This window comes from Plecotus auritus, assembly GCF_963455305.1.
Source record: "Plecotus auritus genome assembly, chromosome: 5".
Taxonomy (NCBI): domain Eukaryota; kingdom Metazoa; phylum Chordata; class Mammalia; order Chiroptera; family Vespertilionidae; genus Plecotus; species Plecotus auritus.
Window position 1 is genome coordinate 185884496 of NC_137776.1, and position 259455 is coordinate 186143950.

Here is a 259455-nt window from a genome sequence, read left to right on the forward strand (position 1 = left end):
GGTGCGAGTGCGCGCGCTCCGTGGAGGGGTCGCGGGGACAGGGCCCGAGCTGGGTGCGACCTGCGGGGAGCTGAGCGTAGGGGACTTCCCGTGTCACCGTGCGCAGCCCTGGGTGGCTTTGAACATGATTGTATGGTGCGTGTGTGTGTGTGCGTGTGTGCGTGCGTGTGTGTGCGCGCGCGCGCGCGCACGCGGACACGAGTCCTCCTCCACAGTGATATTTCGGGACCGATTCTGGGGCTGGAGACCCAGCGGTGTGGAGGGGCCTAAGCCACGTCCTCCTGGAAGCGGCGGGGGGGGGGGGGCTCTCTTCTCCAGAAGCTCAAACATGAGGAAGAGTCCCCATCTGCCTGGCCCTGTGACTTGGACACCCCCCGCCCCCAAAGGTTGAAGAGACTAGAAGGGCGACAGGCTGCCCCGGTTGAGCTGGACCTCCCAGCAGAGTCGGGGGGTCTGGCCCCAACCCCGCTGTGGGGAGACCAAGGCCAGAGGTGGCGTCTGCAGCAGATGGGACTAAGGTTAGACGCCGGGAGGCACTGCCCCAGGAGGTACCTGCCGGGTAGACATGTGTCTTCTGCTTCCTCTCCTCCCCCTGAAGGCCCCTCCTAATTCCCTCCCAGCACCCCCCATCCTGCCTCTCTCCAGAGCCCCTTCCCTCCCTCTGGTCCCAGTGACCCTAATTCTTTGTCCCCTCCACTCCCAGACCGGCCCCCCTTCCCTAACCAAAAGGATCACCGAAGCTCCGCCCCCACCCGTGACATCACCGTTTCCAATAGCAACTGAGGATTCTGCATTCCCAACAGCAAAAGCCCCCAGAGGGGACAAAGCAGGTCCCTACTCCTCAGTGACGCTCTGAGCAGTGCAGAGGGGAGGTCCACGCCGGGTCCGCCGGCACCCCCTCCCCTCGCACCCCCTGTAGTTCTCTGCACCAGGATGAGCCCCCGGAGCCAGGCGCGGGCGGGCGGGAGGCCCTGGCACGGAGTCAGGGCCTGCAGCTTGGCGGGCTCCCTCTCCAGCCCTTTCTCCTCAGTGACGGGAAGCGGGGCCTGGGGGCGGATGGGCCCACCTCTTGCTGCAGCCCCACCCGCCTCTCTCTGCGATGGAGGCTCACAGTGGGGAGACCCCCCAGCCCTGAGGATGCTCACTGTTTCTGGGGCTCACCGGAGGGCACGCGGGGTGCGCTCAAGGGCTCAGAGCTGGCCCCGTCTCCAAAGGGTCTGTGGCCCTGGCAGGTCACAGCCTGGAGGCTGCCTGGGTGCAGGGGGTGGACGGCCAGTGGGTCAGCCAGCACCGGGGGGGAGGGGGGGGCGGGTTGGGGCCGAGCTGCGGTCCTGCCTCCTCCACCCGCCCACCCCCTCCTCCAGTGGGAGCTCCACTGACCCGGAGAAACAATTTCTAAAGAGCCAGGAACCTGTGAGCTGGGTGTTACGCCGCGGGGAGCCTGCATGTGGCCGGGTGGGAGTGTTTATCCAGGGAAGCCGCCGAACCCCGCACAGCAAGGCCCCTCTTTCCGTCAAAGTGGGTTGTCAGCACCCCTGCCTCCCCAGGCCCCGGGTGCTGCAGCTTTTGCCTGGAGCCCCTTGCAAGGTCCCCAACACCCAGGGGAGGGGAGGCCGTGCCTGCCCCCAGATCACAGGCTCCTGGCAAGGAGTGAGGCTCCCGTGTTGAGCTGGAGGTTTCCTCCACCCCCCCATCATGGGTTGGAGTGAAGCTAGAGAAAGCCTTTTAAAAATATATATTTTTTAAAATTGATTTCAGAGAGGAAGGGGGAGGGATAGAGGGGTAGGAACATCAATGATGACAACCACTGATCGGCTGCCTCCTGCACGCCCCAGACTGGGGATCGAGCCTGCAACCCGGGCCTGTGCCCCGACCAGGAATCGAACCTCGACCTCCTGGTTCCTAGGCCGATGCTCTAACCACTGAGCACTCTGGCCAGGGCTGGAGGAGGCCTTTGACTGGCTGCCCCGCTGTGACAGATGAACTGGCTGAGACAGGGACCCCTCTGCATGCTGGGGAGGCAGATTCTGTGGGGAGGCCCAAGGAGACCTGGGCTGCGGCCTCTGCCCCAGGGCTCCCCACGGGAAGGTGTTCTTGGGGTGCACGTACACCCCAGGGCTGGCTCATTCTGCCCAACAGCACGAGGAAGGACCTGCTCCTGCCCCTCCCTCACTCCAACCACCAGCTCCAGTAAGGGCTGTCAATCATCAACACAGCCCCTCCTTGGCCTCAGCCCATTGGCTGAGGGATCATCACAGGACCCAGGCAGACCACTCATGGTTCTTCCCCAGGATTTTAGCCAGATGGAACCTGGGACAGGACCCCATTTCTGCCTCCTCTCTGGGGGCGAGTCCCCGAGGACAGGGCTCACGAGCCGCTGGGAGACACGTTTCTGCCGAGAGGAAGCCAGTTGGCGAGGACGCCGACGGGTCGGGCCCAGCAGGTGTGCAGGAACGATGCTCAGACACCTTCCCCACGGCCCCGATGAGCCCTCCTCCCGAGCCCCCCTGCTGGGAGGGCCCACCCCAAACTGGGGGGGGGGGGCTGGCTGCCAGCAGGCCTGATCGGGGCCTCTGTTCCCTGATCTGGGGAGACCCGGGGGCCTCCCGACCCAGGGCAGCTGCAGACCCCAGCCGTGCTGCCGCGCTTGCCCTCGTGTTGACGTCCACGCGCACCCCCTGTCCGCGCCACTTCACGGCCTGCCCCACCACGGGGTCCCTTCGTCCCTGCCTTTCCAACTCCCCTCTCCCGGGAGACCCTCTTCCCAGCATCGCAGGGTCCCCACACATCCCACGTGGGCAAGACCCGTCACCTTTCGTTCACCCCACAGGCATTTACTGAGCACCTACTGTGTGCTAGGCGCAGCCCTGAGGGCTGGCTGGGGCTGCAGCAGCGGAGAAGTTAGATCCGACTCATCCGGCCAACCTTAGGCCACGGCGTGCAGCGTCACGTACTCAGGAATAAAGAAAGCGGAACAGGCCCGGCCGGCGTGGCTCCGTGGCGGAGTGTCCACCTGTGAACCAGGAGGTCAGGGTTCCATTGCCGGTCAGGGCACGTGCCAGGTCGTGGGCTCCATCCCTCGTGGGGGGCGTGCAGGAGGCAGCTGGTCCGCGATTCTCTCTCATCATTGAGGGTTCTCTCTCTCCCCCCGTCTCCCTTCCTCTCTGAGGTCAATAAAATATCCGCACAGCACCTAGACTTTACAGAGGGGTGCAGTGAGGGGGGACACTCCCTGCCTCGCTCGCACAGACCAGCTAGGTTCTGGGACCAGTTTTGTTGCCTCATCTCAAACCTAGGGCCTTGGCTTCAAGACCTCCGACAAAGAATAACCATCGCTTTATTTCCGACAATTGCCTGTGTTACAATCAGCCAGGGCGCCGGCCCGTTCTTAAAATGGCGCCGCCCGAGCCACCGTCACGTCCAGGGCTCCGCGGCCCGTCGTAGGACGGAAGGAAGTCACACCTGACCCAGCGGCACGCAGCCTCGGTGCACACACGTGAGTTTAATCCACAAAATCCCCGCGGCGGGAAACCTTGGTATCACAGTCACGTGCCCGTGGCCTCGCTTTGTCTGTCCTCGGCCAAGAGGCGGAATTTGGAAAAAACCGTCCGTCGGCCCCGGTGCTTCTGAGACCCCGTGGAGGTTCGGGGGGCAGGGGGCAGGGGGCCGGGAGCTGGAGTGCGGCCACTTAGAGCCCCAGTGCGTCCCCGGCGGTCACGGGGCGCCCACACGCCACGTCGGGCAGGGGCAGGTCCGGCGGGGCCTGAGCCTCCACACGCCTTGCGGATCGCTCTCCGCGGCCTGTGTGCGGACAGAAGCGGACTCGACGTCCGTTTCCCTCCTCGTCTTAACCTGCCCCAGTGCATTCTGCTCCGGCATCCGGCCCAGCCGGTCACCCGCTGCCAGGGAGCTGCCCCCGGTGCAGCCGCAATAGAACTGCCACGGCCCTTCTGAGCTCCTCCCTGTCCTCACCGAGGCTGTCCCCGTGGGAGAGATTCCCACTGGTGTTCTTTCCAGTGAAAGTGCCCCTTGCGCCCCCGCCTCAGACATGGAAGCAGCTGTCCAGGCTCCAGCGGAACGTGATCCTCTTCCTCCTGGCCTTCCTGCTGTGCTGTGGGCTCCTGTCCTACCTCAGCGTGGCCCACCAGTGGACAGGTACCTGCTCCGGGGGCGGCGGAGGGGCCGAGGCGGCGGCAGCCGCTGGAACAGCCCCAGGGGCCGCCAAGGGCAGGGAATGGGCAGCACCCCCAGGTGAAGGGGCGTCGCGTCCCCGGCCTCCCGGCTGGACACAGGCGTTGCTGCCAGACCTCGGGCTGCTCCCGCGTCTGCCGTGGGCAGGTGTCCGCCCGCTGCCCTGCGGTGGAGGCTTGCGGTCAGCGCACCGCCCTGTGTTCGGGAAGGACGAGAGGACGGCTGGGAGCTGGAGGGTGCAGGGACCCTCCGAGGCGCCTGAGCTGCGGGTTTGACAGGAAGCTGACAGGCAGCCGCGGTCCCGGCGTCCTTCCCCAAGTGGAAACATCCAGGCAACGCCATGGGGGCTGTGGGTGGGGATGCGGACAGCAGCCACGGCGCGGAGAAGGGGGGCTCTCTCCGGCTGTTCTTGAACGCACGTGGGGGCTGTGGGTGGGGATGCGGACAGCAGCCATGGCGCAGAGAAGGGGGGCTCTCCGGCTGTTCTTGAACGCACGTGGGGGCTGCCCGAGGCCGGAGGGGCCCGTGGTGAGGAGGCAGGAAGCGCGTCTGGGTGCCCAGGGAGCGCTCAGGTCCTCGGGGCCCGGGCGCTGGCGCTGAGGCGGTTCTCTGGTTCAGCCCCGAACAGCAGGCCAGCGGAGGAGCAGAGGGGGAGGCCCGCACACCCGCCCGTCTTGCCGGCTCCTCGGAAGGCAGATGCCGACCCGGGACCGGGCCCGCGGCCGCCGCCTCAGGTACTTGCCACGAGGGCGGTCAGGCTGGCACCGGCTCCGCGCCAGAGGCCTCGGAACAGGACGCGGGGCTCCAACCGATGGCGAGGACGCCTGTTCCCGCCATCTGATGGGTGTCTCACGCTCACGCTGGTCCGGGCGGTCGGGCGACCCCTGGGGAAGGAGGAGGCGGGTCTTCCTTGGACCTGGGCTGCGCGCCTGCTGCTCCCGGGGCCTGGGTTTGGGGGTGAACCGAGCAGACCTGTCCTCTCCCTGAGCCAGGGCAGCCTCTCTGAGGACAGGACCCGGAACAGCGCTGTGGGGGCTGAGGGGCCCTGCCTCTGGGGAGCGTCGAGAGCAGGTCGGGTCCAGGAGCTGCCCAAGGCAGGGGGCTCGGCTCATTGGGGGCTGAGACCCAGCAGGGCCCGGATGGGGAAGGGGCCAACCAAGGCCAGGCCAGGCCGGGCCCTGTGCGTCCTGGGCCTGTGACAGCAGAGACGTTCCGGGCCAGGGCTTCGCCCTCACCCAGGGGGCACCAGCGTGTGCAGTCTCCACCCAGGTCGGTCAGGGTCAGAAGATGGGGTGAAAGGCCCCCCAATCTGCAGGTCACTGTGAGGAGGAAGAGTCCAGCGTGTGCACAGCCCAGGGGTCGGGTCTGATGGGAGAGACCCGGTGGACAGGGAATGGCAGCCGGTGGGCAGGGAGCTCCCCTCACCAGTGACCTTCCGTTTGTGATGTTTGTCTAGAAGCCTCAAAGGCACGTGCGGCGGGGCCCCCCCAACCTGCAGATCAGAGCGCCCCACAGAGACGCGGGGGACAGGCGGCAGGATGATGGCAGGAGGAGGGACGAGGCGGCGGACGAGGCTCCTCAGGGAGAAGACCCGCCCGGGTCGGTCGGTCGGTCGGTCGGTCAGGTCGGTCAGTCGGTCGGTCGGTCAGGTCGGTCGGGTCGGTCGGTCGTCAGGTAGCAGGAGCCGCAGTGAGCGCCGGGCGGAGGCTGCCTGTGGCGTCGCTTCTGGAAAACAAGCAGAAAGGGACAGGTCTGGCGTCGCGGCCTGGCGTGGACACCGGGGTCTCCGGTGAACCCCCAGAGCACAAGCAGCAAAGGAGGAAACAGACGGGCCGGACGCCGTCGGGTAGGAGCTTCTGCGCAGCCGGCGCGGTGCCTGCAGAGGAGGAGGAGGAGGGAGCCGGAGCGGGAGGAGGACGCTCAGACCGCTCCTCCGACACAGGCCGACACCAGGGCGTGTCCTCAAACGCTCCCAGCTCCCCAACACGCAACCACAGAAGCAGCTTCACCGACGGGCACGTTGCCGTACGAACGACGTAACACACGGCCAGGGACCGTGATCACGCCTGCCGCGCACGGGTCCGAGCTGAGAGCACACGCCACCTGGGGACGCCTGGCCCCGACGCAGACACGGGCAGAGCACCTCAACAGCCGGGCCACTGAGGCTGGATGTCAACCCATGAACCAGGAGGTCACGGTGCGATTCCCGGTCCCGGCACGTGCCCGGGTTGCAGGCTCGGTCCCCAGTGGGGGGCGTGCAGGAGGCAGCTGATCCATGATCCTCTCTCTCTCTCTCTCTTTTTTTTTTTTTTACTTTTTTTCCTTTGTTCATCCTCACCCGAGGATATTTTCCATCGATTGTTATGGAAAGTGGGAGAGAGAGGGAAAGACAGACAGAAACATCGATGTGAGAGAAACACACTAACTGGTTGCCTCCTGCACGCGCCCCAACCAGGGCCCAGGCCGGGGAGGAGCCCGCAGCCGAGGTCCGTGCCCTTGACCGGCATCGAACCGGGACCCTTTGGTCCGCAGGCCGACTCTCTAACCACTTAGCAACACCGGCCAGGGCTCACCTTTGGTGTTTCTCCCTCTCCCTTCCTTTCTGAAATTAATTAAAAATTTTTTTAAAAAGGAGGGACATTCTGACACACGCTAGGACACGCGTGAACCTGGAAGACATGATGCTGTGAAACAAGACAGACACCCAGACCCCCGCCTGGGAGGTCAGCAGCACAGGTGGACCACGGACATGGCCAGGCCACAGACACGGCCGGACCACGGCCATGGGAAGGACACGGGCGGGGGCCACGGACACAGCTGGGACATGCCACAGGCAGACCACGGACACAGGGGGACCACGGACACGGGCGGGGACCACGGACACGGGCCGGACCATGGACACAGCCGGGACACAGCCACGGGCAGGACCACGGACACAGCCGGGACACAGCCACGGGCAGGACCACGGACATGCCGGGCCACAGACACGGCCCTGCGGAGCTGTCAGGCGGCGGCCAGGTGTCCGGGCTGATGACATCGCTTTGGAAAGGGATCAGGAGGAGCTGCGTGAGCTTCCCAGGGGCACCAGGTGGAGGGCAGCAGGTACCTGGGACCCCCTATCCTTACCTCCCGTCGCTGCCGCCTGGAGGTCTAAAAGGGCAGAGCGGGGGTGCTGGGTCCGGGCCTGGCTCCCAAATCTGCAAATTGTGGTGGGGATTAGGCCCCGGCTTTGTCCCCAGAGCTCCTGGCCCCAGGCTCTGAGGGGAGGCCCTGAGGGGAGGCTGCCGGACCCCAGACGCGCCCCCCCCCCCCCCATGCAGGGCTACCACGCAGAGCAGGGCCGTCCGAGAGGGAGCAGGACACTCCTTCCGGTGACCCCTGGGTGGAGAGCTGCCGGGGGCCTGCGGGGAGCCTGCGGGCCGGTGCCTGCGCTGAGGGGGGCAGGAGCTGGAGCAGGAGCAGCGAAGGGGCTGCCGTCCGGGGGAGACGCTGCGAGTCCTGGTCTCTGCCCCGCCCCGCCTCCGCCGAGGCCACGGGCCCCGAGCGGGCGGCTGCCTACTTCACACAGGACAGGCAGCCCTGGGTGCAGCCGCGGGAACACAGGAACATGGACACGGGGATACGGGGACACTGGTACTTGGAGACACAGAGACGTGAGGAGGGGGACACGGGGACGCGGGGCAGGGGGCACGGGGACGCAGGGACGCGGGGGCAGGGGCACAGGGCCGGGGGCGTGGTGACGGGGACACAGGGGTACCGGCACAGGGACACGGGGACACAGGGCTGGGGGCACGGGGACTGGCACACGGAGACGGGGACGTGACACGGGGGACACGGGGTACACGGGGCACACGAGGGCACGGAGACCGAGACACAGGAGCAGGGGCACGGGGTCACGGAGACACAGGGGTAAGAACACAGGGATGGGCACCCAGGGATGGGGGCCCGGGGGCACGGGGGGTAAGGGGAGCAGGAGGACACGGGGACGGAGACACAGGGACACAGGGACATGGGGACACAGGGGCAGGGGGAGCAGGAGGACATGGAGACGGGGGCCGGGCAGGGACTGGGGGCACCAGGCGGCCAGGGGGCCACACCCATGGCTGGTGTGATGTGGGCTCATTGTCATCATCTGTTGCCTCAGTGACGGCCTTGGGACTGGGACCCTGGCCCCCCAGTGGCCAGACCTCCCCAGCCAGCCCCCAGCACCCAGTCCTGTCCCCGCACTGGCTGGGCAGAACCGGGGTCACGCTGGCCAGGGGCAGCCTTGGAGGGAGTGTCGCTCCTCCCTCTGCAGCCTGTGGGGGGGGGCGGCAGGCGGCTCTGCGGGTCTGGCCCTCACCCAGGTCCTGGACTGGGCACTGAGCAGCGGGAGGGCCTCTCTGTCCTCAGGCAGAGGCCTGCCCCCCTCCCTCCCCCCCCCCCCCCCCCCCCCCCCCCCCGCTTTCAGCAGCGACATCCTGGCTGCCCCACCCCTGCCTGGGCCCAGCCCGGCCCGGGTTTCTCAGGGAAGGTGCCCGTGGCATGGGACACCCCACCCCCACGTTCCAGGGCTCCCTCCCTCCCTCCCCCTTGGCCGCCTCCTCCCCCCGCCCCCCAGGTCTGTCTGCAGCGGGACCTGGCCCAGGAGACCTCAGCGTGGCCGTGAGGCCGGTTCGGGGGCACTGGTCACCCCTCCCGCCTGGCGCCTGGCACGGACCTGGCACGAGCAGGACCGTCTGGTGACCGGCGGGGAGCGGGCAGCGGGCAGCGGGCAGCGGGGAGCGGGCCAGGCCCCTGCAGCAGCCGCGTGCAGGCCCATTCCCAGCGCCGAGCCCCCAGCCTGCACCTGCCCCGCAGCGCCCATCTCCAAGGCGACACGGTGGCTGCGGAAGCGTGAGGACCGCCAGCCCCGCCCACCGGCCACGTGAGGGTGCCCGGCGGGTCATGTGACCGCTCGTGCAGCGCGCCCAGCAGACATGGGCCCCCTTCCCCCGCGCGCCCTGCCCGGTGTCCTGGCGCTGCTGCTGGCGCTGGGGCTGCCCAGCCTGGAGGCGGCGGGTAAGTGGGGACTCCCTGCGGCCCCCCCGGCCCCCCCTCGGCCGCCGGTCCGCTCAGCGAGGTGCCCTCCAGCCCACAGCGCCCTGGACCCCGGCTTCCGCGAGGGCTACTTCGAGCAGCTTCTGGACCATTTCAACTTCGAGAGGTTCGGCAACAAGACCTTCCCGCAGCGGTTCCTGGTGTCCGGTGAGTTGCCCGGGGACCCCCGCCCTCCCCCCCGGCCCGGCCCGGCCCGGCACAGGCCTCACCCCTTCCTGCCTCCCCCGCAGAGAGGTTCTGGAAGAGGGGCGAGGGCCCCCTCTTCTTCTACACGGGCAACGAGGGCGACGTGTGGGCCTTCGCCAACAACTCGGGCTTCATCCTGGAGCTGGCGGCCCAGCGGGCGGCGCTGGTGGTCTTCGCGGAGCACGTGGGTCCGGGGCCGCCCTGGGCAGCGCGGGGCTGGTGGCCGCGGGCGGGCGGGGCGGGCCGGGCGGGCCTTGGCGAGGTCACTGCCCCGCGCCGCCCCGCCCGCAGCGGTACTACGGGAAGTCGCTCCCGTTCGGCGAGCGGTCCACGCAGCGCGGGCACACGGAGCTGCTGACGGTGGAGCAGGCGCTGGCCGACTTCGCCCGGCTGCTGCAGGCGCTGCGGCGGGACCTCGGGGCCCAGGACGTCCCCGCCATTGCCTTCGGCGGGAGGTGGGTCCTCACCGCTCCGTTCTCTCCGGGGACCCAAGGGCCTTAGACCTCTCAGGTCCTTCCCGGGCCCCGGGGTGGGGGAGCAGAGGGGAAGGGGCTGGGAGGCGCCCTGGGCGGCAGGGGCTGTGTGTGGGGGGCCACAGCCTGCATCTTGCGTCCGGACCAGCTACGGGGGGATGCTCGCCGCCTACATGAGGATGAAGTACCCCCACCTGGTGGCCGGGGCGCTGGCGGCCAGCGCGCCCGTGGTGTCTGTGGCGGGCCTTGGCGACGCCCACCAGTTCTTCCGGGACGTCTCCGCGGTGAGTGGGGGGTGAGGGGGGCTGGGGCCTGGAGGTGGGGATGGGGTTCCCTGCGTGGCCCCGGTTGCAGCCACCTGTCCTTCCTCCAGGACTTTGAGGGCCAGAGTCCTAAGTGTGCCCAGGGCGTGCGGGACGCCTTCCGGCAGATCAAGGACTTGTTCCTGCAGGGAGGTGAGGAGCGCGCCCCCCCTCCACTGGCCAGCAGCCCCCAAAGGCCTGCCTTCCCCCCCACACCTCCTCCCCTCTCTGTATTCCCCCTCCCGGCCAGCAGCACCCTCCCCCACAGCAGCCTCCAAAGGCCTGTCCCCCCCCCCTCCCCTGCAGCACACGACACGGTCAGCCGGGCGTTCGGCACCTGCCAGCCGCTCTCGGGCGAGAAGGACCTGGCCCAGCTCTTCGGGTTTGCCCGGAACGCCTTCACCATGCTGGCCATGATGGACTACCCGTACCCCACCGACTTCATGGGGCACCTGCCCGCCAACCCTGTCAAGGCAAGGACTTCCCCCCCCCCATCAGCCCCCCCAGGCGGGCAGGGCCCGGCCAGCTTCCCAGGGTGGGCGACGCCAGACACCCGAGGGCCGCCACCCCACATAGCTTGGGGCCAGGGCAGGGCGAGTGGGAGGGGTGCAGGCCGTGGGGGTCTCTGGCTGAGGCTCCCCGCTGCCCCCCAGGTGGCCTGCGAGCGGCTGCTGAGTGAGAGCCAGAGGATCGCAGGGCTCCGGGCACTGGCAGGTGCGTCCACCCTTGGCCCTGAGCCCTGGTGCCGAGAGGGGGCCCCCGATGTTGGTGTGGGGATCCTGGGGGACCTCGGGGCCCAGGACACTCCCACATCACCCCCTCCTGCCCCATGGCCCAGCCTGGGGTCACTGCCCCAGGGGCCGTGGGAGGTCTCGGCCGGGAGAGCAGGCACTGCGGCTGCAGACCCGGGGCCTCGCCCTCCTGGGCACAGGAGGTCCTGAGCGGGCAGGTGGGGGTGCCCAGGCACCGGCTCAGCCCCCTCTCCCCAGGGCTGGTGTACAACTCCTCGGGCACGGAGCCCTGCTACGACATCTACCTGCAGTACCAGGCCTGCGCGGACCCCACCGGCTGCGGCGTGGGCCCCGATGCCAAGGCCTGGGACTACCAGGTATGGGGGGGCTGGGGCTGCGGGGTGTGGGGGCGGGGCCTGCAGGGTGGGGGCTGTGGGGTGGCGGGGGGCCGGGGACTGCAGGGTGGGGGGTGCCGGGGACTGCAGGGGGGGGGCGGGGGCTGCGGGGTTGGGGGGCGGGGCCTGCGGGGTGGGGGCGGGGCCTGCGGAGGGCTGGGCGCTGAGTGAGGCTGCCCACAGGCCTGCACGGAGATGAGCCTGACCTTCTCTAGCAACAACGAGACGGACCTCTTCCCTGCGCTGCCCTTCACGGAGCAGCTCCGCCAGCAGTACTGCCTGAACACCTGGGGCGTGTGGCCCCGGCAGGACTGGCTGCACACCAGCTTCGGGGGGGCCGGTGAGGCTCGGGGGGGGGGCGGGTGGTGGCCGAGCCAAGGTCTGAGCCGCCTGCCCCACAGCTCACTGAACTCGGGACCCCACCTGGTACCCCCAACCTGCTCTGTCCCTTCCAGACCTCAGAGCCGCCAGCAACATCATCTTCTCCAACGGGGACCTGGACCCCTGGGCAGGGGGCGGGGTGAGTCCATGCAGGGTTCCCCATGGGGCTGGCTGGGCCTGGGCCATGTCCACACCCGGGCCTTCCCCTCCTGGTCTATGGGACCAGGCCTCTGGTCACCGCTCCTCTCCAGTGAGGCCAGTCGAGGCTGCGCAGCCACCTCTTGTTACTGCTCTAGCTGCACCCCATGGGGGCGTGTGCAGGCTGCACGGGAGGGTGGGGGCCGGCTGCCGGAGCCCCCTCCGCACACCTGACGGGCGTCTGACTGACAGATCCAGAGGAACCTGAGCGCCTCGGTCCTGGCCATCACCATCCGAGGGGGCGCACATCACCTGGACCTCAGGTGGGCCGCCCTGGGAGGGTGCTGCGCCTGGCCCAGCCCATGGCTGGACCTGGCAGGGTGCTGACCCCCGCCCCCACCCTGCTTCTCAGGGGATCCCACCCGGCAGACCCCCCGTCCGTCCGGGAGGCACGCCAGCTGGAGGCCACGCTCATTGGCCAGTGGGTCGAGGAGGCCAGGCGGACGCAGCACAGAGTCTCCAAGGCCGAGGGGCACTCCCCCCGCTAAGACCGGCAAGGAGTCCAGGGCAGGCTGTGCTCGAGGGAAGGGCTGAGCACATGTGGGGGCCTCGCCAAGCCCCATGGGGGAGGGAGTGGACACAGCGCACGCGTGCCCAGCCTTCCCCATCAGACACAATAAAAGTCCTGAACCCCAAGTTTGCTGTTTGTGGGTGATGGGGGCCTGCTTTCCTGGGGCCAGCTGAGCTGTGACACCAAAAACCAGAGGCCACCCCAGCGTCTGCACCTCCCTTCTCCGCCGTTTTCAATGTCCCCAAGTGATGCGCCCCAGGGAGCTGCCCCTCCCAGTCCATCTTTGGGGGCCCTGGGCGGAGGTGTCTCAGGCCTGCCCTCCTGCTGCACAGCCTGGCCTGCGGAAGCCCACGCTCAGCCCCGGGGCCTGCATGGGGGACCCATGGGGGGGGGGGGCGGGGAACGGCAGCCACAGCGCGGGGCCAGAGGCCACTTCAGGGCCAGGCCTGCAGCTTTCCGACCTAGGAGAGGCGTGCTGGGCCCTGGGCCTGTGGGGAGTCAAGGGCACGCGTCTGAAGGCCCAGGCCCCGGGAGCCCAGACCTGGGCAGAGGTGTGTCCGCGCTCGGAGAGGCCTGGCTTCAGAGGGAAGTGCATTTCCTAAAGTTGCTGAGGGCTAAGGGCTGCCCGCTTAACATGGCAGAGACGGCCCCGTCCCAGGTCCCTTGGTCCTGGGGGCAGAGGCCCAGGCAAGGTCCAGGTGGTCTCTGCGGACACTAACGGGTCAGTCCTAAGGCCGACGCTGTGGGAGGGAGAGGACACCCCCAGGCCCCGAGGGCCACCTGGAGACCACGCCCGGGAAAGCAGCACATGGGGGTGTGAGGTGCCAGCAGGTCCTGAGCTCAGCGGACGGGGGTTGACCAGCCCAATGCCCCTCCCACCTCATGCCAGGCGCAGGCCACGCACGCACACGCACGCAGCAGCGTCGGAGCAGATCCGCTTTATCCCGAGTGAAGGTCCGTCCCATCGGGAGGCCGGGCGCAGGGCACACCTGCCCGACGACCCCGCGGGATCCCTGAGTCCAACACGTAAACAGCACAGCCGCCAGGAGCCCCATCAGTGGGGTCACAGACACCCCGAGGCCGAGCTGCACTCTGGTCCCTTGCTCTAGCCCTGAACACGTGGGCCCGGGGCCCCCCGATCCGGGCCCCCGAAGCCCGTGCGCTGGCTGGCGGGGCGTCCAGGTTTCAGGAATGTGAGCCATGACGGGTCCTCAGGAGGAGAGGCCGTGCACGGGGCCCTGCACACAGCGCCGGTCTCCCCCCTGGTCCCTGACGATGTCCCGAGGGAACCACCGCTGGGCAGACACCTGCTGCCCGCGGCCAGCCCAGCTCCTCACAGCCCGGTACGGCCCGGCCCAGCTGCCTCCTGGCCTGTCGCCCAGCTGGGCCGACACCACACGGCCAAGGTCAAAGGACAGTGGGCCTGTCCAGGGCCAGGGCCCCGCTGCCAGGCTCCTCCAACACCAGAAGTGAGACCCCAGGGCAGCGCCCCACGGACCCGCCCTAGGCGGGGGCCCAGATGGGCAGGGGGTGGGCCTCGGTGTTGAACACGTAGGAGTCCAGGCTGAGCAGGTCCATGTCGTCGGAGAAGAGCAGGTACAGGTACTTGAGCGTCTCCCCCAGGAAGAAGCTCTCCATCTTGTCCCTGGGCTGCGGGTCGTGCGGGTCCTGGACGTTGCTGATGGAGGAGTAGCCGCCCGAGGGGACCTGGAGGAGCCGCGGCAGGGTCACTCCCTCAGGGGAGCTGCATGGCCCGGCGGGGCCTGGGATGGGGGCACCGAGGGCCACGGGACTGGCTGCCCCGGGCGGTGCCAGCTGCCTGGTGACGGACGGGAACGCTGCCTCCAGAACCTGCAGAGGCCTTGCTAAGGCCACTCCCAGCTCTGCCCAGCGCGGTGGACCTGGGCAGGGCGTGACCTCTGTGCTGTGGTCTGAGGACGGGGCACTGCGGTCCTGGTGCCCATCTGGGGGAACAGGGCTGCCTGGGCCCGTGGAGGGACCCTCCCCACATGGCGCCCGGGGCGGGGGGTGGGCGGGGAAAGGGGCCGGAGGGAAGGGGCGTGAGGCGCGGGCCGGCCGCTCACCCGCGTGTAGGTGTTGAAGCTCTGCAGGATCTCCCAGCCCCAGTCCTGGTAGGTGCGGTCCCCCGTGAGGCGGTACAGGTAGAAGAGGCTCTCCACCGTCTCGGGGCGCAGCAGGTTGTGCCTGTCCGCCGGCTGGGGGCACAGGCGGCGTGAGGCCCGCACAGGGCCCTGGGCTGCCCGCCCTGCCCTGGGCTGCCCGCCCTGCCCCGGCCCCACTCACCTTGACCTGCACATCCTTCTGGTCCTTCTGCGCGTGCAGGTTGAAGTGCGCGATCTCGGGGCTCAGCCCCGTCGCCATCTGCCTGTTCATCTGGTAGCAGGTGTCCATGAGTGCCCGGGCCAGGTCCATGTGGTCAGCGGGCAGCCCGTAGTGGGCGCCCAGGGCCAGCGTCCCTGGCAGGAAGCACACCAGGTGGTCCTGAAAGTGAAGGGCCTCCTCACCACCACGGAGCCAGCCTCCCCTTCCCAGGAGCCCTTGGGCCTCCACGCCAGGAGCTGGACACCGCGGCCGGGAGCAGCCTGGCCTGGCCTCTCCCTGGCCCCCAGCCACAGTGGATCCCGGTGCAGGGGGGCAGGTGCCTGTGGCCCTCGGGTCACCCCCCCACTGTGGGCACAGCCCAGGCCGGGCAGCCAGTCTGCCTGGGCCGCACTCCTGGGCCACAACCTCCTTGTGCTCTCCTGGCCCTAACTCGGGGCCCACACGCCGAAGCCCGGGGCGGCCAGGGCCGGCCTGCACAGCACGCACCATCTTGGCGCTGAAGCGGCCGTGGGCGAGCTCCCCGACGAAGGTGAGCTTGCTGGGCTCCGATCTGCGCAGCAGGTGCCTCCTGATCCCCTCGACGGCCTCCAGGTAGTCGTCCCGCAACCTGGGAGCAGGCCCGGCCTCAGACCGGAGGGCGCACAGCCCGGCCTCGGACCGGAGGGCGCACAGCCCGGCCTCGGACCGGAGGGCGCACAGCCCTGCCCAGGTGCAGGCCCCAGGGGCGCTCACACCCTAAGGGCTGCCTGGCCGCCTGGGGGTGGGGCCTGGGGCGGGTCAGCCGTGGGGCAGGGCAGTGCCTTCTGCTTCCCAAACACGTTGTCCCTTCCCACCAGCCCGAGCCCTGGAGGGCGGCTCCCCAATGGGGAAGCCCCGGCGGGAGGGGCAGCCACGCCAGGGCCCCACGAGGGGTGTCCGGGTTTCCCACGCCCTGAGGGTTGCTGCACTGTAGGGAGCGGCCCACTAGCTCCAAGGAACCCGCAGAGGGAGCCCAGGGGTCCTGGTGCCCTCCCTCCAGAGGGACTCGCGAGGCTGCATCCGCCCCTCCTCGGGGAGGGAGCTGGGCCCGCAGCCAACACAGACACCCGCTCAGCACCAGCTCAGGGCCAGGCCCTGCCCTGGCACGTGCTGTGCAGAGAGCAACTGGGTCCCCACAGGCGCCCCTGGAGCTGGGACGGCGCAGAGCGGCCTCACCGCGTGTCCTGCCGCTGGCCCTGGATCCACTGCTTCAGCAGGTACTCGTAGTAGCTGTCGGCCCTGGCGCCCAGGGTGAACACGCCTCCATGCGTGAAGAGGCCGCTGTGCGTGTTGATGAACATGGGCACCAGCCCGTCCTTCTTCCCCGACAGGGAGTGGACGTGCCGGGTCACCTCCTCCGCGGCCTCCTGGGCAGACGGGGGAGGGCGGGTGAGCGAGGGCGCCAGGCAGCCAGAGGGCTTGGTGCACTCCGCCCGACCATCCACTCCCCGGCAGCAAGGCCCGTGTCCTGGATGCTGCTCCTGGCCACCGCCCGGCCAGCCCACACCTTACAGTGCCCTGCTGGTCCGCAGACGTGGCCGCCTTGGGGCCAGCAGCCACCAGAGGCCCCGACGCAGGGCTGGCCTGTCCTCTGGGCAGGTGGGGCCCCTGCAGGGACGGGCCTGAGGCCACACCCAGTCCCCAGGACGCCGCCCAGCGTGGCACCTGCTCCGCCTCCTGAGGGGGAGGCAGGCACGTCCCTCCTGAGCCCAGGGCTGCTGCTGACCATCGACTGCCCGACTGCTGTCCCTAGTGAACGCCTGCTCCCCCTTCCAGACCCACCAGCCCGGCTCGTCTGAGCTCACACCTCACGGGGGCGGCACCAGCAGGAGCTCCACAGCCCGTGCACCTTCTCCGAGGTCAGGACCCGGCCCGGGGCGCTTTCTGGGTCTCTACCCAGCGCATCCCCCGTCCCGACTGCTAACTTCCTCTCGATTCCTCTAGTCTCCAGCGGCTGCACACGCTGGGCGGCACACGGCCCGAGGCCGTCTCAGCACACACGCCAGGCGGCACACGGCCCGAGGCCGTCTCAGCGCACACGCCAGGCGGCACACGGCCCGAGGCCGTCTCAGCGCACATGCCAGGCGGCACACGGCCCGAGGCCATCTCAGCACACACGCCTGGCGGCACGCAGCCCGAGGCCATCTCAGCGGCCATCTCAGCAGCAAACAGCTAACGCTGAGGCCGTCACTCCACCTCAACACAAAGACAGCACTCGCACCGAAATGTGAGCTCGGCCCGATCCACGGGCCCCGGAGGCCCCGGAGGCTGCCAGCGGGGACAACCGCAATCTCACTGGCACGTCAACAACGTGCGACCCAGCAGCCGTGATGGGGCCTCGCATGCTGCCTCCAAGGCAGCCGGGTCACGGTGCCAGCAGCGCTGTCAGCACCGGGAAGAGGCGCCACACCAGGCGGGGGTGGGGGGGGCGGGGTCTCACCAGCCAGCAGCGCTGTCAGCACCGGGAAGAGGCGCTACACCAGGCAGGGGGGGAGGGGGGGTGGGGGGGCGGGGTCTCACCAGCCAGCAGCGCCTCCCAGGCCTGAGCCCTGGCATCAGTGAGGAAACAGGACTCGAGTGAGGCGTGAAGAAGAGGCAGGGCCTGGCGGCCCGGGACCAGTGCCCCGCGGTCGGCACCTGCCGCGCCGAGCCGGCCTCCGCCAGACAGCAGGCCGTACCTGGAACTTCCTGACGCCCGTGAGGCGGGAGAGCTCGCGGAACTCCAGCTGGATGCTTGTCACCTCGGCCACCGTGCTGTCCGACGTCCACCAGGGCGGGTGGGCCACGCCAGTGCCGATGTTCACGTCCGAGTACGGGATCTTGGAGGGCGTCCGGAACGCAGGCATCAGCCGATTCCCAAAGTCTTCCTGATACACACACAGCGAGGTCACTGCTGGCGGTCAGAGAGGTGTGTCTCCCTCCCATAGCACAGACCCGCCACCCGCTCCCACCCCCCAGAGCCCGCCCCCCACGGCAGCCCAGGGGCTGGGCCCTGAGCCCGAGCGTGGCCCCGTGGCTGCAGGGGACAGGCGTGCGCTCGGCTCAGCTCCTGCCAAAACAGACAAGTGAGCTCGAGGGGAGGGAAGTGGAACAGCCCGCCCGGAGCCCCCGGAGAGAGGAAACGGGGAGCAGGCGAGACCCGGGCCGGCGGGCACGCACGGCTTTCTGCAGGAAGAGCGCGTCCCCCGTCAGGTGGTAGGCACTCAGCAGGCCCCCCAGGATGCGGATGGTGCTCTCAAACAGGTTCACGTCCACGTCCTTCTGGAACTGCAACTTCTCGGACACCCACCGCCTGGCTTCTCCGAATTCTACGTGAACGGGAGAGGGCACAGGACACGCTCACGGGTCCAGCACTGCCCTAGGGCCTCCCAGTCCAGGCAACACGTGTGCTTGTCCCGCTTTCTGCTGAGGGTGCAAAGGCAGGAACCCGAGTCTTTGGGTCTGAGCAGAACGGGCCAGCGTGCGGCCGGGAGCCACCTCAGCCGTGAGCACAAGTGGTCGGTGTCAGAGGCCACGGCTCGAGGACCCGGGGGCGGCTCAGCGGCGGCCTCCAACCTTTCCAGCAAACGTCGGTTAGAAATAACCGATGACGCCGAGTCCCAGTTGGCCCCCAGCTGCGGCACAAGGTGGGCATTGAGGACGGTTCCAGTGCGGGCGGCTACATCAGACCACGTGCCACCTCCCACTCGGGGCCTCCCCGCTGCAGCAGAAACCCCGGCAGGAATGCCGCTGGACGCCCACCAGGGTCCACTTGGCTCTCGGCAGGGACCTCTCTGCTGCCCCGAGTGCCCCCAGATGCCTGGACGTGAGTGACAGAGTCCCCACAACCAGCACGCCCATTCCTGTCCCCCAGGCAAGGAGAGGCATGTCGGTGAACACGGCAGGCGGGACCTCCGGGCACGCGCGCTCACTTGCCCGCCGTCACACGCGAGAGCTCGGCGTGAGCTGGGGAGACAGGTACCTTTCTTCAGACCCAGGATCCACATGGTGTCCAGGGAGTCGACCAGCGTGAGGCCGAGGCCGAACCACTCGCTGAAGGACTTGGACACGGGCTTCAGCTCGTCATGGCCCCAGGCAAACTTGCGGTATCCGGCCCACGCGTGGCGGAAGGCGTCTATGACGGCCTGCTGGCGCTCGTTAGGGGAGGCTGCAGGGGGAAGCGGGTCAGGGGGCAGGACCTGGTCAGGGAGGAGAGTCCCTCCGGGGCCCCCAAGCAGGGAGGCTGATGAGCTGGGGAGCACTGTCCAGGGCCACGGGCAGCAGTGGGAAGCATGAAGGTCGGGGAACAGCCCGAGTGAGACCCTCGGGGCTGGACAGGGCTGTGGAGGTGGAGAGGCGCTGGGGCCTCACAAGACAGCTCGGACTCACGTCCACCAGGCCTGTCCCGTCCACCTGCCGGGCCACAGGGAGCCCCGGCGAGCGAAGGCATTTCAGGCCACAGAACAGTCACACTGGCTGCGCTGGCAACGTGGGCACGGGAACGTCCATCATGACGGGTGCCGTGATGAGGACCAGACCCCCCGCCTCTCATGAACCCGTGGACCTGGCGCCTTCCAACAGGAGATGCATGAGGTCCCTGAGTGTCCTCTCTGTGGGGCAGACGCCCACAGCTCTGCCCTCACGATCAGTGTCCCTGACAGGCCTGGCCGCCAGCCCAGCTCTGGGCCCTGCGTCCCTTCCCAGAAGTGCCAGCACCCAGCAGGCCCCCAACCACCGGGGCCTGAACGCAGGGACCCTCCCAGCTGCCCACGTCTCTCAGGCCCTGGGAGCTGCCACGGGCGGGAAAGCAAGCCTCCCGCACGCATTCCCTTCGCCACAGCCTGGACATGGGATACCGGCCTCAAGAAGCCACTTGCTGCCTGGCCAGCGCGGCTCAGTGGTTGAGCATCGGTTCGATTCCCGGGCAGGGCACCTGCCCAGGTTGTGGACTCGATCCCCAGCAGGGGCTGTGCAGGAGGCAGCCGATCAATGATTCTCTCATCCGTTATGTTTCCATCTCTCTCGCCCTCTCTCTTCCTTTTGGGAATCGATAAAAACACGTTAAGGAAAAAGGAAAGCCACGTGTCGCCGCCTAAGTTCTGAGAAGTGTGCGCCCCCACGTGCAGGGGACGCGGCCTCCCGGGGATGACCGGCACTGCGCCCTCGCCATGGACGCATCTGTGTGTCCACGTGCCCTCGCCCTCAGGATGCCCAGGTGGGGCCCAAGAGGGCACAGGGGGCCTCACCTCGTTGGTTCTGAATCCTGGGGGCCTGCAGGGAGGGCCGGGCGGGGGCCCCCGCCTTCCGGGAAGGAGCCTCAGTGCCCGGCTCCGGCTCTATCACTGCTCCCCGCCAGCTGCAGGGAGAGGAGCGTCAGCAGCACAGGGCAGGACCCGGCGAGGTGGCCGCCCGCGGGGCCCAGTCCACCCCCCGACCCGGGCCCCTTGCAGGATGGGCACGAATGGTCTGCTTCAAAGGGAAGATGTACGTCTGCCAGACGCTGTCCCTTTCTGCTTGTTTTCCAGAAGAGACGCCACAGGCAGCCTCCGCCCGGCGCTCACTGCGGCTCCTGCTACCTGACGACCGTCCTCGGCGGGCCTTCTCCCTGGAGAGCCTCGTCCGCCGCCTCGTCCCTCCTCCTGCCATCATCCTGCCGCCTGTCCCCCGCGTCTCTGTGGGGCGCTCTGATCTGCAGGTTGGGGGGGCCCCGCCGCACGTGCCTTTGAGGCTTCTAGACAAACATCACAAACGGAAGGTCACTGGCGAGGGGAGCTCCCTGCCCACCGGCTGCCATTCCCTGTCCACCGGGTCTCTCCCATCAGACCCGACCCCGGGGCTGTGCACACGCTGGGTTCTTCCTCCTCACAGTGACCTGCAGATCGGGGGGCCTTTCACCCCATCTTCTGACCCTGACCGACCTGGGTGGAGACTGCACACGCTGGTGCCCCCTGGGTGAGGGCGAAGCCCTGGCCCGGAACGTCTCTGCTGTCACAGACCCAGGACTCACAGGGCCCGGCCTGGCCTGGCCTTGGTTGGCCCCTTCCCTATCTGGGCCCTGCTGGGTCTCAGCCCCCAATGAGCCGAGCCCCCTGCCTCGGGCAGCTCCCTGGACCCGACCTGCTCTCGACGCTCCCCAGAGGCAGGGCCCCTCAGCCCCCACAGCGCTGTTCCGGGTCCTGTCCTCAGAGAGGCTGCCCTGGCTCAGGGAGAGGACAGGTCTGCTCGGTTCACCACCAAACCCAGGCCCCGGGAGCAGCAGGCGCGCAGCCCAGGTCCAAGGGAAGACCCGCCTCCTCCTTCCCCAGGGGTCGCCCGACCGCCCCGGACAACCGTGAGGGTGAGACACCCATCAGATGGCGGGAACAGGCGTCCTCGCCATCGGTTGGAGCCCCGCGTCCTGTTCCGAGGCCTCTGGCGCTGAGCCGGTGCCAGCCTGACCGCCCTCGTGGCAAGTACCTGAGGCGGCGGCCGCGGGCCCGGTCCCGGGTCGGCATCTGCCTTCCGAGGAGCCGGCAAGACGGGCAGGTGTGCGGGCCTCCCCCTCTGCTCCTCCGCTGGCCTGCCGTTCGGGGCTGAACCAGAGAACCGCCTCAGCGCCAGCGCCCGGGCCCCGAGGACCTCAGAGCGCTCCCTGGACACCCAGACGCGCTTCCTGCCTCCTCACCAAGGGCCCCTCCGGCCTCGGGCAGCCCCCACGTGCGTTCAAGGACAGCCGGAGAGCCGCCCTTCTCCGCGCCGTGGCTGCTGTCCGCATCCCCACCCACAACCCCCATGGCGTTGCCTGGATGTTTCCACTTGGGGAAGGACGCAGGTCCCGCAGCTGCCTGTCAGCTTCCTGTCAAACCCGCAGCTCAGGCGCCTCGGAGGGTCCCTGCACCCTCCCAGCTCCCAGCCGTCCTCTCGTCCTTCCCGGACACAGGGCGGTGCGCTGACCGCGAGCCTCCACCGCAGGGCAGCGGGCGGACACCTGCCCACGGCAGACGGGGGAGCAGCCCGAGGTCTCGCAGCAACGCCCGTGTCCAGCCGGGAGGCCGGGGACGCGACGCCCCTTCACCCGGGGGTGCTGCCCATTCCCTGCCCTTCGCGGCTCCTGGGGCTGTTCCAGCGGCTGCCGCCGCCTCGGCCCCTCCGCCGCCCCCGGAGCAGGTACCTGTCCACTGGTGGGCCACGCTGAGGTAGGACAGGAGCCCACAGCACAGCAGGAAGGCCAGGAGGAAGAGGATCACGTTCCGCTGGAGCCTGGACAGCTGCTTCCATGTCTGAGGCGGGGGCGCAAGGGGCACTTTCACTGGAAAGAACACCAGTGGCAATCTCTCCCACGGGGACAGCCTCGGTGAGGACAGGGAGGAGCTCAGAAGGTCCGTGGCAGTTCTATTGCGGCTGCACGGGGGGCAGCTCCCTGGCGGCGGGTGACCGGCTGGGCCGGATGCCGGAGCAGAATGCACTGGGGCAGGTAAGACGAGGAGGGAAACGGACATCGAGTCCGCTTCTGTCCGCACACGGGCCGCGGAGAGCGACTCCGCAAGGCGTGTGGAGGGCTCAGGTCCCGCCGGACCTGCCCCTGCCCTGACGCGGCGTGTGGGCGCCCCGCGACCGCCGGGGACGCACTGGGGTTCAAAGTGGCCGCACTCCAGCTCCCGGCCCCGCAAGAGAGCTTATCCGGGGAACCTCGGGTTTCCACTGGGAACCCGCTGGGGGTGCGTCCGCCCCGTCCAGCGCCCTCCCCCGCCCAGGCCGCCGAGCTTGGAACGCGGACAGTGCAGCTGGGACCAGGGCCCCCACCCAGGGCCAGCGCCTGCGCCTGCGCCTCTGGCCCGAGGCGGCGTGCGGGGCGGAGACCAGGGGGCCGCGGGGCCGTCCTCACCCGCCAGCACGAGCGGCGCCGCCGGGTTTTGCTGCCGTCGTCGCTCTGGTCAAGGCTCAGCGTCACGGAGATGAAGTCCCGCCGTGGCGCGGGCGGCGCGGGCGGATACATGACAGCGGCGGAGGCGGCCCGGGGGACCCCGCCCGCGGGCGGCGTCAAGAGGCCGGGCTGTGCGGGGGGCCGGAGGCTCTGATCTCGGGACACCAGCGGGCAGCCATCGCAGCTCGGGCAACACCCCGCCCATCGCGCTCGCCGCCAATGCGCGTGCGCCGCGCCCTCGTAACCCCACTGCGCGTGCGCCCGACTTCGAGTTGACGTTTCCGGACACCTGCGTCTGTTTACTCCGGCGCCTTGCTGTGATGTCACACCTGCGACGCTGGCGCTGTTCCGCGCCTGCGCACTTCTCGCATGGTGTGGGCGTGGCCTCGGCTGGGAGGCGGGCCGAGCTGTCAGCGTCCGGCCGAGCGCGCGTTGTCCGGTTTCGCAGTGGTGGAGCCCGTGTGCACCCAAGTCCTGTGGTCGGTGAAGACCGGCCGGCCGCTCCGCCCCCTTGGAGCGGGGCCGGGGCGGTGCAGCCACCGGGATGGAGCCGTCACTGACATGGCGACCCGCCACGGGGTTTCCACCCCTCGGACAGGCTGGTCATTGGAGCGCCCTGCGGTTCCGCACCCGGCGGGGCGCGCCCTTCCACCCGTAGCAGAACCACCCGCCGCTTTCGGGACCTGCTCGGCTCAGGGCCCGCCGTTGCTCCAGGCAGCGCTGCCTGTGACCTGTCCGGGTGTCTGCAGGGCTCCCCGCCGTGTGCATGGCCAGCTCGGCCCCTGACTGGTTTGCGCTGTCCCAGGGAGCTCCTGCCGCCCTCCCAGTCCCTTCCCTTCTAGGGGCCACCTCTCAGGTCCCTGCAGGTCTCCTCCCGCACACAGCTGTGCGGGTAGTTCTGGCGACACCCTCAAGCATCCCTCCCCGCCCAGCCTGCTTCCCAACAGAAACGGTGGCTCCTGGAGGATGCAGGGGCAGGAGGGCGCAGTCCCCAGTCTCAGACCTGAAAACGCAGGAGCCCAGCCTGGAGAGCTCCTTCAAGGGGCAGGTTCTGGGCCCACTCTCCAGGGGCCTGGCCCACTAGGTTGTCGCAAGCCCCACCCGCACCCCCAGCCTGGTAGGGAGCTGGGCAGAGCAAACAGGAGGGATTCCTAGTCAGCCCAGGGCGGGTCCCACTGATGGACAGAGCTGTGAACACCCGGTGCTGTTCCCACCGCACATGCTGGCCAAACACCGCACTCTGCAGGCCAGGGGCGGGGCCCCCACAGCACGTGGTGTGTACTGGCACGCCCCCACCACCTCGTGTGCGAAAAAAATGGAGTCTGGAAATGTTTCCAACACAATTGTTTCATTAGCAGTTGTCTGGGGTTAGAGATAAAGTCACGAAGATCTTTATGGTGACATGACCATCCAGCTTCTAGAATACAGAGCGGACACAGAGAGGCACATTGGTGAGAAGTTCCTGAGCAGGAGTCCTGGAGCCACTGAAGCTACAAATATTGTGGGAAACTCGGTGAAGGGCACCTGGGACCTTTGAAACTTTATCTGAAAATAGAATTATCTGAAAATACGTGTGTTTTTAAGTGAGCTGTTTCAATCGTCTGCCCAGAAAATGTTACTCATCCAAGAGATTGTGCTGTGTTCCGGGTTCCAGTTCTGGTGGTGAGCAGCTCTGAGCAGGACCCCGGGCCCGGGCCTCTGCCTGGTGGACCCTGTGCCCCAGGCCCCCGCTTGCCTGTGGAGCCGCTGAGAAGAGGATCCTAAGGCACACGGTTCGGTTTTGAGGTTTGCAAGAAACTGGGAGACCTGGGTATGGCCCTGACTCCGCCATGGTGCCCAGGTGGAGGTGCATAGAGAAGCCACCGTCCACGCCAAGCCCCTGGAGAAATCAGCTGGACCTGACCCCGCCGTCCTGACAGCACCCTCACCCTGGGGAACCCCGGGGTTCCCTGCAGGCTTGTAAGGGGCTGTGGAGGGAGGGCAGGGGACTGGGCTTAGCTGCGGCTGCTCTTCACGTCAGCCGGGAGGTAGATGCCCCTGTGCCGAGTGCAGAGGGGAAGGAGACGCTGGGGACCAGAGCAGCAGAACCAGGACCAGCTGGCCCCCCGGCCTCAGCCAGGCTGTGGGGATGCGGGGAGGGTGCCGTGGTCCCAAGTATGGAGGCTTCGCCCAGGCCCCTCCATAGAGCAGGGGAGGAGTGTGAGCACCAAGATCAGAAGCCGCTGGCGGACTGGGTGAGGGATGGCGCCCCCATCTAGCTAAATTCCACATTAATGACCACCACAGGAGGCCGGGGTACTGGTCCCACAGGTTCTTGGGGCAGCACCTAGCCCTCAGCAGCTCAAACCAGCCACAGACGAGACTGAGGCCGAGGCCTTGGAGAGAATGGAGAGAATTCGGTCCCCGGTGCTGCCAGCCTTCATGGCGATGAGTCAGGCTTCTCCGCTGTCGGCCACGCCCGGCAGGCTGGGCTGTGCACCCCCAGCCGCACCCGTTACTGGTCCAGCTGCCAGGAAGGGGGCAGCCCCCCTAAAGAAGTCTCCCGTGAGGCGGGCAGCGGCCCTCCCCTTGTTGGGTCTGTTCATCTGTAGAAAAGCCGGGTGTGGCTGGTGCTCCAAAGAGAGGCCACTGCCCCGTCTCACTCCCAAGCAGGGTCTGCTGTCCTCAGTGATGCCACACCCCTCTCACCCCACTGTCCAAGATCCAGAGTCCCTCTGCCTCCCACCTGGACCCCACACCCAAGGCTGGAGCCCACAGGAGGCCTGTGGTCACTTGTCTATCGCAACCAGTGAGGGGACCGGTCCCACCCTCGCGGAGTAAGCCAGGGCTCTTCCGTGTCCGGGCCAGTGCCGCACCCACCCCCCTGCGGACCCCAGGGGCTGGCGGGACGGAGCGTCACGGCTGGGATGCCCTGACCCAGTTCTCGTCCAGGATGAGTGGGGACTGGAACTCCCGGCCTCGCAGGTGCACCTCCAGATCCTGGAGACAGGCCAAGTGTCCACCTTGTGGCCCCAGGAGGGGCCCCAAGGTCCCAATTCTTCCTGGAGCTGGGGAGGGGCTTCCAGGAACAGGGGTCAGGTGTCACCTCAAGACTGCAGGCCGGCAGGAGCCCTCCCCGCAGGCTCAGGCCAGAGCTAACCTCGCTGAGGTCGTGCGGGCTCTTCTCCCCGCTCCCCCAGGACCTTGGAGGGCTCCACGCCCCCACCCCCATCTCCCATCCAGGAAGGTCCCTGAAACCTAAGGACCCACCGACCCCCCTGGTGAAAGGAGGCAGAGCTGTGGTTTTCCGCCCCCTGACCCCCCTCTCCCTGGACCGTCCACCCTGCCCTGACCAGGCAGGCCTGACCCCACCGAAGGCCAGACGCCAGGCGCACTCACCTCTCCAGAGTAGGACACCAACGGCGAGATCTCGCAGATGGCCGGAGGCTCTCCGCCGCTGGGCAGGCTGAGGGAGCCACTGGTCAGCATCTGCTCGGGGCGCACCCCAGCACCCCCGGCCCCGCCCATGGGAGCTGGCCCTGTCCTTGTGGCCCAGCAGGCCGACCACCACGCGCCCAGCTCCCCACAGTCCTTTTCTCGGTCATCTCTACGCCGGGGACACCACGCCCTGAGCAAGCTGCCCCTGCCTGAGTGACAGGCCCCGACATGGGCTGGAACCCAATCCCCGCTTCCACGGCATCCCTCCCAGAGCCGGGGACCCCAGCTTTAGGGGGTGGCTGCGGGCGACCGAAGAAATAGAAATCGAACGTTCTTTTCTTCCCTGGCCCTAAAAAGGAACCCCCCTTGCCGCCCTGTGAATGTCCTGCCTGGGTCCTGGTTTCAAAGCTCACGAGTGAGCCAGGTGAGGCTGTGTCCTCCCCACCTGCCTGGGGCCACAAGCTGCGGCGGGGGGGAGGGGGGGAGGAGTCACTGTTTGGCCGAGCTGGGCCCACCCTCACCTGGCCAGATCCGGGAGCTGGGCCCCGTGAGCGTCCACGAAGTGGGCCCCCGCCTGCAGGGCCCAGCGGAGGTGCTGGGCGAGCAGGGCCCGCCGGGCCGTGGTGGGGTTGTCCCTGTCGGCCGAGTCAGCGTTCTTCAGAGGGGAGAACTCCTCCTCCCGCAGAACCTCGAAGGCCACGAAGTTCCTGATGGGGGAAGAGCTGGTGACCCCACGTCCTGGCCCACGGACCCCGCTCCGGAGCAGCAGGCCCCGGGAGGGCCCACGGTGCGGCCTGGATCCCCCAGAGCCCCAGCACCCTGACCTGGAAACGGCAGACGAGGGCTCAGGAGGGGCTGGGTGTTCCCCCAAAGTCCACGGCCCCCAATGATCCCTACGCCCTCCCTGAGGGGGCCGCTTCCTCTGGCCTTCTCCCCGAGACCTGCCTGTAGCCCCCCCCCCCGGCTCCCCACTATGAGGGGACACCCCCACCTCAGCCTCTACATTCCCGCCCCACTGGGCCTGGGAACCCCGACCTGAGCATGGGCCCTGACAAAAGGAAATGACTGGAGCCACTAACGCAGCGAACGGGAATGCGTCGAACACAAACTTCTCCATCTTTATCCCGTTCGGTGTGAGCGGCTTCACCAGGTTCCCCTCCTCGTCCACGTACGGGACCTTCTTCACAGCCACGTGCGGCTGCAGCAAGGGCTCGAACTCCCTGCAGGGACAGGAGGGCGAGGGAGGCCGATGCAGTTCAGACAGGATCCCTGAGGGTGCCCAGCAAGGGGGCCGGTGGCCGGTGGCTCCTGCAGGGCACCCGGTGGTGGGAGCCGAACAGGGTCTCTGGAGGGCACAGACACCTGCCCCTTCCCTGGCCTGAGAGCAGGCACCCTCCTCCCTGCCCATGTGAGGTGGTCACTGGGGCAGAGGTGGTGCGGGGGGGACATGCACCACAGGAGGAGGGACAGCCACCTGGCCAGAGCCTTACCCGCTGCTGGGCTCTCTGGCTTCTTTCTTTCTTTCTTTCTTTCTTCTTCTTCTTATTATTATTATTATCACCATCATCACTAGAGGCCTGGGGCACGGATTCATGCACCGGTGGGGTCCCTTAGCCTAGCCTGTGGGGATCGGGCCTAAACCGGCAGTCGGACATCCCTCTTGCAATCTGGGACTGCTGGTTCCTAACCGCTCACCTGCCTGTCTGCCTGCCTGATCGCCCCTAACCTCTCTGCCTGGTCACCCCTAACTGCCTCTGCCTGCCTGCCTGATCGCCCCTAACCTCTCTGCCTGCCTGCCTGGTCACCCCTAACTGCCTCTGCCTGCCTGCCTGATCGCCCCTAACCTCTCTGCCTGCCTGCCTGGTCGCCCCTAACTGCCCTCCCCTGCCGGTCTGATCTTGCCCCCAACTGCTCTCCCCTGCTGGCCTGATCTCGCCCCCAACTGCCTCTGCCTGACTGATCATCCCTAACTGCCCTCCCCTGCCAGCCTGATCTCGCCCCCAACTGCCCTCCCCCACCAGCTTGGTTGCCCCCAACTGCCCTCCCCTGCCAGCCTGATCTTGCCCCCAACAGCCCTCCCCAACGGCCTGATCTCGCCCCAATGGCCCTCCCCTGCATGCCAATTTGATTCCGATTGGTCGGTTTCTACGCCAGTCAGTGTCAAAAGCTCCGCCTCCTAGGCAGCCATTGGCTCCTCACAGTTCACCCAGATTTGGTTCTGATTGGTTGGTTTCTATGCCAGTCAGTGTCTCTGGGTCTATCTCCAGGCCTGATCAGAGAGGCAGGGCTGATCAGCAGCCCCTGTGGAGGCCTGGAGAGAAATGGAGGCGCGGCTGCTGGCCAGGCCCGGAGAGAAAGAGAGAGGCAACGGCTGATCAACAGCTGCCACGGAGGCTGCGGATCAGACCCTGCCTCTCTCTTTGGGCCTCTCTCCGGGCCTGATCCGGCAACCCAGCACTGACTGCAGGACTGACTTCCGGTTGGCCGAGCCTTCGTTCGTTTTGGACGTTACGGACCCTGGGTTTTCATACATTAGGATTATTATTTGTTTAAAGGCAGAAGAATATTTCTTTACATTTTTTTTCTTGATTTCAGGAAGGAAGGGAGGGAGAGGGAGAGATAGCAACATCAATGATGAGAGAGGATCATCGATCGGCTGCCTCCTTCATGCCTCCCACCGGGGATTGAGCCTGCAACCCAGGCATGTGCCCTGACCAAGAATCGAACCATGACCTCCTGGTTCATAGGTCGACCGACACTCTACCACGGAGCCAGCCGGGCCCTCTGGCTTCTTTAAACGGCAAGAATCTTTCTCCACCCCAACCCACCGGCCATGCTGACCACAGCCCACCCTGCTCAGGTCAGCCCATCACTGCTCACCTGGTGACCACCTGGAGAAAGCTCCGCGTGAAGAAGTGGTTGCAGATGTTGCCTGCGCTGTAGAGCAGGCCCCCGCCGGGCGCGCGGAGGCTGGCGGTCTCGGGGCTGATCTCGCTGTACTCCACCACCTGGGGGGCACCACCCACCAGGCACACCACGCCCACCGGCTCCTCGGGGTACGCCTTCTCCACCACCTGCAGCCAGGACAGGTGCGCTGGGAGCTGGGGCAGGCGGGCACTGCGGGTCCGGGCCGGGTCAGGCTGGGCGAGGCACGGCTGCGGAGGCTGGCCGGCTCACCTTGGCGGCACAGTCGGCGCCCTGCAGCACACAGAAGCCAATGAAGACGGGGTCCGCCAGCCGCACCAGGATGTTGTCCACACAGTAGACGTGCACGAACTCCACGCCCCGGCGCTCCATGTCCTCCACGATCTGGTGGTCGGCCAGCGCACAGTACAGGCCTCCATTGCCGTCTGCGGAGGGAGGGGGCACCCTGTGAGGGTCCAGCTGCCCCCCCCCCCCCCCCGCGCGCTGTCCAGGCTGGAGGCAGGAGGCCCTGGCCTCGGGCTGGACCTCGCGCCCGAGGCGCTCTCACTGCTCACGGAGGCCTGCGGTTCTGCCCGTGACTCTCGGAAATGAGGCCCAACAGGGAGGCCACTCTCCCAGAACCACACAGCCTCAGGCAGCACATTCCAGCGGTCCCAGCCTCCTGCCCCCGCAGTGCAGGCCAGGGTGGGGCGTACCTGGGGCCATGGCAACCTTGTCTTTCCGCTCCAGGATGGCCCTGCCGTCGAAGGTCACGGCAGGCAGCATGCGCTGCTCAAACATGACCACGTTGTCAGGGTCCAGGTGGAAGAAGCCACGTTCCTTGAAGAACTCGGCCGTGGGCCCCAGCGTGAACTCGCTCGTCATGATGTACCTGCGTGGAAGGGCAGGCTGAGCAGGCCGTTAGGAGGGCCCGGCTCTGTCGACGGGGGCTGGCATCGGGGCCCATCTGGGTGGATGCTGGGCGCTGTCCAGGGCTATGCAGGGGTTGTGGGGGGGCAGAGCCGGGTGACGTGGGGGGGATCCCTGGGGCCAAAGTCATGCAGGGAGGGCACACACACCAGGGCACCGTGCAGCGGGTCCCGTGGCGCCTGCCAGCCAGCTGCTCCACCCGCCGGATCCGCTCCGCCTGCAGCTGGTACAGGGTCTTCTGGCTGGGCAGTCCCACCTGGTACATGCCCTTGGGGTAGGTCACGCCCAGGCGAGTGCCCTGCCCGCCAGCCAGCAGCAGCACCGCCACCTTGTTCAGGGCGATCTGGCGCAAACCTGGAGGCAGGGGTGCCGTGAGGAGACGCCAAACCCGCCACACACACCCCCCTGCAGTCAGAGCTAGCCAGGCCTGGGGGGGGGCGGGGGAGGGCGGGCTGAGCAGGCGACTCCCCACGAACATCCACCTCACCTCCAGGCCAAGAGACCAGGAATGCGCCCGCGCCAAAGTGGGTGTGAAAGGAAGGTGTGTGAGTGTGCAAGGGGTCCCCTGCAGCCAGTACGCCTGTGGGCGGGGCACTGGCCAGCCAGGTGTGCGCATGCACAAAGCATTTGGGGGGCGCCCGCCGCAGCGGAGAGCTGGTGTGTGTGAGCGGGAAGTAGACGTCACGAAGAATTCGACAAACTAAACTCCAAGCACAACCTCCCCTTCCGGCCGGCCGGGGCGCCCCGCTGCCGGCCCCCCGCCCCGCCCCGCCCTGCCCGGGCCACCCGCGCGCCAACCTTCCTCCTCCCAGAGCCGCCGCGTCTCGGGGTCGCTGCGGACGGCGCTGCCCAAGCGCTCGGGGGGCAGGGGCCGCAGGCGCGCGGCCAGGTCGGGCGGGGGCCCCGGGGGGCGCGCACAGGCGGCGGCCGCGCGCAGGCAGTGCTCGCGTAGCGCCTCGGGCTCCAGCGGCGCCAGCTCGGCCAGCAGCGCGGCGCGCGGCCCGGGCTCCAGCTCCGCGCAGAACCGCAGGAGGTGCTCCTGGCCCGCGCGCTGCAGCCGGGCGCGCACCGCCTGCTCCGAGGCCATGTCGCCACTGCCGCCTCCGGCCTCGATGGCCCTCGTGACCCGCGCGGCCACACCGGCGTCACGGGACCCGGCGGGCGGTGCCGGCCCCCGCGCCCCGCCCCGGCCCTGCCCCCGAGATGCGGCCCCGCTGCGCCCCGACTCCGCCCTCCCGCCCAGAGGGACCTCTGGGGTAGCTGTGAGCGTAGGAACCGGACCCGGGCGCCAGGAACGCCGGAGGCCTGGGGGCCAGGGCGCCTCGAGTCGGGGAGCCCTTCCCCGAAGGTTCTGCGACCCCTCTGCCGACTGAATTCTGTTCAAATACACCCCTTTGCCCACTGCCCGGGAGGGGGGCGCTCGACCGGGGGGGGGGGGGAGCGCCGAGCCGGGAGGCTGGGTCTGTCCCTGCTCCTGCCCCGTTTGCACTTACTAAGGCGCCTCGCAGCCGGGACATCAGCCCCAGAAGAGGCCAGATTCGCGGCGGGACCGGCTGCGGAGGCCGGACCCAGGCCCGCAGCAAGGCCAGGCGTCTGGACCGCACCAAAGTCCAGCAAGGCCACCCTGCATCCTTGGGGGTTCCTCCTGCTCGCCCTGCGACCGGAACCGCCCGCAGCCGCCCCTTGCCCCGCCTTGCTGTCTAACCATCAGGCTTCACAGTAGCTTGCTGTTCGTGACCTTCCTGGGGACAAGTTTCAAAGCGCCTAAGGCCATTTGGGATAGAACTTACTTTTAGAAACTAGTTTTATTACTTAAAAGTAATGTATGTGGGAGGGGCAGAAATAGAATTGGGGCCAACTGCCTTCCTGCCTTCCTCCACCCCGCCACCCAGAAGTACAGTCCAGGAAAGATGGGCGTGTGGGCTGACGGCCCTGTCCGTCACTGATCAATGCCCCGCCCACAGCAGGGAGGGACCAGTTAGTGCTGTTGGCTGAATGATTGGGTGTTGGTCCCAAGCCCAGCACCCGGGCTGAGCCACAGCAAGTGCTCAGGGACGGCTTGCTGAATGAATGAGTGAATGAATGAGTGAATGAATGAATGGTCTGTGGCAGGTGAAGGGCAGTTTGGGGCAGATGTTGGAGGTGGAGGGTGTGTGTGGGAGCAGAGAGGCCTGCACCCGGGACAGAGCCCATGGGAACTCTTATCGCCCCTGCACAGGTGCCCTGGAAGCCAGGTGTCAGAACATGAACTTGGGGCCTGTCTTGGCCCCGGGCGACCCCCGAATCCTCCCTCCAGGTGGGAGTGGGCCTGTGATCAGAAGGGTTTGAAGCCATTGGGACTGTGTAGCCGGAGGCACCTGCCAGCCATCTGGGCAGACGGGTGCCCACGGGCGGGCGTGCCAGCGAGGCAGACAGTTTCCTGGGCCACCTGCCAAGGGCAGGTCTGTGGCCCAGGAGTCACCTTCCCTGCGCCCGAGGGCCTCATCCCAAGGGTTCAGGGGAGCAGGGCCCAGAGCAGGCTGGGAAGTGGGCTGGAGGAGGAAGTGATCAGAGTTCGGGCGCAAAGAACACGGGCCACACCTAAGTCCCACGCCCTGAGCCGGCACCCATTCCAGCTTCTTCTGGATGTTCCTCCAGGGCCTCGCCCGGGGCCACGGGGGAGCCCACAGACCAAGGGTCAGCGGGGCGCCTCCCACACAGCGTCAGACTCCTCTGCACGGTGAGCTCAGGCTGCGCTGGCCTGGGCTGCAGCAGCACCACCTGCTGGCCGCCAGCCGCTGCACCCTCCGCAGAGCCCGTCCCCAGCCCTCCGGTCCTCAGGCCTCACGCTGGCTTGGTGTCCCCCCTGGATAAGGCTCCTCTTGTGCCGGTCAGCCGGCACACTGCGGGCTGGGCTGATGCCAGGCCTTGGGGTGCCCCCCCCCCATGCCAGGCCTTGGGGTGCCCCCCCCCCCTGCTCCCAAAGAGCACATGGACTCACAGGGAGACCGCCACCTCAGCAAGGAGAAAGCAGGCTTTGAAGGTCAGGGCACCTGACTGACAGGGTGGGTCAGGGACCTGAGTGGAGTCTTGAAGTGTGCCTGCTGGGATCAGCCAGGAGCAGCCAGGGAAGGGCATTCCTGACGGGAAAGCCACATGGGAAACCACCCAGAGGTGAGGAGATGCCAGGTGCCCTAGGCATGGGGGCCGGGGGGGGGGGTGCTGGGAGCAGAGGAGGCGGGGAGGGAACTGGGGGGCAAACGGCTGGGATGCTCCCTGGGACTGTGGCCAGTCCTGCCATGAAGCGGGGGGCGGGGGGCGGGGAGCCAGGGGCAGGCCAGGCTCCAGGGCAGGACTCCAGGCTCCCAGCTTTCTAGGTCCCCTAAATTCCGTACCACAAAGGAGCTCTGACCTTTGAGGGGTACCCCCAGGGGAGACGTGGACCCAGGATACTCCCTGGCCAAGGCAATAGCTCTTATAACCTGAGACACAGGCACCAATACTTTGGGGCCCAAGGAACAGAGGCCCAGGGCGGTGGGCCACCCAAGACGGGCTTGAGAAAGGCCAAAGGACCAAGGTGAATCCTGAGCCAGGGTCTCTGCCTGGAGGGGGCGGGTGTCTGGTAACTCTTCACGGATTTACCCCTGAAGGCGGCAGTCTGCCTAGAAAGCAGCCGACGACACGTGAGAATGCTCGGTGGCCGGTGCTGGGGACAGGGGGATGTCTGGGGAGACTGAGGCAGGGGGCATGGGGACCAGGCAGGGCCTGGAGGACAGGTGAGGGTCAAGGAAGGCAGGGCTCCAGGCAGACAGCCTCTGGGGCAGCTCTCTGCCTTCAGGAGGGTCCTCCGTTTATTGTATTTATTTGTATTTCATCCTCACCCGAGGATTTTTCCATCCATTTCTAGAGACAGTGGAAGGGAGGGGGGAGACACAGAGAGAGAGAGAGAAAAAAAAAATTGATGTGAGATACATGCCCTTGACCGGAATCAAACCCCGGACCCTTTAGTCTGCAGGCTGACGCTCTATCCACTGAGCAACACCGGCCGGCCAGGGCGCGGGTCCTACCGTTTAGTCCTGAGATGAGCACCCAGAGCTGGACGGCAGGCTCAGCCCCGGCACCCACCCCCCACCCAGACTGACCAGACAGTGACTGGATCTGGCTGGAAAGGAAGAAGGGACCCCAGGGACGCAGGGCGGTCCGGTCCGGCCGAGGAGCCGTGAGAGCCGCTGGAAGGGGCGTCCGGCCAGAGGCGAGGCTGCAGCAGGGGACCGCGGGGGACTGGGGAGAGCTGGTCACAGATGGGGATCTGGGGACACAGGAAAAAGGGGCTTTGTCCTGCCACAGGCAGGAAAGGCCAGGCCGTCCCCCGGGACCAGGGGAGGGGCCCGCTGCAGTAGGGACAGAGAGGCCTCTGTGAGGGGAAGCGCCCAGCTGGCTGGAGCCCACAATCCCCTGGGGGCCCGCCTGGCGCAAGAGAAAGAGGCCCCAGAGTCGGCGGTGTCTGTGCCCGGGACCCTCGGCGAAGAGCGCCCAGGGGAGCAGGAGGGGGAAGGCGGGTCCCTGGAGGGGTGCGCTCCCCACCCTTATCCCTTCCAGGCCACCTGGGGACAGGATTTGTGTTGAGTGCCAGGTCCCGCCCCTCGGAGGGGTAGGCGAGCAGCCAATCCGAGAGAGGACAGAGCCGCGGCGAGGCCAGGAGGGAGGGGACCTGGGGGGACCCGCCCCTGCCACTCGGGCCTCCGCGCGCCCCCGGCCCCACCCGGTACGGCGGCAGGAGCGGCCGGGGCCCGGGTCCCTTCTCAGGAAAATCAAACCGGGCTGGCGGCTTGGCAGCCAATCGGGGAGGAGATGGGCCAGCCTCGGCCAATGGCCGCCGCGGATGCTAATGAGCACTGACGCCACGCGGAGGCCCATTCAAAAAGTAGCCGCTATTGTCGGGACGGGCTGCGTGCGCCCGCCCGGCCCCGCCGTCGGGCCGCGCGGGGACCCAGCCGGGGGCGGGCCCAGGACGGAGCCCGGCCGGCAGACCCATGGCCGGAGCCGCGATGGCCGAGCCGGGCCGCGCGCCGCCCGCCGCGCCCACCGAGCCCGGCACCGAGGGGCTGCCGCGCGCCTTCCTGCAGAGCCTGCGCACCCTCTTCGACATCCTGGACGACCGGCGGCGCGGCTACGTGCACCTGCGCGAGATCGAGTCCCGCTGGCGGGGCGCCGACACGCGCGAGCTGCCCCGCGGCGTGCTCGAGGGCCTGCGCCAGGTGGCCCCGGCCAGCGGCTACCTGACCTTCGAGCGCTTCGTGGCCGGTCTGCGCGCCTCGCTGGGGAGCGCCGACGACGGCCCGCGGGGCCCGGCGCGCGCCCCGGCCCGGGGAGGCGGACCCGCGCGTCCCGAGGGCCAGCCGCCGCCGCAGCCCCCGCAGCGCCTGGTGTTCGCGTCCGCCGAGGAGCCGCGGACCATCCTGGAGCGGAAGCCCCTGCCGCTGGGCGCGCGCCCCCCGGCGGTCGGCCCCGGCGGCGCGGCCCGGAGCCTGGAGAAGCTGTGCGTCCCGGCGGAGGCGGCGCCCGGCCTCGCGGAGCCCGAGCGGCCGCAGGGCACGGCGCTGGAGCGGAGCCCGAGCTCGGATGCGGGTGAGTGCAGGCGGCTCGCCTGGTGTCTCCTTACCCCGGCCCGCAGCTTAGACCGGAGCCTGGGAAGTGCAGCCCGGGCATCTCCCACCGGGGCGGGGGCGGGGCGGGGCGGGGCGGGGACCGGGGCGGGCAGCCCTTCCCGGGGTCCTGAGCCCGGCGGGGAAAGGGGCCTCTGCCTGTCTGTGCGCTCAGGGGCCAGGGGGCAGGCTGGCCCTCCCGCCACCACAGCGGGGCCACCAGGAACCCGCTCGGTACCAAACATGAGCCGGGCCCTGCGGACAGCTTCTTCTGTGAGGGTTCCCGCCTCACATACCTGCCCCGCACCCGGCCCTCGGTTTCCTGCCTGCCTTTCCCTCCAGGGCAGCCGAGAGAGGGGCCCCTAGACTGCACAGGGGCCCCTCTGCCTTCTTAGTCCTTCTCGGTCTGACCGCTAAGCTGGAGGGTTAGGCCCGCTGCCCCCAGGAGGCCAGGGCGGGCAGGGGCTGCGGGGGCAGAGGGCGGGCCTGGCTGCCAGGGCGGGTGGAACTCCGAGGCCTGGGGAGGAGCACAGACCGCAGCCTCTGGGGGTGGCCAGCAGGCGCCCCGCCAGCCTCGCTGGACTCACCCATCTCTGCCCACTGGTCTCCCAGCTGGACGTCTAGGGTGCTGTTAGGTGGGGACCGGGGAGCCGCCTGTGGACTGGATAGTGTTACTGGGCCCAGGTTTCCTGGGGTGTATGTCCCCCCCACCCCCAGCCCAGCCTCCCTCTGCCTGCACCTTCCCGCCACACAGCAGTGCAGGTTGGAACGTGAACGCTGGGCCTGCCTGGAGCATGAGCAGGGCTGGCTGGCGGCCCACACACCACCTGTGCCAGCCTCTGGCCGTGCCCCTGCCAGGCACACCTGCACCCACTACTTGCATTACGCGCCCTCTCCCACAGCCTCTAAAGATGAGCTGGTGAGGTGGGTGGTGCTAGGCCGCCCAGGGAGAGGGAGAGGGAGAGGGAGGGCCTCCCCACTATACCCCCACTACACCCCCCTCCCCTCCCCGGAGGCCCTGCACAGCTCCCTGTCCCCCACAGAAGCCGACTGGCCCCAGGACGCCCTCTCAAGGAACCTGGTAATGGCTCCATGGTGCAGGCTCAGTCTGCACAGAGCGAGGACTAAGCACACGGGGATCCCTACCTGGGAGTTAGGTCCCCGCCACCCACGGCCCACGTGTTCCCAGCATTAGCTCACCCTTAAAGGCCCAGCTACAAGGAGAGGAATGGAGAAGCCCAGAGCCCTCCCCGCCCCCAGTACCTGCAGCCTTTCAGCCCCACGGTGGGCACGTGAGGTGCAGAGACAAGCTGGGCAAGCCCTGGCACTTAGAGAGTTCAGGTCCTGCGCATGTGTGTACATATGTGTGTCATGTGCGGACATGCATTTACAGGCCCCAGGCCTGTGTGGGGAGCTGGTGGGAGTCAAGTGGGGACCAGACTCCAGCCAGGTACAGAGGTGATGGGGGAAGGGCGGGGGGGGCTGTCTGCTGCCTGAGACCCCAGGGCTGCACTGATATGGGGAGGAGGCTCAGAATTGCCGATGACCCCAGAGGCAAGCAGGCCTGGACCAAGCTTTGCATTGCTGGGGTGGTGGGAGCGAGGTCAGGAGGGGCCCAAAGCCAGGCTGTGGGTGGAGCTGCCTAGCCAGACCCTCACCTCTGCTGCAGGTGCAGTGACCTACAGGGCCTGGGAGCTGGGCGTGGGGGACCCCCGGCGGGCCCCCCGAGCCCGGGGCGAACGTCGGAGGCACACCATCACAAACGGAGTGGACTGTGAGCTGGTGAGCGGGACACTGGGACTCTCCATCTTGCCAGGGATTGGTCTCCTGGACCAGTGGACGGCAAACTCATTAGTCAGCAGAGCCGCAGTTTGCCGACCACTGTCCTGGACCATCGCTCTGCCTGGGTGGGCGGCCAGGCCTGGGTCCCAGGGGTGACCTGTGACAGGAACAGGCTCAGTTCTCAACCCCTCTCCCCACCAACGCCCCAGCTCGAACCGCCTGAGGACTGGAAGGGCCCAGGGTCAGGGCAGGAAGTCCTTCAGGGAGATGGGGCCTGGGTGCACCGTGGCCACTGGCTTGGCCCCTCTCCAGAGCTGCCCCTGCCCCAGCCTGGGCCCCAGGCTCCCCGCTCACCTCAGGAGGGGGCGGGAAGCTCCAGGCAGTGGCCCAGTTCCCTGGGGCGGCCCTTGTGGAAGGCTGGACCCCCGGGGGGAGGAACAAGGCTGTGCTCCTCCCGTGGGAGGGTTCAGGTGCAGGGCGTCCTGGGTGAGTGCATGCTGGCCCGCGCCACGTGTGTGCATTGACGGGCATGTGTGTGCCCCGCGTGGCAGCTGAAGCAGATGGCGGAGCTGGAGCAGGAGAAGGAGGTGCTGCTGCAGGGCCTGCAGATGATGGCCCGGGGCCGAGACTGGTACCAGCAGCAGCTGCAGCGCGTGCAGGAGCGCCAGCGCCGCCTGGGCCAGAGCCGTGCCAGCGCCGTGAGTGACACTGCCCGTCCCCAGGCAGGGTGACCCTTCCCCTCACACAGGGACACCACCCATTCTCCGCACCCCAGGCGGTGGGGGACTGCCCTCCCTCTTCAGGGCACAGCGGCTGTCCCTCCACCCGGGTGCTGGGATCCCCCACAGCAATGCTCCCCGACCAGCAGCACTTCACTTTCGGTTCTGAACAGGAACTTCCGGGGGCAGGAGGGCCACCTGGGGGGCTCCCTCAAGGCACGGCGGCTGGTCCGGGGCTGGCCCTGCTCTCTGACTTACCCCTCCGCTGCTTCCTTTTAGGAGTTTGGGGCTGAGGGGAGCCCCCGCCCGCTGGGGCGACTGTTGCCCAAGGTGCAGGAGGTGGCCCGTTGCCTGGGGGAGCTGCTGGCTGCGGCCTGTGCCGGCTCGGTGAGCGCCCCAGGCCCCCCCCCCACACCCTGTCCGGGAGGCTGAGCCAGGGGTGCCAGGCCTGTCTGACTGTGCCCTCCTGCAGGCTCTGCCCTCGGCCTCCTCGGGGCCCCCGTGTCCTGCCCTGGCCCCCACCTCACCCCCGGCGCCTGGCTGGCAGCAGCAGACCATCCTGATGCTGAAAGAGCAGAACCGGCTCCTCACGCAGGTGAGGTGCGTGGGGGGGGGAGGCGGGGGGTGGCTGGCTGCCTAGCGGGCCCTGACTGCCCCCCCACATCCACCAGGAGGTGACGGACAAGAGCGAGCGGATCACGCAGCTGGAGCAGGAGAAGTCCGCCCTCATCAAGCAGCTGTTCGAGGCGCGCGCCCTCAGCCAGCAGGACGCGGGGCCTCTGGACTCCACCTTCATCTAAGGCCACGGGCACGGACATGGCCTCTTGGCCGGACACTGGCCCTGGGCAGTGCCCCTCGATCCCAGCCTCGCAGGCTGAGGACCACCCGGCTGGCCTGGACACGGCTCTCCCGCCGCTTCCCAATCTGGGCCCCCCCAGCCCCAGGTGGGCTGCCCCCGGGATGCCCTTCTATCCTGGCCTGGGGATGGGGGCTGACCTGGGCCAGGGCTCCATTGTGGGGGCTCAGCCTGAAGCTGCTGCTACCCCTTTCTCGGGGTCAGTGGATCCCTCCTCCGGTTTACCAGGTGTCCAGCCTGCCTAGTGTTTACAGCTGGCCTGTCCCCTCCTGTGTCCCCGCCCCCCCGGCGTGTCCAGTAAAAAGTCCTGGTCATGCAGGGCTGCACTTCTGACAGCAGCCAGCAGAGGGCACCACCTGCATGCTGGTCATGGGTCCTGAAGCCCCCCCACTGAGGTCTCATGTGGGGGGCTGGAGTAGGGAACCTTGGGGTAGAGGGCTGGGACACCTGAGGGCCAAGCAGGTGACCTCTCTCAACCCAGGACACCCAGACTAGGGGCCCCTCAGCAGGAACAGATGGAGGGGGTGGGGATGGCTCTGATGGGGGGGCAGGGGCATGGGGTCTGCCTATACCTGGTTCCAGGAACCCCCGGGATGGATGAAGGTGCCTGGAGTGGGGCTGGAGGATGGCCTGCTTGCCCCTCCACACAGAGTCCGGGCCCCAAATCAACGTGGCTTAGCCGTCATCCCTCCTGGCCGAGACTCAACCCAGACGAGCCCACAGCAATCTGTGACCCGGCTCAGGGCCTTGGGGCCCCCCAGGCACCCTGGCCAGGGCGAGCTGTGGTCACCCGTGGCTCCGGTGTGGCCCTCACCGGGGGGAGGGGCGGGCCTTGGAATCCCAGACGTGCCGTGAGGGGCCTGGTGGGCCAAGCACCCCCGCCAGGTATGTACCCCACCTGTGGCCTCCTTCCCACCCCAGCTTGGCCCCAGGTCTGGGCTGGGAGACAGCATGTTGCTCAGAAGGGGGAGCTCAGGACTGAGAAGGAGGCTGGGACGGGTCCTCCAGGGAGGGGGGCGGGGAGCAGGTGCGGAGGGCAGCAGGACAGTCTCCGGCAGGCACCCAGGCAGACTTACAGGGCACCCATGCCCGCCAAGAGGGCCTGCCCACGGGACTCCCTAAGTCTTCCTCTTCCGTGGTTCTTGGATCTGCCCCTCCCTCTCATCCCATGACCAGTCCCCCAACCTAGCCCAGGCCCTGAGCCCACCCTCACTGGGGGTCCCTCTGCTCCCCAAATGCAGCCTGTGACACTTCCAGAACGGAAACCCACGGTCCCCTGCTCCGAATCCTCCCCTGACCCCAGCACTTGCAGACCCAGGCCCCAGTGGTGCAGCCTGGAGCCCCCACCCAGCCCTCTGGTTTCACAGCCCGCCCCCCATCTCTGGGCATTGCGCATGCTGTTCCGTCTGGAACGTCCCGCCCCGCCTCCCCTGGCTCGCTCCTCCCCGGCCCTCCAGGATGGATGGGTCAAAACGGCCAGGGATCTGGGGAGACAGAACCTAGGTCTGCCCCAGGGGGCTGTCATCGGGTGACCTCCCACGTGAAGCTGGCCCTTCAGGTAGCAGGGGTAACCTGGCTACGCAAAGGAGGGGGAAGGTGGGGGCCTCCCTTGGCCCCGGTGTTCCATGCAGGTGGCATCAGTTGCCCGTGTGGCCCTGCCGCCTGAGGGCAGGATCTCAGGGGTTCCAGGTTGGCAGGGCCCGGCCACTGGCCGAGGCAAACATCTGGAGAGGTCCCTCAGGCTTGCACGGTGGTGTTCAGGGCGGGGCAATCCAATCCGGGGCCCTGTGCTCGGTGAGGGGGGCCCTGGCTTTCTCACTAGATGCCAGAAGCAACCAGAATGTCTGTGACACTGGGGGGGGGGGGGAGGCAAACTGCCCCATGAGAACCTCTGCCCCCGAGGAGTGCAAGTTCCAAGGGAAATGAGCACCTTCAGGCTAAAAACAAGTTTTCCCCGAACACAAGGAAAGACTCCGCTGTGGGAGCCACAGCAACAACAGACGAGTTACCCAGATGTTGGGATTACCAGAATCTAAGATAACTTTTATACGTGTAAGGAAATAAAGGCCCGTGAACGTGTGAACAAGGAACCATCTATGGTTTCTTTTTTCAGAATAGGTTTTTCTTTATCTTTTAGAGAGGAATGGAGAGGGAGAGAGAAAAACATCGATGAGAGAGAGATTCATCACTCAGCTGCCTCCTGCACACCACGCCCCACAATGGGGTTCGAGTCTGCAACCCCAGCATGTGCCCCGACCAGGAATTGAACCTGGTGACACTCTTGCTTCCTGGGTCCGTGCTCAACCCCTGAGCCACGCCGGCCAGGCGCTATGCAGGTTTTTCAGAGGCAAATCTGCGACCTTGAATTCAAACCCCGACTGGGATTTTGCAAGAATGGAAAAATACAGTCTCATCCCATTCCAGCAACAAAGAAGGCGAGTCTATCCAACTTGGGCCAGTCCCAAGGCAAGATGAGTTAAATGTTTTAAAATGTGTTGTCATTCACAACATGAACAAATTAAAGGAGAAAAATACGACTGCAAGGAACGCAGAAAAAAAACATGCAACTGTACGCAATTCATGTTTGTAAGAGACTTTTGGGAATGAGGCAGTTACACCAGAGCCCTCAGCGAAACACGGTCAGTGGTGGAATGTTGAAGGCACGCTCTCCTGATCAGGAAGGAACTAGGGTTAGGGTTGGGGCAATGCTGTCCACACTTTTACTGATAAAGTCTTAGAATGATTAAGAGTTTAATAAGCCCTAACTGGTTTGGCTCAGTGGATAGAGCGTCGGCCTGCGGACTCAAGGGTCCCGGGTTCGATTCCGGTCAAGGGCATGTACCTTGGTTGTGGGCACATCCCCAATCGGGAGTGTGCAGGAGGCAGCTGATCGATGTTTCTCTCCCATCGATGTTTCTAACTCTCTATCCCTCTCCCTTCCTCTCTGTAAAAAATCAATATAATATATTTTTAAAAATTTAATAAGATTCTGATTACAAAATGAATTCAAAAAAGATCATTTAATTACTATAAACCAGCAAAAAAAAAAACACAAAAAACCGCAAAACTTAGAAAATGTAATTTAAAACTAAAATGGTATGTTCCAAGGACTAAATCTAAGGGGAAAAAATGTGCGAGACCTTTAGGAGAAAATTACTTAAAACTTTTTTGAAAGACCTACAAGAAAAACCTATGTCAATAGAAAAATAAACCATTGTTTTGGATAAAAGACTCCATGTTTAAAAGATGTTCACTTTTTGCCCTGGCCAGGTGGCCCAGTGAAGCACCACCCCGTACAGCAACAAGGTGTGGGTTCCATTCTCCATCAGGGCACGTGCCTAGGTTGCGAGTTCAATCCCCAGTCGGGAGGCAGCCAATCAATGTTTCTTTCACATCAATGTTTCCCAAAATCGGTATGAACATACCCTCAGTGAGGATTTAAAAATGCATGGATGACCCTACCCCGTTGGGCTCAGTGGGCTCAGTGGATAGAACGTCGGCCTGCGGACTAAAGGATCCCTGGTTTGATTCCGGTCAAGGGCACATGCCCGGGTTGTAGGCTCAGTCCCCAGTGTGGGGCGAGTAGGAGGCAGCCGATCAATGATTCTCATCATTGATGTTTCTATCTCTCCCTCTCCCTTCCGCTCTGAAATCAATAAGATTTTTTAAATGAATGAAGGCATGAATAATGTTCATTTCCCCCAATTGGTGTGTAGATTCAACGTCACCACAGTTGAACTCCCAACGGTTTTTCAAGGCATTTGGGCAGGTTGCTTCAAACGGTCACGGCAGAGCTGAGGGCTCCAGGAAGGGAGCGTGGAGACAGGACTTTTCCGGGGCGAGTGTCCTGGGCGGTGGAGAGAGACACCAGCTGTGACCTCAGGGCAGACAGGCCGCCACGTGACACCTGACACGGGGACAATGGCTGGGACAACCGGTTCTCTAGACGTGGCTGGGACAACCGGTTCTCTAGAAGGAAGGCAGAAACTGGAATGATTTCTGCACATTCTCCAAAGAGCCCCTCCAGGTGGACCCCAAGGCCTGCAATCAGCAATAACCGACCTTCCGACGTGTCTTCAGACCTCGTGGGCGACCGTTCCCAGGAGACCTGGAGGAGCAAGGAGAGAGCAGGGAACAGACATTTGGACTGACGAGGAGCCTCCATGAGTTCCCGGCCAGGGGACTCGTGTCCGGGGCACAGGTGACCCCGAACAATGTGGGGTTGGGGCGCTGCACCCTCAGAGCAGTAAAAAAATCCATGTCTAACTCTGACTCAACCAACATGGGACTACCAACACCCGGCTGCTGACCCCAGCCTCCCTGATAACACAGTCAATTAACATGTATTTTATATGTCTTATTATCTACACTAATAAAAGAGAAAGATGCAAATTGACTGTGCTTCCGCGACGCCCACCAGCCAATCAGGAGTGAGTATGCAAATTAACCCACCAAAGATGGTGGGTTGATTTGCATACGCAGGTGCAGAGCGAAGACTGAAGACTGAAGAGGCTTGGCTTCTCTGCTGCGGCCGGAGCAAAGGCCTGGGTCCCGGGTGCCGGAGGAAAACTGGTGCCAGCAGCCAGGGGAAGGAAGGCCGATTGCACGAATCTTCATGCAACGGGCCTCTAGTATACTATATTCTTACGAGAAAGTAATCTAAAGAAAAGACAATGTTATTAAGAAAATCATGAGGTCCCAGCTGGTGTGGTTCAGTGGTTGAGCGTTGACCTATGAACCAGAAGGTCATGGTTTGATTCCTGGGTCAGGGCACATGCCTGGTGGCAGGCTTGATCTCCAGTGGGGGCAGTGCAGGAGGCAGCAGATCCATGATTCTCTCTCATCACTGATGTTTCTGTCTCTCTCTCCCTCTCCCTCTTGGTGATCAATTAAAAAAATTTGTAAGGGAATAAAAGAAACGTCTGCTCCCCCAGGACAGGTTGGGGGGGGGCTCCCCAGTGCCCACAGCATGGGGTCCCCTGTGCCCACCTGAGCCTGCAGTGCCCAGGCTGACAGGCAAGCTCAGCAAGCGTCTGTTGAATGAACGTGTTTCAGCCACTGGACAATGTGGTTTCCGACAGGGAGACTGAGGCAGAGGTGGTCCAGACCCGTGAAGGTCCCTGCCCTTCGAGGTCTGGTTCCTGTGGAGGGGGGCTCTGGGACCCCTCTCCGAGGAAGGACCCTCCACACAGCTCCACAGCCCATTCCTTCCCGAATTCCTGCCGGGGCCAGGGCCAGGGCCGCACATCTGGACCCCACCCCACCGAGGTTCCCCAAGGCTGCCCCACCCAAAGGCTGCCCCGCCCGGTGGGCTCCTGCCAGCGCTGCCTCCCACTCGAACCCCCTTCCAAACCCCAGCTCCTCGCCAAGGAGGGGCCTTCCCACGCAGCGCCTGGGGGAGAACTCGCTCCCTGCCTCCTTCCCAGGCTCCTCTGGGCCCTGGGCCACCAGCTGGGTCCCTCCAGGGCAGGTCCCAGCTCCGTCCTCTCGTGCCTGCTGGGGCTCCACCCAAGGACAGCCCTGCTCGGCCTCGTGGGGCGAGGTGGGGGTTCTGGGGGCCAGCCAAGGGGGGGCAGCCAAGGGGGGGCCAGCCTGCAGCCCGCCCGCCTTTCATGCCCTTTTATGGGCCCCGGCTCCTCTGGGCCGACTTCGCCTCTTCCTTTCAGCCTCTCCCTCCGCTGGGCTTTCTGGGGGAAGAAAAGACCCGGGGAGGGGGGTCTGAGGCGGGGAGGGCGCTGGAGGGAAACCGGCCTGGAGCCCTTTGCTGGCCCCACCCAGAGACTCTCTGCTGGGGCTCAGCCAGGCGGGCTTGGAGCAGGCTGAGCCAAGCCCTGGGTTCCCTCCCTTCCCGTCAGGGTCCTAAGCGGGAAGAAAGGCTCCTTTGCTGGGCCCGTGACACCAGACCCTCAGCCCAAGCAGGGATCCCAGCCCGACTGTCCCCGCCTTTCCGACCACCAACTAGGGGGCTGCCCCCTCCGCCCCCATCAAACGCTGCCCTTCTGACCCCTCCCCCTGTCACCCGCACTCCCGGTGGGTGGTCTTGCCACAGGGCTTCCTGCCGCTGTTCTTTTGCTGGGTCCTTCTTGGGGCTGGAACTCCCAGTCCTCCAAGTGCACGAAGTGGGGTGGCCTCTGGCCAGGGGAAGGGCATGTGGGGGGGGGCGGTCAAAGCACAGAGGCCGGCATTCTGGGGGTGGAAAAACCGAGCTGGTTCTGGGGCTCCTCAGCACTGGCCACCCCGGAGGTTTCTAGGCTTCGGTCCTCCCCTTGGTCCTGGGATGCAGGTCAGACTTCACACTGCTCAGCTGTGAGCTCCCCGCACCCCGCGGGCAACCCAGCTGGGCCAGCTCAGCCGTCCCTGTCCTCCGTGCCTGCAGCCAGGGCGGGGTCAGCTCGGTGCCTGCAGCCAGGGCCCCGGTCAGCTCCGTGCCTGCAGCCAGGGCCGGGTCAGCTCGGTGCCTCCAGCCCGGCCGGGTCAGCTCCGAGGCTGCTGGCCCCTTCTTGCCGGAGGGGCGATAGTGACCCAGCCTGCCTGGGGGCCAGCCCAGCCCAGCCCACCCCCTATGCAAAGCCTCCTGCCCAAAGCCACACCATGACCACCCCCAGAGGAATGGGGGTTCTCTAGGTCCTGCCGCAGGGGAACCCCCGTGTCTACAAGCAGACCCGGGCAGGCCAGCCCCTGGGGTCAGCGGGCAGGTCAGGGGTGGAATCCGGGCCGCCGGGTGGGGCTGAGCCTTCAGGGGGAGGGTGAATGGGTGGGAAGGAGGGTAGGCAACAGCCTCAGGTGCCGGTGCCGGGGCTGCTGCGACCAGGGCGCCCGGAGGGCAGGTGACTCACCGCAGCGCCTCTCACCTGCGCCGGCAGGAGCCCGCCCGGGAGCGCGGTGGGCGGGGCGTCCGCCAGTGGGCGTGGCCAGTGAGGCCTGTGCGGGTCCTCGCCCCGCCCCCAGCGCCTACCCCGCGGTCCCGGGCCTGGGCCACCCGGCTCCCGCCGCCCTGCCGTCCGTGCCTGGTCCGCCCGCTCCGCCCATGGCCGGGAAGCTGCTGTCGCTGCTGCCGCCGGCGCTGCTGGCCGCCGCGGGCCTGGCCGGCCTCCTGCTGCTGTGCGTCCCCACCCGCGACGTCCGGGAGCCGCCCACCCTCAAGGTGCTGCTCGGGCACCGGGCGCGCGGGGCGCGGGGCGGAGAGCTGCGGGGTCCGCGCGGGGCCAGCTGCGCCCCGTGGCTGCCCAGACCCTCCCCGCGCTGCGCTCCGGGCCGGCGGGCGGAGTCCCCGCCCTATGCGCTCCGCTCCCGGCTGGGCATGGGTCCCGGGTGCCTGGCGGCGCTTCCGGGGAGACGCGGTGCCGGAGGCCCAAGTTTGGGAAGTATCCACTTGCCGAACCCTCCGGGAGCCATCAGGGGCGCTGGTGAAGGGCTGCTCTCTGCTGCCACATGCGCCTCAGGCCCCGGGCTCCAGGCCCCAGACAGACCCCGGCTGGACCCGGGCACCCACAGGGCACATCAGTTCAGGGCTCAGCCTAGACCTGGTGGGCAGGCCCCCCTCCCGGGAGGTCCTGACAGTGAGGCAGCTGCTTCTGAGGAGGGCCTGGAGCGGGGTGGGAGGTGGGGGAGTGAGGGGGTGTGGGGGTGGTCAGACCTGGTGGTCCTAGGCCCAGCCTCCAGGAGTCGGCCGATTCCCTTAATCCCTTTTTGGACTGTGGTGTGTGTGTGTTTGGGGGGGCAGGGGGTGCCCCAGGATGGCCATGGCAGGAGGGACACAGCAGCCAAAGGCCTCCGCCAGGCGGGTGGGTGGGCAGGTGGGGTGGTCGGCTGGGCTGGCAGAGTTCCTCGGTGGGGGGAGGACTGGAGTGGCCCCTTCACCCCCAGGCCCCCTCGGGCTCCAGGCCGTGTTCTCTGTCCCCTTGGGGCAGGTGCAGGGAAGTGGCACTTGCAAACTGGTTGCTTATTTCACTGACCTGCAGGAAGTGGGGAGGCCTGTTTTGAGACTGGGATTGGGGGGGGGGGGGGCGGGTAGAGCTGGCCTGATGCTTCTTCCTGCAGCGGCTTCACTCCCCGGGGGGGGCCGGAGCTCCGTCCCCAGGGCAACCTTCTGAAGGTGGTCGGTCCTGGGACTCTGAGCTGACCCAGCCCCTCGGCCTGTGGTCGCCAGGACAGCCCTGCCCTCCTGACCCGTTCTCCCCCCACCAATCTGTATGGCTGAGGCTGTCCTTGGCCTGGACACAGGGTGGGGTGCGGTGGGTGGGACGTGGGAGTGGGGCAAGGGATGGCCTTCAGGCCCCGCCCTCACCCCTTCAGGCCCCTCCCTCACCCCTCACCCCACACCCTACCCCCAGTACGGCATTGTCCTGGACGCCGGCTCCTCCCACACGTCCATGTTCATCTACAAGTGGCCGGCAGACAAGGAAAACGACACTGGCATCGTGGGCCAGCACAGCTCCTGCGACGTGCGCGGTGAGGGTCCCCCGAGCGCGAGGTGCACCCCAGTCCGGATGCCCACTCACGGTCGGGCCTCGGTCCTCTCTGGCCTCGGCCTCTGCGGGCCGAGCAGCCAGGTCCCTCCGCTTGGTGCTCCAGGCAGGAGCTGCAGAAGCCCCCACGGAGAGGCTGGGTCCCGGGCCTCGGGAGGGCCGTGGGCACTGCCATTCTAGAAAGGAGCCCCGGGGAGCCGGCGGAAGGGCTGGGCCTGGCCTGGCCCAAGAGGGGCCTCGACCTCCCAGACAGACAAGAGGGGCTCCGAGGAGCTGGCGGGCACTCACTCTCCGCAGGCCCCCGGGAGGCCAGGCCAAGTGGGCAGTGCCCAGTGCTTTGTCCTGCACCTGTGCACACACCCACTGCTCAGGTGGCAGCCTCAGAGACTCTGGGTGGCACGCGGGTGCCCCCTTTGTCTGTGAATGTCTTTGTCCTTAAGCTGCCACCTGGTTTGGGAGCCCCCGCCCCCCGCCCCGCCCTGTTGGCCCACCTCAAGGCTGACCGCCCGGCTGGAGCCCAGCTCACCGCCTCCCTCCAGGTGGGGGCATCTCCAGCTACGCAGACAACCCCTCGGGGGCCGGCCAGAGTCTCGTTGAATGCCTGGACCAGGCGCTGCGGGACGTGCCCAGGGAGAGGCACGCGGGCACACCCCTCTACCTGGGAGCCACGGCGGGCATGCGCCTGCTCAAGTGAGTATGTATGCCCGCCCCTGCCCTTCCCGGCCCTGGGTCCCCACAGCAGCCTGGGCACAGGGTGGGCCCCGATGCTCTCAGCGGCAGCCCTGGGCGGGTGGCGGGGGGGCCCTCTTGGCCGGCACCATGGACCCCAGGATCCCGGCCGCCTGGGACGGAGCCGCTCAGAGGCCTCCCTGTACCGCAGTCTGACCAACCCAGGGGCCTCGGCCAACGTGCTGGCGGCCGTGACGCAGACGCTGACCCAGTACCCCTTTGACTTCCGTGGCGCCCGGATCCTGTCAGGCCAGGACGAGGGGGTGTTTGGCTGGGTGACGGCCAACTACCTGCTGGAGAACTTCATCAAGGTGGGCCCGGGGCCAGCTCCCGAGCGGGTGCGGGGTGCGAGCGCCCAGCCCCCGCTGACCCCGCCTCCGCCCCCCTCCCCCCCACAGTACGGCTGGGCCGGCCGCTGGTTCCGGCCGAGGAAGGGGACGCTGGGGGCCATGGACCTGGGAGGCGCCTCCACGCAGCTCACCTTCGAGGCGGCCAGCCCCGCCGAGGACCCGGCCAGTGAAGTCCCGCTGCGGCTCTACGGCCAGCAGTACCGCGTCTACACCCACAGCTTCCTCTGTTACGGTCGCGACCAGGTCCTCCAGAGGCTGCTGGCCAGTGCGCTCCAGGTGCCCCCGCCCGCCCCCAGCCCTGTGCCCTGCCGGAGGGAGGGAGGGAGGGAGGGGCAGGAGGGGACAGGGCCACGGCACCGGGCAGGGCCAGACAGCCGCCACTCTACCTGGGAGCCAGGGCGGGGAGTCACCCAGCGTGGGCCCAGGCTCAGTGGCTGGGGGAGGCCTGGTGAGGGCCAGGCGAGGGAAGCAGGGCCAGGGCCAGACCTTGGAGGGCCTGGCCAGGGGGTTGCTTTTTGCCCAGTGGCAATGGGGAGCACAGGAGTGACGTCACCACGTGAGCTTGGGGGAGATTCATCAGGCTGGGGAGGCCCCTGAGGGTCCTGGGTGGGCAGTGCTTAACGTGGGGTGGTGAGACCCCCACCTTCATCATCTCCCAGACCCACGGCCTCCACCCCTGCTGGCCGCGGGGCTACTCCACTCACGTGCTGCTCCGGGACGTGTACGGGTCCCCGTGCACCGCCGCCCAGCGGCCCCGGACCTTCAACGGCAGCGACGGGGTCAGCCTGTCCGGGAGCGGCGACCCCGCCCTCTGCCGCGGCCTGGTCTCCGGGCTCTTCAACCTCACGTCCTGCCCCTTCTCCCGCTGCTCCTTCAACGGCGTCTTCCAGCCGCCCGTGGCCGGGGACTTCATCGTGAGTCCAGGGGACGGGGTGGGGGCCGGTGCCCGGCAGCGCCCGGGGCCGGAGCTCAGTGTGACCGCACCCCCGGCAGGCCTTCTCCGCTTTCTTCTACACCGTGGACTTCCTGCGGACGGCGATGGGGCTGCCCGTGGCCACCCTGCAGCAGCTGGAGGCCGCCGTGGTCACTGTCTGCAACCAGACGTGGAGTGAGGTGAGGCCAGGCGCTCCAAAAGTCGGGGGGAGCCCAGCTGGCGGGGCTCAGTGGTTGAGCGTCGACCTATGAACCAGGAGGTCACGTCCACAGGCCAACGCTCTATCCACTGAGCAAGCCAGCTGGGGCTGGGCCTTTGTCTTCCTAACCGCATTCCTGTGTGTGTGCGTGTGTATGCGTGTGTATGCGCGCGCATGTGTGCATGCGTATGTGTGTGCAATGTGTATATGCATGCATGTGTATGTGTGTATGCATGTGCGTGCGTGCATGTGCATGTGTGTGGTATGTGTGAGAATGTATGGTGGTATGTGTGTATACGTGTGCATGTGTGCATGTGTGCATGCAATATATGTGTATGTGTGGTATGTGTATGTGCACTGTGCATGCACATGTGTGCGTGTGTGTATGTGCGTATATGTATGTGCATGTGTGTGTGGTGTGTGTGTGTGTGTGTGTGTGTGGTGCAGCACCTGGCTGGCCACCCCACCACCCCACCACTCCACCACTCCACCACTCCACCACTCCACCTCTGGGCCGGGACCTCCTGGTAGCCGGGGTCTAACATTGCCCCACCTGTGTCCCAGCTGCAGGCCCGGGCACCAGGGGCAGGGGCCCGCCTGCCCAACTACTGCCCCGTGGCCATGTTCGTGCAGCAGCTGCTGAGCCGGGGCTACCGCTTCGACGAGCACGCCTTCAGCCGGGTGACCTTCCAGAAGAAGGTGGGCGCTGGCAGGAGGGCCTGGGCGGAGGGAGGGCCGGGGCAGAGGGGGGCCTCCGGGCTGCGTGGAGGCTGAGGCTGTGCCCCTCACCCGCAGGCCGGGGACACGGCGGTCGGCTGGGCGCTGGGCTACATGCTGAACCTCACCAACATGATCCCCGCCGACCCGCCGGGGCTGCGCAAGGCCACGGACTTCAGCTCCTGGGTGGCCCTCCTCCTGCTCTTCGCGGCCCTGCTCCTGGCCGCGCTGGTCCTGCTGCTGCGCAGGGCGCGGCCCGCCAAGTCGCCCAGCGCCATCTAGGGACCTGCTGGGGGCGGCTGTCCCGGCCCTGTGTCCCCTGTCCCTCACCTCACCCCACACTCAACACCGCTGCCGCTACCGCAGCACGGAAACCGAGGCGGGGACTCCAGCACCCACTCCCACGGGGCCGGGTGGGGGAAGGGCACCGGATCCAGCCCCTGCAGCCCCTGCAGCTCCACTCATGGCAGTCCTCCTCCTGCTCCTCCTGCTCCTCCTGCTCCTCCTGCTCCTCCTGCTCCTGAGGGGGGTCACCTGCAGCTGCGACCACAGGTGGGCCTCCTAGGAGTGGAGCCTCTATTCTGATCATTGGGGCCCTCAGACCCCCCAGCGGGTCTGTATTAGGGGAGGGTCTTTATTAGAGAAGGATATTAGGGGGAGGGTCTGTATTAGGGGAGGGTCTATATTAGGGGAGGGTCTATATTAGAGAAGGGTATTAGGGGGAGGGTCTGTATTAGGGGGAGGGTCTATATTAGGGGAGGGTATTAGGGGGAGGGTCTGTATTAGGAGCCCACAGGCTGGGAGCTGCCCTGAACCTAATTGTAACATTTTGTAATAAAGTTTGTCCTAAATCAGTGCCTGCCCTCCCTCCCCACAGCTGTGCTGGCCACGCAGCCCACTCCCGGTCCCCAGGGTGGCCCTTGGCTCTCCCCACTTCCTCTCCGCGTCCAGACCTGGGCGGTGCTGACCACGGCCCCCTGCTCCACGGTCCTGGCCGGGAGCGGCTGCTGGCTGGCCAGAGGCCCTGAGGCCCTGGAGTCGTCTCCGGCCAGCAGAGCCCCGGCAGCACCCCGACCTGCGTCAGTGACCGAGGCCAGACCGCAGGCTGGGCCCGCCGAGAGTGGGCCTGGGTGGGGGTCGGGGAGCGGAGATGCGAGGGCAGGTCGTGGGCAAGGCAGGCGCCCGGGTCCAGCAGCGCTCGAGAGACTGGAGGAGGGGCAAACCCGGCGGGGCGGGTGTGGGGATGGGAGATTAGGGTGGGAGGGTGCTGGGCTCCATCCCCGGGAGGGAGGGACCTGGGGAAGAGCGTGCTGTACAGCCCAGCGTGGCCAGCGAACAGGGAGACGGCGCGCCTCCTGCCGGGTGCTATTCCACACCCAGAGACAGCTGCACCCACCTGCGCTCCCGTAGGCCTGCCCTGAGCGTGGAGGCGTGGGCGGCCTCATGGGGAGGGGCTCTCTCTCAGGCCTCTGTGGCGCTGAGCTCGGACTGGCTGCCCTCAGGTTTCAAAAGGGCTCACACGTCCTGGCCGGCTTGGCTCAGCGGATGGGGCAACAGCCCGTGAGGGGTGGGAGGGGTGGGAAACATGGCTGTGTCTCCCTCCTACTCGGGCCTTCCTGGGAGGTGAGCTCAGACGTGCGCTCTGTCTGGTCAGGCCTGTGTTGGGGGATAGCATCGTTGTTTTGCTTCCACCACCCCGCACCCCACCACTCCTGCCAGTTTGTGAGCCGTTTTATTTATTTACTTATTTGTTGCTAATCCTCACCCGAGGATATGCGTCCATTGACTTTCAGAGAGAGTGGAGGGAGGTGGAGAGACACCAGAGAGAAACATCGATGTGAGAGAGACACACGGATGGGTTGCCTCCTGCACGGGTCCCGACCACGGGTGGGGGTCCAGTCAAACCCGCTGGCACAGGCTTAATGTTTGCGCCCAAACCCCGGGCCCAGCTCCTGATGTTGGCACCTACTGACCCAGGCTGTGCAGAATGGGGGCTGCTGGCACTCCCTGGAGGGGGTGCAACCCAGGACGTGCCTGGGACCAAAGTGAACCCGGGACCCTTCAGCTCACGGGCTGTTGCCCCATCCGCTGAGCCAAGCCGGCCAGGACATGTGAGCCCTTTTGAAACCTGAGGGCAGCCAGTCCGAGCTCAGCGCCACAGAGGCCTGAGAGAGAGCCCGGTGGCACCTGGCACCGCGGACAGCTCCCGGCGGGCCCGCGCCCGCAGCTCCAGGCCGCTCCGGCCCCCTGGCGGCTCCAGCAGAGAGCGGCTGCCCGCTCCGGGCCCAGCGGCCACCAAGCGGCCTCGCTCTGTGCGTGTATTTGCTTTTCACCCTGAGTGCCTGGGGCAGTTCTGGGCACAGCTGTGCGCGCCTGGGGTCCCTGTGTTCCTGGTCGCCCGCGCCGCCAGCCCCGCGCATGTCCCAGTCCCCTGTGGGTGGGGACGGAGTGCGCGTGGGCAGCCCCGCAGCGGGGGCGTGGGGGACGGGGAAGCGCATCGGGGAGCCCATCTTCAGCCTGATTTGTAGGGAACAGAGAAGGTCCCCGGCCGCAGAGGCCGCAGTGGCTGAGCACCCGCGGCCCAGAGAATGGGGGACCCCCCAAAAGTGGGGAAAGGGGGAGGGGCGCGGAGTGGAGGCGCGGCCCCGCCCCGTAGGTGGGGCGCGCAGGCGCACTCCCCGCGCGCTGCCTCCCGGCGCCGCGCCCACAGCCCCGATCCTTTGCCGCAGCGTTCACGCCGCCGCCGCCTCTTTCCTCCTCCGCCTCCTCCTGCTCCGCGGCCTCCGCCTCCTCTTCTTCCTCCGCGCCTCCGCCTCCGCCTCCGCCCCCGCGGCGCCGGGAGCCCGCGCCCAACCCGGGCGGCGCTGCCATGCTGCCCCTGCGGCGGCGCTGAAGGATGGCGACGCCCGTGCCCCCGCCCTCCCCGCGGCACCTGCGGCTGCTGCGGCTGCTGCTCTCCGGCCTCATCCTCGGCGCCGCCCTGCGCGGGGCCGCAGCCGGTCCCCCGGGTGAGCGAGGGCGCTCGGGGCGGGGCGTCCCGGGGCGGGGGTCGTGCGCGCGGCGCCGCGTCCTTCCCAGCGCCGCCGCCCTCGCCGGGGCCCGCAGGCCCCGCTGGTCCGCAGGCCAGGCCCGTCGTCCGCCGCGCGGGGTGGGCGAACAGGCCCCGGCCGCGGAAGGACTCTGCCGGATGGTGCTTGTCCCGGTTCCGTGCGCGCAGCTGGGAGGCGCGGCTGGGGGTGCGCGGTGCGGGCCTGGCCCTGGGTGCCTTGCTACCCGGCCTGCCCTGGGGCTGGGGTCACAAGCCTGGGCACGGGTCTGCTTGGCTGCCATGACCAGGTCTGAAAGTTCCCAAGGTCTCTGACAGCTCGACCGACCGACCTACCGACCGACCGAGGCTTAGGGTCCTGTTCTGGCTTCAGTGGGGGCAGGAGGGGCTTCCGGTTTCAAGCTTCCTCCCCCACCCTCTGCCCTGGAGGACCCCGCCATGCTGTCCTCTGTGCTGGGGTCTGGGGGCCCTCTCCCAGGACAGATGCCGGCAGAGAGCCATGAGCCCCGGGTCCTGGGAGCCTCTTCCTGCTTCTCAGGTTCCAGCCTGCAGGGCCCCGGGCCCCTGTGGGACGAACTGGGACAACTCTGTGCCCACACATGCCCGCACTTCTCCTGGCAGCCGCACCAGGAGGGGCTGTTCTTAGCCCACTTTACAGATGAGCAAACAGAGGCACAGAAAGATGAAGGGGCTGGGATGCTGCTCTGGGCAATGTGGCTCTGTATGTGTGTGGGTTGAAGAGGCCAGAGCAGGGCAGGCTTCCTCCTGGGCACAGCACCCCTGGATTGGGAGGCTGGCAGGACCGGGAGAGGTGCCCGAGGAGCCCTGGGGCGGGGGCCAGAGCCTGGCTCCAGGGCCTGTGGCGGGGCCTCCTAAGGAAATGTGCTGCAGCCGTGATGCTGAGCCCCCCCGGCGTGGGCAGGAGCCATGCCAGCCAGCTGCTCTTGACTGGGTGCTCGCCAGCTGTGGGGTGGGGTGCCAGCCACTTTCCAGATGCCATTGTCCCCCGGAGCCTCGTGCGCCCTGAGGCTGGAGTGGAGACTTTCCCAGGCCCGACAGGCAGCAGCCCCCTCCTCCTGGGCGGGGGGCTGGGAGTGTAGGGAGGCCCCCTGGACCCAGGCCTCGGAGCCAGGTCTGCCCCTACCCTTGGCCTGGTGCACTCTGCGTTCTCAGCGTCAGGGCAGGGAGTGGAATGCCTGGCTCCCCGGGCGCCCAGCTGGTGGGCGGGGTCCAGACAAACCTGCTGGCACAGGCTTAATGTTTAACGAGCCCAAACCCCAGGCCCAGCTCACGGATGTTGGCGCCCTACTGACCCAGGCTGTGCCGAATGGGGGCTGCTGGCACTTTCTGGAGCGGGTGCCTACAGCCAGGATGCTGTGAGTGTCTGGTTACCGCGGAAACCAAGTCAGGCCAGTGGAGGTCAGGAGAAGAACAGAGCTGGGCCTTCCCCGATCCCTCACATCCCCCTGGGCTTCCGTGGCCCTCCTGCAACGTGAGGGCCTCAGCTGAGAGGGTCCCGGTCCTCCAGAGGCACCCCCATCCTCACTTCCCCAAGCAGGGTCGACGGTCCTGCTGGGTATCCCACCCGCTCAGATGCCCAGTGGCTGGGGCCAGTGTCTCAAGCCTCAGGACCTACCTCCCTTAGCTTTGAGACAATTCACCTTTTGTTTTATTTATTTATTTTTAAATATATTTTCTTATTGATTTCCGAGAGGAAGGGAGAGGGAGAGGGAGATAGAAACATCCGTGATGAAAGAGAATCATGGATCAGCTGCCTCCTGCACACCCCTCCCCGCCCACTGGGGATCGTGCCCGCAACCCGGGCCTGTGCCCTGACCGGGAATGAACCCTGACCTCCTGGTTCCTAGGTTGAAGCTCAACCCCTGAGCCCCGCGGCCAGGCCCATTCTTCTGCATCAGAGGGGAAACTGAGGCAGAGAGGACCACTGCCCAACCCCCTCTCCCCCACACCCCAAACCAGTGTCAGGATGGGATCTATGGGATCTATTGGCTGTGCGTATAGGACACTGGTCTGGGCCCCATATCGGGAACTGGGCCAACGTGCCCTGTGCTCCCTGGCCCCTGGCGGGGGTGGTTTAGGGAGCAACCCCCGCAGGACTGTGCAGCCCTCCACACCCTGCCTCTGCTCTTGTATCCAAAGCAAGTGAGGCCTGCCGCCTCCATCCAGGTCTCCCACCCCCAGCAGCTCCTCTGCCAGGGGGTGTGTGGGGGGGGATGAGCTGGAGGTGGGACGGGGGGGCGTGACTGCCTTCAGTCGGGGCACCTATTCCGTCGCCTCCCGGCTCTGCTCGCTCGGGCTGTAGGCTGGCAGGGCAGGGTTTAGGAGGGCAGAGTTGCTATGCGGGGGAGAGGTGGGTCGCCAGCACCCTTGGCGGCTCCTGAGCCAGAGGGAGACCCGAGCCCCACCCTCTGGGGCTCCCCGTCTGGCCAGAGGCCTGCTGTGGGCGCCCCGAGGCCAGAGGCAGGATATGAAGGCTGAGCGGCCCTGCCCCGGGGGAGTTGGTCTGTCGGACAGAGAGGGTCAGCTTCCATCCGGAGGGGCTGGCTCCCGCTGGAGAGCCGGACCCTGGGGAGCGGGTGGGGCAGGCAAGTTCCGATAAGTCTCCGACTGTTTGTCTTCCTGGTTCCTGGCGATCCCTGGATCCCTGGCCCACCCAGAACAGTGGGCAGAGCCAGGCCGGAGGCCCTGGGGGTGGGGGAGGCGCCTGGGACAGGGCTGCCTCTGGGAAGGGCCCTGACCCTGCCCTGCCTCTGCTTCCTTCCCAGATGGGGCCGCCTGTCCTGGGAGCCTGGACTGTGCCCTGAAGAGGCGGGCACGGTGCCCCCCAGGGGCTCACGTCTGCGGGCCCTGCCTTCAGCCCTTCCGGGAGGACCACCTCGGGCTCTGCGTGCCCCGGGTGCACCGGCCTCTGGGTACGGAAGCAGGACACCCTCTTCCCTCCCCCGCCGACACATCGCCCCCCCATCCCCCGACCCCCGCCTCCTCTCCCCGGTTCCTGAGCTCTGTGGGACTCCCCCGGGACGTGCAGGCACCTCCCAGCAGCCCTCGGGTCCTCTCCATTGCCCACTCCTGTGCACCGGGGACGCCCCACTTGCCAGCCGGAGCCCAGAGGCCGGCCAGAGGCTGTGGGCCCAGGTGTGGTGGGCAGCACCGAGGGCTGCTGGGGGAGCGTGCTCCTGGCAGTGAGGGGGCGGGCTGGGACCCATGGGCGTCTGCTTGGAGCCTGTCTGGCCTGCGGAGCCCACCCCAGGGAGAAGGGGGCCCAGCCACCAGTGCCACCCGGACAGCTGCCCACCCTGCCGGTGGAGGTGCGGGGACAGGGTGGGGCCTCTCCCGGCTCCGTGGGGAGTCACGCCCTGCTTGCAGAGAAGGGAAGGCGGCGGGATGCAGTGATGTGTTGTCCTCACGCCCTGCCCCCCTTTTGTTGCTCATGGGTGGGGTCAGGGGCACCCCTGCCCTCCTGGCCTCTGCACACTCCCCCAGCCCCTCCGCCCCTTGCCCCACCCACACGTTTCCTGGGACAGCAGCTTCTCACACAGGGCTCCCCTTCAGTTGTCGCCATGGCAACCCAGGATGACAAGGGGCAGCTGGGTACCAGCCGGGTCCTCAGGCCACCAGGGCCTGGGAGGAGCCTCGAGGGAGAGGGAGGCTCTGGGCCTGGGGACCAGCTCCAGGATGGAGTCGCCTGCCGCTGGGGTTGCTGGGAGGGTCTGGGGCTCCCCGCCTGATGGATGGCCCCTTCTCCGCCCAGGGCCCCCCCCTCCCCAGCCCAGACTGGAGGATGACATTGACTTCCTGGCCCAGGAGTTGGCCCGGCAGGAGGCAGGGCGCTGGGAGCTCACGGCCCTGTCCCAGCCAGAGGCGCCCCTTCGGCTGCTGGAGCCTGGTGAGAGCCCCCCCCCCCTTCCCGTCTCCCACCTCCCCACCCAGCCCCGTCCTGTCGTCACGGCCTTCTCTCCGCAGCAGCCACCCTGGGGCTCTCAGCAAGAGGCCAGGGCCCCGGCCTGGGCCTCCCCTCCACCCGGGGAGCCCCCGCGCCCACACCCCGCACCTCCTTGGGCTCTCTGGTGTCCTCTGGGCCTGTGCACATGTCGCCCCTGGAGCCCCGGGCTGGGCACCTGGACGGCCTCGCCCTCGGTAGGTCTGGCTGGCGGGAGGCGGGGCTGCGGTGGGAAGGCGCCCTCACCACCCTCCCCCTGCTCCCTTCCCGCCATCCCCGCCCTCCCCCTGCGCCCTCACCGCCCTCCCCATGAGCCCTCACCGCCCTCTCCCTGCGCCCTCCCCTCCCTCCCCCCCGCGCCCTCCCCTCCCCCCCCCGCGCCCTCCCCTCCCCCCCCCTGCGCCCTTCCCGCCCTCCCCCCGCACCCTCCCCGCCCTCCCCCTGCGCCCTCTCCTCCCTCCCCCTGCGCCCTCTCGTCCCTCCCCCTGCACCCTCCCTGCCCACCCCCTGCACCCTCCCCTCCCTCCCCCTGCGCCCTCCCCGCCCTCCCCCTGCGCCCTCTCCTCCCTCCCCCTGTGCCCTCTCCCTCCCCCTGTGCCCTCTCGTCCCTCCCCCTGCGCCCTCCCCGCCCTCCCCCTGCGCCCTCCCCGCCCTCCCCCTGCGCCTTCCCCGCCCTCCCCCTGCGCCCTCTCCTCCCTCCCCCTGCGCCCTCTCCTCCCTCCCCCTGCGCCCTCTCCTCCCTCCCCCTGAGCCCTCTCCTCCCTCCCCCTGCGCCCTCTCCTCCCTCCCCCTGCACCCTCTCCTCCCTCCCCCTGCACCCTCTCCTCCCCCCCCGCGCCCTCTCCTCCCTCCCCCTGAGCCCTCTCCTCTCTCCCCCTGCGCCCTCTCCTCCCTCCCCCTGCGCCCTCTCCTCCCTCCCCCTGCGCCCTCTCCTCCCCCCCGCGCCCTCTCCTCCCTCCCCCTGCGCCCTCTCCTCTCTCCCCCTGCGCCCTCTCCTCCCTCCCCCTGCGCCCTCTCCTCTCTCCCCCTGCGCCCTCTCCTCCCTCCCCCTGCGCCCTCTCCTCCCTCCCCCTGAGCCCTCTCCTCCCTCCCCCTGCACCCTCTCCTCCCTCCCCCTGCGCCCTCTCCTCCCTCCCCCTGCGCCCTCTCCTCCCTCCCCCTGCGCCCTCTCCTCCCTCCCCCTGCGCCCTCTCCTCCCTCCCCCTGAGCCCTCTCCTCCCTCCCCCTGCGCCCTCTCCTCCCTCCCCCTGCGCCCTCTCCTCCCTCCCCCTGCGCCCTCTCCTCTCTCCCCCTGAGCCCTCTCCTCCCTCCCCCTGCGCCCTCTCCTCCCTCCCCCTGCGCCCTCTCCTCCCTCCCCCTGCGCCCTCTCCTCTCTCCCCCTGCGCCCTCTCCTCCCTCCCCCTGCGCCCTCTCCTCTCTCCCCCTGCGCCCTCTCCTCCCTCCCCCTGCGCCCTCCCCTCCCTCCCCCTGAGCCCTCTCCTCCCTCCCCCTGCGCCCTCCCCTCCCTCCCCCTGCGCCCTCACCGCCCTCCCCCTGCACCCTCACCGCCCTCCCCCTGCACCCTCTCCTCCCCGCAGTGCTCATCTTGGCGTGCTCTGTGGCCGGCGTGGCCGCTCTGGCCGTGGCTGCTTTCTGCTGGTGCAGGTGAGCCGGGCCGCGGGCAGGTGGATGGGCAGCTGGGCCGGCCGTGGCCCCAGGGTCTCAGTCTCTGCTCCCCGCCCCCAGGCTCCAGCGAGACATCCGCCTGACCCAGAAGACCGACTACGCGGCCCCCCAGGCGACCAGCTCCCCCCCGACGCCCAGGATCTCGGTGCGTGGCCCTGCCCCCCCAGCTCGCTGCCCCAGCCCCACCGCAGCGGCCTGACCCTCCCTCCTGCCCCCCCCCCCCCGCCCCCCACAGCCTGGGGACCAGCGGCTGGCGCACAGCGCTGAGGTGTACCACTACCAGCACCAGAGGCAGCAGATGCGGTGCCTGGACCGGTGAGATGCCCCCCCGGAGGCACCCCCACACCCCAGGCCCCGCTGACCCCACCCAGGCCCGGCTCACCTACCTCCCCCTGCGTCCTCTCCCTCCCCGCCCCGACCCCCACACGGCATGGCCCAGGAGGCTGAGCCCCCACCCCCCGCCTGGGCCCCTCGCCCCTGAGGGTGGGGAGGACCGGCCGTTCGTCCCACAGGCGTAAACAGCCACCCGAGGAGGTGGACTCGGCCTCCTCGGACGAGGAGAACGGAGACGGGGACTTCACGGTGTATGAGTGCCCCGGCCTGGCCCCGGTGAGCGCAGGGGGTGGGGCGGGCTCACCAGCTCCTGGCGGGCGCTGCTGCGCTGCCCACCCTCCCCCCTGGGCCGCTGAACACCCGCCTTCGCCCTTCGCAGACGGGGGAGATGGAAGTGCGCAACCCGCTGTTCGACCACTCCTCGCTGGCCGCCCCCCTGCCGCCACCGCCGCCGCAGTGACCGGAAGACAGTGCCCACCCTCTGAGGACCCCACGGCCCTCGGGGGGGAGCCCGGGACCCACATTTCCCAATAAAGAAACCGCGTTCTGACCCTGGGCCGTTCTTGTGGCTGGACTGGGGCGCCCGCCGGAAACCCCTTGTGGGGACAGCACACCTCTGTTCCCCCTGCCTCTGTCCCCTAGAGTGGGGACCCCCAGAGGAGGGCAGGGGAACCCTGAGGCCAGCACGGGTGGGGTGCAGGAGACAAGCCCATTAAAGCGCTTTCAGATCTGGGCTTCTGTGCTGGAGACCCGCCCTCGGCCTCTGGGGTCACGGGGGTGGGCCTGAGGGAGGCCTCAACCACCCCAGAGACGGGGGCACCGCTGCGCCCTGCTGGGGGCGGTCCTCGCCACCCCATCCTCCTCCTCCTCTAGGCCTCACCCCTCGGACACATCTGCCCCAAGCGGGTGGGGCAGGGCCAGGCGGATCTGGAGTTGCTGCTACTCCCCCTTACCATCCCTTCCCACGTATGACACAAAGGGCTGGGTGGCCCGTCCGGCCTGGCTCCGTGGGTGAGCGTTGACCTAGGAACCAGGAGGTCACGGTTAAATTCCGGTCAGGGCACAGGCCCGGGTTGCGAGCTCGATCCCCAGTGGGGGGCGTGCAGGAGGCAGCCGATCCATGATGCTCTCTCGTCATGGATGTTTCTCTCTCTCTCTCTCCCTTCCTCTCTGAAATCAATAAAAATATATATATTTTTTTTTAAAAAAAGGGCTGGGCAGCGGGCACCCACCGACACCTGGCGTGGGCACTCAGAGCCCCCGTTCCTGCCTGTGTCCACCTGGGTCGGAAGCAGGCGGACCAGGACCCAGGCCTGAGTGGCTTTGTCACAGGCACCGCACGGGTCCTGGAACCCCTGCAGCATACGTGGGGGTGCTGCCAGGCAGAGGGCACTGAGGGGCACAGGCAGGTACACCAGGGGGGCTGGGCGAGGGGAGAGTGGGGAGGGGATCCCCATACCAGGAGCAGGGTCTTGGCCCACCCCCCCCCAACACCCCTCTGAGGAGCAAGGAGGGGAGGGGAGGGTGACCTTCAGGGGAAGGCCCCGAGTGGGGTGTGTGTGGAGGGTACTGTCTGGTCAAAGCTGCCGAGGCTGGGCCTGGAAAAGGGGTTTGTGGGGACAGGGGACCAGACCCGTGTGGCCTGCCGGCGAAGCACTGGGTTCAGAAGTCCCTGGCTGGCTGGCTGGTGTGGCTCAGTGGTTGAGCCTCAACCTATGAACCAGGAGGTCAGAGTTTGATTCCAGGTCAGGGCACATGCCTGGGTTGCGGGCTCGATCCCCAGTGTGGGGCGTGCAGGAGGCAGCCGGTCAATGATTCTCTCTCATCACTGATGTTTCTATCTTTCTCCCTCTCCCTCTCTGAAATCAATCCTATAGAATAAAACCCTGATATGCAAATTGACTGGCAGAACGACCAGTTGCTATGATGCGCACTGACCACCAGGGGGCAGACACCGCAGTGCGACTCCTGGTGATCAGCCAGAAGCCTGACTCACTGCTGGCGAGCGCCTCCGCTAAGTCAGTTGGACATCCCCCGAGGGCTCCTGGACTGCGAGAGGGCGCAGGCCGGGCTGAGGGACCCCCCCACCCCGAGTACACAGATTCCATGCACCAGGCCTCTAGTAAAAATATACTTGAAAAAACACAGAAACTAAAGTAGCCATTAAAAAGAACCTGCGAGCCCTAACCGGTGTGGCTCAGTGGATAGAGCGTCCGCCTGTGGACTGAAAGGTCCCGGGTTCGATTCCGGTCAAGGGCATGTACCTTGGTTGCGGACACATCCCCAGTTGGGAGTGTACAGGAGGCAGCTGATCGATGTTTCTCTCTCATCGATGTTTCTAACTCTCTATCCCTCTCCCTTCCTCTCTGTAAAAAAATCAATAAAATATATAAAAAAAAATAATAATAAAATGTATTTAAAAAAAAAACTAAAAAAAAAAACCTGGGAGGTTCCTGGGGGTGGGGTCTGGAGAATGCTGGCCCTCTGGCCCTTACGTGATGGGGCACCCCTGAGGGGACGGGGGAGGGGGGGCCCAGAGAAGGCACAGGTGGGGCCGGGCTGGGGTTGGGGTGGGCCCTTGCTTGGAGCTAATGGCTTGTTCTAAAGCAGCAGGCTTCTCGGACCAGAGCCCACCCAGGCTGGGACGTCCCTCCCGCCCCAGACCCCTGGCCTGGGGCTTCGGGCTGGCCCTCGGCCGTGTGGGCCATGGGAGGAGGCAGTGCCAGGGGCGGGAGCCCGAGTGGGATGAGGGTGGGTGGTGCCCACTGTTAACTCACCTGTGCCATCGGGGTGGAAACGGGGTGGGGAGAGCAAAGGTCGCCTGGCACCTGGTGGGTCAGCCCAGGCCCACCTGTCTCGCCGGCTTGATCCTGCGGACCCAGGGCCAGGAGGTCCCTGGAGCTCTGGGTCCGTCCTCGGGGTCCTGACACTCACCTTTCCAACCTCCTGCTACGCTGGCCTGGGCAGAGCAGCCATCGGGTGCGTCCTGTCTTCTCCCTCCTCGGGGCCCCTCCCTGTCCGCAGAGTCCCTGCTGCCCAGCAGAGAGGGTGCCCCGTCCATGAGAGGAGCCGCAGGCCTGGGCCAGGGGAGCGAGCAGGGAGCCGTGGTCCTCCGGGCGGGGGGCCCAGGCTCCGAGCAGCTCAGCACCCGCTGCCCACCTGCTCCCGGGGCCCCGTTGGCCCCAGGCTCACTCAGAGCCAGCCCTGCTTTTGAAAATATGTATTTGTATTGATGTCAGAGAGGAAGGGAGAGGGAGAGAGAGAAACACCACTGATGGGAGAGAATCACTGATCGGCTGCCTCCTGTACGCCCCACACTGGGGATCGAGCCCGCCACCCGGGCCTGGGCCCTGACCCGGAACTGAACTGTGACCAACACTGAGCCACATGGGCCGGGCCCAGCCCCTGCTTTTGTCCAAACTCCTGCAACCCTCTTCCTCCCATAGGCCCCGGGGTGTGGGGGGCTGCCCTGCGGCCAGGGTTTAGGGCTCAGGGAGGTCCTGGCTCCACAGGGACCCCAATCCTGACCAACTCCGGATTCTGAGTCCCCCGGCGGCAAACCTGCCCCCCACCCCCCCTGCCGCCCCAGGAGTGGGTCTTGGGTCTCAGAAGAGAACAGAGGGGTGAGCCAGAGTCAGGCACATCTGGGAGGTCCCTGGAGGAGCCCCCAGCAGGTCCTGGGAGCCTGGGAGCCTGGGACCCTGGGAGCCTGGGGGTGGGGGGGTGGGCGGGGAGGCACAGGAGGGGAGGGGCTGGCGTCTGCAGGACACCCTGGGCCCAGGTGGTCCCGTGGCTCCTGGCACCACCCAGTGCTGCCCCCTTGGCCGCACCTCAGCCTCAGTGCACCCACCTTCCTGAAGGGCTGCCCTGAACTCCACCCCTTCCCCCCCCCCCAGAATAGCTTGCCCCCCGGCTCCCTCCTCTGCTTCACTCCCTCGGAGCCCTGCCGCTCTGGGGCACGGCCGCCAGGGGGCCCCAGCACGTGTCTGCACTCTGCCCTGTGCAGGCCAACCCCTGGGGCAGCTGGGCAGCTGGGCGCCGGCCCTCTCTCCCGAGGTGCCCCTGGGTCTGGGGCTGCACAGTGTGTCGTCTGCCAGGGGTGGTGACCGAGGGGGCAGCTGCCCGCCCTCTGTGTGGGCCCAGCCCCTGGTTTCCCTGCAACTGGTGCCCCCGGGGAGGTGGACCCTGCCACCGGCCGGCCGAGGGCTCAGCTGCAGAGTGATGGGGGGTGGGGGAGCTGTGAGCTGGAGTCGGGTGCCGCCTGCACCCCAGTGCGTCACGAGGTCGGGGAGGAGCTGGCAGGCGGGGCCCCCACTTTCCCTTTGACTCAGGCCTCTCACCTCTCTCCAACCAGAGCCTCCCGTTCTGACCTGTTTCTGGGCCAAACCTCGAAGCACGTTTCACAGCCGGCGGGTCCCCAGGGGCCTCACGGCAGCCACCGGGCGCAGGCCCTGATCGGGGGTGGCAGAGCCAGGGCCAAGGCTGCAGCCCCTCTCGCATCCACCCAGGAAGGGAGCAGGTGGTGGGTGTGGGCGAGGCCCGTGGCAAGGGTTCAACCAGCCTGGCCTGGCAAACAGGAAGGGCAGGGGGTCAGGGAACCAGAAACCAGCCTGCGGCGGGATCAGCTTCTTCCGTGCGCCCGCCACCCGCTGGCACTGCCCCGGGGAGAAGCAGCGGCTCAGCCAGGCCCGGAGCAGGGTGTGGCTCCTCTGGGTCCCCTGCCAGGAGACGGGTGCCCCGGTGGGGCCAATGGCCGGGTCCCACGTTGGTCATCTCCCTAAACACAGAGGCGACTGGAGGGCAGGGGCAGGTGACAGCCGCTCTCTCAGAGCCAGGCCTGGCTGCGTGGCCACACCTCCCGCCCACCAGCCAGATGGCTTCCACAGTCCCCACCCCCCCTTCTTCTCTGATCTTGCACAAGACCCTCCGCGGCTCAGAGGTTTTGCTGGGGGTGCGCAGTCTCCCAGGGGCCAAACTGCCTCCTTCTGGACCTTCTGGACGCGACGGGCCCCCTGGTCCCCCCGATGGCAGCGGGGAAGCTGGGGTGGGGGGAGGCCCGGCTCAGCACGGGCGCAGCCCCGGCCCACCGTTCCTGGTAGCTGTTCCAAGGACCCAGCTGGCCTGAGGCCTCCTGGACACCAAGCGTGGGGCCTGTTCAGGGCAAACACGCTGAAGGGCACCAGCTCGGCTGAGGGGGTGCAGGCGGGGTGCAGGGGCACCTGCCATACTTGCAGCTCCGAGGACCCCGGGGCCAAAGGGGAAGGAACTGGACCTGCAGGCGGGACCCAGGCTGTGGGTGGGGGAGGAGAGGGCTCTGATTCTCGCCTTCCTCTTCCTGGAGCCGTTGCCAGCCCCCTGCCCGCCCGCCGGCCGCCAGCGCCGGGACACAAGGACTCCTTCCCTTTCCAGCCTGGAAAGCCCCCTCCCTGCCCCCCCACCCTGAGCTGTGGGCCTGGAGGAGCGGCCTGGAACCCCAGCAGCCTTTCCCTTGCAGGACCCGGGGCCCCCCTCCCCCCACCGGGAGCTCCTATGGACACGTGTACTAGGGGAGAAGGCCCTGCAGCCCCCCCCCCCCCGCCACCGGGCCGGCCCAGCCTGGCCGCTGCCCACTGTGGAGTGTGCCAGGGCCTGGCCTGGGCAGACACTCTCAGGACCCCGGGATGGACCCCCCTCCCCGGGAACCCGCGTGCTGGCACAGGTGTCTGGAAGGGGAGGGTAGCGGGGCGAGGTGGCCCAATGAGAAGCAGCAGGAGAAGCCTCAGGCTTCTGGCAGGTCTGCACTGAGGGGCTGGGAGCCCACGGCCGCCGGGCGCAGGTGGTGAGTGAGCAGGGGAAGTGGGTGATGCCACCGCAGGAGAGGCGGGTGGCGCTGGCCTGGGGCTCGGTGTCCTCCAGCGGGCGCCCTGGGCCTGGGTGGTGGGCAGCCCTTCTGGGGGGGGTTACCTCCACCCAGGGTGGCCTCCCCTGCCCCGAGTCCAGTGGGGGCACGGGATTGGGCGCAGTTTGGCGCCCCCTGGAACCACTTACCCTGGCAGCCAGAGGCCTGGAGGAGAGGTGGGGTGAGGGTGGTGGTTCATGCCAAAGGTTACCCCCAGGGTGGGGCCAGGGGCGGGGTGGGCGGGGCTGGGAGACACCCCGGTTTCCTCCCTCCCGGGCAGATGAAAGGAACGCTCCCAGGTGGGGCCCAGCCAGCGTGCGGCCGTGATTGCAGGGCGCCTCCCCGGCGGCCGTGATTTCAGAACCGGGTTTGTGGGTGACCGATCCCGAAGGCCGTGGGCCAATAATGCCGGTGAGTGTCTGGTTCTCAGGGGGGCCCCGGCCGGGAGACGGGCTGTGGGTGAGCTCGGGGAGACAGCCTCTCTTCCTGTGTCCTGTGCAGGGCGTGGCTGTGCCCAGAAGCTGGGGGCTTTGGGGGGCCTGGTCTGGGGTCGCCCTGCTGTCGGCCCTCTGGCTGCTGTGGCTGTTCTGGGGGGCCCCTGGGGGAGCCCCCACGCCCCAGCGCACGCTCACCATCCTGGTCTGGCACTGGCCCTTTGCCCACCTGCCCCCGGAGTTGTCCAGCGACACCTGTACCCGCTACGGCGTGGCGCACTGCCGCCTGAGCACCAACCGCAGCCTGCTGGCCCGCGCCGACGCCGTGGTCTTCCACCACCGCGAGCTGCAGGCCCGGCAGGCCCGCCTGCCCCTGGCCGAGCGCCCGCGGGGCCAGCCCTGGGTGTGGGCGTCCATGGAGTCGCCCAGCCACACGCGTGGCCTCGACCGCTTCCGAGGCGTCTTCAACTGGGTGCTGAGCTACCGGCGGGACTCGGACATCTTCACGCCCTACGGCCGCCTGGAGCCCCGGGAGGGGCCCGCACCCCCGCTGCCGGCCAAGAGCAAGGTGGCCGCCTGGGTGGTCAGCAACTTCCAGGCTCAGCAGCGGCGCGTGCAGCTGTACCGGCAGCTGGCGCCTCACCTGCCGGTGGACGTGTACGGCCGAGCCAACCGGCGGCCGCTGTGCGCCGACTGCCTGCTGCCCACCGTGGCCCGCTACCGCTTCTACCTGGCCTTCGAGAACTCGCAGCACCCCGACTACATCACCGAGAAGTTCTGGCACAACGCCCTGACGGCTGGCGCCGTGCCCGTGGTGCTGGGGCCCCCGAGGGCCTCCTACGAGGCCTTCGCACCCCCGGACTCCTTCGTGCACGTGGACGACTTCGGCTCGGCCCGCGAGCTGGCCACCTTCCTCCTGAGCATGAACGAGAGCCAGTATCGCAGCTATTTCCGTTGGCGAGAACGGTTCCGTGTGCAGCGGTTCAGCGACTGGCGGCAGCGCTTCTGTGCCATCTGCACCCGCTACCCCCACCTGCCCCGTGACCAGGTCTACCAGGACCTTCAGAGCTGGTTCCAGGCCTGAGCCACAAGGCAACCCCTCCGGCTAACGTGCAGGCTGGAGTCAGAGGCCAGGGCGCAAGGACGAGGGAGGAGTGGGCCGGTCTGGGCAGGCTGCCTGGAGGAGGAGGCATCTGTGGTGGAAGCGAGAGAGGCGAGGGAATGAGTGGGGTGCAGGCTGTGTAGGTGGATCAGAAGAGAGGCCGCTAAGAACCCTGCCCCCCCACCTTGATCAAATCTTGAGTAGGTCAAGGCTGTCCCTTGACAGGGTGCCAGCCACATTGCCCACTCCGACCACAGTTCCAGAGCCCCGTGTGGGCAGCTTGGAGCTGGCCGGAGCGTGTCCTCGTCGGGCCAGGCTGTTCTGCGCTTCTGGCAGCCTCAGTCCACTCGGGGAGGGGCCAGCGACAATAAAGAAACAAAGACAAGGATGGCACGTGTCACATGTGGGAAGCACAGGACCCCACGTACCTGCCACCCCAGCCACACAGGCCTCCTTGTCCCCTCCAGGGATCCACCCGTGCCACCTCAAGGCCTTGGCGCTCCCTCAGCCTGAGCCGCCCTCCCCTGCAAGCTCTGCCCACTCCCCCTGTTCCTCCAACCCCCGCGGAGTGACTTCGAATCGGAGAGTCTTCCCTGACCCCCCAAAAAGACCCAGTGGGTGGACAGCAGGGGCGAAGTCAGCAACCTGGCTAGGGGTGGGGGTTGACGATGCCCCATTCTCAGGCCCGGTCTGCTTGGTGATGGGGGTTCCTGCTGCCAGGCGGCTGGTGGTAGCAAGTCCGCCCACCCCCCAGCTCCGCCCCAGGATGCTGCTGCAGCTGGGGAGCCCTGTAGCAGGCGGCTGAATGAGGAGAGGCTGGGGGTGCCGACAGGGGCCCCAACAGCTGGAGCACCTGTGATAGGAGCTCAGGACTTGTCGCTGCCCCAGCTGGGGGTGGGCATTGGTGGGACAGGAAACTGCCCGCCCCCTCGGCAGTGGATTGTGGGAAAGGCCTGCCAGTGACTTCCGGCCCTGACCTAACGCACCCCCCCCTCACCCCACCCCACCCGTGTGCTGACCGGGAGAAGGAAGTGTCCTCAGGACACAGGGTAGGGTGGGTGGGGGATTGTGCCCATCACCTGTCCCAGCTGCCCCAACTCCCACTTCAGAGAAGGAGCTGGGAGGGGCCAGGAGCTGCAGCTCCCCACCCCCAGGTCTGCCAGTCAGTGTCCGTGTGACCGCTATATGCACCCCAGATACTGGCCATCACATGACCCACCGATCCCATGCACAAGTGGAGAAACCGAGGCTGGGGAAGGGCATCGGAGCCACTCCTGGCTCCCATGGTGCAGGAGGGGCTGGCCTGCCCTCTTCTGCCCCCTGTTGGCCACCTGGGGAATTGCCCCATGCAACCTCCTCAGCCGGCCCAGGCTGCACAGCCCTCCAGCAGGCACCCACCCGGCCACCTCTGCGGACTCACTGGATCCCAGACGCCCTGGGCAGGAGCCCGGCTGCCCTCGGATGTGGGGAGAAAAACGAGCCACGCAGAGGGGCAGCCTCCGTCCCTCCCCTTCTTCCCATGCCCAGGGAGCAGCAGCCCGGGCAGTGCCCAGCCAGGCCCGTCCTGCCACTTGGTGGGTCGCCCAGCAGCTCGCTCTCCAGGAGCCGCTGGGCAAGCATGCAGGGGTGGGCGCGAGGGGGGCGGATCTGGATTCCTGAAGCCTCGAGGGCAGAGGCGACTTGCACAGGCGGGATCTCCATCCAGGGCGCGATCTCTGCTCCCCAAGCGAGGCACCTGCCGGGCTCCAGCCGCAGGGGCCGGGCCCTGTGTCTTAGACGTCAGGCTGACATCCCTGCCTCTGGGGCTGCGGGGGAGGCGGGCAGAGGCCGTGACCTGCTGGAGCTGAGCCTCCCCCAGCGGCCCCTCAGGGCACCCTCCGGGCCAGTCACCTCCTGGGGCGCCTCCACAGGAGGGGATGGAGGTTGCACGCGGCGGGCCTGGTGACCCGGGAGCAGAGCGCCCTGGAGGGGTGCGTCTCGGGGATCTGGGTTCAGATGTGGGCGTTCCTATCATCGCCTGGCGGGGTGGGCGGGACGGCGGACGCAGCGGCGCCTTTAAGCGGGGGCGGCGCGGACCCGGCGGGCGCGAGTGGCTGTCGTTGTTCCGCGGGGCGGAGCCAGCGCGGAGCCGGTCCGGACGCGAGACCCCGCCCCCGCGCGGGGGATGCCAAGCGGCGCGGTGCACGGAAGGGCCCCCGGGGCGCACGGAGGAGCTGGCCGGGCGCGGAGGCCGGAGCGCGGCCCCGCCGTCGCCATGGGCTTCCTGCACCAGCTGCAGCTGCTGCTCTGGAAGAACGTGACGCTGAAGCGCCGGAGCCCGGTGAGCGCCCGGCGTCGGGCCTGCGGGCCCCCTCCCCGCTCCCCGGGCTAGCGGCGCGCTCCTCTCTCCGCGCGCACGGGAGCGGGCCGCGCGCGCGCGGACCCCAGGCGGGCGCGGAGGATGGCGCGATGGGGCGCGGGCCGCAGCCCCCTCCCAGACGGGCCCCGCGCGCCCCTGCTCCGGCCTGGGGGTAGGGGGGACCCCGCCGTGCCCAGCCCGCCGCCCGCGCCCGCTGACATTCGCGGCGCTCGGCTGAGTCACCGGCGCCCTCCGCAGCGCTCTCCGGGGCCGGTTCAGAGGCGGGGGACAGGCGGCCCCGCCACTGGGGTCGCAGGAGACCCTGGCGCCCAGGACAGAGGGCTGGGCTGGGCCTCGATTCAGCTCCGAGGCTCCGTGGTCTCTGGGCCCGGCCCCGGAGCCCCGCAGGGACCTGCGGCTTCCCTCCCTGCACTGTCCTCTGCCCTTGGGCGGCCTCCCCTACCCGTGTCCACCCCCCTGGCCCTAGTGCTTCCTCACCCCTGGGAATGCCCTTGTGTCCCTGCACCCTTTTGTCCTTTGGGGAGTCCTCCCCGAGGCGGACCCACTCTCTTGCCCCCTGACCCAGCCTCCTCGGGGCCAGGGGTGCTGTTGGGGGTTGTGACCACCGGACTCCCCAGCTCTTGGAGGGCTCAGGGCGGCAGCTGTCAGGAGGGAGCCTGGGTGAGGAGCAGGGCCGGGATGGTGTGAATGGCGTCATGCTGGCCCTCACCGACCACGCACCAGGGAGGCCCCAGCAGGCAGCTTGGGTTTCTGAGTGGGCCCTGGGGACTTTCCAGACAGGAGTCTGGCGCAGGCCAGGGTCCCGAGAGGGGCCTGGGGGAGGCACGCTCTTGCCCACCGGGGCCCAGGAGGCTCCTGTCTCGCCTGGCCCTGGGCCCTGGGCTGACAGCTCCTGCACCATGGGAATCCGGGGCTGCGGGCCGGGCAGCGTGGCCGTCATCGCCACGGGCTGGGGCCTGGCAGGAGTCCCCTGAGCACCTGGCCCTGGCTGAGAGCCAGGGCTGGCCACACTCCCTGCCAGGCCTCCTGGGACTGGCTGCCGCTGGGTCAGGCCTGCAGCCCAGGTAGTCTTGGGGCAGCTGCCCTGCCTCAGGTTTTGGGTCATCGTGGACAGCGGGGTGGACTCAGGAGAAGAGGGGGACTGGGATGCATTAGTATCAGCCCCCCCCCCCCAGCCTTGGCGGGAAGGGCCCCCTCCCCCAGGGGCTGCTGGGAACAGGGGCTGGGCAGGCCAGGTGGAGTCTTTGGTCTGCAGTCGCTGGCACAGGTGAGAGAGGCCCCCCCTGGCTGGCTACACGGGGTTGGGGCTGGCTGGATGCGGGGCACGATCCCACAGGACCCCCACTTCCCTGGAGGGTCTCGCCCTTCAGAGTGGACCCTGGGCTTGGCTAGCAGAGTGAGCCCCTCGTGCTGTGTGCCTGGCCCCGGGGGGGGGGTGGCCTCTCCCCTCTTAGCGGTACGGGGGTCTCCCCTGGGGCCACAGGATGCTCTGGTGGAGGGACTGGGTTCCTGTCACCAAGCCGCTGGGGAGGAGGCAGCACCTCCATCCTCAGGTCTCACCTGTTCTGCCCTGGATCCCGCGGGAGGGGCTCTGGCCTGGGGTGGGCACCCAGGCCCCAGGGACCACATTGGTGGCACCGGCCTGGTCTCAGGAAGAGGAGTTTGACCGCCTTGCAAGCCCCCGGGTGGGATGCCCAGGTGAGGCTGGACCGGGGCTGCCTGCCTGGTAACCAGATGCCCCTCCAGCCACCCGCGCTCAGGCAGGCCTCTCCTCCCAGCAGCCCGTGTGCAGCGTTGCTATAGCGATGAGGAGGCAGCAGGCCTGTTGCTGCAGTTACCCTCGGGAGGTGCCCCATGGCAGGGCGGGTGTGGGTGGGGCTGGCAGGCTATGACCCCAGCCTCCGGAGTGGCCGCTGGCACACGGCCGCCGCCCTTGCTCCGTGCGCATGCCGGTGTGTGTGGCACGCGCCCGTCCCCGGCCCCGTGGGTGCCCACGATGTCTCCGTGGGCCAGCCCTGGGCTGGATCCTGGCTCGGGGCGGGATGGAGACTGGCACGGTCTGGGGGCGGGGGGTGTTCCAGACCACAGAGCTCTATTGTCAAAGGACAGTAAACACAGCAGTAGCCGTCGCCCGGGGAAGGGGCTCTGAGGCCTGTGTTTAGTTGGGGGTGAGGAAGAGCGGGTGGGGGTGGGGGTGAGACAGGAGCTCCTACCACTGACCAGGCGGAATGGAGCCCGGGTCCCTGGCAGGCTCAGCCTGGTGCCCAGCCTTGGGTGGCAGAGGCCCACGGTGGGCAGGGCGGTTGCTCCCACCTGAGCCGCCTGGGGTGAGGGGAAGGGGCCGGGCAGAGGAGATGTGGGTGCCTGGGGACTGGGGGGCTGACAGACCCTGACCAGGTCCTCCCAGAGGCTCAGGCCCCCCTCAAGCCTGGCCTCGCCTCTCTAGGCCCTGCAGGTGGGGAAGAAGATGACCTGGGCGCATGCGTGTGTCAGAGCGGCCCGCACGCTGGCTGATGGTCCCTGCTGGCCCTCCGCGTGGCCAGCAGAGCCTGGGCTGCCGGTGGGGGACCGTGTCTCACTTGGGCCAGACAGTATTCCCTCCCGTGCCCTTCGAAGAGGCCTCTAAGGGCCCGGCCCGTGTGGCTCAGTGGTTGAGCATCGACCTATGAACCAGGAGGTCTGGGTTCGATTCCTGGGCAGGGCACATGCCCGGGTTGCGGGCTTGATGATCCCCAATGTGGGGCGTGTAGGAGGCAGCCGGGGATTCCCTCTCTGCAATCAATTAAAATACGTTTAAAAGAAAGAAAGAAAGAAAAGGCCTCTAAGGAAGGGAGCCCGTGGAGGCTGGGCTGGGCTGGCCCTTCGGGGAGGGCGTCTGCCAGCCCCGGGCCGTGGCCTCACGCCCTTGCCCCTTGCAGTGGGTCCTGGCCTTCGAGATCTTCATCCCCCTGGTCCTCTTCTTCATTCTGCTGGGGCTGCGGCAGAAGAAGCCGACCATCTCTGTGAAAGAAGGTGAGGCCCCGGGGGGTGGGCCCGGGCACCGCTGGTGGGTGGGCAGGCAGCCCTCACCGCACCACACACGCATGTCCTGTGTGCACGTGACCACATGTGTGTGTCCTGGATCCCACAGGCGCGCCCTCCCCCCCCCCCGTCCCCCAATCTGTGAGCCTCACCCCTGAGTGGTCCCCGGCCACACCTCGTGGCTGGGCTGGGGGTGTGGCCGGCCACGGCGACCACGAGATGTCCTCACTGTTCTCCTCTGTTCTGTTTTGCCCCTCCCCCCGCATGGTCTCTGTCCTCCTCCGCCGCCCGCATGCAGTCAGTAAGTGAGCGGCCGCCTCCTCCCTGCTGGCCCAGGCGCAGCCGCAGGATGGTTTTGGGGGGCCTCCTGGTGCGGCTTGAGCACCCCCCACCCCCGCTTGCATTAACAGCCTTTCCCAGACCTGCTGGGTTCGGCGGAGCCCCCTGTCCACTGGCAGGGACCGCTGGCCCGGGGGAGGGGGAGGGGTGCCGGGCGCACAGGGCTGGGCCTCGGGGCCAGGCTCCCCGGGGTTCCTCTCTCTGTGGGGTTGCCTGGCGCTGTCTTGCGGGGCTGGGGCACCAGACATTCTCCCCTCAGACCCTAGTGGGCTCCTGCATTCCTTCTGCTAACCAGCTGGCCACAGAGGTCAGAGGTCGCTGCCCAGCCGGGGGCTCACATGCTCCCCTGGGCTTTGTGGGTCCTGCTGCGCCTGTGTTTTGGGGGGAGGGCGTCAGGGCGTTTGGGCCTTGGCTGGCCGAGGGAAGAAGGATGCTCTGGGAATTGTGGGGAAGGAGGGGTGGTCAGGTGCCCTTCGACCTCTGACCTGCTGGGCCATTTGCACTAGAACTCTCGGCCCTCGGTTCCCCGTCTGCTGCCTGAAGCCGCTCCTCCTTCCTGACTTTCTATACGTTTCTCTCCTCGGCCTCTGTCTCCCCCCACCTCCCCTCCTTGGCCTTCTCACCTGCCCTGTCCCCGCCAGCCTTCTACACGGCAGCCCCCCTCACCTCCGCCGGCATCCTGCCCGTCATGCAGTCGCTGTGCCCCGACGGCCAGCGGGACGAGTTCGGCTTCCTGCAGTACTCCAACTCCACGTGAGCCGCCCCAGACCACCCACCTCCCCACCCCCATCCCCGGAGCCCAACCCCCCCCCACCCCCCCCCCACCCCGCCGGGCAGCCGGTGGCTGACCCCAGCGCCCACTGCAGGGTCACCCAGCTGCTCGAGCGCCTCGATCGCGTGGTGGCGGATGGCAACCTGTTCGACCCCAAGCGGCCCAACCTGGGCTCGGAGCTGGAGGCCCTGCGCCAGCACCTGGAGGCCCTCAGCTCGGGCCCCGGCACCGGGAGGAGCCACCTGGACAGGCCTGCAGGTGCGCCGGGCCGTCCCCGTGCGTGTGGAGTGGGGCCCAGGCCCAGCTCTGGGGTCAGTGGGGTCTGAACCCCAGCGGGTGACTTCCTGCCTCGGCTGGGCCGGGGCCGGGGCCTCAGGCCCTCCATTCCGTCTGCACTGGGGTGTCGCAAGGATGTTTGCAACACGCAATCCCACGGTTTGGTCAGGCGCTGACCTCTCTTCCCGTAGATTGTCACGTGAGGAAATGACAACAGCCAACACAGCAAGAGCCGTCCAGTGTGAATGAGTCAGGATTGTACCTGTTTTTTGGGTCAGATCAGCAAAAAGTGTATTTTTGGTGTGCGCAGGGTTTCGATAACTGCTTTAGGCCACGAGGCGCAAAGGTTGAAAACAGCTGATCTAAACTCTTCTGAGTTCCCAGGGGACCCCGCTCGGGTGGGCCTGGCCCGGCCGCCCGCCGCGTGGCTGAGCCGTGGGGCCGGGAGCTGGGCCCTGAGCCGGTCCAGCTGGCCCTCAGCCCCGTCCTTCTGCCTGTCCAGTGTCCTCCTTCTCTCTGGACTCGGTGGCCCGGGACCCGAGGGAGCTGTGGCGTTTCCTGACACAGAACCTGTCCCTGCCTAACAGCACAGCTCACGCCCTGCTGGCTGCCCAGGTGGACGTGCCCGAGGTGAGGTGGGGGAGCCTGGCCATGAGCGTGTGTCTGCTCGTGGGGGGAGCTCCAGGCCTGGCATCTGCTCTGCCCTCCCCTGGCCGCAGGGCTGGGGTAGGGGGCGTGCTGGGCTCAGAGGTGGCCCTGGGGCCTGGTGAGAAACCCCAGCCCGAGCCGTGCCCGCACCCCCAGGTCTATCGCCTGCTCTTGGTCCCTTCGCCCGCCCTGGACGCGGAGTCAGTCCCCCGCTGGGGTCAGGAGCCGTGGGGCCGCCTGCAGACCAGCTCCCTGTCCCGGTTGGAGGTTAGGGGCCTGTTGGTGGGAAGAGGGGGGCTGCTGCCTACCTCTGGGTGGGTGTTTCTGCCCGATGGGTGCAGGAGGGGCCTGGGGTTTGTGGCTGGCGTGGGAGGGGGAAGGCAGGACGGGGATGTGTGTCTGCCCTGCCCACTGGAGAGCCTGTGAGCTCAGACCTGGCACAGCGGGTGGGCAGGGGGGCCTGAGGTCGGCGTGGACAGGCCCTTGGCTCCTCTTGGTGGGGCTCCTTCCAGCCGCTCTCCTGCACCCCCAGGAGCTGCTGGCAGCCCCCGCCCTCCTGGAGCAGCTCACCTGTGCCCCCGGCTCCGGGGAGCTGGGCCGGATCCTCACGGTGCCCCGGGGGCAGCAGGCGGCACTGCAGGGCTATCGGGATGCCGTCTGCAGTGGGCAGGCCGCAGCCCGTGCCCGGCGCTTCTCCGGGCTGGCCGCCGAGCTCCGGGACCAGCTGGACGTGGCCAAGATAGCCCAGCAGGTGAGGAGGGCCTGCTGCCAGCTGGCCCGCGGGCGGGGAGCCGGGCGGGAGGAGGCGCCAGGGCTCCTGCGGGGTCCCGGCTGCGCAGGGGCGGGGGCGGGGGTGGGCGTGCCTGTGCCTAGGCGTCCTGTACCTCCTCCGGTGATGCCAGGCCTCACCCCCGCCCGCCGCCCCGTGTTCTCACCCCCGTCTCTCCCGCCCCCGGCCAGGGCTCCCTCACCTGCAGGCGGCAGACTCCCTCAGCCCTCGTCCTGCCCACCCCCTTTGTGGTGTCCCCCCCCCCATCCCCGTTCCACTCTGTCCCCAAGCGCCCGTCAGCACCCGCCCCTGGTCCCAGTCTGTGCCCACACGCCCCTTCTCCCCAGCTGGGCCTGGACGCCCCCAATGGCTCGGCCCCCCAGCAGCCGCCCCCGCCACGGCGGCTGCAGGCGCTGCTGGAGGACTTGCTGGACGCCCAGAAGGTGCTGCAGGACGTGGACGTGCTGTCGGCCCTGGCGCTGCTGCTGCCCCAGGGCGCCTGCGCCCGCCACGCTCCCGGCCCCCCAGGCAGTCCTGGCGGGACAGCCAACGGCACGGGCACGGGCTCCAATGCCACGGTGGAGGACGGCGCCCCGTCTGCTGCCGCCCCCGCTGCCTCCCCCTCGGAGGCCCTGCAGGGCCAGTGCTCGGCCTTCGTGCAGCTCTGGGCCGCCCTGCAGCCCATCCTGTGCGGCAACAACCGGTAGGTGGGGGCGGGGGACCAGGTGGCCAAGGCCCGTGGGCCTGACCCAGGCCTGGCTCTGACCCCCCACTGCCCTGCCTTGCTGCCCCACCCCCACTCCATGCCTCACTGGGCACCTACACTGAGGCCCTGTCTCATGCCCCACCCCCACCCTAATGTGTGTCCCCCACCCCCACCCTCACACATGTCCCCCACGCGTGTCCCCATCCCCACCCTCACGCGTGTCCCCCACCCTCACGCGTGTCCCCCACCCTCACGCGTGTCCCCCCCACACGCGTGTCCCCAGCACCATTGAGCCGGAGGCCCTGCGCAGTGGCAACATGAGCTCCCTGGGCTTCACGAGCAAGGAGCAGCGGAACCTGGGCCTCCTGGTGCACCTCATGACCAGCAACCCCAAGATCCTGTACGCGCCCGCGGGCTCCGAGGCTGACCGCGTCATCCTCAAGGTGTGGGTTCCTTCTGGGGTTCCAGCCGCGTCTGTTCTGGGGAGGGAGCTGGAGGAGCCGGGGGAGGGCCCGCAGGCTGGGATCCCGCAGGGACGGTGAGCCCCGGCTCAGGCTCTGTGGGTGACGGAACTCGGGGCGGATCGAGGTGCAGGGGACCCAGGGCTGGTGCGGGGGGGGGGGGGGGGCGGGTGTGGCCAGGGCCCATCAGCGCTGGTGCGGATGCAGGAGAGGCCGCGGGCGGCAACCTTCCAGGGCAGCGTCCAGCGGGCCAGAGGGGGGCCACGCAGCTGGGTGGCTTGAGGCTGGCTGCGGGCTGGGGTGCATGGCCAGCCCAGGGGAGGGGCCCCGTCTGGAACAAGGAGAAACCAGGGCTGGAAATGGCCCGGGAACGAGATGAGGACCAAGCGTCAGGGCTGCTTGAGGGATGCAGGGGTCTGAGGAAGGAGCCGGGGAGGTAGGGGAACCAGACCCCAGGCTGCCCTGGAACGGGGGCCGCGGGGCAGAGCGAGTCCGGGTGAGCTGCAGGAAGGCAGGGCGGGGGAGGGCTTGGAGCCAGAGTGGTCATCATCTTCGGTGGTGGGGACTGGCCCATGCTGGGGCCCGCTGCGGGGGCGGGGGAGCGGAGCGCCGCTCGCTGGCCGAGTCCTTGCGTGAGTCCCATGCCCCGTGCCCTCCCCTCTGCAGGCCAACGAGACCTTTGCCTTTGTAGGCAACGTGACCCACTACGCCCAGGTCTGGCTCAACATCTCGGCGGAGATCCGCAGCTTCCTGGCGCAGGGCCGGCTGCAGCAGCACCTGCACTGGCTGCAGGAGGTGCCGGGGGCGGGGCGGGGCGGGGTGGCGAGGCGGGGTGCCCGCTCTGTCCTGGGTGGTGGTGGGCGTGGGCCGCCCTCCGATGCCCTCTTGCACCCCCAGTACGTGGCGGAGCTGCGGCTGCACCCCGAGGCGCTGAACCTGTCCCTGGAAGAGCTGCCGCCGGCCCTGCGCCAGGACGGCTTCTCGCTGCCCAACGGCTCGGCCCTCCTGCAGCAGCTGGACACCATCGACAACGCAGCCTGCGGCTGGATCCAGTTCATGTCCAAGGTGGGCGGGTGGGCCAGCCCCTGAGGGCCCCGCTGGCTCCGACGCTGCTTCCCGGGGCCGGCTCCGACGATGCCCCTCCCCCAGGTGAGCGTGGACATCTTCAAGGGGTTCCCCGATGAGGAGAGCATTGTCAACTACACCCTCAACCAGGCCTACCAGGACAACGTCACCGTGTTCGCCAGTGAGTCAGCCCTGACCCCTGCTCCCCCGCCGACCCACCTGCAGCCCCCGCTGCTCCCCCACCTGCAGCCCCTCCTCTCTCAGTCTCTCCCCATTCCAACCCCACTCCATACCCTTTACCCCTCCAAGGCCCCGCCCATCACAGGTCCACCCTCACAGCCCCACCCCCTTGGCTCCGCCCCTTCCGCAGCCCCACCTCACCCACTCCTGCCCCTCTCCCACCCGCCCCTGCCCCTGGTCCCGTCCCAGGCGTGATCTTCCAGACCCGCAAGGACGGCTCCCTGCCGCCCCACGTGCACTACAAGATCCGCCAGAACTCCAGCTTCACCGAGAAGACCAACGAGATCCGCCGGGCCTACTGGAGGCCGGGCCCCAACACGGGCGGCCGCCTGTACTTCCTCTACGGCTTCGTCTGGATCCAGGGTGAGGGCCGCCCCGGGGGGGGGCCCCCGGGTGGGTTGGGGAGGCCCCGCGCACCTGCTGATGGCCGACCCCACGGCAGACATGATGGAGCGCGCCATCATCAACACCTTCGTGGGGCACGATGTGGTGGAGCCTGGCAGCTACGTGCAGATGTTTCCGTACCCCTGCTACACGCGGGACGAGTGAGTGCGGTGCCCGGGACGCGGGCGGGGGGCGGGGCCGGGGCCGCGCCCACCCTCACGCTCGGCCCCCACCGAACGCAGCTTCCTGTTTGTCATCGAGCACATGATGCCGCTGTGCATGGTGATTTCCTGGGTCTACTCGGTGGCCATGACCATCCAGCACATCGTGGCTGAGAAGGAGCACCGGCTGAAGGAGGTGGGGGAGGGACGGGGGAGTGGGTGGGGAGGGGTGCAGAGGGGGGAGATGGGAGCGGGGTGAGGCAGCTGCGGGCCCCTCCCTCCCTCCCTCCCTCGCCAGCCCTGCCCAAGGCCCCCTGCATGCCCCCGCCCTCCGGCCGCAGGTGATGAAGACGATGGGACTGGACAACGCCGTGCACTGGGTGGCCTGGTTCATCACGGGCTTCGTGCAGCTGTCCATCTCCGTGACGGCGCTCACCGCCATCCTCAAGTACGGCCAGGTCCTCATGCACAGCCACGTGCTCATCATCTGGCTGTTCCTGGCCGTCTACGCCGTGGCCACCATCATGTTCTGGTGAGAGCCTGAGGCCATCAGCGGGCTGGGAGGGGTGCCCTGGTGCCCCGGGCAGGGACAGCCCCGGGCTTCCGGCTCAGTACCAGGGCCGGGTGCGCGTGGCCCGGTATGGCTGACCGCCGTGGCTCCCCTGCCCAGCTTCCTGGTGTCCGTGCTGTACTCCAAGGCCAAGCTGGCCTCAGCCTGCGGCGGCATCATCTACTTCCTGAGCTACGTGCCGTACATGTACGTGGCGATCCGGGAGGAGGTGGCGCACGACAAGATCACCGCCTTCGAGAAGTGCATCGCGGTGAGGGTCCCGGTCGGGGCGGGGGCGGGGGTGGGTCTGGCCTCCGTCACCGGCACTGACACGGCGGTCCCCGCCCTCAGTCCCTGATGTCCACCACGGCCTTCGGCCTGGGCTCCAAGTACTTCGCCCTGTACGAGGTGGCGGGTGTGGGCATCCAGTGGCACACGTTCAGCCAGTCGCCCGTGGAGGGTGACGACTTCAACCTGCTCCTGGCCGTCACCATGCTGGTGGTGGACGCCGTGGTCTACGGCGTGCTCACCTGGTACATCGAGGCCGTGCACCCAGGTACCTGCCCCCGCTTGGGAGGGGTGGGAAGGGGGGTGGGCTGCGGCTCCCTGGAGGGGACATGGGCCCGTGGCCCTTGACCCCCCCCCCCCCCCGTCAGCCTCCCCTCCTCTTCCCGCCCCCAGGCATGTACGGGCTGCCCCGGCCCTGGTACTTCCCGCTGCAGAAGTCCTACTGGCTGGGCAGTGGGCGGACGGAGACCTGGGAGTGGAGCTGGCCCTGGGCTGGTGCCCCCCGCCTCAGCGTCATGGAGGAGGACCAGGCCTGTGCCATGGAGAGCCGGCGCTTGGGTGAGGCGGGCGCCCTGGTGGTGCCTGGGGTGGTTGCTGGGTGCCGGGGGGCCTCTGGACAGCCCTGGCGCTGACCTGGGCCCTGGTGCAGAGGAGCCCCGGGGCATGGAGGAGGAGCCCACGCACCTGCCGCTGGTGGTCTGCGTGGACAAGCTCACCAAGGTCTACAAGAACGACAAGAAGCTGGCCCTGAACAAGCTCAGCCTGAACCTCTACGAGAACCAGGTGGTGTCCTTCCTGGGCCACAACGGGGCCGGCAAGACCACCACCATGTGAGTGTGTGTGTGCGGGGCGGGGAGGGGGTGGGGGTCCCGGACATGTGGGAGGCAGGGCGGGCGTCCTGAAGGAGGCCGGGCTGTGACCTGCCCCTCCCCCAGGTCCATCCTCACGGGCCTGTTCCCGCCCACCTCGGGCTCCGCCACCATCTACGGCCACGACATCCGGACGGAGATGGACGAGATCCGCAAGAACCTGGGCATGTGCCCGCAGCACAACGTGCTCTTCGACCGGCTCACGGTGGAGGAGCACCTCTGGTTCTACTCGCGGCTCAAGGGCATGGCCCAGGAGGAGATCCGCAAGGAGACCGACAAGTGGGTGGGGCGGGGCGAGGCTGGGAGGGAGGGCGGGGCCTGGGTGGGCGGGGCCTGCGCAGGCCTGTGGGCGGGGACTTGGGGGGGCGGGGCCTGCGTGGGGCTGACCCAGGGTGTGGGCGGGGCCTGGGAGGGGCGGGGTCTGCATGGGGCTGACCCAGGTGTGGGCGGGGCCTGGGAGGGGCGGGGCCTGCGTGGGGCTGACCCAGGGTGTGGGCGGGGACTTGGGGGCGGGGCCTTGTGGGGCTGACCCAGGGTGTGGGCGGGGCCTGGGAGGGGCGGGGCCTGCGTGGGGCAGGCCTAGGGTGGGCGGGGCTCGCGGCAGGGCGGAGGCTGCCACTGTGCCGGTCCGGTTCTGGGTTCTGCCCGCCAGGATGATTGAGGACCTGGAGCTCTCCAACAAGCGGCACTCGCTGGTGCAGACGCTGTCGGGCGGCATGAAGCGCAAGCTCTCGGTGGCCATCGCCTTCGTGGGCGGCTCCCGCGCCATCATCCTGGACGAGCCCACCGCCGGCGTGGACCCCTACGCTCGCCGCGCCATCTGGGACCTCATCCTCAAGTACAAGCCGGGTGAGTGGGGCGCCGTGCGGGGGGAGGGGGGGAAGAGGAGGGGGAGCCCCTGCCCGGCCCCGCCCACCCCTCCCTGACCCGACCCCGCCTCCCCAGGCCGCACCATCCTCCTGTCCACCCACCACATGGACGAGGCTGACTTGCTGGGGGACCGCATCGCCATCATCTCGCACGGGAAGCTCAAGTGCTGCGGGTCCCCGCTGTTCCTCAAGGGCGCCTACGGCGACGGCTACCGCCTCACGCTGGTCAAGCGTCCTGCCGAGCCCGGCGGCCCCCCAGGTCTGCACGCGGCCCTGAGCTGGGGCCCCCCCCCTGCCCGGGACCCTGCGCCCAAGGCGAGGGAGGTGGAGGGCTGCACCCTCACATTGCCCCACAGGCCCAGGGTGCCTGGTCCGGCCTGGCTCGCCCTCTCCCCAGGCCCCCATCTTACCTGGCTGTGCTCTCCTGGGGTCCCCCTCCCTGGCCCCCAGTGAAGCCCTCCCGTCTCCCCTCCCCTCCCAGACCCAGGACTGACGTCCAGCCCCCCAGGGCGGGCCCAGCTGAGCCCCTGCTCAGAACCCCAGGTTTCCCAGTTCATCCGCAAGCACGTGGCCTCCTGCCTCCTGGTCTCGGACACAAGCACGGAGCTCTCCTACATCCTGCCCAGCGAGGCCGCCAGGAAGGGGGCCTTCGAGCGCCTCTTCCAGGTGTGGGGGCAGGGCCCTGTGGGGGCGTGGCTGGTGGAGGGGCGGGGCCAGTGGCGTTGGGGGCGGGGCCCGGGGAGGGCGGGGCCTTGGAGGAGGGGCGGGTAGTGAAGGGACTGGGGGCCGCCTTCCGGCCTCACCCGGCCCTTTTCCCAGCACCTGGAGGGCAGCCTGGACTCCTTGCACCTGAGCAGCTTCGGGCTCATGGACACGACGCTGGAGGAGGTGTTTCTCAAGGTGTCGGAGGAGGACCAGTCCCTGGAGAACAGCGAGGCCGGTGAGGCCCGAGCACCTGCCCGCCAGGCCTGGGGCTCCTCACCCTTCCCTTGGTGGTGGCCCAGGGTCCTGAGTGGGAACCAGGGCCTAGGACTCCCTGTGGTCAGCCTGGGTCGGAGGTCCTGGGTGTGTGGGGTCAGCCTGGGTCGGAGGTCCTGGGTGTGGGGTTCAGCCTGGGTTGGGGGTCCTGGGTGTGTGGGTGAGCATGGGGTCAGGGTCCTGGGTGTGGGGGGTCAGCCTGGGGTCGGGGGTCCTGGGTGTGGGGGTGAGCAATGGGGTCGGGGTCCTGGGTGTGGGGGGTCAGCCGGGTTGGGGGTCCTGGGTGTGTGGGTGAGCATGGGGTCAGGGTCCTGGGTGTGGGGGGTCAGCCGGGTCGGGGGTCCTGGGTGTGGGGGGTTAGCCGGGTTGGGGGTCCTGGGTGTGGGGGGTCAGCCGGGTCGGAGGTCCTGGGTGTGGGGGTGAGCATGGGGTCGGGGTCCTGGGTGTGGGGGTGAGCATGGGGTCGGGGTCCTGGGTGTGGGGGTGAGCATGGGGTCGGGGTCCTGGGTGTGGGGGTGAGCATGGGGTCGGGGTCCTGGGCAGCCGGCAGGTAGCTGGCCACCCTGAGCCCTCCCCCCTGTGGCAGACGTGAAGGAGTCGCGGAAGGACGTGCTGCCCGGGGCGGACGGCCTGGCCTCCTTGGGCGAGGCTCAGGCCAGCAACCTGGCCAGGTGTGCGGAGCTGGCTCGGTCCCAGGCCTCGCTGCAGTCTGCGTCCTCCGTGGGCTCTGCCCGTGGGGACGAGGGAGCTGGCTACGCCGACGTCTACGGCGACTACCACCCCCTCTTCAACAACCTGCAGGACCCCGATAACGTCAGCTTGCAAGGTGGGGGGCGGCCGGGTGGGGCCGGGTGGGGTTCCCGGAGGGTGCCGGGGGCGGGGCAGCTGGCTCAGCCTCGCTCCCCCCCCCCCTTCCCCCGGCAGAGGCCGAGGCAGAGGCGGAGGCGGAGGCCCTCGCCAGGGCGGGCCAGGGCAGCCGGAAGCTGGAGGGCTGGTGGCTGAAGGTGCGCCAGTTCCACGGGCTCCTGGTGAAACGGTTCCACTGTGCCCGCCGCAACTCCAAGGCGCTGTCCTCCCAGATCCTGCTCCCCGCCCTGTTCGTCTGCGTGGCCATGACCGTGGCCCTCTCCGTCCCCGAGATCGGTATGGCTGCTCAGCAGGCACAAGGGCATCGGCTGGTGTCCCCCCCCCCCCAACCCCGTGGGACTGTGGCTCTGCCCGCCTCCTGAGCACCGGGGGGACCCGCCCCGCTCTGTCAGGGTCTGGCATTCCGGCCTCCCTGGGGCCCAGGCCCAAGCTCAGACTTTACGGGTACTGGGAAGAGGGGGGTCTGGCCCGGCCGGGTGGCTCAGCGGATGAGCCTCGACCTATGAACCAGGAGGTCACAGTTCGACTCCTGGTCAGGGCACATGCCCGGGTTGTGGGCTCGATCCCTAGTGTGGGGCGTGAAAGAGGCAGCCGATCGGTGATTCTCTCTCCTCATCGATGTTTCTATTTCTCCCTCCCTCTCTGAAACCAATAAATGTATTTTTTTTTTTAAAAAAAGAGGGGGTCTGGCCGAAACCGGTTTGGCTCAGTGGATAGAGCGTCGGCCTGCGGACTGAAAGGTCCCGGGTTTGATTCCGGTCAAGGGCATGTACCTTGGTGGCGGGCACATCCCCAGTGGCAGGTGTGCAGGAGGCAGCTGATCGATGTTTCTCTCTCATCGATGTTTCTAGCTCTCTATCCCTCTCCCTTCCTCTCTGTAAAATATCAATAACATATATTTAAAAAAATAAAAAATAGAAAAATAAAAGAGGGGATCTGGGCCCAGGGCGGCAGGCGGGCAGCCAGCACCCGCTCAGGCTCCCTGCACCCCCCGCAGGTGACCTGCCCCCGCTGGTCCTGTCGCCCTCCCAGTACCACAACTACACCCAGCCCCGCGGCAACTTCATCCCCTACGCCAACGAGGAGCGCCGGGAGTACCGGTGAGCTGCCCGCCGGGTGGCCGCGGTGTGCGGGGGCCTGGATGGAGCGCCAGGACGGGTGGGCACGCGCCTCCTGCTGGGACTCAAGCTGCGGGTTCTCCCAGCTTCCAGCTGTCCCCGGACGCCAGCCCCCAGCAGCTGGTGAGCACCTTCCGGCTGCCGTCGGGCGTGGGCGCCACCTGCGTGCTCAAGTCTCCGGCCAACGGCTCCCTGGGGTCCACGCTGAACCTGAGCAGCGGCGAGTCGCGCCTGCTGGCCGCGCGGTTCTTCGACGGCATGTGCCTGGAGTCCTTCACGCAGGGGCTGCCCCTGTCCAACTTCGTGCCGCCCCCGCCCTCACCCGCTCCGTCCGACTCCCCGGCGCCCCCGGACGAGGACCTGCCACAGGCCTGGAACGGCTCGCTGCTGCCCACGTCCGGGCCAGGTACGGGTTCTCGCGGCCGCCCCGGGGGGTGAGGGGTGGAGCGGCCCGCTGACGGCCACTGACGGCCGCTGACGGCCGCTGTTTCTGCAGAAAACTGGACGTCGGCGCCCTCCCTGCCACGCTTGGTGCGGGAGCCCGTCCGCTGTACCTGCTCCGCCCAGGGCACCGGCTTCTCCTGCCCCAGCGGTGTGGGCGGGCGCCCGCCCCAGGTGCGGGTGGTCACGGGCGACATCCTGACCGACATCACCGGCCACAACGTCTCCGAGTACCTGCTCTTCACCTCGGACCGCTTCCGGCTGCACCGGTGTGCGGGCGGGCCGGCGGGCGGGCGGGCGGGCGGCGGGTGAAGGGTCGCCACCCCTGCCCGGGGCCTCATGCTCCCCGACCTCGTCCAGGTACGGGGCCATCACCTTCGGCAACGTCCAGAAGTCCATCCCGGCCTCGTTCGGCGCCCGGGCCCCGGCCATGGTGAGGAAGGTCGCAGTGCGCCGGGCGGCCCAGGTGAGCATGCGGCCCGGCCCCGCGGGATCCCGCCCTCACCTGAGGTCTGCAGGACCCACGGGCTCGGGGTCTCTCTGTGCCCCCAGGTTTTCTACAACAACAAGGGGTACCACAGCATGCCCACCTACCTCAACAGTCTCAACAACGCCATCCTGCGCGCCAACCTGCCCAAGAGCAAGGGCCACCCGGCAGCCTATGGTGAGCGGGGGCGGCCGGGGGGTGGGGTGGGGCGGGGCGGGCGGCCGAGCAGCCCCTGAGACTGTCCTTCCTGTGCCACAGGCATCACCGTCACCAACCACCCCATGAACAAGACCAGCGCCAGCCTCTCCCTGGATTACCTGTACGTGTGGGCAGGGGCGGGCCTGGCAGGGGGATGGGGCACGGGCAGGGCTGAGGGGCACCTTGTCCCCCACCAGGCTGCAGGGCTGAGGGGCGCGGGCAGGGCCGAGGGGCGCGGGCAGGGCTGAGGCCGCCTCGCCCCCCCAGGCTGCAGGGCACGGACGTGGTCATCGCCATCTTCATCATCGTCGCCATGTCCTTCGTGCCGGCCAGCTTCGTGGTCTTCCTGGTGGCTGAGAAGTCCACCAAGGCCAAACACCTGCAGTTCGTCAGCGGCTGCAACCCCGTCACCTACTGGCTGGCCAACTACGTGTGGGACATGGTGCGCCGCGCGCATGGCCGGTCCGGGTCCCCTTGACCCCAGACCTCCGGCCATCCCGTCCTTGTCAGCTTCCAGGCCCCTCACCCCTGTCCCAGGCCCCCCACCCCTGTCCCCAGGCCCCTCACCCCTGTCCCCAGGCCCCCCACCCCTGTCCCCAGGCCCCTCACCCCTGTCTCAGGCCCCTCACCCCTGTCCCAGGCCCCTCACCCCTGTCCCAAGCCCCTCACCCTGCCCCCAGGCCCCTCACCCTGCCCTCACCAGCCCCCCTGCTCTGGCAGCTGAACTACCTGGTCCCGGCCACCTGCTGCATCATCATCCTGTTTGTGTTCGACCTGCCGGCCTACACGTCGCCCACCAACTTCCCTGCAGTGCTCTCTCTGTTCCTGCTCTACGGGTAAGGGCGGGGGAGGGGCCTGGGGCGGGGGAGGGGAAAGAGGGAGTGGGAGCGGGGGGCCAGGCCGTGGGGTGACCGCGTCCGCCTCTTGCCTGCAGATGGTCCATCACCCCCATCATGTACCCAGCCTCCTTCTGGTTCGAGGTCCCCAGCTCGGCCTACGTGTTCCTCATCGTCATCAACCTTTTCATCGGCATCACGGCCACCGTGGCCACCTTCCTGCTGCAGCTCTTCGAGCACGACAAGGTGGGGGGCTGGGGGGCGACAAGGTGGGGGTGCGACAAGGTGGGGGGCTGGGGGGCGACAAGGTGGGGGCTGGGGGGCGACAAGGTGGGGGGTGAGGGGGCGACAAGGTGGGGGTGGGGGTGCGACAAGGTGGGGGGTGAGGGGCGCAACAAGGCGGGCGGGGGGGGTGCAGGGTGTGGCAGGCTGAGGGGCTGTGGCCCTGCCTGTGACCCTGTGACCCCGTGACCCTCCAGGACCTGAAGGTCGTCAACAGCTACCTGAAGAGCTGCTTCCTCATCTTCCCCAACTACAACCTGGGCCACGGGCTCATGGAGATGGCGTACAACGAGTACCTCAACGAGTACTACGCCAAGATCGGTGCGCGCGGGGGCCGGCGGCTGGGGGCAGGCGGGGGGGACGTCCAGGAGCGGGACAGGCAGGGGGATGTCCAGGAGTGGGGACAGGCGGGGGGATGTCCAGGAGTGGGGGGCAGGCGGGGGGACGTCCAGGAGTGGGGGGCAGGCGGGGGGACGTCCAGGAGCGGGACAGGCGGGGGGATGTCCAGGAGTGGGGGCAGGCGGGGGGATGTCCAGGAGTGGGGGCAGGCGGGGGGATGTCCAGGAGTGGGGGACAGGCGGGGGGACGTCCAGGAGCGGGACAGGCGGGGGGATGTCCAGGAGCGGGGGGCAGGCGGGGGGGACGTCCAGGAGCGGGGCAGGCGGGGTGATGTCCAGGAGTGGGGGGCAGGCGGGGGGACGTCCAGGAGCGGGGGGCAGGCGGGGGGATGTCCAGGAGCGGGAGGCAGGCGGGGGGGATGTCCAGGAGTGGGGCAGGCGGGGGGATGTCCAGGAGTGGGGGGCAGGCGGGGGGGATGTCCAGGAGTGGGGCAGGCGGGGGGATGTCCAGGAGTGGGGGGCAGGCGGGGGGACGTCCAGGAGCGGGGGGCAGGCGGGGGGATGTCCAGGAGCGGGGCAGGCGGGGGGGACGTCCAGGAGCGGGGGGCAGGCGGGGGGGATGTCCAGGAGCGGGGCAGGCGGGGGGATGTCCAGGAGTGGGGGCAGGCGGGGGGGACGTCCAGGAGCGGGGGGCAGGCGGGGTGATGTCCAGGAGCGGGGCAGTCGGGGGCTCCGAGGCCCCGGCCCCGCCCTGAGCGGCCGCCCCGCAGGCCAGTTTGACAAGATGAAGTCCCCGTTCGAGTGGGACATCGTCGCGCGGGGGCTGGTGGCCATGGCGGTGGAGGGCTTCGTGGGCTTCTTCCTCACCATCATGTGCCAGTACAACTTCCTGCGGCGGCCGCAGTGAGTGGGGCGCCCGGGGCGTGCGGGGGAGGGTGCCGGGGGCGGGGGGATACAGCGGGCGGCTGGCTGCACACGGCCCCTCCTGCCCCAGGCGCATGCCCGTGTCCACCAAGCCGGTGGAGGACGACGTGGACGTGGCCAGCGAGCGGCAGCGGGTGCTGCGGGGGGACGCGGACAACGACATGGTCAAGATCGAGAACCTGACCAAGGTGGGCCTCGGGCACGTGGGGCGGGGCCGGGAGGGGGTGCCCACCTGCCTACCATGGGGAGGTGGGTTTGGGGTGCGGCCAGGAGGGGGTGCCCACCTGCCTACGGTGGGGAGGTGGGTTTGGGGCGGGGCCAGGAGGGGGTGCCCACCTGCCTACCATGGGGAGGTGGGTTTGGGGCGGGGCCAGGAGGGGGTGCCCACCTGCCTACCATGGGGAGGTGGGTTTGGGGCGGGGCCAGGAGGGGGTGCCCACCTGCCTAGGGTGGGGAGGTGGGTTTGGGGCGGGGCCAGGAGGGGGTGCCCACCTGCCTACCATGGGGAGGTGTGGTTTGGGGCGGGGCCAGGAGGGGGTGCCCAGGTGCCTACCATGGGGAGGTGGGTTTGGGGCGGGGCCAGGAGGGGGTGCCCAGGTGCCTACCATGGGGAGGTGGGTTTGGGGCGGGGCCAGGAGGGGGTGCCCAGGTGCCTACCATGGGGAGGTGGGTTTGGGGCGGGGCCAGGAGGGGGTGCCCACCTGCCTACGGTGGGGAGGTGGGTTTGGGGCGGGGCCAGGAGGGGGTGCCCACCTGCCTATGGTGGGGAGGTGGGTTTGGGGCGGGGCCAGGAGGGGGTGCCCACCTGCCTACCATGGGGAGGTGGGTTTGGGGCGGGGCCAGGAGGGGGTGCCCACCTGCCTATGGTGGGGAGGTGGGTTTGGGGCGGGGCCAGGAGGGGGTGCCCACCTGCCTAGGGTGGGGAGGTGGGTTTGGGGCGGGGCCAGGAGGGGGTGCCCACCTGCCTAGGGTGGGGAGGTGGGTTTGGGGCGGGGCCAGGAGGGGGTGCCCACCTGCCTACGGTGGGGAGGTGGGTTTGGGGCGGGGCCAGGAGGGGGCCAGGCTGGCGTCGGCCCCTCTGAGAGCCCCTCGCCGCCAGGTGTACAAGTCCAGGAAGATCGGCAGCATCCTGGCCGTGGACCGCCTGTGTCTGGGCGTGCGCCCCGGCGAGTGCTTCGGCCTCCTGGGCGTCAACGGCGCGGGCAAGACCAGCACCTTCAAGATGCTGACGGGCGACGAGAGCACGACGGGGGGCGAGGCCTTTGTCAACGGGCACAGGTGCTGCGGGCACCCGGGCGGGCGTCCGGGCGGGCGGGCGGCCGGTGGCTGGCGGCGCCCGTGCTGACGGCCTGCGTCCCCAGCGTGCTCAAGGAGCTGCTCGAGGTGCAGCAGAGCCTGGGGTACTGCCCGCAGTTCGACGCCCTGTTCGACGAGCTCACGGCCCGCGAGCACCTGCAGCTGTACACGCGGCTGCGCGGCATTCCCTGGAAGGACGAGGCCCAGGTGGGGCCGCCGGGGGGGGGGGGGCGGCGGGGGGAGCGCGGGGCCGGCAGGGAGGGCGTCTCTGATGGCTGCTCTCGCCCCAGGTGGTGAAGTGGGCCCTGGACAAGCTGGAGCTGACCAAGTACGCGGACAAGCCGGCCGGCACCTACAGCGGCGGCAACAAGCGGAAGCTGTCCACGGCCATCGCCCTCATCGGGTACCCCGCCTTCGTCTTCCTGGTGAGCCTGGGCGCCGGGGGCCCTGCCTTTGTTTTCTGGGTGAGCCCGGGAGGGAGGTGGCAGGTAGGGGTGCAGCCGCTAAGCCCGGCGCCCCCCCCCCCCCCCAGGACGAGCCCACCACAGGCATGGACCCCAAGGCCCGGCGCTTCCTCTGGAACCTCATCCTGGACCTCATCAAGACGGGGCGCTCCGTGGTGCTGACCTCACACAGGTGTGGCCCCCCCGCCCGCCCTCTGCCCTCTGCCCGCTCCGCCCTCTGCCCCGTGCCAGCCTGTGCCCCTCGCCCGCAGCATGGAGGAGTGCGAGGCGCTGTGCACGCGGCTGGCCATCATGGTGAACGGGCGGCTGCGCTGTCTGGGCAGCATCCAGCACCTGAAGAACCGGTGAGCGGGCGGCGGGCGGCGGGCGGCGGGATGCGGGCGGCGGGCCGTGGGTGCGGGGTGGGGCGGCCGCTCTGGGCAGTGGGGCTCTGGCCATGGGCCCGTCCGGCAGGTTCGGGGACGGCTACATGATCACCGTGAGGACCAGGAGGAGCCAGAACGTGAAGGACGTGGTGCGATTCTTCAACCGCAACTTCCCGGAGGCCGTGCTCAAGGTGGGAGGACCCCGGGGGGGGGGGGAGGGGGGCACGGCCAACGCGACCTCTGACCTCCCGGTCCCCGCGCCCAGGAGCGGCACCACACCAAGGTGCAGTACCAGCTGAAGTCGGAGCGCATCTCGCTGGCCCAGGTGTTCAGCAAGATGGAGCAGGTGGTGGGCGTGCTGGGCATCGAGGACTACTCGGTCAGCCAGACCACGCTGGACAACGTGAGTGCCCGGGCCTGGGGCGCCGGCCGCTGGCCCGCCCCCCCCCCCCCCCCCCCGCTTACCCCCCGCCCACCGCCTGCCCCTCTCTGCCCGCCAGGTGTTCGTGAACTTTGCCAAGAAGCAGAGCGACAACTTGGAGCAGCAGGAGACAGAGCTGCCCTCGGCCCTGCAGTCCCCGCTGGGCCGCCTGCTGAGCCTTTTCCGGCGCCGGCCCGCCCCCACCGAGCTGCGGGCGCTGATGGCCGATGAGCCCGAGGACCTGGACACGGAGGACGAGGGCCTCATCAGCTTCGAGGAGGAACGGGTGAGCCGGGCCTGAAGGGTGAGGGCAGCCAGGCTGCAGAGGCTGCAGGACGGGGGCCGGTGGCCACGGGGACGGAGGGACCCCTGGTGCTCGGGACAGACTGCACCTGGCAGGGTGGGCACGGGTGGAGCAGACCGGCCCCCGCAGACCCTCGAGACCGGGAGGCTTGGAGGGGCCTCAGCGATGGCAGGCAGGGGTGGGGGCACCGGACTGAGCAGAGGCCGCACCACCCCCTGGGCGAGGGTGGGGAGGGGCATAGCGGGGACGGGGAGAGTGCGCCCGGGCCTGGGTCCTGGGGTCGGGCACTGCTGGGTGCCGGGTGCCGCCCGAACCTGCCCTTCTGCCGTCTGCCAGGCCCAGCTCTCCTTCAACACGGACACGCTCTGCTGACCGCCAGGCGCCGGCTCGGGACACACCGGAGGGGACAGAACTCAGGAGGGGACAGAACTGGCCCGGTGCCCGCCCAGCAGGCCCTGGAGTGGGAGGTCCAGGACCAAGGGCTTCAGGCCCCTCCAGCCCCTGCCCTGGGCCAGGGCCGCCCTCCCCTCATTGTGCCAAAGGCCGGCCTGGCCCTGGGCTGACACCCTCACCCCGCTCTGCCTTAAAGCCTTGGGCCAGAGCCCTGGCTCTGCCCCGCCCAGCTCTGCCTGCCACCCCTCCCCCCACCCTGGGGCCACCGGGGTGACGGCTGCCAGGTGCGCCCAGCCCCTCCTGGACCCGCTTCTTTCTTACCACCCCTTGAAGGCAGGGGCTGCGGCCGGGGCCGAGGGGCGTGCGTCCCGGCCCCAGGCACTTACTTGCTGTGGTTCAGGAAGAGGTGCCCCCGTGGGCCGGGCAGGGGCTGCCTCGGGGCAGCGGGCTGGGTACCAGGGATGGCGAAGCCGGCCCCACTGGCCAGGAGAGGACAGAGGACCCCCGCCTGACCCCCAGCTGTCACTGCTCCCCACCCAGCTGCCCGCCTGCCCGCCTGGAGCCGGACCTGTACGCAGCGCACAGATGTTGGTTTTAAGTAAATAAACAGAAAAGTCCACAGGAGGTGGCCGTGTGTTGGGGTGACGGGGCCCCTGGCGGCAGGCTTGTCTGCAGGTCTTAGAGCACCAGCCTATGGGGGCGGGGGGGCGGGCAGGCAACAGGTCAGCTGGAGGAGGAGGGGGGGGGCTTCCACCCCCTACGCCCTGACACTGCGGGTGGGGAGACTGAGGCAGGGGCTGTCCGTCGCTCTCCCAGCACCCCTCGGCCTGGGCTCGGCACCCAAGACGATGGGGTTTTCATGTGTGAGGCTCGGGGCAGGCCCTGTGCGGGCCTCCTGTGCTCCCTGCCGCCCCCCTGGGGCCTGTGGGGGGGGGGGCGGGGGTGCTGGCTGCCTTCTGTCTCCTCCTGGCCGTGGGGGGGCTTCCAGGGGGAGGGGATCGCGAGGCTGAGACCCAAGTCTAGGGGGGAGCGCGTGTGAAGGCTGGAGACGGGGTCACGGGGACCTTCCAGGGCTCCCTCCCGTGCGTCCGTGGTCAGTCTTCCTCCTCAGGTGCTTCGGGGACACAGGCCGGCTCATCCCTTTCGCCCAGGTGGGGCTGCAGGGGGGCCGTGGCCTGCGGATCTCCCCGGCACGTTCCTCCCACAGAACTCCTCTGCTTTCGCGAGCAGCCCCATGGCCTCGTGGGATTTACCAGTAAAAATCCCGTTCCCGTTCATCACTGTCGTCCTTTAAAATGTTTTTATTGTGGCACAATATTCGCGACAGCGTGTCAGCCGTGTGTGACTGTACGGTTCTGTCACCTGTTTTACGCTCCGAGGCCCAGGCTCGGCCCGTGGGAGCCCCGGCCAGTGGCCCCCCCGTCCCTTTGGCTTGTCCGTTTCTGAAGCTCCTGCTGCGGCCAGTCCCGGGGTGCTTCGAACCCGCCCCGTCTGGACGCACCACTTCTCCGAGGAGTTCCAGCTCCTCTTGGGAGGGGGGTCTTGTTTGGCGCCCCCATCGGGGCTCTGACCGTGCTCAGTGGGCAGAGCTGCGAAGTACCTGCTGAGGCCCCAGCACCACCCCAGTGCCCCCTCCGTGTCCCCGAGGAGCCGGTGTCTCCCTTCAGAGCAGAGCCGCCATTGGAATGCCGCTGGGAAGGGCCCCCGGGGGCTCGGGACGGGCTTCTTCTCTTTGTTATTATTGTTATTGATCTCAGGAAGGGGGAGGGGGAGAGAGGAACATCGATGATGAGAGAGGATCATGGGTCCGCTGCCTCCTGCACACTCCACACTGCGGATGGGGCCCACAACCCGGGCTTATACCCTGACTGGGAATCGAACCCTGACCTCCTGGGTCATAGGTCGATGCTCAACCCCTGCGCCTCGCCGGACGGGCAGGCATGCACTCTTGACCGGGAATTGGACCCGAGACCCTTACGTACTTGGGCGGTGCTCTGACCATGGGGCGCTCTGGCCAGGGCCCAAGTTTCCCTTTTCGTGAGGGCAGCTGTGACCTCACTTTACCGGAACCCCCTTTTTAAAGACCCTCGCCTCCAGTACGGCTGCGCTCCGAGGTGCTGGGGACTCGGGTTTCAGCGTGTGAACGCAGGGGGCAGTGTCCAGCTCCGAGCCCCGCGGACGCTCCGTGAGACTCGGGAGCTGTCCCACAGCCGGTGCACCCACCCCCCTCACCCGCCCCGCCCCGCATTCACAAGGACACCTCGTGAGCACCGGCTCCAGGCTGCTGACACGGTCCCCAGAGGTGCGTTAGCCACACACCGCCGAGCGTGTGACCGCCACGCGCCGGCACCTGCAGCCCTGACCGGGTCTGGTCTGTCTTTGCGATGAGTGTGCAGAGCTCGCTGCTCCTTACAGATGCGTGAGGGCATTTTATCCTCCCAGGACGCAGGGAGCGCAGGTGCAGCGGCCTCAACGCCGCTCCAGGGCCGGGGTGGGGGGTGGGGGGGGCAGGACACGCACAGGGCGAGCCCCCATGTCGTGAGGGGCCCTGACATGCCAGCAGGTGGAGGGGAGGCCCCGAGGGAAGCCGGACACCAAGCTCCACAGTGTGTCCGGGTCAGCCCCCAGGCTCGGGGCGTGGCCTGGGCCCAGAAGCCCTAGCCCGTGGGGTCTGGGAAGGGGCCGCAGAGCTGAGTCCCAGCAGGGACTGTGGCCCTGAGAAGGGGAACCGTCGGGGCAGATCCCGCTCTCGGCCACTGGGTGGCGCTGGGCCGTTCCCCCACCCGGGAGTGGGTGAGGTGCAGCAGGCCACCCTTCAGGGCGTGTGGGGTGGCAGGTTCCGGCGGAGGGTGGGGAGGAGGGCCAACCCCATGGGTCAGGGGTTATGGCACTTGGGAGGGGCAGGGCGTGGGGTCAGCCAGGTGGACACTGAGCCAGACCGGTCTCTCCCCAGGGCTCGGCTGGGATGGGGGCCCCGCCTGGGCAGGGGGTCCGCCCCATGGAGCTCAGGGGGTGGAGGAGGCTGCCTTTCTGGGGGGCTTACCCTCTTGTAAGGCAGGCAGCTGGGGAAGCTGAGGCTGGGGCCCCGCTGATCATTTCTCCTGCCCACTCCCCAGCTTTCTGGGCCGGGGGTCCCTGACCGACCGACACCGGGATGTTCACTCCAGGACAGCAGGGTTCACAGGGGGGTGGGGGGGGTGAAGATCCAGAGCTGCCCCTCCCAGGCTGACACCCCTCTTTCCCGGCCTCCCAGACCACTGGCCATAGCCTCCAGCTCCCCACGACCCCATGACACACTCAGACCCCCAGCTGTGCGCCTGCCCCAGGACCGGCCCCTCCACCCCGTTCCCCCCCAGGCCACACCCTGACGCTTGGACACAGCCCGCCAGCCGCCAGCGCCAGCCTCCTCCGCCTCCTAGGTGACTCCCGGGCGGGCGTGGCCTGGGCCGGGGAGGGCGGGACCTGGGCCGGGGAACCTTAAAGAGCTCCCCAGGTCCCGCCCAGCACTGTGGCTCCCACCATGGCCGAGACTGCCAAGCTCCAGCTGTTTGTCAAGGTGCCAGCGGGCTGCTGGGGCGGGGGCTCAGGGCTGGGGGCTCTGTGGGCGCCACTGTCTTGGGGGAGGGGGGCTGAAGGGTGGGTCTCCGTGGCAGTGTCTGCACCCCTTCCCCTGGGGTGGGCGGGCTCAGGCAGCCCTATGGGAGCTGAATAAAATGGGGTTAGCCTGAGGGGAGAAGGGCCTGTGAGTCATCCTCAGAAGGGGTAGGGGTGGCCCTGTCCCAACACCCACCTGGGCTCTTGGGCCGGGAGGTGCCAACCAGGTAGCCAGTGGCCAGGCCGGAGGAGAGCTTGGGATCAGGGCTGGAGGAGGGGTGCCCTGGCCTATGGTGCCCGACGTGGAGCTGTCAGGCCTCGGCCCCCTCCCGGCTGGCGCTGCAGCCTGGGTGCCCAGCTGTCCTGTGAATCATTCTGAAACCAGCTTGCTCGGCCAACCCCACCCCGAGACCAGCCTGTGGGGCCGGAGCACAGGGCCCTGGCCTCTACCCGGGCTCTTTAGATAAGGGCTGAGGGCCAGGCCCCAGAGCCAGGGTCCCACCCCTGCCCTGTGCCCGCTCCCAGCCTCCAGGTTCCCAGCAGCTCTGGGGCCCTCCTTCTTCCCGGGGTGTCAAGGGCCCTCACCAGCCACTTGCTGAACTCTGGCCCGGCTCCAGCCTCTTGGCAGCGGGAGGCCAGGTCCCACCCGCCTGGGGGCAGGGTTCCTGGTCGGCTCCCTGCCCTGACACCCCCACCCGCAGGCGAGCGAGGACGGTGAGAGCGTGGGCCACTGCCCCTCCTGCCAGAGGCTCTTCATGATCCTGCTCCTCAAGGGCGTGCCCTTCACGCTCACCACGGTGGACACCCGCAGGTGAGCCCCACCCCAGGGACCCTTCCGGCCGCTGCCCCCCAGGCCACTACCCCTGCTCCCTGTGCCCACAGGTCCCTGGATGTGCTGAAGGACTTCGCGCCCGGCTCCCAGCTGCCCATCCTGCTCTACGATGGCGATGCCAAGACGGACACGTTGCAGATCGAGGAGTTTCTGGAGGAGACACTGGGGCCCCCCGAGTGAGAAGAATCCTGGCTCAGCAGGAGGGGCAACAAGGGGGGCGCCCAGGAGGGACACCCCCCAGGACAGAGCCCGGGGTGGGGCACTGTGGGGCTGGGGCGGGGGGCAGTACAAGGGTCTGACCCTCCCCCCTCTCGCTTCCCAGGTTCCCCAGCCTGGCGCCCCGCTACCGGGCGTCCGCCACGGCGGGCAACGACGTCTTTCACAAGTTCTCTGCCTTCATCAAGAACCCGGTGGCCCAGCAGGACGATGGTGAGAAGGGCCAGGAGCCTCGGCGAGGGTCCCGGGAGGTACCTTCCAGGCCGGGTCCTCACCGAGCACCCCGGCACCCCAGCCTTGTACCAGCAGCTGCTGCGCGCCCTGGCCAGACTGGACGGCTACCTGCGCGCGCCCCTGGAGGACGAGCTGGCCCGGGAGCCGCAACTGCGTGAGTCCCGCCGCCGCTTCCTGGACGGGGACCAGCTCACGCTGGCCGACTGCGGCCTGCTGCCCAAGCTGCACATCGTGGACGTGAGTGCGACGTGGGCCGGGCGCCGAGGGTGCGGGCGGGAGACGGGTGCCCTGCAGGAGGCCCTGACCAAGCCGGCGCCCACATCGCCCGCAGACGGTGTGCGCGCACTTCCGCGGGGCCCCCATCCCCGCCCAGCTGCGTGGCGTCCGCCGCTACCTGGACCGTGCGCTGCAGGAGAAGGAGTTCAAGTACACGTGTCCGCACAGCTCCGAGATCCTGGCGGCCTACCGGCCCGTCGTGCACCCCCGCTAGCGCCCCTGCCCCTGCCGCCGCCTCCGCCCGCGCGTCCACGGCCCCATAAAGCCGCCTCTGCTCCAGTGAGCACGTCGGCACACCCCAGGGGCCAGAGGGCTGAGGTTTGCCTCCCCCACGCCCCCACGCCCCCACGCCCCCACGGTGGGCTGCTCAGATGACAGCCCAGAGTGACAGGGGCAGAGACTGGGGGGCGGGGCACCGCCCATCCCCCATCCATCAGGGAGGACGGGGACTGGCTTGGGCTCCCAAACCAGTCAGGCCAGGGCGGAGCGGCAGGATGGCCGAGGAGGGTGGGGAGCAGAGCCCAGCCCGAGCACCTAAGGGCTCCCAGCCAGTGGGTGGGGTGGCCCACATTCCTCAGCCCCACCCCAGGCAGCAGGCCACCCCCCATCTCTCGCAGGACCTGTGTACATGGTATGGGGTACTCGAGGCCATGCCCTGCTGGGTGGGGGAAGAGGGGTGCGCCCCAGGGGATGATGGAGTTCTAGGCCTGGGGAGCCCCCGCCCAGCCCTGCATGGCCCCCTCCGTCAGCTGCTGGGCTGACCACCAGGGACGGAGAAGCCTGACATCTGTTGACAGCCTGTGGCCCACACCCAGGTGGCAGCCAGGCGTGGGCGGGCGGGGGGTGCCGGATCCCTCTCTCCCAGCCAGCCCCCAGGAGCCAGAGCATCGCCGTGACCAGCCCTTTATTGGACGGGGGAGGGGCTCCAGAAGCAGGCTTGCTCCTGCGGTGGAGGTGGTGGGACGTTGAGGCTGCCCCTCTTCTCACAGGCAAACTCCTGGCGGGACCCCACTTTCTGCAGCAGGGTCAGGGGTCATCAAAATGGACACCGCTGGCTGGTTTCTTACTGGGAGAGAGGAGGGGTGACATTACGGGGTGTAGAGGGAAGGGCTGGATTCTGGGCACAGGAGGGAGGGGCAGTGGGGCGTCACCTTTTGAAGCCGGGGTTGATGAGGGACTCTCCAGGGCACCGCCTCCTGACCCCAGGTCCAGGGCAGCCTCTCTGAGAATCTGGTTCTGGGGAAAGCAGGACGGAGGGGGCCTGCATATCGTAGGACCCCAGGGCCACCCCCCTCTCCAGCTTGAGGGTTGTCTGGGGAAAACGAGTCACAGAGGACTGAGCACTGCCCCATCCCCGGGCACAGGTGAGAGGCCTTACCTGGTAAGAACGGCAGAGGCCCCACTGGCCGAGGGCTCTTCCTGGGGCTGGCCGCTGTCTCCTCTGCAGCTGCGAGGGGAGGGGAGGCCAGGAATGGAGGCACCGGCAGGGGGACCCCAGGGAGGCTGTGGGGTGCCCACCCTCTACCCCCCATCCTACCTGCCAGCCGCCGCTCCAAGCTGCACACACGCTCTGCCAGACTCAGCGTCAGTGCCTGCAGCCTGGGGGCCGCCTCTGGGCCGGGCACTTTGGAGAGGTCAAAGTCCAGCCCGGAGAGCCCCCCAGAGAGGGTCAGGGACCCCCCGTCCTCCTGCAGAGTGAAAGCCACCGCTTGCCGCTGGAAGGCTGCCCTGGGGAGGGAGGGGGGCTGAGTGCTGTGGCCAGACCCAGTGGCTCCCGGCCTGCCCTTCCCACCAGCTCAGGGCTCACCGGAACTGGGGAGTGACGTCCTCCGTCGCGCTCAGGCCAAAACGGGCTTTCTGCAGGGCATGGGGGTGGTCACCGTCTGCACGAGGCCCGGAACCACTGGCGCCACCCCAAACCTGCCCGACCCAGAGCCACCCAGGAATCCAAGCCTCAGAGCCCGGGACAGGCGCCCAGACCCTTGGAGGGGATCCACCCCGCCCCGCCACCCCGTGGGTGGTCCGTACGGCCAAGCCCGCCCGGAAGGCCCGTTACCCACGAGGGCCGCCAGGCTGTCGGGCGGGAAGCAGGTGCTCCAAAGCTGCGCGGCGTCTGTCACACTGCGGGGAGGGCCTGTCAGCCGCCCCGCCCGCAGAGCCGCCCGCGCCCCATCACCCCGCAGGCCCCGCCACTCACTAGAGGCTGAAGCCGCCTGGGCCCTCGGCCCCACCATCCTCCTCCTCGCAGTAGCACACGAAGCGCGGGGGCCCCGGGCCCGGCGGTAACGTGCAGAGCGGGGCCGACAGCGGCGGCAGCGCAGACATGCTCCCTCCCCGGCCCCGGCTGCGGGCCCAGGCGCCTGCGCGGGCAAGAGGCCGAGGGGGGTAGGGGCGGGGCCTACACCGGTGGGCGGGGCCTGCGCCTGGTCCGTCAGACCTCAGACCCGAGCGCTGAGGGCGCGGGGTGGTATTCTCTGGGCGGGGCTTAGTCACGGGGCGGAGACTAAGGGGCGGAGTTATATCCGGGGTGGGGAGTGGGGGCGGAGCTTGTGATGCGGGGCGGTGCTTAGTCACGGGGCGGAGGCTAGGGGCGGGGCTACGTTAGGGGGCGAGACTACGCCGCTGGGGGCGGAGCTTAGTGCGGGGCGTGGCTCCCGGGTGGCCTGACCGAGCTTGGGCTGCGCAGCGCGGTGGCGGCTCCAGCGCTCGCGCCCGCGGACAGGCTGTTCCGGGCCTCACTCGCCCGCGCCCCTGCCTTCCCCCGTGAGCCCGGGGTTCCCGCCTTCGCGTGCAGATCCCCGCCCCGGCCCAGCCTGTGCCTCTTCGCCCCTTGCTGGCCCCAGCGGCCTCTCCGTGGCCTCCACACCCAGTCTCTCGCCCTCCCCGAGGTATTTCTCACGTTGTCTTTAGATACAGACCACAAAGCTTCTAACGCTGGACACCCCAAAATACAAACGTGAATAAAGTACGTTAACCAGCGCCCAAAGCTTGCTGCACTCGCTCATCCATTCCTCCCTGCACCACTGAGCCCAGGGGACCCACCAGGACACCAGCCAGCAGCCAGCACTGCCCAGGGCCCCCAGCCCTGCCCACCCTCCCGAGGAGGCCGCTGGATCTGATGCAAATGGCCACCACATGGAGAGCGGGCTGAGTCCTAATGGCCTGCAGTCCGGCACCCCAAGGGGCCTGGGTCCTTCTCCTCCTGTGTTAGGGGCTCCTCGGTTCCTGCCGGCTCACCTCTGGCCTCACACTGCCCAGGTCTAAGGCCCGGCCCAGGTGGGGCCCATGGGGTCACTCACGTGGAGTACCCGAACTTGAGGGCCAAGTCGCCGTTGTCCATGGAGACAGCATCTTCATGCTGTCCTTGGCGTCCAGGAAGCCCGGGTCACTCGACATCACCCCAGTCATGGACCAGATGCCCCGGAAATGCAGAGAGGGTCCCGGGAGAGACATAGGCAGTTCCCTGCCCAAGTGCACCCTGACCTAGTGTGAGGGCAGCCTTGACCTGTCCTGACTCGAGGGCCTGAGGAATTGAGGGGCCTGCTGCCTCAGGCCCCGAAACGGCTGGGGGCCAGGTCAGCCCAGCCTGACCACACCGTCTCTGATCCAGGCTCAGCTCCTATGGGGATGGGAGAGAGTCCATCCCACGGGGCGTGGGAAGAGGGCGTCCTGGGGGAGGGGACCCACCTGGCTGGCATCCAGGTCGGCCTGGACGGGGACCTGGGCCTGGCCTGGGGACACCCTGCACAGGGCGAGCAGGGAGCAGGGCCTTCATGCCCAGGAGATGCCCTGGGGCACTGGCTGGTCCCCTGGCAGACCCTCTGAGATCGGTCGGGGTCAGGTTTGGGCAGCGAGGGCCCAGCCCACTTCCGGCGCTTCCTCGTGGGGTGTTGGCCCCATCTTCAGCTCAGGCACCCCCCAACTCCCCTCCTCCAAGAAGCCCTCTAGAAGCTCACCCTCCTCTGAGCCTCACAGCTCTGGGTGCCCGTGCAGGGTGCTGCTGCACATGTGGGCAAGGAGGGCCCAGGACAGGGGCCTGAACATGCTCCCAGCCAGGAATCTGGGTGAAGCAAGTGTGAGGGGCAGGCTGGGCGGGGACCACACCCCTGCAGGGGTCAGGGGCCTGGGGCCTGGCAGACAGGCAGGGCTGTTTGCTCTGAGGCCCACCGTGAGGGGGAGGGGCAGGGGCCTGCGGGCGCTCAGGCAGCCAGAGGGACGTGAAGGCGCAGGTCTCAGCCTACGTGGTCATCTACCCCGTGGGGGGAGGGGGTAGACACTCCAGCCACCGTCCGCCTGTCCCTGGAGATCTCCGTTCCGCCCGATCCCAGTGCTCCTCCTGCGCCTTCAAACTGCTCGGCCCAAGCTGCCCTGGCCTGGGGCCTGGGGCTGGACTGCAGGCACTTCCCTGGAGCTGTGCTGACCTCTGACCTACCCCACCCCGCCCCCCAGCATGCCCTGCAGAGCAGAGCGGGTGGGGAGTCAGGATCCCAGGGAGCGGCCAGAGCAGGCCCAGGGCAGCGACAGGTGACCGACTACAGGACAGACAGACAGACAGACAGGAGCCAGGCTGCCGAGTTGCTTCTAGATTTTATTCTCAGAGGCAGGATAAAGCCGAGGGGGTGGGAGTGGTGGTCCAGGAGCCAGGGCTGGGGACGCGGGGTCACGGAGAGGATGGAGCAGGGCGGGCGGCCAGGTCCTGAGGGATGGGTCACCTGCCTGAGAGCAGGACGGAAGCTGGAGGAGGCAGCCCCGCCCCGCCCCGCCCCTCCCAGGGTCTGCAGCCCGCCCAGCGGTCCAGGCAACAGGGGAGGGGGAGCCCCCCAAGGTCTCCTGCGACCTTCCCACCAGATCCTGCCCCAGCCCCAGCTCCTCCTGCCTCGCTGAACCCCAGGGGAACCCCCGCACCCTTGGACTGGCCCCTGCAGGCCAGGGACCCCACCTCCTTGCGTGGTGGGGTGGGGATGGTGGGTGAGGCCAGCCCACAGCCCACTCACCTACTGGTGCCCCTCCAGGCACTTATCTGCCAAGAAAGAAGCGAGGGAAGGCGGGTGGTCAGCGCCCTGGGTCAGGGCCACTTCCCCCACCCACAGCCCCGGGGAGTTGGCTGACCCCCAAAACCATGACTCCATCAGTCCCACCCTTCCCCCAGCCCCTGCTGCAGACAGGCTGCCTGACCCCCAAGGCCAAGGGCGCTGAGCCTCGGGGATCCCACGTCTGAGCCCCAATGTGCTGCTGCCACCGGTGCCCACAGCACCTGCCCCCACCGGGCTGGAGACCCTGAATCCTGGGGGGCCGACCGGGACCGGCCCACACGCTGGGTGCCTGGTGAATCCGGGGCTGCAGGCCATGGTCGTGGGGGGAGGACAGTGGCCCCCACTGTGTAGGCCACGTCGCTGCTCAGTGGACGGTCTGGCCAGATGACCTCCGACCCTCGGCCTCCCGGAACCGGGAGACTGTCCGCCCGCTCTAATCTGACTGCAGCCCCTCCCGGGGATGAGCGCCCTCACCGGTCTTGGGCGGGAAGACGATGTCGTCCTCTGCGAAGCCCTTGGCCTTGGCGAAGGTGGTGAATTTCTCCCTCACGGCAGCCCGCGGGGTCTGGGTGCGGCCTGGGCAGGACAGGACGGAAAAGCCGGGGGTCTCAGCTCTGCCCTCCCACTGTGTGGGGCGTGCCCCCAGGCCCCTCCCGGGTAGGCCTGAGGCCAGGCGGGGGGTGCGGGGGGGTGCGGGGGATCACGCACTGTAGAGAGTGGCCATGTGGAAGCTGCGGTCCCCGGCGCCCACGGTGTAGAGCAGCGCGTACTCGCCGTAGTCCGTCTCCTCCACCCACACGTCCTGCGTGCTGCCCCAGTCTGGGGGCCACAAGATGACCACAGTGCGTGACCCTGCCCCGACCTCTGGCCTTGGGAGGGGGCTGATGCTCCCCTCTGGCTGCCTTCCCCGCCCGCCCCCTGCCTCCTGCCTGCACAGCCTGGGAACTCTGCCAGGGCCCCCCCCCCCCGCCCCCGCCCCCGTGTTCCCAAGCCAGAATCCTGGGGGGCAGCAAACACGCAGGCTCAGAAAATGAGGGGGTCAGGGTGCAGCCACCAACCCTCTGCTGGTCGGGAGAGGAAGGAGACCCAGTGGGGAAGCCATCCTCCCGGGAGAGGGAGGAGGCCCCAGGATGGGGGTGCTGCGTGCCTGCCCGTCCAGCAGGGAGGGGGCGACAAGGTCTGGGGAGACCTCACCCCGGGCAGGACTGGCTCCAGGGTAGGTTTTCTCCCCCGAGTTGGGGGGCAGGTCCAGGCCAGACACTGGGCTTGCCAACCCGGGTGGAGAGGCCCTCAGCCTGCTCGGCTGGGCATCACCCAGAGTCACCCACAGTGCGTGCCCAGGGCTGGCCCCCGGCGTCCAGGGGCCCCACTCACGGAGACTCGTGTAGCTGTAGCAGCCGGGGGCACCCGCTGGCCGCAGCAGCAGGCTCCGCGTCTCACACTGGTCTCTCCTGAGGGCAGGGCACCTTCGGTCAGGGTCCAGTGTGGGGGGTCCCTAGCCGGCAGCCAGCCACGGTGGGGGCAGGCTGGGCCCTCTGGGGAGCTCTCAGCCCCGACGCCCCCCCCCCCCACCGCCGGGTCCCACCTGAGGAAGGTGGTGGTGAGGTTGAGGACGCCGTCCCCGTCCCCGGGCGGAGCCGGGGCCACCACGGCCGAGCACATGGACAGGGCGGCCTTCTTCTCCCGGAACCAGCTGGCGTTGGAGGCGAGGCCCGCGGTGAACCAGCGCCCCAGGAACTGCGGGGAGCGGCCCCCCCCAGTCAGCCAGGACCCTCTCGGGCCCGCTGGGGTGGGCACCCTGCCCCTCCGTGTCCTGTGTCCAGTCCGCCCCGCCCCAGGGCAGGTCTGGTCCAGCCTGCTCTGCCCAGCCCAGCTCCTCGCTGGAGCGGGCAGCAGCGGGCACTGGGCAGTTTCAGGGGCGGGGGGGGGGCTGGGGTTGGCCACTGGGTGTCTGCGACACTGGACGCTCCGGGGAAGGGGGGCGGGGCGGGCGGGAGGACCGGCAGCACCGTGTCCGTGGGTGTCTGCGTCTCGCCCCCGGGGATGTGTCCCCAGCTCCGTGCCTGCTTCCCCACGCATCCTGAGCTCCGAGGGGTGACTATTTGGAGGGTGTAGGCGGCAGGTGGCTGGCGTGTCTGCGTGTACCGGGTGACGCTCGTGGACACGGGCTTCCCTGCGAGTGGGGGGGACACCCATCTCCTTCCCGGGCGAGGGGCAGCCTTGGCAGGTCGGCCTTCTGCCCAGCGATCCTCTTCCCGGGGGGACAGCTCAGGGAGAGCCCCCTCCTTCCCCAGAGCCCGTCCCGCCGTGGGGACCGAGCTGGCAGCGCCTCACCTGGTCCTGTTGGAAGTTGGGCTGCACGGAGGCCTGGGCCTGGACCGGGGTCTGCAGGGCCCCCAGGGCCCCCAGCAGGACCAGCGCCATCCACAGGGTGCGTGCAGCTGCCATTGTCCCGTCCGGAGCCTGGAGCCAGCAGCGCGGGCCGAGCGGGGGAGGCCGGCAGGATGGGCAGCAGCCGCGGGAGACCCCTATTTATGGCCTGGCTTGGCCGCCACCCAGGGCCAAGGACGGCCCACGAGGCGCGTGATGCCGGGTGAGGAGGATTTGGTGACCAGCCCAGCTGCAGCTCGCCCCCCGCCGGCTGCTTATGTAAGAGGCTCTGATCCCCACAGGCCAGGCCCTGCCCTGGGGGGCTGGGGGGCAGGCAGAGGCCCCTCAGCGCCAGTCCCTTTTCCAGAGCCAGCACCCGCCCTGTGGCCCGATGGGGGCAGGGGACATGGCCTCGGCATTGCCCTGCCCTGGGCTTCCGGCCACGGCCCGCCTGGGACTGGGATGTGCTGGACATTGGGGTGGGGGGCCCCACCGGAAGCAGAGGTGCCGGGTCCTGGCACTGCCTCCGCTCTCACAGGGACAAGGGGGGGTGGGGACCTGAGGGGGGACGTTCCCGGCCCGGAAGAGCCAGATGTTGGCCTCTGAGGAGCCCCGTGTGCGGCCCGGTGCAGGGGGGACCCCAAGAGGCTGACCTGGGAGCACCCCAAGGGCAGCCCGAGAGGCCTGTGAGCTGAGCTCAGCGGCCAAGCAGAGATGCGGCCACCATGTCCCTGAGGGGCACGTGCCCAGGCAAGGCTGGGGGGAAGGTGGCTGCTCGCCTGGTGCTCTGGACACCGGGGCGCAAGGAGCTGGCCTCGTCCTCGAACAACCCCCAGGACAACCCCCAGGACAACCCCCAGGCCAACCCCCAGGTCAACCCCCAGTCAACCCCCAGGTCAACCCCCAGTCAACCCCCAGGCCAACCCCCAGGCCAACCCCCAGGTCAACCCCCAGTCAACTCCCAGGCCAACCCCCAGGCCAACCCCCAGGTCAACCACCAGTCAACCCCCAGGCCAACCCCCAGGCCAACCCCCTCCTCTTCCAGGAGAGCAGCCAGGCCCAGGGGGGGTGGGCAGGACCCAGCCTGGTGCAGCGCCCCTCAGCCCCTCAGCGGGCTGGCCCCCCAGGGCCCGCTGTCTATCCCTGGCAGCTCTTGCCCGCTGTGGAGGGTCTGGGGGCCTTGGGTGGGACACGCAGCATCTTCACATAAGAATCCTAGGGACTGCCCTGACCGGTGTGGCTCAGTGGATAGAGCATCGGCCTGCGGACTGAAGGATCCGGGTTCGATTCCGGTCAAGGGCATGTACCTTGGTTGTGGGCACATCCCCAGTGGGGAGTGTGCAGGAGGCAGCTGATGGATGTTTCTCTCTCATCGATGTTTCTGGCTCTCTCTCCCTCTCCCTTCCTCTCTGTAAAAAATCAATAAAACATATTTTTAAAAATAATAATAATCTTAGGGGCTGAGTTCAAAAGACACAGGCTCGGCCTTCGGGCACGGCGGCTCTGAAGCCTGGCTGACCTTCGACCATGAAACCAGGATGGACAGAACCGGGCTGGCACAGATCGGTTTGGACCGGTTTGAGGTCCTTGTTGGAATGGGCGGTGCGGGTCTGCGTACAGACACCTCTCCACCCTGCCCTTCTCTCCTCTGCTCTCCCTCTCCCTCCTCCTGAAAACCTGTGCCCTGCCCGGTGCCGTCAGGTGGTTGGCGGTCGGCCTAAGGTTGCCGGTTCGATCCGCCGTCGGGGCGTGCAGGAGGCAGCCCCGCGATGTTCTGCTCTCACATCCATATTTCTCGCTCTCCTTCTCCCTTCCCCTCTCTCTGAAAATCAATAAAAAATCGTTACAAAAACAAACCACGCCCCGTGCCTGTGGCGGTTCTGAAGATGGTCTTTGGACGGAGTCCCCTTCGGCTCAGGCGGCCGGCTCTTGAATAAACCGCCTTTCCTCACACCAGCACCTGCCTCTCCTGCACTGGCGTTCGAAGCGGCAGGGAGCCAAGCCCGGGCTCCGTATCCCAAGGACAGGTCCAACTCTGTGGTTCCGAGGGCCCGGCCAGGCGGGGAGGGCGCCCCACCCGCAGGGGGTTGAGTGAGGGCCGACGTCGCCTGGACCTGCACCCGGGCGCTCCGGAAGCCGCCATCCACCCCATGGTTGCCTGGTGTTGGCGCCGGCTCCTCCGGGCACAGTGTCTGTGTCTGCTGGGGGAGGGGTGTGGGGACAGATGGGGCCAGGCCACGGGGACAGCTGTGCCTGGACGTGGCCTGGCCCTGGGGGAGGGAGGCTGGGTGAGAAGAGGAGTGAGGACAGTGGGGGGTGGGGTGGGCAGTAGCAGGAGCCCCCCCAGGCCTGGCTCCCCCAGCTGGGCTCCATCCAGCTGCCCACAGCTGGCCCCTCAGCCCCCGGAGCCTGGGCATCAGGAGGGATGAGGTACCAGGCAAGGAGCCGAGGGCGGGCGGCGGGGGCTGTCCTGCTTGGGCCTGGCCGGACACAGAGGAGCGTTGCCAGGTGGTGACAGGTGGGTGCGCAGTGTCTCCTCCACCACCCAGATGGAGAAATGTTGGGGGGCGGGGGGTCTCTGCTTCATGTGCCCCCTCCCCGTCCCCAGAAATAAGCAGGTCGGCCAGGGATCAGGGCTCTGAGCATCTTTATCTGCAAAACCATGCCTGCAGGGTGAAGTGGGCGAGCTCACCGCACCCATGCCAAGCCCAGACCACACCCAGGTCATGCCAGGTCACGCCGAGGCTGCCCCCGCTCTGTCCTGAACCCCAGCAGGCTCAGCCACCGCCATGAGCTGTGCAGAGACCTGGTCACGCCCAGATGGCACTGGGAGGGGCCTCTAGGGCACCGGGACCACCTGCCCGCTCCGCCCTGGGGAAGGGCCAGGGCAGTGGAGGGCTCAGGGAGCTGTGGGAGACACACCGGCAGCAGCCCCCCGGAACCCCGAGGTCTGGGACGTGAGACCTGAGCCCCTGAGATGCAGGTGGAGGCGCATGTGTGTGGGGACCAGAGACAAGGCCCGCCGTGGCCCGGAGTGGGGTCTGCCTCCAGGGGAGCCCAGGCCCCCGCCAGCCCCAGGGGCCGCGGGCAGCTCAGCCAGCCTCCCGGGGCAGCCCGGGACCGTGCTGAAGGGCACAGTGGCTTCAGGGTCACTTGCTGGCCAGGGTCTCAGAGTCCCGGCCGAGGAGGGGGTGGGAAGTCCCAGCTCCCACTAATCCGGGAACCTGAGAAAGAAGATAACTTCCCGCAGAACAAAAGCCTTCTTCCTGCCAGGCATTCCTCCGTCCAGCGGGAGCTTCCGAAGGCACACAAAGAGACAGTGTGTCCCACAGAGAGCGGGGGGGGGGGGGGGGGACCTGCGTGCACATGTGTGTGCACGTGCAGGAGTGTGTATGCATGCACAAGTGTGCTTATATACATGCGCATGTTTGTGTGTATGCACATGTATGACTGTGCATGTATATGTGTGCATGTCTCTGTGTGTATGCACGTGTGTGCATGTATACACGTGCATGATTGTGTGTGAGACTATGCATGCACGTGTGTGTGCATGTATACATGTGCATGTCTCTGTGTGCTTGAGTGTGTATGCATGCATATGTGTGTGCATGAGTGTGCATGTCTCTCTGTGTGTATATATATGTGTGTGTCTGTGCATATGCATGTGTGTGCATGTATACACGTTCATGTGTGTGTGGTGGGGTGCATGCGTGTGTGTGCATGCACGAGCATGAACGGTGGAGACGATGTTCCCATCAGCCCGGGAAACTAGCTCCCGCCCCAGGGACGGCGGGGGAGGGGGCAGTCCTCTGTTCCTGCAGGCGCCCAGGCTGGTCCCCGGCGGCCAGAGCCCAGACCCCTCGCTGAGGCGCTCCGGCGCCCACTCTCAGTCCCCGTCCCTGGAGGTGGTCGCGGGCCGGGCCTGGGGAGGAGCCTGCACACGCGCCACCTCTCGCAGTCGGCCGGGCGGTGGGTGCCAGCCAGGGACGGTGCGGGCGCAGCCCTGGCCTCCAGGACATGCCGGGGCCGGGGGCTCAGAGGCACTGGGGTGGGGAGGGCCCTTCACCAGCCCAGGTCTGCCCCTCCCTCAGCCTCCCGCCAGGCCAGAGAGGCCTGGAGGTGGGCGTCCCAGGGGGGCCCCTTCCCAGGCTCAGCCCAGCCCGGGTCCCTGGGAACCTGCCCCGGGCCCCACCAGGGCGCCCCGGCCACTCTGCCAGGTGAGCCAGCAGGAGGCAGAGGCCACGCTGGACACAGACCTGCCTTTTCCAGCCCCAACCCCACCCCCAGCTGCAGGCCAACCGCGAGGTGAGGGGGTGGGTCCGAGGCAGGCACAGCTGCCTCCTGACCTCCCAGCGAAGCGGGTGGTGGCCTTGGGCCTGTGCGATTCCCAATCAGGCCAAACTCCCCCGTGGGGACAGGAATTTGATCCGTGCAGCTGGGCGGGCGGGGGGGGGGGGGGGCAGGGGAGGGACCGCCTGCAAGTGGCCGGACCTCGGCGGGATCCGCTCTGGGGGTGTTTGCACAGGTGCCTGCGTCCCGCCCTCCGCGTGGACGGCTGTCCTGCCCCCGCAGCGCCTGCCAGACTCCCCGCAGCTGAGTCCACATTCCAGAAGTGGACAGGACACGGCTTTTCTCAGAAAAACAAAACCTGACGGGCTCATCGCCCACAGCTCTGCCCGGGAGAGAGATGCCAGCGGGGGCCGCCCGCCCGCAGGAGCCCGTGGGGGGGGGGGGGCATCCAGGAGGGACCCGGGTCCCGCTCGACCCCGGCCTGTCTCCCGGAGAACAGACTTCACCCAGAATCCCAAGGCGTGACGCCCAGAGCACTCGGACCGGGCGTGGGGTTCAAGAGCAGCAGACACCCCGACGATGGTCACCCTGGGACTCGGGATGGGCCCGCCTCCCGCCAACCGAGGAGAGAGCGGCAACCATGTCCGCGAGCAAGCGGGGGCCGCGGAGAGACCTGCACACCCACGTGCACGGCCGCGTGACGCCGAGAGCCGCACGCGGGAGCAGCCGTTTACGCCGACGGAGGAGACGGACCAACACGCGGGCCCTCCCGCACGGACACGGTGCGGCCACACAGGGAGGGGCCTGGAGGGCGGGTGCCTGGGATGAGCCCACACAGGACCATCCTGTGGGACCCACTCAGAGGAGGTCCCCGGAGGACTCAGACCCACGGGCGGGAAGGAGCCCCGGGACCAGGGCCGGGCAGGGGGGAGGGGTGTGTCCTGGGACAGAGTCAGGGTGGGAAGCAGAGAAAGTTCCGGAGAGGCTGGCACCCCCACCACCTGTGAATGTACCTGACGCCTGAGCTGTGCACGCAAACCCGGCTAAACGGTTAAAAAGGCCTGGCCGGGGGCTCAGGGGCTGAGCGTCGCCCTGGGAACCAGGAGGTCGCCGTGCAGTTCCCCACCAGGCCCCAGGCCCAGGCTGCGGGCTCCGTCCCCAGTGGGGGGCGTGCAGGAGGCAGCGGACCAATGATTTCTCTCTCATCATTGATGTTTCTCTCTCTCTCTGCCCTCCCCCTTCCTCTCTCCGAAATCAATTTTAAAAAAAATTGAAAAGGGTTAAAATTAGTAAGTGAACAAGCTAATAAAGAGAAAATGATGTAATAAAGGAATTGATTCTAAAGGCGAGGGGACAGGAACAGCTGTCAGACAAGGTGACCCCCGCCCCCAGCGTGGGGCAGACTATACTATACTCACCCCCAGATGCCACCGCCTCACGCTCCGCCCCCCACCCCACCCAGGGCTCCTGCCATGTGACTGACACCGTCCCTCCCGCGTGGGCGGGAGTGACCCCATGTGACCTCTGACGGGTCCCCCAAGAAGAGCGTCCCCACGAGAGGAAGTGGCCAGGGCCACAGCCACAGTGGCTCATGGGCTGTTTCCTGCTGAGTGAGCGCTGGGCAGGGACAGGCCGGTGCGGGGTCTCTTCATCTTTCAACAGGTTCCCCGATAGGGCGCCCAATCTGAGGGAGACCTCGGCTCAGGACCAGGAGGCAGGGAGTGGCAGCCTCCCAGGGGAGCAGGAGGGAGGAGCAGCGGATCCGGGGAGGGGCTGAGGCAGGAGGTGAGGGCTGAGGGTGTGCCCCCGGGGCGCTACCCCCCCCCCGACCCGACCCGGCCTGTTCTTCAGGAAGTCCCCTTTGCCCCCCCGACTCAATGCAGACCCAGGAGGCCAGATGCAGTGGGCGTGCAGGTGGGAGCAGGTGGCCCAGGAGGAGGGGCCCAGGTGGGAGCAGGGGCCCAGGAGGAGGGGCCCAGGTGGGAGCAGGGGCCCAGGAGGAGGGGCCCAGGTGGGAGCAGGTGGCCCAGGAGGAGGGGCCCAGGTGGGAGCAGGGGCCCAGGTGGGAGCAGGGGCCCAGGTGGGAGCAGGTGGCCCAGGAGGAGGGGCCCAGGTGGGAGCAGGGGCCCAGGTGGGAGCAGGGGCCCAGGTGGGAGCAGGGGCCCAGGAGGAGGGGCCCAGGTGGGAGCAGGGGCCCAGGAGGAGGGGCCCAGGTGGGAGCAGGTGGCCCAGGAGGAGGGGCCCAGGAGGGAGCAGGGGCCCAGGTGGGAGCAGGGGCCCAGGTGGGAGCAGGGGCCCAGGAGGAGGGGCCCAGGAGGGAGCAGGGGCCCAGGAGGAGGGGCCCAGGTGGGAGCAGGGGCCCAGGTGGGAGCAGGGGCCCAGGTGGGAGCAGGGGCCCAGGAGGAGGGGCCCAGGAGGGAGCAGGGGCCCAGGAGGAGGGGCCCAGGAGGAAGGGCCCAGGTGGGAGCAGGGGCCCAGGAGGAGGGGCCCAGGTGGGAGCAGGGGCCCAGGAGCAGGGGCCCAGGTGGGAGCAGGGGCCCAGGAGGAGGGGCCCAGGAGGAAGGGCCCAGGTGGGAGCAGGGGCCCAGGAGGAGGGGCCCAGGTGGGAGCAGGGGCCCAGGAGGAGGGGCCCAGGTGGGAGCAGGTGGCCCAGGAGGAGGGGCCCAGGTGGGAGCAGGGGCCCAGGTGGGAGCAGGTGGCCCAGGAGGAGGGGCTCAGGTGGGAGCAGGGGCCCAGGAGCAGGGGCCCAGGTGGGAGCAGGGGCCCAGGAGGAGGGGCCCAGGTGGGAGCAGGTGGCCCAGGAGGAGGGGCCCAGGTGGGAGCAGGTGGCCCAGGAGGAGGGGCCCAGGTGGGAGCAGGTGGCCCAGGAGGAGGGGCCCAGGTGGGAGCAGGGGCCCAGGAGGAGGGTCCCAGGTGGGAGCAGGGGCCCAGGAGGAGGGTCCCAGGAGGGAGCAGGTGGCCCAGGAGGAGGGGCCCAGGTGGGAGCAGGTGGCCAGGAGGAGGGGCCCAGGTGGGAGCAGGGGCCCAGGAGCAGGGGCCCAGGTGGGAGCAGGGGCCCAGGAGGAGGGGCCCAGGTGGGAGCAGGTGGTTAAGAGCAGGGGCCCAGGTGAGAGCAGGGGCCCAGGTGGGAGCAGGGGCCCAGGTGCTACCTGGAATGTCTGGGAAGACGATGTTGGCCTCCGACAGGCCCTGGGCTTTGAGGAGGCAGAGGAATTTTTCCAGCATCTCAGTCTGAATCGCCCACAATCTGACTGGAGCCCAAGACACATCATGGCCTTAGCCCTGAGGGTGGCCTGAGTGGTGGACACCCCTTCCTGCTGGTGTGGCCCCAGGCCCAGCACATGCCACTCCCCCCCCCTACATCCCCCCCACCGCCCCGGCCGCTCCACCAGCCCCACCAGCCGCTGAGGGGCTAGAGGACAGGAGGGGCTCACACTCGCTGGGGAGGGCTCACACACACTGGGGAGAGCTCACACTCCTGGGGAGGGCTCACACTCACTGGGGAGGGCTCACAGTCTGGGGAGGGCTCACACTCACTGGGGAGGGCTCACACTCTGGGGAGGGCTCACACTCTGGGGAGGGCTCACACTCACTAGGGAGGGCTCACACTCACTGGGGAGGGCTCACACTCTGGGGAGGGCTCACACTCCTGGGGAGGGCTCACATACACTGGGGAGGGCTCACACTATGGGGAGGGCTCACACTCACTGGGGAGGGCTCACACTCACTGGGGAGGGTTCACACACTCTGGGGAGGGCTCACACACTGGGGAGGGCTCACACTCACTGGGGAGGGCTCACACACACTGGGGAGGGCTCACACTCCTGGGGAGGGCTCACACTCGCTGGGGAGGGGCTCACACTCGCTGGGGAGGGCTCACACACACTGGGGAGGGCTCACACTCCTGGGGAGGGCTCACACACTGGGGAGGGCTCACACTATGGGGAGGGCTCACACACTGGGAGGGCTCACACTCACTGGGGAGGGCTCACACACTCTGGGGAGGGCTCACACTCCTGGGGAGAGCTCACACTCGCTGGGGAGGGCTCACACACACTGGGGAGGGCTCACACTCGCTGGGGAGGGCTCACACTCTGGGGAGGGCTCACACTCACTGGGGAGGGCTCACACTCCTGGGGAGGGCTCACACTCCTGGGGAGGGCTCACACTCGCTGGGGAGGGCTCACACTCTGGGGAGGGCTCACACTCTGGGGAGGGCTCACACTCACTGGGGAGGGCTCACGCTCCTGGGGAGGGCTCACACTCTGGGGAGGGCTCACACTAACTGGGGAGGGCTCACACTCTGGGGAGGGCTCACACTCTGGGGAGGGCTCACACTCTGGGGAGGGCTCACACTCACTGGGGAGGGCTCACACTCTGGGGAGGCCTACACTCTGGGGAGGGCTCACACTCTGGGGAGGGCTCACACTCACTGGGGAGGGCTCACACTCTGGGGAGGGCTCACACTCGCTGGGGAGGGCTCACACTCTGGGGAGGGCTCACACTCACTGGGGAGGGCTCACACTCCTGGGGAGGGCTCACACTCTGGGGAGGGCTCACACTCACTGGGGAGGGCTCACACTCTGGGGAGGGCTCACACTGTGGGGAGGGCACACACTAGCTGGGGAGGGCTCACACTCCTGGGGAGGGCTCACACTCTGGGGAGGGCTCACACTCCTGGGGAGGGCTCACACTCTGGGGAGGGCTCACACTCTGGGGAGGGCTCACACTCCTGGGGAGGGCTCACACTCTGGGGAGGGCTCACACTCCTGGGGAGGGCTCACACTCTGGGGAGGGCTCACACTCTGGGGAGGGCTCACACTGCTGGGGAGGGCTCACACTCTGGGGAGGGCTCACACTGCTGGGGAGGGCTCACACTCCTGGGGAGGGCTCACACACACTCTGGGGAGAGCTCACACTCCTGGGGAGGGCTCACACTCTGGGGAGGGCTCACACTCTGGGGAGGGCTCACACAGCAGGTGGACCCTGAGGATGCTCCGGTGGACCGACCGCCTGTGGGAGCTCATCAGGGCGAAGGTGCTGTAGTCCGTGTCATGCACCCACACCTCCTCGGTGTCGGTCCCGAGCTCTGGGGGGCACAGCGCTGTCAGGGGGCCTCCGGCCGGCCAGCGCCCCCTGCCATCCTCCCCCTGCCATCCTCCCCCTGCCATCCTCCCCTCCCACCGTCTCACCCCTGCTGTTCTCCACTGAGAATCTGCCAGGCTGGGCCGTGGGACTCAGCACATACGACCAGGTGACACAGCGCTGGCCCCTGTGGGGAAGGCAGAGGAGGCAGGTTCTGGGAGCTGGCAGAGCCTCCCCGGAGGATGCAGTGCCGGGGCGGGGGGGGAGCAGGGCCCGGCAGGCTGGGGCTCAGCTGCCCTCCCGGGGGCGCGTGGCCACCTGCGTCCCGAGCAGCCAGGCGTGAGCCCTGCCTCCTGTCGCCCGACCCCTTCGCAGCCTCCGCCCCGCCCACCGCCCAGCACGCCTGTGGGCCTGGAACGAGGTGGTGTGCAGTGACGAGACAAAGAGCCCTCTGGGGGGCCCCGGGAGAAGTGGGGAGGCGGGTGTGGCTGCCCTGTGCTGGGTCAGGTGTGCCTCCTGCACCCGCCAGGCTCGGTGCCCGGCCCGCAGCACGGGCCCGTCTGCAGGGAGCTGCTGGCTGTGGGGAGCCACAAGCAGTGGGGCCTGCGGTGGGAGGGCGGCTGCCCGAGGGCTTCCCGGTTCCCTGCCCCCCCTTCACCCCCCTGCAGCCGGAGCCCAGCTGGGCAAGTCAGAGGCGCAGGAGTCCCAGGGCTGTGGGGGGCCGTGGGGGGCCGCGGGGGGCCGTGCTCATGGGTGGATTGGGGCAGAGAGCCGAGGGCAGCCCCTCTTGGCCTCTAGGGGACACGGGGTCACAGGACACACCTGCCTCGTGTAAGCGTGCGTGGGACCTAACCAGAGGCCTCAGGGCCTCTCCTCCTCTGCGGCCCAGCAGGCAGGCAAGAGAGGCTGCCGGCCCTCATGGCACCCGGGCCCCCCAAAGGGGGCTGTCCATCAAGGCCCCCTTCTCCTCCATGGGGCGGGGGGGGCACTTTATCCGGGCGGGCCGACCAGCGCATCTGTCATCCTGGCTCAGCCCCTGGTCCAGAAGGAGCACACGACTCAAGAAGACCAATCGGCCCTGGCTGGTGTGGCTCAGTGGGTAGAGCATCGGCCTGCGGACTGAAGGGTCCTGGGTTCGATTCCAGTCAAGGGCACATGCCCGGGTTGCGGGCTTGATCTCCAGTGGGGAGTGTGCAGGAGGCAGCCAATCAATGATTCTATCTCATCATTGATGTTTCTTTAAAAAAAAAAAAAAAAAAAAAAAGCCCTAACTGGTTTGGCTCAGTGGATAGAGCGTCAGCCTGCGGACTGAAGGGTCCCAGGTTCAATTCCGGTCAAGGGCATGTACCTTGGTTGCGGGCACATCCCCAGTAGGGGGTGTGCAGGAGGCAGCTGATCGATGTTTCTCTCTCATCGATGTTTCTAACTCTCTATCCCTCTCCCTTCCTCTCTGTAAAATATCAATAAAATATATTAAAAAAAATAATAAAAAATTTTTATTGATTTCAGAGAGGAAGGGAGAGGGAGAGGGAAGGAGCCCGCAACCCCAGCACGTGCCCTCGACCAGATCAAACTCAGGACCGCTCAGTCCGCGGCTGACCCTCTCTCCACTGAGCCACACCAGCCAGGGCATCATTGATGTTTCTCTCTCCCTCTCCCTTTGTCTTTGAAATCAATTTAAAAAAAAAAAAAAGACCAAGCAGAGGTCATGGCCTCGCTGGCCTGGATGCGCCCTCTCCTGGGACTGGGACCCTGAGGGTGGGGCTCAGGCCACCGTCTTGTCCGGGGAGGTGAGAACCTGCCTGCATGGGGCTCTGGAGCAGGCAGAGCTGAGAGGGGAGGGGGCGTGACAAGGCGCTGCTCACACGGTCTGGGCTGCTGGATCCAGCCGAGCCTGAAGTCCACGAGCCCTCGGGCTGAGTCTGTGTTCTGGTGAATGCTCCCCCTCCCCCCCTTCGGTGTACCCCCCGCCCCCCAGGGCTGGGTTAGGTCACCGGCAGCCGGGGCTGTCCCGGCATCAGGAGGCCTCGGGGGACCTGAGCCGCGGGGCTATCGGCTTCTGGGCACAGGCCGGGACCCTCACTCACCGGATCATGGCATAGGACACCTCAAGCTGCTTCTTTTTATTTTGCTCGAACGTGGCTGTGAACGGGCTCAGCAGGGACCTGTCCGCCTTGCTGTGGGTGCTGCCCGCCAGGCCCAGCACGAACCACTCCCCCTGAAACTACAGGGAGCTGGGCTGGGCAGAGCCCGGAGGCCGAGCCCCCGCTGCAGGCCGGGCGTCCAGGCTGGGCTGCACCACGGAGGCTGGGAGATGGGGGGTCCCTGGGGCGGGCAGAGCGGGGCCCCTGGCCGGCCGCTGCCTCTCTGAGGGACCGGGGTGTCCCCTTCGCAGGGACCGTCAGGGCTGCAGCACGGGGTGATGACCCCGGAGCGCTGGCCTCCGGTGGAGCTCAGGGGTCTCCACGGAATGGGGAGGCCTGAGAGCCGGTCCCCGTTGGTGCAGGGCTGGCTGAACTGGACCCCAGGTGGTGCCCATGCCAGCAGGGCCTGCCTCTCCCTGCGTTCTGCCCGCTGCCTCCCCCCCGGCACCCCTCCCACCTTGTCCACCTCGAAGCCCTGCATGATCTGGACGGTGGTCGGCCAGTACTTAGGCGGTGGGGTCACACCGGTCAGGGCCTCCAGCAGGGCGAGCAGCACCCACAGGGCACACGGAGGTCCCATCCGGCCGCAGGGAGACGTGGCCCCGGGCACTGCCGGCTCAACTCCCCTCCTATGGGCCCCGCCCCGCAGCCCCCCGGGTGTGCAGCTCCACCCTCCAGGCCTGGCAGCCGGGGAGTGGGTGCAGGGGGCTGGGGGGGGGGGGGTGAGACGGGCCCTCCTCAGATCTGCCCACTAAAGACGGGGAGGGGGGCATCTGGGTCCTGCTTGGGGAAGGAGGTGGGCAGGAAATGGGGAGGTGCCTCCCAGGTCTCTGGTCCTTGCCTTCTCATTCCTGAACACCGTCCCCCCAAGTCCCCCGAGCTCTGACCCCCCCCTTCCGAGCGCCAGGCCCGAGCCAGGGTGGAGGACGGAATGCACCAGGCCAGGGACAGGGCCCTTCCGAGTCCCAAGGGGTCAGAGCCACGGTGTTCCTGCCGCAGGAACACGGTGCACTGCCCGCCTGCCCGCACCCGCCTGCCCGCACGCCCCAACCCCAAGTGTGGGACGGACAGGGCAGTGGGCCCGCAGTCACACGGGTGCAGCCAGGCGCGGGGGGGAGGGGGCACAGGTGGCTTTGAGCCTGCAGGCCCCTCGCCGGACCCAGCCCCCCCCTAGAGGAAGGATCTGTGGGCAGCGGGCCTGTGGGTGCTGGACTCCACACCAGCTGGGAAGACCATGTCCCTGACCTGTGAACCCCTGTCCTGGGCCACCTGCTCCCCCACGGGGTCCCCCTGTCCTGGGCCACCTCCTCCCTTTGCTCACACTTGGCCTTGGGCAGCCTGTTCTGAGCAGGAGCCCCAGCCAGGCCACTCAGAGAGCCCGGCTCCCCCTCCACCCCCCAAGGCCCCTCCGGGTCAGCTGCAGGCCCTGGGACGGGGGGGGGGGGGGGCGGAGGGGGGGAGGGCCAAGCCTGCGGGACGATGCCCCTTCCTGGCGCTCGCTGTGCCCGCTGGTCAGCAGTGTCTTCCCCGAGACGACCCACGAGGAGAGAAGTTCCCGATCACGTGACTGTTTCCCCTGAAGTCCCAGGGGAACCTCACTCTCCCCGCTCCCACCCCCCAAGGTCTGGTGTCCCCCTGCGCCACCAGCCCGTCAGCCTCGCCAGGGGACGCCCCTCCCAGGGCAGCCTCGTCCACAGGTCCCTGGTGAGAGATGGGGGTGCAGTCAGCAGAGTCAGAACGAGGACAGCGGGCCCTGCACAGGGACCCCGTCTCCCTGGCCAGCTCGGCACCAAGGGGCCACAGGGTGCGCCAGGCAAGGCGCAGGGATCGGTGCCCAGGCCCAGGGCAGCCCCCGCTGACTGGGAAAGGGACTGTGTTTCCGTATCAGTGATTCGCCCGGAGCTACTGCTGTTTCGCCTCCGCGTCTGACATGTGATTAGAGCTGGAGAAGCACTTTTAAAAAATAGGTTTTTATTGATTTCGGAGCGGAAGGGAGAAGGAGGGGGAGGGGAGGGGGAGGGAGAGACATCCATGATGAGAGAGGATCCTGGGTCGGCTGGCTGCCTCCTGCACGCCCCACACTGGGGATCGAGCCCGCAACCCGGGCCTGTGCCCTGACCTCCTGGGTCACAGGCTGACGCTGAGCCACGCTGGCTGGGCAACAACTGTGGGTCTTCCCTTCCAGCGTTTTCTATGTCGAGACCTCGTGAGGGACCAGCAGGCGGGACGCAGTGTGCTCAGGGGGCACCAGGCCCTTCCCTGGGGGGCCCTGTCCCGGGGACTCTCCTTTCCCTGAGTATGGGGTGTGGGGCCCCTCCTGGCAGCCACGGGGGACAGGACACCTTGGTCCGTCTCAGCCCCTCCCCCGTCTTTCTCGCCCCACATTCCGGAAAGTTCCTCCTTACAGGCAGAGCATGCCTTGCTTCCAAGTCTCTGGCTGGGGACCCTGCCAAACCCTGGGTGTCGGCTCCTGGGGGGCTGCCCGGCTGTGTGGGGGTCCCTCCCCTGTGTGCCCAGAGCCCTTGTGCTCACCAGTCCTGGCACAGGCTGGCCTGCTTTCTCCTCCTTCCCAGACCCCCACCTCTGTGCCCTGCCCCCCGCCCACGTGACCTCACCGCAGGGGACCCGTCTGCCCGACGCCAGGAGTGGACTGAGCCCCAGGCCAGTCCCGAGTCAGGCCAGGCCATGAGTGTAGCCGCCTCCAGCCCTCTGGAGCCGGTGCCAGCTCACCCAGACCTGGGCTCACAGAGCCACTGTCACCTGGCCTCCTGGGAGGGCCCTGACCCACCTGGGCAGCGGTCACATGCCCATGCGATGGCCTGGGGTGACCCGAGGTGACTTCACCGCAGGGGCCCCGGGACGGAGCCAGCACAGAAAGGAAGGAGTCGGGCAAGAAGGGTGGGTGTTTAATGGGGGCAGTGCCCAGGGTCCTGGGGGTGAGGGGCAGCTTCCGGGGCAGGTGGGGTGCAGGCCTCAGTGGAGGGTCCTTTCTGCCTCTCATCCAGGGGCTGGGTGGCCTCACCTCTTGACCTCTGCACAGAGACCGCGCTCAGCCAGCGAGACCTGGGCCCGCGCCCGCCCTCCGCGCACCGCCCAGCTGGGCCCGCCACCCACTCACCATCCAGGACATGGAACTGGTCAGCGGCCTCACAGAAACCTGGGGGCCAAGCAGGGGTCATTGTGGCCGGGGCAAGGCCCGCGGAGGGCGGGCAGCCACCTGGGGCCTGGGGGGGGCACTCACCGTATTTGGGGAAGTACAAGATGTGGTCCTCGGTCAGGTTGGCCCCCTGGACACTCTGCTCAAACTTGCTCACGACCAAGTTGTCCACGGGGAGCGAGCGGGCTGTGGGACACAGGGCTCCTGGGGCACCCGCGGGTCGGGCGGGCGGGCGCTCTGGGGACAGTCTGTGTGCCCGCCACCCGCCCAGCCGTGTCTGACCCCTGCCCCTCTTGTCCCCTCCCTGTCCCACACCTGAGCCTATCTGCAGGGGCGTGTCCCTGGACCCCCAGTTGGCAGGCGAGGGTCAGGACGCCAGGAGGGAGGGAGGGGAGGGCCTGTGTGTCCATCTGGGCTGGCCCAGCTCCCCGGTGGGGCCAAGTGTGCACAGAGCGAGGGCGCCCACAGGGACGCACCGTACAGCTTCACCGACAGCCGCCGCGCCCGCTCCAGGTACAGGATGGCGAAGCTCTGGTAGTCCGTCTCCCCGACGACCACGTGCACATCTCCCCGAGCGCCTCGAGCTGGGCAGAGACGGCCAGCGATGTCAGCCCCACCCCCGGCCCTGCATCCCCTCCTGCTGCCTTGCCTCACCTTGGAGCAGGAAGCGGCCCGGGACCTTCGTGTCTCTGTAGAGCTGCCGTACCTGCCAGCAGATGCCATCCCTGGGGGGGGGGGGGGGGGGCGAAGGCACAGCAGCTCAGGCACCCACCCTGGGCAGCAGGACAGGCCACAGCTGGGGTGGGGGCGGGGTCCGTGCAGGACTCACAGCTTCTGGAAGGTGTTGACAGCCATGGCTGCCCCCTGGGGCGCCACCTTCACCATGGTGGCCTCGGCCCGGTGGCCCTGCTCCAGCAGGAAGCGACAGGAGGAGGCCACGGCCACGAGGAACCAAGTCCCTGCAAACTGGAGGCAGGCGGGGTGAGGGCCGAGGGGACGGGGCTGCCGGGCCTGGCCCTCCCTACAAAGCTGGGCAAGCTACCTGCTGGGCGTCGAAGCCAGCCTTGGGCTGGATGGCGCTGATGGGGGATGGGCGCTGGGGGGGTCTCCGAGCCCCCAGACCCAGGAAGCCAGCAGCCAGGACCAGAGTCAAGAGGAGTGCAGTCCTGGGCGGCAGCATGGCGGAGGCGGCGGCGGCCACAGGTCTGAGCAACACCAAGGGCAGGATGGACCTGTCCTGGGTCAGAGTCCACTGCCCGGTGCTGCCCAGGAAGTCACGTCTGATCCCCAAGCCCCAGCCAGGGTCCCCCACCCCCAGCCTCCTGAGTTTGGCCTCACCCCGGACATCTGACCTCAACCCTGCACCTCCCCGCAGGGCCTGGAGCCAGGTCCTGGTACAGAGTCCGAGGGGACCTCCGACTAGTCCAGGAGCCGCCGCCCGATTCCCTCCCCGTGGCCAGTGCTCAGGCCTTGGCACATTTATCTCCATTAAACCGCCCGCAGCTGCTTGACGTAGGCACTGGTCTTTATTTTTTTTTAATACATTTTTATTGATTTCAGAGAGGAAGGGAGAGGAAGAGAAACATCAATGATGAGAATCAGGGATCGGCTGCCCCCTGCACGCCCCGCACTGGGGACCGAGCTCACAACCCGGGCATGCGCCCTGACATGGAGGCAATCGTGACCTCCTGGTTCCTAGGTGACGCTCACCCACGAGCCACGCCGGGCGGCCGGGCGAGGAACGGACCACGGAGGAGGGTCTGGCCCCAGCCCAGCCGGCGCCGCTCCTCCCGGCCGCCAGGGGCGCTGTTCTGGGCTCGCCGAGCGCGCATGCGCACTGAGCGCCGCGGGTGGGGCGCAGGCGCAGGCGCAGGCGCAGGGGCAGCTGACGCAGCTGCGGGCGCCCATCGATGCCTCCGGGCTCGAGGCGCTGGCCTGGCGGCTCCACCGTAGAGACGCGGCAGGCGGAGCGGCGGCGGGCGGAAGCGGGTCCGCGGGCCGAGGCCGGGGCGGGGGCAGCGCAGCCGGGCGGAGGCGGCCGGGGTGAGTGCGCCGGCCTCGGGGAACGACGTCGCCCGCCCCCGGGGAGCGTAATTACCCGACCCCGGCGCCTGGGCCCGGGGAGCGTCGACACCGGCCCCCGCCCTGACCCCGGCCCGGCCCCGCCGCGCCCCGGCCAATCAATGAGCCGGGGCCCCGCCCCGCAGCCCCTCGCAGAGGTGGGAGGGGGCGCTGGGCGGTCCCGGCCCCGCCCCGCCCCCCGGCCCCCGCCCCCCGCTCGTCGTCCGAGGCCGCCCGGCCCGCGGGCTCCCCTGGGCCGCAGGCAGAGACCCCGGGCGGCAGGAGGGCCCGGCGGCGTCGGGGGCGCTGGGGCGGGCGGACCCCAAACCCTTTCAGGGAGGAAGCCCCCCGCCGACGGCTCCGCAGTCTCGGGCCGGCCGCAAGGTCACAGTGGCCGGAGCGTCAGGCCTGCGTTTCTTGGTCTTGGAGCGGCCGCCAGCCCGGACACCCATGTCTCCCTGGGCCCACCCAAAGGCCTGTCTCCTGGCCTGGAACCTTTTGGGTCAGGTGGGTCTAGCGTCCCCAAGGGCCCGCCCCACGCTGCCCCCCGGGCTGCACCAGGCCCAGAAGTGCTGAGGTTGCCGGGAATCGGGGACTAGTGGGGGCCCCACGGGCGCGTGGCCCTGGAGCTGTCAGGCCCGTGGCCAGCCGGCCTCCCCGCACTGGATCCATGCGGTGGGTTCCCGCAGGGCAGCTGATGGGCTGGAGGAGTGGCGCAGGGATGTCTCTGCTCAGCCCAGGCCCTGCCCCCTCCTCGGGGTGGGGTGGGGGTTCCCCGTCCTACAGGCGGCTGAGGAGGTCGTGCATGGTTTCAGGGCCGCCTGGGCAGAATGTCACGATGGACGAGGGGGGCACACCCCTGCTCCCCGACAGCCTGGTCTACCAGATCTTCCTGAGCCTGGGCCCTGCGGACGTGCTGGCCGCCGGGCTGGTGTGCCGCCAGTGGCAGGCCGTGTCCCGAGACGAGTTCCTATGGAGGGAGCAGTTCTACCGCTACTACCAGGTGGCCCGCGATGTGCCCCGACACCCAGGTCAGCACCCGCGTGCCTCCAGCCACCGGGACGGCTGCCGCCTAAGTCCGCAGGCCGGCACCTGCTGCCCAGGTCTCACACCAAAGGGGCCGGGCCGGGCCTGCGAGTGCGGGCCTGGCAAGGAGGCTAGGTGGTCAGGCCACCCCGAGGTTGGGGTGGTGACTAGTGAGCTCCAGGGGCAGGGCTGCCCCACCGCCAGGCCCCAGCAGTGACCCCCCCCTCCCCCCCGCAGCGGCCACGTCCTGGTACAAGGAGTTCCGGCGGCTCTACGACAGGGTGCCCTGCGTGGAGGTGCAGACGCTCCGGGAGCACACTGACCAGGTCCTGCACCTCAGCTTCTCGCACTCGGGCTACCAGTTTGCGTCCTGCTCCAAGGACTGCACTGTGAAGGTGAGGCTGGGCAGGGGCTGGGCCAGGCAGGCCCGCCTCCACTGGGGGGGGGGGGGGCGGGGGGAGGGCCGGTCGTGGCTGAGGGTGCCCGGAGGCCTCATCCTCGGGGAGGGCGGGTCAGGACCATCCAGGCCCGGAGGCTGGACTGGAGAGGCCAGAGCTGCCAGCAGAGAGGAGGTTCCTCCCACTGGACCTGCTGCTCCAGAGCTGAGCCCTGGGTGCCCGCCCCTGGGCTGGGCTGACGCCAGGAGCCCCGGTAGCAGTTCCTGGCTCCTGCGTGGGACGGACGGGACGGCCAGACGGCCAGGGCTCTCAGCGCGTGCCCCCGTGCCCGACCCTCCCCGCCCCCACACAGATCTGGAACAATGACCTGACCATCTCGCTGCTGCACAGCGCGGACATGCGGCCCTACAACTGGAGCTACACCCAGTTCTCCCAGTTCAACCAGGACGACTCGCTGCTGCTGGCCTCGGGGGTGTTCCTGGGGCCCCACAATTCCTCCTCTGGGGAGATCGCGGTCATCAGCCTAGGTGAGAGCGGCCTGGGGCTACTGGCCCATCCCCAAGCCCCTGCCCCAGCTTCTTCCCACTGCCCACCCACCCCACCGCCCCCCCCACCCCCGGAGCCCAGCCTCCTGCCCAGCCCCCGCACCTCCCCAGACACCTTCGCGCTGCTGTCCCGAGTGCGCAACAAGCCCTACGACGTGTTCGGCTGCTGGCTCACGGAGACCAGCCTCATCTCAGGGAACCTGCACCGCATCGGGGACATCACCTCCTGCTCGGTGCTCTGGCTCAACAACGCCTTCCAGGTGAGGCGGGCGGCCCTGAGGTTGACGGGTGGCCCCAGGGGAGGCGGGTGGCCCCAGGTCCGACTGCCGGTCACCCGCCGCCTGTGCCCTCCTCACCCCCAGAACGTTGAGTCTGAGAACGTCAACGTGGTGAAGCGGCTCTTTAAGATCCAGAACCTCAATGCCAGCACCATCCGCACGGTGATGGTGGCCGACTGTGGCCGCTTTGACAGCCCCGACCTCCTGCTGGACACGAGCGCGCCCCCAGGCCGTGTCTTCGACCTGGGCAGCCACGGTGTTGATGATGATGATGAGGAGGAGGAGGAGGAGGAGGAGGAAGAGGAGGAGGAGGAGGCAGCAGCTGGCCCAGCTCTGGTGCGCTCCAAGGAGGTCTGGCGGCGCATCCTGCACAGGCTCCTGGACGCCCGGCCTCGGCCGCCGCTGGCGGAGCGCATGCTGGAGACCAAGGTGGCGGAGCTGCTGGCCCAGGGCCGCACCAAGCCCCCCAAGGGCAGTGCGGCCTGCGCCCAGCACAAGCTCCTCATCTTCACCACCGGCTGCCTTACCTACTCCCCGCACCAGATTGGCATCAAGCAGATCCTGCCACACCAGATGACCACAGCGGGGCCAGTGCTGGGCGAGGGCCGGGGCTCCGACGCCTTCTTTGATTCCCTGGACCATGTGATCGACGTGCACGGGCACATCGTTGGCATGGGCCTGTCCCCCGACCACAGGTGCGCAGGGTGCGGGGCAGGAGGGGGGAGGGGCGCCTCAGGTGTGTGCACGCAAGCAAGCCGAGTGCCCTCGCCCAGGTACTTGTACGTGAACAGCCGCGCCTGGCCCCGCGGTTCTGTGGTGGCCGACCCCATGCAGCCGCCACCCATCGCCGAGGAGATCGACCTGCTGGTGTTTGACCTCAAGACCATGCGGGAGGTGAAGCGGGCCCTGCGCGCCCACCGTGCCTACACGCCCAACGACGAGTGCTTCTTCATCTTCCTGGACGTGAGCCGGGACTTCGTGGCCAGGTAGGCGTGCCGGGCGGGCGGCGGGGCGGGCGGGGCCGGCGGGCGCGGGCTCATCGGCTGTCCCGCAGTGGGGCCGAGGACCGGCACGGCTACGTCTGGGACCGCCACTACAACATCTGCCTGGCCAAGCTGCGGCACCAGGACGTCGTCAACTCCGTGGTCTTCAGCCCCCAGGAGCAGGAGCTCCTGCTGACAGCCAGCGACGACGCCACCATAAAGGCCTGGCGCTCGCCCCGCACCGTGCGCATCCTCCAGGCCCCCCGCCCGCGCCCCTTCTTCTCCTGGTTCGCCAGCCAGAGGCGCTGAGGGGCGTACCCGAGGAGCACCGATGTCCTCGGCTGCAGGACCCACAGGCCGCGGGAAGCTGCTGCCCAGATGGCGTGGGGGCAGAGGAGCTCGCAGCAGCAGTGCCTGAGGAAGGGGGTCCGCGGGGCTGCAGGCGTAGACGCTGGACCCCACCACGCTTGTGCACACACACCACCTGCCACAGCCGTGACACTTAGCTCTCGGGCACCTGGGCGGCCTCCTGGCTGCTTGGGGTGCACAGGACACTGGGAGCCCCCCCTTCACCCACCCCTCTCCCTAGGCCTGGGCCCTGGGACGTCAGCACGGCCCTCCCCCTCGGCTGGCCCTCTGGGACCCTGGGTGGTGGTCCTGGCCCAGCCTGGCCCTGGGAGCCCCAGGGTCCCCTCTGGTCAGCGATGCGGGTCACCTGTGGGCCCGGTGGACTGCATGTCACTCGTCACCTGTTCAGGACCCGAATAAACAGTTGGCAGCAGCGCACTGCGTCGTCACTGCTAACACAGACGTCGTCACTGCCAACACAGACGCAAACCCCCAGCGAGTGCTGCCGTACCGCTCAGCGGGAGCTGCTGGTTCCGGGAAGCTACGCACGTCTGCGCCTCGATGGGGCGGGGGAAGCACCCACAGAGCGTCGGGCCAGGATGAAACTCGGCAGGCCGGGGCTGGAAGGGAGCTTGCTCAGCCTGAGCAAAGGGCATGGACCGGCAACCCACAGATGACATGGCACTCGGGTGACGGGCACTGCCCCCCAAGATGGGAACGCAGTCGCCGCCCGCCCCCCCCCCCCCCCATTCCCTCTCACTGTGGAGCCAGGCAAGAAAGAGAATGATAGGGTGCAGACACCGTGCCTACTCACAGGTGACATCACTGCTGAGGCATAACCCCCCTGCACCCCACCCCCGTCGACAAAAAATCCAAGAACCTCCTGGAACCAGAAAGTGGGTTTAGGACGCGTACAGGATTCGGCTGTAACACAGTAACTGACCAGGTCTCTGAACACTAGGACTATCCCAAAACTTAAAAATCAGGACCTGTCACATTGGCTGGAAAAGGAGGAAACGCTAGGCAGAAACCTAACCAAGCACGTGAGGGCGTCGCGTGCCACTCCGCGGCGCGGTGGTGACGGGACCACAGGCCCACACACGACACCGTCCTCCTTGGGGACAACTCCGCACGCCGTCCACAGGCCTGGAGGCCCCACGAAGTCCCCCTGGGCTTTCCCAGCTGCGGGCAAGGTGATGCTAAGATGCACACGTATCTGCAGAGGAACAGAAGCAGCTGAAGCAACTTTGAAAGACAAGAAGGAAGTTGGAGGAGTCACCACACTTGAGGTCTGGTAACGAGGACAGCGGTGCTGGTTACATCAATGGGACACGTTTCACACAAACACGGCGGGTGGATTTTCACAGAAGTAAGAAGTCCACGGAGGAAGGAGAGGTCAGTCACATGTACGGCCACTCGGGGTGTCTACTCAGCGAAGGGGCTGGGACAACAGGCATCACTTGCAGAAAAAATGAACCCAGACCCAACCTCATCCGTGAGGACCACCAGCTCCATGTGACCTGTAGCCACCCACTCCTGAGGAGCCACCCTGGACACCCCAGACCCCGCAAGCAACACCTGTGTTAGAAAAAGTTACTTCTGCTCTGAGAAACACGTTAAGAAGATGGAAAGATAAACCAGACAGAGAAAATAGTTGCAAATTACATACCCAACACCACTTGTGTCTGGACTACATAACTCGGCAGTAAGAAACCCAACTAGATTTAAAAATGGGCAAGAGAATCAGACACTTCACCCAAGGAGATAGTCAACATTATTAGACGTTAGGGACCTGCAAATTAAAGCCGCGACAGACAACAGGCCTGTTACATACGCACGCACGCAGTGCCCACGGGGACTGGCAGACACGGGAGCTGCCACCTGCAGGGCGGGAACACGGTGGGGTCAGTCCAGGCTGCCTCAGTCATGGCTGCACCACCAAGCAGTGCAGGCCAGGCTTCCAGTCCTCCCCTCAGTCCTGGCGGCCGAGGCCGAAGCAGGTGCTGGCTGGCAGGGCGTCCTCCAGGTGCTCACCGATGAGTGGCCTTGGGGGGACCCCTCTGGGAAGGGCACTGATCCCATCACAGGGCCCCACCTTCACGACCTAGGCACCTCCCAGCACCTGCACCCCGGGGGTCAGAGCCTCAGGGTGGGACTGTGTGGGGGGGGGGAGGGGGAGGCGCGGTACACGCAGACCCCAGCAGCGGCTCTGGAACACGGTTTCAGTTTATGAATCTAAACTCACGTGTGGCCTGACAGCCCGCACCTGCGAGGGAGGGACAGTTACCAGGGCAAGTCGTGCCTGCGTGTGCAGAGCAGCTCCATCCACGCCGGCCCTGGGCCCCGTGCAGAGCTCAGACGCGCTGTGCCCGGGAGCCACAGAGACAGACCCCCGGCGCTCACGGCCTCCTGGCCCTCCCAGGCCTCTGCCGGGTGACAGCTGCCAGCCTCGGGGGACACGCGGGACCATTCCCCCGTAGGTCACAGGCCGGGGCTGTGGGTCCCAGGACTGGGACCTCCTGCTGCCCGTTCCCCTCTGACCTCACTTGACCCTTTCTACTCCCACTGACTGTCCTGAGCCGCCCACTGGGGGGACAGCCTCTGCCCGTGGACTCGCCTGTCCCGGGCATCAGAGGCAGCACTGCACGGCGTGGCCTGGGCTGGCGCTCGGAGCAGAGTTCCGAGGGTTCCGTGGCAGGACGTCCTCCCACTTGCCACCGAGAAACACGCGCGCACACACCAGCTACAGATGCCAACGTCAAGCCCAACGTCACACCAAACTCAAACCCCCACGAGGGCGTTTCAGCCCTGGGCAGCAGGTCAGCAGCACCGTCCAGAGGAAGACGGTCCAGCGATCGAGTCTAAATGCCAACCTGCACCGCCACGGGTGGGTCCAGGAGGTGGACACGCGTGCTCACTGCGTCATCTGTGCTTTTCTGTCCTCTAACTTCTCACGAGAGACAAGTGACAGTGTCAAGGGCAGTCAGAGTCGGGGATCCCTCTGAGGGAGCCAGGCAGCCCCCCAGCCTGACTCACGGGCCCCGAGAACAGGACACCCCTTACCCTCACCCCACAGGCTGAGGCCTCCTAGGGTCAGTTCACCAGAGAAGTTCTGGATTGGGGGGCGGGCAGGGGTGGGGGGCGGCCCAATGCTGCTGTCAGGTCCCCAGACACCAACGAAGCCACTGGCTGCTCCCAGCAGGGACCCTGCACGCCCCACGGGTGGGGTCGGCCCAGAACGGGGAAAGGTGTGGTCCTGCTCTCAAGGCAGCCCCTGGGAAGGTCTGAGGGAGGAGCCAGCCAGCAAAGAACATTCCAGAAGAAAGAACCGCTGTCTTCCCAAGCCCACAGGCGTGAGCTGAGCGTCAGGGAACCACAGAGCCGCTCAGGGTGGAGACGGGCTGGGGGGCCAGGAAGGAGCCCCTGCGAGGCAGGAGCCAGCGGACACCACTCACCACAGGTTTAATGATTTAATGACGACTCCCCAGCCTCACGGGCCGGCAACCTGTCTCGGGGAGTGACCGAGCCCTGCAGATGCCACTGGCAGCGGTGGGATGCTCTCAGGACGAGCCACTGCCCCACCCGCCGGCCTGGCCAGGCTGGCACAGCAGGTCCCCACAGAGCCACGCCAGGCCCCAAACTGTCCTTGTCTCCAGGGCCCAAGGGGGGGGGGGCAGGCACTGGGCCCCTCACGGGCGACTCCCCACGTGGCCCGCCTGCCCTCTGCCGCCTCGCCCAGAGCTCCTGCCACCTGACAAGGGCCCCGAGCACCCACAGGCGGCCTGTGGGGCTCTCCAGGCCCCGGCCCAGCAGGACCTGGGGCTGAGGGCCCCCGCTCTCTCCTGGGGATGGATGTGAGCGTGGCCTGCCCACTGCCGTGAGGCTCAGGCCCAGCACGGTCACTGTCACCAAACGCGGGCCAGGTGCCCTGGCCCTGACCCCAGTGGGAGGTGCTAGAGCCCCGTCAGGTCCACGATGGCTTTGATGAAGATGGCATCGTCGCGCACGTAGGAGTTCTTGGCCTCCATCTTGGAGACAGGGCAGAAGAGGGGGCAGCCGCTCGCAATGTTCATGTCACTGACTGGCCTCTGGAAAGAGGACGAGGTCACGTCGGGTCTGAAGGCGTCGATCACGTGCTCCCGGTTGTTCTGGTCAAGCAGCATGAGGGTCACCTAGGAGGAGAGTCCGAGGGACAGCGTGAGCCCGCCTGCCCCGCCGTCAGCCCCTTGGGGTGACTGTGCCCATTCTGACATTTTCTGTCCTCGGACACCTGGGCCCCGCGCCTGAGCCGAGCGCCACGGACCTGCACCCACTCCCGGGTTTGCTCAGTGCGCCCAGCACATCTGCACACCTGGCCACGCCAAGGACCAGCCCCTTCCCGAGGCCACCGTGCGCTCTGCTCTGCCCCAGCCCCGTTCTGTGCTGGCCTTGCCCCCAAGCCTCCCGTCGCTCCATCTCAGGGGCGCTCCCACCCCAGGAAGGCCCGCCCTTTGACACGGGCTCTCCCGGGTGGGCAGCATCTCGCTGTGGGCAAGTGGCTGTGGAAGCTGGTGCTACCAGAACGCTCGGCAACAGCGCCACGTGCACGCCCGAGGCCAGGAGCCCGGGCCCACAGCAGCACGAGGCAGCTCGCACACCTTTTGGTTGAAGGGCCAGCGCAGGAGGGCGTCATGGGGGCCCTTCATCACCACGAAGAAGAGGGACAGGTGTGTGCCGCGCCCCGTGCCGTCCCCGTTCAGGTACACACGCAGGCACATCTTGTAGCCGTACCTGCTGGTGTAGAAGGCTGCAGGGTTGGGGGGTGAGTAGGGGTGAGGCGGGGGCAAGGCCCACCCACCGCCTCCCTGGGGACAGACAGGACAGACGTCACCGCCCCGCACACGGCGCTCCAGGAGACCCACACGGGGTGGAAGGGGCAGGAGGGCAGCCTGCAGTGGGGCGTGGGGTGCACACAGGAGCAGGCCTGGCTGGGGAGTCCCTCCTGGTGGCCACGCTGAGAGGCGTGAGGGACTGCAGGGGGCAAGGAGCCCAGTGTGGGGGCGGGGCTCCCACCACAGGAGTACTTGTCACTGGCGCCTGCTCTCAGGGAGGCACAGCGGCTCCTGGCCTCGGCGGGACGGGACAGACTCAAGGGGGGCGGGGTTGAGGGGGAGGACGGGGGACACAGCAGCAGTAGCAGCAGCCGGAGCACAAGTTCCAGACGGCACCTGGCGAGAAGATGGCAGGGGTGCGGCCGGCCACAGCCTCCTGGCGCTTCCTGGCGAAGTCGGAGATCTTCCAGACGAACACGCCGTCGAAGGTGGAAGCCTCCATCTCATGCACCTTCTGCTCCAGGTCGGCCATTGCCAGGTCCTTCAGGCCGATGCTCCTCTCCAGCTGCTGCACCTGGGGGCACAGGGAGCCCATGAGGACGTGGGGACCGTGGGCCTGTCCCCCTGCTCCCTGGGGGCCCGCTTTCACCTCCCAGGAAGGGGCTATGAAGTCAGCCATGCCCACCTCTCCCAGCTCCGTGCTCCTGAGGCTGCCCTGGCCAGCCTTTCCGTTCGGCTCCGCCCCATGAGCCCCCTGGCGCCCGGCCCGAAGGGGAAGGCTGTCCTGACAGAGTGGAGGACCCGTTCACGGCCCCTCCGCCCCCGTCGGTCAGCAGTGAACAGGGTCAGGAAGGGCTCTGCAGAGGCCAAGGCCGAGCTGGAGGTGGAGGTGCTGTCCCACAGTCCTGGCTTTGAGGACAGCCCGGCCCAGCACACACCTTATTACTCAGGGCTTTGATCCTGTCCTGGTCCAGCCGGTGCTGCCGGCCACAGGCCTCGGCCGTCATGGCCACCCGCTCCACCTCCCGGTTCAGCACGCAGACGATGTTCTCGAATGTGGCCGTCTTCTTCTCCAGGGCCTCGCACCGCTGCAGCAGCTCCAGCGCCTTGGGCACCTCGCAGCCGCCCGCCTCGCCGGGGCCCAGGGCCGGGCGCTTGGCCTCCAGCAGCACGCGCAGCAGCAGAGTCAGGTGCTCGCGGAGCCGCTGCAGTTCGTGCTCTTGCTGCTTCTCGCTCTCCACCTGCGGAGACAGAGCCCAGGGAGCTGGCTCGCCGCCCCGCCCCCGACCGCACCGCCCCGCCCCGACCGCACCGCTCCGCCCCGACCGCCCGCAGCACCGCTCTTAGAGCACAGAGGCGACGACATAGGTCAGTGACCTTTCCCGCTGTTTGCCTGTCTCGTTTCACGTGTCCCTGTCAGAAGCCAGTCGCTGGCTTAGACTGAAAGTGACAGGGAAGGGCACTCCATTGACAGAGCCGCCCGTCACCAAGCTGTTCTGTCCAGCGCACGGATCTCTCTGCAGCCAGCTCCCTTCCAACCTCCACGACCCGCTCCAGCATGTCCGACCCCTCCACGCATCTCCAGTAGAAACAAGAAACTGCAGGCGAGGCCCCACCCCAGGGAGCAGCTGAGGCGCTCCGACAGGTGCTCCAGGGACGGCTGGGCAGGACAATGCAGAGCCCTGTTGCTGTGCCGGGGCCAAGGTCTTGGCGCAGGCCCACGAGGTCAGTGCCACGCGCAACCTGAACAGGAACCCGACCCAGGCCATGTCCTCTGACCGCCGAGGGCCCAGCCCGGCAGGCCCACACCAAGGTGCACGGACAGCAGGCGGGCAGACAGACGGAGGGACGGAGGCACGGAGGCGGCGCTCTCCGTGTGCCATCCTCGGAAAAACACCTGGGAAATGCTGCCAGGCACCTACCACCGAGGAGCGGGCGCCAGGCCTGCCCGTCTCCAGGGGCCAGGCCCTCCGTTAGCTGGGGGGAGGCAGTCAGGGAAAGGAGAGCGAGGGGCCCTGGGAGCTGCAGAGACCGGCAGTGTGCCGTGTGCAGGGAGGAGGCGGGCGGGGCCCTGGGTGGGAGGAGGTCAGTGCTGGAGGTGGCCAGGCCAGACGAGGTCACAGGCAGCCGGGGCCGAGGTCACACAGGAAGAGCCATGTAGGCCGCAGAGGTGAGTTAGGGAGGCAGGGGAGGCGGGGAGGCAGGTGGGGTCCGGGACCCATTTGCGCCCAGGAAGAATGGAGGATCTTCACGCTCACTGGACGTGACAAGGGAGAGAAGAGAGTCCAGAGTGACCGCTGGCTGTCGGCCAGCGTGGCTGGGCGAACCAAGGTGCTCATTTTGGACGAGGAGCAGGACTGGAGTGTGGCCGAGGCCTGAGATGCCACTGGGTGTCGGGAGGCACAAGGTGAGGTGGCCAGGGCGGGGGCCACCAGGAGGAGATCAGCAGAGCAGCCTGGGGCCTGAGCCCGGGCACCTGAGGGCCAGGCAGCGGGGCAGGTGGAAGCGAACAAGAGGCCCCAGGGGGTCGCTGAAAACCGGTTCAGGAAGGTCACACCGTGTGGGAGATGGAGACTCGAGGGGGGCCTGGCTCACCATTTCAGGGCAGCCGACGTCGTGAAACCGGCAGGGCACTGGGCACTTGCCGCACGTCCTGTGGTGGTCCTGAAACTGCAAGGAGGTGACGTCAGACACTGCGCTTCGCGGCCGGGGCGGCGTGCACTCGGGTCTCCGGCCCACCCCACCCACCTCTTCACTCTTGTCTGACCAAAACCCATCAGCCCACTTCCAAAGCCAAGATGTACACACACACGCACACCCACACAGGCGCACACCCACACAGGTGCACACCCACAGAGGCACTCACACAGAGGCGCACTCACAGGCGCACTCACACACAGGCGCACACCCACAGAGGCGCACTCACAGGCGCACTCACACACAGGTGCACTCACACACAGGTGCACTCACACACAGGCGCACTCACACACAGGTGCACACCCACACAGGCGCACACTAACACACACAGACGCACACACGCACACACGTGCCCGTGGTGGCCATCACTGAGACAGGTGCAGCCTGGGCCAGCTCCTCAGGACGCTGTGGTGACCCGCTCCTGCGCCGTGGCCTGTGGGACGCAGGTGTCCGAGGCCGGGAAGGGGGCACCAGACATCGCAGTGGGGGGCTGGCGCAGGGCAGCACTGAGGCCCTCGGCGCGGACACAGAGCTCCGAGAGGCTGGCCGCACGGACGCCCAGCACCCGGACTCAGGAGGACAGACAGACTGACGTTCCCGTACGGAGCAGCCACAGGTCACCTAAGAGTGGCCCCTCCAGCACCATCCACCAGGGACCTGGGATGAGAAAACGGGACTTCGGAGCGGAAACGTCCCGACGCTGAATCACAATCAGCAACAGCAGGAGAAACCTTAACAGAGCCCCCCCCCCCGCCCCCCATCAAAACCACCACTAAGCAAAGTGGAAGGAAAGACAACTCCACCCCAACACACAGAGCTCCCCAACAGGAGACGGACCAAAACCTCCCGGGAAGCGGAGGAGCCGCGAAACCTTCGTCAAACGTAAGAGAAACCAACGCCAATGGACTTGAAGCGAGTGCTCAGCAGGCGCACGTGGGAGAAAGCAAACCCAACGCCCCAGGACACGGTTCTGACCCGTCACCAGGGCACAGCCGAGTCTGCCCGACCCTCAACGGCAGGTGCAGCCCTCCGACCACGGGCCGCCGGGCAGGCATCGGAGTGGACAAACCAGGGGTCCCTCTGACTTCTCTCAGCCCTTCTCCTGGTCTCTCTGGAGCCATGTGGTCATTTCTCAGAGCAGCTACAGGACCGTCTGTGTGGCAGAGCGGTCTTAAACCCGCACACGCAGAAGCAAACCAATGAAGGAAGAGGCACGCTGCCCCGCAGCCTGTCTGCCCAGACCCGCCGACCACCTCCAGAGCAGTGCGCCTGCGGTGCCGCCCTCAGGACTCCCGGCCGGACGACAGCCCTGTGCCCACATCGTAGGAGGACTTGCTGCAGCAGAGAGAGCTACCAATGTGGGAGATAACAGCCTGACGGTGACCAGGACGAGCCCCTGGTGAGTTTTCTCTTAAAGCCCAGCCAGGGTGCCTGCCACCGGCCGAGCCTGAGCCGCGGGACGGAGGGGCAGGGATGGGGGCGGCCGCCCTGCCCCCTCGAGCCTCAGGAACGGCTGCGCAGCCTGATTGTGTCCATTCCTGGAAGTTTAACAGAAGAGCGGCCACAGGCGATCTGACGCTCGTCCACAGGGGACCCCATAGGCCATCGCTTCTCCCTGGGCACCAGGTCCCCAGAGCTCGCAGCGCGGGCCCCTCGTGGCGAAGCGCACGCCACCTCGCCTGTCTCACAGGCGCCAGGTTCAACTTACTTTCTCGCGCGGGACCTTCTGGCCGCAGCCCTCGCAGGTCACGGGGAACTTGGGGCAGACCTCCTGGTGCGCCTGGGGGAGAAGTGGTCGGAGCGTTGGGGGGGCACGGCTGTGTCGATGCCGGACCAGGCCTGGCGCCGTCACGCTGCGCTTGGTGTCCTGTCCTCAGCGCAGGAGCCCGCGGCTCCCCAAGACCCGACCTGAGAGGTGGCACGGGCCACTGTGGGTCCTGCGGCGCCGCGGGGCCTCAGCTATCAGCACCTCCGCTCAGCGGGGGCTCTGCCTTCACGCCCAGCAGGCTCCCCACGGAGCACCCCGCCCAGGCCCCCCAGCGGGCGCCGCGGGCCTGCCACGCACCTTCACGTCGGCCCAGCAGCAGGCGGCCCGGCAGTGCTGGCAGCTGAGGCTCCTCTCGGGGCACTCCTGCTCCACGTGGCGCTCCTTCTCGCCGAGGCGGACCAGGCCTTTGCACGCCGGGCACTCGGTCAGCAGGAATGGGCAGAGTCCTTCGTGGCAGCTCTGGCAACAGAGGGAGCAAAGCGTCCGGAGGGCGCACGCGGGGCCCCGGCAGCCGTGCCGCACCGGGCCTGCCGCTGCCACCCCAGCTGTGGCTCCCGTCGACCCCACAGTGCCCACCTGCAAGGGCCACGCCCAGGCGCCAAGAACTGAAATCCCTCCGACACCTTTGCTCCAGGTCAAAGGTCAGAACCCATTCTCACTGGTGGCACCCACCCCACCCCCACGACGCCAAGAATGTCCCTCCCTGCCCCGACCACAGGGCACAGAGGCTCTGCTCCAAGGGACGTTCCGGGGCCCGGGAGCCTGGCCAGGGAGAGGGGCGCACGGGCCGCGACGGAGAAAGGCAGGAGCAGAGGGAGGCACCAGCGGGGGCAGCAGAGACACAGGGACGAAGGCGGCTGGGTGCCAGGTGGCCAGGACAGAAGGCAGGAGAGTGACCAGAACCAATGGCCGTGAGACGGGGCCACGGGGGGCAGAGCGAGAAGACACCTGGGAGCCCACTGCACACCGAGCCGGGAGCCCACCCTCCTGGAGCTGCGGTGCAGGGCGACAGGCAGGAAGGCCCCGGGCGTGTCCTAGGGAGGCAGGTCCCAGCCTGGGGCTCTCCGGGTGACTGGTGAGGAGCGGCCTGGGGGAGACCCAGGAGGAGCCAGAGCAGCGGGAGAAGGACAGGGAAGGAGGGGACAGGGCTCAGACCTGGGGAGTCAGGAACCGAGGGGACCCACATCAGCCCCACCTCGGATCGCTGCTCTGTTGCGAAGGAGCCAACAGGGAGATGGACACCGAGGTTCTGAGGGGCTTGGGAAGGCCACTCGGACGGAGGGGAGGGGGGCGGGGGGCAGGCAGGGCGGGACCTGGACGTGGGCTGGGAGCCAAGTGGGTCTGCCGAGGACCCGGAGCCTCGCAGGCCACAGGGAGCACAGGACAGCTCAGTCCTCCTGCTGGCTCGGCCCCAGCAGAACCTCCTACTCCCCTGGGCACGGGGCCTCTGGTCTGTGGATCGCCTGCCCTGCCAGCTCTGGGGGCAGGGCCCCGCCTGGGCCCCACTGAGCACGCAGCGTCACTGCAAAGACCTGGCACAGCAGCCACGGTCGGGAACGCCGCTCCCCCAGAGGCCCCTGTGCTCTCAGCAAGCTAGCTCCTGGCCCGGGGCATGGCTCCGTGGTTGAGTGTCGGCCGCTGAACCGGGAGGCCACGGTTTAATTCCCAGGCAGGCACAGTGGGAGGCACGCAGGAGGTGCCCATCAATGATTCTCTCCCATCATCGATGCTTCTATCGCTTTCCCTCTCCCTGCCTCTCCGAAATCAATAAAAACATTAAAAATGGGAAGAGAAACTCCGGGGGGACGTGGGCCCTGCACACGGGGACGAGGGCACCCAGGCCACCGTGGGCGGCACTGCCCACCGCCCCCGGGTCCGTCTCTGCAGCAGGGACCCACCCACCACGGCACGGGCCAACAGGCTTCATCAGCTCCCAGCCCAGAGACCTTCCGGGAAGCACACGCCAGAGAAAGCAACGTTTACTCAACCGGGATCCCAACGAGACGTCCGGGCAGGGCAGAGGTGGAGCGCCCGGCCCGCTCTCCTCCCCTTGGGCGCGGTCTCCCCAGCGTACCCTCTCTGGGCCCCGCGCCCCGGAGCCCTGGCCGTGCAGGTCCATGCACCCGAGCACCCAGCAGGCTGCACCAACACCTCACTGAGCTCTTGGGAGACACGAGACGTCATCACAGAGGAGAACAGTCCAGGCCACACAGGGTCCCCCGCCTTCCCACCTTCCACCTGGGGCACCCGAGCATCTCAGCGCCGCCCCGTCCGGAGCAGCCCGAGGGCAGCCGTGCGGCCGTCAGCACCACGTCAAAGGCCACGGCCAGCGAGTGCCCCAGAGCAGACTGCCTCCCACATGACCAGGCCCAGCGCGCAGGGACTTTCCAGAGCCGGGCAGCCAGGGACTTTCCAGCCGCACGCCTGCCGGCCGTGGCAGGATCCCAGGACTGGCTGCGGCCCTGCCCGCCCAGGCGCCCAGGAACCATCGCCCACACCACGGGCCTGGAGGGGCAGAAACCCCAGAGGAATCAGTGGGGGTTAGCCCCCCTGTCCCCAGGGATCTCCGCCTCTCAAAGGCAGCACGGCACCCCGAGTTCCTGCCCTCCCAGGAGACCCTGACCCCGAGGCCTGGATGCCCGGGCAGTGACAGCCGAGGGTCGGGCGCAGCAACATCCCCCGTCTGTGCAGATGCACCCAGTGGCCTCTGGGCAGCCGAACCCCGTCCACAGGCAGACCTCTCTCCCCCAGAAGGCAAGGGTGCGGGGAGCCCAGAGCTGCTCCGCTCCCGGCCCCGGCGCATCTCCTCCCCTGCACCCAGAACGCCTCTGGCAGAACACGGCGGAGCCCGAAGACCATGTCAGCGGCCGTAGAGGACGCACTGCCGCACACGCCGGAAGCAGAAGGGAGAGCCCCCCAGGAACAGGCTCCCAAGAGCTCCGACAGCCGCCGCCCCGCCCGTCCACACCGGGTGGCTCAGTCCCAGTCTGCCTGTGGCCTGGGGAGCCCTGGCAGGGGCTCACCTAACCATGGAGACCTGGGTTCCACACAAATAGCCCAGCCTTGCCAACGGGGGCTGCCCTGGTGGCACCAAGGCCTGTCCACTCTCAGACCACACCCCGCCCCAGCCCCTGGCCGCCACTGCACTTCCTGAGCCAGCCTCCTGCAGGGCCCTAGGCCTCTGTGTCTGCTCGTCTCGCTGAGCCAATGTCCCCCAGGTCCGCCCACACTGCAGCCTGGGCTAGGACACCCCTCCTTCCTATGGCTGACCAGTGTTCCGTGGTGTGGATACGCCACCTCAGCTGGCGGACACTTGGCCACCTGACCCTTGTGTACAACCCTGTGAGATGTCGCTGGAAAGGGCGTCCTTAAGAGAGGGAACCAGGCCCTGGCCAGCAGCTCAGTGGTTAGAGTGTCAGCCTGAGGGTCGCAGGTTCGATCCCTGATCCAGGGCACGAACCTGGGATGCAGGTTCATGCCTGGCCCCAGTCAGGGCTCGTGTGGGAGGCAACCAACCAATGTATTTCTCTCACATCAATGTTTCTCTCTCTCTCCCTCTCTCTTCCACTCTCGCTCTCTAAAAAAGAGGAAAAAACATCCTCAGGTGAGAATTAACAACAACAACAAAAACAGAGAGAGGGAACGAGGCACCTGGGTGACCTCGGCACCTCTCGCCTCCACGCCCATCACACTGAACCCCACACGCTGACACAGACACAGGCACCTCACGGCAGAGGCCGGCCTGGGGACACGCACCCTGCACGCCCGTCACAGGCCAGGTGCCTCCGTGACCCCAGCACAAATGTGCAGGCGACTTCTGCAGTTTCCAACGTCAGCACAATTCAGAGTAAGAACGCGTTTGTCTGGAGACGCAACAGAGAAGTCCCACCAGCAAGAGCTGGTTTCCTGCACGTTCAGCACACGCTGCAGCGGCTTTTGGGCAGCACATGCCCCCCGCCACACCCCGTGGTAGGGGCTGCACCCATCCCACTGACTAGGAAACTGAGGCCACGCCGCCGGGGCTCCGAGGAAGGGTCGGCACCGTGCGACTGGATACTAAGTGGGCACATTAGAAGCGCCAGCTGCCTCTCTCACGCACGTCCGACAGATAAACGCGGCAGCGTCACGCAGCCCCACCTGGCGCCACTGTGGGCAGGGCTGCCTCCCGGGGGCTGGGCCGCGGGCAGGCCTACCTCGTACTCTTTGAGGGTCCCCTTCCAGGCGCAGCCGTCGTTGGAGCAGACGGCGGGCAGGCTCTCCACCTCCCTGCGGGCAGCATTGTCGGGGAAAGCCTGGGGAGACAGCGACCCTGTGTGAGCCGTCCGCAGCCGGCCCCACGGAACCAGGCCCCTGCTCGCAGCCTGTCCAAACGAGCCGCACAACAGCGGGCACTTCCAGCTGCTGAGGCGCACCCGCCACTGGTGCTGCCAAAGGGAAGGCAACGTGTATTCTGTTCACTTGGGTGTTTCTAGCCTCCAGACTCCACTTACCGAACTGCTCTCTAGAATGGAAATGCCTTCTTCGTATATGCCCTCGTGCACACAGGCAGCACAGTTCTGGGGCCCGGAGCTGGGGGAGAGGGGGTGCTGCGTGAGACCCGCTGCCAAGGACAGGCGGCGTCTGCCAGCCCACACCGCTCAGCACGTCCGCACCGTCCCCAAGTCAGCGACAAGCACACCCCAACGTGATGGTCAAACGTTCAGGACGTGAGAAGATCTGCTCCTGTGATGGTCACCCCCAAGGTGAACGAGGCGCGCCCACTCAGAGGCAGACACCGGAGCAGGTGTGGGCCACCAGCCCGCCCCGTGCCACAGTGCCCTGCCTCGAGACTGCCGGCAGGCACGACACACCCACCGCCAGCCAGCGCTGCACCGGAGGGGTCCGTGCGAGGATGCCGGCAGAAACCACCCGCACCAACGCACGCTCACGTCCACCCCACACAGCACGCCCCGCTCGGCCCAGCCCAGCCTTGCAGGGTCTCCACTCCGCCCTCCTCTGCAGCGAACCTGTGCCGTCAACGAGGGTTCCCCGGGAGCACAGCCCGCCCGAGCCTCCCTGGCCGGCACAGCCCTGCAGCCACCGCCCCGGCCCCCCTCTGCCTGCCCGCTCCGCCCGCCCGCCTACCTGAGGATGCTGCTCAGACAGAAGGAGCAGTAGCGGTGGCCACACTGTGCCTGGAAGGGCCTGCGCAGGACGTTCTTACAGGCCGAGCACAGGTACTTGTCCTCCAGCTTGGTCCCCAGGAGGGTCTTGGAGAAGCCAGGCTGCAGCACGTCTAGGGAGCCGGGAGGGGTCACGCTGGCTGCAGCCATGGGAGTCGCGTCCCCCGAGAACGCCAAGCCCTGAGGAAGAACAGGCGTCGAGGCAGTCGAGAGGCACCCGACTCCGCAGTAACCCTCCGGGCACGCCGGCCTGGTGGGCAGGACTCTGACTGGTCAGGCTGACTGGTTGCAGCACGACTTTGACGCTCGAGAAACCATCCAGTCCCATCTGCCGCCACACACTCAGAAACCAGGGCTTAGCAAGTGTGGCGAACTGCCCACGCCACAGGGTTGGCACCCACATGCCCACCCCGCAGCGCCTCGGCCAGTGGGCTGTCCACCCCTGCCCACTAACGCGAGTGCTCGGCGGTGCCCCGCCTCCTGAGGGCCCCACACGAACTCCGCTGCTGCATGGCGGACGGCCTCTACAATAGGTCGTGCACCAGCCTGGCAGTGCCCAGAGGTGGCCACATTGTCCAGCGGCCTCTCCCATGCCCACCTGGTGCTACTCCTCCGCCCCTGCCAGCTGCCACTGCCCCTCTCACTCCAGCAGGCTTTGGGCAGGGGCACCCCCAGCACTCCGAGATCTGGAAGCCTCACATGGAACTCTGTCCAACACCCACAACATCAAAAGCCAAGGAAACGAGACTGTGCCCCTTGGAAGGGGCGGGTGCCCAGCCGGCCCTGAGCGGGGAACACTGTCCCCCAGGACAGCTCCACCCGGAGGACGGCTGCGGAGGAGAGCGCCCCTTCCGGCCGCGGCCCCAGGCAGGACCCCAGGCGTCAGGAAACAACGCCCCTTCCAGGAGGGGGACCTGCACAGAGCGGCCACGGCCATGTTCTGGGGCTGACCCCACAGGAAACAGCGACAGGTGGGGTGGCGTCGGGCAAAACCACTTTGAGACTCCGAGTTTGGACCTGGCACTTGAGGCCTCACACCCAGCGAACCCGGTGGCCCGGCCCGGCCTGCACGACTCCGCAGCCACCAACCGGGGCTGTGCCGAGGTCACTCAGCACACGGACACACTGGTCTCTCGCTCACTCGCTCGCAGGCCCCGTGCTGTCTGCACACAGGGCTGCCTGGGACCCTGGGCGATGACGGCCCGTCCCACGACAGGCGAGCTCGTCCTTCCCGCCCACGGGCAGACACCGAGGGCCAGCAGGTGGCCCTCAGAAGACACCTTTTGGCGGAGGGCCTACACCCAACGTAGTGACGCCAGAGGAAGGCCCCGCAGCCTCGTGGGGGTCCCAGGTGACCTGCCCCCCCCCCCCCCCCCGCACACGGGCACCAGGCCTCAGGGCACTCCTGCAGGACACACAGCCTTCCCCAAAACACGCTCCCGGCGCGAGTGCACTCCTCCCACCACAGCCTCGCCCTCTGCGGAAGGGCACTGCTGCCAGAGACAAAGCAGTGTTCACGGAGGACCTTCAGTCCGTGGCTCAAGGTCAGGCCATGCCACCCTGTGGAGGTGGGCACCGGGGCAGCAGCTACTTTGGGGTGCGACACTGGGAGGTGAAGTGTTTGTTTGGTCTTCTTCCCAGGTCCTGGCACAGAGCGCCCCAAGCCCTGGGGCTGCCTGTGTGCGGGGACAGAGGAGCACCTACCAGTCACAGCCCTTCCACCAGCCACCCAGCTCCCCGCGGAGAGGGCTGCAGATGCACTGATCCCCACGGCCAAGGAGGTGACCAGTCGTGCCTCCTGATGGAGCCCCACCAAAAGCCCACAGGACGGGGTTCAGAGAGCTTCCAGGTTGGGGAACACGTCTCAGTGCGGGGAGGGTGGTGTGCTGGAGCAGACGGGGAGCCCCCTCCCCTCCCCTGCACAGCTCCGTGTGGCAGTCCCTCGGCCTCTCCCTGCGGGAGCTCTGGACGGGCTGTTGGTGTCCAGGCACGGCAGGGCTGTCCCAGGCAAAGGAGCGGCGGGCACAGAGCACAGACTCCGTCACAGCGAGTGCCTTTGGGAGCTGCAGCCTCAGCGCTGAGTGGGGGTGAGGGGCTGGGGCTGGAGAGCGCTGCTCAGAGGCGTGAGAACGCTGTCTGCTGCGAGGGGAAGGCTTTTTAAACGTATGTGCGCTGCACTGACTTGGGAGGGGGAGGGAGGGGGAGGGAGGGGGAGGGAGGGGGAGGGAGGGGGAGGGAGGGGGAGGGAGAGAAACATCAGGCGCTGCCGCCTCTGCCTCCGCTGGGGATCAAGTCTGCAGCCTGGACATGCGCCCTGACCTCTTGGTGGGAGGTCGGGGCTCAACCACTGAGCCACACTAGCTAGGCTAGGAAAAGGCTTTAAGAAAAGCACTTCTTAGAACTGTGTTCGTTTGAAATTCAAGCAATAGTAACTTCTGTGCGTGTAAGTTATACTGCAACAAAGCTGTTTTCTTAAAAAAGAAAAACTTGAGCAACAACTCCGGGTTGGCTGGGACCTCCACCTGAAACCGTAACTCAGTCTGAGTTGCTGAGCACCGCCATTCTGCACGCCATTCTGCAGGTGACAAGGCCCCCCGCCCTCGCTGGGCGGAGCCAGGGCGGCCCACTCCCGGCTCTGCGAACAGCTGTCCTGGGATCTCCCTGGCGTCCAAGACGACCCTACTCGGACCAGCCAGCTCCGGCCCACTCCAGGCCCCGGTCCCGGGCAGCTGCCTCCACTCTGGATCCGCGTAGGAGGCCCTCACCACCCGCTCCGGCCTTATTCATCAGCGGTCTGCCGGCGTCCCCGAGGTGAGACCCAGAGAGAGACCGTCCAGGGCTGCAGGCTGACCTCAGGCCCCGACAGGCTCCTGGGTTAGGGACCAAGACCGCTCCCAGGTCAGCCCGCCAAGGGGGGGCTGGGGGGCAGAGGAAGGAGTGAGGGGCAGGCGGGAGGCGCGGGCGGGGGCCCTGGGGCCCACGGGACAGGCTGGGGGGCAGCGAAGGCAGAAGGCGGCCCCGCAGGTGCGGGCGCTGAGCGCTGCCCCAGGTTCGGGAGCTCGTCCACACGCCAACAGGTCGGAAGGCCCGGCTGCGGGCAGGAAGCGGGGACCCGGTGGGGGCAGGTGAGCCCACCCTGGGGTCAGGGAAGGAAGGGGTGAGACGCCCACAGGCCGCAGCGACGCTGGGGAAGAGGGGGTGCCGTGACCCCGCGTTGTGGACCCCGAGCCGTGACCCTCGCACCGTGACCACGCGTGGTGGACCCCAAGCCGTGACCCCGGGCCGTGGACCCCCGACCAGGCGCCCGCGGGCGTTCGCGAACTTTCCTGCGCCGACCCCGCTCCGACTTTCAGTTTCCGGTTCCCCCGCCCGGAGAAATCCCCTCAGGTCCGCGGGGCGGCGGCGAGCCTGCCTCCCCGCCCTGCCTCCCGGCGCCGCGCGCCCCCGCCCAGACCGCGACCCCCGACGTCGATCCCCGCGGTTCGACTCACCAACGGTCGCCGCGCGCCCGGAACTGCTCGCCCGCCCTGCCGCCGCCGCTACCGCCGCCGCCGCCGCCGCCGCGGACCCGCCCCCGCCTCCGACCCCTCCTGACGGACTGACAGAAGAGCCGATCAGGAACGCGCAGGGAGCCGCAGCGGGCTCTGATTGGTCAGATTTCACCCCCACCCTTCTTAGTGCCCGCCTTTCTGATGGACAGACAGAAGAGCCTACCAAGAGCACGGAGGGAGCCGCAGCGGGCGTCGATTGGTTGGCGCTGCCGTGACGTTACTTCATTCATTCCCTCCGGGGTTCCGAGCAGAGCCTGCCGGGCGCCCAGGCAGCTCTGTGTCGGTGGAGCTCCGTGCGCCCCGAGAGGACGGCAGGACAGGAGTCCCGCAGCAAGGCCTTCGCTGCTCTCACCTCCCGAGAACCTGGCGGAGTCCACGAAGGGTCAGGCTCAGGCCAAGGGCACCCTGGCGGCGCCTTCGCCTCCCCAACGCCCCGATCAGCGCAGGGCCCCGAGTGAGTTACGTTTGTAGAAAAAGCACGAAAAGGCTCCGCTCCCTTAAAGGGTCTGAAGGCGAAGAGGTCTCCTCTCGGGTAGGTTAGTGTCTGGAACTAAATAGTGGTGATGGCCCTGACCGGTGTGGCTCAGTGGATAGAGCGCCGGCCTGCAGACTCAAGGGTCCCAGGTTCGATTCCGATCAAGGGCATGTACCTTGGTTGCGGGCACATCCCCGGTGGGGAGTGTGCAGGAGGCAGCTGATCGATGTTTCTCTCTCATCCATGTTTCTAACTCTCTATCCCTCTCCCTTCCTCTCTGTAAAAAATCAGTAAAATATATTTTAAAAATAAATAGTGCTGATGGTTGCCCGACCTCACGAATGCACAAACAACACTAAATTGTATGGTTTCATAGTGAATTTTATATGAATTTTACCACCAATAAACCCAAAATGCACAAACTATGGTCTCCAGACACAGGGAAATGTGGAACACGCAAATGGAAGCATCTGGAAACAAGGCAGTGGTCTTGGCCAGAAAAAAAGGAGGGCGTGTTGACCTGTGGCCAGTACGTTTCTCTTGTGCCAAGGGAGACGCCAGACCAAACGGGCGGCCTCTACCTGAGCGCGGGCATCGCTGGCTACCCGGCAAACAGCGTCTCGTCTCGTACCAGCATCCGAAAAAGGGTTAGGGTTAGGGTTAGAGAACTGCCTTCTTCCTTTTGCGGAAAAGAACACGGAGACGCCGCGAGGTCAGAGGCCTTTGCCCCGGGTCACACAGCACACTCAGCCCCTCTGCTCCGGGGGACTCATCCGAAGCAAGTGCTGAAGGGTGGAACAAAGGCAAGAGCAGGCGGGCTTTGAAGTGACGTCATGTGAACAGTCCACACAGCGTGGGACGTGCTTGCCACACGCTGCGTATGTCAGGACTGGGTTTGCGGTCGGAATTTCCCTGGGAGATAGCAGCCCAGCCGCCCTGCCTCTCCTGCATGTTCCATGAACTCGAGGCTGGGCTGGCCACACGGAGCCGTGGAAACCTCCCGCCGACAGCCCGTGGCCCCGCGCGCTCTCCGGTGTGGGAACGTCTCCCCTTTGTGAGCCCACCACTGTGAACCCCCTGCAGGAAACGGTTCTTGTCGCAGAGAAGAGGTTCCGCTGCAAAATCAGGAAACTGTCCGCCGGCCTCTGCAGTGATGCCGGGAGGGTCACTCCTGCGGAGCAGGGGTCAGGCCGAGGGCCCTGCCCAGGCCCAGCGGGATCTCCTGAGCAAGGCCTCGCTCCGGGGAAGGCAGCCAGCCGCCTGCGGACGCCACGGAAACGACCCCAAAGGAAGGACCTGCCGGCGCTTCTAGCGTGGAAGCGCTTCTGCTTACCGTAAACGTGGCTGTTCTCGCAGGATTTTCACGCACGTGCGTATGTGTTTATTTTAACTTGACTCTGATGACAGGCCTGCCAGGTGAGTGGAGTTGAGAACCGAGGGAGAGGCCCTGACCAGGAAGTGCCGCCCCACCCCCGCCTGCCAGCTCTGAAGGGGTGACACCCCCAACCTGGCAAGCTGGAAAGGGGTGACTCACGCTGGCTGGCTCTCGGGGCAGCTCAGGGGATTCCCAGTCAGGTTCCTTCCTGCCAAAAAGAAAGCGAAACTCACAGCCCGCAGCCACCGCGGGGAGGAGCCGGGACGGCCCCATGCGGCCCTGGGAGGGGGCCAGGGCTGGGGGGTCTCAGGTCCGCAAGTGGCAGGGCGGGTTCGGGCCTAGGGCAGCTGTCCTCGCCTCAGTGCCCCCCCAGAGAAAGGCGTGGGCCTGGCTGCAGATCAGGGTCAAGGCCGTGTGGACACGGCTGCTGGGGCCTCCCCACGGGTGAGCAGACCACGGTGGGAGGGGGGCTGCCGCTGCCACCTCCTGCCTGGAGGCAAGCAGCCCGCCCCCTCTGCTGCCTCCGGAGCCCACCCTGCCTCGTCTGTTTTTCTGTCTCACCTTGGCATCTGTGCCCTGACAGGTAAGGCTCATACGGTGCTCACCTTACGTCCTTCACTCACTCGGGCCTTGGGGAGCACCGACACCAGCTTGCACAGGAGACAGGAAGGGTGATCTGGGTCCCCACTCAGGACCTGGACATGGGACACCCTGCATGTGCCCCACCTCGCCAAATACAACCCACTTCTCTGCCTAAAAGCTCCCCCCACCTGCTCATTTTTTCAGACATTTTAAGGTCAACCCCAGGCAGCCGCTTCTGAAAGAAGCCAGTTTCCCTCTGGCCCAGCTGTCATCTGAGGGCTGGGCCCGCCAGCTCTGCCCCAGAATTCCCCTGCACCCAGGCCAGCCAGCAGGGGCTCCCCCTCCCGCCTCCTCCGAGAGTACACCCCTCCCCTGAGACATCCCCTGAGGGAAGGAGAAGACACCGGGTGGGCCAAGCCACCCCACCAGCACCCCTGCTCTGGGACCAGGAGGTCACCTGGGACTGCAGGGAGGAGCTCGAGAGGCCCCGGGTGGGAGGGTGTGGGAGGGTTTCCCCGGGCCGGCAGGCTGGATGGGAGCCCAGCAGGAGAGCAAGGGCGCGCAGAGCTGGGAAGGACAGCTCCACGCCCAGTTGCAGCCTCTGTGCGCTGGGAAGGACACGCAGTGATAGAAGTAGGGGACGTGTTCCCTGCTCACCATCCGGCGCTTTTTGAAACCACTGACGGCATCACCTGTTCAGACCACGTCTGTGCGTAGCACAGAGGGCACTTGGGGAAGCTCTGGACGACGCAGAAGTACCAAGAAGAAAGCAGAGATCGCCCCACATTCCCTCACCCACAGACGAGCTCGGCCAGGATTCCCAACCAGTTTAACACCCACCTCCCTTCAGGCCACCTCAGAACACAAAGGCCATCCCACACCCAGGGCCGGAGGCCAGGCAACCACCTCCCACACAGAACTGAAGCTTCCCAGGCGGTCCCCACCTCTGCTGCATGGGGGCCTGGCCAAAGCGCCTTTGCACCAGCCAGGCCCTCACCTGGACCAGCCCCGCCCCCCCCCCCCCCCCCCGCTCCTCCAGGTGACTAGAACCGGTTTGTGTGCCTGTGTCCTTCCCCAGATGTGGGTCCCTGAGGGCAGCGTCCTTTGGGGCCTCATTCTGGGCTCCTTCTCATTTGGATGGAGAACCAGGGGCCCCTGACTCCTCCGTGGCACAGCGGCGGGTCCGCGCGCGCCATCTGCCGGCTGAGGCTAGAACTGCCGGCAAACCCCGGCGCGGGCACCGCGCCCCTGCCTGCTCACTGCAAAATTCTTCCAGTCACGCAACGTGCCAAATTGTGAGTGGACTCAGTTCTCGCCACCCCGGGGCAGAATGAAATCCGTCCCCTCTGAGGAAAGTAGCCCGTGAGGCAGGATATAGGATCTGATGCTCCTTGTAACTGTTTTTCTCTTTGGGTGGGGTTGCCCTTATCGGAACTCCTGTATTTGTGCAGCAAACACCTACCTACCTGTAGGCATGCTCCCGTGAGCACTTGGTGCAAAGCCCCGAGTATTTACCCAAACCAGGGCCAACACTAACAGTCAGATGCCAATGTAATCAAACACGCTAGAGAAGTGTGTTCTTTCCATCATACCATCTGCAGTCATGATGTGCGCATTCAAAGGGAACACAGCCAAAAACATAAGCAAAAGCACTAGACACGCATCTGTTAATCCACACAGATGTCATTTTTCTAAACGTTGTGGTATTTGTGGCACTTGTCAGGTGTTTTATTAAAAAATATATTTTATTGATTTTTTTAAAATATATTTTATTGATTTTTTACAGAGAGGAAGAGAGAGGAATAGAGAGTTAGAAACATCGATGAGAGAGAGACATCGATCAGCTGCCTCCTGCACGCCCCCTACTGGGGATGTGCCCGCAACCAAGGTACATGCCCTTGACCGGAATCAAACCTGGGACCCCTCAGTCCGCAGGCGGATGCTCTATCCACTGAGACAAACCGGTTAGGGCAGGTTTTTTTTAAAAATGTATAATTTGTCCTGTTATGCAAAACTATCGTAAAACAACCCTCGCAGGTTTGACTCTGGATAGATCGACGGCCTGCGGACTCAAAAGTCCCGGGTTTGATTCCCATCAAAAGCACATGCCTGGGGTGCGGGCTCGATCCCCAGTAGGGGGCGTGCAGGAGGCAGCTATGATCCACAATTGCCTCTCATCATTGATGTTTCTCTCTCTCTCCCTCTCTGAAATCAATGAAAATAAAAATTTAAAAAAACGAGTAACTAAGATATTACAGCATTGTTGTAAAATATATACATTTTACAAAATATTATACAAAAGTATTTATTTTTCTAAGTTTGGTTTGATAATTTTCCGTTTCTTATCTTAAAGAGGGTCCTACCCTAAATTACGTATGTCCAACGCCTCTGCATCACGTGAGCACAATTCTAGGAAAATACAACTTGGACGTGCATGCAGGCTGGCAAAGGGAAGCATGAAGCAGAAACTAAGTCCAACAACAGAAAAACGGATGCGCATCCATTTCCCAGGCCAGTTTGTGGGCGGACATCCGAACCTCCTGCCTGCACTGGGCCCGTCCCCAAAGGTACGACCCGGGAGCTGCCAGCCCCCCCCCCAGTTTGCCCAAAGGCCGAGTCCTCCCTCGGCTCATCACCCCTCCTTCCCAGGCCCCGCCTCTCCGAAATGTGGCCGCCCCTCTCGCGCGCCCCCTCGTCTCTCCCTGCGCATAGCCCCCGCCGCACCCTTCTTTCTCCCGTGGCCCCCGTCTCCCTTCCCCATACCCGCGCCCCCTCCTCTACATGAGTCCGTCTTCTCACTGCCCCGGCCTGGCGCACAGCACCTCCAACCCACCCCTCCGCGCCCCTTTCCCCGCCTCCCTGCGGTCACTCCCGCCCCCTCTGCACCAAGACAACTGCCCTCCGCGCCCCCTCTCCGCCCCCTCCGCGCCCCCTTGTGCACACTCGGCCCTGCTGTCGTCTCCTCCCCACCCCCTCGCGGCCCCTCTACCCCGCCCCTGCTCCCTGCGCGCCCCGTTGCGCTCACTCCTGCCCCTCCGCTTCCCGGACCGCGCCCACCTCGCGCCCCCTCCGCGCCCCCTCCCCGCCCCCTCCGCGCCCCCTTGCGCTCACTCCGGCCCCCTCCGCTACCTGACGTCACCACCCCCACGTCGCGCCCCGCCCCCCGCAGTTCTTCAAATGAGCCGGGCTCAGATTGGTCCCGAGCCACAGGAAGTGCCCGCCCCTCCGGGCTTCCGACCAATGGGAGGTGGGGGCGGGGCCGCGGACGGCGCCGGAAGCGGTCTAGCGCAGAGGCGACGTCGCGCCGCAGGGTCTCGAGCAGCTGCCGCCGAGCCGCCGTCAGGACCGCTGACCCGCCCGCCGCCATGGCCGAGAGCGACTGGGACACGGTGACGGTGCTGCGCAAGAAGGGCCCCACGGCCGCGCAGGCCAAGTCCAAGCAGGTGAGGCCCCGCGCGACCTCAGGGCCCGGGAGCGGCCGGCGGGCCGATGCGGGGCTGACGCGGGGTCGGGGGCCGCGGTCAGGGGCTCAGGTAGGGAAGGGGCGGGGGACGGGGCAATGGAGATGGCCCGTCAGGGACGGTCCGCGCGGACTTGGGGGGCTCCAGGATGAGGACAGAGGCAGAAGGCAGGACTGGAGGACGGTCCGCGATAGTGGGTGGGGGATGGGACGGAACGGGACCAAGGGGCTGGGACCCGGGGGGGAGGTGGGGGGGCAGGAACGGGGGTGGGGGGGGCAGGAACGGGGGGGCGGGGAGGTGGAGGGGCAGGAACGGGGGTGTGGGGGGGTGGAGGGGCGGGAACGGGGCGGGGGGGGCAGGGTGGTGGAGGAGCTGGAATGAGGACGGCGGGGTCTTGCGGGGATGGGCGCGTGAGGGTGGGGTTTTCGGGCCAGTGATACAGGCCTGGGGTGACGCCGGGCAAGGTCCGGAGGCCTTTAGACATGTGGGTGTGGACAGGGACAGCGAAGATGAGGCGGAGGGCCGAGGACAGGGTCAGAGTTGGGGGGAGGGCTTGGTGGGAACAGGGGGTGGGGCATGGCTAGGGGGCGGGGACGGGTGGGATGGGACAGGGGCGGGATTGGAGCTCCCCCCCCCCCCAGTCTGCTCAGTCCGATGGTGCCGGTGTCACCCGCCCAGCACCCTGCACGCTGCCTGGGGACTCAGCGCGCAGGTGCCCCAGCTACCCCGCCTGCACGTGCAGATGAGCCCTGAGGGCTGCCCGGAGGCAGCGGGTCCCCAGCCTGGAGCCTGGCTAGCTGTCCGGGCGGGGCGGGGCGGGGCTGGGCCTGGGCCAGGACTCTTTGGCCTGCCCCCGGGGCTGGCTGCGCAGTCACAACCAAATGCGCTTTTTTTTTTTTCCAAAGGAAACTAAGGGCCACAGCAGCAGTCACGAGAACAGCGCCTGTAAACCCACCCACTTAGGAGCGCCCGCAGCCACTTTGAAGTGTTGGCTCCCAGGGCTATGCTCTCGTTGGGGCCACAGATGGGGGGGGGGTTGCTCCCGTGGGTGGTGCTTGGGGTAGGTGCCCCGAGGAAGGCCAGACCAGACGGCCTTCTGGGGCAGGAGCAGGAGCCGCCGCCAGCCTGCCTGCGGCGTGAACCTCTAGGAGGAGACTGGGAGGCTGTCTCGGCGGCAGCCGGGAGGGAGCGGCCGGTGGGAGCAGCTGAGTGAGGCGCCAGGGTGCTTGGCGGAAGGGGATTGTGCCTGAGGAGCCGGGGTTGAAAGCCCAGCACTGCCCCGGTGTCGGTGGGGGCGAGAGGCTGCCGGTTGGACTCCTGGTCGGGATGCATGGCCGGTAGCAGGCTGGACCCCCAGGGGGTGTGTGGGTGATAGATTGTTTCACGCTCTCGCGTCAGTGTTTCTTTCCCCTCTCCCTCTCTCTCAAGGTCAATAAAAACCTAAACAAAGAGAAAGCCCCCGGCGCTGATGTCAGCCCTTGGGAGAGCCTGGGTGGTGCCACGCTCACGGCCTGCCCGGCTCACAGCAGCTGAGCTGGCGCTGCCCGAGCTGGCTGTGTTTGGTGTTTGTCAGTCCGCACCTGAAGGTGTTTTTCCCGCTGATTTTTAGAGAGGGGGAAGGGAAGGGAAGAGACAGATGTCGATTGGCTGCCTCCCTCGTGGGGCCAGGGATTGAGCCCGCAACCAAATTATGTGCTCTTGGCTGGAGTCGAACTCACAACCCTTCAGCTTGTGGGCTGGAGCAAAACCAGCCAGGGTGAAAGCTAATATTTTAAAAGTTGATTTTAGAGCGAGAGGAAGGGGGAGAGAGAGACGTTGATTTGTCCCACCCTCCTACGCATTCACTGGTTGGCTCTTGTGTGTGCTCTGACTGGGGATCGAACCCACAACCTTGGAGTATCAGGACAGCGCTGTAACCAGCGGGGCTGCCGGCCACGGCTCCAATGTTAATTTTTTTTTTTTTAATATATTCTATTGATTTTTACAGAGAGGAAGGGAGAGGGATAGGGAGTTAGAAACATGGAGGAGAGAGAAACAGTGATCAGCTGCCTCCTGCACACCTCCCACTGGGGATGTGCCCGCAACCAAGATACATGCCCTGGACCGGAATCGAACCTGGGACCCTTCAGTCCACAGGCCGACACTCTATCCATTGAGCCACACCGGTCAGGGCTCCAATGTTAATTTTGACCAAAAAACATTTCCTGATTTCCTAGGCCATCTTAGCAGCCCAGAGACGAGGAGAAGATGTGGAGACTTCCAAGAAATGTAGGTACCGATGCGTCCGCTCCCAGCATGGGCTTGGTGGCGGGCCATCTCTGCAGACATGCGAAGTGCCCCGGGGGTCAGGATGCCCGCTGGCAGCCGAAGCCGCTGTGGGCTGGGGGCATCTGGAATCTCACCCAAGCAGCTGTGGGTGGCAGAGATCGGGAGGCTATGCTGTCCACTCCCCCCGCTGGGAGAAAGTTCTGGAATCTGCTCTTAAGCCTGTGCAGTTGCCATGATTGGACGGCCTGGCTTCCCAAGTCACTTGGGCGCGCAGGCGGACGCCCCCACCGTCGTGCCTGGTTCGTGTCCTGAAACGCCTTTCCCTCGTGTTGGTGCAAACCCCTCTCTCCCGCCCCCCTCGGTTCCCACCGCTCAGGGGCTGCTGGTCAGAACAAGCAGCACTCGATCACCAAGAACACGGCCAAGCTGGACCGGGAGACGGAGGAGCTGCACCACGACCGGGTGACCCTGGAGGTGGGCAAGGTCATCCAGCAGGGCCGGCAGAGCAAGGGGCTGACGCAGAAGGACCTGGCGACCGTGAGTGGCGGCCCTCCTCCAGGCTGTGGTGGGCGGGGGCTCTGCCCGCCTGGGGACTTAGGAGGCTGTAGCTGGCCTTGGCCCCCGCAGGCCTCTGGGGAAGCCACGTGGGGCCCCGTGGAACTTTCTCTCGCGAGTGACCCAGGGCATCTGGGAGCGGCTCCACTAAGGCCCTCGGCCCCTCGCTGCCACGGAAGGTGGTGCCCCAGCCCCTCCACGTGTGTCCTAGTTACCAAACTGACGTGTACGAAACACGTTTTCTCTAGAAAATCAACGAAAAGCCACAGGTCATCGCGGATTACGAGAGCGGACGGGCCATTCCTAACAACCAGGTTCTGGGCAAAATCGAGAGAGCCATCGGTGAGTGTCCTGCGGCTTGGGGGTGACCAGGCGCCAGGGCTGCCCCTTCCGGGGGTGGGTCAGGTGGGACGCAGGAAGCCCCGGCTTTAGGAAAGTTCCCGAGTGAGCTGTGTGGTTTCCTCCCCGCACATTTCCCCACCGGCCCCACCCCCACCCCCCAAGTCTGGGGTCCTCGTGGCTCCTGCCCTGCCCACTCGCAGGTTCTCCACACGTCCCCAGGGGTGTCAGCCTGAAGCCCGGGCACAGAGCTCCCGTCCTGGGGAGGGAAGGGGTGTCTGCTCTGGGTCGAGGTGCCAGCAGCTCCGAGAGCCCAGCCCGGAGTGGGACTGCCATCCCCAGTCCCTCTCCCTCCCTCCCGCTCCCTGTCTCCTGTCTCCTGGCTGTGGGGAAGGGAGCGAGTGCTCATGGCCAGAGGGTGCCCGCTGCCCCCTTGGGACGTGGTGGGAACACGGGGGCTGCTCTGTCCTCTGAAGTTCCCGGCGGGAGCTGCGAGGTCAGCGGGTCCCGTCTCCTTCAGGCCTCAAGCTCCGGGGGAAGGACGTTGGGAAGCCGATTGAGAAGGGGCCCAGGGCGAAATGAGCACAAAGCCTCGAGGTCAGTGCGTTCCGGCTGATGGTGTCTGGCGGTTCCCCGGGACCCCCAGTGCCAGCGTGGCCTCCTCACGCGCCGAGCGGAACACGGGTGTCAGCCTGCCTGGGACCCCCACCCAACCTGCTGTAAACAAAGCCTTGCAAAGTGTTAGCTTCTCCTGTTGTGTTTCCTCCCTACCCCCACCCTCAGCGAGTGCAGACCCACCACCCTCTCCCCAGGTGTCGGCCACGTGGGCACGGCTCCCGGGGGAGCTGAGGGGGCCTCACGGCGGTGCGGGGCCGGGCCAGTCCAGCCCGCAGAGGGAAGACGCCCGTCTGGCTGCTAGAGACGCTAATAAACTAATAAACATTCGCTGCCCTTCCTGCTGGTGTGAGCATCTGTCCCACCGGGGCCCCGCCCACTGCACCTCTGCTCCCTCTTAGCCCACGGTGTGGGAGGGGCTTGTTTCATGTCGGGCTGTGGGGGTGCCTGAGGGGCTGTGAATGTTAGTGGGTGTTGGCTGGCCTGTTGGCACCAGGCCCCACCCTCCCCTGGCCCGAGTCCCTGGCCACACCCTTCCCTATCGTCCTGTGGGCCCAGCGGCCAGGGGAGCAGGCCAGAGGGTTGCACCTGGCCGTCACCCTTCCAGGCCCAGATGGGACAGTGTCTGGTGCCCTGGTTGGGAAGGCCTGACCCTGTCTGTTGTCAGGGATGCTGTGGGCACCGCCATGGTGTTCCTTCCGCAGGGGAGCAGCTGTGTTGTCTAGGGACCGCTCAGGAGTGGCGTGGGTGGTGGACACAGGGACCCTTCAGAGCAAGATGCACAGGCTGGCCGGCGAGAGGGGCTGCCCTCACGGGCCGGAGTGTTTATTGTTGGGGTGAGGACTTCAACCAGACATGTGGGTGGTGGCAGGATGCAGGGTGAGGGATGGGGGCTCGGCACGTCCGGGACCAGGGCCGACAGGATGGGGAGCTCCCGGGGGGAGCGGGTCCTCTGGGCCTAGGGGCCGTTGGTGACGGACGCTGGCAGGGTGACTTGATCCTAGAAAGGGGGAGGAGCCTGGTGATGGCTGGGTGGCAGGTGGGCAGCACCAGTTGGGTGGATCGAGGGGTTCCTGCCCCACTGCTCTGCTCTCCAGGGTCCAGCCAAGAGCAGGGCACAGCGGCTCCCCCACCCGCCTGCCCGCCCCACCCAGGGCCCTACCGCGTTGAAGAGAACGTTGTCAAAGCTGGGGGCCGCGGCCGCAGCCCTGTCCCTGGAGGGGCAGCCCCCCTTCCGCAGCCATTGCCACCCCGTGAGTCCAAGCAGCACCAGGAGCACGAGCAGGGCACCGCCGACCGCGGCTGGCACCGTGGCCACCGCCGAGTCCCCTGTGGGCCGCGGGGCACAGGGGCTCTGGGACCTCAGTCCTCCCTGACAGCCCCACTCCCAGCCAGGGACGGTGCCTGGGGACACCGACCCCGCTCCCCTCGGGTTCCTGGGGTCACTGCTTGAGGCGGGACAGGCAGGCGTCATGGCCCCAGGCTGGACCCCACTTGGGGGTGAAGCACCAGCGCCCAGCGAGGGCTCCAGGAGCGGCCGGCTGCAGTCCCTGGCCTGCCCGGCACCTCCCAGACCCAGCCTCAGCCTGGAGCGGAGCACGGTCAGGGGCCGGGAGCTGCTGAGCCGTTGATCCTAGACCCGGAGCAGGGCTGGCCAACCTGGGCAGGGCTTACCCTGGCTGGGCACAGGCCGCTGGCAGCGCTGCCCGGCCAGATACTCGACGTCGTCCAGGGCAATGGGCCCCAGGGTTGGCTGGCCGCCCAGAGTGGCCTCAAACATGATCTGACCGGGAGGAGGAGAAGCCGTGTGGGCTCCCAGAGGCAGGGTCCCCGCCTGAGCCCCCCAGGCCCCCACTTGGAGCACCGGGCCTCACCTGGAACTCCTCAGCACTGGCCACCTCCACCTGGCCTTCCAGCCACTGGTGCCGCAGGTGCCCGCCCGCGCCCCACACGGCCAGCTGGCCCCGGGCACTGCTCAGGAGCACCCTCAGCTCGCCCTTGTCTGAGAGTGGGGCCAGGGTGGTTCAGGCCAGCCCCAGGCTCCGCCACCCCCACTGCCCCCGCCCGCTGGCCGGCCGACTCACAGAAGTGTTCGGGGAAGCCCATGTGGTACCAGAAGCGGAGGCAGGAGGCCTGGGTGGGGGGCAGGGGCTGGCTGCGCATCCAGGCTGCCCGGCCCCCCGGACCCAGCACGCCTGTTTCGAAGAGAGCAAAGTGGCCTGGGAACGAGAGGGAGGGGTGCCCCAGTGATCGATGGAGCTGACCCCTGACCAGAGGCCTCTGACCCTGAGGAAGCCCGGCTGAGCTGGGCTGCTGGCCCTGGGGGGGGTGGGGCGGGTGCCCTGGGGTGTGTGTGGCTCTGGGGCCTCCTCCCTGACTCAGACCCACCTGCGTCAGTGCCCAGGGTGTGGTCCACGGGGGGCTGGGGGTACCGGGAGGGTGTGGATCCACTGCTCCAGTCCCAGCTGTACCCTCCCAGGCCGGGCCAGGACAGGTGGCTCCAGCCACACAGGCCCGTCTCAAAGTCACAGGAAGCTGCAAGGGCCCCGGGCACTGAGTGGTACAGCCCCACCCCATCCCTAGGCACCACCGCTGCTGGGGATGCTTGGCACAGAGCTGGTCCCACCCATGCGTCACGGCAGGTTCCAGGGCCAGGCCGCCGGGCGCCCACCTGGCGGAGGGCAGGGCCCGTCCTGGAGCAGCAGGTCGTCCAGCGCGATGTAGGAGTGCTCCACGCCAGCGGCCACGGCCTCGAACACCACCTGGGCAGGCACGGAGTGAGGCAGCTCCACGCCTGGCCGGACGGCCCTCAGGTAGGAAGGACCCGCCCCGGGCGCTCACCCTCCAGGCCCGCTGGGCCTGCACGGCCACTCTGCCCAGGCGCCAGGCCGGCCCTCCGCGCTCGCTGATGCTCAGCACCTGGTGCCGCTCCGCCTCCTCCACGCGGACCTGCAGGGTACCTGCCCCCAAGCGCCGGCCCGGTCAGCAGGGGGACAATGCCCTCAGAGCCCAAAGCAGTGGCCTGCAGGTGGCCTGACAGGGCTGGTGTGGGCGGACCACCCTCACCGGGGTTTCGGAGGCTCAGGTGGTACCAAAAGGTCAGGCAGGCGGGTTGGGCCAGGGGCCGGTGCTCCTCCGAGGTCAGGGAGGCCACGTGGCCACTGGGCAGGGCTCGTGGGCTCGTGTCCACGATCATGTAGTGCCCTGGGTGAGGGTGCCAGCTTGAGCCTGCCGCCCTGCCCCAGCCTGACCCCACCCGCCCTCCGCCTCACCCTCAGCCCCTCTGCCCAGCCCAGGCTGGCACCATGAGCTGTCTCTGTAGTGTGGTCAGCCCGGGGGCCCCAGGCGTCGTGGCCCGTGGCGTTGGCCTGGCGCGTCCAGAGATCCCCAGTGGAGAAGCCGCAGGCCGAGTCCTCGAAGGAGCAGCGCTTGGGGGCCCAGCAGGGCCCGGGCCGCAGGGCCACGTCGTCCAGCGCCATGGAGCCGTGGAACCCGTCCCGCAGGCCCTCGAACAGCAGCTGGGGGCGGAGGGTGTCAGCGCGGGCCTTGCCCTGCCCTTGCCCCGGGAGCTGCCCTCACCTGGTACGGGGCGCCCGCGTCTGGCTGGTGGTGGAGAGTGGCCCAGGCCTCGTGCCAGCGGTTGCCGTGGGTGCCGGACCTGGACCAAAGGTGCGTGTCCTCCTTCCCGTCCTGCCTCATCACCAGGCGCAGTGTCCCTGTGGGGCGAGTGGCGCTGCGAGGGGACAGCCCCCCGCTCCCCCGCCAGCTTCCCAGCTCCTCCAGAACCTGGGCACCTGAGCCTCAAGCCCTGCCCGGCGCCAGGCACTCACCGATCTGGGGCCCGTGGAGATGGTACCAGAAGGACAGGCACTCTTGAGGGGCTGCCGGCGTCTGGGGCTGGGTGAGCAGGTGGGCACCAGGGCCCCGGGCCGGCGGGTCCGTGGGGTCCAGGAGCATGAAGTAGCCTGCAGGCGGGGGAGTGGGACATGGCTGAGCACACCGACTCCAAGAGGCTGCCCTCCAAGCCCAGGCCTCAGCCGGCTCCCAGGCCTGGGCTCTGCCCTCCCAGTCTGGGTGCTCCCACCTACCTTTGCCTGTGGTATGGTCATACCCAGGTCCATGGCTCTCCACCCGGTGCCAGTGGGCATCAGTGAGGTGGCCCGTGTGCCAGCCACACGTGTGCCGCTCAAAGTTACAGGAGACCTCTGGGGGGGCAGGGGGGTCAGCACCCCCTGGCACCCCCGGATCCCTGCTGAGACCAGGGAAGCTGGGAGGCGTGCTCTCGGGGTGGGTCTCTGGGGTCCCTAAGGTGGTCTGGGTGGAGGAGCGGGGGGTGGGGGTGGGGACCTGTGTCTGTCTTGGTGGCCAGGGCGGGGCTGCAGTCCTTCAGAGCCACGCTGTCCACCCCAGCGCCCTGCTGGCCAGGGCCTTCCCAGTCCACGAGGCCGACAAACTCCAGCTTCATGGGGGCATGAGGGAGGGCTGTTAGGTCCAGGCAGCTCCGGGGCCCCCCCCACCTGGCTGCCCCCTCACCTGGAAAGGCCGGCGGCGTTGCCCCAGGAGGACTGTGTCCCTCTTCCAGGCACTGCTGCTGCTCCGGGCCTCCCACACCAGCTCCCGGGCACCGCCCTCCACCACCAACAGTGCCAAGAAGCCTGGCCAAGGTGGCACCAGGGGTCAGCTGCCCCCCCTCCTACAGGGCACCCGCACCCCCTGCAGGCCACTCCCACCTCCTGCAGGCCACCCCCCTGCAGGGCCCACCTCCCAGCTCCACCCCCAGGGCTGGACAGAGGGCCCCAGGGAAGGCGGGTGAGCAGTGCCTTGAGGGTGGCTCTGAAGAAAGTAAGCCATGTGGAGTGCACAGTGGGGGCCTGAGGGGCCCAGGGGGGGTGTGAGGGCCCTGGCCGCTGCCGTCCGCTGTCCCCAGGCCCTCTGCAGGGACAGGAAGTGCCCTAAGGGAGAGTGGGGACCTTAGAGCGACTCCTTCCAGGGACCCCCAGCTCTGGACCCCCCAGCGGAAGAGGCAGAGCAGGGGACCCTGTGAGGTCCAATTTGCAGGCAGAGGCTCCAGGCTGCCCTGGGGCGGGGGGGGGGGGGCTCACCAGCTGCAGCCCCGCTGGCATCCGTGCCGGGGCCCCTGCTCTCCTCGGCCGGGAGGCGCCCCCACTGCAGCCGCCCCACGCTGGCGTCCTCCCAGCCCCCGGCGGTGGGGGACTCAAAGTCTGTGGTGCCTGCAACAGCAGGGTGCTGAGTGGCCCTGGGCCGCGCCCCCTGGCCTGGGGAGGGCCCAGAGGACGGAGCCCCGGCCCCGGCTCACCGCACTCCTGCTCGTCCTCGCCCCCCTCGCACTGCGGCTGGAAGTCACACAACTGCTCTGGGAGGACACACAGGTCCCCACAGTGGAGGTGCCCCGGCTCACAGGGGCCCTGGGGCCGCAGAGCAATGGGCTGGGGCCTGGGGCCCAGGGGCCTGGGCCCAGAGGGCCAGCGGGATGCCTCTGTGGGGTGGAACAGGATGGGGTCAGGGGCGTGGGGGGCTGTGCCTGCCTGCCGGGGCGGGGGCAGGGCTCAGCAGGCTCACCCGGGACTGGTGTGCAGCCCTCAGAAAGGATGAGGTCGTCCAGGCCCACGACACCCCCAGGACCCGTCTGCCCGGCCAGGAGGATCTGCGGGCACAGCAGGCTCAGGGGGCACCCAGTGTCCGTGTGCTGCCCGCGGCCTGCTCCTGAGCCCTCTCCCCACCATCCCATACCATGTCCATCGCCCCCAAAGCCACCCCCACGGCCCTTAGGGGGGCCTTCGGAGAGCCCCCTGCCTTCCCTCCCTGCAGCCCGCACACAAACCACACTGCCTGGAGGGCCGCCCACCTGCTCCCCACCTCCTCACCCCCCCACCCCCCGCCTCACCCGGAAGGGGTGCTCGCTCTGGATGTCCACTCGGTCTCGGACCCAGGCGTCCCCCAGCTCCCCGTGGCGGCTGCGCAGCAGGATGGGGTCCCGGGGGGCGTGGGGGCCCTGAGCCTGCAGGTGCAGCTGGAGGCGGCCGGCCTGGGACCCGTGCAGGTAGTGATAGAGGACGAGCTGGAGGGGACGAGGACGGTCAGGGAGCGGCTCCAGCCCCAGCGCCCGGTCAGGCAGCCCGCGTCCCCGCCCGCCTCACCCACCGAGCAGTTGTGGGGACCTGAGGCTTGGAGCTCGGGGCTGTAGAGGAGAGCAGGGGCACGGGGCTCGGCCACAGACACCAGGAAATAGCCTGGGGAGAGAGCGGAGTGGGTGGGTGCCTGCAGCCTGGGGGGCCTGGTGGTTGTGGCCTGGGGGACCGGGTGCCTGTGGCCTGGGGCGGCCGGGCTGGGCCGAGGGTCCCCAGTGGCCTCACCCTGTGGGCTATTCCGGCTGTGGTCTCGGCGTGGCCAGGCGGGGCGCTCAGGGACACTGGCGCTGTGGTTCCGGGTCCAGCCCTCCGAGCGGTGCCACAGGCCCAGGCCCGTCTCAAAGTCGGTGGGTGTGTAGCGGCCTAGGGCGAAGGGCTCAGGCCCCTGAGCAGGGCCTCCCCTGCCTGGGCCTCCCCAGGGGTGCGGCTGCCTCAGGCCACGGGGCTCAATCTCCAACCCCCCACCCCCAGGAGGACGAGCAGAGGTTCGGTCCCCCCCGCCCCTCCCCCCCCCCCCCCCCCCGCGTCCTCTGAACCCCGCTCACGGCATCGGGGCGTGTCCTCGTCTGAGCTGTCCCCACAGTTGTCCTCCCCATCGCACACCTGGTGGGGCTCCACGCAGGCCTGGTTCCGGCAGCGGTGATGCCCCAGCTGGCAGCTGGCCTGGGGGGCTGGGGTGGGGGACAGATAACCATCACCAGGCCCCAAACCCTGGGGACAGGGCAGCTGGGGGAGAGGCCCCAGACTTTCTGAGCTGGGAGTGACCAGGTGGGGGCCCCACTCCCCCCTCCGGCCCCCGACGTGGGCCCACGGCACGGGCACTTACTGGGCAGCCCGCAGCCCCAGAAGGTCACGTCGTCCAAGGCCACAGCCCCCCTGTGGGTGGCATTGCGGGTGGCAGAGAAGGTCACCTGAAGCGAAGAGGGTCCTTAGGGCCTCCGTCAGGGCTCAGACCCACCTGCGGCCCCCACCATTCCAACTGCCCCCAGCTCACCCAGAAGTCACCCCGGATGCGGCCGGGGGCCACCACCAGCTCCTGCCAGCCCGCGCCCCAGGGCCCTGAGCTCCGCCACAGGGCCAGCGTCTCTGTGCCATGTGTCAGCTCCAGCCGCAGCTCAGCCACGTCTGTCATGGGGTCACAGGCAGCTGAGCCCCCGGGTCCTCCCAGCCTGCGGGCTGCGCCCTGCCCCTGGCCTCCTGCCCCTTCCCTGGGGCGCCCTTCCACTTTCTTTCTTCTTCTCTTTTTTAAATGTGTTTTTTATTGATCTCAGAGAGGAAGGGAGAGGCAGACAGATTCAGTGATCAGCCGCCTCCTGCACGCCCCGCGCTGGGGTTCGGGCCTGCAACCTGGGCATGTGCCCTGCCCGAATCACACTGTGACCCCCTGGTTCATAGGTCGACGCTCAACCCCTGAGCCTCGCCTCGCCTTGCCGGCCAGGCCGCCCTTCCATCTTCTGCAGCAGCAGCTGTCCTTTCCTGTCTCCTCTCTCTGGGCACCCTGCCCGGCCGCGGGGCTGGGCACGCACCTGAGGAGGCCGCCTGGTACCAGAGCCGCAGCTCGCAGGTGGGGGCCGCCTCACGCAGGACGGGGGAGCGCAGGGCTGCCACGGACGGCTCTTTCCCGCGATGAGTGCCAACAGCCATGTACCAGCCTGGATAGCAGAGAGGTTAGGTTAGAAGGCGGGGCAGGGACCAAGGAAAGGGGGCCTGGGCACCCACCCACGAGGGCTCACCTAGGTCAGTGCCCAGGGTGTGGTCTGTGCGCGGCCCGGGGCCCCCCAGCGCGGCCCCTGCCCGGTCCCGGAGCCAGCGGTAGCCGGAGGTGCTGATGTCTCGCCAGCCACAGGAGTCCTGCTCGAAGCTGCAGGCGAAGGGGGCGCTCCGGGCGGGCGAGGCCCCGTTGTAACCTGGGACAGCAGGGGCGGGGGTCAGGGGAGTGGCCCTCGGGGCTGGCCAGCCCACCCGCCCGCCGACCTGCTCACCACACTGCGTCTCGTCGGAGCAGTCCCCGCAGTCGCACACGAAGTTGCACACGGTGTCCTGGGGGGCCCGGCAGTGGTTGGGGACCCAGGCCCCGCTTGGGGACCCTGCTGCCAGTAGAGACAGGCAGGAGTAGCAGGTGACCCCCATCCTGTACGCCTGGGACGGTCTCAGGTCCCAGGACCCTCCGACCTGGGCACCCTGGTGGGTTGTCCTGCTCTGGGTTCCGGGCCAGGAGGTCAGAGGGAGGGGCTGGGTCTGTGGCTGGGGGCTCCCCGCCAAGGCCGAGCTGAGCACCGCTGGCCTGAGAGGCCCCCCATGTGGAACACCCCCTGGGGAGGGAAGCGGAAGCCCGGGGGGGAGGGGACCCCCCCAAGGGGGTGTGTCAGTGGTGACCCAGACCCCCTCAGGTTCCAGGTGTCCCGGAGCACGGGTCTGCCGCCAGGGCCTCTCACCTTGGGGCCTGGGCGGAGAATGGGCCTGGGGGAGCACAGGGCTTACCCCCTGCCCAGCGGGGCAATCCCCAGGGCCCAAGGGCGCCCTCTGGGTCCCACCCAGGGCCCGGCCCCCGAGTCCCCAGCCAGCTCTGCTTCAGGAGCCGAGCCCGAGGACTCACCCAGGAGCAGGACCAGGGCCGGTAGGAGGCGGCTGGGCAGAGGCATGGCCAGGCCGAGGGAAGCGGACTGGGGGCCGTGTGCTCAGTTATCCCCTCGGCCCCACTGCTGACTCCGCTCTAACTGGAGGGGGGCCCCTTGGCCAGCCCCACCCTGGCCAATGAGGGCAAACGTCCGGTCGTAAAAGGGTCCAGGAGAGGGGCCCCTGGCCCACGTCAACTCCCCCTTGTCCAGCAACTCCGGACCGAAGGTCTGGCCCTGCCCGTCACACCAACCGCCGCTCAGCCCTGCCTGGTGGAGGCCCCACCGGAGGTGGCTCCAGGCAGCACGGGCTGCGACCACTTCTCCGGGGCTCTGTCCCCACCCTGGCAGTGAGGTCAGCCGGCCTGGGTGCCAACACCTGTGAACCCTGGGAGGAGGGCCAGGAGCCAGGGACCTGGACCATCTCCGTCACCATCACTCAGCCTACGGTGCCTGTTCCCTTACTCATTCCTAAAGAATCACTTGTTTTAATGTGTTTTTATTGATCTCAGATAGAAAGGGAGAGGGAGACAGAGAACCGAACCTGATGACAGAGAATCATGGGTCGGCTGCCTCCTGCACGCCCCACTGGGGATGGAGCCTGCGACCTGGCATGTGCCCCGACCAGGAATCGAACCGTGACCTCCTGGCTCATAGGTCGACGCTCAACCACGGAGCCAGGCCGGCCAGGTGCTAACCATTTATTCATGGACAACTGTCCCGAGCAGCGTGGCTGGGCACCCGGGGGCCCTGGTGCTCTTGGCACAGACTGAGGATACCCTCTGCCCCCACTCGCCAGCACAGGGCTGGGGGCTGAGCTCAGCCTGCAACTGACGGTGACCTCGGAGGCCGCCTGCCTCACCTGTGCAGGTGGTGGCACTGTACCTGCCTGGCGGCTGCGTGAGCTCACAGGAGGCGCGCCCAAAGGCCGCAGTCACAGGCACACCACATTCAGCGAGCCTCAGCGGGCCTGGCGCTGCCCTCCCTGTGCCTGGTGCTCCCCACAGCCCTGCCCTGGGGAGGAGAGGGCTTCTGGGAGAGGGGTTCCCAGCGCCATGTCGGGCGCTCTGCCTGTTCACCTCAGCTGGGGGCCGGGGCCGGGGCCTGATCTTGGGAGCAAGGAGTCACACGCCACTTTCACGCGTGACCTGGGTTGGCAGGGCACACAAGGACTGAAATCAGCTGCCAGGATGGTGGCCACAGGTGCCCTCCCTGCCCGCGTGCCGGCTCGGGCACTCCCAACCCAGGCCCCAGCTCCTTGCGCAATGGCTGGTGGGCCTCATCCCCGATGTCCTTGGGGACAACCACGAGGAGGAGCAATTAGGCCATAAAGGGGGACAGAGCTGGGGTGGGGGGAGCTTATCAGACTCCAAAGAGCTGAGCGTGCACTGCCACTCCCTGGGGCCCCCCGAGGTGGAGCCGGGCCAGGGGCAGCTGGGAGGGGACCTGCTGCCCCAGGGCTGCCTCTGACTCGCTGCCCCCCACCCACTCCAGTCAGGGCCCAGAGCAGCAAAGTCAAGACACACAGCGTCCGGGCCCAGTGGGTCAGTCTTTTTATTCCAGCGGGCGAGGTAAACCTGGGTCCTGGGCCAGGCTGGCGTCCATCTCCAAGGCCTGGGCAGGGTGGCACGCGCCAGGGGGGCAGCCCAGCCCCTCAGGAGGGCTTCCAGGGCAGAGTTCGGAGTGGGTGGCCTCAGGTGGGCTCAGTAGCCATCGTCTGCCCAGGTAACTTCGTAGTCCGGGTACCTGGCTTTGATCTTCTCGGTGGAGATGGAGTGCTGGGCACGGCCGTACCCCTGAAGACAGAAGGCACCTCTTACAGCTGGTGTCCTGGCTCTGGGGGTCCAGTTAGCAGCGACACCCCGGAGCCAGAGGTTGACGCAGGGGCCCCAGGGCGGAGCCAAACGCCATCATTCCCAACCACCCCAGGAGCCCTCCGGTGGAGGTGGCCCCCACGTGAACAGATCTCTAGCCTGAGGCCCAGGCTATTCTCGGTGCCAAGAGAACACCCCTGCGCTTCCACTGCTGGCCTGGTGAGGGGAGAGGGAGGGGCCCCTGGGTGTCACCCCGATCCTGAGGCCTCAGTGACAGCCCAACCGGCCTCTCTTTATATGAAAGTATATATATATATATATTTTATTGATTGCAGAGAGGAAGGGGGAGGGAGAGACAGAAACATCAATGATGAGAGAGAATCACTGATAGGCTGCTTCCTGCACGCCCCCCTCTGGGGACCGGGAATCGAACCGTGACCTCCTGGTTCACAGGTTGATGCTCAACCACTGAGCCACACCGGCCGGACCCACCCAGGCCTCCTGAGGCTGGAACAGGACTCAGCCCGCTGTGTCGAGGGGCAGCAGTGGCCTCCCACCCACCCTAGGTCCCGTGGGAAGCGGGGACGCTGGGGACCCCGGGGGACCCCAGTGTGAGCGCTGCGGTGGAGCGCGGGGGAAGCGGGGAGGGCTGGGCCTCACCATGGAGTAGCCGTACACGTGGATCTTCCTGTCCTGGCTCTGGTGGGAGATCCGCCCGCCTCCCAGGCACTCACAGCCATACCCTTTCTGCTGCATCTCGCCGGACACCTTGTCGTAGATGTCAGCTGCGGGGGGAAGAGGGCCGCCCTCAGCCTGGCGCCCGGGGAACCAGGGGGTCTGAGCCCCAGCTCTGAGCAGCTGACTCCCCAGGAGAGGGGGACCCCCAGGCTGGGCAGGGGCGCGGGGAAGAGGAGAGAGGGGGTCGAGCCACGGCAGCCCTTGGGCCCCAGGACCCCAGACCCCGCGCGGGATCCCCTCCCAGGACGCCCTGGGCCTCGCCCCGCAGCTCGATGGGTCCCGCCCACCGACGCCGAGGCCCCGCCCGCAGCGCCGAGGCCCCGCCCCGCCCTCACCGTGGTACTCGGCCCACTTGTAGCCGCGCACGATCTCCTTGCTCTGCCCCGCCGGGGCCGCGTGGACGCGGATCAGCACGTACTTGAAGACGCCGTCGGGATCGATGTCCACATCGGGGATCTGGGCGAGGTCCGCCGCCGCCATGTTCCCCGGAACGCGCCCGCCCCTGCGGCCCGCCGCCCTACCCCTGAGCCACGCGGGGCTGCGTGCGTCCGCAGTGCGGGAGGCGGGCTCTGGGAGGCCTCGGCCAATCCTGCGGGGTGTGCAGCCCGGCCCTCAGCCTCAGCCAATCGCGGGGCCCAGCCGCAGCACCGACTGGCCGATGGCAATCCAGCTCCTTGCAGCCCTGGGGCCACGCGGGTCCCACTTAAAGGGGAACGAGGAACCCTAGTGGGTGGCGGTTAAAACCAGCGGTGGACCCCGCGGGCGTGGCTCAGGGGTTGGGCGTGGACCTATGAACCAGAAGGTCACGGTTCCATGCCTGGTCAGGGCACGGGCCTGGGTTCCGGGGTGCCGGAGGCAGCCGATCCATGGTTCTCGCTCATCATTGGTGTTTCTATCTGTACCTCTCTCCCCCTTCCTCTGTGAAATCAGTAAAAATGTTAATTTTAAACCCCAGGGGCGGACAACTTCCTATCTAGCAGGGCCACGGGCTGGTGCCAGGCCCCTTTGGGCGGGGTTCGGCGGCCCTTGAGGCCAGAGGGACGCACGCCGGCTCTGCAGCCTCCCCCACGGAGTCCTTCCCGCACGGTGTCCGAGGGCCGCCTGCCCCGCACCGCCCCGCCCCCGGAGTCCGAGGGCCGCCCGGTCCATCCCCCCACTCCCCCGCATAACGAGGCAGCAGTGGTTACATTCAGTGGTTTTACTTCGGAAAGCGCTCGCCCCCTGGAAACAATCCCGGTCCAGGGTTCTTCCTGTCCCGCCTGCCCAAGGCAGAGGCCTGGGAGCGGGTTGCACGGCGGTCCGATTTGGAGGGCGCGTGGCTGTGCACATGCGCGGGGCCGAGGCGGCGCGCAGGCGCGTGGGGGAAGAGGCGGGGGGGGTGGGGGCGCGAGCAGGGGGAAGTTCACAATTCATTGATGCCCTCTCGCAGCCCCGGTGCGGCTCTGGGAGCTCCAGGAGGGCCCTTGCGGGTGCCCGGCCCCCCCCCCCCCCCCGGTCCCTTGTGGTCCTTGGAGCCCGGGCCGGAGCCAGGATGCAGTCCGAGGGGGATCGGAGGCCGGGGCCGGGCCGCTAGCCTCCTGCTTCCAGCTGCAACACGAGGCACGGCCACGCGGGAAGTGGGTGGGTGTGCGGTGACGTCTCCACCCCCTCGAGGACCCCTGCCCTGACCTCAGCTGCTCCCACCCAGGCTTTCCCCGCCCCGCTCCCAACTGGGAGGCCGGTCCTCCAGGCTCCCTACGCCCGCGGGTAGGAGCCCCTCCCACTCATCCGTCCTCCGCACCTGTTTCCCGCCTCCCTGTGAAGTGAGAGCCTGCTCTGTCCTGGCTCCCACCGTGGGCCATCCTGCCGGGTGTGGATGAGCCTGACTCATGCCCAGCCAGGTCTCAGCTCTGGGCCAGCGCCCCCGCTCCCCGCCACACTCACACCCTCTGCTTCCCCTGCCGGGCCCTCCTCCCCGCTGGCTGGGTGTCTGGCACCTTGACGGGAGACTTCCCAGCACCCCTCCACCTGCCGCCTGCCCCAGCCACTCCTGCAGGGCCCAGGCCAGGGCAGCCTGTGGTGCGGGAGGCAGGCGGGTAGCGCTGAAAAAATGTGCGGGCTTGGGCGGGGGCGGGGGGCAGGGCTGGCTGCGCCCTCTCCACCGGGACTGGGGCACCACTAAGCAGGGCGCACCGCAGACCACAGGAGGCGGGTGGGGGGCGTGTTCAATGGGGCGGGACTGGGCTTTGGTCTACTCGGGCTCCAGGACCCGGGCGAACGAGACTTGGGAAGGTTCCAGGGAGGCCCTGCGGATGACGGGGGACGGTCAGACGGGATCTGCGCGGTGGGGTCTGCAGTAGTGACCCCTCCGCTTGAAGGCAGGGCCGGGCGGTCCTCGAGCCCACCCCGCCTCCCAGCGGGGAGCACCAAGCGGCCAAGGACAGGCCTCTGGGGAGGCCCGCTGGGGAGCTGGAGAAGGGGGAGCTGGACGGGACTGGTGGCGGGGGGCAAGGGGTCGCAGGAGGCGAGGAGGAAAAGGCGGGGCTTGTAGGGGACACTATAGGGTAGGCCCTGGGCGGAGCTCAAGGTAAGGCGGGGACTGGGCGAATCCGAAGCGGGACTTAGAAGCAGGAGCGGGGTCTGAATGGACAGAGCTGGTCCTGAGTGGGCTGGCCGGGGCTCGGGACATCCCTGGGTGGGCTGGGCTGGGCCTGTGACTGGGCGGGGCTAGATGGCGGACGGGGCGTGGCCTACGTGGATTGTGTGGGGCCCAGGCGCCCTGCCTCACATGATGTCGTCCAGCAGGTTGGCGCTGGCCACCCAGTCCAGAGCGCGAGGCTCCGAGGCGGCCATGATCATGCACATGAAGGGGCGGCCGGTCCGCCGGTCCGTGGGGTAGATGGTGGTGGGCGTGAAGCGCCGGTTGTCCTCCACGAACTCGCAGAGCTGCTCGTAGACGCGCGGAAACTCGTGGCGCAGGAAGACGCCGCGCAGGCGCAGTTCGCGCTGGATGTGGATGAAGGCCACCTCCCGCGCGCGCCGGCCCGCCTCGCCCTCCTGGTCGAGGCCCGCCGTGCCCGGCGGCGGCGTCAGGATCAGCGTCTCCATGTCGGGCTCCAGCCCCCGCGTCGGGGGCGGCCGCGCAGGGCTGCCGGCCGCCAGCGCCACCTTGGCGAACTTGCGCACCGTGGGCCCCGGGCTCCGTGGCGCCGGCGCGGGCCTGGCGGGGGCGCCGGGCGGAGTGGCGCCGGGGCCCACGGCCACCGACACGCTGAGCAGGAAGCACTCGGCCGGCTCGTAGAGGCGCCCGGCGGCCGCCAGCTCGCGCGCGTAGCTGCCCAGTGGCGCCGCGTGCGTGGCCAGCTCGCGCAGGGACAGGTAGGTGGGCGACAGCAGCAGCCCCTCGAGGCCGAAGCGCAGGAAGTTGTCCGCGGAGCCGGGACTCGGGAAGCCCAGGAAGAGCACGCCGCGGCCGCGCGACAGGAAGCCCACGCGGGCGATGCGCGAGAAGGCGCGGTGCACCGGGCCGCTGTCGCGGCAGAACTGCAGCACGTGGCGGCACACGCTGCCCACGCGGCCGTACACACAGCGCGCCTTGTGCGCGTCCCAGTCCTCGCGGCGGCACAGGCGCGAGCAGTAGTAGGTGTAGCAGCTGTGGCAGGACTTGAAGTAGAGGCAGGCGTGGAACAGGGTCTCGGTGCGCCCGCAGCGCGCGTTGGAGCAGGTCATCAGGTCGTCCTCGTCCGCGCTGGGCTCGGGGGACTCGTCTGCCGCCTGCCCCGCACCCGCGGGCTCCTCGGCGCTGCCGGGAGACGCGGGGGGCGAGCGCGGCGCCGTCGCCGGGGCCCCCGAGCCCGCGGGCCGCAAGTCCAGCAGGCGGCGGAGCTGGCGGCCCAGGCCGTCGGCCGCGGTGTGGGGAGCCTGGCCGGCCAGGGGCCGGGAGTCGATCACCAGGTCCGTGATGAGCTCGTCCAGCTGTTCGAGGCTGCGCTGGCGACCGGAGGTGGGGCCGTCGGGGGCGGCGGGCGGGGGCGGCCGCCGGCGGCCCCCGGGCAGCTCCCAGCCCCTGGTGGTCGGGCGCTCGGCGGCGCGGAGGTCGTTGTCGGTGATGGTGATCTCCGGGGTGACGTACCAGCTCCGGCCGGGGCCGTCGCCCGCGCGCCCCTTCTCCGACAGCGACGTCTCGGACAGCGACAGGGCCGCGTAGCGTCGAGGCGAAGTGGACAGGTTGACGACGACGGGCGGGCGCCGGCCTCCCGGGGAGGTGCCCCGCGGCTCCCGGGCCTCCCTTCCCAGCAGGTTCTCGTAGCTGCGGCCGCGGCCCAGGGGGTCCTCGCGGCGCGGCCCCGGCGCCAGGATGTTGTCCCAGGAGCGCGAGTAGTGGCGGCTGTCGGTGGCCAGGCGGGGCGGGCTGGTGCCGGTGCCCCCGTGCCAGGAGGCGAGCAGCGGGCCAGGGGCCGGGGGCGGCGCCACCTGCAGGGTTCGGTAAGGCCGCGGGCCCCAGTCGCCCCAGGCCAGGCTGCCGCGTGGGTGTGGGTACGTCCGCGCCAGGGCGTCGCGGTCTCGGTACCGGCCCAAGTTCTCTGTGTAAAAGGGTCGGGCGGCGGGCTGGGCCTGGGGCTCTGTGGGCGGATAGCAGGGGCCCCAGGGCGGGATGTGGGCTGGGGGGGCCTCTCCGTAGTAGGAACCTACGGGCGGCTCGTGGAAGGGGAAGGTGCGCGCTTCCCATGCCAGGTAGCTGCCCCCACGCCGTGGGCTGGGCCCCGCGGGCTCCTGGGGCCGGAAGGGTCTGGGGAAGTAACCGTCACAGGGGGGCCCCGGGCTGGCCGCAAAGCCGCCGGGGTGGCCTTCAGGCTCCTCGGTGTAGAAGAATTGGGAGGGGCCCGGCGGGGCGGTGAAGGGCACACTGCGACGCTCCGCGTAGTCCCGCGGCCCAGGCAGGAACCCGTCGCAGTACGGCGCATTACGGGGGTCCACGCAGTAGGAGTCGCTGGGCGTGGGGGTGCGCGACAGCGCCAGGTGGTGTGGCCCGGGCACCGTGAGGCCGTGGAGTGGCTGCGCAGCGCGGGCCCAGGGTGCGGGCTGGGCGGGCCCGCAGGGCCGCGACCCCCGGGCGGCGTGCTGCAGCACCGCCTCGTCGGGTTTGATGTCCAGACGGCAGCGGACGTGGGGGGCAGGCCCGGCTGGAGGCTCCGGTGGCGGCGCATAGCGGTCGGTGGCGGTACACAGGGGCGCGATGCGGCCGGGGCCGCCCCGCTGCGGCTGCAGCTTGATGGGGTGCAGCTCATTGGCTAGCGCGCGCAGCGCGGGGTACGAGGGCTCCCGGCGTGGCGACCCCTCGGCCCGCGCCGGCCGTTGGACCTCCAGGCCTCGGCGCGGCAGCACTGGCGGCGAGGCGGGCGCGGGAGCCAGGCCCGGGGGCTCGCGGGGCGCGCTCTTGGAGCGGGCGCGGCGCCGGGGTTCGCTGTCGCGGGGCCGGGCGCGCGGCGCAGGGAGCTCCGGGGGCGGCGGCTCGGGGAGGCCCTCCATGCCCGCCCCGTCCAGTGCCTCCAGGAAGTCGAAGCTGCGGCAGTGGCGCTTGTTGAAAGGCACGGGCGCAGCGGGCCGGGCTGTGGGGCGCTCACATGGCGGGCGCCTGGGCGAGGGCCCGGGGGCCGCCACCTTGATGTCCTGGTACACGGTCGACACCAGCAGATCCGGCGGGTCCGTGCGGGTCATCTTAAATGAGGTCCCCAGGCTGGCGGCTGCAGCTCATTCGGCCTCGTGGGGCTTTGGCCCTGGGGGGAGACACGGTCAGAGCGGCCCCTCCGCAGCCTGGCCCTCCACCCCCGCGCCCGGACTGGCTTACCTGGGGCGCGGGGGGCGGAGCAGCCCTGGTGTGGGGCCTTGGCCGAGGCCGCGGACACTCGCTCCATGCCCGCGTCTGCAGCCCCTGCGGAAGGAGCCCGGCTGTTCAGCCGCTCAGGTTCTAATCTAACCCATCTTGTTGGCCACTTTGTAATGGATGACACAGGTGGGTCGGCTAAAAAGGCGATGCGATTGCTGTGGTTAGATGCAGGCTTGGTCAGACCCCTTTCCGGGTCCCCGACTGCAGGAAGAGCAGGGGGTGTTCCCTGGTGCCCATGGCTGGAATGACAGCTCACTTGGGCCTAATGTACGACTTCACTGCTGCTGGCGCCAAAGCCCACTGGGGACAGGAGTGCTCGCCTAGCACCAGTGCAGAGCGCCCGCCCCTGGCCCAGCCAGCGCACCAGTCACAGCCACAGTCTCCTGCTCACCTGCCCGGGAGGCTGGCATGGACCCCTCCCCCGCGCAGCAAGGGCCGCCTCACTGGGGACAGCTGGATGCTCCAGGCCCCAGTCCTGAGGCCCCTGTGGGCCCCGAGGTGGCCCCACCAGGTCCAGGCATGGTCATTAGGCTGCAATGTTGGCCTGTCCCACCCTTGACACTTGGCATGGCCCCGGCCTGAATAATGCCCCCAAAGAGCACACCTGGGCCCCCCAGTCCGCTCTCCTTTGCAGAAACTGCTGACTCCAGCCATCTCGGGGTGGTTGGAACCCCCCAAGCTCACTGAGGTTTCAGGACAAGGCTGGGAGAGTGACCCCAGCTTTGCAGCGTGTTGCACCAGGACCTGAAACCAGGCTGGGGCCGCGAGACCACATGGGGGCGTGTGAGCTGCCCCTCTTCCCTGCCTGGGGCACCTGGGCAGGAGGTTGCCAGGAGGAGGCAGCGTGGTGGGTGGGTTAAGCTCCACCCCCTTCTCAGGCGAGGACTCTCCCCGCCGCTGTCTGAGGAAGGCTCCATGGAAACCCGAGGTTCCACACCCCCGCAGTGCGGGCTGGGCTGGGGTCCCCCCTCCGCACCAGGCTCCCATTCAGACGTGGGCCGCAAGCCCCGCTGTGGCGCCAGGGCCGGGGCAGGCTGGGGAGGGGCCAGACGGTGCGGAGGGGGCCCACCTCCTCACACAGCCGAGGCGTGGGCTCAGGGTGAACGAGGACGGGATGCTGATGCTGGGCCCTCACCTGTCAGACCCTCTGTCCCAGGGGTGCAGGGGGCCTCCTGCCAGCGGGGCTGCTCTTCTGCGTCAGTGCCCGTCCCCAGCCTCGCATCCACCCAACTCTGTCCTGGTTTATGGGACCACCCCCTCCTGTCCCCTCCCGACCCTCCTAAGCTCAAAGTCAGGCCGGAATTGGGGGCCTATGACAGGGCGAGGCTCCGCCCCAGGGAGGTGACAGCCTGGCCTGGCCCTGCTGCGGTGAGGACTGCCCCCGCCTGGGGATGGGGCGGTTGCCCCGCTTGGGTCCCAGGCCTGATGACTTGGGGGCAGCCCCCCCATGACACGTCCCGGCCCACAGCCCCCACCTCGAGCCACGGAGCGGGATGGCCGGCGTGGACCCCTCATCCTTGCGGAACATCCCCCCCGCCCCCGCCTCCCCAGACACGACTCGTGGGCAGCAGCCCCGACGTCTTACCTGAGCGCTGCTTGCCCGCCGAACCGACAGGTCATGCAGGCCCACGCCCGCCCACCGCCCTCCACTCCGCGCGTCCCGCACCCGCACCGCGGCCCCGGCACCGGCAGAAGCTTCCAGGCAGCGAGCGGAGGCCGGCGGCTCGGTGCTGCCCCCGCTGGTGGCCGGTGGCGTTGCACTTAAAGGGGCCGCGCCTTGGGCCTGGGATCCACGTGGCCGCCGGCTGAGCACTGCTGTGCCCTCCCCTACCCGCAAGGTGCAGGCCTGGGTTCTAACCAGAGGACCTGCTGGTGCTGCCAGCCCCCGCCCGGCAGGACATGGGGGCAGAGCTCTGGCCAGGGATCAGAGACCCCCAGCATCACTCCTGGAATTCACACCCGGGTTGGGCCCAGGAGGAGCAGATGGACTGCTCGGGGCCCTGCTGGCTCTGCTGCAGTGTGGAGGCGCCAAACTCTGCAGGTACCTGGGCCATATGGCCCCCAGCTGGACCGGGCCGGAGCCTTCCCTAGGATGCCAGCCCCTCCCAGGCAGGAAGGCCCCTGCTGCCCCGCCTCCCCCACGCCGTCACTGCCCTGGGCAGGCCTGCAGGAGGCCCACTGCAGCACACCCCACCCCCCCCCGCCCCCCCAACAAGATGCTGAGCCAGGGAACATTCTAGCTGGGCAGGAGTGGGACCATGAAATGCGGGGCCCTGGGCAAGGTTGTGACCTGTTAGCCACAACCCCACATTTGTGGGCGCCACAAGAATGGTTGGCCTGCCTGGCTCAGCGGTTGGGTGTTGACCTGTGAACCAGGAGGTCATGGTTCGATTTCTGATCAGGGCACATGTCCAGGTTGAAGGCTCGACCCCCACTGTGGGGTGTACAGGAGGCAGCCCATCAATGATTCTCTCTCATCATTGACTTTCTCTCCCTCTCCCTCTGAAATCAATAAAAATACATTAAAAAAATGGTTGATCTCCCAAGCTGTGGGAGTCCCTACATGTATCAGCTTGGTGCTTGCCCAGTGCCTGCTATCCCACTGCCCCCACCCCCCAACTCCAGGTTCAAAAGTCTAGGAACAGAAATTGGGGGAAGGAAGGGTTACTGGACTGGGAGGACACCTAGCCTGCCTACCCCTGGAGGGAGGGGCAGCTCCTATAGCAAAGCTGTTCCCATGGTAACTTGGGGTGGGTGGGGACCAGTGGAGCAAGGACACAGCCTGCCCTCAGCTGGGCACCCGTGTATTCCTGGATGCACGTGCCCACCCTGGCCCAGTGGACAGGGACCGACACGCAGACACGAGCCATGCTGGCTCACCCCGGACAGCACGTGGTTCCTGTGGCCTGATGGGAGTCCTCCAAAGGCCCCTGCTGGCCAGGGGGCTGGAAGGCCGCCTACCCTAGAGAGCGGCCAGCCTTCTGGGAATAAGGGCTCTTTGGCCCAGAGGAGGGCCCAGGCCTCCCATGGACCTGCGGTGACCCGGGCAAAGGGGTCCGCAGGCGTCACAAGGGCCACCCAGGAGCGGAGCAGCAGGAAGCAGCACAGAGACAAGCATTAAAACAGGAGAGCTTTATGACGGGAGCTGAGTGTGGAAGGAGAAAAGGAAATGAGTGAGGACTTTCTGGCTCCACTGGTGACTGCCCAGCAGGTGCAACGCTGGACACCAGCCTGGGAGGACCCCCAGGGATGTGCCGGCACTGCCCGGCGTCAGCAGCAGCGGTGCCCAGAGGGCCCAGGACATGGTGCGCAGCCCAGGGAGCTGCAACCAGGGAGCCGCACTGCCCGCATGCGGGGGCCGAGGAGGAGCTGGGTGTGACCAGGGCGCTCTGCCTTGTAAACAGCCTTGCCGGCCTCCTGGGCCTTCGTCCCTCCCTGAGAAGCAACAGGGCCGATGCCCGCTGCCCACCCTCCGTAGGGCGGGCCCAGTGCCCCAGCGAGTGTGGAGTGTGCGTGCACCCCGTGCCAGGTCTAGAGCTCCTCGTAGTCCCCTCCCCCGCGGAGATGGCCACCTGGGGCCCCGCCCCCCAGAAAGGCCTCCAGCTCGTCCGCTGCCCTCTTGCCCCTGCGCTGCCTCCGGTCCTCGCGGCCCTCCTCCCGGTCCTTGCCCTTCTTGTGCTTGCTCTTCTTCTTGGCCGCCTTTTCCTCCTCCTGGGGGAGCAACCTGGCGTCACCAAGGTGCCAGGGGGAATCCCCCACCCACACGGCACCTGGGAGGAGTGTACCTCCTTGTCTTTCTTCTTCTTCTTCTTCTTCTCCTTGGAGGGAGGCCTGCCCTCCTTATCTGCAGAGGAACCCGGCGTCAGCTCCCCCGCTCAGCCCGCACCCGCCGCCCCCCAGCCTGCCTGCGGGACTAGTCCCTCGGGGACCGGCACACACTCCATCCAGGACAAGCCTGGAAGGTCCCTTCCTCTCCTTTCTGGGACAGGTCCCACGTGACACTGTGGCTGGCAGAGCTGGGCGCACGCAGCGCAGGATGGAAGGTGGGGACAGGCCAGGAGACCATGCACGCTGTCCAGGGGGCTGCACCGGCTTGTGAGGGCGTTGGGCAGCTCACAGCAGCACCCCTGAAGGCCTCCTGTGTGGACACAGAGCCCTCGGGCCTGCTCCCGGTCCGGGCCTGGGATGTCATCAGAACCAGGCGGGGCCCCAGCAGGGCTGAGGCTTCTGGGAACCCACAGCCCTGCTACTCTGAGGACCACACCCCCAGGTGAAGAGGGACAGGCAGGCAGGGGGTCAGACACGGGCCCCGGCTGGGCACCCCAGGGTGAGGCCCCGGCCTGGCTACCTTCACCGCTGCTCGCCTTGCGGCCGGGCTCCTCCAGCCCCAGGCCAAAGAGATCCAAGTCGTCCTTCACCCGGAAGGCGGGGGCCGGGGGCTTGGGGGGCGGGGGCGCCGGGGCAGGGCCAGTGTCCTCGTCCGTCACGTCGGAGAGATCCTCCCGCACTGGGAACTGGTCCTGGAGGAGCAGGCAGGGGGGCCCCCCGTGCGGTTAGCCCCTACCTTTTCCTGGGCAGGTGACGAGGCTCCTCGAGGGCCCCACACCTGACCCAGGGAAGGGGACAGCAATGCCTGAGGGTGGCGGCCAGGACGCGGAGGCCCCTCCCCTCTGCCCGTGACGGGCAGCCAGGCCTGGGCTCTGGCATCACTGTGATGCTGCCCCACATTCGGGAGCTTCACCCTCCCTGCCGTTGCGCCCGACGTGTCCTGGGCTCCTCACCGCTCTCTGTGGCGTGTCTGAGTCGCTCTCAAAGTCGGGGTCATCCATGACAAAGGACAACATCTGCGCAGCGATGGGCCCCTCGGCGTCACTCTCTGACGAGGCTGCCAGCTCGTCCCTCCCGTTGGGCCCCCGAGAGGAGCCCTCGGCACGCCTGTGCGGCCTCGGGGCCTTCGTGGAGGGCCTTCGGGACAAGGAAGCGGTCAGGGGCATGTCTGTCCTCCCTCCTGGGCCGCTCCCCTGGGGATCCCCACATACTGTTTGGTCTCTGGCTCGGAGCACTTCTGGGGGGGCAGGGCAGCGGTGTTGAGGGGTCCTGCTGCCTCCTCATTGGAAAGAGTGATGCTCTCCCTGGAGATGGGGCCCGTGGGCAGCAGGGGCCTGCTGGGCGGCTGGTCTTCCAGGTCCACATCGTCCTGGAAACCCGCCACCATCGGGTTCCCTCCGGGGGCCTCCCCATCGCTGCAAAGGAGGGGCAGGGAGGTCAGAGGTCATGAGAGGGTACTGGGTCCTGGAACCTCTGGCAGCCACAGGGCTGGTCACTGATGGCGGACTCGATGGTGAAGGGGAACCCACTTCTGGGCAGGCTCGGGCTGCTCTGCGGGGGCCCCACGTGTGGCAGCAGCAGCAGCAGCAGAGGCCGCAGCCAGGCGGGAGGTGGGTCCAAGGAGAAGGGCAGGGGGGCTGCCCAAGAGGCAGAAGCCACAGGAGGAGGTGTCGTTTCATGTAGGGAGTGGGGTGCGGGGTAGGGCTCAGGGACATGGTGAGATTGGGGTGCTTGGAGCAGGCCCAGAAGGGAGGCCATGCGGGTGGGGCCAAGGGCAAGGTCGGCTGCTGCCTGAACAGGTGCCGTCTAGGGCCCAGGTCTGTGGCTCACAGAAGGCCTGGCACCACCCTTACCTGTCGCTGTCCTGAGGGGCCTCGGCCTCAACTGTCCTCTCCTCCTTCAGGGGGGCCACGTCATCCAGGAAGCTGTGGTCAAGGCCTTCCCCAGGAACAAATTCCTCGACGTTCTGGACTTCCGCTGGGGCCTCTGCAGCAGGGACCGGATCTGTGCCCACAGGGCCAGGACGCAAGCAGGGGTTGGCCTGTGACTGGGCCGTCACACTGCCCACCCAGGAGGAAGGGGACCCGGTCCCAGTCTGGGGGAGCTCACAGGGCCAGGGTGATCGTGCCATCAACACTGGGGCTGCCCACACCTGCTGAGGAGCCCCCTGGGGCCTACCTGGGGGGGGAGGGACCACCTCGGCAGCTGGCGAGGTCCCAAATAGCCGGGAGATGATGCTGCGTCTCGGGGCTGGAGCAGGGGCCACAGGGGGTGCTGGGGGCAGTGGGGCCTCTGAGGGGGATGGTGGGGAAGGGCAGGCTGAGGGGGTGGGGAGGGGCAGCTGTGGGGCAGGCTGGGGCGTGCTGGGGCTGGAGCTCCCCGTGGACACGGCGCTCGCAGGTACCACAGGAGACTGGGAGCCCGAGGACGGGCTCTGCCCGTTAGCCGCCAGCGGGGACGTGTGGCCTCGGCTTCGCGCCTCCATCATCTCCAGGAAGCTGGGGGCACAGGCAGGAGTGAGGAAGCTGCCTCCCTGCCTCTCCCTCTTATTTTTGGTGACAGGTGTCCTTGTCCTCAGGCTCAGCAGCCTCCTAACTCTGCCGTCAAGCAGAGCCTCCCTGGGGCAGAGGGCTGGGAGGAGACGGGCTGCGGGCCAGCCTGACCCTCGCACCCACACCCCCGACCCTGCATGCAGATGGCAGGACTGGCGCTGACACAAGCCTGCTGCCTGCAGCTGGGCCTGTGGGGACCGGAGGGGCGTCTAGGCTGGTCCCCCTCCCGCTTAGATTGGACTTCGGGGTAGGAGTGTGGCATGGCCAGGAGCGGACTTCGGGGTAGGAGTATGATAGGAGCGGACTTCGGGGTAGGAGTATGATAGGAGCGGACTTCGGGGTAGGCGTATGGCATGGCCAGGAGTGGAGTTCGGCCTCTGGCCCCACAGCATGATGCTGGCCGAGTCCTCAGCCAGGCCAGCCCCAAATCGGCTGACCTGCTGGAGGCACAGGCTGCTGAGTGCAGGCAGGGCGGGGGCAGCGCCCCTCTGGAGCCTCGACTGTCAGGGACCAGGTCTCACTCCCGCCCACGAGTCCCCCCTCCCCTCCCGGTCAAGGAGCTGAGGACCCTACCCTACGCTGGCCCCGACCTGGAAGCCAAGCTCAAAACGGGCGCAACCTCAGCCAGCACATGTCTTGCTGAGGCCTCGGGCGGAACAATGCCCGGCCAGCGGCACCTGGCAGCACATACCACGTGGCCAACAGGCCAGGCCGCTGTGTGCCCGTGTCCCCGTGTCCCCGCACCGCACCCAGGTGGCTGTGGGCGGCCCGAGCAGCCTTCCCTGGTGCCCCCAGTCCCGTCGTGCCCTCAGCCCAGAGCCACTGTGGGTCCTGTCAGGACACCAAGGGCCCGGCCCCAACGAGCTTGGTGGGGAGGCCAGGAAGCTCCCCCGTCAGGCGGCTCCCACTTAACCTAACCTACGTGTTCTAGACAAGGGCTACTTCACCCCAATATTTCACTGTTGGCATCAATACCAGAGCACCCTGACCCAGCCCAGCAGCCCCTCACCCCCCAGGGCCTGTGCTCAGCTCTGAGCCCCTCCCCCTCCCCCTCCCCCTCGAAAGTGCCTCCATGTTTGGACCCACACGTCACCCGGCTGACGGGCCTGCTGGGCCAGCGGTGCTGCGCTTATCTTGCTGACCCTGACCCTGCCGCTGGCGTGGTCCTGCCGCCCGTCCCTGAGCCCTGCCCATGCCCCACCTCCGGCCCAACTGCGTACAGGCTGTAGTTCTGGTCCTCCGTCTCCTGCTGCACCGACAGCTCCTCCAGCGTGGCGTCGATGTCCAGCTGGTTCGTCTCCAGCTGCCGCAGCAGCGTCTCTCTCTGCAGGAAGGAAGGGACACCTGAGGGACATGCCATGGCAGTGACCGCCCCCTCCGGCCTCCCGGCCCCACTTGGCCGCCACTGATGAACCAACAGCTGCCGAGCACGGGACGCAGAGACCCGGACGTTCACACCACCTCCTCCCAGTGGCCCGGGTGACGCCTAAGGCGCTCGGGTGGCTATGACGACAATGCCAGTGCCAGGACAAACCACCCAGAGACAGCCGTGTGTTCAGGTGCTGCCTGTGCTGTGGCACCACGTGCTGAGGCTGGTACAGGGTCCACAGGGCCGCCAGCCACTGGGTGCTGTGTGCGCGTCACACTTGGACAGAAAGGTGAAGGACGGAGTGACACCAAGGGGTGGAATAAGAATAGGTGCAATGAGATGGCCTTCGCCCGGCCACGCGGAGCAGCACCAGTCACCCAGCCTGTGAGGCCCGCGCCTCCTCCCACACGCGAAGGCGAGAGGAAAGGGAAGACGCCAGTCTCTGCGAGTCCCACAGCCTTTTGGAGAGAACGGAGCCAATGCGGCTTAGGGGCGCTAGGTCAGCACGCGGTGACAAGCGTGTGGACGTCACGCTTCCTGGCAAGAAGGCGTCACTTCTACGCAGTGACAGCTGCGTGTGGGGTGGGACAGGAGTCCCTGAGTGCAGACAAGGCTGTGTTTTGTTAAAGATGGACGGCTCTGTGGTGGACAAAAGCACACGGAGGTGGGAGGGGCCAGCACTGGGGCAGGGGAGCGAGGGGACAGACCTCGGCACCCTCCCGGCAGCTCCCCCGTAAATCTAAAAACCACCCCAAACTACAGCTGGTGTGGCACCTGGCAGTGGGCTGTACACCCGGCACAGTGGGAAGGAGCCGAGCTGTCGCTGAGGCCTGGTCCAGAGGGTCGCTGTGGGCATCCGCTGAAGAGGGATGGGCACAGGGGCAGGGGTCAGCGCCCGTCCACGGGCAGGGCGGGCAGGCTCACCTGCAGCTGCAGGAACGGGATGTTGAAGAACTTATGGAGGTACTTGAGGCCAAAGCTGTTCTTCATGGAGGACTCGGCGTAGCGGAAGTAGGAGGAGCCCGGCGGTCTGCTCAGAGAGGAGCGAGCGCCTGGCCATGGGCGGACGGCACCCGGGCCAGGCTGCCCTCTTGCCCCCACACCCCCGGGTGCCTTCAGCAGGTCCCCGCCCCCAAGTGGCCCCGGGCCTAGACCTGAGCCTCGGCAGCTCTGCTCAGCCAAGTGCCTACCGGGTGCTGCCTGCACTGGGCTGGTGCGCTCACTCCGCACCTACCTGCCGGGGGCCACGCGGGTCCTCAGCCCTCCCCGCTGCTCCCATGGAGTCCACATCCCGTCCCATACCATCCCCCGTAGCTGCAGCCCCAGGCCTCCTGCAAGGCCTCCTGCGGTCTCCCCAGCGACACCCACCTGTCCAGGCGGTCCATGAGGTCGCGCACATCGTCAGGCAAGATGACGCGGTGCTCGCCCATGTCGCGGTAGTTCCCCAGCACGCACACGGGCACGTGGGTCGGCACCTTGGGGAGCTCCCGCAGGATGTAGCTGAAGGTCCTTCGGAGGCACATGTGAGGGGACCCACTGAGGTTCAGTCCCGAGACCCTTGCCCCGTGAAGCACGTGCCCTGGACCGATGGAACCCTCCTGTGTGGGCACAGTGCCCGCTGCTCACACCGGGCACAGGCACGTGCGGCCCACCCGCCCCAGCGCTGCTCTTCCTGGGCTGAAGGTCACTGCTCGGCGAAGCCCCAGGACACGTCAGTGACGTGGAGGGGCCGCTGGGCGTCCGTGCCAAAGCCCACAGCAAAGCCCTGACTCCCCGGGCTCACGGGCCCCCTGCAGCGCCCACGGGCGAGCGCCTCCTTCCCTGGCATGTCCCCGAGGAGCGTGCTGCCGCTTTCCGTGCAGGTTATGTGTGACACGTGTGCTTGGGGCGCCACCACCCATTGCACATCTCCAGCACGCTGCCTGCCCACCCAGCCGTCTGTCACGTGGGTGCTGGTGGTGAGTGCACACCAGACGCCGGGGACCTGAGTCAGCGCTGGGCACCCATGGGAGACGGATGCGCCCCCCCCCCACCCCCCCCCGGCACACCCAGGCGTGCGAGGGGATGCCAGCACTGCAGGGGCGTGTGCGACGCTCAGGAGAGCCAGGCTGGGTGCCAGACGCCAGGATCCACACACGGGCGTGCACGCCAGTGCAGTAATAACAGGAACACTTAAAGGCAGAGTGACACCCAGGCCGTTTCCAAACCCGCTGTCAGCCCTCCACGCGGTGGCACCTTGAAGCCCACAGGCTCCTGGTGGAGGCCCCATCAGGCTCTCCCTGGGAGCCGCCGGGACGGGCACCGCGCTCCTCACACTCGCTTTCCTCCGGGTGCTCGACGCCCCCGCGTCAGGCAGGACAGGCACCGAGTCCCACGTGGCTCCAGGCGAGGCCCTGGGAATTGGCGCCCAGCACCCCACCCTCCCCCCTGTACCTCCCACACGCTGCTCCTGCTCTGGAGCCCCTCGCTGAGATGGATCGTAGCTGTGCGTCCTCCTAGCACAAGTCAAAGGGGGGCTCGTGGGGGCCCCAACAAAAACGCCACTGGATTCCACCAGATTTTGGACGGTTTTCAGGAAAGGCTGTGGGCTGTGCAAGGCGTGTGCCTCGCCCCACCGAGCCGTCTGCCTCCAGCAGAGGGGAACCCCCATGCTGGCCCACTGCACATGCAGACCCGAGACATCTGCTCCGGGTCCTGTGTAGCTGGCCTGCCACCATGCACAGCCCAAGGCTGCCCCTCAAGCAGCATTTGGCACCAGTGGTGACGCTGGTGGAACCGCCATCTGCTGGACCTGTGGCATGTCCCTGGGGTGGTGGGTGCGAGGAGCCGGCCTTACCACTGCTTGGTGATGTCGAACATCATGACCACCCCGTTGCAGTTCTTGTACACGTCCAGGAACTCAGCGTCCAGGGCCATCTCAGACTCCGCCTGGGACGAGGGGAGTCGGGCATGAGCGACGCTGCCGCGGGCAGGGCCCCTGGGGGAGCCCCCGGGTGAGCCCACGGCTCCCGGGAACGCTGAACAGAACTTTCCATTTTGGAAAAACACGAGATGATGCAGTGTGGGTGTGGGAACTGCCTCCAAGGGTCTGGCGGGAACATCTGGACTCGGGCCGCGTGCTTCTGCCTGGCCTGGGCGGGGCCTGTCCACTGGCCACCAGACCGCCTCCCTCAGGCCCAGGAGGAGCGTGCGGCGGCCAGGCCCACAGCAAGGCACGCGTCCCAGCACTGAGGAAGCACGCTTGCGGAGAACCTTCTAGAGCAGGCAGACCACAGCGGCTGCCGTGCTGGGGCAGTGGTAACCACACACACGGGCCGGGGGGTCACTTCACCTTCCTGCCATGAAGGGAAGCGGGGAGGCTGCCCGCCCCAAGGCCGACTGCAGGCGCAGGGGGAGCAGGGCCCCTGGAGGAAGTGGGAAGCCGCCCTGGGCGGAGACCGCTGCCGGCCCAACTTCTCTGTGAGGCTGGTGGCCACGTGGCAGCCCACTGGGAGCCACGCTCACGCCCACGGGCACCCAGGCCACGGCGTGAAGGCACGTTCTGTGCTTTTAAGACCCGAGGCCTCTGGGAGGGGGACACAAACTGGCCAGTTCCCCTCAGCTCCACTCAAGTTGCTCTAACTCTGCACAGGCCGTGCGGCAGGGGCTCGAGGGCCCAGCCACCCCGTGACCACAGGCAGCACAGGGTCCCGTGAGCAGCTGGTCCAGGCAGGCAGGGGTCTGAAGAGTGCTCCCCCCTCCCACCCCCACCCTACGGACAGGACACCGCTTACCTCCTGGGGGTCATTCTCCATCTTCAAGCCATCACCCCGCTTTTTACATTTTCCTTGTAAGACACAGAAGTTACCAGGTAGACTCTGGGTCTAAGGATGGCCAGAGGTAGGAGCACCCCTTCACTACACCCCACTCCCCCTGCCCCAGCCCATCTTCAGTGGGAGCCGACTGACTGGAGACCCCAGAGCCGACCCCCGACTCAACCGGCACCAGAGCAACCCCAGAGACAGCGAGACAAGGCCGGGACCCCAGTGAGGCCTCTTGGCCACTCCAGCCCAGTCCAGCCCAGCCCAAAGGCCCACAGGCTGCCCACAGCGGGGCCTGGCCTTGAAGGCCCGGGCAGGCCCAGGGGCGCAGTGGGCTGCTCGTGAGACCGCCCTGAGGCCCCTGCCAGGCTCGGCTTCAAAGACAGGCACCTCCTCCCAGGACCGGCCAGGTCCCAGCCCAGCCTCGAGGGGGACCAGCTGGATGCATGGCCCCGAGAGGCCCATGGAGCTACAGTTGGTGACCCCCGGGGAACACAGCCCCCCTCCCTGCATGGCTGAGGACTGTTCACAGCTGGGAATTCCACGGCCCCCCAGGATCAGAGTGGCAGGCCACACAGAACTAACCACCCCCCAGAAGAAACGGGTTAATTTATCAAAAACCCAGCCTCTGCCTCTTGCCCAGCTTCTCCCTGAGCCCTCGCCACCTCGGACCCGTCCACCGGGCCACACGGTGGCACCGTGCAGCAAAGGCCACTCCTTCAGCTCCAGCAGGTTCTCGCCGCCACCCTGGTCCTGGGGACGCAGGCGTTCAGACAGCGCAGACCTGACAGGTGGCTGCCGTGCACCCCCGTCCACCAGCGCAGGGGAGCTGGCCCAGGGCCCACACACTGAACGGACGTTAGCACCAGCCAGACCTCCTAGCCAGGCTCTGACAGGACGCTGACGTCCCCCGCCATGGCGGTGGCAGAGCCGACACTAGAGGCTGACGGGCCCACACAGGACAAGGACACGCCGACGCGCTGGTGCAGGGCGGGAGGAGGAGGGCGCTGCTCTACGGAGTACGGCTCAGGATGGGAGGGAGGAGAGCGTGTAAGGAAGACAGGCTTTACCTTTGTCAACTACATCCCAGACCTCCACCTTCACGATGTCATCAGTGGCTACAACGGGAAAAGAAGAAGGTTAGTGCCCACGTACTGCTGGGCCACAGCGATGGGCTTGTAGGGCCACAGGCTTCTCCCTGGCGCCGCCCAAGGGCACCCAGCTCCTGCCCAGGACCTCTGCACGTGCTGCGGCCGGGACAACCCCTCCCTAGGTGGCAGGGAGGCCTCCACCCTCCACCCTCCACCCCAAGAATTTTGAGGGGAACCGAGGTGCCCCTGCCAGCCTCACCCAGACTCGGGCGGGGGGTGGGGGTCCCTGAGCTGCCCCGAGGCTGCAGGAGCCCTGGTTGGGGAGCAGGGGCCACACCGCCCGGCAGAGGTCACAGTCCCAGCCTGGCCTCACGGAGGGGACCCAGAACCCTGTGGAGGCCTGTGTCCTGCTGGGCCATGCCCGGGAGGCCGCCCGGTGCAGTCCCTTCCGGGGACAGGGACTGCAAACCCGAAGCAGAGACGGGCTCTGACCAAGGCCCCTCAGCGGATGGGGCCAAGGCCGCAGCAGAGGGGCCGCCGCAGGGCCTGGCTCCCCAGGGCGGGGCGTGTCCCGGGTTAGGCCAGAGCTTTCGCCTTCCCAAGGGCTCCGGCTCAAGAGGGGAGCCCTGGACCCGCTGCCCTGCGGAGCCCCCGCTGCCCTGTCCGCTCCTCGGGAGGGGACTTTTTATTTATTTATTTTGTCTTTGCTTCTTTTGCTCTTTTTTTAAATTTATTTTTTATTTTTTGAAGTGACTTTGATGAGAGTCACGAGAGGCCCTGAGGTCAGGGCGCTCCCACACAAGTAGTGTTTCCATGACGACACCACGCTGGGAATGCTGTCTCCAGGGAACCAAGGCCAAGAAAGGGCAATGGAATGAAAGTCCCCCTGTCCCCCCCACGCCCCCCTTCCCCCCCAGTCCTCACTTTTGTAGCTCCAGTGGATGCTGGTGACCTGGATCTCCTGGGTGGGGATGTACTCCTCCACAAACTTCTTGCCCTGCAGCCGGTGCCACAGCGCGGTCTTGCCAGTGTTCCTGTCGCCTCGGATCACTATCTTCACTGGCGGGAGGGAGAGAGGGCAGATCAGGCAAACCAACCACCCAAAGCAAACTGACTTCACCCAGCCTGTGTGCACATGCTTTCCTCTGCCCAGACCCTGCCTGAGTGGCTGGCGAGCAGGGAGGAGCGGAGCGCCAGGGTGGGCTGGCGGAGGGGGCCCATCAGCACCCCGGGGCAGCCAGGCCTCTGCTCTCCCTCCCTGCTCCGCAGCAGGGCCCCAGAGGCACTCGCTCCTGGGCTGACAGTGACGTCGGCTCAGACTCTGCACTCACAGAACGGCGTCTCTCCTAGAGCTGGACTCCGAGGACAGCGGGCCAGGGTCAAGGTTGGGTGCTGGAGCCGGACGGGCGGCTTCCTAGATGCTGGTGGTTTGCTCTTAACCTACTTTCCTCTGCTCTGTATTTTTAGTGCACAATTCTGCAGAGCGCCGGGCCTCTGAAGACACACACCGGAGTCACGGCACAAAGCCCGTGTTCTATTTTGCCCCCTCGACAAGTATTTATGGAGTGGCCTTGTGCCAGGAGTGGATATGGGAGGACAGAGCAGGTCGGGGAGAGCCTGTGAGACAAGCAGGGAAGGGGCCAGGGCAGGGGCTGTGCAGGGGCCAGAGCTCGCATTGTAGGCAGGAGTGTGGACATCCCGCTGCCTTGAGAGAAGGCGGGGTTCAGCACCAGGTGCGTGGAGCTGGCTGGTTCCGGGAAGACATCCGTCCGTCCGTCCGTCCGTCCGTCCGAGGGGGGCAGTCAGGAGTGCCTTGCGGAGCCAGTGGCGCGGGCGAGGACCGGGACGAGGTTGGGAGTGGAGCTGTCAGGGGCTGCCTCCCCTAACTACCTGTGCAGGGGTTTTATTCCTCTTTTTTCCTGGCATTTGGAAGATTTGCAACATGTTTCTATTCTTTGGTATCTCTTAAGTTTTTAACATTTACATTTGCTGTAATAAAGTCTAAAATTAATAAATTTGTCTTCCTCTTCAAAAACACAAGGACTTCCGAATGCCTTGGTTCTGACCTGCTCCTCCATAATGTGTTGGCTCCTGGGATTTTATTTTATTTTATATATTTTTATTGATTTCAGAGAGGAAGGGAGAGGGAGATAGAAACATCAATGATGAGAGAGAATCATGGATCGGCTGCCTCCTGCACGCCCCCTACTGGGGATCCAGGCCGCAACCCGGGCATGTGCCCTGACTGGGAATCGAACCCAGGACCCTTCAGTCCACAGGCTGAACCTCTATCCATTGAGCCAAACCAGCTAGGGCCTACTCTACTTTAAGTTAAAAAAATCAAATCAATCTCAGAACCTTAGACATTGGCTCAAATAAGCTGAGTAAGTGGTTCACCGGGAAAACCTTTAATGAAGATTCGCCCAAAAGTGGTAGAGCAGCCCCTCGCTAAGCAGCATGTGAACCCAGCGGCTGCACTAGACGAGGGCGACCTGCCACTCCCACCCAGAAAACGGTCAGCGGCAGGACCCAGGAATCTCTTCCCCCCTGACTCAATAGTCACTCACTCACAGCCACACACATTTCCTGAAAAAACAGGGCATCGTCTTCTTTCATAGAGAGAGAGAGAGGGAGAGAGAGAGAGGGAGAGGGGGGGGGGAGAGGGACAACAAACTCCTGGGGTGCCCTGCCCCTGGGCAGCCCAGCCCGTCGCCAACACAGTGCCAACTTTCTGCTCCGAGCCTTGCACGTCTCCCTTACGGAGTCCCTAGGGCGGCTAAAAGCTGGGCCCCCTGTGCTCCTCTCCCCACCTTACTGCACAGCGACCTGGCCGAAAGGGCCTCGGCCCCGAACACACAGGGACCTTCCCCGTCACACCCTCCCTACCTTCTGCCCACCAGGCCAGCTCTGACCTCTAACCCCACCCCGACCCTCACCGTTTCCTGTCTGGTTTCTCGTGGCTTCAGCCTTTCCGACAGGCTCCGCGGTCACCACTCCGGTGCCCGCTGTGGGCCCTGTCCTCCACCCCCCAGAATGCACTGATGCACACAATCAATATTTGCTGAGCAAATGAACACCAGAGCAGGAAAGCCGGGAAGCCGGGAAGAGAAACGGGGCGGGTCGCGGACAGCGAAGGCAATTTGCAAACCGGCCTACTGGGGCCCCGCCGCCAAGCCATTTGCCAGACGGAATGAAGTTTAAAACACAACTGTAAGCAATAAAATTAAGTACGGGATCCAGGTGCAGATGTAAAAGTTTGTGAAATAAGTATTTAGACTTCCTATTCTCTTCTCTGAATGTGAGAGAAATACATACAAAGTTGTGAGTGGAAATACATCAACAACAACCCCTCTCTCTTTTTAATCCTCACCCGAGGACATGGTTTTCATTGATGAGAGAGTTATTGATGAGAGAGAGAGAGAGAGAGAGAGAGAGAGGGAGAGAGAGAGAGATCATCCATCAGCTGCCACCAGGGTTACCCACAACCTGTGTCCTTCACCAGGACTCGAACCCGAGTCCCTTCCATGCAGGGGACCCCGCTCCAACCAGCTGAGCCACAGCGGCCAGGGCAACCACCACCTCCCTTTTAAACCCGCACAAGGGGCTGCCCAGTCAGCTTCTTACGATCACACGTCATCACCCAAATGGGTCACCATGGACGGAAAGGCCCCCCTTAGAGGAGCAAGGCCCCCATAATCCTGCAGCACGTGCGCAGCGCGAGGGGGGCACACTCTGAAAGCGGAGAACATCCGACCCTTGAAACGCCGCGAGGAGAGCCAGCGGATGGAAACTTAAAGGAGGCCACGGGGACGCCAGCATCCGGAGCTGCACGATCTACATAATTTATAGCCCGACGGAAAGGTCCTCCTCCCGCAGGAAAGCGAGGTCGGTCCCCCGCAATAACGAGCGAGAGTCCGTGCCTTCTGGAGCTTTCCTAAATACACCCCCACAAACGCTTCTCTAAAACAATGGGGGGGGGGGAGTGTGTGTGTGTGGCGTCGCTGATATTCCGTCGTCCAATGCGAAATCAACAAAGGAAAATCCCACAGCTCACACCACCAGAGCCAGCCGGCCTCCCGCCCCTCCCGCGGGTGTCAGCCCACGGACGGGGCGCCCCATCACCCCTTTGGGTGTCGCAGGCCGTGGAGCTCTCCCCACGTTATGTAAGAATCCCCTCAACGAGGCCACCGGGGCGCCGCCGAGCGCACCTGGAGCGGACACCGCCCCGGCAGATGTCACCGTGCAAACCAAGCCCAGGTCGCCCCGGCGCCGCGTCCCCGGGAAGCACCGGGTGAGGGGAGCGCCCGCTCCCCTGCGCCCTCAGCGAAGGCGCCAGGGCCCCCGCGCCGCGCCGGCACAGGCCAGGGCTCAGCGCATCCCAAAACGTGCAGACAGGGCCTGCCAGCATCACCCCGCCAGCCCAGCGGAGAGGCCCCCGGCGCTTCCCGGGCCGGTTTCCGCCGAGTCCCAGGGCCGCGGACCCCGCTTTCCACGTCCCCGCCCCCCGCGCCGGCCCGCACTCACTGTTGTACTGCACTCCCTTGGCGAAGCGCCTCTGCAGCGCCTGGTTCATGGACTGCAGCCCGGCGGGGATGTTCTTCTCGCGGCCCGGAGCCGGCTCCGACCCCACCAGCTTCTTGAGCGCGGAAAACATCTTTCCACTCCCGCGTCCGAGCTCGGCGTGGCCCGCGAGCTCAGCGGCAGCGGCGGCGGCGGCGCGGCGCGGGTCGCACCATGCCCCGCTCCCCGGAGGCCGGGCACCTGCTTCGAAGGCCGCTCGGGGACTCAGCCGCGGCGACTCTGCTCCGGGCCCCTCGGCCCCGGCCGCCCTCCACCTCCCGTCTGCACCGCCATCTCGCCACCGGCTCTGAGGGACCCGCGGCTACGGGTCGCCGCGAGGGCCTCGGGAGTGCGGCTGTGCGCATGCGCACGAGGCGGTGCGCGCGCGGCTACAGGGCGCCGCGAGGGCCATGGAGTGCGACGGTGCGCGTGCGCGTGCGCGTGCGCGAGGCGGCGCGGGCGAAAGCGGTGCTGGGGGTTTCAGGTCAGTCCTGCTCTGGCCGCGTCCGCGCTCGGTCCCTTCCTCACCCGCATCCCAGACTCCGGGGCCCCGGATCCACCGCGAACACCGCGCTCCCCGTGTCTTCCCAACGCGATGCGCCTGCCCAGGTTCACTTTCTGAGACTCCTGTCTCCCTTCGGAGCCCCCAGCAGTTCTGGAAAAATGTTTATTTGTGTAACAAAGCGCCGGCCTGGGGCGCGGGGCAGGGGGCGCGGGGCAGGGGGCGCGGCCCCCTTGCGGGTCACTTTTTCTTCTTCTTGGCCGTCTTGAACTTCTCCTCGATCACGCGCTGGGACTGCTTCTTGATCTCGGCCCGCGAAGGGACGTAGCTGTGGTCCACGTCGGCGAAGTGGAAGGTTTCTGGGGAGGGAGCCGGGAGCCGGGTTAGACCTGGGCCTTCCTGCCGCCTTGGTTCCTCGCGGGGCAGGCGTGAGCCACACTGCTTTCTGTCCCGGATGCGCTGGCGTTTGGGGCCTTACAGACCCGGGAGAGACTGCGCCCCACGGCGCCCTGGGTGTGTCTTTCCTGCAAACTGACCATTGCATAGCCCTCCCTCCCCCGATCAAACCCGCACACCTACATTCCCCGGCGCAACTCAGCCCAGGGCCAGCGCCATGGGCTCAGCCCCACGTCCCCTGTCCCCAGGAATCACTCAGAGGAGCTGATCTTCAACGGCTGGCCCTGCCTTTCCCTCAGAAACCCCAATAAGGGCTCTGGCCTGGGGCTCCCCCTTGTTCCTTTCTGCCTCCTGATGGGCACTGGGGCTCCCGTGTTCAGGACATGTAATATAATTCTCTCAATGGCTAGCCTCTCCACATCTCACCAAGTCACTGGCACACCCTCTCCATCCCTGTCCCTCCTGGTCAGATGAAGCAAGCATCATACCCAGCCTCTGCCCCTGCACAGCTCAGCCCAGCCATCCACCCCACATCCTCTCCCGGAGCTGGGCAGCCTGGCCTCCCAGCCCCGCGCCAGCCTGTACCTATCATATCGTCCTCCAGCTCCTCAAAGCTGATCCTGGTGTTCTGCTTCTCCTTCAGAGTCGAGGACTCCAGGGCGTCCTTCACCTTCACGTTGTCCTGCAGGGCACGGGGGGGACGGTCAGCTCTGAGGGGACACAGTACGAATAGACTTCTCTCCCCGCCCAGCGTTACCTCCTCCGTGGTGGACAGCAGCTGCAGCTTGTCATCCAGGTACAGGAGCTTCTTCTCGCAGTACGCCAGCTTGCTGTGCAAGTCCAGGCCATCCAGGCTGTCAGGGGTGGCCATCTTCTGCAGACCACAAGGAGGGGCTCAGACCCTCTCTGCTCTCTCCCAAGCTCACTGTGCAGGCGGCTCCTCCCCACGCAGGCCGGTACCTGGGCCGCGGGCAGGGCGATGCTGACCAGCCGGAGGTACAGGTTGTCGATGCCCATCTGGATGGTGAGCAGCAGCTTCTGGCTCTTGATCATGTTGCTGTGAGCCAGTTGCAGCCTCTCTTCCTCCTCCTTCAGCAGGTCCTTTATTTTATGCCGGGCGGACTCAAAGCTGTCGAGTACGATGGGGAGGAAGGTGGCACAGACCTGAGGGCGGAGTTGGGTTCTGTGCTAGATTCAGGGGTTCAGGAGCTGTGACGTGGGCGTGTGGGGTCCCCGGCTCAGCTGCAGAGCACGAGCAGGCTGGGCTGGCAGTGTATCCCTGGCTCAGGGCCTGGCCCCGGCCCAGCCTGGTGGGCGGGCAGCCTGGACAGAGGAAGGGCAGGGCCCCCGGGTACCTGCCGGAGCTGGTGGTCTGGTGGAACTTCAGCAGCGCCTCCTCCATCTCCAGCTTCCTCATCAAGGCCCCCAGCTGAGTGCGCCTCTCCTCACACTCCTTCATCTGCAGCTGCAGGTTGTCCTCCGTGTTCCTCTGAGCCAGGAACTGGCCTGTGATGTCCTGGCCGTGCCAGGAGGGAGAAGCAGGTGTGGGCCAGCCGGGCAGGGCCCACAGAACAGCCCCTCCCAGCGGTCAGGAACGATGTCCATGGCGGCCGGGCACTGAGGACTTGTGGGGGGCCATTCATCCATCGGGTGAAGTGCTTTGTGTGTGTCATTGCACGTAACCCTCACGACAAGCAGAGGGCACAACCAGAGACCGCCATCAAGAGACTGCACGGCTGCAATGCGCTGGCCCAAGGGTGGACAAGCTTACGTCAGTGCCATGGACAGGAGCTCGAGGCTTACTAAGAATAAACCCAGATCGGATTAAAATAAGGGGGGACAGGTGGAGAGGCAGCTGCTCATTATTATGCCGTCAGTTTGGGAAGGGGTTGGGGTTGGAGGTGGAGGCCACACCCTAGACCCGTGGTCAGCAAACTGCGGCTCTCGAGCCACATGCGGCTCTTTGGCCCCTTGAGTGTGGCTCTTCCACAAAATACCACGGCCTCGGCGAGTCTATTTTGAAGAAGTGGCAGTTAGAAGAAGTTTAAGCGCCCTGACTGGTTTGGCTCAGTGGATAGAGCGTCGGCCTGTGGACTGAAGGGTCCCAGGTTCGAGTTTGGTCAAGGGCATGTACCTTGGTTGCGGACACATCCCCAGTTGGGAGTGTGCAGGAGGCGGCTGATCAATGTTTCTCTCTCATCGATGTTTCTAACTCTCTATGCCTCTCCCTTCCTCTCTGTAAAAAAACCAATAAAATATATTAAAAAAAAAAAGTTTAAGTTTAAAAAATTTGGCTCTCAAAAGAAATTTCAATCGTCGTGCTGTTGATACTTGGCTCTGTTGACGAATGAGTTTGCCGACCACTGCCCTAGGCCTTTGGGTCCTCAGATTCTGTGGTTCTCTCATCCCCTGTAACTGTGGTCGGCAAACTGCGGCTCACGAGCCACATGCGGCTCTTTGGCCCCTTGAGTGTGGCTCTTCCACAAAATACCACGGCCTGGGCGAGTCTATTTTGAAGAAGTGGCGTTAGAAGAAGTTTAAGTTTAAAAAATTGGGCTTGCCCTGGCCGGTTTGGCTCACTGGATAGAGCGTCGGCCTGCGGACTGAAGGGTCCCAGGTTCGATTCCGGTCAAGGGCATGTACCTGGGTTGCGGGCACATCCCCAGTAGGGGGCGTGCAGGAGGCAGCGGATCGATGTCTCTCTCTCATCAATGTTTCTAACTTTCTATCCCTCTCTCTTCCTCTTTGTAAAAAATCAATAAAATATATTTAAAAAAATAAAAAATAATAAAAAATTGGGCTCTCCAAAGAAATTTCCATCGTCGTGCTGTTGATATTTGGCTCTGTGGACGGATGAGTTTGCCCACCACTGCCCTCAGCCTTTGGGTCCTCAGATTCTGTGGTTCTCTCCTCCCCTGGAACATGCTGGGATGGGCCAGCTGTGTCCCGGGAGGGGCCTCTGAGCTGTGGAGGTCACAGCGTTGGGTATTCATTCATCCCAAAAGGTGCCCGCAGAGCCCGGCCCAGTTCAGCGTGGGGGGCCCCCCCACCCCCCAACACCCCAGGAGTGCCAGGGAGCAGTACCCAGAGGTGGGAGCACCGCACAGCGGTCTTGATTTTCTCCACCAACGTGGTCAGGTTCGTCTGGTATTCGATGTCGGCCTGGGAGGCCTCTCTCGTCCTCACTGAGCAGAGCAGAGGGAAGGATGGCCAGCGTGCAGGGGCGCACTGGGAGCCCTCAGCCAGGTCTGGGAGGCCTCTGCGCCTGCCCCGTCACCAGGGCAGGCCCCCCAAGAGCTGGGTCCCTGTCATAGGTGCTTGCACCTTACCCCGCTTCCAGGCAAACCGGCCCTTCAGGGGAGCCCCCGGGCAGCGCCTCCAGAGGGGGACCGCGCAGCCTGGTTTAGCGGGGCTCCTCAGAGGCAGCTCAGGGGACCCAGCTGTCTCTTCTGAGGACTCAGTGGGTGACCAGGGTGCCTGTGGGGTTTGCAGCTAAGAAGCCAAAGGTTCAGTCACTGGCCATGAGCCCAAAGCAGGTGGCCTTGAAGCTGGTGGCCACGGGCGCCCCGCCTCTGCAGGTATGGCCAGGGAGAGGCAGGGGCACGTCCCCCTCCCTCCCTCGGGCCTCACAGTGGCCTGTCTGGGTGGCTCCAGCCAGTGCTGGCCCCTCGGGACCCTGGTTGGTGCGGGCGGGAGCAGAGCACTCACCTTTCAGGTTCTCCATGCTCATCAGATTGGTGGGGAAGTCCAAGTCCCTCCGGCCCTGACGGATGGGGTGGGGCTGAGGTGAGCAGCATCCTCCCAGAGGAGCTTCCCCCCCCCCCCCCCCCCCCCGGCTGCACCGATGCACCGGCCGTGGGCGCTCACCCGGCGGTACTTCTCGCTGGTCTCCTTGGTGTGGATCTTGTCAATCAGCTTCTTCTGCTGGTTCAGCCTGTTCTCCCGGGCCCGGCGCTCCTCGATGAAGGTCGCCTCCTTCTGCCGCAAGTTCATCTGGGGACACAGGCAGGCGGTGGGAGTCCGTCCCAGTGAGGCCTCCCCTGTGCTAACGCCAGTGGCCCCTTTCCCCGAGTTCCTAGGTTTGAGAACAGCCATCGGGGCTGTCGGCCAGGCCTTCTTCCTACAACCCGGTGCCCACCGCGTTTGGGACAGAGAGTTAGAAACATCGATGAGAGAGAAACATCGATCAGCTGCCTCCTGCACACTCCCCACCAGGTATGTGCCCGCAACCAAGGCACATGCCCCTGACTGGAATCGAACCCGGGACCCTTGAGTCCGCAGGCCGACGCTCTATCCACTGAGCCAAACCAGTTAGGGCGATGTGCCCACCGCTTTTACGCTTCTGCTGGGTCTCTGAGCAGCGGGGCCTTCCCTCCCTGCACCGCGCTCCTCCACCCGAGTCCCCCGAGTCCCCCGGCTGCAGCCGCAGGAGCCAGCTGGCCACAGGCACGGCCCGGGCCTCCGCAGCCTTCGGAACTCAAGTGTCTAAAAACGAACTCTTCATCTTCCCCCGAACCTGGTCTCTTCCTGTCCCGCCCCCGTGGCTGTGCATCCTGGGGGCTGCTCCCTGTTCACATCTAACTGAGTGCCACCTCCTCAGGTGACCTCGTCAAGGCTTCTCAGCCCCTCTGGGTTCGGCCACCCCACTCTACCGTGGGTCTGGCCCCAGTGACCAGCCTCCGGGCCCTCTGGTCTCTGCAGCCATAACACACGCGTCTTGAAACACAAATCGTATCCTGTCTGGCCTGTTTCCGCCCAGGGCTCTAGGTTCGGGGACTGGCTCCAGGGTAAGTGGGGGGCTGACCCCTGAGCCCTAGCCACCCACGGCTGCCACTGCTCTCCGCCCATCCTCCACAGCTTCGCTCCAGCTCCTGGTGCTTCCTGCGGGCCCCACCATCACTGCCCACAGCACCCAGGTCTCTCTGCGGTGCTGGCCAGAGCCCGCGTGACGCGGACGACTGCATGAGTGGCTGCCTCCTCACGTGCCCTTCATGAGGACAGCTTTGAGGGGGCCTTGGCACAGACTGGACGGGTTGGTGGCCCTGCCCAGCCCAAGCCAGTTCTCTCCCTCCTCTGTCTACCCCCTGGCTTCCCGACGAGGGGGGCTCCTTCTGCCCTGGGCCACAGTGTGAGCGGAGGAGGCTGGTGGGGGCGGGGCGGTCGGGACTTCAGCGGCCGCAGGTGGTGTGGCATGGAGGTGTCCTGAGGATGCCTGGGCCAGACAGGTGGGCACAGAGCCCTGCAGGGCCCCCAGCCAGGGACCTGGCTCACCTTGACCTCATCCGTAATCATCATGGCGTCTTGGGACATGACTGTCATATCCGACAGCTCCGAGCAGTAGTCAACCACGAGGTTCTGCAGCTTGTCCAGCTCGGTGGGGTATCCTGACAGCTCCTGAGTGGAAGGGCAGGGCAGGTGGGCACAGACCGGATGGTCCAGGGGCTGCGGGCCAACTGCATGCTGCCTCTGTCCAGGGCAACTCCCCTGGCCCTTCCCCTTCTCTGTGGCCCTACCAAGCGGACTGGGAGTGGACTGTGCCTGCCCCCCACACATAGACCTCAGACTGTGAGCGTCCTGAGGACTGGGCCAGGCAGCCCGGAGACCCTCCCAAGGAGGTTGTGATGGGATGTCCCGCTGTGTGAGAGGTGGCTCTAAAACCCAGGGAGACCCACTGCTTTCTGAAGCGAAGCGAGGGGCTCCACGTGGGTTTGGGGTCAGATACTCAGGACTCAAGGTGCAGGCTGCCCTGACCAGCTCCTCTGGTTCCCGTCGCAACCGAGATCCCGCCTTGTACACGGGCTGGGCCTGAGGCCGGGCCCTTCCCACCCAGCGGGACTCCCTGAGCTGGGGCTCGGGGCGGGGCGCACTTTCTTCAGGTATTCCAGCAGGTCCAAGTACAGCAGGTGGATGTTCTGGCTCGTGGTGATCTTGATTGTTGTCTTTTCGATGTTGTTCTCCAACTGGCGGATGACCTGGCGAAGATCCAATGAGAGCCAGAGGCCAGCCCTGGGGGGCGTGTCTCACTCACCTAGCCCCGCCTTCCCCGCAGAGCCCCGCCTTCCCCGCAGAGCCCCGCCCCTAACCCACTTCCCAGAGGCCCCGCCCCCACCCCCGCTCAGGCCCGCCCCGCCTCCTCCGCCAGAGCTCCGCCCCATCACGAGGCCCCGCCCCGCCTCCTCCGCCAGAGCTCCGCCCCATCACGAGGCCCCGCCCCGCCCCCACCTGCAGCAGGCGCAGCTCCTCCTTGGTGGCCACGGGCTGGTGCTGCAGGCCCTCCAGCTGCAGCTGCATGCTCTCCAGCTGCTGCCCACGCCGCCGCACCAGGTGGATCAGCACATTGTGCACGTTCACGCGGTCGAAGACGTACTTGCGCAGCTTCTCCCGCGCCACCTGGTGAGGGGGGGCGGGGCACGGTGTGCAGGGAGCCACGGATCCCCGTGCTGCGGCCGGGCGGGCGGGGAGGAACCCTGGGGCGGGAAACTCGCTCTGTCATTTAGCCGGGGGGGGGGGGGGGGAGAGGGGGGCGTGCGTGGGAGGAGTCCCTGCTGCGGCCTCACCTCCATGGAGCAGCGGCTGTGCGCCAGCCTCATGGGCACATCATTCCCGCAGGCCCTGGAGATGGACTGCTTGTCGTGCTGTGGGGCGGCGGCAGCTGAGCTGGGGCGCACCTCGGCGTCCCCCCGCCGCCGGCCCCTCCAGGCCTCTTCTGCCCGCGCCAGCCCAGCAGCAAGACCCCAGGAGGCAGGGTGCTACAGGGCCCCATCCGGGCCCTCCCAGCTCAGATGTGATAGGGGTGCGGAGAGGAGGACCCGGGTCTCCCTACAAGGCCAGAGGGGCCCCTGCTGCAGGGTGTAGCCCGGAAGGGGAACCTGGTCAGGGACCCTGCACGCCTAGCTGGAGTGACTGGAGCCCAGCACGTGTCCCCGCCTGCCCCTCCTGGATGCCCCAGCTCCAGAAGTCAGAGCCCGGGACAGGGCAGAGGCGCTCCCTGTCCACCTGTGGGTCTGTTTCAGCACCGGCCCGCCCAGCCCCACCCCCGGCAACAGGGCAGGGGCGGGCTGTTCACATTCTTAGCCAAAGCCCATTCCTGGGTCCCGCGGCGGATGTTGCTGCGCAGGAGAGCCACCGTGGCCTTGTTCTTGACCGTCTTCTCCTTCATGGCCTGGACCTGCAGCGCCCGGCATTGTTCTGTGGGCCGGCAGAGGGAGGCGGGGGGCCAGTGTGGGCCAAGGGCTCCTCCTGGATCCGGGGCTGGAGAGGCTGGCAGCCGGGCCCCCCGCCTCCCGTTGGGGCCGAGGCCTGGCCGCTCAGCAGTCTGGCCAGTCTGGCCTGCTGTGCTTAGCAGCGGGAGTCTTGTGATCCCTCCCAGGCCTGCTGGCCACGGAAGCAGCTGGGTCCCTTCTTGTCCCCTCTAGCTTTGGGGTCCACGATGCTCAAATCTCTGTGGAGCCCCCCAGCTTCTCCTCTCCCCTTCCGGGCCCCCTGCATGGCAGGCCTCTTTGAGGCTGCCTGCCAGCTCTGTTTGGGAGGTGGGTGGCTGGCTGACCACTAGTCCATTTGCCCTGGACTGTCCTGCCTGGCCAGCATGGCTCAGTGACTGAGCATCGACCTATGAACTAGGAGGTCATGGTTCGATTTCTGGTCAGGGCACATGCCCAGGTTTCGGTCTGGACCCCCAGTTTGTGGGGTGTGCAAGAGGCAGCCAATCAATGATTCTCATCACTGATATTTGTAGCTCTCTCTTCCTCTCTGAAATCAATAAAAAATATATTAAAACAAAACAAAACACTGCCCTAGCCAGTTTGGCTCAGAGGGTCAGCCTGCAGACTGAAGGGTCCCGGGTTCAATTCTGGTCAAGGGCACATGCCCAGATTGCAGGCTCAATCCCCAGTAGGGGGCGTGCAGGAGGCAGCCTATCAATGGTTCTCTCTCATCATTGATGTTTCTATCTCTCCCACTCCCTTTCGCTCTGAAATCAATACAAATATATTAAACAAACAAACACTGAACCCTGGCCAGTGTGGCTCAGTGGATAGAGCGTCGGCCTGCAGACCGAAGGATCCCGGGTTCAATTCCAGTCAAGGGCACGTACCTTGGTTGCAGGCTCCTCCTTGGCCCAGCCCGGGTCAGGGCGTGTGCAGGAGGCAACCAATCGATGTGTTTCTCTCACATCAATATTTCTCACTGTCTGTCTTCCCCTCTCTCTCCCATTCTCTCTAAAAAATCAATGGAAAAATACGCTCGGGCGAGGACTGAGAACAAAACAAAGCCCTAAGGTCCTGCACCCGGGCCCCTGGCTGTGGGTGTGGGTGTGGGTGTGGGTGGTCGCCGCGGTGACGGCTCACCCTGGAGCTGCGTGATGGTCTTCAGCTCCTGGATCTGCTCCTCCACGTCCGCCTCGCTCCACATCTTCATCACGGCCGCAGGCTCCCGCCCCCCCTCCCTGTGCGGGGCCCGCCCAGCAGGACAGCAGTTCAGATTGTCCCCGGAACCTCGGCCCATTGTGATGGGGGCCAAGGTTCTGAAAGGCCGGCCCGCCACCACCCTCCGCCGCCAGCCGGTCCGGGGGGGAGTCTGGTGGCTGCTCTGTTTGGGAGCGAGGCCGGGGCCAGGCACCTTCTCCCACAGGCGGGTGACTTGGTGGTGGCGTGGCAGTGCCCCCGCCCCCCCCCCCCGTCCCCTTCACTGTCTTCCCAGCTCCTGACCACTCGCTGCCTTACAGGGTCTCTTCTCCCATCCACCCCCCAAGTTCACACGCCACACCCCGGTGACCTAGGTCATGAGACCCCCAGCCTCGGCCCTCGCTACCTCTGCCTCCACTCCCCCCAGGAATTCCCAAGTCTAGCTTTATTTATTTAAAACATATTTTGTGTTTTGTTTTTTAAAAAAATATATTTTATTTATTTTTTACAGAGAGGTAGGGAGAGGGATAGAGAGTTAGAAACATCGATCCGCTGCCTCCTGCACACCTCCTGCTGGGGATGTGCCCGCAACCAAGGTACATGCCCTTGACCAGAATCGAACCGGGGACTTTTCAGTCCGCAGGCCGACACTCTATCCACTGAGCCACACCGGTTAGGGCCACATTTTATGTTTGTTTGTTAATCCTCTCCTGAGGATAGTTTCCCATTGATTTTTAGAGAGTGGAAGGGAGGAGGAGGAGAGAAACATCGATTGGTTGCCTCCCATACAGGCCCGAGCAGGGCTGGGCAGGGACCCAGCCTGCAACCGAGGTGCATGTCCTTGACAGGAATGGAACCCGGGTCCCTTCAGTCTGCGGGCCGACGCTTTACCCACTGAGCCACACCGGCTAGGGCCCGAGTCTAGCGTTAGATGTCACTCCAGGAGGGGTCAGTCCCCCCGTCTCTGCACCCCCAGCCCAAGCTTCCCCTGGAGCCACATGCCCCAAGCACTGGACGGCCTGGGACCCCAGGAGGGGCGGTACCCACCGAATTTGTTACTTTTCCCAGCTGCCTGGCCTGACTCTGCTAGGACCGCCCTAACACAACACCTCGAACAGCAGCTTAGACAATAGACCTTCATTGTCTCACCTCCTGGGGGCTGGATGTCCGAGACCCAGGGGTGGGCGGCTGGCTCCCTGAGGCCTGTCTCCAGGTCCTGCGGTGGCTGTCCTCCCCGTGTCCCCACACGGCCTTTGCTCTGGGCCCGCCTGTGTCCACATCTCCTCCTCTTATGAGGGACGCATCAGGCGGGACCAGGGCCCACCCTCATTTTATTTTTTTATTTATTTACTAGAGGACCGGTGCACGAAATTTGTGCACTGGGGAGGGGGGGATCCCTCAGCCTGGACTGCGCCCTCTCGCAGTCTGGGACCCCTTGGCGGACATCCCCCTCGCAGTCCGGGACCCCTCGCTCCTTACTGCCCGCCTGCTTGCTGCTCCTTAGGGCTGCCATGGAGGTGGGAGAGGCTCCCGCCACCCCCGCTGTGCTTGCCAGCCGAGAGCCCAGCTTCTGGCTGAGCGCCGCTCCCGCTGTGGGAGCGCACTGACCATCGGGGGGCAGCTCCTGTGCTGAGCGTCTGACCCCAGGTGGTCAGTGTGTGTCATAGTGACCGGTTGTTCTGCAGTTGGGTCGGTTTACATATTAGGGTTTTATTATACAGGATTTTTAATCGTCACCCGAGGATATTTTTCCGTTGATTTTAGAGAGAGTGGAAGGGAGGAGGAGGAGAGAAACATCGACTGGTTGCCTCCCATACAGGCCCGAGCGGGAAAGACAGAGAGAGAAACATCGATGTAAGAGAAACACATCGATTGGTTGCCTCCTGCACGCGCCCTTGACCAGGGCCTGGGCCGGGGAGGAGCCTGCAACCAAGGTACGTGCCCTTGACCAGATTTGAACCCGGGACCCTTCGGTCCACAGGGTGACGCTCCATCCACTGAGCCACACCAGCGAGGGCCCACCCGCATTTTAACTCCCTCCCCTTCTCAGAGGCCCAGTCTACAAATGCATTGTGTTCTGAGGCCCTGGGGTTAGGGCTGCACTGTGTGAATGTGGGGGGCGGGGGCTCGGTTCAGCCCCAACAGTGGTCTCCGCCCGTCGTCACAGCCCCATCTTCCTCCAGGACCTGTCACGCAGGTCCTTGACCTTTCTGGCCGTTCTGTGTTAAAAAGTGGGTCCAGTCAGGTCTGAAACCCCCTGCCCTCTGCCCTCCCGCAGCCAGGCGTTACCCTTGGGGAGATGGAAGGCTCCCGACCAGTCTGAGGCAGAGCCTGCCTACTGTCCCCCCAATACTGGTTCTCCCTTCTCGCTCAGATACAGAGTTTTAGCGGGGCGCAGGGCTGCCCCCCTGGCTGCCTTGGCACAAGTCTGCAGGACTTAGTTCCGGCCGGCGCAGTGCGAGCAGCACGGCGAGTGAGCTGCTCTCTTCCTTCCTGTTGACTGGGACCAAGCCGTGATGGCTGGAGCTGGCATAGCTGCCTGGGGCCATGAGGCGGGTCTGGAATAGAGGCCAGTGCAGCAGGGAATGGACTAAATGGGGCCCCAGCCCCTGACCCTCAGCTCCAGGTCACCCACTTGGACTTTTACAGGAAGGAGATGCTACGTGGCGTCTACCATGGTTACCGTGGGCTTCCTTCATCGCCTTCCCACCAAGAGTTGTGGCGCATAGTAGGTGCTCAGGAGGTATTCTTTCGAATGACCGGCCGGGACGAGAGGCACGGGGGCTGACCTGGCGGGAGCGGTGTGGCCCCGTGCTGTGTGCCTTCAGCGTGTGACTGGGAAGCCAACCGCAGAGAACCACGGACTTGCCCTTGTGGTCCTCCTCCTGTTGGGGTGGGGAGGTAGCTAGTCTTGCCCACGCGTCAGCTTCCCTTCTGTGAGGACAGAGCTCGGGGAAGCTGGCTCGGCCTCCCTCCGCCCCTGGAGAGCAGTGACTTCATCTGACACCTGTGTTTGGGACGAAGGGTGGTGGGCATAGCCATGTCCTGCCCCTCCTCTGGGGACCAGGTGCTGTTGGCTGTATACCTTGTGGTCTGCTCGTCCATGAAGGGAAACAGACCCCCCCCCCAACCCCCATGGAGAGGCCTCACTGCCTTCCAGGGCCGGTGGGCGTGTCTAATCCTGGGGTTCAGTGTCAGGAACTGCCGCAGAGCCCCAGTGTCAGCCGTGTGGGCACTAAGGTGACACCTGTCTCTCAGCTTCTTCCTGCTCTTGCTTCCCAATCGCTGTAGAACTCGGCAGGAAGAGAGGTGTTTATTAGTCCCACGAGCCCAGCAGCATCGGACCCCCTGACTGTGGGGGATGGGGCCCAGAAAGGGAGGGTCAGCGCCCCTCCGAGTGGAGAGTCCTCTCACCACGCGCCCCCCGGGGTGCGGGCAGGACCTCTGGAGTGGGGAGGGCCAGCCTGGGGTGCGAGGTGCTGAGGGCTGTGTTCTAGAACTCTCTGGGCCCAGGTCCCCGGCGTCTGGCTGGCGCTCTCCTAGGTGTGCTGATCTGTAAGAGGCAAAGAGACAGATCCACGCCCTAAAGCTGCTCCCGGTCCCTGCACCCATTTTCCTGTGGCAAAAACGGAGGCGAGGCCTATAACCAGGATGCAGGCAGTGGAGGCCAGGACCGAGGCCAATCCGCTTGCTTTCCCATGCCCAGCCTCTCAATCCAGCCGTCTTCACGGGGTGCCCCCACTCCTCTCTCTGCACTCCCCCCCCCCCCCGCCCCTCCTGGGTCTTCCTCCTGCTCACAGGGCTCCAAGTTCCATCTGCTGCACCCACTCCTTCTCCAGGAAGTGCCTGCTGGGGGCACAGGCAGGAGGGGAGAGACCCTGTCCAGCCTCCCCTCCAGCCCCAGGTTTGCCTGCCTCAACCTCGGGCACCAGGCACAGCTTCCGCTTCCCACTCCCCCGGCCTCTCACCTGCGCCCACGTCTGCGGGGAGCTTCCCCGTCTCCAGGAAGAGCCAGAGGTCGCTGCACTTCTGGGTCTCCACTCGGGTCACCCAGTAGCTGGCCACGGAGCCTGCGACTGGGGAACAGAACGGGCGGGGGCTGGGCCTCTGCACTCCTCAGAGACGAGAACGTGGGCACAGGATCTTCTGGGCAGATGGTGGTGGTGGGTGTGGGCAGGCCCCCCCGCACCCCGCCCGGAACTGGGGCCCCATCCCCGGAGGCAGCGATGCCTGGAACACAGCCCCCCCTCCCACCGGGGCTCTTAGTGGGAACCTTCTCCTCTAAAGAGCCAGTCACCTCCAGCAATTTGGGGGCCCGGGCGGGGACTCTGGGTACCCACCCACGGCCACCAGGACGTTCCACTGGAAGGGGTACTTCATCTTCCTCTGAATGAACATCTGCAGGCCCAAGGCCCCGCCGGTGCCTGCAAGAGACAGTCTCCGGTGGACAGGCTAGCCAGGCCCACCGGGCGCAGCCCCTGCACCTGCCCAGGCGCCCAGCACCTGCAGGCGCTACCGGCTGGGGAGGCAGATGGGGACAGGAGGAGAGGGCTGTGCAGCCGTGGGCACCTGCCCCAGCCTACCTGTGACAAAGCTGACAATGCCCTTCACGAAGGCGCTCGACTGGCAGGCGGCGTACTCGCCCAGCCCCTGCGAGGGGAGGGGTCGGGGTCACGGCTCAGGTCCCCGCCCTCTGCCTTCGCCGTCGCTCCCGCCCCTCCTTTCGGCACTCACCGTGAGGCCCAGGCGCTTGGGCACATCCCGCCGCCCATGCCCACCAGGATGCCCACGCGGGATGCCCCATTCCCTATAACAGAGGGTCCTGACTCTCTGCCCCTTTGCCCTGACGAGGAGGACACACCCACCGAGCCCCCGCCCCGCCCAGGTCAGCTCTGAGGCCGGGAGCCCGCGTCCCAGGACGGCCTTCTCACCGGGTGCTTGGCGACTACGGCGTCGTCCACCCGGGACAGGCCCAGGTTCACCATGGCTGGTGGGGCCTGGCCGGCCGGTCCACGCAGGCGCGGGCAGAAGGGCCGGGCGGGGCGGGGCTTAGGGGGAGGGGCGGGGCCTTGAGGGCCTATCTGCGCTGGTGTGGGCGGAGGGGCGTGGCGTGGTGGAAAGGGGCGGGGCCTTGTGGGCCGGTCCACGCAGGCGCGGGCAGAAGGGCCGGGAGGGGTGGGGCTTGGGGGAAGGGACGGGCCTTGAGGGCCTATCTGCGCAGGTGTGGGCGGAGGGGCCGGGGCGGGGCGTGGACCAGATGGGCGGGGCGGACCGGGGAAGAAGGGGCGGGCCGGGAGAGGGGGGCGGGACCTGACGCGCCCTGCAGCCCAGGCTCTGTGACGTTGCGCGGCGGGAGGTGGGGTCGTGCTCCCCATCACGGGCCCAGCGTGGTCCCTGGAACTGGATTCCTCCACCCGAGTGCTTTGCCGGCCGCCCCCCAGCACACGGCCTCCTGTCTGGGCTGTGAGCGTCCAACACTAACAGGCGGAGTGAGCCTGGGCGGGCTTGGGCGGGCTGCAGGCCTCGCTCAGGGTCTCACCTCTGGGTGCCTCAGGCAGCTCTGCGGAAATGCTGCTGGGGTCTCCACCACACGGCCAGTGGGGTCCAGAGGCCACCTCCCTTCCCTGTCCCAGAGGAGCGAGCTCCCTGCTCTCCCGCGGGTTTCTTCCGGCTCCAGGAGGGGCTGCAACCCCGCAGGCTGTGTGGGTGTGCTTGTGTGCACACTGGGAGTTGCACAGGAGTGTGGGTGTGTGAGGTGGTGGGAGGGACCCGCGCGCACCTTGCCAGTAGGAGATTCCTGAAGGATATCAGGCTCCAGATTAGCAGGATAATGGAGTCGTTTTCCCCTTGGTCCTTGCTAACCCAAGGAAGGACGGAAACTTTGAGCTCTTTTTTTAAATTAAATTTTATTTCTTTTTTTATTTCAGAGAGGAAGGGAGCAGGAGAGAGAGAAACATCAATGATGAAAGGGAATCATTCATTGATCGGCTGCCTCCTGCACGTCCCCCACTGGGGATGGAGCCCACAACCCGGGCATGTGCCCTTGGCTGGAATCGAACCCGGGACCCTTCAGTCTGCAGGCTGACGCTCTATCCACTGAGCCAAACCGACTAGAGCAAGCTTTGTGCTCTCGCCAGAGGTCTGCCCTGCTCCGTCCCTGCCCCACCCTTTCCCTGGCGCTCTGGACTTCTAGCGGGAACTTATACTCCTTCAGGCTCCCCTGCCCTTAACCCAAGAGGTGGCATTGGGGAAGATTTTGTATATACACTAGACGCAGGGGTCCTCAGACTTTTTAAACAGGGGTCCAGTTCACTGTCCCTCAGACCGTTGGAGGGCCGGACTATAGTTTAAAAAAGAAAACTATGAACAAATTCCTATGCGCACTGCGGGCCAGGGACAAGTTGGCTGCTAAGCAGAACAGGCAGCGGCACCCGGCGGGTCGGATAAATGTCCTCGGTGGGCTGCATGTGGCCCGCGGGCCGTAGTTTGAGGACCCCTGATGCGAAATTCATGCAAGGGGCTAGGCCAGGGGTGGGCAAACTTTTTGACTCGAGGGCCACAATGGGTTCTTAAACTGCACCGGAGGGCCGGAACAAAAGCATGGATGGAGTGTTTGTGTAAACTAATATAAATTCAAAGTAAAGGAGCGGAGGGGAGAGCAAGAGAACCGCATAGAACAGCCGGATCCGGCCCGCGGGCCGTAGTTTGCCCAAGGCTGGGGGCCCTCGCAGCCCCGGCTTCATCGGAAGGTCATCTGGCTGGTTGTTCCACCGTCCTGTTGATTTGCATATTACGCTTTTATTATTATAGATGTGGCTTGTATATATGCTTTTATTTTTTATTTATTTATTTTTTAAATTTTCAAAGCAGCTTTATTTGTAATGGCCCCAAACTGGAAACATCCCAAATGTGCAACAACAGATGAATGAGCATATTGTTTTAGATCCATACATTAGAATGTTACTCAGAAATTTAAAAGAAGCAACTATCGAAAATAACACAAGTAAACCCAAAATACTATGCTGGGTGAAAGAAACCGGACACAAAAGACCACATATTATATAATCCCATTTATATAAATCCCTGGAGAAAACAAATATGACCAAAAGAAGGTAGGCAGGCATAGAAAGATTAAATCAGAAGGAGCATAAGATAACTCTTGGATGTATATATGCTTTTAAAAATTAAGGTCTGGAATTCGACCCTTTTTGGTGTGTAGTTCTAAGTTTAGACCCATGCAGTCAGTCATGTGACCACCACAGCCCATTTCCCCCCCCCCCCGCCCCCAAAGTCTTTGCAGGCCACTTGTCATCAGTTACTCCCCCCCCCCCCCCCGCCTCGACGTCCCTGGCAACCATGGAACAGCTTTCTGTCCCTCTGGGTTTGCCTTTTCTAGAACGTTCTAGAAAGGGGCCCAGGTCTGTGGCCTTCCACACTGGCATCTCTCAAGGGGGCTGCAGTTCCTCGCCCATTCCCGGAGACACGGGTGTTTCCGCTCCTTGGTGCTCGTGAATCACGTCCCATGGACACCTACGTGTGGGTGTTATTTCTCTGGGGTAAATACCGGGGCGGGGGGGGGGGGAGGGGGGGGCTGTTGGGTGGTGAATGAGTGTTGCGTTTAGGAACCTGCCTGGCGGTTTCCTGTGCCGCCCACCTCCCCACCCAGCAGGGATGGTGTTTGTGTAAAATTATGCTGCACCCCCACAGTGCGCAGGTGTGTCTTGGGGCTCCACCTGCCTCTCCCCAGGACGAATGACGTTGAACCCTTTTTCATGTTTATTTTCCACCCGAATGTCTTCTTTTTTTAAAAAATGTTTTTGTTGGTTTCAGAGAGAGAGGGAGAGGGAGAGAGAGATAGAAACATCAATGATGAGAGGGAATCATTCATTGATCGGCTGCCTCCTGCACATCCCCCACTGGGGATCGAGCCCACAACCCGGGCATGTGCCCTTGACTGGAATCGAACCCGGGACCCTTCAGTCTGCAGGCTGACGCTCTATCCACTGAGCCAAACCGACTAGAGCAAGCTTTGCGCTCTTGCCAGAGGTCTGCCCTGCTCCGTCCCTGCCCCACCCTTTCCCTGGCGCTCTGGACTTCTAGCGGGAACTTATACTCCTTCAGGCGGCCCTGCCCTTAACCCAAGAGGTGGCATTGGGGAAGATTTTGCACGTCCTACACTGGGGACTGAGCCTGTAACCTGGGCATGTGCCCTGACCGGGAATGGAACCGTGACCTCCTGGTTCATAGTACGACGCTCAACCGCTGAGCCACGCCGGCTGGGCCGAATGTCTTCTTGGTTGAAATGTCTTTTTAAACCATGTCCCCCCTCCCCTTTTATTTTTTTCACATTGGGTGGTTTGTTTTTATTCTCGAGGCTTAGAGTTCTTTGCAGATTCTGGGTCCAAGTCCTTTATCAGATGTACGTTGTGTAAATATTTCCCTGGGGAGACTTTGCCTGCCTCCTTTCCTGTGACTCTGGGACTCAGCTGAGAGCCGGCGCCTCCTGAACCCCGTGGAGGCGCCAGCAGAAGCCTCGGCTCCACCCCTCCCTCACGCTGGCCACGAGGGTCTTTCTCCCACCCCAGACCCCTTCCACTCCGGAGCACTGGTGGTTCCAGCCCTCCCCGGGGCATCTGGTGGGGTGCCCCAGGCCACATGCTGCTCCTGGCATGGTGTCCCTGGGTGCTCGGTCTGCAGGGACACGAGACGCCACCTGCAGAGGCCTTGGCACCCCAAGCCCCCGCCAGCCGGCAGTGCCTCCCTGGCGACAGTCCTGCCCAAAACTTATGCAACCGGTGATAAGGCGACTTAGAGACCATAATCCATCCTGAGTGACAGCTCAGCCCCACCCTCCCGTCCTGCTTGCTGGAGGCCCAGCTGGTGGCTGCGTGGGGGGTTGGGGGGACAGTGGCCGTCTGGAGTGAGGGGCGCCCCAGCCTTTGATGTCCCCTCTGTCACCGCTGTCGTGGCACAGGCTCTGCCCCTGGACAAGGTCCACAGGCTGGGCCAGTGGTGACTTCACTGCTGTGTGGGGAGCAGAGGGAGTGAGGACTGTGGGGGACCTAGGCCCCAAGTGGGGGCCGCTGGCTAGAGCAAACCTGAACCTGGCTGCTCCCTGCAGTACCCCCAAGGGCCCTGGATCCCCTGCCCCAGCCACACCTGAGGTGGACGGAGGGGCTGAGATCCGAGTCTCTGCTCGGGCCCCCAGGACTGCCTGGCAGGTCAGGGGGCAGGTCCCCAGCTTGGAGGAGTCAGGTGAGAGCCCTCCAGGAAATGACCCCTGGAGCCCGTGGGGACACTTGAGTGATTGTGCCAAACAATGGACAAAGGCGGCTGGGGTTTCCGGAGCCCGCACGCCTTCCGCCGCCCAGCCTGCCGATCTGGTGAGCCCGCTGCGGGGCTGGGCTATAAAGCCGGCCCGCGGGCGCTCAGACACGGTCAGGGGCCAAAGACAGGCATGGGGGTGCAGTCCGTCCTGCTGGGCCGGGTCCTGGTGCTGCTCTGGGCATCCACGGCTTGGGCTGATGTCCTGGTGCAGCCAGATTTTGATGCCAAGAAGGTACCGAGGCCTCTGTGCCGTGCCATGCCGTGCTGTGGTGGGGCTGGGGCAGGAGTGGGCAAACTTTTTGACTCGAGGGCCACAATGGGTTCTTAAACTGGACCGGAGGGCCGGAACAAAAGCATGGATGGAGTGTTTGTGTGAACTAATATAAATTCAAAGTAAAGGAGCGGAGGGGAGAGCAAGAGAACCGGATAGAACAGCCGAACGGGCCGGATCCGGCCCGCGGGCTGTAGTTTGCCCACGGCTGGGCTGGGGGCTGAGCTGCTGAAACACACAGCGATGGGGTAACAGTCAGAGCCGTCTCCCCCTGCTAGGCCTCGGGCCTACCACCCTTTAGACTTGCTCTCTATGTAACCCCGAAACCACCCCGTGGGGGTGATTGCTGACCCATTTCACAGTGGGGTATGGAGGTTCACAGCGGTGGTGTGACCTGCCCCCATACGTGCAGCACGGGGCTCTCGTCCACCCCAGTCTCAGACCCAAGAGGTGGACAGAGCGCTCTGGAGACCCGCCGTGTGGCCTCGGGCGAGTCCCGGTTCTGGGTTGTCGGCCTTGTGCTCCTGGGCCCCCAGCCGGCTGGTCACCGAGCTCCTCACAGTTCTCAGGCCTCTGGTACGTGGTCGCCATGGCCTCCGACTGCAAGGTCTTCCTGGGCAAGAAGGACCACCTGCTGATGTCCACCAGTGCCGTCGCCGCTGGGGCTGGGGGCAACCTCAGCGTCCACATGGAGTTCCCTTGGTGAGCCTGGCGGGCGGGGCCGCTGGCGGGCGGGGGAGCCTGGGCAGCTGGAAGAGTGAGTGGGCTGTGCACCCTCAGGGGTGACGGCTGCAACCAAGTGGACGCCGAGTTCCTAAAGGTGGGCACCGAGGGACACTTCAGAGTCCCAGGTAGGTCCTTCCCCGCCCCCCGCCCCCCCCCTTCACAGGCACCTGATGCCGGTTCTCCAGGGGGTGATCATGGGACTGTCCTTGTACCAGGATCCCCCTCCATCACCATCTCCTGCCCCGCTCCCCTCGCCCCTGGAAGCAGAGGCCAGCGTGGGTGGGGGTCGGTCCGGGGCCCCTGCAGCTCTCTTCCTCCCCAGACATGGGCTACCTGGACCTGCGCGTGGAGGAAACGGACTACAGCTCCTTCGCCGTGATCTACATCTACAAGGAGCTGGAGGGGGCGCTCAGCACCATGGTGCAGCTCTACAGTGAGGCCCCGTCTGCCCCGCCCCGCCCCGCCCCAAGCCCCGCCCACCATCCATGCATCGCCCCGCCCACCCACCTTGGTCCCGCCCCTTCAGGACCTGCCCCAAATCCTCCTTCGCCTTCCTGGTCACACACTCCCAAGTCTGGGCCAGGGCGCATCAGGTCTGGGTGTGTGGGATGGGGCAGCGGGACTCCACAGCGCTTTGATGGGTAGGGGTTGACTGGAGGGGCCTCTGAGGGCGGACACTCAGGCCCCCCTCTGGCCTCCTGAGGGTGGGGACCCACCTTCCTGGCTGCCTGAGTCCCCGAACCAGGGCTGAGACCCTATTTGGCTTTAATTTCCGGGGTATCTGCAGAGTGGAGCTCCCCAAACTGGAGAGGGTGGGGTGAAGGCAGGAGGGTGGCCTTGCAGGAAAAGATGTGGGAGGGGGTTTGCCGAGGTGAGGCCCAGGGGAACATGGCCAGGGAAAGGAGCTGGGCCCCCACCTCCAGGACACCCTTGTGTGACTCAGGAAAGGGCGCCCCTCGGGGCCGGCTCCGGTCCCCACCAGCTCCTCAGCCAGGCAGGCACTTCTGTGCACACCCGGCGGTCAGCCCTCCAGGAAGGGAGGCCAGGAGACACCTGTCTCTCCGCCCCCCTCACCTGTGTGAGCCGCGGGGTTCACAGGGGGCCCTGCTCTGCCCCAGGCCGAACCAAGGAAGCGAGTCCCCAGGCCCTGAAGGCCTTCCAGGACTTCTACCCGACCGTGGGGCTCCCGGATGACATGGTGGTCATGCTGCCGAAGTCAGGTGCCCCGGCCTCGCCCCCTGCGCCGCCTCGGCCCCCCCGCCTTCCCCGCCTCGCCCCTCCTCCAAGCCCCAGCCCCGGCTCCGCTCCGACCAAACCCCGCCCCCGCCCCGGCCTCGGTTTCCCCCCCTCCCCCCACCCCCGCTTCCCCGCCAAGCCCCAGCCCCGGCCCTGCCCCGACCAACGCCGCCCCATCCTGGCCAAGCCCTGCAGCACCAAGCCCCGCCCCATCCAGGCTAGATCCCGCCAAGCCCCGCCCACTAGCCCCGCCCAAGACCCGCCCCATCCAGGCCAGATCCCGCCCCACCAAGCCCCGCCTTCAGCCCCCTTATGATTCCTTGCCCACAGCCCCTTTCCTCGCCCAACACACCCCAAGGGGGAGGTCTGGGGAGCCCAGAAGGGAGAGTCTTAAGCCTCCACCCTCTGGGTTTGGCTGCACCGGTCCCCACCACACCCAGGGGTTGGGGGCTTGGTGGGGCGTGTCCGCCAGCTCCCCCTCTCACGGACTGTCTTCCTCCTTACAGATGCGTGCTCCCGGGGGGGCGGGGAGGCACCCTGACACCTCTGGAGACTCACCTGCACCCTTCCCAGGTGGAGGACCGGGTAATCCTCCCTCCTGTCCTGCGGGGCCTGCCCCCTCTCCTCCCAGGCCTCCTGCTCTCCCACCAAGTCCACTTGGCATTGTTCTGCCTGGTTTTGGTGCTTCAGTCTCAGCTCACCTGCTCCAGGAAGCCCCCACGGACTTCCTACGTCTGCCATAACAAATGGCCACCAACGGGGTGGCTTCAAAACTAGAGACCCTCTCACAGCCCTGGAGGCCACAGGTCCTAAATCGAGGTGTGGGCAGGCAGGGCTGGCTCCTCCCGGGGTCCCAGGGGAGACCCCCTGCCGCCCTGGCTCCTGGTGGTGCCGGCAGCCCTGGCCTCCCTGGGCTCGTAGACACGTCCCTCTCATCTCTGCTCCACTGTCCCATGGCCAGCTCCCTCTGTGTGTCTGTGTCCAAATGTCCTTCTTCTTAGAAGGACACCCGTCACGGCTGTGGGGCCCACCCTAAATCCAGGGGGATCTCACTGTGAGACCCCTAACTAATTACTTCTGAAAGAAACTATTTCCAAAAAAGGTCACAGTCAGAGTTCCAGGTGGACTTGAATGTTGGGGGGGACCCTATCCAACCCTGTGCACTCTGTGTCCCCATGTGCCCCAGCTCTCCCCCTGGGCGCCAGGCCCCTGCTTCCGGAAGGCCTGGGTCCTCGTCCTCTCCCTGAGGGTCCCCTGGGAGACCCCCATTCGCTGCCCTCACAGGGCTGGGTCCCCGGGAGCCCTCGGGGCACACAGGCAGGTGGGTGGGCTCTTGGGGACACCTTCCCCCAAAGTAGACACCAGGGACCCATCAGGCCCCTTCCCCGGTTCCTGCAGGAGAATTCGGGAACCTCAATAAAGCAGTAAATGCCGGACGCGGCGTGCCAGTGGGCAGGTCGGGAGGCGGCCTTGCCCTCTCCGGGAAGTCACGGCGTTGGCACTGGGCAGCTTCCTCTTTATCCCGCACCCTGTTCCCTGGGCCCCTGGCTGTCCTGGCTTCGAACCCAGGGTCCTGGGGACACTGGGCTGTTTCAGCTTTTCGTGGGTCTAGCTGACGCTACCCGGCATCCTGGTGCCGCCTTCTGTCCGTCACACGCGTGGCTGTTTTAGAAACATTACTGGGTGGAGGAGAGGGGGTAGGGCATCGAGCCAAATCCCGCTGTTCCAGAAGGTTCTACCTGCAGAGAGTGTGAGCCCCGTCTTCCTGCTCTGTGCCCCACCCCCCAGATGGTCTTAACAAGAAAAAGCAGCGTTGGGGTCAGGGGCCTCACGTGGGCCAGCTCTCAGGCGCGGGTCTGTGGGATCTGCGATGTTTACTGGCCACTCCGGGCTTGCTTCCACACCAGCCCCTCACCGCCAGCCAGCCAGCCAGTCAGGGAGCGAGGCACCGGCACTGGGGCTGGGTCCCCGGGACCCTGGGCAGCCCTGGGGCCTCCTGGGGAGCAGTGGGGGGGGGTGTTTCCGTATCTGCAGAACTTTGGGGCACAGAATAGCTCTCAGGGCCTTTCCGGGGATGGGTGAACAGGGTGGCGCCCTGCTGTGTGCGGGGCAGCTGGGGGCGTCCGAGGAGTGTTTGCCGAGTGGGCGGGTGGATGGGGTGACCATGCCTTTCCCATCCGTGCAGGGCAAGCCGGAGCAGCAGGCCTCACTCGTCACCCCAAGCCTTCCAGTCCCCGGCCCTGCCTTCACTCCAGGCCCTGCCCACCCCCTCCTGCTCACCCCCATCCCCAGTGGGACGTCTCCCTGGGCCTCCCCCTTCCGCTCAATAAACTGATTCTACAGGCTTCAGGCTCCTCACTCCTTGGCGAGACCCCGAGGGGGAGCACGGTGCACCCCACCTTGGCCTTGGGCTTCTGGGGAAACTGAGGCAGGGAGGTGGGGTGAAGGGACTCTGGCTGCTGGGCTCCCCCCGGCTGACCCCATGGACTCACAGCGGCTGCGGGAACGCGAGGCCCCCGGGGGAGACCAGCCCTGCTGCTGGGGCTCCGTGGCCGGAGCCGGAGCCGGAGGCAGAGCAGCTCGGGGGCCTGGCGTTTCCCTTCCGCCCTGGGGTGGCCCAGACCTTGGGCGCCTGTGTAAGCCTGGGTGAGGCCCGGAAATGGGTCACGGTGGTGGCCAGCCGGGTCCGCGTGGGCCGCTGGGCACAGGCAGTGAGCCACTGTACTCCTTCCTACACAGACCTGGAAACTGAGGCCCAGAGGTCAGCGACTTGACGAGCCAGGGGCCCAGCTGGGGTTCGGGCCCAGGGGTCCGGCTCCAGGGCCCGGCTCCATGCTGACCCTCGAGGAGATGTGGGGGCAGGAGAGCCTCCCCGGGGCCGCGCCACACCGTTCCCCTCCCTGACGCCGAGCCTGTGGTCTCCCCCAGGGGCTCTGGGCCTCCAGGTCATGTCGTCCGGCTCACACGCCTCAAAGGGCCCGTGTGGGTGGGCAGGAAGGTGCTGGAGGTCCCGCCTCATCGCTCGCAGTGCCCGGAGGTGGCCCTGAGGGCACCCGGAGGCACAGGTGCCCCCACACTTCCTGTCTCCCCCTCTGCTGCCCGCTCAAGCCCATCCCAGGGGCCCTGGCTTATCCACCGGGGGCCGGGGTCAGCCTGGGGCCGGGGTCAGCCAGTCCTCAGCCTCCTCACCCTGCTGCCCCTGCCCTTGGATGGACCCCTGGGTCCGCAGTTGTGCCAGCCAGCTCTGGGCCACCCTGTCCTAGCTTGAGCCCCAACCTGACAGCCTTTGTCGGACGCAGTGCCACACCCAGGAGGCATCAATACAGACGGGGACACCGAGGCAGAGTAGCTGGGTCACGTGGCTGGAGGGGGCAGGCCGGTACCCGGGAAGCCTCAGTGTGTCTTCCCCCTGACATCCTTATCATCTGGTCCCGGGCCTGGGATAAGCGCTTTGGGGGGTGGCCGGGGCGGGGGGAGGCCTGGGCACGGTGGGGAGGACACGGCACAGGAAGGAGAAAAGCAGAGAGGCAGTTGTCGGTGGTGGCGGCGGGTCGGTGCCTGCAGAGGTCCCCCAGGCCGGCCAGACCCTCCTCCGCCTCCCTTGGGGCCTCCCCCCACCAGGCCTCAGAGACCCTCCCTCTGCAGGAAAGGTTCTCCGGAGACCCCCAGGCGGAGGGCCCCTTGCTCATTCCCCGCACCCGGAGGGCAGGCCGGTTCGGCTCTTGGCACTGAACTAGCCCTCCCAGCGTTTGTCCCAAAGAGCGTGCTCCGTGGCTGAGCGTCCACCTGTGAACCAGGAGGTCCCAGGTTCGAATCCCAGTCAGGGCACAGGCCCGGGTTGCAGGCTCCATCCCCAGTGAGGGGCGTGCAGGAGGCAGCCGATCCATGATTCTCTCTCATCATGGATGTTTCTCTCTCTCTCCCTTCTTCTCTGAAATCAATAAAAATATATTTAAAAAAAAGGGAAGAGCCCTAGCAGGAATGGGCCCCGAGGGGACGTGCTGATGAAGTCCGGTCCCTGTGTCCGTGGGGAGGTGCCAGGGAGCCGGGGATGCTCTGGCCCCCGTAGGGGTGGGACCTCCTGCTCTCAGACCCCCGCGGGCCCTGTGCCGCGTTCACGCTGTCCCAGCTGCCCCAGCCCAGGCCGGCCACCGTGGGGCTGTGGGCGTCACACGGCCTGATGGCCCTGCTGTGGAAGAGGCAAGCTTCTCCGGCAGCCTGTGGCCAGGTGATTGCGTCACACACTGTCCCTGGGATATAAGCCGGGTGCTGGGCGGCGGCGTGGAGAGCGCTGGGCAGCGATGGGGGCCAGGCTGCTGGGCGCCATCCTGGGCCTGGTCCTGGTGCAGGTGGAGGTGGCCGTGCAGGGCCTGGACCTGCAGAAGGTGGCTTTCCTGCCTGGTCTTGGGGAGAGGGGGTGGGGAGGGGCCCCGTGTCCAGCTACTGCAGTCCCCGTCCCTCCAACCCCCAGCTGAGGCTGGAGCAGCTGCCCCGACTGGGGGCCCAGCACCCACCCAGGTCGCCCCCACTTAATGCTGGGGACACAGGTTTTTTTTTTTGTTGCAAAAACAATCAGCTTTCAAGAGTTTCCGTGAAGGAGGACAGAGCTGTGCCCCTTCCGTGGGGACAGGCTGCTGGCGGCCGACGGCCCCACCGGGCCACGTGCTCCCGGCTGGTTTTACAGCTGGTGCCTTCTCCAGCCTCTCTCTCTCTCTCTACCCCTGCCCTCCCGTGTCCCTCCCAAGGGCAGGCAGCAGCAGAGGCGCTTCCCCGGGGACTGCACACAGGCCTGGGGGAGGGGCTCCCGTGGGCATGGCCGGCTGATGCCAGGAGGGACCCCTCCGAAGGGTGACCACCTGCTCCTTTGCCTCGAGCCTTGCGCTGCTGACCTTTCAGAACTGGCAGCTCCCTCCCCGGGGGCCTGGGGGACCCACCCCTGCCTCTCGTCCGGCTGCCCCGATGGCCTTGGCTCTGTCCCTCCCTCTAGATTGCAGGATTCTGGCGGGAAGTCGGCGTGGCTTCCAACCAAAACCTGGCACTGAAGACCCCAAAGCGGCTGGAGGCCTTGTTCCTGACCCCGAGCGGGGGCGAGCTGACCGTGAAGGCTGCGTACAACAGGTGGGCCGCGCCCCGAGCTCGCGGGGGAGCAGGTGTGCGCCAGGTGGCTCTGGGGCTTGGATGGTGTCGTCACTGGTGGGCCAGTCACCCGAGACCTTGACCCGCCTCCCACACTGAGACCAGACCCCAGGCTCCTAGCAGCACACGTCTCACTAGCATAGCATCGGTGCTGACGACGTCCCGTCCACGTGTAGGAAGGGAGTGGGCTTCAGGGAAGGTGGCTCCCTGGTCACGGAACCCTGGAGGGGTTGGGGGGATGCTGGGGGGCTCCTTCCTGTCCTTCCTGAGGACACGCCCCCACCCCCTGCCCAGTGTGCCCAGCAGGAGATGCAGCCTGGCTTTTCCTAATGAGCACTTTGCTGCCTTTCAGCTCGGGAAGTTGTGAGATAGAAAACATAGTGGGCTCAGAGATCGATGTTTCGGGGAGATTTGTTTTTCCTGGTAAGAACGTCGTCCTGTTGCTGCAGGTACAACCCCGTGGCCCTGCACACCAGCAACGTGGCCTTGCTATTCCCCATGCTGTTCCCTGTGCTGTTCCCCATGCTGTTCCCTGTGCTGTTCCCCATGCTGTTCCCTGTGCTGTTCCCCATGCTGTTCCCTGTGCTGTTCCCACTCTGTTCCCCATGCTGTTCCCACTCTGTTCCCTGTGCTGTTCCCCATGCTGTTCCCTGTGCTGTTCCCCATGCTGTTCCCTGTGCTGTTCCCTGTGCTGTTCCCCACTCTGTTCCCTGTGCTGTTCCCCACTCTGTTCCCCATGCTGTTCCCACTCTGTTCCCCGTGCTGTTCCCACTCTGTTCCCTGTGCTGTTCCCCGTGCTGTTCCCTGTGCTGTTCCCCGTGCTGTTCCCTGTGCTGTTCCCCGTGCTGTTCCCACTCTGTTCCCTGTGCTGTTCCCCGTGCTGTTCCCTGTGCTGTTCCCCGTGCTGTTCCCTGTGCTGTTCCCCGTGCTGTTCCCACTCTGTTCCCCGTGCTGTTCCCCGTGCTGTTCCCACTCTGTTCCCCGTGCTGTTCCTGGTGCTGTTCCCTGTGCTGTTCCCCGTGCTGTTCCCCGTGCTGTTCCCACTCTGTTCCCCGTGCTGTTCCCACTCTGTTCCCCGTGCTGTTCCCACTCTGTTCCCCGTGCTGTTCCCTGTGCTGTTCCCTGTGCTGTTCCCCATGCTGTTCCCTGTGCTGTTCCCCGTGCTGTTTCCCATGCTGTTCCCACTCTGTTCCCCGTGCTGTTCCCACTCTGTTCCCCGTGCTGTTCCCACTCTGTTCCCCGTGCTGTTCCCACTCTGTTCCCCGTGCTGTTCCCACTCTGTTCCCCGTGCTGTTCCCACTCTGTTCCCCGTGCTGTTCCCACTCTGTTCCCCGTGCTGTTCCTGGTGCTGTTCCCACTCTGTTCCCTGTGCTGTTCCCCGTGCTGTTCCCCGTGCTGTTCCCACTCTGTTCCCCGTGCTGTTCCCACTCTGTTCCCCGTGCTGTTCCCACTCTGTTCCCCGTGCTGTTCCCACTCTGTTCCCCGTGCTGTTCCCACTCTGTTCCCCGTGCTGTTCCTGGTGCTGTTCCCACTCTGTTCCCTGTGCTGTTCCCCATGCTGTTCCCTGTGCTGTTCCCCACTCTGTTCCCCGTGCTGTTCCTGGTGCTGTTCCCACTCTGTTCCCTGTGCTGTTCCCCATGCTGTTCCCTGTGCTGTTCCCCACTCTGTTCCCTGTGCTGTTCCTGGTGCTGTTCCCACTCTGTTCCCTGTGCTGTTCCCCGTGCTGTTCCCCGTGCTGTTCCCACTCTGTTCCCCGTGCTGTTCCCACTCTGTTCCCCGTGCTGTTCCCACTCTGTTCCCCGTGCTGTTCCCCGTGCTGTTCCCTGTGCTGTTCCCCGTGCTGTTCCCCGTGCTGTTCCCTGTGCTGTTCCCACTCTGTTCCCCATGCTGTTCCCACTCTGTTCCCCGTGCTGTTCCCCGTGCTGTTCCCTGTGCTGTTCCCACTCTGTTCCCCATGCTGTTCCTGGTGCTGTTCCCTGTGCTGTTCCCCGTGCTGTTCCCACTCTGTTCCCTGTGCTGTTCCCTGTGCTGTTCCCCACTCTGTTCCCTGTGCTGTTCCCCGTGCTGTTCCCCACTCTGTTCCTTACGCTCCTGTCCATGCTCCAGACTTTCCCACTTTCTCACCAATAAGCCTGTCATCCTTCAAGGGCTCCTCTAGCCCCCCATCCTCCACCCTGGCATTATGGACGGGTCGGGTGGTGGGTGTGGAGCGGATGGAGTCTGACCCCAGGGGGTGCTGGTCTGCACAGCCTCGCCCCTTCCGCCTGCTCCCCAGGCCACAGGGAAATCCATGTGATTGACACGGACTACGAGGGCTACGCCATCCTGAGGCTGTCCCTCCACTGGCAGGGCAAGGCCTTCCAAGTGCTCAAGTACTTCAGTAAGCACCTGGGAGGCCCTGCCGGGTCCTGCGGGGTCCTGCTGCCCCACCCCCTAACCCCTCTCCGCCCTGCTCAGCCCCCCTCAGCCCCCTGAGCCCCTCTCCGCCCTGCTCAGCCCCCCTGAGACCCTCTCAGCTCCCTGAGCCACTCTCAGCCCCCTCAGCCCCCCTCAGCCCCCTGAGCCTCTCTCAGCCCCTTTCAGCCCCCCTCAGCCCCCCTCAGCCCCCCTCAGCCCCCTCAGCCCCCTCAGCCCCTCTCAGCCCCTCTCAGCCCCCCTCAGCCCCCCTCAGCCCCCCTGAGCCCCCCTCAGTCCCCTCAGCCCCCCTCAGCCCGCTGCCCCCACAGCTCGCAGCCTGGAGGACCAGGATGAGCCAGGCTTCTGGCGGTTCCGCGAGCTGACGGCAGACACTGGGCTTTACCTGGTGGCCCGGCACGGTGAGCCCAGGCCTTGATGGGCGATGGGCTGGGGACGCTGCGGGTGGGGTCCGGGCGCGTCCGCAGACCCTCACACGCCCCGTCCACAGGGAGGTGTGCCAAGCTCCTGAAGGAGGTGAGCATTTGCCTGGCCGCTCTGCCCGCTGAGGCCCCGCCCGACAGGACCCGGCTCCACTACACCCCGGGCCTCCAGGGTGGTGACAACGGAATGCCAGGCGGGGACCCAGAGGCGGGGTGCAAGGGCAGGCTGGCTGGGGGTGGGGGGGCGGGTCCCCCCATGTAGCAGGCAGCCAGGGCTGCTGGACGCTGACGTCCGGCCTGGAGGGGGGGCCCTGTGGGCATCGTCTCAGCCCCCACGTCCCACCCTCGCCCACCGCCACCCGTGGGCCCCTCGGCCTCAACACGGCCCCGAGGTGGGGCTGCCAGCTGCTCTGCAGGCAGAGGAGCGGCTGGGCTCTGCTTGACCGCCCGGCAGCCGGGACGCCCAGCCCCACACGTGGTCCTGCCCGCTGCCCCGGGCCCTGGGAGCCGGCCGCCCTGAGCCCGCCCTTCTGTGTCGCAGGAGCTGATCTAGGAGCCGTGTCCCCTGGTCAGATGCTGGGAGCCCCACCCGCCCTCTCTGCCCCTGCCCCGGCCAGCAGCACTGGCCCCAATAAACCCCTGACCACAGCGCTGCCCTGAGTCTTTCCTGGGCCGCGGGGCGACAGGGGGGATGGGGTTGTCCTCCCCCAGAAAGAGGACACCATCCCTGCCCAGCGTGAGCCGTGTGGGACGCCGCCCGGCTGGACCTCAGCCTGAAGGGGCCGAGTGGGGCACGTGGCTCAGACGGGATGGCGGTCCCACTCTCCCTGCCTCTTGCTCAGGGCCCCTGCGCTCGGACCCGCGTCAGGCTGCCATGGTCCCCTCCCGGAAGCCCAGGGGCTGAGTGGCAGCTGGGCAGAGGTCAAGGACAGATGTGGGGAAGGAGGGCCTGGGGGCGTGCAGGAGCCTTCGGACTCCCCCGGGTTCAGAACCAAAGTGGAGTTTGGACCTGGCCTACGCCTGGCACCCCCGGGGCCTCCTCCGGGCCCGGCAGACACTCCGAACCCCCTCTGACCTCGGCCGCTCTGGTGAGTGAGCCCTGGGAGGGCCACCTGGCTCCGAGGCTGAGGACTCGGGTGCCCCCCAGGGAGTGGTCCGCGGCGGTCCGGGGGGGGACCGTGTTTCTCAGGCCCCGGGGCCTGCGGAGGCGAAGGGTTCCTGAGCTGCGGGGTGGCCTCCTGTTCGTTTCCACGCAGCAAAGATGCGGAGAAGGGGCTGCCGTGAGCTGGGGGTCCCCGCTGTCAGAGCCCCAGCTCCTGCCTGAGGGATGAGAACCAACCTCCCGGCCCAGGGGGACGGCGGAGGGAGGGGCGTGGGCTCCCCGGTCCCATCAGACTCCTCGTCAAAGCGCAAGTTTGAGGATCAAATCACCAAGACGTTGGGGGCCGCCTGGGAGGGGCGCAGGGCAAACACACAGCAGGTGTCGGGCGGGGGCCGTGGGGGCAGCTGGCCCCCCTCCATCCCCCCCGGGGCAGCCACACCCCGGGTCCGAGGGTCCTGGCCTGGCCCTGGCCTCCGCCCGGAGGAAAGCGTGTACACGGAGGCCAGAGGGTCAGACTGGCCGCTGCACCCGTGACACCCAACCTCTCAGCTCCCCTCAGAGCTGAGACCCAAGAGTCCCTTACGTTTTTTTAAAAATACGTATTTTTTAAGTTGATTTCAGAGAGGAAGGGAGACGGAGAAATAGAAACATCCGTGTGGAGAGAGCATCATGGATAGGCTGCCTCCTGCACGCCCCCCACTGGGGATGGAGCCTGCAATCCGGGCACGTGCCCTGACCGGGAATCGAACCCTGACCTCCTGGTTCATAGGTCGACGCTCAACCACTGAGCCACGCCGGCCAGGCCACTTTGGCATTTTTATTCAGCTCTTCCCCCTCCCCCTCCCCTCCCCTCCCCTTCCCCTCCCCCTCCCCTCCCCCTCCACTTCCCCTCCCCTCCCCCTCCTCTCCCCTCTCCCCTCGTCTCTGTCCGTCTGTCTGTCTGTCTGTTGTCCCCTCACGATTTGGACACTGTCTGCCATGGGCTGGACCCGCCCCCCGCCATCTCCTGGCTGCTGGGTGGGGGCCAGGATAGCACCTGGGGTGGGGGTGGGGGTGGGGGTCGAGGGCAATGACCGCCGCTGGGACCACACGTCTGCCCACCTGAGTGACCTCGGGCCGGCGTCACGCTCTCTGCATGGCTCTCCACCTGCTCGGGGGGCCCCCCTCCCGGCCTGGGGGGCAATTCTGTGGTTAAAGAGCCAGAAGGCCCGGAGGTGGGTGCCGTTGGCTCCGGCTGGGTGGGCAGGATGCTGCCCGTTTGCCGTTTGGTGTTGGTTGTGGGGTCTTCAAAGGCCCCCGTGGGCCGGCCGGCAGGGCCGAGGGGTCAGGACATCGGCCCACGCCTCACTGCCCGCGGCGCCGGCGGGCTGTGCAGTCAGCACCGCGCGGGCACCGTGTCCTCCGTCTTGCCCCACTGACCGGAGGCCCATGCCTGCCCAGGTGGCAGGCCTCGGGCACATGCGCCCAGTTCCTGGGCAGGTCTGGGTCCGAGGGGAGACGGGCTGTGCCCGCCGCGCAGATGGGACACCAGGGAGGAAGCTGAGGGCTCTCTGCTCGGGGCGATGCGGGTCCTGGGGCAGCTGGGGGTCCTGGGGCAGCTGCGGGTCCTGGGGCAACGACACCCACACACATTCCGGATGAGACCCTCTCCCCAGAGCGACGATGCCCTGCAGACCATGCCTGTCCTGTCCTGTCCGTTCGTCTCACCCCAGAGCCCAGCACTGCCCTCCGGCATCGGGACGGACCGTCCGAGGGCCCCCTCGTGGCGGGGGGGGGGGGGGAGGGGGGCGCGGGCCCCGCTGGCTCTTACCCTGGGGGGCTGACAGCAGACGCTGCTTGCCCAGCGGGCGGCTCCCCCTCGGGCCTGCGGGTGGGCGTGCTGGCGGGTCCACCGTGTGCTGCCCACCTGCTTAATGAAGCCAGCCCACCGTGTCCCGGGTGCCCACGGAGGAGGATATAAACCAGGCCGGGCGCCCCGGGGCTGTGGCTCTGGGGGTTTAGGAGTGGGTGCAGCCGCCCGCCGCCTGGCCATGAAGGGCCCCGTGCTCCTGGCCCTGCTGGGGCTGTGCGTCACGCTGGCGGCTGGCAGGCGGAACTCGGTGGTGAAGGACTTTGACTTGGACAAGGTAGGGAGCTCGGGGCGCCCGCCGCGGGGGGTCTGCTGCCTGGACATGCCAGGGAGTCCTCCGGACGCTCCAGACTGCTGTCCGCTTGGGGAGGAGGGGTGCCCCATCCTGGCGCCTGTGCCTGCAGCCGCTCCCGCCCCCCCCAGTTCTCAGGCTTCTGGTACGAGATCGCCTTTGCCTCCAAGCTCCGAGACCCGAAGGCGAGGAAGGTGGCGGTGGTGCTGGTGGAGCCGGAGGGCGGCCACCTGGCCCTGACCACCTCCTATGAAGAGTGAGTGAGGTGTGGAGCGAGGGGGCTCCCAGGGGCTGCAGGGCACAGCGGCAGTCCCCGGGGGGTGAGGGGGACCCTCGCTCTCTCCTCAGATAGCTCATGGGTGACCTCTGAACTTAGGGGCTCAGCCTCCAGTCCTTCCCCTGGGACCCCCCAGGTGTCAGGGCCCCCAGATCAAGCCTGGCTCGGCTGCCGTTGGTCGGCTGCCCTTCCCCTGGCTGGGGGCTCCCGGTGGTCTCAGGGCTGCTCCTGCCCAGAGTGGGGGCCGGGTGGGGCCGCTGCTGCAGGCTCTGTGCTCCTCAGCGAGACCGGCTGTGTGAAGGACAAGAGGCTTGCCATGAAGGGGGACGTCCCGGGGAAGTTCAAGCTCCCCAAAGAGTTCGGTAAGGCGCTGCCCCGCCTCATTCCCGCCGACGTCCAGGCGGGGCCGCGGGGGGCCTCCATCCCGCCCTCCCACGCCAGATCCCAGGGGACCCTCCTCCTGCCCTCGGGCTCCTGCTCAGCCCTGCAGGCCACAGGGGTCTGGGAGGGGCGACCCCGTGCCCTCCCGTGGGGCCCAGCCTTGGCGGGCGCCCCTGGTCCCCTGGGCCGGAGCCCTCTGTGTAGCTCCGTGCCTGGCCTGCGGCCTCAGTTCCGGGGTCTCCCTGAGGGCTGTGCACCCTCCTCTCCGAAAGGCCTAGAAAATGTCTAATTAGGTGTCTTTTTCTCCCGGTCAGCAGGGTCCCCTGTCCACTATCCTCAGGGAGGTCCCTTCAGGAAATCCAGGAGGCCCACTCCGATGCTCCGGGGTGTGTGTGCGTGCACAGGTGTACGTGTGTACACACTCACATATACACACATGTATGTTTGTGCACACACACGTATGTACACATGCATGCGTACACGCGTACATGTGCGTGTGCATGCACGAGAGAGAGTTGGGCAAGTTCTGGGGGGCATGGCCTGCGGGAGGTGGTGAGGGTGGAGGGGCCCTGCCAGGCCTGGGAGCCCTGCGCCTGGCTTGTCTCCAGGAGACAAGGAGATCTCGGTGGTGAGCACGGACTACGAGACCTACGCCATCATGGACGTGCAGCTCCACCGCGGAGCGGCGAGCATCGGGGTCCTGAAGCTCTATAGTAAGCCCGCTGGGCCGGACGGGGTGGGTCCGCTGCTGCGTCGTGCGGACCCAGCTCTGACGGGGCAGAGGGGGCCGGGAGCTGGATGGGGCGGGCGTGGGGAGCGGCGCCGGGAGGGGCTCAGGCCCATGTGGGATCCCCGTCCTTCACAGGCCGGGCCCTGGACCACGACAAGGAAGTCTTGAAAAAGTTCCACCAGGTGGCCAAGGACTACGGGCTCTCCCCGAAGGACGTGCACCTCAACACCTGGGACAGTGAGTGCCGGGACCCGGCCAGGCCTCCCTGGGCGCCTCCCCGCCCCGCCCCGCCTCACTGTCCCTCTTGTCCACAGTGACCTGCGCCAACCTGCTGCGGCCGGTGAGCTGCACCTGGGGCTGCATCCCCCTCTTCCTCCGGCGCCCCCTCCCCCCCAGTCCGTCTCTCCTTCCCACCGCACGTGGAAGGAGGGGTCTGGGGTCTGAGGGTGGCGGTTCTCTCTGTGAGAACTAAGGTTGGGGCAGCAGGCCTAGCCCTCTGGCCAGTGGGTGGGGTCCAGGTGCGTCCGCAGCCCCTCACACGCCCCGTCCACAGGGAGGTGTGCCAAGCTCCTGAAGGAGGTGAGCATTCGCCTGGCCGCTCTGCCCGCTGAGGCCCCGCCCGACAGGACCCGGCTCCACTAGACCCCGGGCCTCCAGGGTGGTGACAACGGAATGCCAGGCGGGGACCCGGAGGCGGGGTGCAAGGGCAGGCTGGCTGGGGGGGGGGAGGGGCTGGGCCCGGGTCTCCCTTTCCATGTAGCAGGCAGCCAGGGCTGCTGGACGCTGACGTCCGGCCTGGAGGGGGGGCCCTGTGGGCACCGTCTCAGCCCCCCACGTCCCACCCTCGCCCACCGCCACCCGTGGGCCCCTCGGCCTCAACACGGCCCCGAGGTGGGGCTGCCAGCTGCTCTGCAGGCAGAGGAGCGGCTGGGCTCTGCTTGACCGCCCGGCAGCCGGGACGCCCAGCCCCACACGTGGTCCTGCCCGCTGCCCCGGGCCCTGGGAGCCGGCCGCCCTGAGCCCGCCCTTCTGTGTCGCAGGAGCTGATCTAGGAGCCGTGTCCCCTGGTCAGATGCTGGGAGCCCCACCCGCCCTCTCTGCCCCTGCCCCGGCCAGCAGCACTGGCCCCAATAAACCCCTGACCACAGCGCTGCCCTGAGTCTTTCCTGGGCCGCGGGGCGACAGGGGGGGAAGCGGGGGGTGTCCTCTTGTGACTGCCCCAAAGAGGACACCATCCCTGCCCAGCATGAGCCGTGTAGGACACCGCCCGGCTGGACCTCAGCCTGAAGGGGCCGAGTGGGGCACGTGGCTCAGACGGGATGGCGGTCCCGCTCTCCCTGCCTCCTGCTCAGGGCCCTGCCCAGCCCTGGCGCTCGGACCCGCGTCAGGCTGCCACGGTCCCCTCCCTGTGAAGTCTCGTCCTGCTCCCTGAGTCCAAGACGTCCCAGGCTGGGCCCCTGAGGGAGCTCCTGGTTCAGGGGTCCACATTCTGCCGTGGCTCCCTATTACCCAGCACCTGGCATTGGTCGGCCCGGCCGGGCACAGGCCTGGGGCCCCCCATGCCCTCTGTCACCACGACCCCCACTCTTGCCTCCCTTTGTCCCACCCCTAGGGCTGGGGCTGCGGGCAGGAAGGTGCTTGGGTGGTGGCCAGGGCTCGTGGTTGAGGCAGGAGGGAAGGGCTGGGTCCTGGGTGGGGACGGGCCACCCCAGGGGACGGTCTGCCCAGGACTGGCCTTAAGGGACCTTGAACCCAGTCCCAAAAGACCTGAGGAGGGACGTCTGGAGGCTGGAGTCTGACCGACCAGGTGCTCAGGTCCACGTGGCCAGAGCTCAGCCAGTCAAGGAGCCGGCCTCGCCGAAAGCAGGCTCGTCCGCCGAGCGGCCGGGTGCCTGGCGGGGACGGCGGGGACGGCGGGGACGGCGGGGATGCGTCTTCTCGGTCCTGGGGCTGCGCATCCGAGGTCGGAGTTTCTGGCCCGTGGCCGTGGGCTCCACTCTGTCCGACAGCCTCTGCACCTGCGGGGAGCCGTCCGTGTCTCCCCTCCCTCAAGGCTCCGCCGAGACCTTGCCTAGCCCCCCCGGAGGAGCCCTACCTACCCCGCTTTTTACCGTTCGCAGCGGTAAACGGAAAATCGTAAAATGGAAATATCGTCTCAAACGTGGCCCTCAGCTCGGGACGTAGACGTGTCGGCCGTTTCTACAGTTGGTGCTGCGGCCAGAATGCGTGTCCCCCAAAGTCCATAAGGAATCCTGACCCCCGGAGTGCGGGTGCTGGGAGGTAAGTAGGCCATGAGGGTGGGGCGCTCAGCTCAGTGCCCTATGAAGTGCCCAGAGACACCCCCCCAGGCCACCCCCACCCTGTAGGACCCCTGAGGAGGGCGTCCCCCCGGCACGCTGTGCTGCGAACGGGCCGAGGCGGGGGACGCCCGGGGGCCTCTCGGGGACCTGTCTTCCTCTGCAGTGTTTTGTCAGGAAACTGACTTGGCAACGCAATGGACAGGATTAACTTGAAGGTGAGGGTCATGTTTGTTTTTTAAAAAAATATGTTTTTATTGACTTTTATTTTATTTTTTAAAATGTATTTTTTATTGATTTCAGAGAGGCAGAGAAATATCAATAATGAGAGAGAACCATTGATCATCTGCCTCTTGCAGGTCCCCCCCACGGGGACCGAGCCCACAACCCGTGCCTGTGCCCTGACCGGGAATCGAACCGAAACCTCCTGGTTCCTAGGTCAAAGCTCAACCCCTGAGCCGTGCCGGGAACCGGAACCCGGGACCCCTCGGGGCATGGACCCCCCGCGAAGCGAACGGGGTGAGGTTTGTCTTCCTGCTTCACTCTCTTCCCTCAGGCGTCTGGCCAGCGGGCAGTCAGGGACATCCTGGCCCAAGTTCAAGGCCGGAGACTTTCTGGGCCGGAGGCGGTGGGAAGCTGAGCCGCGAGCTTGTGCGAGGGCGGGGTGACTTTGGTTCACCTCCACCTTCCGTTCGTCTCCCACGCGAGGCTGCGGTGGGGCCTCCCCCCCCCCCCCCGAAAGCCCTCCCAGGACAGAGGACTCGTCTTTCCTCCGCTCCCAAATCTTGTCTGTTCTTGTGGCAACAGCACCCTGAGCGGCAGCCAGCCACGGGGGCTGGGAACACGGTGTCCAGGTCGCACCCACCCACCACCGAGAGGGCTCCTCCCCCCACCTCCTCCCGCGTTTTGGGGGCTCAGACGGATGCTGCTGAGGCTTCTGTGCTCTGTCCCAGGGGCCCGGCCAAGGTCACGGAGAGCAGAGGTGGGGTCGCAGTGTGGGAGGCAGCAGCGTGGAGGCTGCCCGGGTAGGCAGGCCAGACCGGCCCCCCGGGAGAGCAGGACTTCCCCAGGGCTGTGCGTGGGGGCCGGAGGCCACGGCCCGAGGGGCAGGGGTGGGCGGTCCAGGAGGGAGTGGGGCACTTTTGTTAAATTTTGGGGGACGTTGCGGATTTTTAACGATCGCATCAGGAAGCACCCAGAACCACACCCTCTGGAAGAGCCAGCTGTTCTCTCCCCGTCCTTGGTCTTGACCTTGGCCTGCTGCTGCCCGGCCTAAGAGCAGGGTTTTTCTCGCCTGCCCGGCCGCCGGCGTGGCCCAGGGGTCGAGCGTCGACCTAGGGACCAGGAGGTCAGCCAGCGTTCGATTCCCCGTCAGGGCACAGGCCCGGGTTGCAGGCTCGATTCCCAGTGTGAGGCGTGCAGGAGGCAGCCGATCCATGGTTCTCTCTCGTCGCTGATGTTTCCATCTCTCCCTCTCCCTTCCTCTCTGAAATCAATAAAAAATAAAAAAATAAAAAAGAAGAAGGAAAAATGAGCAGTGTCTGTTCTTTCCCGAAGGAGAAAGGGAGGGTGTTGTGCCTCCGGGGAGGGCGTGGGGAGGCAGAGTGGTGTGTGGTTACTGGCCGCCCACAGCGACTCAGCCATATAACGGCGTCCCGGGGCCGGTGTGTGGACTGGGGAGCATGAGGGCTGTGCTGGTGACCCTGTTGGCTCTGGCCGCAGTGCCCAGGGCCCCGGCCGTGTGGCTGGGGAAGCTGGACCCTGGGCAGGTAACAGCCTCGGGGCTCCCCCAGGGCACAGTGCGGAGGGCGGGGCGGGGGCTGGCCTGTGCCAGGGGCTCCCGGACTCCCAGGTGGACAGGGTGCCTCTGAGTCTGGGGCGGGGGGCCCCTCACCCCCCGCTCCTCCTTCTCTGTCCAGCTCCTGGGGTCCTGGTACGTGGTTGCCATGGCGTCCGGGGAAAAGGGCTTCGCGGTGGAGAAGGCCGTGAAGAACATCGAGGGCGTCACGGTGACGCTCACGCCCGAAAACACCTTGAAGGTGCTGGCCTCCCGCCACCGGTGAGCGAGCTGCGGCCCCTGCCCACGCCGGGCCGGGCCGGGCAGGCCAGGCGGTGGAGAAGGTTCCAGGCTGAGTCCCGTTGCCCGGGCACAGAGGCTTGGGCGCCCGCACACGCGTGCCCAGCCCGTGCCTCCCTCCCTCCTGGTCAGCTCTGCTCTGAGCCCCACCTGGGCTCGGCCTCTGGAGTCTGCGCCCTGGACTCCGGGCCTGGTGGGCCTCTGGGCAGGACATGTCCCCACGGGTGCCCAGGCCAGGCAGCCACCCCACGCTGCGGGCGGCCCTGCTTTGGATTCCTCGTGGCTCCCCCGGGACCCTCAGGCACACGGGACACGCGAGTCAGGGAACCACGCGTGATGCGGACCGCGCCATGTCAGCCCACAGAGTGCCATGTTTAAAAAAATATATATTTTTATGGATTTCAGAGAGGAAGGGAGATGGAGAGAGAGAGAAACATCAAGGATGAGAGAGAAGCATGGATCGGCTGCCTCCTGCACGCCCCACACTGGGGACCGAGCCCACACCCCAGGCCTGTGCCCTGCCCGGGAGTCGGACCGTGACGCCCTGGTTCCTAGGTCGACGCTCACCGCTGAGCCGCATGGCAGGGCGAGCCCTGTGCTTGCGCTCATGTGCTGTCACACGTGGCTCATCTCTCGCTGGCCACCCTTCCTCCCAGGCCTTCCCTGCCCGTTCGTGTCACTTGGGCACGCGGCGGAGGGACGTTGCTGCTTTGGAGGGAGTGGCTTTGCCCGATGCACAGACGCTCCGCTTGTCCGGCGCCCCTGATGCCCTCAGCTCGCTTCTGCTTCCCCCCGACCTGGCGACGTGTCCCGGGCGGGGCAGGGCGGTGCCTGCTCTCCCAGGGCTCTGGAGCCGGCCCAGACGTCCAGTTCGGTGGGGAGCAGGGGTTCGGGCAGCTGGGGCCACTGGGAGGAAGGCGGGTCCCGTGGCCACACTGGCCGGTCAGCAGAGGGTCGGGGGGCAGAATTGTCTTCTGTGGCCTTGTGTCTGGACCCTGTGTAAACGGTGGGTCAGAGTGGACGTGGGCCCGAGTGGATGTGGGCCCGAGTGGACGTGGGCCCGAGTGGATGTGGGCCCGAGTGGATGTGGGCCCGAGTGGACGTGGGCTCCGAGTGGACGTGGGCCCAAGTGGACGTGGGCCCGAGTGGATGTGGCCCTGAGTGGATGTGGGCCCGAGTGGATGTGGCCCTGAGTGGATGTGGGCCTGAGTGGATGTGGGCTCTGAGTGGATGTGGGCCTGAGTGGATGTGGGCCCGAGTGGACGTGGCCCCGAGTGGACGTGGGCCTGAGTGGATGTGGGCCTGAGTGGATGTGGCCCTGAGTGGATGTGGGCCTGAGTGGACGTGGGCCTGAGTGGATGTGGGCCTGAGTGGATGTGGCTCTGAGTGGATGTGGGCCTGAGTGGATGTGGGCTCTGAGTGGATGTGGGCCTGAGTGGATGTGGGCCCGAGTGGATGTGGCTCTGAGTGGACGTGGGCCTGAGTGGATGTGGCCCTGAGTGGATGTGGGCCTGAGTGGACGTGGGCCTGAGTGGATGTGGGCCTGAGTGGATGTGGCTCTGAGTGGACGTGGGCCTGAGTGGATGTGGCTCTGAGTGGACGTGGGCCTGAGTGGATGTGGGCTCTGAGTGGACGTGGGCCTGAGTGGATGTGGGCCTGAGTGGATGTGGGCCCGAGTGGACGTGGGCCCTGAGTGGATGTGGGCCCGAGTGGACGTGGGCCTGAGTGGATGTGGGCCCGAGTGGATGTGGGCTCTGAGTGGACGTGGGCCTGAGTGGATGTGGGCCTGAGTGGATGTGGGCCCGAGTGGATGTGGGCCCGAGTGGATGTGGGCCTGAGTGGACATGGGCCCGAGTGGATGTGGGCCTGAGTGGATGTGGGCCCGAGTGGATGTGGGCCCGAGTGGATGTGGGCCTGAGTGGATGTGGGCCCGAGTGGACGTGGGCCCGAGTGGATGTGGACTCAGAGTGGATGTGGGCTCTGAGTGGACGTGGGCCTGAGTGGATGTGGGCCCAAGTGGACGTGGCCCCGAGTAGATGTGGGCTCTGAGTGGACGTGGGCCTGAGTGGATGTGGGCCTGAGTGGATGTGGGCCTGAGTGGATGTGGGCCCGAGTGGACGTGGGCCCTGAGTGGATGTGGGCCCAAGTGGACGTGGGCCCGAGTGGATGTGGGCCCGAGTGGATGTGGGCTCTGAGTGGACGTGGGCCCGAGTGGATGTAGGCCCGAGTGGATGTGGGCCCGAGTGGATGTGGGCCTGAGTGGATGTGGGCCCGAGTGAATGTGGGCCTGAGTGGACATGGGCCCGAGTGGATGTGGGCCCGAGTGGACGTGGGCCCTGAGTGGATGTGGGCCCGAGTGGATGTGGGCCCGAGTGGATGTGGGCCTGAGTGGACGTGGGCCCGAGTGGATGTGGGCCCGAGTGGACGTGGGCCCTGAGTGGATGTGGGCCCGAGTGGATGTGGGCCTGAGTGGATGTGGGCCCTGAGTGGACGTGGGCCCGAGTGGATGTGGGCCCGAGTGGATGTGGGCCCTGAGTGGATGTGGGCCCGAGTGGATGTGGGCCTGAGTGGATGTGGGCCCGAGTGGACGTGGGCCCGAGTGGACGTGGGCTCTGAGTGGACGTGGGCCCGAGTGGATGTGGGCCCGAGTGGATGTGGGCCCTGAGTGGACGTGGGCCCGAGTGGACGTGGGCCCGAGTGGACGTGGGCCCGAGTGGACGTGGGCCCTGAGTGGACGTGCGCCCGAGTGGACGTGGGCCCGAGTGGACGTGGGCCCGAGTGGACGTGGGCCCGAGTGGACGTGGGCCTGAGTGGATGTGGATCCGAGTGGACGTGGGCCCGAGTGGACGTGGGCTCCGAGTGGACGTGGGCCCGAGTGGATGTGGGCCCGAGTGGATGTGGACCCAAGTGGATGTGGGCTCCGAGTGGATGTGGACTCAGAGTGGATGTGGACTCAGAGTGGATGTGGGCCCTGAGTGGACGTGGGACCGAGTGGACATGGGCTCGAGTGGACGTGGGCCCGAGTGGATGTGGGCCTTCTCCTCCTCAGGCTGGAGAGGTGTGAGCTGAGTGCCGTGGAGCTGCTGAGACAGGACTCTGCCTGGGTGTTCGAGAACCCCTGTGAGGAGGATGCCATGCAGTCTCGTCCGGGACGGGTGGGGAGGGTCCGTTTCTGGGCCTCGGCCCCCTGCAGCATCCCCAGAGCCTGCAAGGCCCTGTGGTGGGGAGGTGGGGACCCTGACCCGTCCCGAGGCCCCAGCGAGCTCTCCGCCTGGAAGCGAGGGGGCCCCATTTTGGCGGAGGGTGGGCGCCAACCCTGCGGACAGAGGACTGGCCTGCACCTGCCACGCTCAGCCGGGACCCCAGCCCCTCCACGGGGGGCAGGGACGTGGCACTTGGCCCCGGTGGGGACAGGAATGGGGAAGCAGGACCCTTTGTACCCGTCCCTGGCAGCTCTGGGCAGGGCCGGGGTGGGCGGGGGTGGGGGGACAGCTGGGGCTCTGGGCCTGGGAGGGCCTCTGAGATCCTGACGCCCGCCCTGGGCCTGTTGCCAGCGCTGGGCGTGCTGGAGTACCGCGTGCTGGGCACCAACTTCAGGGACTACGCCATCGTATTTACGCAGCTGGAGCAGCAGGACGAGGCCTTCAACACGGTGGAGCTGTACAGTGCGTGGCCTCGGGGTCGGGGGTCGGGAGGGCAGTTTCCTGTTGGCCCTCAGCCCCCCCCTGCAGGCCGGCCCCCCCGCCCCCCAGCCCGGGCCAGATCTCAGGGGCGCCCTCCCCACAGGTCGCACACACCTGGCCAGCCGGGAGGCCATGAGCCTCTTCACCAGGTGGAGCCAGGGCCTGGGTTTCCTCTCGCAGCAGCAGGCCCGACTGCACCCCGACCGTGAGTGTGGCCTCTCAGTCTCGGGGACCCTCGGGGAGTCAGGCAGGATCGGGGGGAGGGTCTTCAGGGAAGCCCGGGGCTGGGGTGGCGGCAGGCTGGCCTGGCCCTTCACTGCCCACCTGTTCCCCCTCCAGTCACCTGTGCGCACAAGGCCTTCCAGGTAAGCTGCCTTCCGAGCATCGCCCGGTGCGTGGCAGGGGAGCCTGGGGCCTGGGGGCCCTCCCATCCCCGTGGGCAGCAGGGGTCAGTGGCCGGGGGCTGGGGACGGCGGGCGGGGGGCAGATGCCCTTGAGGTAAGTCAAACTGGGTCCCCAATGTTTGCCTTGGTTTCCAGTGAACGCTGTGGCCGCCAAAGGGGACGGCGCCCGCCGTGTCCTGGTAGGAGCTGGCCAGGCCTGCCCTCCCCGCTCGGCTGCCCGGGGCTGGGCGTTGGGTCTCTGGCTGAGGATTCAAATAAAGTGATTTCACAAGCCGTCCGCCTTCTCGGGCTCTGGTCGGGCTTTGGCTGGGACGGATGGGGTGGGTGGGCTCCCCCAGGGCTGACCCCCGGGGCAGTGAGCCCGCCCTGGGACAAGAGGCCGATGTACGGCCTCGCCTACGCCTGCGTCTCTGATGAGAGTCCCCAGGGTCCGAGGGGGCTGGGCGGGGAGCGGCTGCTCTTCCTCGGTCCCCGAGGCCCCTGGGCAGGTGGGCCTGGTCTGCCTGGGCTGGAGCAGGGCCCCGGGTCTGGGTGCTGTCCGGTCGGGATGCTGGGCCTAGGAAGCTGGCCCCAGCGCCCAGGAGCTTGGCTGGGTGTGCAGCGTCCAGGGCTCGAGTTTGGGGCAGGGGTGGGGGGCAGGGGCAGGGGCAGGGTCAGGGGGCAGGGGCGGGGGCAGGGCCAGCAATGGGCCTGAGCCCATCGCCCTGTGAGCTGGGCCCTGCTTGAAGTCCTGGCAGAAGCAAGGCCAGAGGGAGCCGAAGAAGAAGCCAGGGGCTGCCTGTCGGTCAGGGTCAGGTGCCCGCGGGGCCTCGCTCCTCAAGGAGAGCACGCACCCACATGCTCAGGTGCCCGTGTGCACACGTGTCTGGCCGGCCTGGCGTCGGGGAGGCAGCCCCCAGGTTGGCGCAGCATCGCGTGCAGTGACCCAGAGATGCTCCTCTCCTGGGGCTCACCGCCAGGTGCGACCCCTCGGGGGACACTGCCTTGGTGACGAGGGGCCCACGGGAGTGACGGTGGGAACATGATGGCCTCCGTCTCAGGGCCCCCCAGGCCGGCCCTCCCGGGGGGGCTGTGCAGCTCTGAGGGCCGAGAGCCGGGGGCGGGCCCTCTGTGCCGAGGGGGGTGCTGGGGGGAGGAGGACCCACAGCCCCACAGCCCCGCCCTCCCCGTCGCCCACCCCGGCCCTCTGGCAGCTCCAGGTTGCCGGACGCCTGTGGTTGCGCAGACAGACAAGGAGATTTAAACTTGGTGCTGGCGGCTGAGGGAGGAGGGCGAGCATGGGGCTGGGGCGGCTGCTGCCGGGGCTGGTCCTGGCGCTGGTGCTGGCTGTGGGGACCCAGACACAGGAGCAGCTCCCCAGGGAGTCCCACAACCTCAACTGGAACAAGGTGAGCCTCGTGTCCCGTCCCTGGGCCAAGGGCCGGCCACAAAGGGCCGGGGACGCAGAGTGGGGCCGTCCTGAAAACATGGCCGGCCCGAGGTGGCAGGAACCGCCACAGGGCCCAGCGGGCCGCCCACCGGGCCTCTCTGAGGGGTGGACAGCCTCTTTGGGGACGTCTGGAACGGCAACGCTCAACACCTGTGGCCCCCTGGGCCAGGAGCCCCGAGGTGGGGCAGAGCGGACGCCCCAGACAGGTGTGGCCCGAGGTTACCTGGACATGGTAGGTGGGCAGAGGGGGGGTGGAATGAGCAGGGAATGTTCTGGAACAATGAGACTGCTGGCCCGTGGCGGGTTCCGGTGGGGGTGGCTGTGGGCACAGGCCGGCCTGGGAACGCGGGTTTGCAGCAGGAAGTCGGCGGGACAGGGTGCAGGGTGAGTTGGGAGGAAAGGGCCCCCCAGGACGGAGGCTCGGCCCTCGGTACCCAGCCCTGTGCCACCTCCGGCCCCGGCCCCACAGCCCTGCATGTGGGCGGGGCCGCAGGCCAGGGTCACTTGTCCGGTGAGTTCTCGGGGGCCCTGGGGAGTGGGCGCAGCGTCCAGTCTCCTCAGCACCCCTCTCTGCAGTTCTCAGGGTTCTGGTACATTCTCGCCATCGCCTCCGACGCCCGGGGGTTCTTGCCGGGCCGAGACGCGCGGAAGCTGGGGGCATCGGTGGTGCAGGTGCACAGAGTGGGCCAGCTGCGGGTGGTCCTCGCCTTCCCCAGGTGAGGGCTGTGTGCGCGGCGGGCCCCCCCTCCCTCCCGGCCCCGGCCCCAAGCAGCCCAGGTGGCACCCTGTCCACAGGAAGGACGTGGGGGCGGGCAGGGTCCTGGGCCAGCCTGGAGATACCACCAGGACTGACCGGCAGCCCCCCCCGGCCCCCACTTCCTGTCCCTGAAACGCCGAGGGCTGGTCTGGGAGAGGCCACCTGGGCAGGCAGCGGTGCCTGGAGGGTCCCCTGAGCGGCAGACGGGCCTGACCCCCTGGGGAAGTTCTGAAACCAGGGCCCCGAAGGCACAGGAGCCCCCACCCCCACTCCCCCCCGGGGTCCCACGGGGCAGAGGTCGGAGGAGGGGGGGCTAGAGGGTCTTCTGGGGGGAGGGCTGGTGGCTGCAGGTGGGAAGCGGGGCTCCCTGGCCGTGAGTCACAGCCCCCCTCCCCCCCGCAGGTCTCAGGGGTGCCAGTCGCACACGGTCATCCTGAGGAAGGACGGGAAGAAGGCCGTGTTCAGGAACCCTTGTGCGTGTGAGGGTCGGGGAGGAAGGTGGGGTCGGGGAGGAAGGTGGGGTGGTGGGGGAGGAAGATGGGGTGGTGGGGGTCCGGGGCTCGAGGCCACAGACACTGGGCCTGACGCCCGCCTGCACTGCCCCCTGGGGTACGGGCGGGCGGGTGGACCCCGAGACAGGACGGCAGCGGCCCCAGAGCCTGTCCTTCCCAGAGCCGGGCTGGTGCAGTCCTGGGGGTCTGGGCCCGGGGTGGGGATGGGGGACCCCCCAAAGCCTTCTCCCGACCCCGCGCCCCCCTTGTGGGTGGAGGAGTCAGGCGGCTCTGTGCTCTCCTGTCCAGTGAAGGGGGTGGCGGGCTTCCGCGTGCTGACCACGGACTACAGCTACGGCGTGGTGGACCTGCGCCTGGGGCGGGCGGCCCGGGCCTCCAAGGTCCTGCTGCTCTTCAGTGAGTCCCCCTGGGGCCGCGTCCAGGCAGGGCGGGTCGGGGGCGGGCTGGGCGGGCGGTGGCAGGGACGCGGACAGACACCAGGGCGGGCGGCCCGGGCCTCCAAGGTCCTGCTGCTCTTCAGTGAGTCCCCCTGGGGCCGCGTCCAGGCAGGGCGGGTGGGGGGCGGGCTGGGCAGGCGGTGGCAGGGACGCGGACAGACACCAGGGCGGGCGGCACACAGGAGGCCCGCAGGGTGGGTGCCAGGGGGCCCTCTTCCCGGGGTGGGGGGGTGGTCCTGGCAGGGCGGGAGGCCTGCCACTCCCTCTTCTTACGGGGGCACCGGTCCCGCCCGAGGACCCACTTCACCAGCTCCCACGGCTGTGGGGGGGCCGGGGGGGGGGCGAGTGGACGCTCTGAGGCCATGCCTCTGCCTCCCGCGCAGGCAGGCAGAACGAGACCACCTTCCCGAGCTGGAGGAAGTTCGCAGACATCTGTGAGATCCGGGAGCTCACGAGCGGTGCGACGGTTCTCCCGAAAGACGGTAAAGTGTGGCCGCCAGGCTTTCGGGCCACGCACTTCCGCCCCTCCCCGCGCACCCGGCTCCTTAGAGAGACGGAAGGCACGGGTGCGGGTCCCCTCGGCTCTGCCCCGTGGCTGGGGGGCCAGCGTACATGACGCCAGGGAGAGCCACCCGCCTGGGCACGGCAGCTGTGGCCCCAACCCCGCGTCGCTGCCCCCCTCCCACAGCCTCCTGTGCGCACACCATCCTGCCCTGAGCCAGCTCTTTCCTTCGGCCGACGCGTGGTCCCCCTCGGACCCGGGAGCCGCTTGCTGAGAGGTGGCTGGTGAGCCCAGGCCGCCGAGGGCGGAAGCCCAGGGCCCCGAGGCTTCTCTGCGGTCACAGCCCCTCCTGCCCCGTCCCCCCTGCCGGCCCCTGTCTGCTGTGAAATAGACCACGTTGGGTCCGCTGTCACCCCTTGTCCTGTGCTTTCCGTGCAGCGAGTCCGCCACCGTACTCCGCGCTCCACGACCGTATAAGCACGTGTTCTGTGCCGGGCGCCGTGCTAGCCCCTGGGGGTGAGCCGTGAGCAAAACAGGCCAATGCACGCCTCACGGACGGACTCCTGGCTGGGAGGGGCAGCACGGGCGCGGGCACCCAGCACCCAGCACCCAGCACCCAGCTGCAGCAGGTGTGACTCGGTCAGGGGGGCCGAGCAGTCAGGGAGAGCTTCCTGGAGAGCTGTGAAGAGTCGGGGAGCCCGGGGGCGTGGCTCAGTGGTTGAGCGTTGACCTGTGAACCAGGAGGTCACGGCTCGATGCCGGTCAAGGGCACCCGCCTGGGTTGTGGGCTACCGTGACCCGCGACATCGCCGCCTTCCCCAGCAAACCAGGAGCGGAGAAAGTGGACGGAGCTGAGCTGGGATCAAACGGGAGCTCCTGCGTCCCTGGCCTGCAGGGGGGTGCGGCCAGGCTGGCCCCGGGCTAAGCAAGCTCAGGGGTTCACGTCGGCTCCCCCCGTCGGCGCCCGCGGAACTGGGAGTGAGCCTGGGGGGCAGGGGGTGCTGCTCGCCCGAGAGGTACGTCCTGCTGCTCGTCCAGGGGCCTCCTCGTCGCTGGACGTCGGCCGTGCTGCCCCACGGCCTGTGCGGAGCCTCAGCTCCCACCCCTGCCTCGCGGCCCGCCCTCCCTCGCCGTGTCCACTGGCCCCGCACGGCTGCCCCGGGGCCCTCAGCTTGGCCTCCCGCTGGGGCATCAACCTGCCGGCAGGCGGGCTCACGTGGCTGGAGTCTGCACTGGGCAGCTTCGTGACGCCCTCGGGGACCTGGGCGCTGCCCGCTGTGCTCGAGGGCCCAGGCCGGCTGGTCCTCACAGGGTTCTCGCGCCCTCTGCGCGCCTCTGCTCGGGTCTGCCCGGCCCTCATGCAACCATCTCCCACTGGTGGAGGGTGGGGCGTGGGGGGGGGTCCCCGGGAGATGAGTCAGAGGCCCTGGAGCTGGGCCGACAGTTGCCGGCTCCTGTGAGGGAGGTGGACGAGGGCGAAGGATGTCCCGCCAGCACATCCCCGCCGGCGGCCTGGCCAGGCCCTGCCACGCACAGCGGCCCGAGGATCATGGCGGACGGTCTCCCTCACTGGCCCCCGAGACGCTCAGGAAAACCCGTTCGAAGCGGGCGGAGGCCCCTCCCCCGCAGGGCCGCCAGGAGGGCCGCCAGGAGGGACGCTCTGAACGCCGCTAAGGTTCCCGTTTCCCTGCTCCCCTGGTTTCCTGAGCCCCGGGGGGCCCCAGGGGGATGAAGTAACAGAAAGGCAGCCCTCTGGTGGGGGCGGAGCAGGGTTTAACGCCTCCCTTTGAATGTCAGCGTTTTCTGACTTTGGTATAATCAGCATCTAAGAAGGTTCTTCGGATTAAATGGATGGAAATGCACTTGCATTGTGATTTCACACTTAAGGAAATGCAGATTGCCTGTGATCTCATGCCCCCCAAATTCCCCAGGTTGCATTAAGTGCATGATAAATCTAGGGATGATTCAACTCGTTGCCATGGTTTCTCATGTGCTCTCTGCATAATCTGTGCCCATCGAGGCCCTCCAGACAGTGGGTCCTTTCTTTGTAGGCACTGGGGGAGGGGGCTGTGTGCACTGGGACCCATGTGCACTGTGTGTGTGTGTGCGTGCACGGTGTGTGTGTGTGCACTGGGGGTGTATGCACTGTGTGTGTGTATGCACTGTGTGTGTGTGCACAGTGTGTGTGGACACAGTGTGTGTGTGCACTGGGAGTATGTGCACTGTGTGTGTGCATGCTGTGTGTGTGTGCACGGTGTGTGTGTGTGCACTGTGTGTGTGCACGGTGTGTGTGCACTGTGTGTGTGCGCACTGGGGTGTGCGCACTGGGGGTGTGTGCACTGTGTGTGTGTGCAATGGGGGTGTGTGCACTGTGTGTGTGTGTGCAATGGGGGTGTGTGCACTGGGAGTATGTGCACTGTGTGTGTGCACAGTGTGTGTGGACACTGTGTGTGTGTGCACTGTGTGTGTGTACACTGTGTGTGTGCACTGGGTGTGTGTGCACAATGGGGGTGTGTGCACTGGGAGTATGTGCACTGTGTGTGTGCACAGTGTGTGTGGACACTGTGTGTGTGTGCACTGTGTGTGTGTACACTGTGTGTGTGCACTGGGTGTGTGTGCACTGGGAGTATGTGCACCGTGTATGTGTGTGTGCACTGGGGGTGTATACACTGTGTGCGCACTGGGGGTGTATGCACTGTGTGTGTGTGTATGCACTGTGTGTGTGTGCACAGTGTGTGTGTGTGCACGGTGTGTGGACACAGTGTGTGTGTGCACTGGGAGTATGTGCACTGTGTGTGTGCACGGTGTGTGTGTGTGCACTGTGTGTGTGCACGCTGTGTGTGCGCGCACTGGGGTGTGTGCACTGGGGGTGTGTGCATGGTGTGTGCGCACTGGGGGTGTGTGCACTGGGGGTGTGTGCACTGGGGTGTGTGTGCACTGTGTGTGTGTGCACTGTGTGTGTGGACACTGTGTGTGTGTGCACTGGGAGTATGTGCACTGTGTGTGTGCACAGTGTGTGTGGACACTGTGTGTGTGTGCATGGTGTGTGTGCACTGGGGGCATGTGCACTGGGTGTGTGTGCATTGGGGGGTGATGGTGATCAGAACATCCTCCACGTACCCCTAAATGTGCATCTGTTGACAAACGAGAGCAGAACATCGTACAATTAAAAGTTAAGCCCTGGCCAAAACCGGTTTGGCTCAGTGGATAGAGCGTCGGCCTGGGGACTGAAAGGTCCCGGGTTCGATTCCGGTCAAGGGCACGTACCTTGGTTGCAGGCACATCCCCAGTGGGAGGTGTGCAGGAGGCAGCTGATTGATGTTTCTCTCTCATCGATGTTTCTAACTCTCTATCCCTCTTCCTTCCTCTCTGTAAAAAATCAATAAAATATTAAAAAAAAAAAAAAAGTTAAGCCCTGGCCGGTGTGGCTCAGCAGATAGAGCACCGGCTTGCGGACTGAATGGTCCCAGGTTCGATTCCCCGTCAGGGCACAGGCCCGGGTTGCAGGCTTGATCCCCAGGAGGGGGCAACCGATCGATGGTTCTCTCATCATTGATGTTTCTATCTCTCTCTCCCTTCCTTTCTGAAATCAATAAAAATATATTTAAAAAAACCGTTCTTTGCAATAAAACTGGAAGAGATTATTGTCAACGTGAAACACCTCACCCAACAGCACCGGTGGGAGCGAAGCAGAGACACAGGCCCGCAGCCACGGGAAGGCAGGCTGAGCTGTCCTCCTTCCGGGCGGGTGGGAGGGTGTGCGGTCACCTGGAGGCCGGGCCAGGGCGTCGGGCGGGAAACAGAAGTGGGAGGGCGTCTCCCTGAAATCTCTACAGGTTTGGGGGCCCCACGGAGGGGCTGTCAGACCTGCGTCTGTAGGACCCTCGTGGGGACAAACGCATCAGAAATAAGGAGACATTTCCGTTTCCCGCTGAAACCAGGGCAGGCGTCCCTGCCCCTTGACCTCTGAGCATTTCCTTGGAAAACTTGCCAGTGCTGCTCTCCTCCGGGGGTGCTCACGGGTCACAGCCGAAGGATTGGAGGCTTTTCATTTTGTTTTAAAAAAGACCAGGCCTCGCTCCGGCCGGTGGTGGTGTGGGGGCGTTCGAAGGCAGCCCTCCTGTCCTCTGTGGTTAGAGGGTCGGCGCCTCTGAGGGTGGCATGGCCCACGGCCTCGTGCCACCATCGCCTCAGCAGGTGGCGCTCACCTGGTGCCTTCGTGCCTCTCTGGCCACCTCCACGCTGAGGGTCGCCCTCCAGGAGTGGGGTCGCCCTCCACGCTGAGGGTCGCCCTCCAGCAGTGGGGTCCCCCTCCACGCTGAGGGTCGCCCTCCACGCTGAGGGTCACCCTCCAGGAGTGGGGTCACCCTCCACGCTGAGGGTCGCCCTCCAGGAGTGGGGTCGCGGGCCTGCTCTGGGCCCTGGGCCAGGTGACCCTCATCCGGGACTGTCCCCAGGTGGTTTCAGTGGGCCTCCCGGGGACGCCTCCTCCCGGAACGAGGCTACGCCACGGCCGCGTCACTTCTTTACGGAGAAGAACTGGCACCTGACCTGGAGGCTGAATCGCTGGGGGGGGGGCGGGGGGGAGGGGGCCGCTGACAGGGTGTGTCTCTCCTTTTGCCCCTCAGACAACTAGCTGTGAGGCCTAGAACCAGGGGAAGGATCCGTGGAGAAAGTGAGTTTAGGGGGTGAGTTTTCTCGTGGTCGGCAAACTCATTCGTCCACAGAGCCAAGTATCAACAGCACAACGATTGAACTTTCTTTGGAGAGCCACATTTTTTAAACTTAAACTTCTTCTAACGCCACTTCTTTAAAATAGACTCGCCCAGGCCGCGGTATTTTGTGGAAGAGCCACACTCAAGGGGCCAAAGAGCCGCATGTGGCTCGCGAGCCGCAGTTTGCCGACCAGCCGGTGTGGCCTGGTTCCCGGTCAGGGCATGTGTCTGGGTCGTGAGCTCGATCCCCGGTAGGCGATGTGCCGGGGGCAGCCGATTGGATCGATGTTTCTGTCTCTCTCTCCCCCTCCCTTCCTCTCTCTCTCTAAAAACCAATGAAAACATTTAAAAAGAGGTGATTTTGGGGAGAAGAAGTCAAGACCTTCGGACCCACCGCGGTGACCCCAGGTTTTCAGAGGGGGTGCTGTCCTGGCTCCTGTGGCTGGTGGGACTCAGGGAGTCCAGAGAGAAACCAGGTCAGGCTCACTGTCCAGAGCCCGGCCCCCCAGTGTCCCTCCCGCTGGCGGCCTGCCGGGCCCCCCCATCCTTCCCCTCGGGGCCCTACCGGGAACTGGGGGGACACAGCGGACCTTCCGGTTTCAACTCAGAGGGAAGAAGGCCTCCCATTGTCCCCGGGGAGGAAGGAGCCTCGGGGATTCGGGGAACCCGTGGCAGGGGGCCCGCTCGGGGCCGGCCCTGCTCCCATATAAGGCCCCGCGCCCGCCGCCTCGTCCTTATCGCTCGGAGCTGGAAGTCCTGCAGCTGCAGCCATGAAGTGCCTCCTGCTCGCTCTCAGCGTGGCCCTGGTGTGCGGCACCCAGGACATGGGCATCCCCCAGCCCATGGAGGACCTGGACATCCAGAAGGTTTGGGGACGGGGTGCTCTGCGTGGGGAGGCCGGGGCGGGGTGAGCGCAGGGCGGCCCAGGTGGTGCTGGGAAACTCAAGATGTGACTCTGAAGCCACCTGGCCGCACAGGGGTGTCCTTCCGAGTGTGGGACGTGCTGCAGCCCCGTGTCTGCCGAGCGTGGGGGGGCCCGGCATGCTCATGACCCCAGTTAGACGGGGCCTGGCCCAGATGGGGAGGGACGGAGAGCCCACCCGGGAGCTGGGGTCCCTGCCGGCCCCCCGGTGCAGCCCACGGCCCCTCCCCAGGTGGCCGGGACCTGGTACTCTGTGGCCATGGCGGCCAGCGACCTCTCCCTGCTGAGCACGCAGAGCGCCCCCCTGAGGCTGTACGTCCAGGAGCTGAGGCCCACGGCCCAGGGCGACCTGGAGATCATGGTGCACAGATGGTGGGTGTCGCGGCGGCGGGGAGGGGCCGGGCTCCTGAGGGGACCCCGGCTTCCTGTGGGTGGCATGGGGTCGGGGGTCGGGGGTCGGGGGTCGGGGCAGCGGGGTGGGGGCCGGGCCCTCCCGCCATGGCCCTGTCTGTGTGAGGGGTGACATGGCTGCCCCACGGCCTCGGTGTCACCGTTACGCTGTCACCGCCCTTCAGGGAGGGTGAGCGGTGTGTTGAGAAGAAGATCTTGGCCAAGAGAACCGAGTGTGCGGGGAAGTTCAACATCGACTGTGAGTGGCTGGGGCCCAGGCTGGCCCTGAGTTCAGCTTCTGCCCTGCGGGAGGCGGGGGCTGGGCCTGTGGATGCCACGGGGGGCGCCACGGGATCCTCCAGGGCAGTTTCACATTCGGCTTTAATTTCTGATAACAAAACCCAGAATGGAGAGCGTGCAGGGTCAGCCGCTTGTCCCTGGGCACCGGCACAGGCACTTTTATTTTTCATTTACTTATTTTTTAATACGTTTTCAGTCATTTTCAGAGAGAGAGGGAGGGAGAGGGACAGAGAGAGAAACATCCGTGATGAGAGAGGATCATGGATCGGCTGCCTTCTGCACGCCCTCCGCTGGGGATGGAGCCCCCGACCCGGGCCTGTGCCCTGATCAGGAATCAAACCAGTGGTCTCCTGGTTCCTGGGTTGATGCTCAACCCCTGAGCCACCCTGGTTGGGTGAAATTTTTAATTTTTTTTTTATTGTAAATCCTCACCCGAGGGTGTTGCTCCATCGGTGTTTAGAGAGAGTGGGAGGGAGGGGGAGAGACAGAGAGCGAAACATCCATGTGAGAGAGAGACGTGGATTGGTTGCCTCCTGAGTGCACCCGAGCAGGGCCCAGGGATCAGGCCTGCCACCGAGGGAGGAGCCCTTGGCCAGAATCGAACCTGGGACCCTTCAGCTCGAGGGCCAGCACTCTAGCCACGACCCTCAGGGTGGCTCCAGGCTGTCCTGCCTCCCTCCACTCCTCACTCCCAGGGCCCCAGACTCAGCCCTCTGTTCCCCACCCTCCCCCTCCCCTTCCCCTCCCCTCCCTTCCCCCTTTTCTCCCCTCCCCTCTCCCCTTCCTTCTTCCCCTTCCCTCCCCCGTCCCCTGCCAAAGTGCCCCTGCCCTCCCTCTCCCCCTCCCCCCACCTCCAGCTCCTCCTGTCTGCCTCTGCCCCTTGGGTCTGAGCCCACCTGGCCGGCCGGCCGCACACCTGGCCGCTCACCTTCAGCAGGTGCTGTGTGTCCCATCCTCTCCCTTCCCCTCCTGCTGCCTCGTGGGCATCTGGTCCAGGGGTCGGTTTTGGGGCAGGAGCCCCCATAGCCCACGGAGGGACGAGGGAACAACCCGCCGGAGCGGGGACCTCACCTCCGCTTCGCTCTCTGCGTCTCGCCCCAGACCTGGAGGAGGACAGGCTGACGGTGCTGGACACCGACTACAAGAACTTCCTGTTTGTCTGCGTGGAGCACGCGGCGGCCCCCGCCAGGAGCCGGGCCTGCCAGTACCTGGGTGCGTACACCCTGCCCGTCAGGCAGCTGGCGTCGGGGCAGCTGGGAGCCTGGCGCTGCCCGGGGCCCAGGGAACAGCGCTCTGACCCCCACCCCCCCACAGCCAGGACCCCGGAGGTGGACCAGGTGGCCATGGAGCAGTTCGGCCAGGCCTTGAGGCTGCTGTCCATCCACATCCATATCATCCTCACCCCGGCCCAGGCAGAAGGTGACCCCCTGCCACCCTCCTTCCCGCGCCCCCCCCCCCCCCTCCCGCGGTCCCCGGTCAAGGCCATGTGCACTGGAGCGTCTTTCTCCCATGGCGCCTCCCCATCCCCCCAGGCCTCCCGGGAGGTGGGTGGGAGGTAGGGGTCCCCCTGCTGTGGTAGCCGACCTGTGACCTCCCACATCACCCCTCCTCCTGCAGAGAGGTGCCCTGTCTAAGTGAGTCCTGCCGACCGCCTCCCGGGTAACGTACCTGCCCCGCTCCACGTCCTGGGTGTGTGGGGTCCCCTCCGTCACCCTCTCCCCCCGACCCCTTGGGAAGGGCTGGAACCTGGGTCTCCCGGGGTCTCGGGAATCGGCTGCTGCGCGCCCATCCTCCGAAGGGCCTGGAACTGCCCGTGTGTCTCCTGCGTCCTGGCCACACGCACAGGCAGACGCCCCAGGATCCCAGGCGTGGGCGCAGGGGGGCTGGAAGGGGCTGGCGGGGGGGATGGGCACTGGGCCTGAAGTGGGTGAGGGGGCTCCGTCTCCCCCAGGGGTGCTGGCGAGGTCTGTCCCTCAGGGCCCCAGGCTTATAGGGGCCCCTCATCCATTCCAGGACCTCGGCCTCCCTGCAGGACGGCGTCACCCCTCCTCCGATGTCACCCCCTCCTCCGACGTCATCCCCTCCTCCCAGTCAGGGGCCCCAGGAGGAGCTGAGGCCACGAGGCTGCTGGGCGCCACGCCCCTGGGACCAGGCCCCTGGGGTGCCGCCTGGACCGGCTGCTCTGAGCCCCTCACAATAAAGAGACACACCAGCACCCGTCTGCCGAGTCTTTCCTGGGGGCGGTGGGGCGGGCGGGAGGCTCGGGCAGGAGGGCAGAGCTGACCTCTACCCCAGAGAAACAGGGGACAAGGGACAGCCCCCCTCGGGGTGCTGGCCACTCCCCATCCCTCCGTCCTCACCAGCCCGACCCGGGCGCACTCACAGCCCCAGGCCCCTCGCTGGCCGGGCAGGGCTGCCGTGCACCCGGCTGCCCCCTCCACGCCCGGCTCCACCCTGACACCAGCCCCTCCTCGGGGAGCGCCCCAGGTCCCGCTGCAGGGACACCAGGTCCCCACCTGAGCCAGGTGCACATGGGGGTGGCCTCCCCCTCCCCTGAGCCAGTCACAGCCGAGGGCACCGGCGTGACGTCAGCCGAGTGCACGTCCCAGGCAGCCAGCCCACAGCGTGTAACTGGCACCCACAGAGCACCCGGCACAGAGCACGGTTTATTTTATTTTTTATTTAATTAAAAAACATTTTTATTGATTTCAGAGAGGAAGGGCGAGGGAGAGAGAGAGAGACATCAACGATGAGAGGGAGTCATTGATGGCCTCCTGCACGCCCCTCACTGGGCATGGATGGAGCCCCCAACCTGGGCATATGCCCTGACCAGGTATTGAACCCTGACCTCCTGGTTCATAGGTCGACGCTCAACCACTGAGCCACACCGGCCGGGCCACACATTTATTTTAGTGCCAGCAGGGCCGTCAGCAAGACAGCTCACATCCCCCATCCCACAGGCTCACAGGCTCGGACAGACTGCCCCCCGCCACCCCACACACCGACCACAGGCCACGTCCCCTGTGCCCGACCCTCCGGCTGCAGCTGGGGGGGTCCCACACCTCCTTGGACTTGCTGGGGTGGCTCATGGAACTCAGGGAACGCTTGAGCTACTAGAGGGCTGGCCTATCATCACGAATAGAGCCCAGGACCAGCCAGACGGAGGAGATGCACAGGACAAGGGGGTGCGGAGCCCTGCCCCCCAGGGCCACGCCCCCCCACATCTCCCGTGGTCCCCAACCAGGAGGCCCCTGAGCCTGTCCTTTGGGGTTCAGCTGCTTTCCACAGTCCTGGCCGATGGAATCACTGGCTATTGGTCCCTGAACTCAACCTCCAGCCCTGTCCCCGCTCAGGGGGGAGGCGGGACAAAGGCCCAACCCTCTAACCCCGGGGTTTGCTCCCTTCACAACCAACCCCATCCTGGGGGCTTTCCACGCCCCCCGCATGCCCAGGGGTGGTTGGAAGGGGCTTGGTAGGGATACTGGGACACGTTTATCACTCAGGAAATTCGGGGTTTAGGAGCTGGGAGTCAGAAACGTGAAGAAAGTTCCCGGCCAGCGTGGCTCAGCAGTTGAGTGTCGACCTAGGAACCAGGAGGTCAAGGTTGGATTCCCGGTCAGGGCACATGCCCGGGCTGTGGACTCGATCCCCAGTGTGGGGCGTGCAGGAGGCAGCCGATCCATGATTTTCTCCCATCATTGATGTTTCTATCTCTCTCGCCCTTCCTCTCTGAAATCAATAAAAATATATTTAAAAAAAAAAAAGAGAGAGAGATGGGAAGAAGGCCACATGTACAGGTGGGAAAGGAATACTTGAAACGCGGAGTTTATTATTGTGTTATTATTAATGATGGTATCACTAGAGGCCCCGTGCACGAATTCGTGCACCAGTGGGGTCTCTGGGCCTGGCCTGCGGGATTGGGCTGAAACCAGCTCTCAGACATCCCCAAGGCGTCCCAGGTTGCTAGAGGGCGCAGGCCAGGCTGAGGGACCCCACGGGTGCACGATCAGGGCTGGGGAGGGACGCGGGAGGGCTCCAGGGCGTGTGTCCCGACGGGCCAGACCCCAGCAGCAAGCTAACCTACCAGTCAGAGCGTCTGCCCCCTGGTGGTCAGTGCACGTCATAGCGAGTAGTTGAGCGGCCTTAGCATATCATTAGCATATTATGCTTTGATTGGTTGAACAAATGACTAGACAACCGGACACTTAGCATATTAGGCTTTTATTATATAGGATTTCCATACGAACATCCGCAACCCCCCCTCACCCACCCTGCCTAGTTCTTGCTGCCGTCGCACCACTGGGCTCTCCCTCTGGCCCTCCTCCTGCCCCCCGTCTCTGTTGCTTTCCCGCTGGTCTTGCCCGCCAGCGCCAGCTGCGTCAGCCTCGGGCATGGCGGCTTTGCCCTGCTGACCCCACACAGCTCGCTCCTGCAAGACCAGAAAAAAAATGGAGTGAGTCGTTTCCAGCTGGTGTGACAGTTCCCAGGACGAGGTCAAAATCTCTGTAGGGACACAACGTTGTCCAGACCCCGGGAAGGGACCACCGTGTGGGCGTTGGTGGAATGACTGGGCACGGGAAGGATCGAGGAAAGTCAGCCCCGTGGTCGGAGACCAAGCCCCCGCCCTGCCCCCCCGCCCCCCGTCCCGTGCACCTCCTCCCGCCCCGTCCTGTGCACCTCCTCCCCCCCGTCCTGTGCACCTCCTCCTGCCCCGTGCACCTCATCCCGTCCAATCCCGTGCACCTCCTCCCGCCCCGTGCACCTCCTCCCCCCGTCCTGTGCACCTCCTCCCCCACATCCCGTGCACCTCCTCCCGCCCCGTCCTGTGCACCTCCTCCCGCCCCGTCCTGTGCACCTCCTCCCTCCCCAACCCGTGCACCTCATCCCGCCCTGTCCCGTGCACCTCCTCCTGCCCCGAGCACCTCATCCCGTCCAATCCCGTGCACCTCCTCCCGCCCCGTGCACCTCCTCCTCCCGCCCCGACCCGTGCACCTCCTCCCGCCCCGTGCACCTCCTCCCCCCGTCCTGTGCACCTCCTCCCCCACATCCTGTGCACCTCCTCCCGCCCCGTCCTGTGCACCTCCTCCCTCCCCAACCCGTGCACCTCATCCCGCCCTGTCCCGTGCACCTCCTCCCTCCCCGACCCGTGCACCTCCTCCGTCTGGCTGGCCCGGACACAGAGTTGATACTCTCCAGAACCCTTATCACAACCAGCTGTGCACGCAGAGGCGTGAAAATGGGAGCGGGTCCAAGTCCAGGGGTTAGCTGCAGCCACCACAGCATCCATCTCTGGAGCCGGCTCCAGGAGGGGCTGGGACGCTGCAGGGCTTGTCCCTCAGGGCCTGGCTTCCTTCCCTCGATATGTTCCTCCAATCCCACCATGCTGTGGCCCGCGCCAGGGTTTCCTTCCCTTAAAAAAAAGATGTTTATTTTATTTATTTATTTATTTTTTTAAATATATTTTATTGATATTTTACAGAGAGGAAGGGAGAGGGATAGAGAGCCAGAAACATCGATGAGAGAGAAACATCGATCAGCTGCCTCCTGCACATCTCCCACTGGGGATGTGCCCGCAACCAATGTACATGCCCTTGACCGGAATCGAACCCGGGACCCTTCAGTCCGCAGGCCGACGCTCTATCCACTGAGCCAAACCGGTTTCGGCAAAAGATGTTTATTGATGTCAGAGAGGAAGGGAGAGGGAGGGAGAGAGAGAGATGGAAACATCCTATGTAATAAAAGCCCAGCGACCGGATGGCGGAACGACCAGAACGACCCTTCGACCAGTCGCTATGACGCGCACTGACCACCAGGGGGCAGATGCTCAACGCAGGAGGTCAATCCCCGCAGGCACGCCCTCCACCAGTGCGCGAACCCTGTGCACCGGGCCTCTAGTCAATGATGAGAGAGAATCACGGATCGGCTGCCTCCTGCACGCCCCACACATGGGATCGAGCCCACAGCCCGGGCCTGTGCCCCGGCCGGGATTGAACCGTGGCCTCCTGAGCCACAACGGCCGGCCAGGAATTCCTTCCCTGCTAAGTCTGAATGACGCCCCCGTGGGGATGGACCGCATTTGGTTTTCCCGTCCATCCATCGAGGGACACCGTGCTGTGCCCACGTTTTGGCTGCTACGAACATGGGTTTGCAAATGTCCCTTCGAGACCTGCTGCCGGTCCTTGGGTGCCCACCCAGGCGGCACTGCCGGTCACAGGGCACTCTTTGCTTTTTGGAGGAACCGCCCTGCTGTCAGGGGCTGTGAGGGGGTTTGGAGGCACATTTGGGGGTGGACATATCTGCTGTGAGAGGGCTGTACCTGGGGCCTGGGCGTGGGCATGGTGGTGGCCTGGAGTGGGCACGGTGGTGGTCTGGGGGGTGGACACGGTGGTGGCCTGGTGGGTGGGCACGGTGGTGGTCTGGGGGGGACACGGTGGTGGTCTGGAGTGGACACGGTGGTGGTCTGGAGTGGGCACGGTGGTGGCCTGGAGTGGACACGGTGGTGGTCTGGAGTGGGCATGGTGGTGGTCTGGGGAGTGGACACGGTGGTGGCCTGGTGGGTGGGCACGGTGGTGGTCTGGGGGGGACACGGTGGTGGCCTGGGGGGTGAGCACGGTGGTGGTCTGGAGTGGGCACGGTGGTGGTCTGGGGGTGGGCACGGTGGTGGTCTGGGGAGTGGGCACGGTGGTGGTCTGGGGGTGGACACGGTGGTGGCCTGGTGGGTGGGCACGGTGGTGACCTGGAGTGGACACGGTGGTGGTCTGAGGGGTGGGCACAGTGGTGGTCTGGGGAGTGGGCACGGTGGTGGTCTGGGGGGGACACGGTGGTGGCCTGGGGGGTGAGCACGGTGGTGGTCTGGAGTGGGCACGGTGGTGGTCTGGGGGTGGGCACGGTGATGGTCTGGGGAGTGGGCACGGTGGTGGTCTGGGGGGTGGACACGGTGGTGGCCTGGGAGTGGACACAGTGGTGGTCTGGGGGGTGGGCACAGTGGTGGTCTGGGGAGTGGGCACGGTGGTGGTCTGGGGGTGGGCACGGTGGTGGTCTGGGGGTGGGCACGGTGGTGGTCTGGGGGTGGACACGGTGGTGGTCTGGGGGTGAGCACGGTGGTGGTCTGGGGAGTGGGCACGGTGGTGGTCTGGTGGGTGGACACGGTGGTGGTCTGGGGGTGGACACAGTGGTGGTCTGGGGGGGACACGGTGGTGGCCTGGGGGTGGACACGGTGGTGGTGTGGGGAGTGGGCACGGTGGTGGCCTGGGAGGTGGACACAGTGGTGGTCTGGGGGGTGGGCACAGTGGTGGCCTGGGGGGTGGACACGGTGGTGGTCTGGGGGGTGGACACGGTGGTGGCCTGGGGGTGAGCACGGTGGTGGTCTGGGGAGTGGGCACGGTGGTGGCCTGGGGGTGGACACGGTGGTGGTCTGGGGGTGGACACGGTGGTGGTCTGGGGGTGGGCACAGTGGTGACCTGGTGGGTGGACACGGTGGTGGCCTGGGGGTGGACACGGTGGTGGCCTGGGGGTGGACACGGTGGTGGTCTGGGGGTGAGCACGGTGGTGGCCTGGGGGTGGACACGGTGGTGGCCTGGGGGTGGACACGGTGGTGGTCTGGAGTGGATATGGTGGTGGTCTGGGGGGGACACAGTGGTGGTGTGGGGAGTGGATATGGTGGTGGTCTGGGGGGACACGGTGGTGGCCTGGGAAGGAACTGGGTGATGATTTGTGTGGGGACGGAGCCCCCACTGGGAAATGTGTGCCTCCTGGAGGGGCAGTAACTGTGCCGGCACCTGCTCGGGGCCCCGGCGCTGGGACACGGCGTTCAGGAACACGCGGCTGGCCGGTGTGCCGGGCTCACGGCTTCGCGGAGCAGGCCTCGGGGGATGTAGCGTTGCCGTCAAGACCTCCCGAGGTAACTTCCCGCTTCGGCGATTACAAGCCCGACCCCACCCGGTTCTTAGGTGCCAGGCCCTGGGGAGCGGGGGCCGCGTGCTGGGTGGCGAGGCCCCCTCCCAGGTCCCATCAGCTGTGTCCCTCCCAGACCTCCTGATGCCACTGCCCGCGGCCGGCGGTGGCTCCTTTGCCTCGTGTTCCAGGTTTTCTACGAACTGCATTCCTGGAAACGCGACTCCGTGGCCGGAGGAGGTGCCCGCAGCGCGGCCTGGGACACGCGCCCCCGGGCAGGTGCGCGGCGGGACTTCCCAGAAAACCTGCAGGAAACGCGGGCGGCCGGCGGCCGGCGTTCCCTGAGCTCCGGGAACCAGGACGCCTGCTCTCCTGGCGCGCTGCCCCTGCCCCGCGTGACCCTGCCGGGCGGCCTCTGACCCCGGGTCATGGTGGACGCCCGTCTAAACCTGTGCCCCTGGCCTCGGGCGGCCGTAGCCAAGGACCCCACGGGGCGGGCGGGGCTGCTGACAGGGGGACTCTCTCCCGGTGCCGAGGCCACGTGCTGCCCCCGCCCCGGGCTTGGGGGCCATCCTTCCCGCCTCTCCCAGCTGCGGGCGGGCACCCGGCTCACGGCCACGTCCTCACGCTCTGCCTTTGCTGCCCACACTCTTCTCCCCGTGAGCCCTCTCTGCCCCTGCTTCTCCCGATAGGACACCAGGCACTAGAGTTAGATATCCCCCCCACATACACCCCCCGGCCTCATCTGAGGACCCCGCAGACGTGAGCATTTGGGCGACACCAGCCCCCCCGAGCTGCTCTTCATTAACCGTGGAGACCGGCCCGGCCAGTGCAGCTGTGGTTGAGCGTCAACCTATGAACCAGGAGGTCCCGGGTTCGAATCTGATGGGGGCACCTGCCCGGGTTGTGAGCTTGATCCCCCGTGTGAGGCGTGCAGGGGCAGCCAAGGCCGGTTTCTCTCGCCTCGATGTTCCTCTCTCCCTCCCTCTCCCTTCCTCTCGCTCTAAAAATCAACAAAAACCCGTCGGGGTCTGGGGAGCTGGGTCCCGTGGCCCCGCCCACCCGCCCACCCGAGGTCAGGCCGCATTCCATCGGGCCCCCCCGGCGGCCCTGTGATGGCCACTGTCCATCACCGCTCTTCCTTAGCAGCAAACCCGTTTGGGGCTCACGCCGCCAGCCCCCCTGGGCTCTGTCGGAACCTCACTGAACCCTCCGCTGGACAGTGGGGCGGACCCACCAAGGTCATGGCCTCAGGCTGTGCAGGTCGAGGAGGAGAGAACAGCAGAGGCAGGAGGAGGCCAGGAGGGGCCCCGCCTTTCCAGGCGGCTTGTCCAGCGGGCGGGGGAGGAGGGCGGCCCCTGGGGCTGCGGGGAGGGGGAGGGGCAGACGGCCACTCGGACCTGGTGTCCAGGGGTCCTGGGCTCGCGTGGGCCTCTCCGGCCATGCACATCCCCCACTCTTCCCCTGGGACACAGCCTCCTCCAGGCTGGCTCTGTCACTGCCCAGAGCCCGGCCCTCCACCAGTGTCCCTCCCGCTGGCGGCCTGCTGGGGCCCCCCCATCCTTCCCCTCGGGGCCCTACCGGGAATGGCGGGGACACAGCAGACCTTCCGGTTTCAACTCAGAGGGAAGAAGGCCTCCCATTGTCTCCGGGGAGGAAGGAGCCTCGGGGATTCGGGGAACCCGTGGCAGGGGGCCCGCGCGGGGCCGGCCCGGCTCCCATATAAGGCCCCGCGTCCGCAGCCTCGGCCTTCTCGCTCGGAGCTGGAAGTCCCGCAGCTGCAGCCATGAAGTGCCTCCTGCTCGCTCTCAGCGTGGCCCTGGTGTGCGGCACCCAGGACATGGGCGTCCCCCAGCCCATGGAGGACCTGGACGTCCAGAAGGTTTGGGGACGGGGTGCTCTGAGGCCGGGGCGGGGTGAGCGCAGGGCAGCGGGGGCGCCGGGCCTCAGAAGACAGAGGCTGGGGTGTGCGGGGCCGGCAGGACTCCGCTGGGGCCGCCCTAACAAAGCACCCGGGACGGCGGCTTCAACAACACACACTGCCGGTCTCAGGTCTGAGGCTGGTCCGAGACCCAGGGGTGGGCGGCTGCCCCCCCGCCCCCCATGTCCACATCTCCTCCGCTCCTCAGGGACCCGTCAGGTGGCACCAGGGCCCACCCTCCTTTTAATGCCCTCCCCTCTTCAAAGACCCATTTTCTTTTTTTATTTGATTAATATTTTTTATTTTATTGCTTATTATTATTATTATTTTTAGAGAGAGGGGGGGAAGGCAGAGGGAGAGAGAGAAACATCAATGATGAGGATCACTGATTGACTGCCTCCTGCATGCCCCCCACTGGGGATCAGACCCCCAACTCGCCCTGACCGGGAATCAAACCCAGGACCGCTCAACCTCTGAGCCACGCGGCTGGGCAAAGGTCCCGCCTCCTAATAGTCGTCTGAGGTGCTGGGCTGCACCGGATGAATTTGGGGGGACACAATTTAGGCCCTACCTGGCCCCTCTGCCTCCCCCACTTTTCTCATCTCCAGCCACGTCGCCCCAAGACCCAAACCTCCTCCCTCACTCATGGAGGTGGCTCTTGGGGCCCTTCTCTGGGCTGAGATGAGTTTAGCTAGAACATTCCTCAGCTCAGCAGAGGAGGGTCCCACAGCGGCCCGGGGGATCAGTGAGTGCCCTGAGGACCCAGCCCCCTCCGCCCCCAGGCCTGGGGAGTGGGGAATGGGTAGGACTCCACTGACCAGGACGGGAGGAACGGAGAGCCCACCCGGGAGCTGGGGTCCCTGCCGCCCCCCCCCGGTGCAGCTCACGGCCCCTCCCCAGGTGGCCGGGACCTGGTACTCTGTGGCCATGGCGGCCAGCGACCTCGCCCTGCTGAGCACGCAGAGCGCCCCCCTGAGGCTGTACGTCCAGGAGCTGAGGCCCACAGCCCAGGGCAACCTGGAGATCATGGTGCACAGATGGTGGGTGTCTCGGCGGCGGGGAGGGGCCGGGCTCCAGGATGGGGGGGCGGGCAGGGCATGGGGTCGGGGGTTGGGGGGGCAGGGCTGGGAGGTTCCAGGCCCCTTGGAGCCCCTGCCCAGGGCTCTGGGCCCACAGAGCGGCCCGGGGTCAGTGTGGGGAGAGGCCTCTGTGGAGGCCGCTGGTGGGGGCAGCGGGGTCGGGGCCGGGCCCTCCCGCCATGGCCCTGTCTGCCCCTGGAGGGGGAGGGGGTGGCAGAGAGAGCTGGGGGGGCGTGGAGATGGGAACCCAGAGCCATCACTGCCAGCGAACGCAGGTCACCCCCAGCCCCTTTCCCTGCTCCAGGGCGTGGCGGGAACCTGGTCACCTGTGGCCACTAGAGGTCACAGTGGGTAGAGGTCACAGTGGGTGTGGCCCAGCAGGGGACCAGCTCCGGGCGCCGTGAGCCTCTTCCCGACCCGCCTGGGCGGGCGCCTCCCCCGTGGGGGGCGGGCTCTCTCACAACGGAGCCTGAGGGCGGCTCCCGGGACACTGTCTTCCAGGGAGGACGGCCGCTGCGTCCAGGCCAAGATCTTCGCGGAGAAAACCGAGGTCCCTGCCGAGTTCAAGATCAACAGTACGTGCTGCCCTGGCGGCCCTCAGCCTGGTGGCCGCGTCTCGGGACCGGTCCCCTCCCTCGGTGCTGTGAGATCGGCATGGAAACCCCATTTCTTCCTTTCTTTTATAAAAATATACTTTTATTGACTTCAGAGAGGAAAGGAGGGGAGGGAGAGGGATGAGAATCATGGATCCGCTGCCTCCTGCACGCCCCACACTGGGGACCGAGCCCCACACCCTGGGCGTGTGCCCTGTCCAGGAATCGAACCCGGGACCCTGCAGTCCACAGGTTGATGCTCAACCACTGAGCCACACCTGCCAGGCCAACCCCCGCTTCCTAACCAGGACACTGGGTGGGGTGGGTCCCCTCGGAACGAGTGATGACGGAGCCCAGGTCCGGCAGGTGGCCGGCGCTCAGGCCCCTGTGCCTGGGCACGGCTCGGGGAATGGCTGGCCGGGTGGGGGGGGGGAGGGGGAGGAGCCGCTTTCTCGTCCTCGCCCAGAGGCCGCGCAGGGCGAGCCGACCCTCTGCTCCCCCTCCTGCTGGAGAGAAGAACCCAGACTCAGCCACCCGTCCGGTCCCTCCTGCAGGCCTGGGGGACAGCAAGGTGCGCGTGCTGGACGCCGACTACGAGACCTTCGCCTTCCTGTGCCTGGAGAACGCCGCCCGCCCCCAGCAGAGCCTGGCCTGCCAGTACCTGGGTGCGCCAGCCGCCGCCCGGAGCCCGTGGGGGAGGGGGTCCCAGGGTCCCGTGGGGGGAGGGGGTTCCATGACTGGGAGGGACAGACACGCCGGTGGGGGGAGGGGGACAAACATTCAGCCAGGGCACGGATGGGAGCGGCCTGTAACTATAACGACCGGAGAGCAGATGTGGGACGTTCTCGGGGCACATGCCTCGGCCCTCCTGGGCTCCCCGTGGGTCGCGGGCAGGTGGGCGGCCGGCCGGGACGGAGGGGCCTTGTCCTCCTGGGACCCTGACCCCCAGCACGGCCCTGGCGGGGGGGCTGGGCCGAGGGGGACAGGGACCTGGAGGACAGGTGGGCAGAGCCCTGTTCGAACCTGGGAAGCGGGGCTGAGCTCTGCTGACCTCAGATGTCGGGGTGTCCTTCCTGCCTCATTCTGGGCAGGGTCCCGGCTCCCCCAGCCCAGGGACTGACCCCCGCCCCTCACAGCCAGGACCCCGAAGGTGGACCCGGTGGCCATGGAGCAGTTCAGCAGGGCCATGAAGCTGATGCCCATCCACATCCAGATGGCCTTCACCCCGACCCAGGCAGAAGGTGACCTCGCCCACTGACCTCTGACCCCTGACCCCTGACCCCCGACCCTCTGCCCACGGCCCCCCGTCAGAAGGCCATTTGCACGGGGAACGTCTTTCTTCCGTGGCGGCCTCCCCATCACCCCAGGCTTCTCAGGGGGCGGGTGGGAGGTGGGGGTGCAGAGCCCCTGAGGTGGGGTCCCCCTCAGGCCCCCTGGTGTCCTGGCCTACCTGTGACCTCCGACGCCGCCCCTCCTCCCGCAGAGAGGTGCCGTGTCTAAGCGCGTCCTGCTGACCCGCCTCCTGGGTAACGTACCTGCCCCGCTCCACGTCCTGGGTGTGGGGTCCCGGGGGGCCCAGACTCCTCTCCGTCACCCTCTCCCCTGGGCACAGGGGCCTGAGCGCCCGCCACCTGCCAGACCCCGTGGGAAGGGCTGGGACCCGGGGTCTCCCGGGGTCTCGGGAATCGGCTGCCACGCGCCCACCCTCTGAAGGGCCTGGAACTGCCCGTGTCTCTCCTGCGTCCTGGCCGCACGCACAGGCGGACGCCCCAGGCTCCCGGGCCGGGTGTGGGCGCAGGGGGGCTGGGAGGGGCTGGCGAGGGTCATCCCTTCGGGCCCCAGGTTCACAGGGGACCCTCGTCCATTCCAGGACCTCAGCCCCCCTGCAGGACGATATCACCCCTCCTTCCAGTCAGCGGCCCCAGGAGGGGCTGAGGCCACGAGGCTGCTGGGCGCTGCCCGCCCCTTCCCCCCCCACCCCCCCGCCCCCCGGGACCAGGCCGCTCTGGGTGCTGCCTGGACCCACGGCTCTGAGCCCCTCACAATAAAGAGACACACCAGAGCCCGTCTGTGCGTCTTCCCTGGGGGCGGCGGGGACGGCTCGGGGCAGGAGGGCAGGAGGGCAGGGCCGGGCATCACAGGCGCCGCCATTCGGGGTCAGCGCACAGCAGCCTCCTTCAGCTGCCAGGACTGGGCAGCCGCGGCCGCTCTGGGTTCAGCGCCGGGACCCGCAACACCGCCGCTGCAGGAAGGGCACGACCCCAACTGCCCGCCCGCCCGAAACCTGCTTAAGTGACCGCCCATCAGATCCGGCCTCTAAAACGGCGGCTGAGACCCCAAGGTCGTCTCCCAGGAGCGAGTGGCGTTGCTAGGAGGAGGCTTGGCATCAGGTTCCCTGTGTCTGCGAGGCATCCGTGTCCTCTGCGGGGAAACAGGGCGTCTTCCCTGGGGGCGGGCAGCTCGGGCAGGAGGGCCGGAGCTGCAGGAGGGCCAGGCGGAGGGGCAGGCGGAGGGACGCTCGCCGATTGCTCACAGAATTCCTAGCCTCCCGCACGGAGGGCGTCGAGGGCTGGGCGGGAGCCTTTGCCCCTCGGAGCCCCTCGGATGGGTTGGTGACATCATGTGCGGTCACACACGTTACCAACTTAAAGCTAGCCTGCTCTCCTCGCTCAGGCATGTCACAACCCCCCCCCCCCCCCCCAGTGCTTGGCAGGGCCAGACCAATGGCTTCGCGGGCCTCCTAGGCCCCCGGGCCGGACGGTCCCCACCCGGGTCTACAGCGACAGAAGCAGGGATTTTTAAATCAGAACAATGTACATGTACATGACAGTGTATGTGCACATTCAACATGTATAACCATACATCAACATGCAAGGCACATACACCTGAGGATGTTTGCCTGTTATGGGAGTCTTATACGGAGAGAACGGGTACGCTTCTAGGAAAAGATCCGTGACCAGTATTGGCGGACAGAGACAACGCCAAGGCACCCTGAGCAGAGACTGGAACAGCTCCCGGGTTCTGTCCGGGCGGGGAGGGGGTGGGGGTGCGGGGCGCGGACGACGCCTGCTTCCCCTCTGCTCGGGCCCGGGGGTGACAAGTCTGCTCTGAGGCACAGCCGGACAGGGCTGGTGCGAACAGGAGGAAGAGGCAGCCGTCCCCGTGCGAACAGACAGACACCCTATTATTCTAACTTATAAATAACTTACTAGCCAGCGAGCAGGAGCGCAGGGTGCTGGCCGCTCGGGCAGAGACGGTGCTGCCAGGAGGAGCCGGGGGGAGGGAGCCCAGCCTGCAGGACCAGCAGACGCGCCCCGTGCCCTCCTCCCGCCCCCACGGCTTCCAGGCACGTGCCACGTGGCCAAACCGCCCGGACGGCCCTCGCCCAGCCGGTACCCGGCACACCCTTCACACCGGCGGGCAGTGCCCTTCCTCGGGCACGACTCTGGGACCTTCAGGGCGCCCGGGCGGGACGGGCGGCAGGTGGAGGTCGGCCATGAAGACGGGGCCCCGGCTGCCCGGCCGCTCCGCCCTCTGGGCCCCCATGGTCCTGGCCCTCGGCCTGGGCCTGGCCAGCGCCCAGAGGACCCTGGAGGAGGTGCCCGTGCAGCCCGGCTTTGACGCCCAGAAGGTAACCGCTGACACGGGCCAGGACGTGGGTGCCTGTGTCTCGGGGGCCTCGCCAGGGGCAGGCAGGCAGGAGCGGGCGGGGCACCACGGGAGGGAGGCGGGCGAGGTTGCGGGCATGTCAGGCCCTGGCACCGCCTCCCTGGGTGCTTTTTGGGCAGCTGTCCCCTGGCTGAGGGGCCTTCTGTCCTGGCGACCCCGCCTGCCATCGCCCATCACTGGGGGTGGATGGTGCCGGGCAGGGCGGGCCGTGAGCAATTGCGGGACTTGGTGGCCGGTCCAGGGCACATGACCCAGCAGGGGCTGTGGGTGGACTAAGTACAGGAGGGGCTAAAGGAAGGGGGAGAGGAAGAGGGGCAGTGAGGGAGGGGTTGAGGGCCAAGGTGGCCTGAGAGGGGAGGCTGACCACACCCCTGCTCCCACCTGGGGCCCACGGGCACCCACCAATCCCCCCATCCATCCCCCCGGGACTGGAGGCTGCGGGACCCTCCCCCACCCTGCACCTGCACTGACAGGTGGCCGGGCGCTGGCTGACCGTCCGGCTGGCCTCCAGCCAGGCACACCTGGTCTCCCCCACTGACCCCCTGAGGCTGGCTCTCCATTCCATCGAGAGGCGGGACGGGGACCTGGAGTTCGTCTTGTTCTGGACGTAAGCGTGGCCCCTGCAGGTCCTGAGGATGGGGGTGCTTGGGGGGCCTCCCAAGATGTCGGCACCGGCACAGAGCTGGGGCTGGAGATGCTGCCCTGAGCCGGCTCAGTGTCCCTTAGGCTCCAAAGCTCCGAGGAAGGGCAGGCGGGAGAGACCACGCCAGCCGGTCTCGCGGCTCAGCCCGTCCTGCCCGTCAGCTGGGTCCCGGGCGGGCTGGCCAGCAGCACCGGTTGGGTCCTCATGGAAGAGCTGGTGACACGGGACATGTGTGCTGACTCAGCGATACGGCAGCTGCGCCCGTGGCGTCCAAGACCGTGATGGCCACGTCCTTGCCGGAGCTCAGCCACAGACGCCACAGTCTGTGTGCACCCAGCCCACCCACCACTAGAAACCGGAGACCCTGGGGTGGGGGCACAGGCGGGGCCTACAGCTGTGCTCTGTGCTCGGAGCCCAGGTGATAAGGACGCCGTCCCGGGTCCCCACCCGAGACCTGAGGTCCACCCGGGGACAGACAGGGTCCAACACCTCGGGGCGGGGTTCGGCTCCTTCCCAGCCAGGAGCCCTGCCCTCACTGCAGCCTCCAGCCCCTCCCGCCCCGTGGGCCCACCCTCCTGTCCCAGCTGGTGGCCCTACAGGGTCAGGGGGGCCACGAGCCTCCGGGGGCCTCAGCGGGGGCAGTCTGAGCTGGCAGCACGTGGGGGGCGGGGACCGGGACAGGGAAGGGACAGGCAGCCACGGTGAGCTCCTCTCCTTCCCCAGCGGGGAGAGGCTGTGCAGAGGTGTCCGCATCACCATCCACCCGACGGGGCTCCCGGGCCAGTACCACGGCGCCTGTGAGTCCCACCCGGCCGGGTCCCTCGCTGGGGGAGGGGACGCCCGATGCCCTAGCCTGGCTGTGGGGGCAGGGCCGGGACCAGAGGGAACGGTCCCTCGTCCTGCCCATGTCCATGTGTGGCCCACGGGCAGGTCCAGATGTGGGGGTGGAGACAGGGCCCCCTGTCACCGGCTGGGTCTGTCCCCACAGTTGAGGGAGGTGCCCGCATGCACGTCCGCTTCGTCAGCACCGACTACCGCAGCCTCATTCTCTATGTCCGCATTGAGGACGGCGGGGACGGCGGGGATGCGGGCGAGGTCACCAGCCTGTGGGCGCTGCTGGGTAGGTGGTGTCTCCCCCCAACGCTGGACACCTCCCCCCCCCATCTCCCCAAGACCTGTGTTTAGTGCCTGCTGCTCTGGGTGTGGGCGTCAGCCTGGGCCGCTCAGCACTGCACCCTCATGCCCCTTGGACGGGTGCTCTGGATCCCAAGGCCCACCTGTCCACCCTCACACGCACACACCCACCGCATGTCCACCCCCTCCGTGTGCCTGCTGGGCGTGTCCTGGAGCTGGAGTCTCCGTGGGCAGATGGGAAGGCCTCCTGGGGGAGGGGTCACGCTGTCCTGTGGAGTAGATGGAGGTGAGGGAGGGGTCCGGGGGTGGGCGCCACATCACCAGGGTCCCGCAGGCCGGGAGGGGTCAGCGGGTGGGGGCGGGCACCGGGTCACAGGGAGCGCCCTGTGTGCTGTGGGACCCTCTGGCTGGCTTCGCCTCAGGGGTAGATCCTGGCTCCCAGGGGCGGGGAGCCCCCTCTACCCCTGGAGCACAGCCCGTGTGGGCCGAGGGCCGTGCCCAGGGTGCCAACCTGGCCGGCAGGCATCAGCTCAGGCCTGGCCAGGAGCCGGGAGGAGGGGCCAAATCTGAGCTTAGCTTCTGGGGTCTCGGCCCCTCACCACCAGCCCCTCTGATTGCAGTCAGACACTTGCCCGGGGACCCCCAGTGGCTGCGCAGGTTCCTGGGGTACGTGAGGGAGTTCCAGCTGCAGGAGGCCCCCGTCTTCAACCTGGAGGGTAAGCACTGCCCCAACTGCACCCAGGCCACCGGGCGGGGCTAGGGTTAGGGCTAGGGTTAGGGTTAGGGCTAGGGCTAGGGTTAGGGCTAGGGCTAGGGTTAGGGCTAGGGTTAGGGTTAGGGTTAGGGTTAGGGTTAGGGTTAGGGTTAGGGCTAGGGCTAGGGTTAGGGCTAGGGCTAGGGTTAGGGCTTGGGTTAGGGTTAGGGTTAGGGCTAGGGTTAGGCTAGGGTTAGGGCTAGTGCTAGACTTAGGGCTAGGTCTAGGTTTAGGGTTAAAGATAGGTTTAGGCTTAGGGTTAGGTTTAGGGTTAGGCTTAGGGCTAGGGTTAGGGATAGTGTTAGGGTTAGGGTTAGGGTTAGGGTTAGGTTGAGGGCTGGTGCTAGGGCTAGGGCTAGGGTTATGGTTAAGGATAATGTTAGGTTTAGGGTTAGGGCTAGGGGTAGGGTTTGGGTTAGGGTTAGGTTTATTGTTAGGGTTAAGGATAGCGTTAGGTTTAGGATTTGGGTTAGGGTTTGGGTTCTTATCATTAGGGTTAAACTTAGGGTGTAGGGGTAGAGCTTACACTTATGGTTAAGGTCTAAATTGGAAAAGGTGAATTTCCTTGGCAGTGGGTGAATTTTCGGTGGAGCGAACCTTCCTAATGTCTCCCCGTTTGTTCCCCTCTGCAGCCCCGTGTCCTCCGCCTGAAGCTTAGGTCCGGCCCCCTCCCCTGAGTCCTCCTGCCTCCTTCCCCCAGTTCCCAGGTGCCTCTCCACCCCTGTGCTGCCTGAAGCCGTTCCAGCCTGTGCCCGCCCCACCCGCTCTGCCCCTTTCTGGCTTTGGGTCACCCGGTCCTGCCAAGCCATGGCCGAGGGGCCCACAGCCCCTGGCAGCCTGGCCCGGGCTTGAGGTCACTGTGGGTGGTGAGGAGGGGCCGGTGGCCTGGGCACAGCATTACAGTCCAGCGGACAGGGCCATGGGGACCTTCGCTGAGAAGGTGACCTTTCCGGGGCCTGGCTGGCACCCCTCTGACCTGCCTCCTCCTGGGTCTGCTCTGGGACAGTCCCCGCCCGGGTCAGAGGGGCCGTGATTGAGTGAGGAACACGGGCCCTGGAACCTGCACGCAGGCGAGCTGAGCCAGGTCACCGCCCTCTCTGAACGTCAGGGGCCCTAGGAGGGCGGTGCCTGGAGGTGGGTGCCCACCTCTGCCTGGCCGAGCCGGGGGTCACGCACCGGCCAGGCAGTCTCGTAGGAAACTGGGTTGGCTCGGGGCCTCCATCCTTACGTCTGGAAATGCCGGCAGACAGGTCTGACCTGCTCCTGCCCCAGCGACACCCTCAGCGGGCAGGCCTCCCGCAGGCCAGCAGGTGCCACCCGTGCGGGTTCCCTGCATGAGGAACACCACGTCCTCCGCGGAACCAGAAACCCACGAGGTAAAGACACGGACACGTTTCATCACAGAGGCCCGCCCGGGCGGCTGGGAGCCGCGGACTGGCATGGAGAGAGTTTTAAGTCCTGGCTCGGCCACGGGAAAGGTGACTTGAATGAACAGACCTGTGCGCTCCTGTCTAGTCTCAGCCACTCCCTTAGCATCGGCCCTGGAGGTGACCCCTAGGCCTCAGCTCCAGACCCCGAGAAGCAGCAAACCCGGCTGAGGCGGCCCCGGCTGCCTGGGACCAGCTGTGATGACGGAGCCCCTGCCCTGGCACCGGCCAATCAAGTGAGACCTCGGCCCCGAGGGGCAGCTGGGGAAGCTGATGAGTGTCCAGTAGGTCCTCCAGGGGAGGCCTCGGGCCCCAGGACCGGTGAGGCTCCCTAGCTGTCCTCACCCCTGGCTCCGATTTCAGGGTGACGGACGTGCCCCTGACAACCTGCGTGTCTTCCCGCCGTGACAGGGAATGCTCACGTACGAGCCAGCCCCGGCCGCCTGGCCAAGCACCACGGACAGGCGCCCCGACCTGGAGGCTGGACATCCGGATCCAGGTGTGGGCGGGGCTGGCTCCTCCGAGGCCTTGCCCTGGGCATGTGGCCGTCCCCGCCCTGTGTCCTCACAGGCCCCCGCTCTGTGCCTGTCTGTGTCCCCATCCCCTCTCTTAGGAGGTCACCCTTCCTACTGGACCAGAGCCCACCCTCGTGACCACATGTGACCGCGGTCACCTCTGTAAGGGACCTGTTGAGTGTCAACCTATGAACCAGGAGGTCACGGTTTGATTCCCGGTCAGGGCACATGCTTAGGTTGCGGGCTCAATCCCCAGTAGGGGGTGTGTAGGAGGCAGCTGATCAATGATTCTCTCTCATCATGGATGTTTCTCTCCCTCTCCCTTCCTCTCTGAAATCAATAAAAATATTGCCTCCTGCACGCCCCCTACTCCCTCCCTTCCGGTCTGCTCAGGGGCAGGGGTCCTCAAACTTTTTAAATAGGGGCCAGTTCACTGTCCCTCAGACCGTTGGAGGGCCGGACTATAGTTTAAAAAAAACAACTATGAACAAATTCCTATGTGCACTGCGGGCCCGGGACGCGTCGGCTGCTAAGCGGGACAGGCAGCGGCACCCGGCGGGCCGGATAAATGTCCTCGGCGGGCTGCATGTGGCCTGTGGGCCGTAGTTTGAGGACGCCTGGCTTAGAGTGTCGGCCCTCAGACTGAAGGGTCCTGGTTTCGTTTCTGCATGTACCTCTGTCGCAGGCTCCATCCCTGGCCCCTCCCTGTTGGGGTGCATGCAGGAGGCAACCAATCGATGTGTCTCTCTCACATCAATGTTTCTCTCTCTCCCCCTCCTCCCCTCCCTTCCACTCTCACTGAGACTCAATGGGAAAAAAAAAATATCCTTGGGTGAGGATTAACAACAAAACATAAATGCCTGTAGCTTTCAAAAAACGAACCCGAGATCAAGGAAGGAAGGAAATGTTGGCAGAAAGTCCGCCTGTCCGGTCACACGGCAAACGGAGTGACGGAGGGTGAGCGGCAAATAGCCCCAAATGGAGACCACGCTGCCACGGGCCCCAGGAGCGGGTCCCGGGTGTTCATCCCCCCTTCACGCCTCACCTTTTCCCCTTTGTGTAGACATAACGGGGTCTTTCTCCATTAAAAAAATGTTTATTTTCTGCCTCCAAAACTATCGGCAGGCTACCTGCCCTCTACAGAACACTACGGCGTATTACACATTAAATCAGCATCTTCATCTTCATCCGGCTTCGGCCAACCTGGGGGGGTCCGTCATCGCAAGGAGGAAGGCGTCTCTGTCCGGGCCAGGCGGCCGGCGGTGTCTGTGCCGGGAGCCCTGGCTGCTGGCCGGGCGAGGGGGGGTCACAGGTCCCGCTTGGCCAGCTGCAGCACCTTGACCAGGTGCACCTGCAGGGGCGGGTGGAGGTTGGCGTCCCAGTTGTACTCGGGCGACAGCAGCGTGGTGGGCTTGTGCAGGAAGAAGTACTTGTTCAGGTGGCTCTCGAACGTGCTGTTGAGCCCCTGCTTGGCGTCCTGCAGCACGCCGCCGAGGTACGCCTGCACCAGGTCCAGCACCCGCGCGGGCGTGCCCCCCAGCACCGCGCCGTCGTAGAAGAAGTCGCCCTCGCCGAAGGGGATGCAGGCTGCGGAGCGGGGCCTCCGCTCGTAGGGGAAGTGGCGCCTGTCCCTGAAGTACCACCAGGCGTGCAGCTGGGCCACGGCCGCGCCCAGCGCCTCGGCCCCCACGTCGCTCTGGAAGACGCGGTCCACGCTCATGCTGAAGAGGAAGTCCACCTCCCCCCGGATGTGGCTGAGGATGTACTCGCCCAGGTTCTTCATGCGGGACACGCTGCGGTCCGGCCACCAGCTGTCGGGCCGGATGGTCAGGACCCGGACGGTGCGCAGGGGCAGGGGCGGCAGGTCCGGCAGCTGGGACCAGTCCTCCACCAGGACGTAGGTGACCACGCGGTAGCCAGGCATGAAGTGCTTGTTGGCCGATTGTAAGAAGGGCTCCAGGTACTGGTCGGCGGCCCTGCAATCGGGGGCACCGGTGGGAGGGATGGGGGGACGGGGGTGGGGTGGGGGGGTGGGCCTCTCAGGGCGGGCGGGGACAGCGTCTGAGAGCCGTGGGCCGGGCGAGAAAAGCCTTCAGACTTTGGGGACAACAGCTGGAGAGAGAACTAGGGCGGAATGGGTGGCAGTGCAAAGGTCACGACCCAGCCCTGGCCCGTGTGCTGAGTGGTTAGAGCGCCGGCCCCGTGCCAAAGGGTCTCGGGTTCGATTTCTGCTCAAGGGCATGCACCCGGGTTGCAGGTTTGATCCCTGGCGCCCGTCGGGGCACATGCAGGAGACAACCAGTCGATGTGTCTCTCTCACACCCATGTTTCTGTCTCTCTCTCTCCTCACTCCCTCCCTCCCTCCCTTCCATTCTCTCTAAAAATCAATGGAGCCTGGCCGGCCTGGCTCAGTGGTTGAGCGTTGACCTGTGAACCAGGAGGTCAGGGTTCGATTCCCGGTCAGGGCACAGGCCCGGGTTGCGGGTTTGATTCCCAGTGTGGGGCGTGCAGGAGGCAGCCGATCCATGACTCTCTCTCATCATGGATGTTTCTCTCTGTCTCTCTCGCCCTCTCCCTTCCTCTCTGACATCAATACAAACATATTTTCTAAAAATAAATAAAAGGAATAAAGATCCACGGGAAAAAACTGGGTGAAGATTAACCACCGAAAAGGCAGTGACCCAGCCGGACGGGGCGATGGCAGGGCCCCAGCGGCAGGACGAGCAGCAGCCCTTCGAAGGCAGGAGGGCCCTGGGTGCCCGTCTGATCTCGGGAACAGGACACAGGGCAGGGGCGCGCG

At 66.9% G+C, this 259455-nt stretch overlaps 29 protein-coding genes and 3 long non-coding RNA genes across 61 annotated transcripts in view; 17 read left to right on the top strand and 15 right to left on the bottom strand.

Annotated features, from left to right (window-relative positions):
- Window positions 1-1661: 1661 nt before the first annotated feature.
- Window positions 1662-7295, top strand: LOC308249479. 2 transcript variants are annotated; one of them, XR_013960733.1, is made up of 4 exons: window positions 1662-2443; window positions 2831-4925; window positions 5648-6037; window positions 6134-7295. It is a non-coding gene; the product is annotated as an uncharacterized lncRNA (long non-coding RNA). The 2 variants fall into 2 exon arrangements; XR_013960734.1 differs by lacking the exon at window positions 6134-7295 and having other exon boundaries at window positions 2831-4155; window positions 4810-4925; window positions 5648-5762.
- A 1629-nt stretch (window positions 7296-8924) lies between these two features.
- DPP7 (dipeptidyl peptidase 7) lies at window positions 8925-12572 on the top strand. Of its 2 annotated transcripts, XM_080671047.1 has the most exons (13): window positions 8925-9231; window positions 9304-9417; window positions 9501-9640; window positions 9748-9911; window positions 10078-10213; window positions 10303-10384; window positions 10538-10704; window positions 10885-10945; window positions 11221-11339; window positions 11541-11697; window positions 11813-11877; window positions 12129-12199; window positions 12289-12572. In XM_080671047.1, exons 1-13 carry the CDS (start codon window positions 9150-9152, stop codon window positions 12422-12424), a joined length of 1494 nt encoding a protein of 497 aa, XP_080527173.1. In that variant the 5' UTR covers window positions 8925-9149; the 3' UTR covers window positions 12425-12572. The 2 variants fall into 2 exon arrangements, with proteins under 2 accessions (XP_080527173.1, XP_080527172.1); XM_080671046.1 differs by having other exon boundaries at window positions 9014-9417.
- A 798-nt stretch (window positions 12573-13370) lies between these two features.
- On the bottom strand, window positions 13371-22896 carry MAN1B1 (mannosidase alpha class 1B member 1). 2 transcript variants are annotated; one of them, XM_080668085.1, is made up of 13 exons: window positions 22652-22896; window positions 21938-22046; window positions 21244-21359; window positions 20364-20518; window positions 20034-20143; window positions 18770-18955; window positions 17968-18116; window positions 17487-17675; window positions 15985-16175; window positions 15277-15397; window positions 14752-14949; window positions 14532-14663; window positions 13371-14154 (listed from the first exon to the last, which is right to left on the bottom strand). In XM_080668085.1, the coding sequence occupies exons 1-13, from the start codon at window positions 22760-22762 to the stop codon at window positions 13951-13953; spliced, it is 1971 nt and encodes a 656-aa protein (XP_080524211.1). In that variant the 5' UTR covers window positions 22763-22896; the 3' UTR covers window positions 13371-13950. The 2 variants fall into 2 exon arrangements, with proteins under 2 accessions (XP_080524211.1, XP_080524212.1); XM_080668086.1 differs by having other exon boundaries at window positions 20276-20518.
- Window positions 22897-24024: 1128 nt separating this feature from the next.
- Window positions 24025-31091, bottom strand: UAP1L1 (UDP-N-acetylglucosamine pyrophosphorylase 1 like 1). 3 transcript variants are annotated; one of them, XM_080668673.1, is made up of 9 exons: window positions 30740-31091; window positions 30091-30295; window positions 29728-29903; window positions 29285-29457; window positions 28988-29181; window positions 27187-27327; window positions 26629-26814; window positions 26069-26135; window positions 24025-25669 (listed from the first exon to the last, which is right to left on the bottom strand). In XM_080668673.1, the coding sequence occupies exons 1-9, from the start codon at window positions 31026-31028 to the stop codon at window positions 25586-25588; spliced, it is 1515 nt and encodes a 504-aa protein (XP_080524799.1). In that variant the 5' UTR covers window positions 31029-31091; the 3' UTR covers window positions 24025-25585. The 3 variants fall into 3 exon arrangements, with proteins under 3 accessions (XP_080524799.1, XP_080524797.1, XP_080524798.1); XM_080668671.1 differs by having other exon boundaries at window positions 24025-25748; XM_080668672.1 differs by having other exon boundaries at window positions 24031-25275.
- A 3468-nt stretch (window positions 31092-34559) lies between these two features.
- On the top strand, window positions 34560-39426 carry SAPCD2 (suppressor APC domain containing 2). 2 transcript variants are annotated; one of them, XM_080667926.1, is made up of 6 exons: window positions 34560-35548; window positions 37235-37347; window positions 37899-38045; window positions 38346-38453; window positions 38539-38661; window positions 38738-39426. In XM_080667926.1, exons 1-6 carry the CDS (start codon window positions 34954-34956, stop codon window positions 38864-38866), a joined length of 1215 nt encoding a protein of 404 aa, XP_080524052.1. In that variant the 5' UTR covers window positions 34560-34953; the 3' UTR covers window positions 38867-39426. The 2 variants fall into 2 exon arrangements, with proteins under 2 accessions (XP_080524052.1, XP_080524053.1); XM_080667927.1 differs by having other exon boundaries at window positions 38539-38666; window positions 38738-38873.
- A 73-nt stretch (window positions 39427-39499) lies between these two features.
- LOC308247826 lies at window positions 39500-44808 on the bottom strand. The gene is made up of 3 exons (XR_013960569.1): window positions 43375-44808; window positions 42985-43030; window positions 39500-42891 (listed from the first exon to the last, which is right to left on the bottom strand). It is a non-coding gene; the product is annotated as an uncharacterized lncRNA (long non-coding RNA).
- A 788-nt stretch (window positions 44809-45596) lies between these two features.
- Window positions 45597-51175, top strand: ENTPD2 (ectonucleoside triphosphate diphosphohydrolase 2). Of its 2 annotated transcripts, none has more exons than XM_080667523.1 (9): window positions 45597-46066; window positions 47256-47373; window positions 47930-48080; window positions 48271-48430; window positions 48518-48745; window positions 49360-49383; window positions 49463-49582; window positions 50167-50301; window positions 50398-51166. In XM_080667523.1, exons 1-9 carry the CDS (start codon window positions 45950-45952, stop codon window positions 50599-50601), a joined length of 1257 nt encoding a protein of 418 aa, XP_080523649.1. In that variant the 5' UTR covers window positions 45597-45949; the 3' UTR covers window positions 50602-51166. The 2 variants fall into 2 exon arrangements, with proteins under 2 accessions (XP_080523649.1, XP_080523648.1); XM_080667522.1 differs by having other exon boundaries at window positions 45600-46066; window positions 49129-49383; window positions 50398-51175.
- Window positions 51176-52982: 1807 nt separating this feature from the next.
- On the top strand, window positions 52983-59874 carry NPDC1 (neural proliferation, differentiation and control 1). Of its 4 annotated transcripts, none has more exons than XM_080669644.1 (9): window positions 52983-53327; window positions 56152-56298; window positions 57138-57272; window positions 57350-57523; window positions 58904-58970; window positions 59052-59136; window positions 59227-59306; window positions 59504-59600; window positions 59704-59874. In XM_080669644.1, exons 1-9 carry the CDS (start codon window positions 53216-53218, stop codon window positions 59782-59784), a joined length of 978 nt encoding a protein of 325 aa, XP_080525770.1. In that variant the 5' UTR covers window positions 52983-53215; the 3' UTR covers window positions 59785-59874. The 4 variants fall into 4 exon arrangements, with proteins under 4 accessions (XP_080525770.1, XP_080525768.1, XP_080525769.1 ...); XM_080669642.1 differs by having other exon boundaries at window positions 53002-53327; window positions 59474-59600; XM_080669643.1 differs by having other exon boundaries at window positions 53002-53327; window positions 57353-57523; window positions 59474-59600.
- Window positions 59875-64911: 5037 nt separating this feature from the next.
- FUT7 (fucosyltransferase 7) lies at window positions 64912-67104 on the top strand. The gene is made up of 3 exons (XM_080667929.1): window positions 64912-65142; window positions 65483-65613; window positions 65704-67104. The coding sequence occupies exons 2-3, from the start codon at window positions 65608-65610 to the stop codon at window positions 66718-66720; spliced, it is 1023 nt and encodes a 340-aa protein (XP_080524055.1). The 5' UTR covers window positions 64912-65142; window positions 65483-65607; the 3' UTR covers window positions 66721-67104.
- Window positions 67105-68853: 1749 nt separating this feature from the next.
- ABCA2 (ATP binding cassette subfamily A member 2) lies at window positions 68854-90848 on the top strand. Of its 5 annotated transcripts, none has more exons than XM_080667210.1 (48): window positions 68859-69058; window positions 72016-72109; window positions 73099-73210; window positions 73324-73487; window positions 74008-74135; window positions 74310-74420; window positions 74686-74904; window positions 75270-75625; window positions 75912-76071; window positions 76756-76884; window positions 76987-77154; window positions 77239-77335; window positions 77584-77757; window positions 77837-77939; window positions 78021-78135; window positions 78281-78471; window positions 78610-78760; window positions 78841-79045; window positions 79171-79335; window positions 79427-79607; window positions 79713-79925; window positions 80299-80495; window positions 80592-80774; window positions 80997-81181; window positions 81335-81455; window positions 82080-82319; window positions 82418-82636; window positions 83358-83460; window positions 83565-83884; window positions 83975-84188; window positions 84280-84385; window positions 84472-84583; window positions 84665-84725; window positions 84872-85046; window positions 85325-85440; window positions 85539-85686; window positions 85920-86043; window positions 86831-86963; window positions 87055-87172; window positions 88084-88262; window positions 88346-88487; window positions 88571-88705; window positions 88813-88916; window positions 88996-89088; window positions 89198-89300; window positions 89375-89512; window positions 89610-89816; window positions 90171-90848. In XM_080667210.1, the coding sequence occupies exons 1-48, from the start codon at window positions 68903-68905 to the stop codon at window positions 90204-90206; spliced, it is 7404 nt and encodes a 2467-aa protein (XP_080523336.1). In that variant the 5' UTR covers window positions 68859-68902; the 3' UTR covers window positions 90207-90848. The 5 variants fall into 5 exon arrangements, 4 of the variants coding, with proteins under 4 accessions (XP_080523336.1, XP_080523337.1, XP_080523338.1 ...); XM_080667211.1 differs by having other exon boundaries at window positions 85539-85661; window positions 85952-86043; XM_080667213.1 differs by lacking the exon at window positions 68859-69058 and adding an exon at window positions 72417-72488 and having other exon boundaries at window positions 72015-72109.
- Window positions 90849-91520: 672 nt separating this feature from the next.
- CLIC3 (chloride intracellular channel 3) lies at window positions 91521-96007 on the top strand. Of its 2 annotated transcripts, XM_080667778.1 has the most exons (6): window positions 91521-93783; window positions 94523-94632; window positions 94704-94829; window positions 94976-95082; window positions 95165-95340; window positions 95435-95707. In XM_080667778.1, the coding sequence occupies exons 1-6, from the start codon at window positions 93748-93750 to the stop codon at window positions 95591-95593; spliced, it is 714 nt and encodes a 237-aa protein (XP_080523904.1). In that variant the 5' UTR covers window positions 91521-93747; the 3' UTR covers window positions 95594-95707. The 2 variants fall into 2 exon arrangements, with proteins under 2 accessions (XP_080523904.1, XP_080523903.1); XM_080667777.1 differs by having other exon boundaries at window positions 95165-96007.
- Window positions 96008-96209: 202 nt separating this feature from the next.
- PAXX (PAXX non-homologous end joining factor) lies at window positions 96210-97770 on the bottom strand. 3 transcript variants are annotated; one of them, XM_080667780.1, is made up of 7 exons: window positions 97577-97768; window positions 97440-97500; window positions 97187-97236; window positions 96917-97107; window positions 96758-96826; window positions 96531-96615; window positions 96210-96441 (listed from the first exon to the last, which is right to left on the bottom strand). In XM_080667780.1, the coding sequence occupies exons 1-7, from the start codon at window positions 97702-97704 to the stop codon at window positions 96363-96365; spliced, it is 663 nt and encodes a 220-aa protein (XP_080523906.1). In that variant the 5' UTR covers window positions 97705-97768; the 3' UTR covers window positions 96210-96362. The 3 variants fall into 3 exon arrangements, with proteins under 3 accessions (XP_080523906.1, XP_080523905.1, XP_080523907.1); XM_080667781.1 differs by having other exon boundaries at window positions 96265-96445; window positions 97577-97765; XM_080667779.1 differs by having other exon boundaries at window positions 96250-96445; window positions 96758-97107; window positions 97577-97770.
- A 2177-nt stretch (window positions 97771-99947) lies between these two features.
- PTGDS (prostaglandin D2 synthase) lies at window positions 99948-104829 on the bottom strand. 2 transcript variants are annotated; one of them, XM_080667897.1, is made up of 8 exons: window positions 104652-104796; window positions 102747-104191; window positions 101998-102149; window positions 101787-101863; window positions 101121-101231; window positions 100887-100988; window positions 100374-100399; window positions 99948-100095 (listed from the first exon to the last, which is right to left on the bottom strand). In XM_080667897.1, the coding sequence occupies exons 2-7, from the start codon at window positions 102858-102860 to the stop codon at window positions 100374-100376; spliced, it is 582 nt and encodes a 193-aa protein (XP_080524023.1). In that variant the 5' UTR covers window positions 102861-104191; window positions 104652-104796; the 3' UTR covers window positions 99948-100095. The 2 variants fall into 2 exon arrangements, with proteins under 2 accessions (XP_080524023.1, XP_080524022.1); XM_080667896.1 differs by having other exon boundaries at window positions 102747-104829.
- Window positions 104830-111985: 7156 nt separating this feature from the next.
- On the bottom strand, window positions 111986-114881 carry LCN12 (lipocalin 12; the record flags this gene model as incomplete). The annotated part of the gene is made up of 4 exons (XM_080668352.1): window positions 111986-112161; window positions 112265-112344; window positions 114245-114375; window positions 114759-114881. The coding sequence occupies 4 exons, from the start codon at window positions 114879-114881 to the stop codon at window positions 111986-111988; spliced, it is 510 nt and encodes a 169-aa protein (XP_080524478.1).
- Window positions 114882-116252: 1371 nt separating this feature from the next.
- On the bottom strand, window positions 116253-118765 carry C8G (complement C8 gamma chain). Of its 3 annotated transcripts, none has more exons than XM_080667904.1 (7): window positions 118501-118765; window positions 118288-118424; window positions 118113-118183; window positions 117935-118042; window positions 117543-117644; window positions 117420-117458; window positions 116253-117333 (listed from the first exon to the last, which is right to left on the bottom strand). In XM_080667904.1, exons 1-7 carry the CDS (start codon window positions 118636-118638, stop codon window positions 117320-117322), a joined length of 609 nt encoding a protein of 202 aa, XP_080524030.1. In that variant the 5' UTR covers window positions 118639-118765; the 3' UTR covers window positions 116253-117319. The 3 variants fall into 3 exon arrangements, with proteins under 3 accessions (XP_080524030.1, XP_080524028.1, XP_080524029.1); XM_080667902.1 differs by having other exon boundaries at window positions 116260-117333; window positions 117543-117695; window positions 118501-118730; XM_080667903.1 differs by having other exon boundaries at window positions 116260-117333; window positions 117543-117662; window positions 118501-118716.
- Window positions 118766-119332: 567 nt separating this feature from the next.
- On the top strand, window positions 119333-123530 carry FBXW5 (F-box and WD repeat domain containing 5). Of its 4 annotated transcripts, none has more exons than XM_080667252.1 (8): window positions 119333-120026; window positions 120335-120550; window positions 120783-120940; window positions 121296-121470; window positions 121600-121748; window positions 121851-122461; window positions 122540-122752; window positions 122821-123530. In XM_080667252.1, the coding sequence occupies exons 1-8, from the start codon at window positions 119369-119371 to the stop codon at window positions 123056-123058; spliced, it is 2418 nt and encodes an 805-aa protein (XP_080523378.1). In that variant the 5' UTR covers window positions 119333-119368; the 3' UTR covers window positions 123059-123530. The 4 variants fall into 4 exon arrangements, with proteins under 4 accessions (XP_080523378.1, XP_080523379.1, XP_080523380.1 ...); XM_080667253.1 differs by having other exon boundaries at window positions 122920-123530; XM_080667254.1 differs by having other exon boundaries at window positions 119333-119501.
- Window positions 123531-126548: 3018 nt separating this feature from the next.
- Window positions 126549-141111, bottom strand: TRAF2 (TNF receptor associated factor 2). Of its 2 annotated transcripts, XM_080667882.1 has the most exons (11): window positions 141027-141111; window positions 137498-137715; window positions 136864-136942; window positions 136567-136665; window positions 132671-132832; window positions 132314-132385; window positions 130504-130578; window positions 128847-129149; window positions 128305-128482; window positions 127735-127883; window positions 126549-127269 (listed from the first exon to the last, which is right to left on the bottom strand). In XM_080667882.1, exons 2-11 carry the CDS (start codon window positions 137683-137685, stop codon window positions 127051-127053), a joined length of 1524 nt encoding a protein of 507 aa, XP_080524008.1. In that variant the 5' UTR covers window positions 137686-137715; window positions 141027-141111; the 3' UTR covers window positions 126549-127050. The 2 variants fall into 2 exon arrangements, with proteins under 2 accessions (XP_080524008.1, XP_080524009.1); XM_080667883.1 differs by lacking the exon at window positions 141027-141111 and having other exon boundaries at window positions 137498-137810.
- A 5647-nt stretch (window positions 141112-146758) lies between these two features.
- On the top strand, window positions 146759-151099 carry EDF1 (endothelial differentiation related factor 1; the record flags this gene model as incomplete). The annotated part of the gene is given in 7 exon segments (XM_080671427.1): window positions 146759-146809; window positions 146811-146858; window positions 146860-146961; window positions 149196-149247; window positions 149624-149784; window positions 150051-150144; window positions 150662-151099. Coding segments are annotated over 7 exon segments (570 nt in total). The 3' UTR covers window positions 150724-151099.
- Window positions 151100-151714: 615 nt separating this feature from the next.
- Window positions 151715-159974, bottom strand: MAMDC4 (MAM domain containing 4; the record flags this gene model as incomplete). Its single annotated transcript, XM_080668353.1, has 27 exons — window positions 159502-159974; window positions 158888-158995; window positions 158639-158812; window positions 158432-158557; window positions 157900-158030; window positions 157732-157816; window positions 157451-157576; window positions 157131-157268; window positions 156919-157007; window positions 156662-156835; window positions 156337-156421; window positions 156074-156253; window positions 155859-155987; window positions 155577-155708; window positions 154845-154961; window positions 154587-154721; window positions 154336-154472; window positions 154061-154274; window positions 153823-153960; window positions 153598-153716; window positions 153428-153518; window positions 153145-153291; window positions 152841-152975; window positions 152631-152758; window positions 152431-152539; window positions 151919-152085; window positions 151715-151756 (listed from the first exon to the last, which is right to left on the bottom strand). The coding sequence occupies exons 1-27, from the start codon at window positions 159545-159547 to the stop codon at window positions 151715-151717; spliced, it is 3402 nt and encodes a 1133-aa protein (XP_080524479.1). The 5' UTR covers window positions 159548-159974.
- Window positions 159975-161049: 1075 nt separating this feature from the next.
- On the bottom strand, window positions 161050-162666 carry PHPT1 (phosphohistidine phosphatase 1). The gene is made up of 3 exons (XM_080668994.1): window positions 162408-162666; window positions 161995-162119; window positions 161050-161316 (listed from the first exon to the last, which is right to left on the bottom strand). The coding sequence occupies exons 1-3, from the start codon at window positions 162550-162552 to the stop codon at window positions 161224-161226; spliced, it is 363 nt and encodes a 120-aa protein (XP_080525120.1). The 5' UTR covers window positions 162553-162666; the 3' UTR covers window positions 161050-161223.
- Window positions 162667-163264: 598 nt separating this feature from the next.
- On the bottom strand, window positions 163265-169635 carry AJM1 (apical junction component 1 homolog). Of its 3 annotated transcripts, none has more exons than XM_080669083.1 (3): window positions 169524-169635; window positions 167900-168073; window positions 163265-167828 (listed from the first exon to the last, which is right to left on the bottom strand). In XM_080669083.1, exon 3 carries the CDS (start codon window positions 167767-167769, stop codon window positions 164836-164838), a length of 2934 nt encoding a protein of 977 aa, XP_080525209.1. In that variant the 5' UTR covers window positions 167770-167828; window positions 167900-168073; window positions 169524-169635; the 3' UTR covers window positions 163265-164835. The 3 variants fall into 3 exon arrangements, with proteins under 3 accessions (XP_080525209.1, XP_080525210.1, XP_080525211.1); XM_080669084.1 differs by having other exon boundaries at window positions 167900-167983; window positions 169524-169576; XM_080669085.1 differs by lacking the exon at window positions 167900-168073 and having other exon boundaries at window positions 169524-169617.
- A 1420-nt stretch (window positions 169636-171055) lies between these two features.
- Window positions 171056-185483, bottom strand: RABL6 (RAB, member RAS oncogene family like 6). Its single transcript, XM_080668960.1, is given in 16 exon segments — window positions 171056-171649; window positions 171724-171782; window positions 172287-172458; window positions 172720-172903; window positions 172905-172963; window positions 172965-173181; window positions 173620-173770; window positions 173945-174264; window positions 175539-175642; window positions 176612-176717; window positions 177056-177196; window positions 178524-178615; window positions 179461-179513; window positions 180558-180605; window positions 181503-181637; window positions 185103-185483. Coding segments are annotated over 16 exon segments (2151 nt in total). The 5' UTR covers window positions 185233-185483; the 3' UTR covers window positions 171056-171469.
- A 68-nt stretch (window positions 185484-185551) lies between these two features.
- On the top strand, window positions 185552-188276 carry LOC308249037. 3 transcript variants are annotated; one of them, XR_013960668.1, is made up of 4 exons: window positions 185552-185622; window positions 186680-186832; window positions 186958-187134; window positions 187502-188276. It is a non-coding gene; the product is annotated as an uncharacterized lncRNA (long non-coding RNA). The 3 variants fall into 3 exon arrangements; XR_013960669.1 differs by having other exon boundaries at window positions 186958-187060; window positions 187445-188276; XR_013960670.1 differs by having other exon boundaries at window positions 186958-187060.
- On the bottom strand, window positions 185786-193279 carry CCDC183 (coiled-coil domain containing 183). Its single transcript, XM_080669635.1, has 13 exons — window positions 193103-193279; window positions 192594-192671; window positions 192259-192426; window positions 191904-192008; window positions 191308-191430; window positions 189904-190029; window positions 189745-189799; window positions 189121-189221; window positions 187392-187552; window positions 186997-187165; window positions 186794-186910; window positions 186622-186718; window positions 185786-185999 (listed from the first exon to the last, which is right to left on the bottom strand). Exons 1-13 carry the CDS (start codon window positions 193193-193195, stop codon window positions 185881-185883), a joined length of 1512 nt encoding a protein of 503 aa, XP_080525761.1. The 5' UTR covers window positions 193196-193279; the 3' UTR covers window positions 185786-185880.
- A 2514-nt stretch (window positions 193280-195793) lies between these two features.
- Window positions 195794-208343, top strand: LCN15 (lipocalin 15; the record flags this gene model as incomplete). 2 transcript variants are annotated; one of them, XM_080669636.1, is made up of 7 exons in its annotated part: window positions 195794-197181; window positions 204599-204738; window positions 204817-204887; window positions 205085-205195; window positions 205881-205982; window positions 206505-206583; window positions 208184-208343. In XM_080669636.1, the coding sequence occupies 6 exons, from the start codon at window positions 197095-197097 to the stop codon at window positions 206537-206539; spliced, it is 546 nt and encodes a 181-aa protein (XP_080525762.1). In that variant the 3' UTR covers window positions 206540-206583; window positions 208184-208343. The 2 variants fall into 2 exon arrangements, with proteins under 2 accessions (XP_080525762.1, XP_080525763.1); XM_080669637.1 differs by lacking the exon at window positions 195794-197181 and adding an exon at window positions 203896-203997.
- Window positions 197733-199485, bottom strand: TMEM141 (transmembrane protein 141). The gene is made up of 5 exons (XM_080669638.1): window positions 199370-199485; window positions 199022-199088; window positions 198779-198862; window positions 198407-198514; window positions 197733-197991 (listed from the first exon to the last, which is right to left on the bottom strand). The coding sequence occupies exons 1-5, from the start codon at window positions 199421-199423 to the stop codon at window positions 197978-197980; spliced, it is 327 nt and encodes a 108-aa protein (XP_080525764.1). The 5' UTR covers window positions 199424-199485; the 3' UTR covers window positions 197733-197977.
- A 14238-nt stretch (window positions 208344-222581) lies between the features above and the next one.
- Window positions 222582-228074, top strand: LCN6 (lipocalin 6; the record flags this gene model as incomplete). Its single annotated transcript, XM_080668354.1, has 7 exons — window positions 222582-222668; window positions 222819-222958; window positions 226026-226096; window positions 226531-226641; window positions 226763-226864; window positions 226999-227050; window positions 228023-228074. The coding sequence occupies 7 exons, from the start codon at window positions 222582-222584 to the stop codon at window positions 228072-228074; spliced, it is 615 nt and encodes a 204-aa protein (XP_080524480.1).
- Window positions 228075-228340: 266 nt separating this feature from the next.
- LCN10 (lipocalin 10) lies at window positions 228341-231227 on the top strand (the record flags this gene model as incomplete). Its single annotated transcript, XM_080668355.1, has 6 exons — window positions 228341-228451; window positions 229069-229208; window positions 229652-229722; window positions 230050-230157; window positions 230582-230680; window positions 231139-231227. 6 exons carry the CDS (start codon window positions 228341-228343, stop codon window positions 231225-231227), a joined length of 618 nt encoding a protein of 205 aa, XP_080524481.1.
- A 4958-nt stretch (window positions 231228-236185) lies between these two features.
- LOC308248413 (beta-lactoglobulin-like) lies at window positions 236186-238661 on the top strand (the record flags this gene model as incomplete). The annotated part of the gene is made up of 6 exons (XM_080668356.1): window positions 236186-236281; window positions 236570-236709; window positions 236913-236986; window positions 238129-238239; window positions 238342-238446; window positions 238645-238661. The coding sequence occupies 6 exons, from the start codon at window positions 236186-236188 to the stop codon at window positions 238659-238661; spliced, it is 543 nt and encodes a 180-aa protein (XP_080524482.1).
- Window positions 238662-246522: 7861 nt separating this feature from the next.
- LOC308248897 (beta-lactoglobulin-like) lies at window positions 246523-250574 on the top strand. The gene is made up of 7 exons (XM_080669347.1): window positions 246523-246802; window positions 247742-247881; window positions 248422-248495; window positions 249068-249178; window positions 249650-249754; window positions 249997-250039; window positions 250384-250574. The coding sequence occupies exons 1-6, from the start codon at window positions 246707-246709 to the stop codon at window positions 250011-250013; spliced, it is 543 nt and encodes a 180-aa protein (XP_080525473.1). The 5' UTR covers window positions 246523-246706; the 3' UTR covers window positions 250014-250039; window positions 250384-250574.
- Window positions 250575-252009: 1435 nt separating this feature from the next.
- Window positions 252010-255565, top strand: LOC308248414 (lipocalin 1-like; the record flags this gene model as incomplete). Its single annotated transcript, XM_080668357.1, has 6 exons — window positions 252010-252144; window positions 252656-252789; window positions 253549-253622; window positions 253814-253945; window positions 254580-254675; window positions 255414-255565. 6 exons carry the CDS (start codon window positions 252010-252012, stop codon window positions 255563-255565), a joined length of 723 nt encoding a protein of 240 aa, XP_080524483.1.
- A 2396-nt stretch (window positions 255566-257961) lies between these two features.
- GLT6D1 (glycosyltransferase 6 domain containing 1) overlaps window positions 257962-259455 on the bottom strand; it is a gene marked incomplete at both ends in the record, with an annotated part of 6322 nt that continues 4828 nt past the window's right edge. The window contains one exon of the mRNA XM_080668358.1: window positions 257962-258631. Within this exon, the coding sequence (XP_080524484.1) occupies window positions 257962-258631 (670 nt within the window). The remainder of the gene's footprint in view (window positions 258632-259455) is intronic.

Coding starts and splice junctions, on each gene's coding strand:
- DPP7 (XM_080671046.1), top strand. CDS start 9,150: ATGGGCCCCCTTCCCCCGCGCGCCCTGCCCGGTGTCCTGGCGCTGCTG. Junction 9,912..10,077: donor GCCATTGCCTTCGGCGGGAG/GTGGGTCCTCAC, acceptor CGTCCGGACCAG/CTACGGGGGGATGCTCGCCG. Junction 10,705..10,884: donor TGCCCGCCAACCCTGTCAAG/GCAAGGACTTCC, acceptor GCTGCCCCCCAG/GTGGCCTGCGAGCGGCTGCT.
- MAN1B1 (XM_080668085.1), bottom strand. CDS start 22,762: ATGTATCCGCCCGCGCCGCCCGCGCCACGGCGGGACTTCATCTCCGTG. Junction 18,956..20,033: donor CAGGATTCAGAACCAACGAG/GTGAGGCCCCCT, acceptor TTCCCCCTGCAG/CCTCCCCTAACGAGCGCCAG. Junction 16,176..17,486: donor CGGGCGTCAGGAAGTTCCAG/GTACGGCCTGCT, acceptor CCGTCTGCCCAG/GAGGCCGCGGAGGAGGTGAC.
- UAP1L1 (XM_080668671.1), bottom strand. CDS start 31,028: ATGGCCTCGGAGCAGGCGGTGCGCGCCCGGCTGCAGCGCGCGGGCCAG. Junction 29,904..30,090: donor ACCCGCTGCACGGTGCCCTG/GTGTGTGTGCCC, acceptor CCTTCCACGCAG/GTACATCATGACGAGCGAGT. Junction 29,458..29,727: donor CAAGGTTGCCATGGCCCCAG/GTACGCCCCACC, acceptor CTCCCTCCGCAG/ACGGCAATGGAGGCCTGTAC.
- SAPCD2 (XM_080667926.1), top strand. CDS start 34,954: ATGGCCGGAGCCGCGATGGCCGAGCCGGGCCGCGCGCCGCCCGCCGCG. Junction 38,046..38,345: donor GCCAGAGCCGTGCCAGCGCC/GTGAGTGACACT, acceptor GCTTCCTTTTAG/GAGTTTGGGGCTGAGGGGAG. Junction 38,662..38,737: donor AGAACCGGCTCCTCACGCAG/GTGAGGTGCGTG, acceptor CACATCCACCAG/GAGGTGACGGACAAGAGCGA.
- ENTPD2 (XM_080667522.1), top strand. CDS start 45,950: ATGGCCGGGAAGCTGCTGTCGCTGCTGCCGCCGGCGCTGCTGGCCGCC. Junction 46,067..47,255: donor GGGAGCCGCCCACCCTCAAG/GTGCTGCTCGGG, acceptor CCCTACCCCCAG/TACGGCATTGTCCTGGACGC. Junction 48,431..48,517: donor TGCTGGAGAACTTCATCAAG/GTGGGCCCGGGG, acceptor TCCCCCCCACAG/TACGGCTGGGCCGGCCGCTG.
- NPDC1 (XM_080669642.1), top strand. CDS start 53,216: ATGGCGACGCCCGTGCCCCCGCCCTCCCCGCGGCACCTGCGGCTGCTG. Junction 57,524..58,903: donor CCTGGACGGCCTCGCCCTCG/GTAGGTCTGGCT, acceptor TCCTCCCCGCAG/TGCTCATCTTGGCGTGCTCT. Junction 59,137..59,226: donor CCCCGACGCCCAGGATCTCG/GTGCGTGGCCCT, acceptor CGCCCCCCACAG/CCTGGGGACCAGCGGCTGGC.
- ABCA2 (XM_080667210.1), top strand. CDS start 68,903: ATGCCAAGCGGCGCGGTGCACGGAAGGGCCCCCGGGGCGCACGGAGGA. Junction 79,608..79,712: donor GCCGGCAAGACCACCACCAT/GTGAGTGTGTGT, acceptor CCCCTCCCCCAG/GTCCATCCTCACGGGCCTGT. Junction 89,301..89,374: donor TCCCGGAGGCCGTGCTCAAG/GTGGGAGGACCC, acceptor CCCCGCGCCCAG/GAGCGGCACCACACCAAGGT.
- CLIC3 (XM_080667777.1), top strand. CDS start 93,748: ATGGCCGAGACTGCCAAGCTCCAGCTGTTTGTCAAG. Junction 94,633..94,703: donor ACCACGGTGGACACCCGCAG/GTGAGCCCCACC, acceptor CTGTGCCCACAG/GTCCCTGGATGTGCTGAAGG. Junction 95,083..95,164: donor GGTGGCCCAGCAGGACGATG/GTGAGAAGGGCC, acceptor CCGGCACCCCAG/CCTTGTACCAGCAGCTGCTG.
- PAXX (XM_080667779.1), bottom strand. CDS start 97,704: ATGTCTGCGCTGCCGCCGCTGTCGGCCCCGCTCTGCACGTTACCGCCG. Junction 97,501..97,576: donor CCAGGCGGCTTCAGCCTCTA/GTGAGTGGCGGG, acceptor CCCTCCCCGCAG/TGTGACAGACGCCGCGCAGC. Junction 97,237..97,439: donor CCGACAGCCTGGCGGCCCTC/GTGGGTAACGGG, acceptor CATGCCCTGCAG/AAAGCCCGTTTTGGCCTGAG.
- PTGDS (XM_080667896.1), bottom strand. CDS start 102,860: ATGGCAGCTGCACGCACCCTGTGGATGGCGCTGGTCCTGCTGGGGGCC. Junction 101,232..101,786: donor CTACAGCTACACGAGTCTCC/GTGAGTGGGGCC, acceptor TGTGGCCCCCAG/ACTGGGGCAGCACGCAGGAC. Junction 100,400..100,886: donor CGTCTTCCCGCCCAAGACCG/GTGAGGGCGCTC, acceptor CTTTCTTGGCAG/ATAAGTGCCTGGAGGGGCAC.
- C8G (XM_080667902.1), bottom strand. CDS start 118,638: ATGCTGCCGCCCAGGACTGCACTCCTCTTGACTCTGGTCCTGGCTGCT. Junction 118,425..118,500: donor CTGGCTTCGACGCCCAGCAG/GTAGCTTGCCCA, acceptor GCCTGCCTCCAG/TTTGCAGGGACTTGGTTCCT. Junction 117,459..117,542: donor CTTGTACTTCCCCAAATACG/GTGAGTGCCCCC, acceptor CTTGGCCCCCAG/GTTTCTGTGAGGCCGCTGAC.
- FBXW5 (XM_080667252.1), top strand. CDS start 119,369: ATGCCTCCGGGCTCGAGGCGCTGGCCTGGCGGCTCCACCGTAGAGACG. Junction 120,027..120,334: donor CCTGGAACCTTTTGGGTCAG/GTGGGTCTAGCG, acceptor GCATGGTTTCAG/GGCCGCCTGGGCAGAATGTC. Junction 121,471..121,599: donor GATCGCGGTCATCAGCCTAG/GTGAGAGCGGCC, acceptor GCACCTCCCCAG/ACACCTTCGCGCTGCTGTCC.
- TRAF2 (XM_080667882.1), bottom strand. CDS start 137,685: ATGGCTGCAGCCAGCGTGACCCCTCCCGGCTCCCTAGACGTGCTGCAG. Junction 132,833..136,566: donor GGACCCTCAAAGAGTACGAG/GTAGGCCTGCCC, acceptor CTCTGTTGCCAG/AGCTGCCACGAAGGACTCTG. Junction 130,579..132,313: donor AGAAGGTCCCGCGCGAGAAA/GTAAGTTGAACC, acceptor ACCTCCTTGCAG/TTTCAGGACCACCACAGGAC.
- PHPT1 (XM_080668994.1), bottom strand. CDS start 162,552: ATGGCGGCGGCGGACCTCGCCCAGATCCCCGATGTGGACATCGATCCC. Junction 162,120..162,407: donor CAAGTGGGCCGAGTACCACG/GTGAGGGCGGGG, acceptor TTCCCCCCGCAG/CTGACATCTACGACAAGGTG. Junction 161,317..161,994: donor ACGTGTACGGCTACTCCATG/GTGAGGCCCAGC, acceptor TTCTGTCTTCAG/GGGTACGGCCGTGCCCAGCA.
- AJM1 (XM_080669083.1), bottom strand. CDS start 167,769: ATGACCCGCACGGACCCGCCGGATCTGCTGGTGTCGACCGTGTACCAG.
- CCDC183 (XM_080669635.1), bottom strand. CDS start 193,195: ATGAAGGAGAAGACGGTCAAGAACAAGGCCACGGTGGCTCTCCTGCGC. Junction 189,222..189,744: donor GAGCATGGAGAACCTGAAAG/GTGAGTGCTCTG, acceptor TGCTCTGCTCAG/TGAGGACGAGAGAGGCCTCC. Junction 187,166..187,391: donor CAGACCACCAGCTCCGGCAG/GTACCCGGGGGC, acceptor CGTACTCGACAG/CTTTGAGTCCGCCCGGCATA.
- TMEM141 (XM_080669638.1), bottom strand. CDS start 199,423: ATGGTGAACCTGGGCCTGTCCCGGGTGGACGACGCCGTAGTCGCCAAG. Junction 199,089..199,369: donor CCGTAGTCGCCAAGCACCCG/GTGAGAAGGCCG, acceptor CTCCCCTCGCAG/GGGCTGGGCGAGTACGCCGC. Junction 198,863..199,021: donor CATTGTCAGCTTTGTCACAG/GTAGGCTGGGGC, acceptor TGTCTCTTGCAG/GCACCGGCGGGGCCTTGGGC.
- LOC308248897 (XM_080669347.1), top strand. CDS start 246,707: ATGAAGTGCCTCCTGCTCGCTCTCAGCGTGGCCCTGGTGTGCGGCACC. Junction 246,803..247,741: donor AGGACCTGGACGTCCAGAAG/GTTTGGGGACGG, acceptor GCCCCTCCCCAG/GTGGCCGGGACCTGGTACTC. Junction 247,882..248,421: donor GAGATCATGGTGCACAGATG/GTGGGTGTCTCG, acceptor ACTGTCTTCCAG/GGAGGACGGCCGCTGCGTCC.